The sequence below is a fragment of the Gracilinanus agilis genome, chromosome 4, assembly GCF_016433145.1.
Source record: "Gracilinanus agilis isolate LMUSP501 chromosome 4, AgileGrace, whole genome shotgun sequence".
NCBI lineage: Eukaryota > Metazoa > Chordata > Mammalia > Didelphimorphia > Didelphidae > Gracilinanus > Gracilinanus agilis.
In genome coordinates this window covers 448,554,755-448,790,775 of record NC_058133.1, presented here as the reverse complement: position 1 = coordinate 448,790,775, position 236,021 = coordinate 448,554,755, and the positions used below count along the sequence as shown (strand labels likewise).

At 35.7% G+C, this 236,021-nt stretch overlaps 3 protein-coding genes across 3 annotated transcripts; 2 read left to right on the top strand and 1 right to left on the bottom strand.

Annotated features, from left to right (window-relative positions):
- Positions 1–39,500: 39,500 nt before the first annotated feature.
- On the top strand, positions 39,501–74,377 carry DPH5 (diphthamide biosynthesis 5). The gene is made up of 8 exons (XM_044672156.1): positions 39,501–39,577; positions 40,193–40,398; positions 45,116–45,240; positions 52,688–52,796; positions 64,125–64,245; positions 69,700–69,739; positions 70,326–70,429; positions 73,043–74,377. Exons 2-8 carry the CDS (start codon positions 40,264–40,266, stop codon positions 73,237–73,239), a joined length of 831 nt encoding a protein of 276 aa, XP_044528091.1. The 5' UTR covers positions 39,501–39,577; positions 40,193–40,263; the 3' UTR covers positions 73,240–74,377.
- Positions 74,378–83,745: 9,368 nt separating this feature from the next.
- Positions 83,746–159,323, bottom strand: SLC30A7 (solute carrier family 30 member 7). The gene is made up of 11 exons (XM_044672155.1): positions 159,120–159,323; positions 158,835–158,936; positions 144,380–144,493; positions 139,412–139,499; positions 138,216–138,342; positions 132,284–132,445; positions 128,631–128,681; positions 125,065–125,200; positions 97,849–97,939; positions 94,721–94,870; positions 83,746–84,551 (listed from the first exon to the last, which is right to left on the bottom strand). Exons 1-11 carry the CDS (start codon positions 159,197–159,199, stop codon positions 84,504–84,506), a joined length of 1,149 nt encoding a protein of 382 aa, XP_044528090.1. The 5' UTR covers positions 159,200–159,323; the 3' UTR covers positions 83,746–84,503.
- Positions 159,324–163,731: 4,408 nt separating this feature from the next.
- EXTL2 (exostosin like glycosyltransferase 2) lies at positions 163,732–185,991 on the top strand. The gene is made up of 5 exons (XM_044675891.1): positions 163,732–163,911; positions 167,899–167,971; positions 177,687–178,114; positions 178,800–178,870; positions 185,444–185,991. The coding sequence occupies exons 2-5, from the start codon at positions 167,964–167,966 to the stop codon at positions 185,933–185,935; spliced, it is 999 nt and encodes a 332-aa protein (XP_044531826.1). The 5' UTR covers positions 163,732–163,911; positions 167,899–167,963; the 3' UTR covers positions 185,936–185,991.
- The last annotated feature ends 50,030 nt before the right edge of the window (positions 185,992–236,021 follow it).

Genomic DNA, 236,021 nt, shown 5'->3' with positions numbered 1-236,021 from the left:
AAGCAACCTGAACTCATTGAGGTTACTAAGAATTCTCTTACTAGTTCCCTAATTACAGCATTATCATCAATATTAGTTCTCTCTTAGCCATTTTCTTTCATCTTTTCCACTATAAAGATCGTTTTCTTTGATAGAAAAAATAGGAGCAAAATGAGTTGAGTAGCTCTATTTCCCCACCATAATCAACTATAATAGGCCTCTAGTACCAGGAAGCAATCTTTTTTAAACCCTTATCTTTCATTTTAGTATCAATACTTCATATTGGTTTTAAGGCAGAAGGGTGGAAGGGCTAGGTATTGGGGGGATAAGTGCCTTGCCCAGAGCTACATATTTAGGAAAGATCTGAGGCCAAATCTGAACCCAGGTCCTCCTGCTCCAGGCCTGGCTCTTTATCTACTGAGCCACCTACTTGACTTTGGATATTTTTTTAAAGTGACCCAGCTCTTAGCACAGTGCTTGGCACATAGTAAACAGACTTGGCAGATGATTGGACAAGGTTTGTGAGACAGTAAAAAAAATTAAGGATGACTACGTGACTACGAAACTGGAAGGATGATGGTTATTTCAACAAAAATATGGAAGTTAGGAAGAAGGATGGGTTTGGGGAGCAAGATAATGAGTTCTGTTTAGGATGACTACAAGGCATTCAGTGGAAAATAACTAGCCGCTGGTAACATGGAATTAGAGCTTTGGAGAGAAATTAAGGCTAAAAGTCATATGTGTAAGGATGATAACTGAATCTATGGGAAATGATGAAATCAGCTATTTCCCCTTTTTGTCCTAGTGGTCTGCAATATATTCTGAGGACAATATTCCCTTTTGTTTTTCCTCTTTCATAATGCTCTCCACAAGGTTTCCTCCTTATTATTGAATTTCTTTATGAATACATCTTATATGGTACCCTTCTCTCATCTCTTTTATCTATCATATTTTAAATTAAGCATGTTATTCCAAAGACAAATTCCAATCCTAGATCTTATCCCAACAAACGTCATTGTTGAGAGTTCAAAGTCTTCTCACTGAGTTAGACTCTCCTGTTCACCTTGTTTGTAACTCATACATTATGCATCTTTTTACAAACATCTTAAGTAATGGAATTTATTGCTGAATTCTTTCTTAGATTTTTTTTCTGTAATGAATTTTTGAACATCTCTACTTCTCCTTCATCATTGTAGCTATATTCTATGGTATGTGGGTTGGTTTTCCTCCTTCCTCCTTCTTAGTTCTTTAAATCTCTTTTTTAGAACGAAAAGACTCTACATAGCCAACACTTGCCACTATCTTGCATTCTATACCTAGCCAGAAGCCTAGAGTCTTTGTTTATATAGATATCTATTTTCACATTCTGAATATGAGACTCCTAACTTCCCTTTCCCTTCTCTACCTAATATATTCCTCTTCCCCTCTCCTTCCATTGTTCTTTTAAGATCATGAATCTATAATAAAACTATTCCTAGGTCTTGTCTAATTAGACTCCCTCTAAGGACCATGATGATGATAGATATCATAGAAAACAAGTGTATCATCTCTCCATATTTGGTTGTAAGCAGTTTATGCTTGTTTAATCCCTTATGATTGTTCACTGCTATTCACCTTTTTTAAGGTTTCTTTTAAGACCTGAGTTATAACTTCAAAGTTTCTAACAGTTCTGGTTTCTTCATCAGGAATGCTTAAAAGTGTTCTTTTTCACTAAAAATCTATTTTTTCCCCTGTAGCATTATGCTCAATTTTTCTTAGTAAGTTACTCTTGGCTGTAAGCCCATATCCTTTGCTTTCTGGAACACTATATTCCAAGCTCTCTGCTCATTCATAGTGGTGGTTGCTAAGTCATGTGCAATCCTAACTGTAGTTCCCAACCCAATTCTATAAATATGTTTCATAAAAAATTTACATCATATATCAGAATTAAAGATGACCTATTTAGATCATGATTTCACATCTGTGAGAAAATATCTTTGAATGTATATATATATATATGTATATATATATATATATATATATATAATTATTTGCATGAATCACACTAGTTCTCTAGCATTGTTATGGTATTACATCATTTATAAAACTTTTGTTCCCAGAAACAAATTCAGAAATTTAGCTGTAATTATATTGTTGTTTTTTGTCCTTTATTTTAAAAGAGGACCAATAACATGGTAAGAGTGATGTCTTGACTTAGACATGAGTTGGATTCAAGTGAGGAAGAATTGCACAAAATCATCAGCCTTCATCTCTCTTACAGAGTCATCAAAGTCCAGTGGTCTGATAAAAGTTAAAATAACTGGCAGTGGCATGAATGGCAATGAGTGACCTTGTTTTCTTCAATATTTGACCATGCTCTAAGCACTCCACAGCACATGCCTTAAATGCCTTTGATGGTGGTTGAAATAAATTGTTCTCATCCACCCATTCCTTTGAAGGAAGTCTTTGCATACTTGGAATAAATGTTCCCCCCACCCCAACTCACTGATGAGTTTGATGCCTGTTGATTGTCCTCAATCTGGTTTTAGCCCACCTGCCTTGACAATTTTACTGCAATGTGACCAATGCTTATGCTGCAGTATTTTGGAGCCAAAGGTGAAAGTTGGATGAAAAGTGGATACGAAAGGTGGATTAGAAGCAGCCCGAAAAAGGTCTCAGTGAACTCTCACACCAGAGGTTTTAGTACTCCAAGAATACACAATTTTTAATTATATTACCAAATTTTTATAATTTTTGTAATTATATTACCCCAAAATGGAATAAAATATCAAATGTTCTGGATTCTAAGAGCATTTTAAGTAAAGACTTATGCATGTGAATAATTTCTACAAAGGCAGAAGAGTAGAGCAGAAGGAGCAAAAGGTTAGGAGCCAGAACATGCAGGCTCAAGGCCTGGCCTTGCCATTATATTGGCATTACAGGACAATCCATCTATCATCTCTGGGTCTCAGTTTCCTCATATATAAGAGAATGGTGTTGAACAAGAGATGACTGCTAAGATCCCTTTTAGGTCTAAGATGCTGTGATGATGCTTAGTATATCTGAGTATTGGCTATGAAGACTCAGTTTTTAAAAAATATTTCCTTATAACAAAATACAAAAACACTTGAAATCATGCCAGAACATCCTTTATGCTTTTAGCTCTTTTAAGGCAGACAGGTATAGGAAAAATAGCAATTTTACTAAGTATATATACATACATATGTATATATATATATATGCATATATATCTCAACCCTCCAATAAAGGGCCTCAGTGATGACATATTATAACCATTGGTTTTTGAGGTTTTGAGTTCTAAAATGCATTGAAATTATAATAAGGGACTCAGATGACTGGAAAATACATCTTTTAAAAACTAAATTACTTTGCAAAAATCAATCAGCTTTCCTATTTATATTACTTAGTATAGCTATCTAAGCCTCAAAAGATTAAAAGGAACAAATATTATTATCCCAATTTCAAATATTATAAGGTCATTGTTAAAAAAATTAAAGGAATAGTAGTAGTATGATTTACTTGAAAAGTCAGGATTATGAGAACTTGTTCCAAGTTCCCTTTTCTAAAAAATAAATAAAATCCAGGTCCATCATTCTTCAACAATATATCACACTATAGTTTTGCTAAAATTACTAAGACTCAGCAAAAAAAAAAAAAAAAAAAAGCTGTCTGATTTGAAATTGATTCAAAATATAGGGTGAAGGAAATTTGGAAATGGAGGAATTTCAGAGTGATCATCTCATTCAACCTCCTCATTACTTGCAAAGCAATAGGTGAATACAATTACAGCCCTTGTGAGCTCTTTGTCTTTACTTTTCCCAACCCTCACTTCCATAGTTGAGTAGGGTTCCCAGGTTTAGACTGGCTATATCTCCCACCGACTAGAGTTCTAGGGAGTTAGCTGTGATTCTCCAATGGTATTGGCTGGAGACCCACACAATATGTTCCATTTCCCTTCATCCTCTAGATTTTTAGTTGAGAATTAATTTAGTAAATTCATTTTTAAAAATTTAGAAAGGAGAATTTACTAAAATAATACAACAAGAACTGTTGATATAAAATATATCAGCAAAACTCTGTGACATGATCTCCCTTGAGTACAGAGAGGAATCCAAGGAAATGTGGATTCAAATATAAAGAGCACATGTAGCAAATGGTAACTCACAATTCTGGGTTATTAGATACCTATTTTCCCATTTGTGGGTCCTCAGTAAGTGGGAACTTGGAAAAAGTGTAGTATCTTTGCTGTACTTACACATTTGTATTTAGTCTGTCTGTCCTTGGTTCTTATAGAGCTGTGAGTCAGTCTCTCCTTGATTCCCAATAATGCAATTCCTAATAACTGCTGCCAGCTGACCCAAATTCATAGATGGATGTCATGTCCATTCAGAAGGTACAATACTAGTTTGTTGATGAAAATCTGGAACGTCAAAAATCCTTGAGACCCTTAAATGCTAACAAGTATCTGTTATACTTCTCTAGTCAAGAGAAAGGAAATCAGCCTGAAACTGAGGCATCTCCTTCCCCCACAGGTGGCTCCCCATCAACAGTGTAGTTTTAAGCCATACTTTTGAATTTCTGAAATATCATACCTTCTCCATTCCCTATAAAGAAGCTTATGTCAAAGAACTTTTAGCACTCAGTGTAAGACCTATTTATGATTGATTGTTACTTGGAACTACTTAAGGAATCAAGGATAAAATTCTAGGGAATATCTTCAATTCCATCCTTACACTATATAAACATAATTCTAAGGGAGATCATATATGGGTATGTTTGAGGGAGCCATCAAGTGTGTTTTTCAAGTCCATTCAAATAAGAACCATCCTCCAGTTTAAAAAATGGTCAAAAGAAATGAACAGCAGTTCTGCTGGGAAGAAACAAAAGCTGTCTGAAGCCACATTAAAAAAAATGCTTCAAATCACTAATAATTACAGGAATGAAAATTTAAGCAATTCTGATATCCAACTCACTCACCAGATTAGCAAAACCTATCAAAAAAAGTATGTTAGAAGTCTATAGGAAAAGCAACTAAATTGTACTGTTGAAGATTTAAACTGGACTAGACATTCTGGAAAGCAATGTTGAATGGACCATAATTTGTTCACTTTCAGCATATTTTATCATACCATAACATCAAGTGTTAAAACTGAAATTATTTAAAATAATGAAGCAAATTTAATTTTCTTCTCTCACTAAATTCTATTATTAGTATGTTAGCAAGAGGAAAAGGGATTTTGAAATTTCTAAAATAATAACAATACTTACATTTAAATATTATTGATTTGATCTTCAAAGTATTTGTTTTTTATATATTTCATAATGAACTACATAAGTATGTAGAATATGCATATAATTTACAAATAATTAAATATACATATATTTTACTTGAAATTTTTTCACTGATGGATGCATGGTCAAAAAAGTTTGGAAAACATTGCTTTATTTGAAAAAACTAATAGTAGCACAAGGAAAGACCATTTAAGAAAGAAGAGGGGAAAAGATGAAAGAAAACAAAGCTACATGAGGTGGAGAAAGGGATAAGAGAAGAGAGAAAAAAGGGGGGCAGGAACAAGAGGAAGTAATATAAAGAAGAGAGTGAAAAAAAGAATTAAAGGAAGAGAAAGGTGGCTGCCACTTTTAACAATGACAATTCAGCAACTATCTATGAGAGTTTGTCTTTCAATGCTATTTAAAATGTTACCTTCTTTAAAAAACAAATCTAAATATAGCCAGAAAATTAAAAAGAAACTCTCAAATGACAATATCTATTTATCTGGCCTTCACAAATACAAATCTCTCACAATAATCAAACAATTGAGCATCAAACCATTATTCAATATAATGAGAAAGTAAGACTTTGTTCAGAGACTAGAAAGAAGAGAATCTTTAAAAGAGAAGTCAGTAGTGTAATGGATCAGATCCTTCCAGCATTAAAGCTTTTAGAGGTATTTCTAAAACTAAGAGGATCCATTTAGTAAATTATCTTTTTGATATGGCACTCTTATTATTTCTTCAAAGAGTTAATGGAGCAAATTACTCTCCTTTCCTCAGCAGAATCAAGCCAATCTTTTCCTGAAAAGTTAAAGTAGGGCATATTAAATGGATCAAATATAATGCTTTCCATAGCTAAAGTGGAGAATCTTCATGTTTGAAATGAAGGTCAGCCTAGATGACCTTTATATTTGTGAAAATACAAAATTTTCTACTTTAAATTATTTTTAAAAGAAGGTAGCAGCTTTCAATAGCTTTGAAAAACAAACTCTCAATTGAAAAACTCCAGCAAAATAGCTAATCATATAGCATTGTGTCTCTCAAAAAGGAGTTCATTTTCTATGATTATTTCTTCCTCAAATCTGATGAGATGGTTATGATAGTGCAAGTTCTAATGATTGACTATGTATTGAATTCAGGTTTATTCCAGTGAATTATACCACCAAGCTTATGGAATGAAAAGGAATCTGAAAAATGGGCTTCAGGTACCCCTTCTGGCCCCAAATTCATTAATAAAAACATTATATAAATAAATACATTCTTATAAGTGCAATAGTTTATCTGAACTGAAGAAAAGGTTTAAATTTGAAAAAAATTTTGATCATTTCTAAAATTTTGTTATTAATTCACTAAATTTTCTGGACAGCTAGACCTTAAAAATGTGAAAACATCACAGGCCTAAGCTGCCAAAGTAGCAGAAATCATTCATCTCAATTGACCAAAGGTGATGATATTAGTGTAATCAGTTAGAAAAAGGAAGGTGGAAAGCCACAAAAGCATTCTAGATAAAGGAACTTGAGAGGAACCTAGAAATCAAAACAGAAAAACAACCAGGCACTCAAAAAACAAATTTAGTGCTGTAAATCAAGCAAACTTTTTGTCGGGCTCAACACTTTGTTGCTCATCTTGATATAAATACTCTGATTGACCTTGTACCTCTCCTCATTTAAGCCTCTTTTAGATTTGGTTTAACTCAATTTCCCCTTCAGACAGCATTTAACACTGCTGGCTCTTTGGATCCATGAATTCTGATAAGAAGAAGACTGTTGTATAGGATAAGATCACAAATATGGAGAAATACAGTCCAACGCCCCTCATTTTACAAATAGAAAAACTGAGTTTAAGAAATATAAATGAAAAGAAATGAGAATTTTTTAAAAGGATACAATGTACAAAATATTTCCAATATTAGTTGGGTGTAACACATGTAATATTTCCTTGAGGGCTACTTTCCCATTGGTAACCAGGTTTCCTTACTACTCTCTTACTTATTAACTGCTAATTACTGTTTTTTCTACTTACTACTTACTTACTCTTTACCACTGTCATTCATAAGCCTCTACCATTATGCTTTCCATGGCTTACATGGTGGCCAATAGACTCAAATAGCTACTAATAAAGAGAATCTTTCAATTAGGCATAATAAGAAAAAGTGGTATAAAAACATCTACTCCCTCCTCTTCCAACCAGGGATTTATTCTTCCCACGTATATTGTGAGGGGGTGAAGGGAAGGTAGATAGAAGGAAGGTTTGATGGGAGAAAGGAGAGAGGAAGCTATATGAAGGGAAAGGAAGGTAGTGGTGGCAGGGGGGAATTGACCAGAGCCCTTCAGGGGCTCAAATAAAAGATCAGAAAGCAACTTTAGGGTTTAGAATAACTGGGGTTTTATTTCTATTAGGAAAGGGAAGGTCTAGGAAAAACTAGGAGGTAGATAGAAAGGGAAAAAGGCACCAAGAGCCTCCGGGGTCCAGAGCAGACCCTCCAGGGTAGAGAGCAGAGCTTCCAGGATAGAGAGAGAGAAAAGGCACCAAACTCTCTCTTTCATACTTTCTCCAACACCTCCCACAAAGGAAGTGGGAGTTGTTGGGGGAAGTTGTAGAAGAGAGTCCTCAAAGTTGTAGTCTTCCAGGGCTTACAACAATTTCAAATGACACAATATACAAGGTCTTCTGGGATAATGGGCTCAAACTTTTAGTAATGGTAGTGAAACACACATGTAGATGTGGCAAAAGGACACTTCACAGTTCCTGGTACTTTTCTACTCTAATAAAGTTCCACTTAAGCACAATGCTTTGATGGACTCTAAGAGTTAGTGGTTTTCAACATTCCAAAGCTAGCATTTTCTCTGCCATAGAGCAGGTCGTGTCATATTCCCTGAATCTCCTTTCTTCCTTAGGTAGTAATATTTTAACATTAATATTGTGTCTGTTCTCTGGATGTGTGGTCCAGTTTCTCCAATAACATAATCAATAGAAGTAGGGGAGAGTACAATATGCTCTCTGAGCCACTTCCCTATTTCTCAACCCCATCCCCTATCCTGTCTGTTAAAAATTCAAAGATTTGCCTCCTTAAAACAACTAGGATCAGCAATTCCTGGGTTAGAGCCAAGATGGTGGAGTAATCCAGAGCAACTATGTGCCACCATAAGAATTCTCTCTGACCAAATTAAGATATTGCCACAAAATGTATACAGGAGTGAAAGAACCATCAAGGAGGCAGAGCGAAACAACTTTCAAGAAAATAAAAATCCAAAGGTAGGCAAAGAACATCTGGGGCACCAGGGTAAGAGGAGAGCAGGGCTAGCAAGAAGCTGAACCGAGGAGGGAAGAGAAAACCAAAAGAGAGCAACACACTCCCACCCAATATCTGCTGTTGAAGGTTTAGAACCTATGACCTAGCCAACATCCAGATCATGAGATCCTGCCTGGACAAATAGTGGTACTAGTCAATCCAAACCCCTGGAAATTTCAAACCTGTAGAGATGTCAGGAGTCCCAGCCCAGGCAATTCTAGTCTGGGCTTCTGATAAGGACTTAGTTCACACTTTAGGGAGCTGATAGTACTACATACTGATCCTTTTGACAAAAGCTCAGGATGGAGCTCTTAGGCAGAAAAATCAAGGGTGTGCCTAATTGGATCAAGTATAGAATTAGACCAAAAACTTGAGCCTAAGTCTAGGGCTAGAATTTGATCAGTCCCTGACCTGATTAAGATCAGAGTGAGATCAAAAGCTTACACCTAAACCTGAGGCAAGTCTTTAATCTATCAGTATCTCAAAAGTCAATTGACTCAGCAGGGGGAGGGGGCTTTCAGAGCTTCAGATACAGAAGGAGACAGTGAAAGCAAAGGAAACACATGCAAAGTCCAAAAGAAAAATATGAATTGGACACAGATTCTGGAAGAACTCAAAAAAGACTTAAAGAACCAATTAGGAGAGGCAAAGTGGAAAAAAAGGAATGAAAGTGATGCAAGAAGAAACAGACCAATTGAAAAAGGAGAACCAAAAACTGACAGGAAAATCAAGCCTATAAAATCAGAATTGACCATCTAGAAACTAATGATTTCATAAGATACCAAGAAACAATAAAACAGAATCAAAGGAATGAAAAACAGAGGAAAATATTAAATATCTTATTTTTAAAAACTAACCTAGAAAATAGATCTAAGAGAGACAATTTAATAATTATTGGACTACCTAAAAGCCATGATGAGGAAAAAAACCTTGGACATCATACAAGAAGTTATCAAAGAAAATTGCCCAGAGATACTCAAGTAAGAAAATGAAGTTGAAATTAAAAGAATTCACAGATCACCTTTGGAAAGAAATTTTCAAATGACAACTTCCTATAATAGCTGAATTCAAGAACCACCAAGCTAAGGAGAAAATTCTTCAAGCAACCAGAAAGAAACCATTCAAATACCATGGAGCTACAATCAGGATCACATAGGACCTAGTGGCTTCTGCATTAAAGGATTGAAAGGCATGGAATATGATATTCAGGAAGGCTTAAAAGATTTGGGTTTACAACCCAGAGTCACCTATCTAACAAAACAAAAATGGATATTAAATAAGATAGATTTCCAAGCATTCCTGAGGAATAACCCAGACCTAAACAAAAAATCTGAAATCCAAACACAAGACACAAGAGAAGCCCAAAAAGGTAAATAAGAAAGAAAAAAATCTAAGGAACTCATCAATATCAAAATGTTTATATGTCTGCATAGAAAGAGGATATCTATAATTCTCAAAAATTACTCTTAGTAGTAAAGATAGAAGGAATTTACCCAGAAAGACGGTAGGGAAATAAACTGATTATGATGATATAATGTATATGATAATATAAGATGATATGATATGTATGTAAATGTGATGATATGAAATGTTATGTATATATAATATGCATGTATATCAAAGATATGTAAAAAAAATCAAGGGGTGAAAGAGAGGGTTGCACTGAGAGAAAAGGGAAGGGAGAGATAGAATGGGATAAATTACATAACATAAAGAGGAATGAAAAATCATTATAGAGAGGGGAGGATAAGGGTGGTGACTGGCAATGCTTAAACTTTACTCTCATCATAACTGGATCAGAGAGGAAAAAACAAGTATAGAATTCTCAGTGGGGTATATATTCTATCACTCAGTGGGGTATATAATTCTATCACCCTACAGAGAAGTAGAAAGGGAATAAGACAAGGGAAGTGGGAGGTAATTGAAGGGAGGGGGAAGTGAGAGGAGGTGACAGAAACCAAAATACAGGTCAGAAAGAACAGAGTAAAAGGGAATAGAGCAGGATCTAAAGGGGATAATATGATAGAGGCCAATACACAGTTAGTAATCCTAGCACTGAATGTGAATGGGATGAATGCACCCATTAAATGGAAGTGGATAGTAGAGTGGATTAAAAACCAGAATCCTAATTTATATTGTTTATAAGAAACACATTTGAGGCAGGGTGGCACACACAGATTTAAGATAAAAGGCTAGAGCAGAATTTATTATGCATCATCTAAAGTAAAAAAATCAGGAGTAGGAATCATGATACCAGGCAAAGATAAAGTATAAATTGATCTGATTAAAAGAGATAAGGAAGGAAATTACATTTTGCTAAAGGGTACTATAAACAATGAAGTAATATCATTACTAAACATGTATGCACCAAATGGTATAACATCCAGATTTCTAAATTGTGGAGATTAAAATTAATATGCAAAATACTAAATATTATATTTATGAATATTTTGTTAATATTCATAAACTAACAAAGACCTAACTAAAAGGTTACTAACCAGCCCAATCCCAAGAACAAAAAAGAGAAAGAGGAGGAGTTACTGCCAACTATAAAACAATAATGTGACCACGCATACATGGAGGTGCAGGAGAGAATTTTGGGAAAAGTAAGGACTTATGGAGGATGAAGTCCAAGGTTCAAAATCTCCATTTATACAAAAGGAAAAATTAAAGGGACTCAAGGAGGAAATAGATAGTAAGACCATACTAGTGGGGGATCTCAACCTTCCCCTTTCAGAACTAGATAAATCAAACCAAAAAATAAATAAGGAAGAAGTAAGGGAAGTGAATTAGATGCTAGAAAAATTAAAACTGAACAGGGATAAAAAGGAATATACCTTCTTCTCAGTAGTACATGGTACATATACAAAGACTGACCATGTACTAGGGCATAGAATGCAGAAAAGCAGAAATAAGAAATGCAACTTTTTCAGATCATAATGAGATAAACATTATAATTAACGAGGGTCCATGGAAAGGCAAATTTAAAATTAATTGGAAGCTAAATAATCTAATTCTTCAAAATAGGTGGGTCAAAAAAGAATCATAGAAACAATTATGGACTTCATTAAAGAGAATGATGATGAGGAGATGACATATCAAAATCTATAGGATACAGCCAAAGCAGTACTCAGGGGAAAATTTATATTTCTGACTGCCTATAGGAACAAAATCAAGAGAGAGGAGATCAATGAATTGGTCTTGCAACTTAAAAAATTAGAAAAAGAACAAATTAAAAATCTCCAGATAAAAATTAAATTGGAAATCCTAAAAATTGAAGGAGAAATTAATAAAAATGAAAGTAAAAGAACTATTGAAGTAATAAGTAAGATTAGGAGCCAAAGAGAAGATTTGTTCTCTTCTCTCTTTATATCCTCCCTAGGACATGTCATCCACGTTTTCCTCCTTAACAAATATTTTCCCACCAATTAACAAGCATTTATTTTATTTTCTTCCCAACTTTCTATTGAACAATTAAAAAAAAGAAAGCCCTTATTTCAAATATACCATAATTTGTTTAGCCTTTCCCAATAAGTGGGCATATCTCTAGTCTCTAGTTTTCTGATATTAATGAAAAGAGCTGCTGTAAATATGCACAGTCAAGCAAGATAAATTCCCATATTTCCAATGTTCATAAGTAGATGTCTCATTCTGCATTTCAAGTCTATCACCCATCTGTCAGAAAATGTTTATTATGTTACATCTTCAGTCCTTTGGGATTGTAGTTTGTTTTTGCATTGATCAGTGACCTAAAGACTTTTCAAATTTTGTTTTGTTTATAATATTGCTGTAATTGTATAAACTATTCCCCTACTTCAGCTTACTACAGTCTGTGTCAAGGCAAAGTTTTCCCAATTTCCTCTAAAGTTTTTAATTTTGTCATTCTTATGACATTACAATCATATATCATAATATGTTTAGCTGTTCCCCAACAGGCGTACCTCTAGTTTATAGAGGGATTTTTTTCTGCTATGAAAAGAGCTACCCTTTTTATTTGATCTCTTTGGGGTATGTACTTAGTAATGGTAGTATCCCTGGGTCAAGGGATATTCACTATTGCCTTTTTGTGAATACTCTATAGCTTATAAATTCACTAAAATATGGTACCCATAATTAAACATACCTAGTAATCGTAAAATAGTTATTTGTGAGTGTAACATAACAGTTCTATTAAATTAGATTATAAGCTCTCAAGGTCAGAAAAAAATGCTTTTTTATTTTTATATACCTGGGAACTTATATAATGTCAATATACAAGCTAGGTACTTAAATGTCTGTTGATAGAAGTGAATTGTTTTACTTATGATTGGAAAAAAATTTAATGGACCAATTACATTCTAAAAACGTACATAAGTATAACAAATTCAATGGCCTTTTTTTTTTTTCAAATTAGGAATAAGATTATACAATTTCATGCCAAAGTTCCTCACCTTTTGCCTACAAACATGTCCACTCCAAACTCTTCCAACTATTAAAAAAAAACCCTCACTAGATTCTGCCATGCTTGGTAGCTTTCAACTGTCAAGCCCACTAGGGACCACCTGGTTCGGAGTCCCCAGGGTAAGAATGCAGATGGACTCAGGAAGATTGGTGGGAATCAAATGGCCAATGGCAATTTTATTCAGGGAGGGGATGATATTTATAGGGAAAATGACATAGATAAAAGAATTAGGTAATCTTCATACAGAAACAATGATTCACAAACTAAGGATAATGAACATAGGTTACTTTTGTGATTAAAGACAAAAGTTTTCTCTATGCAATGGATCCATATGTCAATGTATGATTGCCTAATTGGGTTTGGTACTTCAGTGGGTGACTCCCTAGCCAGACTCCTGATGAAATTCTTGCCCTAGTGGTTTTTTAGAAGGACATCTGATAACTTAGAGAGAAGAGCAGGTTGGGTTCAAGCTAAGGGAAAAGACTACGTGTCTTATTGCTTCTAAGTTAATGGCTTCCCTAGAGGCTTTGCATTCTTGTGTTCTGGGCTTGTAACAGCCTTGCTGAATGGAAAGCCCCTGACTTCCTATCTAGCCAGGAGTTTTATTTCCTGGGGTTCTTTGAGCATGAAAGCCCCTAGTCTTCTTGTACTGCTTCCACAATCAACCTAATCAGCTAAAATCTTCAAAAATATTACCTACACTAGGTACTTTCAATTCCTCTTCTTTCTCTTTATTCTTAAAAAAAAAATTATTCTGAATTTAATTAATACCAAAAAGAAAAGAAAATGTTCCCATATATAAGTAGAAAAGAAAAAAAAAGGATTACCTATGAGGCTGTGAAACTCTATTAAGCAATGCGTGCTTTAAATTTTATAAATATATATATAGTCCTCTATAAAATACATTCCATCTGTTACTTTCTTCTGGACATCCTTTTATTATCCTCTGTTTTAAATGTTTTAAATTGCTATCTTTTTTCATTAGCATTATTCATCAGTTCACCTTTATCTCCAAATAATCTCCAAAAAATACCCAAAAAGAAAAATATAATCCTTGTAACAAATGCATTTTCAAAAATAACACATCTACACATTTGCTATATCCTAAAATGTGTATCCTATTCTGCACCCTAAGTCCATCATTCATTTCTGTCAAGAAGTAGGTAACACATTTCATCACTGGACCTCTGGAATTGTAGTTAAGTATTATACTGCTCAGAGTCATTTTCTTAAGTTGCTTTTCTTTATAATATTATTGCATAAATTGTTCCACAGGCCATTCTCATTTCACTCTACATTAGTTCTTGGGTCTTCCCAGACTTCTCTGAAATGTTTATTATTTTTATTTCACTAACAATATTCCATTACATTCATATATCATAATTCAACCAGCCATTCCCTAAATAATAGACAACTCCATTGTTTCTCATTTTTTGTTACAACAAAGACCTGCTTTAAATATCTTTATAAATGGGACTTATTTCTCTTTAAGGTATAAGTCAAGTAGTCCCGCAGGTTTTCTAAAGTCAAGTAGGTTTTCTAAAGCAAGTTAAGTAAGTTTTCTAATGTCAAATAGGTTTTCTAATACCAAGTTAAAGAGTATGTTGTGTAGCAAATTTTGGAGAATTGTTGCAAATTATTTTCTCACATCACTTGACCATATCATGGTTTGATTGACACTGCACCCATATATCTGCCTTCCTGAAGCCCTCTAAAATTCTTCCAAACCCTCTGCAAACCAGGTTCCAACCTCTTCATTCAAGTCAAAATATTGTCTCTAAAAGTATTTGACTTGGTAGTTTCATCAGCACCCATGGATTCAATTATCACCTCTATACAGATGCTCTCCCAAATCCATATATCCAATCCTAGTATATTTCCTGAACTACAATTCCACATCAACTTGGATATGCTTTGTAAGAAACTCAAATTCAAATTTTCAAACAGAATTCAGTCTTTTTCTCTCAAAACTTAAGCTTTGTAATAGTTAAAATTAAATTATGAGGCTGTTAATAGCCTCATAATTTTATTACATCAAAGTAGTGATAGTAAAGAGAGAGAAATGTAGGAAAGAGGTAAAGAGTTGCTTAGCTCACTGCCTTTGTTGACCAACACCAGAAGAGCCCCAGTATACATGGCTGAGTTATGGAGTATATGAATCGATTGTCAAAAGAAAACCAAAAACATGAAAAAAAAAACAAATAGAAGAGAAAAAATTAAATTTTGGGAAAAATATATATCAAAATCTTATGTGTATAAAATTATGAGTAAATAAGAATATGCCCATAACAGGCCCTTGAATCACTAGTAAGGCCCAATTAAAGTGATTTGCATCCTATAAGCCTGCAGGACAATTGCAGCAATATTGCACTAACCATTGGTAGTCTGGACTACAGAAAATTGCCATACTATAAAAGAGAAGGGACTAGATTCTGAGGTTAAAGGGATATATGATTCCCTGGTCTGATTTTACCTTCAGTCTTCAGGGATAGGGGAACCAAAATGGAAGCCAAACTAAACTTGTGGGAAATCTGGCACAGGGAAGTCCTGCATCTGACATTGTCAAACAGCCACTTCCCTGAACCTCAAAACAAGTCCTCTGTCTTGGTGCAGATCCTCATCAACCCCAGAGGGATTGGTGGTCTTCCTTGAGCTTCTTGGCACTGTGCAGTGGTTCTTTTGTGATCCCTTCTTTTGAAATCAGACACAATTATTAGTAAAAGTCCTATAATACTTGACAATCAATGACAGGTTTCCATAGTCTAAAGCTTTTGGGTTTGCATTGGCATTAGGGCTAATAGATATTGTGAACTTATCCTTCAAAATCAAAAACGTTAATACTGATTCTATGTACTTCAAATACAAAAAAAAATAAGAAAGAAAAAATTCAAATATCCTATTGCAAATAAAAGAAAAACAATAATAAATACATTTTAAAAATCAGGAATTCATAAGCAACATAATGGGGAGAGAAATTGCCTTCCAACAATTTTAAAATAAATTTTTCTGTTACTGTCAAGGACATCACTATCCTTCCAGTCACCAATGTTTTCATTTTCCTCTCCACTCCTTACTTTCATATATTTAATCTCTCACTTGTGTCTCCTTCATTCCACTCACAAAACCACCATCCTATCTCAGGCTCCCATCACTTCTTACCTACTCTATTAAAAAAGCCTTTTGACTCAACTTCTGCCTTAAGTCTCTCCCCACTTCCATCCATTCTCCACATAGCTGCCCAAATGATTTTCCCCAAAGTGCAGTTTCTATCATGTCATCCTGCTACTCCGTAAACTCTAGTCATTCCCTCTTACCTTTAGGACCAAATATAAAACCTTTTGTTCGGTTCTTAAAGCACTTAACAATATGGCCCTTTCTTTCCCCATTTTTCCAATCTTCTAATAGCCTCCTGCCCTCCACAAAATTTAAGGTTCAGTCATCCTGTCCTATTTGCTCTTCTTCTTATACAATGCTCCTTACTCTGTATCCATGCCTGGAATGCTCTCTCTTCTCACATCTAACTCTTAGAATGCTTGACTTCCTCTAAGACTCAAACACCATCTCCTGCAAGAGATTTTTCTGGTCAATGTAGCTATCTTTATTCTTAAAGGCTACCTGTCCAAACTGTATATATATTTCACTTGCTGATTCTTGTACATATCGCCTCCCCCTTTAGAAGCTATCCCTGAGAGGACAATGATTACTTTTTCTTTTTCTTTGTATCTGGAACACTTAAGTCTGATGCCTGGTCCATAGTTAAGTGCTTAATAAATCTTCATCAGTTTGTCAATTAATGTTGTTATTGTTCATCCTTCATTTTCTAAGAGGATTGTACAGGAATTGGATTTAAGTGAATCAGAGTTGCACAAAGTCATCAGCCTACCACTCTCCTCCAAAGTCATCAAAGTTCAGTGGCAAGACAAAAGTCAAGATGACTGCCAATGGTGGGCAGCTAGATGGGTCAGTGAGTGGATACCTAGAGATGGGAAGTTCTGGGTTCAAATCTAGCCTCAGACACTTCCTGACTGTGTGACCCTGAGCAAGTCATTTTTTCCCCATTGCCTAGCCCTTATTGCTCTTTTGCATTACAACCAATACACAGTATTGATTCTAAGACAGAAGGTCAGGGATTTTATTTGGGAAAAGAAAAACATGTCTGGCGATGGCCTGAGATCAGTGGATGACCCTGGTATCTTCAATGTCTGACCAAACTCTAAATACTCTTCAGTGCCTATTTCAGTCACCTTCATGGCCAAATGGAACAAATTTTTCTTGTCTACTTATTCTTCCAGAGGAAATCTCACATACTTGGGGTAGATATCCTGTAGCTCAAGAACCAACTGGAGAACTGTCAGATACCTTTTGCCTGATTTAATCTGCCTACCCAGAGAGTTTTACCAGGGTGCAGCCATTGTGCTTGTGGTAGCTTCTTGGAGCCACAGGTAAGGTAAAAGGTGGACACCAAAGGTGGAAGAATACCCCTGAAAAGGGCTCAGTAAGCCCTTACACCAGAAGTGCTAGTCCTCCCTGACATACACTACTTGCTTAATGTATTTTACAAAGAAAATCACTAGTTTTAGTAGGTTTTCCAAAATTCCTGCCTTTCTTGTGATACTTATTTATGTGTTCCATATTATCCTACATAAGCCCTAGATATAATGGAACTTAAGACAAGATAGTAGACACTAATGAAATTGCCCACATTTCTGTATGTTAGGCTAATGATGTTCACTGCCATTATCTACACTATTCTGGGGCTAATCCTGGACCAGATTGTAAAATCTGACAGACTGGTAAATTGTTAATTTTTCTTAACACTAAAATGTGTATTGTGATAAGCTTTAAGATGTTTTAAAATGATAACATTTACTATACCCCATAGGAATTTGAGCAAAAAAAGGATTAATTTTACACTTTTCTCTGATAGCTATTACATCAGAATTTCAAAAAACAGACATTTCTACCATTCTAAATATTTATGAGAGAAAATTTGAAACAAAGCACTGGCATTATATTTCATTTTGAGGCTATCATATGCCTCACTCAGATAAAATTTATGTGAGTACTATTTTCATTGAATATGAATTACACATTTAAGGCTACTTAGACACAAATTCATTTTGAGAAATAAATAGTCAAGAATGAGTCAAGAGTTAGTGATATATTACAATGTGCAGCCTAATCACCAAGGAAATACAATATAATTATTAAGGCTGAAAAGCAACATACCAAATGGCCTTGGATAGGGATTATGTATCATATTATTTAAGTTCAACCACATCCTTGATTGAATGAAGACGAAAGTTCTTACATTAGGAAAATGTCCAGAAAGCTTGACCACAAAATACTTGGGTATTGCTTGCCAAATTTAAGATCATTTTGAGAGATTTATATTTCTTCTCTTAACCCCAATGGGCAACAAAATCTTTTGTAATAACAGAAACATAATACCAGACTTAGAAGAAAAGGCAACTAAGGCAATCAAGAAAGAAATAAAAACATCAGTGATGATGATTATAACTATTTCCTGTACAACAGAATTCTGGTTAGGATTCAGATTAGGTTCAATGGGTTCTGATGCCTCATAGTGGCATGAAGGGGAACATAGATTTTCAAAAGCTATCCCAGCTCAATGTCTCTTCTGGAAGATCCTACTAACCTAGAAAGATTTCAGGTAAAGAAAATAAGTTTATTTTCCATTGTATGGAGATTACCCTTAGCTAATTTAGAAAGGCTCATCAACTGGAGGTTTAGGCATAGAAATTGATGATATAGTCAATTAATAAGTGAAAGAATTGCAACTTGAACTGATAGTAGAAATATTCACAATACTGTGACAAGGTTTTTTAGAGTATTATGGTATGATCCAGTCCAAATTAATTTATATTTAAATTATATTTATATAACATGATTTAATTCTAGGTATTACTTTATTTTGATATGTATACTTTCAAAATAAGTTACATTAATTATAAATAATAAATCCAGTTAAACTTAAATTTACAATTAATTGAAGCATTTTGTGAAGACCTTTTGGTCTTCAATATATTTTTAAAAATTCTCAGTTGTTCTTATGGCATGTCTTCCATTATATTCCTTTAGCCATGCATTCTTGTGTGAGGGTATAAATTGGCCTTTTGAACAGTTATATTTACACATTATTTCATTAGGTACCACATTCTTTGAATTTGTCATGTCTATCATTCTTAATTGCATTATATATAATATCCTATTATATCAATATAATACAGTTTGTTCAGTTATTTTCCCAATTAGACATCTAGGTTTTTTTGTACTTACACACAAATACTTGTATAAAATAGTTTGGTCTTCCTTTAATAATAACCTTTCTAGGATACTTTAATAGATCTGCAACTGCATTGTTGTGGACAGTTTTGAAAATTCTATTCATTTTTATCCCATATTATTATTTTCTCATAAAACCTTTTACAGGAAGGGGTTAATCTATTGTCCTAGAGAGTTTCTTCTGGATTTCTTGACATTTGGTGAATCATAATGGAGCACACAGTCTATCCATTAATTATCCATTAATTAACTCTCCATTAATTAATGTATGCTCTCTCTTTTTCTATGCATACATCTCATGATGACAACCTTCATTGCATTCTTCCTATTCAATTTTTTCTTCAAAATGTTGTGGCATCCTCCTTATACCCAATACATGTCTCTCAAGGGCCCAGCTTATTTGCTGAGGATGGCTAATATTTAACCTGGAGAAAAAGTCAGGAGCAGTCAAGTCAGTTCTATCTATAAATGCTCCATGGTGTATAAGACTAAAAACATGACATCTTTTCAAAATAACTGCTTTCTTTCTAGGACTCCTCCGTCTTAATTCTATTAAAATTGATCTCTTATAACTCAAATGTAAAACTGTTTTAATTCCCAGTGAATTCCATATTATTAGATTCAATGTGTCAAGATGTTTTGGGATCCTACTTCTATGATTCTACGTTAGCTATCCCTTTAAGTTTTGTGTCATCTACAAATTTAATGAGTATGCTTTTAACCAAGTCATTGATAAAAATATTAAATAGTACAGGGCCAAAGCATAGACCCCTAAGTTATACTTCTGAAGATTTCTTACCATGTTGACATAAAACCATTAACAACTACTTCTGAGGCTGGGCTTCCACCCAGTTCTGAATCCATCTAATTGAATCTAGTACATATCTCTCCATCTTATCCCCCCAAATACTACAAGACACAAAATTTTAAAAATTGCTAAAATCTAGGGAAACTTTATCCACTACGTTCCTTTCATCTACTACCTTAATAATCCTGTCACAAAAGAAAATGACATGTTCTTGGTGAAGTTGTTATGGTCTTTCTAGATGTTCAACAACCATCTCTTTAAATGATCATATTGGCAAGTGAAGTGGACTCAGTGGACTTTTTGTGCCATGTGTCATCCTGAAAAGGCTCCACAGCATCCTACTGAAGTCTACACAGAACAAACACCTTCATTTCCTTCCTTTTTCCTATCCATTCCTTGTCTTTCACATATATTTGGGGGATGGTTAAGGAGAGTGGGGAGAAGTCTCCACTTAGTGCTTTATGTTTTTATCTGAAAAAATAACTGATAAGCTTCAAAATAATTTTTCCAGCAGTTTAAGTCAATTTTCCTGGCCTATAATTTGTGTAGTCTGTTCTCTTTCCATTTTTAAAAATTAGGACATCATCTACTCCTTTTCAATTGTATGATACCTGTATCATCTTTTGTGAGTTTTCAAATATCCCTGACAAAACTTTAATACCAAAGATGCAGTGCACGTGTTCCTAGTAATTTGAATTAATTTGAGGCAATTAAGTGTACTCTTACTATTTCTTTCCTTTTCTTTGGTATCATTCTTCTGATTTGCCAGGTTTGTAAACAAGGCATTAGCCTCAACTCATCACTCTCTTTCATGCTGTGTAATCAATCAGTTTCTAAATTAACTATAGCATCTACATCTCTTGCATCTTATTCCTCTATGTTCACATGTCTACCACTTTGGTTCAGGTTCCCACCACTTATCACCTTATTTATTGCAAGGTAACCTAAATGGTTTCCCTACATCAAGTGTCACTCCTGCCTAGTCCATCTTACTCACTGATGCTACAATGATTTCCTTACACATAGATCTGTCCATGTCACTCAGTAACTCCCAGGGGATCTCCATTGTCTCTAGGATCAAATATAAAAATCTTTTGTTTAGCTTTTAAAGTCCATCACAACCTAGCCCCAATCAGTCTCTTCACTATCATTTTATACTCCTCTTTCCATAACCTAAAAGTCATCCAAAAAACTGACTTTATCTCTATTTCTTACAAATAATACCCCATCTCCTATCTCCATCTCCTGTACTGGCCATTGCCCTTGAATGAAATATATACCTTTTTCATCTCTCTGACTTCAAGATACAGTTAAGTCTATCTTCTACAAGAAGTTTGTCCTAGGGCACTTTGGAACTATGCCCAAAGGGCTATAAATTGTGTGTGCCCTTTGATCCTGTAATCCCACTACTAGGTCTGTATGCTAAAGATATAATAAAAATTTAAAAAAAAGGGAAAGGACCTACTTGTTCAAAAAATATTTATAGCATTTTTTGTGGTGGCAAAGAATTGGAAATTGTGGGGATTCCCACCAATTGGGGAATGTGGCTAAACAAATTGTGGCACATGTTAGTGATGGAATACTACTGTGCTATAAAAAATGATAAGCAAGATGATTTCAGGAAAAATCTGGAAAGAGCTACATGAACTGATGCAGAGTGAAATAAGCAGAGCCAGAAAAACATTTTACACAGTAACAGCAATATTATAAGCATGATGATAAACTGTGAAAACTTGGCTGCTCTCAGCAATGCAAGGAGTTGGAACAAATCTGAAAGACTTATGAAGAAGAATGTGATACACCTCCAGAAAGAGAACTGTTGGAATTGGATGAATGAGGATCAATGTATACTATCTTCCATATCAGGGTATTTACAGTTTTATTTTGGGGTTATGGTTTTGTATGTTTTACAACAGTGGCCAATATGGAAGTGTAAGATTTGCATCATAATACATGTCTGGTCCAGATCAAATTGCTTACCTTTCTGAGTTGGGGGAAGGAAGGGAGGAAAGGAGATGGTTTGGATCTTACAATTTTGGAAAAGATATGTTGAAAATTATTATTATATTTAACTAGGAAAATAAAATATCTTTGAATTAAAATCAAAAGAAGTTTTTCTGATCCCTCCAACTGTTACTTGTCCCCCTTCCAAACACATTCATACACTCACACACACACACACACACACACACACAGACACACACACACATACACACACACACACACACACACACACACACACACACACACACACACACACACAAATGCCCTGGGAATCAGGTTTGTTTTTTTCTTGGTTATTGTATCCCCAGTGCCTAGCAGAGAACCAGGCATTGCAGGGGAACTAGATAGATTAATTCATTGATTAAGAAAGTAAACAGAAGAAAAATAATAATTGAGCAGCTTTTCTTTCTCAGAGTTGTCAATTATTATTAATTCCCTGAAGCAAAGACCCTATTCCTTCCTGAAGCTTTCTGTGTTCCCTCAGTATAGCATTAAAAAAATATTTTTTTTCCCTTTTCCTTCACTTCCCTCACCAGTCTTAGCTCATTCTGAATTTTAGCCTTCTGACACAAAACTTTTGTTTCTCTCCGACTTTTTACCATCATCCAAAAATTTGTGCTAGTGCTTCCTTCTTCAAATTTGTAGATGTACACAAAAGATCTGACTTTTTGATATATGGTATTATTTTATTATATAACTTTTGTGAAGTCCTTTTTGTTGTTTTATTTTAAAGGAATGATACGTTGTTAAGTTCTATCCTCATTTCTCATTTATTCTTTTGAGATGGCATTTACCTGTTTCTATTGAAAACTAAAGTTCCTTTTTTGTAATCCTTTGTCACTCAAAGCCCTTCACAAACAAGCCTCCTCCTACTTTGGACTATTCTTATACTTTGCTTCTCCTTATTCTCTATAATCCAGTGACAATGGCCTCTTAACTGTTCCTCAAACAAGATGTTCCAGTTCTCAACATTTTTTATCAGCTGTTCCTTCTGCCTGAAACATTCTTCCTCTTGGGTTCCCTGGATTCCTTCAAGGCCCAGCTAAAATCCAATCTTCAACAAGAAGCCTTTTTTGAACCACCCGATGACAATAATGTCTTCCCTCTATCAATTATCTCTTATTTTTCCCCTCTGTATTTTGATCTATAGTTATTTTCATGTTGTCTCCTCTAATAAACTATGAGATTTCTAAAAGCATAAACTGTTTTTTGCCTTTCTCCAGAACTTTGTACTATATCTGGCACTTAAATCTTACTGACTAACTCTGAAAAAAATGGCATTCAGGTAGCTGAAATCATAGTAATAAACTGGAATACAAATTTGTGGATGATTTCACTATAATATCAAAACTTTTTTTGTAGTTAAGTGGAAAAACATTGAACTTGAAGTCATAGGACTTGAGTTTAAATCCTTACTCTCCCACTTATTGCCTGTGTGACCTTAGATTTGTCACTTAATCTCTTTGGTGTAAGGAATTAAAATTAAGAGTTTGAAATATATGAAATTATATATGAAATATGTGAAACATATGAAATGTATATGAAATATATGAAATTTATAATATATGAGTATATGAAATATGTATGAGAAATATAAATAACATGGTGGTGACCAATTTAAAATATTATAGCTCAAGTCAAAATGACCTTCAATAGTTTTTATTTATAAAATAGGTGGAAGGAGTGAAAATTGAGAAATACAAAAAGAGGGTAGAGAAGATATTTAATCTATCACACTAAATATTGCTCCAGTGCTCCACTCATCCCAGCACGATTTGTTAACTCTGAACAGAATTAATCTCTCTCCAGAAGTCAAGAAAGGAAAGTTAGCTATTTACTCACCCAAGTTCCCTCCAAGACACAGTTCAAGCTGAAGATGATGACCTGTCAAGGCCAACTTCTGAAGCCGACCTCTAGCCCCAGAAATTCAGGTCTTTTACAGTGACTTCTTGTCCCTTCCCCTTTTCACAGGGGCCACTCACAGCTTTCAAATTGTCTAACACTGCCCAGGAGGGCAGTGTCTTTTGGAATCCACTTCTCATCCTCTGGAGGTGTAAACTCTTATCAAAATGATTCAAAATTTTCTGACTGATTGAATTGTTATCCACTTTAGAAAATGACTTGTGAACAGTCTTACTTAGTGTCTGGTAAGGTAGTGTCTGGTACTAAGTAGGGGTACTTAAGTATTGTTAACCAAGTGTTAACTCAAATTAGACAAAGAGAGTAAAGAGTTCCCTTTCACAAAGTGTTAATTCAAAATAGACAAAGAGAATAAAGAATTCCCTTTCATAGTGGGCCTGAGTTTCTTCATCTATAAAAGGAAAAGATTGGACTAGATGATTCCTAAGGTCCCTTACCAGTTGTAATTTATCTTTGACTCTATGATCTTTTGCAAAACATCTTCTCTAGTGTGGAAAGTTCTCAAACCAGCATACATAATTAATTATGCTCAATCTTCATAGGTAATTGACACCCAAGCAAGTTTAGCCATCTTAAAAAATGTGTTATTTATAGAATTATTCACTGGAGATTTTAGCCCATTTTACAGCAGTTACAAATAATGTGAAGAGGCAAGTAATCTATATCCTTACTGTACATATTCATTCAAGTGTCCATCTGATTAGCTGAGGGAAGGAAAATCCCAAAGCTCATTCCAGTTTTGTAGAAACTTCTTTAAAAACATGGAAATCTAAACAAAGTCCACATGTATATCAGCCAAATGTTTTGACAGCCTTATGTAGACTTGGCCAGAGGTCTTCTTGGGTCAATTCCTTTATTGTTTTAAACTTTAAGAGCCTAACTGTGGGATTCACCACCATTGAAATATAATATGAACTCAATTTGGAATCTTTTCTGTTGACAAAACTCTAAAAGTATGAAGTAAATTTTGGTGTTATAAATAAATATGAACATATTTTTCTTAAGAGGATTGAATTGAAATTGTAATTCAGATTACTGAGATCAATATTCAAATGAACTTGTCTCTGTTCAAATTTATTTTAATTTACTATGTTCATTATCATCTCACTCCTGAATTACTACAAGAATCTTTTCATCTACTTGTTTCCAGTTTCTCTTCCCATTGATCTGTATATCCTACTCTCCATATCATTGCCAGATTAATCACTTTAAAATATCACTAGATATTTGTTTTTAATCTAAAAGGTGCCCTAATGATTGATGTTTCAAGATGTCCTGGAAGGCATATATTTCAACAGGGAGAGGGGATTTGCTTAAATCATCCTTACTAACTTTAGGTCGCTACATAAACAGTTTTAGGAAGGGAGAAAGAAAAGGAGTTTGTCATTCCTTTCTTCAAGCTTCTCTCTCTCTAAAAACCTTCTTCTCTTACAGAGGAAGGAGTGATTACTATGATTTTTTTCTTTCCACCAGCCCCTAGTTTGAAGCCTCATATGATCCTCATTCCTTAATGAATAGAGACAACTTCCACTATAGAGAAAAATGGACTCTTATGCTCTAAACCAAGCACTGCTAGAACCTCATTGTAAATTCTTTTCATGTCCCCAGCTACTCTGGGGCAAACTTCCCTAGAGGTAAGGCGTTATTACAACATTCAAGCCATCTAATTTGATGCTTCATTGGTTAAAGGATCATACGCCTTCTGAGGACAAGTCTTCTCCTTCATACATATTAATCCTTATCCTCCCCACCAAGACACTTTTTAAAATGCTGAGTTTGGCAGTGGAACAAATTATAGGTATTTCCATAAACTGTATGCTATTTATACTTAGTTACCATGCTGTTAAAAAGTGTATATATCACATTAACTTTGTTATAAGTGTTATTTAATCATACTTCTAAATGTCTTCTTAGCTTTTTGATTGTGAGGCATGGTTGTATGCTCACAACTTAAATAAGTATTGACATTGCCATAATAAACACAAGAATAGTGCTGGTGATACACTTCTATCAAGAAAAAGGAAAAGTTGTATTTTGAAATAAAATAAGATACAAAAGAAATAAGAATCAGTGTCACCAACTTCCAAAACTCATAAAAGGTAGCAGAAGTTACTTTCAGAATTGCAAAGATTTCCATTTTTCCTTTGAGTCATATTGTGATCAAATCTGATTTTCCTCACCTACTAGCTACCTATCATTAAACAATCTGTCTGGAGAGTGGCAGTTCAGGCCAGACTGAAATCTAAGGAGACTCAATGGATCATGTGAAGGTTGGGAATCTAAATGTGAATGCAAAAACAAGGCCCAATTATGGTAAAATACAAGAGCATATAAATTTAAGTAGATAATAGTAGAGAGATTTATGGTTTCCAAAGCATTATTTCATTTGATCATGACACTAATCATGTCATTTAAGAAATATTGGTATTATTATACCCATTTTACAGAATGGGAAACTATAGCTCAGATGTTAAGGGTCTTTCCCATAATACACTTATTATATTTCAAAGATAGATGAAAAAGAAGAGAATAAGCATTTATATAGCATCTACATTGTGTCAAGAGATTGTGCTAAGCAGTTTTACAATTATTACCTCATTTGATATTCATAACAAACCCATTGAATAGATGTTTTTATTATCTTCATTTGACAGTTAAGGAAATTGAGGCTGAAAGTGCTTAAATGACTTGCCAATGGTGACCCACTAAGGAAGTGTCTGAAGATGGATCTGAACTCTGGTCTTCCTGACTCTAGTCCCAGCACTCTAACCTCTCCTGACAGAATTTGAACCCAGGTTTCCTTTTTTCTCTGAGTCTATCTTTTTCCACCATAGTATGCTGCTTCTCCAAAACCTGAGAGATCAGTTACTGGAGGAAAAAGAACAGAGAGGTCTTAAGTCCTGTTAGCAAAAGTTCCAAAACAATTCTAAGCTCCATGATACATATCTATCCAAGCACCTGAACAGACCATGGGATGGAGGTCCAAATAAGCAAGGAGTTAATACAAAATCACATTTCAATGACCTTGATATCAACACATTTTAAGGACCCAGTTTTCAGAGAAGGAAGGGGTTCAGAGTCAGAAAATACTCAGTGGTATATCAGAAACAAAATCCAATTCCAAATGAAGATAGGATACTAGAAGAGAATCTGGTCCTTTGGAAACACTAAGGATTGGGAGGGCAAAGGGAACAGTAATGGATGCCTCACATTTACAGAGCATTTGCAAAGCACATTCCTCACAACAATATGATGGGACAGACAATAACAACATTATTATTTCCATTTTACAGGTGGGAAATTTGAGGCTCAAGAGAGGCTAAATAATTTTCCTAAGGTCACAAGGGTAGTAAGTAAAACTAGAATTAGAATCAAATTCTTCTAACTGAATCTGGCAATCTTATGCTAAGAAATTTCAGCACTTATAAGCATACCCAACTGCTGAAGAAATGGGATATGTTGTTAATTGTTTTTCAGTCATATCCAACACTCTGTGATGCCATTTGGGGTTTTCTTGGCAAAGATACTGTATTAGTTTGCCATTTCATATCCAGCTCATTTTTAAAATGAGGAATCTGAGGCAAACAGACTTGCTCAAGATCATACAATTAGTAAGTGTCTGAGGTTAGATTTGCACTCAGGAAAATGAATCTCCCTGACTCCAGGTCCAGTACTCTATCCATTGTGCTACTTAGGTGCCCCTGAAATGAGATATAATATAATACTTGAATAATTTCCCAAAGACGATCCAACTGCCTCTTTTAATTCTGCTCCATTTGGGGCCCAGTTTTCTCTCCATCTATAGTGTCTTTCTAAGATACATATCCTAAGGAAAAACTGGATGAGTTGTCCATCTAAATATATAGCACAGTACAAATTATGGGTTATATGTATTCAAAGGAGTATTCAGAATAATCCACTGGATTAAGAAGAAAATACTAGAATTTCTATTCTTTCAAATTAAAAATGACATTAAACTTTATCAATATTTCATATAACCCTGGTGCCCTCACTGAGTCATGTATCACATATAAGAAAAAAAGAGCACAAGATTTATGATACAGAGCTGTTGCCAGTGGTGCCTTTACTCCGTTGTTCTCCTTCAGGATATATGTCTGTTCCTGTGTCCTGTTAAGTGGATTTAAAGACTTAGATAGTGAATTTTATAATCTACTTTAAAATTATCAAATGAAGAATTACAGTGAATAATGAGCCAGGTTGTTTAAAAAGTAGAGGAAAGGGGGCAGCTGGGTGGTTCAATGGATTGAGAGCCCGACCTAGAGACAGGAGGTCCTGGGTTCAAATATGACCTCAGATACTTCCTAGGTTTGACTCTGGACAAGTCACTTAACCCCCATTACCTAGCCCTTACCACGCATCTGCCTTAGAACCAATACCCAATATTGATTTTAAGACAGAAGGTAAGGGTTTAAAAAAAAGAAAGTAGAGGAAAAAAGCAACATCTCCTAACTAGTTTGCCAGAAGAACTGATTGATATCAGGGAAGATGAAAATTTACTAGCTGAATTTCCACACAAAGCTTTTGTATAATTGGGGGATAGGTTGAAAAATGCAACCAGAAGATTTTCTTATATTTCGATGAGTTACTTGGGGCATGTTGAGCTTAGATGCCAATGGAACATATAATAAGAAATGTCTAGAATATAACTAAAGTGGAAATTAAATTCAAGAGAGAGTTTAGGGCTGGATGTATAAATTTGGAAGTTACCTACATAGATATAATTATTAAATCCATAAGAGGTGATGTGTTCATCAGGACCAAGTAAGAAGAAACCCAAAGACAGAGCCTTAGATCCTTAGGGAATGGGAAATGGATGGTGATCCAACAAAGAAAGTTGAAGGAATGTCAGGCAGGAGAAAATCCATTAAAAACATGAAGGTAAATAAGAGAATTCAGGAGGTGACAGTTAGCAGACAATGACAAGCCAGGATACAAAAAGATCTTAACTAGCTAACACAATAGGATGACTCTAATAAGATGAAATTCAATAGGGATAAAGTCTTATACTTGACCTCAAAAAAATCAAGTTCATATGAGAAACCTTAGCACTGGCAGTTTTTTGTGCCTAAAATACTCCATCTCTCTCCTAAATCTCGGTTTCTGGGAATTCCTGGTTTCTCTTAAAAATCAGCTCAATTACTGTCTTCTAGATAAGGGTATTCCTGGTTCCCTCTTCCCTCCAGTTTCTAGTGGCTCTTCATCTCAAGGTTATCATGTATTTGCTTAGTATGGGCTGTCTGTACATGTATGTATATGTTGTCACCCTATTGAGAATGTAAATTCTGAGAACAGAATCTGCCTCATTTTAGTCTTCGGATCCCCAGAACATAATATAGTGCCTGATCTGTAGTAGGTGCTCAATAAATGTTGCTTGATTGTTAGGTATCAGTTTTAAATGGTGAGTTGATAAGAAAGGATGGTCTAGCAGCAGTGATGGCCCAGTTGAGGTTGTGATCCAGTCAAATGGTTGTGTGATTTTTCCACCTTTTTTTTTCAATAGCATATGTGAAGGAGTGACAGCTGCAAATGATGAGGGTGATCTAAGGTTGTTGGCAGGGTGCAATTAGCAACTCTTGTATGTATATGTAAATTAATGGCACATCTATATTCAGACTACTTGTCCTTGGCATATAGATATACATATATACAGGCTGTTGAAAATAAATAAATATTGCTGCGAAGCAATTATCTAAGCTTGAACTGACATTTTATTGTGGGAGCTGTGAATCACAAAATGTCAAGGTCCAGAGACCCATCCCAGCTTGGCCAAAGACACAAAGATGAGGAAATGACAAGTATATATAGCCTTAAAGAGTCAGATTACACAGAATCCCTCAGTGGTCTTCTGAATATTTCTTCACAGAAGGGGCAGCCAGAGTTTTCAACTTTTCGGTCTCTTTCTTCAAGAAGGTCAGGTCTTTTTCTTATCTCTATTCTATAAAGTAATCATCTATTCCATATGTGGTGAAAATAAAGATGGCTAAGGTTACTCTTGTAGCTTCAAAGCCAACTGAGATGTCATAATATCTGGACACATTCCAGGATGCTGGAGACATGTGCCTTAGCATGGATGTTTTTGCAAGGGATTTTATTGTTATTTTACTCATTATAAGATTATTGGTTACTGATTCTCATATACAATTATTCCATCAAATAATAATTGGGATTATTCCTTATAACTTATTATTAAAATACTGATTATCTAATGAGATTACATGCAGAGAACATGCAGTTATACAGAGGCATAAAATAGTGAATATAAACTGAAGTTGCTTTATTAGATAGCCTTTTACAAGGCAGATGAAACCTATGCAAGTGAAGAGGAAAACTTGCTTTAAATAACACTTTTAAAACTTTTAGGTTTAAATAATACTTAAGGATAACAATCAAAAAAGTATTTTTACTAAGTATAAAAAGAAGCAGCTTTACTTCTTTAAAAATTAATGATATACAATCTACTGCAAATATGAATAACATGGAAATAGGTTTTGAACAATGATACATATAACCCAGTGGAACTGCTTGTCAGCTCTGGGAGGAGGCGGTGAAAAAGTGTATGTGTGGGTGATTCATGAATCATGTAACCATGGGAAAATATACTAAATTTAAAAAAATTTTAATTAATGATATAAAACTGATTCGAATTCTTTCAACTGAATAAAAAAACAACATTACCATAACTCTTCCTCCGTTCAGTAAGATTTTGTCATTAAATTTTTAAGTTCCAAACCAGCTTTTTCTCAGTAGTTAGCCAATCTTGATTGCTAAACTGGTGATAGGAAAGGCCCATTTGGAAACAGGCCAATTTTTGTATTTAGTTTCATCATCTGCCAGCCAGTTACTGTTTCCTCAGTGTCCACTAAATGGAAAATATTATAATATAAAACTCAGGATACAAAAGAATCAGAAAATATAGTACCTGTCCTCAAACTCAGCTAAAGAAATAATACTATTTGAAATTTCATGCTACTCTATAATTCTGTGATTATGTTAATGTAATGATTTTTAATTAATCTTCTTAATTATTTCAATATTTAAAGTAAACTAATCTTTTATTCTGACATCAAATTACCATACTACTCCTTTTTATTATCTACATGTACATTTTATATTTCTACATAATCAGTATGTTGATGTGATAGATTTTAATGTAAATCAAATTTTTCCTTAAATCAATCTATGGTATAGCAATTTCAACATTTCTCTAAATTCTTGAAAAATGAGTGTTTTTTCCTAAAGCGGCATCATACTTCAATTATGACTTCTTGCCAAAATTGTACTGAATATTAATGTGAGAACTCTGGCCTCTAAGAATATCAATCAAGATTTCTCCTAACAAAAGCATTCACTGTGAATATGAAGGTTAAAGGGGCAGCTGCATAGGAAAATAATATTCTTTATTCACATACAGGTCATAGAGAGTTTAGGTGATCACAATGATGTCTTCTTTTCAATGGACCAACAATAATCTCAGACAGAGGTATTGAAAGATGACTTTCTCTAGAATGGAAGGTAATTACAAATTCTGATAATATAATACATTTCATCTGTACTATTGCCTTTTAAAATACATTATGATACTTTTGTGGAGAAAAAGCCATCAAATTCACTTTAATCAGCATTAATATCTCAACTCTGCATATCTTCTTGCATATGGTTATAAGGGATCAGATCAAAGGAAGAAATGTTAAAAAGTATGGATATTAAACATTAAAATGAGTTAATAGAATTTGTAAAAATAGCTTTAGAAAAGTTGTTTTATTTTAAATCATCAATACTTTCAAGTTTAAAGTGGTTCAATATACTTCTTGTCTTTCCCTTGCAATGTAAGCTCTTTGTCAGTAGAGATTATTTCATTCTTTGTACTTCCCCAGCATCAAGCACACAATAACCAAACACACAAGTGCCTGATACACAATACACCCTTAATAAATACTGTTTTTTAAAACTCACTGACCTGAAATCACAAAAATCACAATGAAGTTCATTGCTCTTGTTAGTCTATTGGTTAATGACTTTTTCTTTTAAATTTAGCTAAGTCAGATAATATATTTTATTGATGCCACCATTTTGATAGTTCTGCTTTGTACATTTAAATTTTCCATGTTATAACCATTGTGGTAAATAAATTATATGGCTTTTGTTTAAAATTCTTTTTGAAACCATTTAAAAATAAAAACAAAAGCCCATCTAAATTAGATAATGAAATTCTATAGCTAGACAGGCCCTTAAAGTTGATCTAGAGAGATCTCTTCATCTTATAGAGAAGAAACAGGTCAAAGAGGCAATGTGGCATGGAGGATAAAATACTGGCCTTGGAGTCAGGAAGATCTAGGCTTACACCACACCTCAGGAGATTTACTAGTGTTGCGTTAGTTGACAAGTTACCTACACTCACTCAGCCAATAAAATTGGAATAATAACATCTATCTCACAAATTACTGGATAATTAAATGAAATAATCTGTGCAAAGTACTTTGACGCCCTTAAAGCCCAACATTTGTAACTGCCTAAGGTCATATAGCAAAGGAACCAATATTTGAACTCGAGTCCTATGGCTCCAAGTACATTGCTCTTTCTATTGTACTATGCTGCCTCCAACAATACAATAAGGCTCTTGGTTGAGAGTCATATAAGCATAGGTGCAATGTGGTCTCCCGGAATTCCAAAAACTAGAAGGAATTAATCATAGTAGTCATCTAATCCGAACTGTAGCTGAAAAAGAATTTCCTCCACCATCTTCCTAACAAATGTTCCTCCAATCATTGCTCAAAAACTTCTGCCAAGTCAATTTCACAATATCCTATTCAGTTTTTATAATAACTTGTTAAGAGAGTTTTCCTGATATAAATTCTAAAATCTCTTCCTTATACCTTCTGCTGCTCCTACTGCTTTCTGAATGCAATTGAACAAGCCCAACTTCTCTTCCATGTGGCAGGCATTCAAATATTTGATACCATCTATCTCCCTTCACCCAACAAGTCCTTTGTTACTAAAATTTTTACATCAGCACTTCCTGAAATAAATCTCTAATTATGAACTTAAGGGTCTCCACCATCCTTGTTCTTTTGGGCATTCACTAAATCATGTGCTTTCTAAAAATTGTAGTGACCAGAACTGAATTCTTAAATCTGGCTTGGGTAGACTAGAAGGACTATCACCTCCATATTCTTATATATTGTATCACTTAATGTGGTTTAACATTAGCTGTTCTGGCTATTGTATTACATTCTTAAATCATATTGAACTTCCTTTGAACATCCTTTCCAGTAATATCTACATATTTTCTCATACTCTCTTTTGTTCCTCAACTGATGCTGATTAAAATCAGAATACTTCACTCCCTATTGCCATTTCCAGGATCACCCTCTTCTGCCTTTACTGAGCAAATGTTCATTCTTTGAGGTTCACTCTGTGAAATTTTATTGCCCAATCCAAATTCTGGAGGTTACTATCTTTCACTTGGGACATTTTTCTTACTTCCTAAATGAATTCAATGCCTGGCTGACAGTCTTTCTTAATAATTTCCTGCCCTCATGCTAGTGAACTTCAAAATACATATTTTTTATTACATTTTATTTTTTAAAATTCATATTCATTTCTTTCCACCTCCTTAACACTAATAAATCAAAATAAAACTCCTGTATGTAATATATAATAAACATGTGTAGTCAAAAAAATGATTGCTTCATTGGTCATATACAAAAAAACTCTAATTCTATACCCTACATCTATTATTTCTCTATCAGGAAGTGGGTAGCATGCTTTGTCGTTGGTCTTCTGGAATCATTGTTGGTTCTTGTATTCAACATAAATAAAATAACTGATGCTCCCTTAACTATCCTGACTTTCTAGTTCCTCAACCAACTCAATTTCTATGACCGTGACCCCACCTCAGCTATACAGAGATGGTCAGACCGTTGATTTTGCCATCATGTATAAGTGTTCCTATTTTCATGTTCATAATTCCTTTATCAGATAATAATCTTTTCCATTCCATTTTTCCTTCTTTCTTACAAAACCAAATACTGCTTTGAATCTTCCCTGGGAATTCTATTTTCTTCTTTCCTCTATTATTTCTCCAGTCCTTCATTCCTATACTGGTTATTTTCTCTCCCTTACTTTGATCTCTTGGTAAATCAAGTAAACTCTGCATTATCCTACACTTTTGTTCTGTTTCAAGTAATACCTTGTCAAACCCAGAACCTGTATTACTCCCACTATCCACCTCCTTTACACCCATTAAGCTCCTGCTGAATGGATTTGGGAGAAATCACAAATGCATACTGACTAGGTCCATTAAAAGTACTGTATATATTATCTAATCTCAATTAGACCCACAAAGCATCAAGGAAACTAATTATTCTTTCCTTCCTCTCTGATTTCCTATCCCATGCCCTACAATGGTTGTACAAACCTTATCATCTCTCCTTTTTAAAAATGTTTAATGGACATTAAGAGATGGATACACTGTGGTAAAATTGAATGTAATGGACTTCTCTACTAGCAACAATGCAGTGGGAATTATGAGAAAGAACACTATTCACATTCAGAGAAAGAACTGTGGGAGCAGAAACACAGAAGAAAAACAACTGCCTGATCACATGGGTGGATGAAGATATAATTAGGGATATTGACTCAAAATGAACACCCTAATGCAAATATCAATAATATGGAAATTGGTCTTGTTCAATGACACATGTAAAACTCAATGGAATTGTACGTGGGCTATGGGAGGGGGTGGGAGGAGGGAGGGATAGAACATGAATCCTATAACCATGGAGAAATGTTACAAATAAATAAAATTTAAAAAATGTTTAATAACAAATTTCCACATCAGTCTTATCATCTCTCCTTAAGCCTTTTATGGCACCTACTCCCCCCCTCCCAAACTTTCTGTTGAGGATACCTTATACTTCAGTGAAAAAAATAAGGCCATTTATTGAGAATTTCCTCATCTTCCTTCCTCATCTCCCATCATTCAGTTTCCTCTATTCTTTTACTCTAACCTAAAATGTTGAGGTAGCCTTTTTCCTTTCTGAGACTAACCCCCTTTACACGTACCCTTGATCTCAGACTCCCTCAAATTTTTTATCAGATTGGCCCTACTATCTTCCCTGTATTCTTTTTTCATCAGTTTCTTCCTATCAGCTAGCTTCTTCCTTTCTATGTAGAAATATTCCCATGCCTCGCTCATTCTTTAAAATTTCTCACTTGATTCTACCATCTCTGCTGGTTATATTACTCTCTATCTTTTCTCCTCTTTTCTGCCAAATTCCGCAAGAAAGCCATTTATTAATTTTTAAAGACTTTAAATATATCTCAATAATCACATTTATTTACTCCATTGTTCTATCAACAACTTTTTGAATTATGTCAATCATTGTACTGTCTATCCTAGCTTTCAGTTACCTATAAACCATATAAGGATGGCATTATAGTTTTATGCAAATATTTTTAAAAAATTAGCTCATTGTGAAGCACAGATCCCTTGGACACTCTCTTAGAGACCTTTCTCAGGCTGGCATCTACAATTTAATTGCAACTTTTGAGCAACACATTCAATTGGTTTAAAGCAGTGATTCCCAAAGTGGGCGCTACCGCCCGGTAGTGGGTGCTTCAGAGATCCAGCGGAGCAGTGATGGCCACAGGTGCATTTATCTTTCTTATTAATTGCTATTAAAATAAAACAAATTAATTTCCAGGGGGCTAAGTAATATTTTTCTGGAAAGGGGGCGGTAGGCCAAAAAAGTTTGGTAACCACTGATTTAAAAGTACTTATTATTATCTAGCTCTAGCCAATACCCTCTTATCTGCAAGAGTAGCAAAGTCCTCACAAAAGAATTTTCCTGATCTACCAGATTAGTAACATTATTTGAAAAAAGAAAAGGCTAAATGGGGCCTCTTCTTAATGAAATCATCGTGACCTTTTTGATTACTGCTTCATTTTTAGTTGTTTAAAGAACAATCTTTTATTTTGCCAGGAATAGTTTGTCAAGACATTTGCCTTTCTTTAATCCAGTAATATCTATCTCTTATACAACAATTTTTCAAAGATCACTTTACAATGGTTCACTGAGAGTTTTTTCTAGGTAATGAACTCATCAAGGTGGGTAGGTCCTCTCTTATAATCACCTTATTTACTTATCATTTCATTCATTAGATTGTAAGCTCCTTGAGGGCAGGCACAATCTTTTGCTTCTTTTTGTATCTCCAGCATAATAGGCTCTTAATATTGATTGATTGATTGATTGATTGGTTTAATTCCTTAATGGCCATGTTTGTTCTATTCTTTGCAGTCTATAGTCCATTTCCTTGGCAGGAAGAAAATTTGAATTGAGTAGCTCTCCCTTCACCATTTGTATTCCACTTATATATTCTTAGAGAACCCAAGATAGACTTACCTTCATGCCAGAAGGAAAACCTGAAGGACTTTAGTGTAGGGAATTGATTATTTTATTTAATTAGCTAGGTATACTTAAGATCTGGGGAATGGCTTAACTACAGAACATAATCATTAGGATCATGGGATTAAAGATTTAAAGTTGGAAGGAAACTTAAAGGTCAATGGTCTAACAACCTCATTTTATATGTAGGAAAACTAAGGCCCAGAGTTTGAAATACCTCTTAAAAGTATTAAGGGAAAAAAATACATATTTAATAACATAAATCTGTAAACAAATACTGGGCAAAATATTTATCAGTTTTGTTAAAATCAGGAGGGAAAAGCAATACCATTACTAGGTTTGTACCCTAAAGAGATAATGAAAAATGTTTGTACAAAAATATTCATAACCATGCTCTTTGTGGTGGCAAAAAATTGGCAAATGAGGGGGTGTCCCTTGATTGGGGAATGGTTGAACAAATTGTGGTATATGATGGTGGATGGAATACTACTGTGCTGTAAGGAATGATGAACTGAAAGATTTCCATATGAACTAGAAGAGAATCTCCAGAAACTGATATAAAGTGAAATGAGCAGGGCCAAAAGAACATTATACACAGAAAGTGAAACGTTGTGGAAAAATCCAGTGTAATGAACTTTGCTAGTACAAGACAATCCCAAGGAACTTATAAGAATGCCATCCACATTGAGAAAAAGAATTGTAGGAGTAGAAACACAGAAGAAAAACAAATGACTTATCATTTGTTTATATGGATATATGATTTGGGAGGTTGGTTTTAAAAGATTGCTGTATTGCAAAAATGAATAATATGGAAATAGGTATAAGTGATAACATTTGAATAACCCAGTGGAAGTGCTTATTGGATCCAGGAGGAAGGAGGGTAGAGGGGAAGGAAAGAAAATGAAATATGTAAACATAGAAAAATATTTTTAAAATAAAAAATAAAAATAAAAGAAATAATTTTGTCATGTCTATAATGTACAGATGGCAATTGAACCTGGCATATTCTGATAATTAGGACAATTATCAGGCTTGAGAAGAAACCTCTTCACAGGGAAAGAACAATGTATTCTAAGTCACTGGTCTTAAAACTGTTTAAAATTGCATACCAAAGAATTTTTTTAGCATATGTTCCCAATATGTGTACATTACTTTTTTATGTTATAGATATAGATATATAGCTATATATACAGATATATAGATACAAAACTATTCCAAAAATTATGTACAGCACAAAACACAAAAAATAGAAATTAAATTAGTATGATATTAAAAAAATAGGAGGGGAAATTAAATAAATCTATAGGATTATCCTGCCTCTTTCTCTTATCTCCATTTCCTTACTGCTTCTAAAGGGAAATGAAAGGTAGAAATCTTTATTTTATGAAAGGACATTAGGGGTAAGAACACCTTTTAAAAGAGTGAAAAGGGGGCAGCTGGGTAGCTCAGTGGATTAAGAGCCAGGCCTAAAGATAGGAGGTCCTAGATTCAAATCTGTACTCGGGCACCTCCTAGCTGTGTGACCTTGGACAAGTCACTTAACCCCCATTGCCTAGCCCTTGCCACTCTTCTGCCTTGGAACCAATACATAGTATTGATTCTAAGGCATAACGGTTAAAAAAATTAAGAGTTAAAAAATAATTTGCCTTATCTAAATAAAGACAGAAAAGATGTATATTTTACAAATTAAGCTCCTTGTCCATAGAAAGTAGTCAGCTTCTGTACTTTCTCTAGAATAAAAGAGTATATTCATCTGTAGGCTGGTTGTACATTAATTTTTTTTCTTTTTTAGCAAATTTTCTTATCCACAGATTCTCCTTTAGGTTAACCAAAACAGGAAAAATAAAAGTAAATGCAAAAAGCTAAAATCATAGAAAGTGACCAGTTAATGTAATTATCTACAATGCTATTTTTTAAAACATCATCTTGAAATCAGAAACAGTATAACAACCAGTGTTCTTGTTCCTTCATGTTTTATAAGCATACAACAATGACCTCATAGAGTACAGAAAAGTCAAAGTTGTAAGATTTCATATAAATATCTTTTGTCTAGTTGCTGGTGCAGGAGTTTGAATAAAGGCAATTTTCTTAGGCTAACAGCAAATTCCCTCTGACATGAGAGAACATCTGAAGAGAATCACTCTATAGATGCTTATTTTTATTTTGGTAATTAAGTGGTATTTTTTTAAACCCTTAACTTCTGTGTATTGACTTATAGGTGGAAGAGTGGTAAGGGTAGGCAATGGGGGCCAAGTGACTTGCCCAGGGTCACACAGCTGGGAAGTGTCTGAGGCCAGATTTGAACCTAGGACCTCCCGTCTCTAGGTCTGACTCTCAATCCACTGAGCTACCCAGCTGCCCCTGAAGAATCACTATAAAAAGGATTCTCCACCTACGTGGAAATCCCTGAGTGGGTGAGAGTGGAGGGGAAACACTAGTTTGCTCCCCTAAAACACCAGCCTGAGTCCTGAAACTAAATGATGAGGAACGGGACACTCCCCTTTCTACTCCAGTGAATGAAATTTGAAGATTGAAGGACTCGGGAGTTGGGGTTGGGGAGCGTAGATGAGTCACCTCACCGCCGCAGGAACCTGAAAAGGCCGCTCTGACACCCCAGAGACAGAAAACCGGAGTGAAGGGGAGTCCCCAGGGCAGACCCTCAAGCCCGCCCACGTGGGAGGGAGGCGCCAAGTGCTGGGCACCGCCCCCAGGGGTGAGGAGAACTTCATCGACTTCTGGTCAGAAGTCAAGGATGCTTTTCTAAGCGGAGTACAGCGGCACCTTCGCTCATCCAGATGTAGGATGAGGATTTTAAAGCCATTGGACGGCGGGAGTAACGGAGAACATAGCGAGGGTTGGAAGGGAAGAATTAGGGGAAGAGGAGTTCTTTTGGGATGGACGTTGGACTTGACCTTCTGCCCTCTCCTTTCACGCCTAGTTCTACCTCCATTCACGATCCTCCTCCCCTTCGATGAGTGACGTAAAAGCGCCGCAAAACGGAGGTCGCTTTGCGGCGCCGTAAATCAGAGCTGGGCGTTGTGGGGGGTGGGGCTGTGTCTGAAGTCTTTTCCCCTAAACTCGTCGTCGCCATTCCTGAGGCCCGGTCCTTGCGGATCCCTCAGCGGGTAACCTATTCCCTTCCCCGGGCTATATAGGGAGGAACAGAGCGCCTGGACACTGCCGGGGCAAAGTGGGTGGCGGAAGCGGGGGTGGGGTGCAGGGGTGAGATCCTGGTCGGAGGCCCCAGGTTCGCTGCTGCCCCTCCTCCTTCCTCTCTCCCCCCCGCCGCGCTGTTCCAGCAGAATCTCTGCGTTTCTATTTCCTCCTCCGACATATAAAGGGGGGAGGGTCCAGGATTGTCGCTGGTAAGATAGCAGGGAATGGAGTTAAGAGAAAGAATAAGAGACCATTTATCCCATGACATAAACGTTAACGTTTGTTAAAAACCGGGCCGTGTGCCGCCGAAAGCAAGGCCTATGGATTTAAGTCTGAACACGACCAGAGCGTGTATAGTTCCGGGAACGTACCCTTAGAGCCAAAGGGAACTCTCAAGAATCTTCACTTTATCGGGAAGGATCCCTATAAGCGAGACTCAGAGGGATTATGTAATCCTTTGTCCTGTGCCATACGGGTACTCTGCCACGCTGTCAGAATCTAAACTCAGGGCTTTTCACTTCGAATCCAGCATTGTTAACCCTGCAACCCGTTCATATTAGCTAATATTTTGATTTTGTTCACAGCCGCGTTTTCGAGATCTAGGAGAGGACCTTCATCCACTTCATCACAGCTTCTTCCCACTTCGGTGTTGAAAATGCTTTACCTGATTGGTCTGGGCCTGGGAGATGCTGAGGATATCACTGTAAAAGGACTGGAAATTGTAAAGAAATGTAATCGAGTGTACCTGGACAATTACACCTCAATCTTGTCTGTAGAAAAGGAAAGGCTGGTAGGTTCATAAAATTTTCACCTCTACTCCACCTCTCATTTGTGATTCAACTGCTTCTCACTACATTAAAATGAACACAATTTTAATCTTTGCTACATGGACTTTGTAAAACACATCTTACATTCATTAAAGACTTGAGTAGTATAAGAATAGAAATTACACCGGAGTTTGGGTTTCAGTCCAACAACTTTTACAGTCCTAACAACCTATATAACCCTTGTGACCCACAAAATAAAAAGGTGCTTTATCCTACTGTACAACCCTAATTCTGGGGAGTCTTCAGTTTAAAAAAAGGAAAGAAAAGTTATTCTGAATCCTGGGACAGTCTTTTGTTTTAAGATACTGGCTTAAGAATCTGAGCTGTGTGCTAATGAGGAGCTAACACAGGCTTAATCAGGGGGTTACATATTCAAATAGCAAGCTATAAGGCTTACCCCTTTGAAGTAATCCTTGGAGGGGTACTAATCTCTTTTTCTGTCTGTATTATAGCCAGACAGATCTTACCTATTTAAGCTCATATACTCCACTGGGGTTTAGATCCAAGTCACTTTTGTGCAGTTAGTAAGCACAAGAATAAATTTCCATAGGTTATGTTGCAGTGTACTTTGCAAGAGATTATTAAGTCTTCAGCTACTTATGGTCAACCAGAGAAGTCAAAAAACAGTTTTTGAGTAAGAGTAGGCATAGTGGATGTTCGGGGAGTCTAGATGGGCTTGGAGTCAAAAAGACCTGGGTTTATGATCCATCTCAGATACCTAGTACCTGTGAGATCACAAATATGATCCTCAGTTTCCCCATCTTCTCCATTTCTAGGCCAGCCCCCATTCCACATTACAGGTGCTTCTGCCTTAAGGCTGACTCTTAGGATATTTTGAATCTTTAGCTCACAAGACTATTTCATGAGCATCTCAAACCATGTTTTCTTTATTCCTTGCATCCCTCTCCAGATATCTCCAAATCCTTCGAGCAGTCTTGACTCTTATACCCTACCCTTTCATCCATCTCCTTACCCCCAGCTTCCTTTTAGGTATTGTCTTTGATTTGTAGGGACTGTCTAGGGTGCTGTTATTTGCATCCAGAGCACTTAGCATAAGTACTTAATAAATGCTTTATCTAAAATGGCAGTGATAACTCACAGGCCTTATATGGCTCATATAAAATAATATATGAACTGTACCTTGCAAACTTTAAAGCTATAAATAATTATTTGTAATACAACTATGACATTATTTGAGGAGGGGATACAGATGTTAAGAGGTGGTCTTCTACTTGTGTATCCACTTTCAGATTGGTGTTTTACAAAACCTCAGAAATCTGGATGTGCTGAAGATTCTGAAAGCCTCAGAATTACTTCAGGATCACAGGGTAGAAGCTAAGGACTGCTATACTAGAATTTGACATCTTGAATTGGGGGTATCTGATTTTTTTCTTGCTTCACTAGGACCAAGTCTTAGAGAAAAATGTTAAATAATAGGGAAAATATTGTAAGGAATGTCTATCAGTTAGCAGTAACCAGGAACTAATGAACCATCAGTAAATGAAAAAGCTGCTCAAGAACCAAGCCAATAATTAGTAAACCAACAGTTTCTTGAAACTATTGGTTGAATTGCTGATTTACAGCAAAAAGTTAAAGAGAAGTATTTTTGGAGTTAGTAAGAGATACCACTTGGACCCAGGTCCAGATAACCTATGTACCAGGATACCAAAAAAGCATATGTGATTGTTGAACCACAATCCGTAATGTTTGGGGGGGCTGGGGTGGGGAATCTAAGAGAGTTAGTGAAAGGAGTGAACCTAGGATGATGTAAGGGAGGAATTCTTAAACCATAGGTCTGCCAGAGCAGCCTAATGTAGTATAAAGAGACCAGTTTGTGGAGACAGAAGACTTGAGTTCAATTTTTGGTTCTCCTATTTAATACCTTTGTGACTTGTGCAAGTCTTTTCATTACTGGTTTAGATGATTTGAATTTTCTTATGAAGCTTACCAATGGGTTGTATTTTTTGTAGCACTTCAGTCAAACATTTATTTATAATTTATAATTTATTTATAATATAATAAATTTATAGCATTTATAATGCTAAATCACTTTAAAATATAAAAACATAATCCCTATCTATTTTAAGGGATGTAAAAGGGGAGAGGATATGTAGTCTTTTCTCTCAAGGATGTAATATAAACATGAAAAACCAAGTAACTATAAAAGACAGCAAAAGAGGTGTTATGGAAGGTCAGAAAAGGTAAGTAAAGATTATTCCATAGGCTTATATAGGCACTTAAGATTCACAGCTTTCTTCACAGACCTATGAGAGATCAGTATAAGTGCTTTCACTGTTTTATTTGTGAATAATTGGTCCATAATATATAGCAGTTAAGTGTTAGGATCTGAGATTTGATTTTAAGCTTCTGAAATCCAAGGTCAATGTTATCCTCATTATCTCACAGGGAAAGGAACATTAGAGATGATATTATCTAGTTCTGCCCTCTTTTCAAAGCAAAATAATAAGGTGGGGGTGGGTGGGGTGGGGGGTTGTTGCCCAAACTTACATAGGGTACATAACCATAATTCTAGGTCCCAAAGCTCTTTATTCACGGAATATGCTCTTCTACACCTTACTTCCTCAGAGATGAATGAAATCTAGAAAGGGCACAATCATGGCTTTGAATAATGCAACTAGCTTACTTATTTTTATGGCACCCCACTGACTTCTAGATATGTGTCATCACCATTAGAAAACATTGAACGGATTTTTAGAAACACTTAAGTATGGGGATAGATAAAAAGAAAGTTTATCATCTAGTAGAGATAAGCCATTTTTATGAATTTAATAAAAGCTTATTTAATAAAATGTAAGTATATATAAGAAGTTCAGGGCATAGAGCAATCAGACAAAAGATGTCATTGACCTGAAGACATAAGGGAAGGCTTGATGAAGGTATTTGGGTTGTATCCTTAAGATGGATAGGATGTCAATTTATGGAGATTTTCTGTTAGTTTAGTTCATTAGCCAATACTCTAGATTTCCCTACCTCCTTGACCCTTTGATACTTTCAAATTATGATTGTAATTTCTTTAATAGTTGTATTTCTTCTGTTTGTACTTTCTTCCATGGCAGTCACAGTGATTGTCAAGGCTTCGAGTGCTTGCCTTTATGCAGATGACTACTAAGTCTTTAGTTTTAATCACTCTTCTTGAGTTCCAAATCCATATTTACTATCTGTAATATCGCTCCACCTGTAGGCCCTACAGACATCTGAAAATCTGAATTTATCTTTCAACTCAAGATTTTTTTAATGCATCTTCAATACATAAAACACTGTGTATACAAAGTTGTTTTATTTGTTTTTAAGACAATCTGTCTCTGAAGCTTGTTTCATTCAGAAAAAGGAGGTGGGAGGGAGGGAATAAGACATATACTTATTTGAGTACAATATGAAGCACGCAAAGATAGGAGCAAAGGAAATTTTTTAAAATGCTTCAGGCAAGGAATCATTATAGTAATACTATCATGTGGCTTACTGTATTTTTACTTTTGGAATTATCTATATGTGTGTGGTATGCACATTATTTGTATCACCAGTGTCTTGTGCTTAATAGATCTCTAGTAAATTCTTGTTTATTGATTGTCAGCAAATTAATTGAACTATCTAGGCCTCAGTTTTATTACAAAATCCAAGATTAGTGAAAATAGAACTGGACCTAGAATTACTAGACCTAGACCTAGATTTGTAGTCAAGTTTAAACTTTGTAATAACTGTCTCTTTGGCTTGTAGTTTAAACAACAAGTGTTGTAAGAAAGAACTGAGTTAATATAATTAAAATCTCTTAAATTCAAGAAAGTAGTTTTATTGTTATACTAGAATCACTAGTTACCTTAACATTGAAAGAACAGTAGGTCATAAAATTCATGATCTCCTAAAATGGGGACATGGATATTGTTGCACACTAGTGCGAATATCTAGAATTGTTAAGCCCCTTCGTTTTGAGATTTACCTAGGTACTACTCATATTGAGGTCCCTGGAGTTGAATTCTGATTGATTAATAAGCAGAGTTTCTGTGGAGTACATTTATATGTCTGGGATTATTTTCTCTTTTCTGATGTGTTCTAGTTTTGTGGTCCTTTGAGACAAAAACTACAGAAGGTAGTTTTAAACTATACTTTTCTGGGACATACTTTAAAGAGTTGGATTTAGTATGGGTTTATGTTGCTTGTTGATAATATTGGTCCTTCTAAGCTCCTAGAGTTGGTATTTGGTGGACATGGTAAATAAAACCAAAAAATATGTTTGTGCCAACTCTTTAATAATACTACTATTCTTCGATAACATTACAAAATACATCTCACATATCAGGATTATCTCTACTAGTTTTTCCCTGTTCTGCTTCATCTAGAAGAAACATATTCAGGGATACATTTAAAATTCAAAGAAAGCATCAGATGTTAAAAGGTCTGCTTTCCCTTGGGATATTAAGATAGGCCTAAAGACAGAGTTTAATTGCAACATGATATAGAGCACCAGCTCATTGTGTAGTTTTATACCCTGATCTGTGTTGGATGATTGCCAAGATTTTTACCAGCAGAAGACAAAGATCAATGTCTGTAGATCTGTTTTATTTTTCCTATAGGGAGGTGGGTGAAGGGACAGAAAATGTTTTTTGTTGTTTTAAATGGTAACTAGTGCTGCCTCATGGTTGGTATTTTATTTAAATTTTCTAGGAGCAGTTTTATGGAAGACCATTGATTGTTGCTGACAGACAGACAGTGGAACAAGAAGCAGAACAGATTATAAAAGATGCTGATGTCAGTGATATTGCCTTTCTTGTTGTTGGAGATCCCTTTGGGTAAGACAGGGCAAATGTATATATTCCTTTGTAAAAGAAAAATATTTTAAGCACCATTAACTAAATTATGGTCTTTGCCAATCAGAAATATTCATTTACAAATACCCACTTCTTAATATTAACTTTTTTAAAAATCAAAGCGTAATTGGAATAATTTATCTTTAAAAATCCCCTGCTTTGCCAAGTTGGATATATACAGAATTTACTTTTTAATTTTGTTTTAAGTTTTACTTTGTATTTCTCTTATGCAGACTCAAAAAACAATTGCAGGTGCTCAATAAAGCACACATATAAGAACATACATTCATCCCACAGCTGTTAGGCATTAGGCTTTAAAATGTATATTTGACTGAGGTATCCTTTTAAAAGATCACTTTGCTAACCTAAGGGATCACTGAATGACTTATCTATTTCATGAAGATATTATAGATTATTACATAATCAAAAGTTATGCCATCATTTGCTAGAGATAATTGCATCATTACCGCTTATTTTTCTTTTAAAAAAAGGATCTATTTCACTTTTTCTATGTATCATAGATTGAATATCATTTCATTATATTTTCTGTTTTCAATTGTGCACATTTGGAAGCTGCTAAGATTCTTGAATCATTTTGTTTACTAAGCTGCTGATTTCAATGTCTTATATCCATTGGGAGCTATGGCATTCCCTATTACCAGAAAGATGTACTTATGTCTGTCCAGTCAAGCATCATCAATCTCCCATGTCAAGCCATACAGAAGCATTCTTTGTCTCCAGCTGGTGACCCACAATTGTGTCACAGCTTTAAGGAGCATAAGGACAATTAAATCACTATGAGCCCACCACCAAGGATGATTTTCAAAAGGAAAGGACTTACATGTGCATGTGTCTATCAAAAAGAGTAATTTACATTAATATAAGTCACAAGGGAAGGTCTATCGTTATACTTGAACTTGGCTGTAAATAATCATGGACAACCTTAGAGTTTTGATTGACCTTTGACATTTATGGCCGGTAAAATTCCAAGTTTTACCCAGATATACAGTATCTTCTTTTAAAGTTAGGCATAAATTTGAAAGCCAATGGGAAAGGCAAGGAGTACATATAAAAATTAATGTTGAGTTAATATATTTATATAGAATTTCAAGATTTATAAAGTACTTTACAAATATTATTTCATTGGATCCTGAAAACAATTCTTGGAGGAAGTTGTTAACATCCCCATTTTACTGATCAGGAAACTAAAATAGTTTGTGATTTCCCAGGGTCACACAGCTACTAAGTGTTTGAAGCCAGATTTGAATTTAAGGTCTTTCTGACTCCAAGTGCAGAAACAAATCATGGTTTTTTAGGATGCAACCATACTACAGGAGCAATGCAGTGAGAGTTACAAAGTCTTATATTCAGAAGAATGATGAGTCTTTCCACCTGAGAACCTAGGGTAATTTTATGAAGGAGATGATATTTAAGTGGAGCCTTAAAGCGCTCTACAAAGAAATTAGAAAGCTGGAAGGCTAGAGAAGATCTTTCACTTGCAAAAATATTCCTTTTTCTCTCTGAACCCCATGCCTTCAACATATATTTATTTGTTTTTCATGTCTAAATGTTTTCCTGGATTTCATGCTTATGCATGTCCACAAGCAAACTGGCAAGATAATATGGCATATGTTGAGGAAATAGCAGATAGTTTATAATTTGGCCAGTGTTTAGAGTGAAGTTTAGAGAGAAGTAATGATAAGGCTAGAAAAGTAAGGTAGGGAAAAATCATGAAGAGCCTTTTGATATGATCCCTTGAAATTTTGGTACTTTGAGCCAATTGATTGGTTTATGATTTATTTACTAGGTAATAGGGAGCCATTGAGGACTTTTGAGCTAGAGGGTATCATGATAAGATCAGTATTTGGGCGTGGGGCTAGCAACCCCACCCTGTAAAAACTACATCTGCTAAAGAAACTGCAACCTAAAGTAGGGGCAGCTGGGCTAGCTCAGAGGATTGAGAGTCAGGCCTAGAGACAAAAGGTCCTAGGTTCAAGTCCGGGCTCAGACACTTCCCAGCTGGGTGACCCTGAGCGACTGTGTGTCCCATTGCCTACTGGTTGTGGCCCTATGCTCCTTGAATGGAGTCCCAGGATAAAAAAAAAAAATCAGTAATGTGTAAGAGGGATTGGATTAAAGTGGGAAAAGACAGGAAAATTTAATTAGAAGTTTGTTGAAGTAGCCCAGGTAAGTACTAAGGAGGGGCTCTGTTAATTTGATGCCAATAGGAATGGAAAAATGGGAGAAATGATTAAGAGTTCTTGGAAATATAAAAACAAGATTTGTCCGTTGATTGGGTAGTGAAATAAGAGAGTAAAGATACTAAGCTGTGATTTAATTAATAGAGGGGAACTCTTCTCTTGAGGGAACATGGCTGTATGAGAAAACCTCATCAACATCAAGTCAGAGAAAGTTTCCCAGATCACTGATGTGTAAAGTGGCTTGCGCAATATCACACAGAGGGGATATATTGGAAACTCTACTGGGAACCCAGTTTTGCAGTCTTTAAGACTAACTCCCAGGCTTTCAGTTAGAGTGACTGGAACTGTTGATTTGCCATAGTAAAAATAAGGTGAGAAGAAAGAATAAGTTTTAAGGGGAAAATAATGAAGTATCTAATGCTATTCTTGTGAGGATTAAAATGAGATAATATGTATAGTATATATAAACTATAAAATGATATGCAAATGTTGGTTATTACTTTTAACTCTAATTTTGAGAGTCAGCAAAGAGAGTAATGGGCAATAACTGAAGCTTGAACATAGTAAATATTAATGAGCCTGGGTATCTAATGGTGTGTGGTGCATAGCCTGGAAGCAGGAAGACCTGATATCAAATCCAACCTCAGATACTTACTAGCTATGTGACCTTGGGCAAGTCATTTGACCCTGCTTGTCTCAGTTTCCTCGTCTTTAAAAAAGAGCTGAAGAAGGAAATAACAAAACACTAGTATCTCTGCCAAGAAAACCCCAAAAGGGGTCTCACAGAGTCAGATGTAGTGAAAATAATTTAACAATAATTGAAGACACTCATCATTAAAGTACAAAGTCTTAACCCAGATTAAGGAGATGGAACAGAACAAGAATTTTCAGAGGCAAGAGAAGTAGAAAGTATAGTTCACAAAAGCTAAAGATAATTTCATTAAACTGGTAATAACTTTTCAGTGCAGCTAAAAAGAAGGTTAAGAACTAGGAAGCTATTTGAAGTAATAATGAGATGTTGGTGCTACTATATTCTTTGATTCTGACCAGATTATTATTAGCTCTAGGCTTTATGACAAAAATTTCTTTCTACCTTTGTGCAATGTGGGTTCATACCACTCATGCTGGAAAAGATCTTGGATGTTGTTTTGGTCTATTGCTTCATTTTATAGGTGAGGAATTTGAGCATAGAATGCTGAAGTACCTTTTATCAGTGTTTTTTTTTTTCCTGATTGATAATTTTAAAGCTCAAAGCTAGAATTATATAATATAGAACTATAGAAATGGAAGGAATTCAGTGGCCATCTAGTCAAACCCCTACCTAAAAGAAATCTCTTCCTCCTACCCCCCTCCCTATTACGATAAAAAATAATAAAGGCTGATATAATAATATAAATTAGTATTTTAATTAAAGCCATGCTGATAGATAAGTCATTAGACCATGCGCTTGTAAGAATTCAAAACTGCCGCCTAGCCATAATTACCTCCCCTCTCATCTTGCGCCCAGTAGCTAAAGAGGAGAGCTAAAGAGCTAAAAAAAAAAGGATTTACTTTCAGATTTCCTCACATTTTTAAACTGTTCTCTGCGTGGTGACGCAGACATCCCCACGCCCAAAGAACCAGAACCGGAAACCCATTGGACCCCGGGAAATGTAGTTTGATAGTTCCCACGTGTCCATAGAAAATATATATACTTTTAGATGGCATCTCCTAAATTTCACTTTTACATCCCTTACAATATACCCAGCAAGTAGTTAGTTATCCAGTCTGCTTGAAGGCCACCAATTAGAGAAACCACTACTTCATAAAGCAGCCAACTAAACTTTGAATAGCTTTTATTTAAGAAAAATTTGTTTCTATCGTTTGTTTTTAAATCACCACTTCCCAATATGTTATTCTTCCCCCCTTTACTATCAAACTTCAGTCTAACAAAGAATTAAAAGGAAGGAAATAAAATCCAGGTCAACCTAGCTAACTACTCTTATCAGTAGTCATTATCAATTCCATACCCATGGTCACCTGCTTGCAAAGACCAGAGTGAACTGCATTTTCTATCATCTCCAGGTCTATCCTTGGTCATTATAATTATGCAGTATTCTGTATGGGTTTTGTGTGCTTGGTATTTACTTTGCTATGGTCACTGTGTATCTAGTTTTCCTGGTTCTACTTCCTTTACTAGGCATCAGTTTGATTTTCTATTCTTCTCTAAAGTCTTCATATTCATATTCATCATTTCTAATGGCATAGTAAAATTCCATTATATTTATGTACTGCAATTTATTTAGATATATTATAATTGGTAGACATTGGTTCTACTTCCTATTTTTTGCTACCAAAAAAAGTGCTGCTTTGAATATTTTGGAGAATGCTAAAGATTTCTTTCTTTGGGTTCTCCAGACCAGAATATGGAAGTTAAAGTAGCTTTCTTAGCATATTTCCAAATTGATTTACAAAGGGATTGGACTACCTCACAACTTTATCTGTAGGTTATTAATGTGCCTGTATTTCCACTACCCTTCCAACATTAACTATTTCCATATTAGGTAATTTTTGTCAGTTTGCTGGATCTGAAGTGAAATCCCAACTGTTTGGATCTGAATTTTTATCTTTGTAATTTGGAGCAACTTTCATGTGGTTATTGATAATATTATCAAATCAAAATTTTGCCATTTTGTAACTTTTACCCATTGCTTATAGCTCTTCCCAAACAGACTAAGTCTAATACTTCTTCTTCTACTATATCCCTTTAAATAATTGAAGATAGCTATCAAATCTCTCCCTCATTCTTCTCTTCTCCAGCCTAAATATCCTCAGTTATTTCAACCAACCCTTAGATTTCTTAGATCTGAGTTGAAGCCCTTCATTCTCTTAATGGTTGTCATTCTCTAAATTTTGCAGCTTAACAGTCTCCTCCTGAACTCTGTCACCCAGAACCATACACTTAGTACTCCACAAGTGGTCTAATCAGAATAGAGGACAGAGGAGCTGTCACCTATGTATTCCTGGAAGCTCTAGCTTTCAAAGCAGAATTTCAAAATCATAGTCTTTTAATTGTAAAAGAACTTAGATATTTAGTTGAACTTGTCTGCAACTGAATTAAAAATCTCAGAAAAGCAATTACCTTTCCTCTTGAAGACCTGACTCTCAGGCTAGTTTATACAGCTTTTGGATAACTGTAATTGTTAAGATACATCTTCTTCTCCTAATTTTCCTTTCTGCAATTTCTGTTACTCCTCATTCTGCCCTCTAGGCTAAAGCAACCCAAGTCTTATCACTTGTCCTCAAAGTAGAAGTGAAATAAGAGCATATTATCCCTCTTTTTAAAAATCCATCTCAGGTAATAGACTCTTCCTTGTTCTTCTTGCTCCTTTTCTTTTTAGTTGTCCTTAATGTTTTCTCCAACTTCACCATACTTTGGGGGCAATATTCTTAACAAATCTACAAGTACTCTTTTGTATCAATTTTATCATATTCCCCTCCTTCCATTTCTAGTATGGTCCTTTAAATTTGAAGTCCTAAGTGAACTCTCCTTGCTGGCAAATAAAAGATACTGTCCCATTTTTTCTCTTATCTATCTATATTTTTATTCTGTTGCAAAATGTTATGTTTGACAGCCTCCCACCACTTTTGACCCATCTTCCCTTTTACTATTACAATTTTTTAATTTTTCTGAACTTTTAAAAAATCTACTCTCATGGTATCTTAAAGTACATGTCTGATTATGCCATGATATCCCTTCTTTCTCTCTTGTAAATGATAGGCAGACTCTACATTCTCCTTAAATTATACCCTCACCATCCCCATACTGAAGCAGGCAGTCTCTTTAGTCCTTTGAAGGGGTGAAGTGATAATAGCTAACAGAAATCAAAATGATATATGTCCAAAGATTATTTACATCTTTTTTATAGAGTATTTTAACCTAATTATTCCTTAGCTCAAAAATTAAGACTCAACATCATTCCCAATTTTCAGTTTTTTCTTCACATTTTTACTAGTTTCTTTAAGTAATCACTATATATTAGCAAGTCATTATTAAATCTTTATTGTTTGATGCCCATTCAGTAATGCCAGCTGATAATTTTAAATAACCTTTGAATAAAGACAACATAATTGTTTAAACCAATTTTACAGCACCTTTATTTTCTTTATTGCTTGGCTACTTTAAAATCTCCTATAAGCCATTTGTTTTACTTCACACTATGAAATAATGAAATTCTGCTGCTCATGCTGAAATAGTTCCTTACAAATAGCTTGGGTGTAATTTTGAAACTTAAGCCAAATCAAGCTACTTGCCAGTTGCTTTTTCAGATTAATTTTTGTTTTATGTATGTAATTAAACAGTCTTCCCTAGTGAGTATCTGTTCATCTGTCTCCACCTGCCTCATGGGGTGAAAGCTCTTGATCTTTCTACTTAGTATGCATTGACCAGTTGACAGATCCTGCTTATTTGTATATGGTTGCTTATACATGCTAATGTTGCTTTCTTCAGGAGGTCCTAGAGTTCTCATCTATTGAAAAATAAAAGGCTTGTTTTATAAATTCAATTCTAGATTAATGTTTTTCATTTCACAATTCCACATATCACCTTTATTCATTTCCCTTGGTTGTAACTACAGGTGTAGCTTTAAAAAAACAAAACAAAATAGGAGATGGCTGGCAGAACATACAGTGAGGAAAATATTACATAAAAAATAAGTAGTAATTTTTAACTATTATAGTGAAAACTAGCTGTAAACACTGTCAAAGTTTTTTAAATATCAAATTTAAGTATATAAATCTTAAGTCTAATAAAGAGCACAACCTATAAGAATGTTCCCTGTATTTTGTATGTTGGGAGATCTTAATAGAAGAATCCTCATCCTTTAATTGTGTTTAGAAGCTGATTTTTGTTGTGCAACAGATGTCTTTTTGCAGGTGTCTGTTGCAAAACAAAAGACTAGTGAAACTTTCCTCTTTTAAATAGCTGCCAAAAAGCAGTAATTCTATTTCAGTTTCAACTCTCCAAAAAGGCAATTTGGGATAGTAAAGTGCATGTGTCTGCTTGTATTTTTGATCTTTGTAGATGAATAATAAAAATTTCTGCTGTTTACCTAACCGATTGGAGAAAGTTGCTACCAAGTCAGCCTATTTGATAACATTTCTCATGGTTTGTTGTTGTTTTCTAAACATGTAGTCTTGATTATTCTAACCTGGCTGATGCTTAAATACATACTCCTTTCTTCCCACAGGGCCACAACACACAGTGATCTTATTCTGAGAGCAGTAAAGATGGGGGTCCCATACCGAATTATTCATAATGCTTCCATCTTGAGTGCTGTTGGCTGCTGTGGGTTGCAGGTAATGATATATAGACTATTTTAAAATTAGTGGCATTTCAAATTTCTTAACCATACTCATTTTCAAATTGCTATTTATTTTTTTTTTTGGAAAAGACTATGAATACATAACTGAATATAAACTCTTTATAAAGTTTTGTGTGATTTTCCCCCCTAAATCTTGGGGGCTGTTTTGTTTTTTTATAATCCATATGTAATTTCTTTGACTTAAGAATTTCTTGGTAAGAAAACTTTGTTCGTGGTCATTATTAACTTTTCTGCAGTTAAATCTTCATTGCCTAGAAGCACTGGGATTTTAAGTGAATTGCTCAGGGTTACATCCCAAATATGTCAGACTTGGGACTTAAACCCAGGTCTTCCCTACCCTGAGCCAGAGATCTATTATCACATTGCCAAGTACAAGGAAATTTCAAATACATGATTTATTATTGATTTTAAAAACTTAATATGGTATTTATTCCAGGTGCAGATTGAGATCAGATATTAGCCATTTAGCTGTGCACAGAGGGAATCTCTAAATATAGACTGAACCCAAATCCAAGCCTACTATCCTATAAATGTTTGATTTTATATTTATTCCTCATTCTGCAAAGAAATATGTTATGTACAAAACAATTAGCACAAACCTTTGTAACAGTAAAAAACCCTTTTCTTTTTCAGCAGAAAATTCAACACATACTTATCATATAACTGATCAATAATGGCATTGTGCCAAATGTTGAGGTTTAATAAATCTCAAATTAGTGAACTCAAGGTCAAATCAGAGAATAGTTAGAAGTGTGGTTAACTCAAAAAAAAAAAACATTAAACGTCCAACTGTTAGGCAATTAGGATACAAAAATAATCAATTCTTTGCCTTCAAGGAATTTAACATTCTACTGAAATTTTCAGTAATATTTCTATGAGACTCATTTAGAAATAGTGTGCCCAATTAAAAGAAATAAGGAAAAGATATAGTGTGAAAAAATGAAAGCTGATATACTAAAACCTGGGTTTTTTATCTTAATATTTATATTCCTAACTAGTCGCTATTGTCATTTATTTTGCTTTTTTAATGTTAAGCTTAAATTTTTGACACCATTGGACACTGCCAGAGCTTTCATCACACTGTATAAAATTTCTTTCTCCGTTTCTTCAAACTGTTTTGCGAGATCTGAGCCTAGGGTGAACCTATTCTTTGACCTATTACCCATTAGGTGTGATTGATAGATATTTGTGTGTATGTACATATTTTTATCTTAAAATGGATTGAGTGATTTGAGAGAAAATTTACCATGAAAAAGGTCTTTAATTTCCTTAATTATGGAATTTCTTGTATAGAGAGTAAACCATGAAGTTTCTTTCCACCTTGGTTTTAGATAATAGAAGTTCTTGCTAGTTGGGTAAAACAACAGGAAGTGCCTTGTTAGGTTCTTATGTTCACTATCTCATTTCAAGAAAGTGCCTTTTGCTACTAAACTATTAATGTTACTGTATATTTCTGTGAGGGCAAAATCTGAGGCATTCTAGAATGTAAATCATACTTAGGAACTTTCCATTTTAATATTTTCAGATCAAACATAAATCATTATATGGTTATTGTTTTGTGGCACAGTGGAAAAGGCTCGTGATTTGAAATTTGAAGCCTTGGGTCCAAATGGAAATCTGTCAGTTAGTGTCTTAACTTTAAGAAGTCATTTCCCTTCTCTTGGCTTTAATTACATCTTATGTAAAATAAGGAGATTGGGCTGAATGACCTTTTTAAGGGCCATCACAGCTCTAAATCTGTCATTCTATAATCTCATTAGATTATTAACTTAAATTGGTTTGTCGTTTTCTTCATTTTTTGAGTTAGGATCTATCAAATATGAATCTTTAAATAAGCCTGAAATTTCTTAAATCTCATTATGAAAAATGTGTTTATTCTATAGACTACTGGAGCTTTTAACACAATAAAATCACAAATGCATTAGAATTTAGTTACCAAAATTAAGTTTTGCTTAATAGACTGTTAAATAACATTTTTTTGCCTAGATATGATCAACTGCTCAGTTTTTTTAAAAAGGGAAGTGGGCACTACATAACAGTTTTTTAAAAGTCTTTCTCATACCCATGTTGGGAAAAAAATTTTCAAGCATGAATGCTGTATTTACTGTGTAACAGGCATATGGCACATCATCTTTTCAGCCATTACTTGTCAACATTCAGATTGAGTGATATTATGTGATCCAGAGTATCATTAGCTCAGAAAGGGACAAAGATGTATATATATGAATCTTCTTCCTAACTGTTATATAACATTCATTTTCCCTTTTTTTTTATTACTTACATTTACAAGATGCCAAGAACAATACAATACCACTGAGCACTTTTTATATAAAAAATTGCTCTTATAATTTTAATAATGAAAGATAAACTCATTTTCCCCAATGTAACAAAGAGGAGCATGGGCATAGATTGTCCAGTATTTCAGCGATATCATTGTACTCCAAAATAATTTATGTTCAGTTGTTTAAGTACATTTTATTACTAGTATTCCATAGTATAAGGGTATGCTTTCATAAAATAAAATTCCTTATAAAATCCTTTTTCCTGTTGACATCCTCCATTACTATAACTTTTTAAGGGGGGGAGGGGTAATGTTCTAAGTAATACAGGTCAGAATGACATAGTTGATTGACATGGTAAGGGGTAGCTAAGTAGCTTAGTGGATAGAGAGGTGGGCCTAGAGATGGGAGATCTTGGGTTCAAAGTTGGCCTCAGAAACTTCCTAACTTCGTGACTCTGGGCAAGCGATTTAACCTCAGTTGCCTAGCCCTAACCACTCTTCTGCTTTGGAACTGATACTTAGTATCAATTCTAGGACAGGAAGCAAGGATTCTTTAAAAAAGAAAGATAGTATGATATAGACAATTTATTATTTTATTAAGTGCCTATTATGTGCCAGGTACTGTGCTAAGTGCAAAGGAAACAGAGAAGAAAAAGGCAGGCAGTTTCTGCCCTCTTACAATTTAATGAGTGGATACGGTACAGAAAAGGAAATTGAAAACAGTGGAAAAGAATTGGGCCTCTAGAAGTTACTGAGTGCCTTAAGTTCCTGGAGTTGAAACCAAGCAGAGCAGCTGATGAGAAATGAGTAAGCTGGAAATTTCCTAGTCTTTTATAAGAGTAAGCTTTGGGAGGAGTCTATTGGCTCCTCCTCTTTTCCGGCCTCTTCTAGTCTGAGGGGAGAGGCAACTGATGTTGAGAAAGTTCTGAGTATTAAAGCTATAACCCTCTCCATGATAAGATTTCAGGTTGAAAGTAACGAATTTGGACTTGTAAAGCCCAAATAGAAAAGTCAGATAGTCCCTGTTCTCAAGGAGCTCTTTGAGTTCTTCGAAGCCTAAAACTTCTTACAATATCATGCGGCAGGACATAGGCATATAGAATCTGATCACTTTTTATCAGTATCAATATGAATTAGCCTTTTATATCTAATTATGTGGATATAAGAAAATAACACCTAAGAATGTTTTGTGATAGTTTTGTACTTTCTCCGTTGTGGAGGAGGCTTTAAGATATTTTTCAAATATCTGAAATAATAAAATCAACAAAACAGTTAATGAATTAAAGTAGCAATTTGTTTTTGAATAAAATGCATTATCACCCTTGTGGCTAACATTTCAAGGAAATCTAATTGCTCAATATTAGAAAATGCTTCCACTTTCCATTTTTGCTGTTGTTGCATGAGTGACTGAGTATTATCACATGTTGCATTGTTTTATTATAGTTTCATATTGAAGAAATGTGTATAAAACTTTTTAAATTAACATTTCCTTTTTATCCTTCTCTAGCACCATTTCTAAATTCTTAAGTTACCCTTTTTGTTCTAGGAAACATTTAGCTTTTCACTTGCTTTTGTTGGTTTTTTAGGGCCCAGCATTACCTAATACATAAAAATAGAAAGCCTGGTACCTAAGCTACAAAGAATTTCAGAAACTAGGATTCTATTCTATTCCATTCCATGGGTAACTTTCTACTATCAAACCATCTGTCTCAGGCATACAAAGTATTAACTTTTATTTTGATCTTGAATGAAATTTAAATATGGATTCATTGAATACCTATTATTTCGAGAACACAGTGGGGATATTAAGAGAAATAAGTATAGATGCTCCTCACTGGATTTATAGTTTAAATAGAGTTCTTTTTAATTTAATTAATCAACTTAGAATATTTTTCCATGGTTATATGATTCATGTTCTTTCTCTCCTCTCCTCCTGTAGCCAACACACAATTCAACTGGGTTTTATAAGTATCATTGATCAAGACCTACTTGCATTAGATTGATCATTTAGAGTCAACATCCCCAGTCATGTCCCCATCGAACCATGTAATCAAGGAAGTGTCTTTCTTCTGTGTTTTTACTTCCACAGTTCTGTCTCTGAATGTGGATAGTGTTCTTTCTCATAAATCCCTTGGAATTGTCCTAGATCATTGCATTGCTACTAGTAGAAAAGTCCATTACATTTGATTGTGCCACAGTGTATGTTTTCCTGTTTCTGCTCCTTTCACTCTGCATCAATTCCTGGAGGTCTTTCCAGTCATATGGAATTTCTCCAGTTCTTTATTCCTTTCAGCACAATAATATTCCATCATCAACAGATACCACAATTTGTTCAGCCATTCTCCAATCGAAGGACATCCCCTCATTTTCCAAATTTTTGCCACCACAAAGAGCATGGCTATGAATATCTTTTTCCTTAATATCTCTTTGGGGGGGTACAAACCCAGCAGTGGTATGGCTGAATCAAAGGGCAAGCAGTCATTTAAAGCCCTTTGGGCATAGTTCTAAATTGCCTTCCAGAATGGTTGGATCAATTCACAACTTTACCAGCAATGCATTAGTGTCACAATTTTGCCATATCCCCTCTAACATTTATTACTTTACTTTGCTGTCATCTTAGCCAATCTGCTAGGTGTGAGGTACCTCAGAGTTGTTCTGATTTGCATTTCTCTAATTATAAGAGATTTAGAGCACTTTTTTCATGTGCTTATTGATAGTTTTGATTTCTTTATCTGAAAACTGCCTATTCATGCCTCTTGACCATTTATCAATTGGGGAAAGGTCTGATTTTTTTTTTTTATATATAATTGATTTAGTTCCTTATAAATTCGAGAAATTAGGCCTTTGTCAGAGGCTTTTGTTATAAAGATTTTTTCCCCAATTTGTTATTTCCCTTCTAATTTTGGGTGTATTGGTTTTGTTTGTACAAAACCTTTTTAATTTAATCAAAATTATTCGTTTTACATTTTGTAGTATTCTCTATTTCTTGCTTGGTCTTAAATTCTTTCCTTTCCCATAGATCTGACTGGTATACTATTCTATGTTCACTTAATTTACTTAGAGTCCTTCTTTATATTTAAGTTGTTTACCCATTCTGAATTTATCTTGGTATAGGGTGTGAGATTTTGAGCTAGACCTAATCTCTCCCATACTGTTTTCCAATTTTCCCAGCAGTTTTTTTCAAACAGTGGGTTCTTGTCCCAAAAGCCAGGATCTTTGGGTTTATTGTATATTATCTTGCTGAAGACATTTACCCCAAGTCTATTCCATTGATCTTCCCTTCTATCTCTTAGCCAGTACCATATTGTTTTGATGACCACTGCTTTATAATACATTTTAAGATCCGGTACTGCTAGGCCCCCATCCTTCACAATTTTTTTCATTATTTCCCTTAATATTCTTGATCTTTTGTTCTTACAAATGAACTTTGTTATAATTTTTTTAATTCAATAAAAGTTTCTTGGTTGTTTGATATGGCACTGAATAGTAAATTAATTGGGTAGGATTGTCATTTTTATATGTTAGCTTCTCCTACCCATGAGCAATTAATGTTTTTCCAGTTATTTAGATATAGTTTTAATTGTATGGAAAGTGTTTTATGGTTGTGTTCACATAATTCCTGTGTTTGTCTTGGCAAATAGATTCCTAAATATTTTATATTGTCTAGGGTGATTTTAAATGGAATTTCTCTTTCTAACTTGCTGCTGAGTTGTGTTGGAAATACATAGAAATGCTGACGATTTATGTGGGTTTATTTTGTATCCTGCAACTTTACTAAAATTGTTGATTATTTCCACTAGCTTTTCAGTTGATTTTCTAGGATTCTTTAAGTAGACCATCATATCATCTGCAAAAGAGTGATAGTTAGTCTCCTTATTGCCTGTCTTAATCCCTTGAATTTCTTTTTCTTCTCTAAGTGCTACTGCTAATGTTTCTAGTGCAATGTTAAATAAATAGAGGTGATAATGGATGTCCTTGCTTCAGGCCTTACTTTATTGGGAAGGCTTCTAATTTATCCCCAGTGCAGATGATACTTATTGATGATTTTAGATATATACTGTTTGTTTTAAGGAAATGCCCATCTATTTCTATACTTTCTAGTGTTTTCAATAGTAATGGGTGTTGTATTTTGTCAAAGGCTTTTTCTGCATCTGTCAAGATAATTATGTGATTCCTGTTGGTTTGGTTGTTGATATGGTCATTATGTGGATGGTTTTCTAAATAGAAGTTCTGAGATAGATATAGATATGGATGTATATACACACACATATATTGTTAATGCATATAAGGTAGGATATGTAATAAGTCTCAAGGGAGTATAAAGCATTTATCGGTTTAGTGGAAGACAGCAATTATGAGTGAAGGGATTAAAGAATTTGTAAATTACCTAAAGAAGGTTACATTCTTATCAAAATTTGAGTCTATTCTGTTAGTAAAAAGTTAATGCACTATATATTTTTTTCAGTTGATTAACTTCTAGATTAATCCATTAACTTATGAGAAAACAGTCCTTTTGCTCTTTTACCTCTATTTTTAGGAACTTAGATGTTTAGTCTAAATATTTTTAGTGTGTAGAAACATAACTTTTATGGCAAAAATTGGTGCCACAGGAGGTGAAGCACATGTTGCTGGTTTATTTAAACAACCCCAAGAGTAGGCACAGAAATAGAAAATTAGTAATTCTTGATTATGTGGTTTTGTGGTGACTTTCTTGGCAAGTTGCCTGCATAGTATATAGTATTTAACTAATCTGATGTGGGATTAATATTAATATTGGACATTTCATGTGACTTAATGACTAAAGCCCATGATAGCAACTTAAATTTCACTGCTTTTGTTCATATATAGATCTTGTTAGCACAGATACTTTTATAAAATCATGTTAAATATTTTTCTTGGAATGATAGGACAAAGGCTAGAAGCCTTCTTTAAAATTTGATTGCTTCCAACATTCTCATTCTTCTTCAAAATGGCATCTTTTTTAATATCCTTTCAGCATTCATATACTGTCCATAATTATTTATTGGATCTAATGTTGAGCTATCTACCTTCATGCTATATAGCATACCTAGTCCCTGGCCTTGAGGATATAATTTTGTTGGGTATATAAGATAACCAACAAACCAGAGAAAAAATCATTGAGTATTCCTATAGTCAGATGCTAACTACTTTTAGTGTTAGAAATATTCAGAAAAAGGAGACAAGAAGTGATAATATATGGGTCAGTTCTTAAAAGAAGTAGAATGAGATTTAGATTAGCAAGAAAGGCAAAACATTTTAAATAAACAATGAAGTGGTAAGACCACACAATGTACATGGGTGTGATCTTTCCTACTGGGCTGTATCCGTTTTTAAAAACTAGCCAAACAGCATGGAACTTCTGAATCAGATTGAAGACATAGATTTACTATTTCCAAGGTATTTTTAAAGGCAGTTTCTAAGATTTCAATGATATATTTTGAAATCCTAGGAAAGCTAAAAAAGCATTGTATGATGTAAGAGGTTTCCTCTATATGAGGCAGAATAGGATAACTTTAGCTCTTTACTTGGTAAAAACTGTACACTTCAGTTTCTCCCGTGTTAAATGAGGATAGCTGACCAGGGTAATCTCTGGAGTCTCTTGCTGTTACAAGGGTTTATGATGATGATGGAGGAGACTTAAATGAAATTGTCAACTGTTTCTCACATTCAAATATTAAATTTTACGCTGTACTAAATTAAATTTCCATTTGTCTGTGTTCTCTTCAAATCTTGCTTCCACTTGCTATCTTCTGTTAATTTATTTCACTATTTCGTTGAAGCTCTTTTCTTCAGTTTTTTTTGTCTCCTCCTTATCCATCAGTTTCACTCACTCGTCAAAGCCCTCCTTTGTAGTCAGTATAGTTGAGCAAAATAAACATTCTCATTGGATGTTTATGTCGCAATGTATCTGTACCTCTAGTCCACTATTTCTCAGCCTACAATTGAAAAGTATGCTTCATCATCGGTTTTTATGAAGCTCTAATTGCACACACTATTGATCAGGATTCTAAATGCTTTTTAATTTCTTTTATGTTACTGTGGTCATCCTGTAAATTATTCACTTAGTACCACTCACTTCACTTTGTATCAGTTTATACAAGACTTTCCATGTTTCTGTGAATCTTAGTGTATTCATCATTTCTTATAGTTGTTTCAAATAATATCAATATAAATGGATACATTTATAAATATTAATAGTTTGTTTAAAAGCATATTGGTAATGGAGAAGAAGGCCACGCGCCTGCTAAGATTTAATTCAAATCACCCACTGTCATCTTCTGCCTACCTGGCTGCTTCGTAGGAAAGAGAGAATGTCCCAATCAAGTTCTCCCTATTTAAGCTTTACTTTACCTTGGCTCACATCACCATGTAAGAAGAAAGCCCATTGAATCATGGGAAATGTAGTTCTGAAGTCCTCTAAGCATCCACAGGAAGTTTATATCATGGATCTTGATATTAAGACTCAATGAACCCCAAAGAAACCCAAATTCCAATAACATAGTATAATCATATCCCACTATAAGTACCACAGTTTTTTCAGCCATTCCCCAGTTAATATTCACCACTTTCTTTCTAATGCTTTGTTACAATAAAAAATTGCTACCATAAACATTTAAAAATGTTTATTTATAAATTTTAATTTAAAAAATATATATATGGTTCTTCTATCTTTCATCTCTTTGGAGTATATGCCCTAGCACCAGGTCAAAAGGTGTGCACAGTTTATGACTTTTTGGGGTATATAGTTCAAATTGTTTTCTAGAATGGATGGACTAGAAAATGTAGTACATTAATGATACCTGATTGTTATATAGTTTTCCCTTCCTTAGAATGTGATATTCTGATAATGCCATAGTAATGTTAGAGAACAACATTAATATTTTGAAATATGATTTTATATATATACTTCCTAAAAAATCCCCTTTAGAGTTAGTATAGGAACATATCAGACAAGAACTTCAAATAATCCCAATTTGCAGTGATCTTTTATCTCATTTCAATAGGAAAGCAGTTGACTTATGACTGTGACACATTATTAAGAGTTCATCTGTGTCATAGAAGACATTCCATTATATTAGGAAAGATATTTCTTGTTTGCTGAAAGAAGATAAGATTTTGACATATTAAGTGGCCAGATCTAAAAATAATGCCCAGTAATCTCAGAGTTCTTCCTGAACTGAAGTATTCTCAATTTTGAAGTCCCTGAAGAATACCTAATCAGACATTAGAGAGAATTTCAAACAATCTAGAGACTTTATCTTCTTTCTTCCCTATCTTCCCATATATACTTATACAGGGCAACAGTTATTCCTTTTTGTTTCTATTTACTGCCCCAAGGCTGCCTTCTTCTACATTCCTTCTATTGGAGTGTACTTTTTGTTTTACAATAAAACAGATGCTGTTATTCATTATTAATATGAATGCCTCATTTTGTCCTAGCGATTAACTTATCTCCACATTAGTTATATATGCTGTTAGACAGTGATAATCTTTTTTAAATTACTTGAATCATTGAAATGCTAACCAGATACCTCCTTTGTTGGATGTGTTTCAGATATATAATAAAGTCATTAGAAATAATAGGTTTTGTATTTCAAGATATATTAAGGTTAGGTAACTTTCCTGGTCTCATAAAAATCCATTATTTAAAACTAAGGTTAGAATATAGGTCTTTTGATTCTCAGTTAAATACTATTAGACTTCAGTATTCATATTGCGTCATGGTCTGTTAAGGTCATCTTGGCAACAGTAGCAAGGATGTTATGGATAAGGCTGCAGTTATAATTTTGCCGCCTCATTAGGAAAATAAACTATATACCCCAAAAAACCTAACTTGGCCTTTCTAAGCTGTCATGGTGTGCATGTGTTTATTCTTATTTCCACTTGCTTTTTTTGGTGATGCAGGCCACTGAATTATAAACCTTCCAAAAGACATGGAAAACATAGATTGACAAGAAACAAATCAAAACATTTTCTTCAGCTATGAGACCTATTTGCTGATATAGGCAAGGAAGAAACTGGGATATAATACAGATTTGCTCATTGGAAGCATTAATAAATGAAAGTTTCTTCAGGTATCCATAAAAAATCTAAAATCAATTAGGAAGAGTTTATTAAACTCGTACTATGTGCCAGGCACTTGCTTAAATGCTGGAAATGTAAAGGCAAAAATGGAACTTTCCTGCCCCTTAAGAAACTTGCACTCTATGAGAAAAAATAGAAAATAGATGAGGGTGTGGGTACATGCATGTATCATAGGTGATACTTGAGCTAAGTCTTGAAGAAAATGAGCAATTTTAGGAGGTGAAAGTGAGGCAAGAGTGCATTCCAAATATAGCCACTGCTGATACAAATCAATGGGAAATGTGACTCTGAGAAATATAAAATAATTGGAGACTTCTTTGCAAGGCAAGAGCCATTATCCCACCCTGGGTCTATGGATTTGCTGATTTCTAGGCATTGGAGAAAGTAAGAGATATGAGGGTTTGTGGTGCTATGCTAAGATGGATGAAAATTCAAAAACATCACATTTGAAGTAAAAATACTTATAAACTTTGGGCAAGAATGACTGCAGTCTCTAGCTCTACTTTTTATGCCAAGAGTTAGTGCTCTTGCATTTTGTTTACTTCTGCAAGGCAATGAGTTTCTCTTAAGTCTTTTTTTTTTTTTTTCTCACATATAGACATCAGAAAACCTATAGACTAGAAATGTAATAGTAGCCTGGAGGGTCATCGCTTGGACAGATGGCTCAGTATGGCTCATTCTTTATTTGTTCTTGTGTCAGAGAGGCAACTTGTTCTTCCATTAAGGAAGCAGTGAAGACAAGAAAGATAAAAAAAAAAAAACCCTTTTGTAACATGTTTTGAATAGTTCTTCTATCAAAGGTAAAATTCAAGAGTCCTAACTTGGAATCCTATAGCATAAATTATACCTTTAAAAGATCAGTTTCTCACTTTTTTTTTTTGCATGCCATTCCATCTCTGATTCTTTCTTTTGTAGTTGTATAATTTTGGAGAAGTAGCATCCATTGTTTTCTGGACAAAGACTTGGAAACCAGAAAGCTTCTTCGACAGAGTGAAGGCAAACAGACAAAATGGCTTGCACACACTGTGCTTACTGGGTAAGAATTTTGATCTTTTAAGTCAGACTTTTACTCTTTTGGCTTTTTTTCTTTTTTGGTATGAGAATGAAGAGTCTAATGGTAAATGGTTGGAATTGGAAATGGATATTTCTTCAAAGCCTTCTTTAAAGGGTGAAGGAAGAAAGACAAGGCTAGTTACCTAAGTGCCTCTGGGATGTCTCTAGAAAAGAGAAAAACATGGAGTGCCTACTGTATACCCAACACTGCTGAGTGCTTTTAGTCCTACAAAAGGAGTAGAAGGGCTTCATGATATAATGGAAATGACATTGCCTCTGGAATTATAATGTGTGTTCAAAGCCAAGCTCTGCTACTTCCTCCCTGTATGACACTGGGCATGTCATTGAAACTTCTAGCCTTCAGTTTCCTTATCTGTAAAATGAAGAGATTGGGCTAGTTGGACTAGAAGGTCCCTTCTGGCATGGCCTCTTCCTCTTGGATTATATGTAAAATATTAGAATCTCAGAGTTGGAAAACACTTGATCATATAGTCTAACCTCCTGCTTCATTCATGAGTCTTTTCTGTAACAAGTTGTCCATGATCTACTTGTATACCTCCAGGAAATCAGGAACTTCACCACCCCATAAGGCAGATCATTCCATTTTGAGATAGCTTTTAATTATTAGGAGAGATTAACTCAGATCTGTTTCTCTATAATTTCAGTTCAGCGGTCATAGAGGTAGGATACAATAGGACCAGATTGGGGAATTTTTGGCAGCCCACTTTGCCTAGAATTTTTAAAGAGGAATAACATCAAATAAGGGAGAAATTGATTGTGAAGGACCTCAAATAAAGAATTTGTATTCTTTGCTATAGATGATGGAAAACCATTTGGAATTTTTAAGGAGGAGACTAAGATATTGAAGTGGTTATTTTGGAATCTCTGTGAAAGATGGTTAGAGAAAAGAAATAATGGAGGAAGGGAGACCTATTAGTGGGCTATTAATATAGTCTAGGGCTGAGAGAACATGGTAACAGTGTAAAGGGAGATAAATAAGAAATGTTATAGAGGTATATTTAACACTAGTGGACAATAACTTACATGTGGAAGGTAAGAGGGGAGAAAGAATAAAGATGGCTCTAAGGTTTCCAGTCTGGCTGGCAAAGCTCCTGCCTTCAGTCTCTTCCCTTTCTGTCTCCCACATAGCTACCAATTTGATGTTTTTAAAACACAGATCTTATGTCAGTCTTTCTTTAGCCCTTCCCTCTTCTCTACAGAAATCTTCAGTGGCTGGCTCCCTATTACCTTGTGAATAAAATATAAACTTCTTAGCCAGGCTTTTAAGGCTCTTAACAATTTTAGTTCTCACTTGCCTGTCTAGTCTAACTTTGTTACTTCACTTCATATGCTTTATATTATAGTCCAGCCAGCCTACTGGCTATTTTCCTACGTGTAGCATTCATCTCTGAGCCATTCATATTACCTCATACACACTTATTTCTCTGCTTATTAAATTCTCCCTTCCTTCCATCTGCTAGAATAATGTAATTGTTTCATTTTTATCTTTGTGTCCTAAGCCATGAGCATAGGGCCTTAAAGGACTTAACAAATGTTTGATGAATTGAATCAACAAAAATAGAGAAATTGAGAGATGGGTCAAATGTAGTAGAAAAGATGATGAATTTCATTTTAGGCAAACTGAGTTTGAGATAATTAATAGAACAACCAAAGAGAGAAGGCTGATTGCCTCTCTAGGATGGGATAAAGGAACAGAGAGGGGAAAGACAAGTGACTCGGAGCTTTTGAGGATGCCTATATCTAGGGGTAAGAAGCACAGTGAACCAGTCAGTTCAACAAAGGAGTTGTAAGATAGGGAAAATGAGAATTCGAAGACGGCATCACAGAAGCCCATTGAGAGGAGTTTCCAGGAATTAGAGAGTAACAGCAGTGTCAAATGTTGCAGAATGTGAATTCTGAATAGTTATTTAGCAATTGAGCAGTCATAGGTGACCTTTAAGAGAGCAAATTCAGGACTAGTGAGGTCAGAAGCCAAATTGCAAGGGTTTTGAGATAGGAAGACAGATTATAAGATGGTAGCTTGAGGGAGGTGGAAGGATTAGTAAAAGTTTTTTAAAACCTGTTTATAAAAGGATGTAGGAGACACCTGAATTTTTCCCAGGTTGTTTAGATAATAAATAGCAGGTAGAGATATAAAATGAAATAGAGGTAGATGGAATTATGAATGAGTAGGATAAGTTCCTGAAAGTAGCTGTCACATCCCCATGATATCTTCTCAAGGCAAAACATTCTCATTTTTTTAATTGGTCCTCTTAGCTGAGTATCCTCACTATGCAGGTCACAATTTCAGTACAAACTCTAGCTTGTCAATTTCCTTCCTAAAATAAGACACCCAGAACTGAACACAGTATTCCTCCTATAGCCTGCCCAGGGCAGAATAGTATGTTATATCCTTCAGTGTAGGATGCTGTTAAGTGTTTTGGCAGAAACAGAAACAAGAGGACAGCTTAACTAAGCCAGTCAAACATTTATTAAGTGCCTACTGTGTGTCAGGCACTTGCTAAGTGCTAGAGTCACAAAAAGAGGCAAAAGTACAGTATCTGCTCTCAAGAACCTCAAAATCTAATAGAGATAATAAACAAATACATTAGAAAAATAAAACTATCCCTTACTATGTACAGACCATCTTCTCTTTCCACACTCTGGCTCCCCTACACTTGCCCTGTTGCTCCTCTTCACATCATTCCCTTCAGCTTCTTAACTTGTCTCACCCATGCCTGGAATGCACTTCCTCTTCTTAGACTTCTTTGTCTCCTTCCAGACACTGCCTACATGAATCCTACACAGAATCCTTCCCTGATAGTTCTCACACTCCTTCTCTTTCTCATTTTTTTCTTTGAACCGATTTTATGCATATTTGTATAATAAATGTTGTCTTCTCTTACAAAATACAAATTCCCATAGGGGAGGGACTTTTTATTTTTGTCTAGTTCTCTCTGGTGCCTGATACAGATGAGATGTTAGGCAATTAATTAAATGCTTGCTGACTAATTATAAAGTACTGAGAATTTGAACATGAAAATTGATATAGACTCTTTTCGTACAGCATATATAAAGAAAAGTATAATAGAAGGTAAAATGTAATGGGAAAATTTCATAAGGGGATGAGGTATAATTCAAGGCTACATAATTGCACAGAGACTAAAGGCTGTGGCTAAATATTATTCATGTGTGAATAAAAGCAATATGAAATAAAGCTATAAAGTACGTTAGAATCAAACAATATTATTACATTTAATGGTATAAGTACAACATAATGAATTTATTTTTTATGTAAAATAAGTGAAAGTTTGACTATATTATTACCATTTTACCACTTTTACTAGGTGTTAAAAAAATCTTACAGAATTTTTTTTTTAATGTGAAATGTATTGAAGGCTATTCAGTGACTGTGTAGAGAACCTATTGAATTGTACGTATATAACTGCTCATGCATCATACAAGTGGAACTGCTAAGAAGCAATAATACTTTAAACTTCAGTTCAAAGTTTTTCCTGAATTTTCTAAATCCTTAGACATTGTTACTTATTCTTTAGGTGTCTGTTTACATGAATTTATTTTTTCTGAAATGAGTTATTTTCTGATCATTTAAGAAGACTACAGAAAAATCCTCTCAAATATTATACTTTCATTTACTTAGGAAAACAATTTTTTTTAAACATTAATATTTATTTTTTAGAAAAGTTAACATGGTTACATAATTCATGCTTTTACTTTCCCCTTCTTCCCCCCCCCCCCCCCCCAACTCTCCTCTCCCCTATAGCCGATGGGCATTTCCACTGGTTTTAACATGTGTCATTGATCAAGACCTATTTCCAAATTGTTCATAGTTGCATTGGTGTGGTAGTTTCGAGTCTGCATCCCCAATCTTGTGCGCCTCAACCCATGCATTCAAACAATTGTTTTTCTTCTGTGTTTCCACTCATGTAGTTCTTCCTCTGAATGTGGGTAGTGTCTTTTCCATAAATCCCTCAGAATTGTCCTGGGTCATTGCATTGCTGCTAGTACAGAAGTCCATTACATTCTATTTTACCATAGTGTATTGGTCTCTGTGTACAATGTTCTTCTGGCTCTGCTCCTTTCGCTCTGCATCAATTCCTGGAGGTCTTTCCAATTCACGTGGAATTCCTCCAGTTAATTATTCCTTTGAGCACAATAGTATTCCATCACCAGCATATACCACAGTTTGTTCAGCCATTCCCTAATTGAAGGACATACCCTCCCTTTCCGGTTCTTTGCCACTACAAAAAGCGCAGCTATAAATATTTTCGTACAAGTCTTTATCTATGATCTCTTTGGGGTACAAACCCAACAATGGTATGGCTGGATCAAAGGGCAGGCAGTCTTTTATAGCCCTTTGAGCATAGTTCCAAATTGCCAGCCACAATGGTTGGATCAGTTCACAACTCCACCAGCAATGCATTAATGTCCCTCCACATCCCCTCCAGCATTCATTACTCTCCCCTTCTTTCATTGTAGCCAATCTGCTAGGTGTGAGGTGATACCTCAGAGTTGTTTTGATTTGCATTTCTCTTATTATTAGAGATTTAGAACACTTTCTCATATGCTTATTGATACTTTTGATAGGAAAACAAAAAATTTAACTGAATTGTTTATCCTACGGGAGTGGAAAACAAGTCTGCCTTTTTACCTTTTTAACAAATAGTTTGGCTGACCAGTCAGTGAATGAGGGTCAAACATTGTCAATGTTTATATGTTGTCAATTTTATGTTTTTGTATTGTAGCTGTCACTTCCGTGAAACATCACTAAGAAGCTGACAAGTTAGGACCGTGAAAGGCTGCCCCCATGAGGTGATAAGTGATAGCTTGAATTCTGACCTTAGTTTGTCCTAGCATTCATTAGACACAGCCAATCTATTTTAAAGGGAATAGAGAGACTTTTATGTCTCATTTTGAATTTGTTGATGCTAACATTCCAGAGTCTGGAGAAAACCTTGTGCAGTTCTTAACTATATTTTTCCAACTATATGAGATAGTCATTTACCAAAACCTTTAAGAGAAGGTCATATTCAGGTCTATGCAATTCCCAGTCAAGTGAATACAGTAATTTTGATTAGCTTTTAGGTAAAGGGTAGTTCACCCAAGACCACAGAGGAAGGAAATTTCCTCTTCCAGAACTCAGTCCAAGGTACATGCAGTGATGATTGATGACATTTGAATGTTCTCTCATTTGCATGTTTCCCTGCAAAGCTTGGCAGCTTCCTTTTAAGTTATGAATTAGCAATGTGTAAGGTCTTCTCCATGAGTTATTAGTATTCTTTATTATTTATTTAACCTGTGTTTTGCCAAATTGGACAGTATAAGACCACTAAAGTCAGGTGGCCATTTAACAAGATTTAACAGTGTTTTGAATAAAGTACATATTTAAACCTATAATTTTTCCTCCTTTCTACAGACCTCCAAATAAAGGAACTGTCTTTGGAAAATCTAATAAAGTAAGTTATTGCTTTGAAAATGTGGGAATGTTTTTTTAATCTCTTCATACTTTTACTGTTATTTATGAAAAAAAGGACACAAGTATTGAATGAATGGTTAAGAAAAAATGGACTTATCGCAGTTACAAACTATTTTGAAATTTTTTCTAAGCCTTGATTATACAGTTTATCCTCATTACTTGCCAAAATAAAATGACCCATTTAAGTTTTTGTCTAGAAATTGACTCTCCAAGTTAGAAATAGTAAAAAGAGAAAAGTATGACTTTTAAAATAATCATAAAAATTGCCAATATACAGGTCGAGTTCCTCAATATCCTTATCAAAGCTGAACCTACCCTGGCCAGACATATTTTTAATTATTTTTGCTCAGTGCATCTACTTTTTGGAGGTAATTTTGGATTTTATGCAGCATTGATAGTCAAGTGATAAATACTCTGAAAAGTATAAGAGATAACCCTGAAACTCTTAACTAGTGTGTTCAGAGTGGGTTTTGCACAAGACTTCAAATAGCATGTGGGCCATGTAGTACTTAATAAAATGTGTGGTTTAGCGGTTATGAAGAGTGAAATCTGATTTATACTTGTAGGGGAAGAAAGATCTATGAGCCTCCACGATTCATGACTGTGAACCAAGCAGCCCAGCAACTTCTGGAGATTGTTCAAGACCATAGAGCTCGCGGAGAGGAACCAGGTGCTTACTTAGATCTCTTCAAGTGGGCTTTACAGGTTTTTAGCTACTTTGAAGCTTGAATTCTGTCTGCAGCATCCCTGACAAATTACTAGCCATTCTCTGCTTAAGGTGTAGGAGTTCCCAATTACTGATCTCATTAACTCCTTGATAGTAATTACTTCAGATAGAATCATTGATAGTCCTAGGTTTTTCTTTGACTCCTAGGGCTGTTGGTAGTATTCACAGAACCTTAAACTATTAGAGTTGGAAATTTTTCCATCTAGTCCTACCCCCTCATTTTACAGAGGAAGAAACAAGGCCCAGCCAGGTGAAATAATTTTGCTAGCCATTTGTCATTTCTTTTTAATTTATTCTTAAAACACATAAACTACCTATTGTAAGAGATATACTGAGGATACTATTAACATACATTTAATTTACAAGAGTATCTCAAGAATGCAGATCTTACAAAGTAATTCCACTGAAAAGGGAACAATGGGAAAGGAGAGAGAATAATAGTCCTGGTAAGTTTTATTTGCCTTACTTTGTTATTATCAGCTCCTGAGGTCAGGAAGATCATGGGGATTCAGGATTAACCCCACCACCACCACCCGCCACCCCCCCCCCCCCCCACACACACACACACCCTTGTAAGATAGCTGGCTGACTCAACTTGACCACTATTTCCTGACATAGCCTTACAAAAAGGGATTAATTTAGAAACTTTTCAGTAACTGGTGATGCTGAGTGTATTCCTATCACTAGTTCCTCAGTGATGATGCAAACATTGTGCTGGGTTTCCAGCATTCATAGTTTACATAATGTGTTCACATAATGCAAATTGGTCTTCTTACAAATTTCTGTATTCATACTGATCACCTCTAGTTTGGGGTAGGGTTGAAAGTAGAGGAATTAGAGGATAGTTTTTTTACATGACTAACAAAACCTAAAATTTCTTTCTTTCCTTCAGCTTAAAGCCCAATGAGTTATACTGAATTAGCTACTGTTAGAGAGGGAAATTAGCCTCTCATGTTTGAAGTACATAAATGTTTATTGAATTTAATAGATCCTAGGGCAGTGGTGAACACTTTCATATTAAAACTTTCTTTCTCTTTCCACCTCCTTGGAACTACAGAAACTTGACTCTCCCCTGATGTTGCTCCCCTGTCATTTCCTCTAGCACTTTGATAATATTGTTTTTTGGGTTCCTCTAAATCTGATCAGAGGGGAGTGGGCTTGCTTATAGATCTTCCTCCTGCCAATTAAAGACCCTCCCTCTGCCACATTTACTCAGCAGCCTTTCTTCCTCTGATGTTCATTCTATCTAGATAGATCACCCTGCCCCCTCATTAGTATGTTTTAGTGTGCATTCTTTGGTGTAAAGGTTAGAAGTCCCATTCATCATCCCCACAGTAGCTATTCTAAACTTTCTCATTTCTCAAGCCATCTATATGACCATCTCACCCATTCTCCCTCATGAGCATTTTTTTACCTAATTTTCATTTAAAATTTTTATGAATAAATTTCATGTATATCACTTATTATATTGCCTTTATATGCTTCTATATTTGATATCAGAAGTCTGATGTTATATGCAGTATTCCACATTCATGGACCCTACAAACTTCATTCCACTTGTCATCTTACAGACAAAGTCCATATGTTGCCTTATATCCTTCACTTACTTTGCATAGCCAGACTTCTAGGAGAAAGTTATCTCCGCTGCTGCCTCCTTTCCTTCACCTCCCATTCACTTCTTTGGCTCTTGCAATGTGGTTCCTTTTCTTTTCCAACTGAAACTGCACCTCTAAGGTCAACCGTGATACCTTTATTGTAAGTCCTTTTCTCAGTCCTCAGCCTTCTTGTGCCTGTGAGTGGCATTGTTGTCTTCTCTCTCCTTCCTGGGTTTTCATGACACTATCATGCCATGGTTTTCTTCTTTGTCAGACTGACTCTTTGCAGGATCAGCTTCTATATTCCACCCCCTTTAAATATATATATGCCCCAGGTTCAGTCCTGCATCCTCTTCTACACCTCTACACCCACTTGTTGATTTCATCAGCCTCCCACATGTATTCAGCCCCCTTTTCTGTATAGAGGACTCCCAGGTGTCCATAGCTGGCCATCCCTGAGCTCCAGGGCCACGTCTTCAGTTCCCTGGTACTTTCCACTGTGATGTTTTCCAAGCTTCCGTTTCCATATCAGTAAAATAGAGGTGATAAAATCTATTTATTATAAGGAAAGTACTTTGCAATTCTGAATTCAGGTTAGTTAAGCAAGCATTTTTAATCAATGCTTAATCAGTTCCTGACCTCAAAATGTTTATATTCTGCTGAAAGGAAGATGGTGAATGGACTAATAATAAACTAGAGGAATAAAGAAAGGTCTTTTGCTGGAGGTGATTCCTCACATGCTCTTTCATGAATGCCAGGGTTCTTGGGAGGCAAAGATGAAGAGGAGGCAGGACTACCTGTTCAGAGTTTGGAGGGAGAAGATAAAATGTGTTCAGGGAATGAATGTTAAAGAGCCATATGAGTTTTGGCACACAGTACCCTTTGGCACAACTATTAAACACAGGATATTGGGTAGAACACGGTTCTGACTCAGTTTAAAATACTTGTTCTTATTTTACAGCTATCACCGAGGAGACAATATGTGTGGGCCTGGCCAGGGTGGGATCTGAGGAGCAGAAAATTGCTGCTGGCACCTTACAGCAGATGGCGACTGTGGACCTGGGCGGCCCTTTGCATTCATTAATTATAACAGGAAACTTGCATCCTCTGGAGGTGGAAATGTTGAAACTCTTTCCTATGCCAGAGGACGGCTCATAAACCCCAAGTGTTAAAAGCTCCTGCCACAGCCTCTGTTTCTACTCTCCTTTATTGTGTCAGATATAAATACAAAGATATGCACCTTCAAAAGACAAAATAAAATGGACAAACATTTGGCTTCATCCCATGAACAAAAAAGGAAGACAAACTAATCTAACAAAACCCACTTTCATATAGAGGCCACATTATATTCCTTCTGATGTCATCATTAGTTGGTGTCACCATGACAATTTCCCAAGATTACTTTGTTTGTAGCAGGGTGCAGACAAGGTAGGAAAGTAAAATAGACATAGGCAGAATGGTTTTATAACTTCCTTCCCTTAAGAAATTGGGTTAAAAACTGCCTTGACTCCAATTATGGGGTGTAACTTAGAGGGACAGTTGGAATGTGAATCATTCTGACTTAAACCCAGCTCCTATTTCTGAAGGGAAGAAATGACAGCTGTTAGAAGAAAACTAAATAAATGATTGGTAACATTTCACTCACCATAATTTGCTTGTCACTTTTGTGCAAGTATAGGTTGAATTATTTCTGCCTAGAGTTAATGGTAATGTTCAGAGACAGATTTGGAGAGCACAAACCACCATCCAGGTCCCACCCACCTAAAAGTATGACAGCACATATTCTTTGTCAAGTGACACCCCTCTGAATTGGCTCATCTCATTTAAGCTGACATCCTAATTATGCAGTACAGGGTTGTGTATTGTATTGGAAATGCTTGATCAGCCACAGAGTTGCTATTGGACTTGAATTAAATACCATATTTCTTATCCATGTCAAGAAAGGGATCTGCAGAAAAAGAACATTTTTTAAAACTTCAGATACAACTATAGTGTGTTAATGATTCATCATTCAGCAGTTCTTGTTGGGTTGTATCAATAGTACTTGTTATGAATCTTGGCCTCAGCGCCATCTCTTGTGCAGTGACTTATAGGTAAATGTCTTCCTGTGGGTCTGATCAAGTCATCCAGCCTCTTTGTTACTGGGCATATAGCTTGTTTAATTATTTTTTGGAGATATTTATTTAAAATGTATCTTGAATATGTATAAGATAAGATGTATCAATGTTACACGGATTGTGAGTTGGGGGAGGGATAGTAAGCTATATCAATACAAGTACTGTACTCTCTGCCATCATGAGGCTTTGTTGTGCCCTCATTTCTGCCCTGTCCCAAGCCTTTGTGACTCCGTTTGGGGTTTTCTTGGAAAAGATATTGGATCGTTTTGCCATTACCTTCTCCAGCTCATTTTGTAGATGAAGAATGGAGGAAAACAAGGTTGAGTGATTTGCTAGTAAATGAGGCTGGATTTAGACTCAGGAAGAAGAGTCTTTTTGACTCCACTCTGTCCACTTCACCACCAAGCCGCCTCTATTATGAAACGAGAAACTCTTACCTGGAAAATAGAAATCTGTGTTTTAACTCGGTGGAAGAAAAGGCTTGCAAGTCCTGTGACTGTTGACTGAAGAGTCAGACGGGTTACATAAGACAAGTTATTTGTGTAAAAGCCATGCCCAGGGTGCTGATGGTTGCTATTCAGCTGCCGTGTCCAGAGAGGGTGGCTGTCCTTCCACAAAAGGAGGTTGAAGACCAGAACTGAACATGCACATGAGTTCTGGAAGTGCAAATGAATGGCTCTAATGAGACATAGAATTTAATACTTGGAAGGAACCTCAGTCTAGCCTAACCCATCACGAAAGGGATCCATTATAACAGCCAACAGCCACTGTTTGAAGACCTCCAAGGAGAAGAAAACCTTTACCTCATAAAGCAGCCCATTGCACTTATGGACGGTTCTACTTTAAATTTGTCTCTTTGTAACATCGGCCATTGCTCCTAATTGTCACACTGAAAGTGTTAAGTCGGATGTTAATCTAGATTAATATTGTCCTTTGTTGCCATTACCTTCTAATGTTAACAGGACAACGTGCCCTTCTGCATTAAGTGGATTCACTTTCTTAGGAGAAAAACCGATATTAGAGTTGGAGGATTTGTATCAATGTCATCAATATCAGTATCATCTGTAAGAAAGTGTATATTGGTCAGTAGTCCATTCCTTCCTAAATTTTAGATCAAAGAAGTGGCTAAAACCATGAATTGCTTCCAAGGACAAAAGGCTCTGGAAAATTGGGGAGAAGGGATGATATAGTCTTACCAACATTCAAACATCCGGGTGTGAGAGGGGATTGGTTTCTGCCCCTCATGTATAGGGATGTCTGCACCTTTTTGATGAATCATGCCATGTACTGTGGGGGATACACAAATCAAAGGGCAGTCTCTAATCTCAGGGAATGGTAGTCTTAAATGGCAAGGTAAGACTAAAATTAACATTTTGAGGATCGCTGGTTTAGAGCTGAAATCTGTCAGCTCTATTCCAACCCTTTCATTTTACAGATGAGGGAACTGAAGTCCAGAGAGATTAAATGATTGGCCAAGGCCATACAAGCACAGCTTGTTTCCAATTAGAATAATTTGCACTTCATAATCCCGTTGAGCTGGAAGCAGTGACCATATTTTACATAATTACAACTTTGCATACAAGTGACCAATTCTGGTTGTTAATTATACTGTTCACAAACGGGGTATTTAAATGGCACAATCAGCAACATTATAGCTAAATTTCAAAGTTCCCAAGTTAAGGAGAAAATACAAGCAACTAGGAAGTTTAAATATTGTGGAATTACAGTCAGGCTAATATGAGATTTAGCAGCTCCTACATTAAAGACTAAAGTAGATGGGACATGATATTCCTTAAGAGCAAAGGAACTGGGTTTGCAACCAAGAATAACCAACCTACTCGGCAAAACTGTGGTCTCACAAGGGGAAAAAAATTTAAAGGACTTTTATGTATTCTTGAGGAAAAGATCAGAACTGAACAGAAAATTTGACCTAGAAGAATCAGGAAAAACAAAGTGAATATGAAAAAACAATTATAAGGGATTTAAGAAGGTCAAACTCAATAGGGAAAATGTTATCTGTAGCTCTTGATGTTATTACTAGGTTGAAAGAGCATACATAGATAAAAGCCTTGGGGTTGAGTAGATCACGATGGGATAATCCTAAAACAGGGTAAGGAGAGGTAAAATGGAGCAATTATCTTCTATAAAAGGTGTGAATTGAAGAAATATTTCAGTATAGGGGAGGAGAAAATGGAGAGCAGGTAGTGCTAGAAACATTCTCATCAGAACTGGATTAAAGAGAATAACATTTAGAAGAGTTTACCTTCTTAGAAACGAGAAGGTAAAGGGATAGGATATGAGATTCTTGGAAGAGGTGAGGATTAGAAAGACTGGTCAGAAATAAGTTTTATTTCTGAGGAGTGATAGGATTAAAAGAGAAGGACAAACAAAAATAGGATGAAGAGACATAAGAAAGTAGTAATTGTAAACAATGTGAATGGGATGAACTCGCCCATAAAATGAAAACAATGAATCAAAACCCACAATATACTGTTTAGAAGAGTGTAAAATCCCACTTGTGGAATAAAAATAAATATAAAAGCTAAATGAATTACACAGAAAAAAAAAACTATAATAGTGGAGGACTTTGAACTTCCCCTCTCAGAACTTGATGAACCTAAGCAAAAATAAATTAGAAGTTAAGGAGATAGAATCTTGGATAAGTTATATGTGTAGATATCTGGAGAGAATTGAATGGGAATATAAAAGACTATTTTTTTTGCAGTGGCACATAGGTCCTTTACAAAAACTGACCATTTGCTACATACATAATATGTAACATTTTTTAGAACTAGAGAAAGAATAAATTCAAAGACCCAATTAAATACCAAATTAGGAAGTTATTAAAAGTGAATATAAGAAAATCATTTACTAAAACTAGGAGTTGGTTTTATGAAAAAAATAAGTAAACTATATAAAAAATGAAAAGGGTGGGAAGGCAGCTGGGTAGCTCAGTGGATTGAGAGGCCTAGAGATGGAAGGTCCTAAGTTCAAATCCGGCCTCAGATACTTCTCAGCTGTGTGACCCTGGGCAAGTCACTTGACCCCCATTGCTCACCCTTGCCACTCTTCCAGCAAGGAACCAATACACAGAAGTTAAGGGTTTAAAAAAAATAAATTAAAAAAAAATGAAAAGGGTGGACCTACCTGGGTTCTGAGGGAAAATTAAATACCAGGAAGCCAGAGCATTCAAAAAATGAATTATCAATAGTGACTAGCCTATTGTTGAAAACTCCATCCAGGTATATATTTTCAAAGATTTAACTTCCTATATTGTTTTCTAAGGAAGGGAAAGGGAGGCAATGCTTCATGTACTGAAGTTACAAAGCAATTGACCCAAAATGAAAAATTAATCACTGTTCAATTTGCCACTTACCTATTTATTCCTGACAGCTGAAGTCAAACATGTTTACCATCTAATCCTGACGTTTTTATTTTTCCACTTTTATTACTGTCATAACCATCTTGGAAAAGGAAAAAAAAGATTCAAACATTAAGCTTCCTCCACTCTCCAATAAAAATAAAATCTAACTTGATAATGGTTGTTGATTTATAGATTGGTGCTCTCTGATGTATAACTGGCAACAAGCCCTCATAATACTGCTGCTCCCTTTGGTAGCCACAACAATAACTGCTCCCTTCTTAATACTTTTCTGTTCGGGAGACATATGGGTCATTTTGAGAAATTTTTTCCTTTCCCCATCTTCACTTCATTTGTTGTTAAAGTCCGTATACCTACTAAAAGTACTAACAAAGACAATCAGGATACAGATTTTAAAACCAAAGTTTTATTGAAAGAACATTTTGATACAATATCTTTCATGGTCCTTTTAAAAAATACATTTGATGTTATGCTTTACATATGACTGTCTTCAAGTAGAAATGGAGAAATAGACCTTTGTGGATTTATTCTATTGTACTTGAACATATCCTACTTTCTCACGTCAGCACTTTCAAACCAAATTACAACAGCCTTTAACACCTGACATTTCCATCGCAATATGGTTAGTCCTGAAAGCTTTAGTTAGGGGCCCGCCTCAATCTTCACCAAGTCAAACCCTTGCCTGGAATGGTTCGGGCAGCTTTTCATTCACAGTCCTTAAGATGTAAAATATCCCACTCTGTAGCTCTTCTTAATGAACTCCAAACTGGCACGCGCACATCACATAGCAACCAAGTCACTGAGGTTGGCTGCAGTTGGATTAAGTGTAGATAGAGATGACTTTTGAAAACTTAAGACCTGCTGCCTCTAATCTAATACTGTTATATCTAGCACAGAGTCACCAACCAGCCTGAAAGACATATACGATGTGTAATTAGACAAAAAACGCCTGTAAGCATTAAAATACACGGGAAAGTTTTCCTGTCATCAGAAAAAACTGGAAAGTTGCAGGAGTGGCAGTATGGTGGAGCTGAGAGCTTTAAGGCAGGGCGGCCACTGCAGCCTACAGTATTTGGAGGTAGAAGAAAGAGAAGGAAAGTAAAAGTCAATACATGACTTATCTAAAAATTGTTTTGAAGTGTAGAGCCTCCTTATGCCAAAGGAATTCAATATCTGAATCCGTTTCCAACTTGATACACGACAGTCAAAAAGCTCCATTCTTTCAGACATTCTGTTGTCAACAAAAACTGGAGAGACAAGTTTGACTTTAGAATGCTCTGAAAGATACCTCAACTCAAGACATCTTAGGTTTTGTAGCCCGTTTTACTAATTTGCTATGAGATAATATACGAGACAAATAATCTTTCTCCTGCTTCTCCTTCAACTATTGGAGAGAAAAAAAAACTTCCTCATAGGACTATTTTTTAAAAGTTCACTTTAAATAAAACTCATTTAAATATTTGTGTGTCTAGGAATGCTAACAGAGTCATTTGTGCACCACATTTATTACTTGCTCCTGACTTTAGGGCTACACTTTTATAATACTCATAATATCCATTTATTCAACATTAAATAGATATCTATATCAAGTACTTTTGTGCAAATACTGTATTAGGTACTGGCAGAGGACGCAGAAATGTGTGACACAGTCAAGGAACTTATGGTTCAATCATTTCAAACACTCATAATTGGCAAATTCAATAAAACAAACTTTTGATATTTAGGAAGTTTGAAGTTGACTGTTATTTTTCTTTTAATTCAAATTACTTAGTTCTTTGTATAGATCGTCACTTTTCACTCAAGGTTTGATCCTTAAAAGCTAAAGCTAAAACAAAATTATTTCTATAAGATCCTATTTCAACATCTCTATAAAATCAAACACTTGATCAGGAAAGGGAAAGGAATCTCCTCATTGAACTACACTGAAGAATTTGGAAAGGAAGGGATTATGATGGGGCTCCACTTATCCTTCCTAAGAGTTCCCATTAGCTGTCCATCTTGTGAGGATATCCATGAAACCAAACAACCTCCCACAGCAAAAGAGGAGCTCTACTCATTTATTTGTAGCCAGCAGTGCACTGGATCGGATCTTACTCAGCACTAGGACCAGACAGCCCAAGACCTTAAACAGCACTAACAGGCATTTGGATCCTACAGATGGAATTTGTCTATACATTATAAATTCTGGATTGATAAATTCACAAGATGCTAATATATTTCAGCCTGTGATCAAATTTCTTTGCAGTTAGCAAAAATTATAATAGCCTCATGAAAATATTTTCAAAGCAATTTTATCTAAAATGAACGCTGAATTTCATTTCCTCTAGTTTTTCAAAATACAACCAAAAAAACACATGTAGATCATAAAGTTTGTGCAAAAGATCTTGGCTAGCTACTAATCTATGTTGTGTGTGTGTGTGTTTTTTTTTTTTTTTATGTTGTTTTGATGGTAAAGATTGGGCCCACTTAGCCTACCAGGCTGTCTTAAAACAAATCCATTGTGAATTTAAAATACTTTTATTAAAAGAAACTCTCAAAGCAAAGCACAGTCCATCAAAGATCAAGGTCAGTTTAGAGTACAAATTCATTCTGAAAAACATGGAGAATGATGATTAGCAGATAATTAGAGTATTCCCTCACAAAGCAGGGGAAAACGGACTAGTCAGATCATCCCAAAAGCATTTCTATGTAAAACTTGACAAACAAATGCATGTTACAGATTTGTCAAGGTTTCTACAGTGTTCTTTTCTCACCAAAGAAACATCCACATTTGGTACCTGATATGTGATAAACAGAAGTGGAAATGGCCCTTAACGGTAACTCAGGAAGAGCAAGTAAAGCTGCCAAAATAAACACACATGATTTTGAAGGCATTCAAGGATCAATTTTCAAAATCTTGAAGCCAGATAGAAAAGAAATGGAAAGAAAAATACTAAAGGTAATCCAGGATTTGTACAAATTTGTACAAATGTCTTGTACAAATGCCTCTTGCTGGCAAATCCATATATAATGGATCCAGTGATTCTCTGATGTCATGAATGCCCAAATCTGCATATCTGAGTATATATATCTAGAGGTAAGTACATCTCTTCAATGAAGAATACCTTGGCTTTGCTATTTACCTGAATGAACATGGTGGGCAAGTCCCTTAATCTCTCTAGGCCTGTTTCTTCACCTAAAGAAAAGAGATCGAATTAAATGATGGCTAAGGTCCCTTCCAAATGTAAATGTAGGTCAGCAAAACTAAAATGAGGCCATCTTTGAGTTACTCTTCCATTATCCAAAGCTCCAAAATTTAAGAAATGGAAACAAAAACACTTAAGACTTTGTCTCAATTTATCTTTGAAGAGAAAACATTTATTTTCCAAAGTAAATTATCTATGTAGAGATTCCATCACTTCTTATAAGGAGGAAAAGGCCTAAAAAATTTAATAGTAGAGAATGTAGCATTAATGTAATAAAAGATCTTCTAGTTAAGAAAGCTATCCAAAGAAAATTAATCTTTGTAATGATACCAAGTAAAATATCATTGAAGTGTTTTGCTCTACCACTGATTAGGTTATATCTTGGGGTGAATAAGCTCTTCCATTTAAAAAATGATTTAGAATGCCTAGAAATAATCATATGCTAGGGAGGCAGCATGATGTAATGAAAAGGCAACTGGAATGTCCATCATAAGACTATGTTGATTTGCCACTAATCGCTCTAGGATCTTGGGGAAAAAACTCTCTGGCCTCTCTGTTCTCACATGTGAAATCTCTAAATGATTTCTATGATCTCTTTCAGTTCGGTAAGTAGAAATGAAAAATTCTATGTTGTTTCCTCAATAGAGCTTCCTATCCCATTTGATTAAAAAGCAGCCACTGTCTCTGATTCTGTGTAAGCCCTCCTGGTACCTCGCTGAGCTTGTTTTATGAAGAATATGAAGTACTTCCAGGACACAAGGGAAGTGTCGTGCCAAACGAGACAGTGCCAGCTTAACATGTGATGTTAATGCCAGATACTCTTCCTACATACTCATTCTGTCTCTCCGAGTGCTCCAGTCTGTTCTGCCCAAGAGAACATGAGGCTTTGCCTCCTCCTAGATTACAGAAAGACTGGGCAAGAACCTGCATTGGGGGTGGGGGTAGCAAAAGCATGAAGTTGTATGTGTTAAATGTTTCATCTTCATTAACACCACTTTGATTAAAAAAAATTTCTTTGCAAAATAAACTTTCCTTTAGCAATACAAAAATGGTTTTCAGTGAATGTTTTTTGTCAAGTGTTAGCAAAGTCTCAGTTTAAAAAAAAAAAAACCACGACACCTAATTTTGAAAAACTATAAAAGTTCCATAACCCAATAATTACTTTTTTCTCTAAAAGAGAAAATTAACAACAATCAGATGAATCATTTCTTGGCAAAATAATGTGAAGTAATGCACTTTTACCAAGAATGCTGATAAGTCACTCATAGAAAGAATAAAGTGGTTGTCTTCTACTATACTTTTAATACTATATGCACTCATTTTATCTAAATGCAGAAATTGTTTATGCCAGCCTTGGGATTCAGGCTCCTACTCTTAATGTAGAAGCAATGATAAGAATTTTGTTCATTAGTCCAGTAGCTATAAGCTCTCATCAAATGGAAAATGTATTCATACCCATGCAATTTCTTAGAGTGCACTATAAATACAATTTCACAAGGAGAAGCAGGTTTTTCTTCATTATAAAAAAAGTAAAGAGTGGCTCAGATTAGTGTCTGTAGAAATCCTCCTTCTGCTGAATAGCAGATAACATACATTAAGACCACAAGAGTGAGCACCTGGCCCTTCTTCAAAGCCCAAACAAACATGCATGTACCCTCTTATAAAAAAATCTCATTCTCCACATTGGAAATGTATTACAAATTCTTCTGTATTCAATTGTCTCAAAAATCACAAATTCCAGAATCTCTTAGTCATACTAATTGTCATTTTTCTATACTATAAACATTATTTCTGTGTTAAGCATAAAGAATAAATCAGTTTCATAGGCTTCATAGTGGTTGGGAGATTAGAAAAGATGAATTATATTTGTCAAGTAAAAGCAGCAGGATCATGGGAATGTCTTTTCCTCACCCTCCCCTTTAAGACTATCCACAACTCAAATGATTATTTCAATTAAAATGATTACAACTGCATTGATTCTCAGGTTCACCAAATCTCTCAAGTAAATCTATAGCTTTAGTATTACTATTTGACTTACAACAAAAGAATATATATATATATACATATATATACTTCATACCCAGCAGCAGCAGTAAGTCCAAGTAAGTCCTTAATTCAGTTCATAAATGTATGCAAGTATGTATGCATAGACAAGGTAGACAATTTTACAACTTTCCTAATGATAATCTGTTACTTGCTTTCTTTTTTCCTTATATAGAAACCATTGGCATTACATCTGATATACCACATATGCTCACTTCTTAAGATTATAGGACAAAGATATAGAAATTAGATAATAAAATTATTCCATAGTAGAAAATGAACTTATTTTTCCACTCCCAATAGAAAATTAAGAATTTACTATTAATGAATAATCTCAAACATTCATTTTCTTCCTTTAAGTTTTCTAGGCTATTTCAATTTTTAATATGAAATGAGAATTTAATTTATAAATAGAAAAAGAATTATCTATTTCAATATTCCTTCAAAAGTATCAATGCTCCTCTCAAATCACATCACAAAACTGCTTTGTCTTCACCTTTGCTCAAGATACCTGTGTTCAGTTGAGTCCTAAACTCACCCACCAGGGTTTGTTTAGTCTCAGGATCTACTCATCACCATTTAAGAAGCTGAAAACAGTTCAACTAAATCCATAACTCAAGATTTAGGGGGTTCCTAAAAACAATTTTATGTATGAAGAGCTTTGCAAAGGAAAGCAAAGCTAAAAAAAATTAGCATTTAAAAAAATGGAAAGGAAAATACAAATCTTAAATCTTTTTTTTCCCCCCCAGGATACAGTAAATACCTTTTCCCTTTATTCATTTACAAACTACATAAAAATGGCAAGGGAGAATTTAGGACCACTTCCCATACAGAGAGCAGTTTTTATAAAACCATTTAGAGACTAGCAGATGTTTAATTAAACCAAAACATCCATTTGTACAATAGATACATTTGCAAACTTTTGAAAACATTCCAAAAGAGTAATTTATGTGATAATGAATTTTTTTTTTAAAAAAGTAATATCTTTTATTTTGACAAGATGAAACAATTAAAGGGAATTTGTACATATTTAAAATTATGCTTGAAGTACACAAAAATAAATTTGGTATACATCAGAAGCAAGAGTCTTATTTTATACAAGTTGTAGTATGCCCATAAAACAAATAAAACCCCCTGACATTACATTTCTATGCTGGCAAATATATTTTCTGATGCAAAGGCACTTTGAAAACCCAATATGGTTTGGTTCATTAAGTTTGCAAAGTACAAACAATTTTACAAACATATGATTATATTGAAGAATGTCAACAATGTGACATTACATACAAATCAGATTTCCTTTTTTAAACTTTTTTTTCTTTTCTAATAGCACTGGTTTGTGGGAATGAGCAGTGGCTTCAGTGAAGATATTAACCAATGATCACAGGCCCACAATCTGAATTTCTACTGAAATAAAGATATGATAGTAGAAAAGAAAAGAAACCCTTAAAAGAAAATGGTTTGGAAAGAGAGGGCACAAAAGACAAGACCAAAAGTCCAAGATATATATCCTTTTAATTTTGGCTCCTTAGAAGAGAACTCTTCCACTAGACCATAAAAGGAAAGTCTACTTGGTCATCTTCATCTTGGGCTGTTGTGGTGATGGCTCTATTTTATAAAAGATGAGGACACAATGTTCTAGATTGTACAGTACCAGAAAACTTTGGTCCAAAGAGCACAATTTCTGATGATTCACTACATGGCAGCAGTGTCAATTTGCACATAAAGTTGTCGTACTCCAGCCTGCAAAATTGTAAAAGAAAATCATTGGAAAAAAGAATACAATGGTAATAAATTATACAATTCACAAAGTCAGTAAAATCTTACTTCTACATAGGTTCTATGGGACAGGTAAGAATCGTTAAATATATCATAGTGGAGATTCCTGTTCAGCTGTACCTTTGGAATAGGTGGCCTCTGTGGTCACCTCTAAGATCCCATAAGTAATCTGATCAAATCAGTTCCCATGAATTTAATTCTAGTAACTTTGCTCAAGACTGATTTATTTATCTACCTCTAACATCTTTTCTTTACCTTCTCTTCTAAGAACATCAACCTGAAATATGTATACTTGTAAAAGTTACCAATGTCTACATATATAGGGACTGACCCAAGCAAACACTCTGCATTCTTTGCATGTCCCCAATATCTCCTGTAAGCAGCAGCATCAGTTTTCTGTCATTTTATAGGCACTGTGTATATCTACTCCACATTGCTCCCTAACAACCACAATAGTAATAACCATAATAACTAGCATTTACATAGCACTTACTATATGCCAGGCACTGTCCTAACCACTTTACAAATATCTCATTTGATCCTTGCAACAACCCTGGGGAGTTGATGCTATTATTCCTATTTTATAGTTGAGAAAATTGAGGTAAACAGGTGTTACGTAGCTAATATAAGGTCATGTTTGAATTTGCATCTTCCTGACTCTAAGTGGAACAATCTATCCTCTTCCCTACCTAGCTGACATGGAAAACTCTGTTGCCCTTCAGTTGTTTCAGTGGTGCCTGACTCCTTGTGATCCCATTTGGGGTTTTCCTGGCAAAGATACTAAAATAGTTCACTATTTCCTTCTCCATTTGACAGACGAGGAAACTAAGGCAAATAGCGTGAAGTGGCTTGCCCAGGGTAAACAGCTAGTGAGTGTCTGAGGCTGGATTCAAACTCAGGTGGTCTTAACTCCAGCACTCTATCCATTGAGCTACTTAGCTGCCCATACTATCTGTAAGCCCTGTTAAAGCTTTCCAATTTCCTTTTCTTTTAAGTGCTTTTCCTTTGTTAATTATTTCCTATGTATTCTATTTATAGCTCATTTGAACATCTGTGTCTGCATGTTGTCTCCCCTATTGAATTATAGGCTCCCCAAGGGCAGGGATTACCTTTCTTGCATCCCTCATACTTAGCACAATGCCTGGCACATATTACATGTTTACTAACAGATGGTTAATTAGATGGTTAATTTTTATCATACCTTTGTGAAGTGTGAATAAGACTTTCTTTGTCTAGCATTAGCAACTTTTAAATTGATCAATCAAAACTGAAAACACCCCTACTTAACACTTTGTAAGCCCTCAAGTAAGAGAATTCACAAGTCACTTACTTAGAGCTCCACCAATCAGAAACTTGTGAATCCTATGATAAGAGTTGATACCTTCAGAGGATAAGAAGTGGATCCCACAGACATTGCCCCCTGGGCCATGCTAGGCAATTTGGAAGCTGTGATTGCCTTTGTGAAGAGGGGAAGGGACAAAAAGGACTATAAAAGTCCTCATCTTCTTCAGGTGTGGTCATTGTCATTGTTTTTGGCAGTCATCTTCGACTGGTGACCTGCCTCTTGGAGGTAACTTGGGACTTGGCCTGCCTCTTGGGTGAGTGAGTAGCTGGCCTTCCTTTCCTGGTGTCTAGAGAGAGATTAGTTTTGGAGAAGCCTTCCCTTCTTGGAGAAGGCCATTTGGGTGGAACTCTGAGTCCTCCAGTTGAGGGTTTAACAAGCCCTGCTGGACTGAGCCGAGCACCAGAGCAATATTTAGTGTGATAGAATAGACATCTTCTCTACCCTCTTACTGTATTTTACTTTCACTCTTCCACCTCTTTGTAAATAAAAGCTATTAAAAGTCATTTTGACTTGAGCTATAATATTTTAAATCAGCGACCATAGTATTATCTTATTATTCTCATATATTTAGTACAAACCCTTAAATTTAATTCCTTATATTTTAAAAATGATCCTAAAAAAGATTCTAGGTTTGCTCTATTCTGTACTGTTTTTACTGCATATAGGAAGTGCTATATGAATGCTCGTCACTATCTACCACCACTTCATTACCTTCTCTCCACTAGATACCCCCCCAAAAGAGCAAGAACAGCTTCAAAAGGCAGGATAGGATTGAACCCACATTACTTAGTCCAATCAATAAATCAACTGCTAGATGCTGGGGAAGCAAGGACAAAGAATGAAACAATTCATAATTGTAAAGACCTTACATTCTAGTGGGAGAAACTATGCACAAATATCAATGCCTTTATATTTTTAAAGGAGTTTCTATTTCTTTTGTGTTCTATTTTGTTAGCACTTAATAATGTATTATTGATTCTGATTATTCTTTTTATCTGTTTCAGTTTTGTTGTGATTTTGCCTGGCTCATTTGCTAGATTTGATTTTTTGCCCTCTTCTTTTTAATCAGATTATCTAAAGGTGCATCAATTTAGTTAGCCTTTTTTTCAAAGAACAAGCTTTTGGTTTTATTTGTTGTTTCTATTTTTTTGTTTGTTTCCAACTTAGTATTACTCCTCTGATTTGTAATTTCTCCTCTTTTGTGCTTATTTTAGGTTCATTTGGTGTATTTGAAATCTTTTTAAAACATATTCAGTTCATTATGATATGTGTTTGAAGGGATATGACGTTTCCCCTCAGAGCTGATTTAGCTACATCTCAGAAAGGTTGATTGGTTGTTTCATTATTATCATTTTCTCTTACATAATTATTGTTTTTTATCATTTATTTGACCCATTCATTGTGATTTCCTTGTCATGTGTCCATTCGGGTGTGTGTCATTTGTGGTCCTCTAAAAGTTCCATGTGGTGCTGAGAAATGTGTATTCTTTTGCAGTCCCAATTTGTAAGACATCACAGGAATTCAAGCTCTAGTTTTTTAGTAATTTGTATACAGTAGAACCTCATTATACATGTCTAATATGTTCTAAGACCATTTACATAAATTGAAAATCAGGCAAAAGAGCAAGCTCTTAATAAGTATTTCTTATACATACATTCCCAGGCACTTTACAACTTCTCTTAGATTAATCAGAGAGGTTCACTACTTTTGTATTCTGGGGTCACTGTCAATAACTAAATAGCCTTAAAGAAACAAAGAGAAGCATTCTTCTGACACTGACAGATTCATTACAAGTGAGAACTCTGGACAAAGACAGCTGCAGGAACTAATGTTTGGCACAAAACAACGTAATGATTCAAACCAATATTTCTCAGAGTAAGAATGAATGACTGGGCAAACTACAGTGATTACACCACTTAGAAAAACATCATGGATTTAGTGTGTAACTAAACATTTTTACTTTACATATTCTTCTGCCTTGATTTTTTTCAGTTGCCAATCTCTTGTACCTGAATTCATGTATGTTGCTTTCATGTAAAATGAAGTCCTGTTATAGTTCTGTATTTTCTTTTCTTTGTTTTTCTGTTAGTATTATACAAAAGTGAGAGAGGAACATGGAAGTGGCACAGTGAATAGAGAGCGAAATCTAGAGTCAGGAAAACTTGAGTTCAAATCTGACCTCAGACACTTACTAACTATATGATCCTGGGCAGATCAATTGCCTGTTTGCCTCAGCTTCTTCGTATGTTAAACGAGCTACAAAAGGCATTGATAGCAAACCATTCCAGTATCTTTGCCTAGAAAATCCCAAATGGGGTCACAAAGAATTGGACATGACTGAAACATCTGAACAACAACAAAAATCACCAATGTTATTGTCTGTGTTCTTGTAGCTCAATTGTTTCCTATAAGAATCTAGATGCTAAGTCCTTTGGCATAAGTTCATTATTGATATTGACTAATATTGAAAAAGTCCTTTTTCATATTCACTTGACATATTTTTCCCCCATCCTTTCAATTTTAATCTGTATAATTTTGTTTTTCAAATATGTATCATTTCTTTCGTCTCTCAATATTTTTTATTCTTCAGATTATGAATTTCCCCCCTCTTTTACTATAAACACAGTACTATATCTGTTCATTTAGTTTAGCTTAATTTTTTAAAGATGACCTTATTTCCATGGCTTCTCTTTCTCTCACTTCTGATCTCCCCACTTTTTGTTACTCCTTTCTGGAATTTTATTAGTTCCCCTTTCTTTCTTGCTTTTATCTAGTTATTTAGTGTTTCCTTGCCTTTTTTCTTCTCAAACAGAATCCCTCCTTCTCCTCTTCAATTAGCCCTATTCATTAATCTTTATTTTTTGCATTCCTTTCTAGGGACAATTTCTCTCCTTCATTCACTTAACTATCCTTTCCTTTCTATCTATTCTAGATTCTCATTCCCTGGGTTCATGCCCCTATTATTGCCTTACAGAAAATACTCAGCACAAAGACATCTCCCTCCACAGAAAATTAGTCTTTACATACAAGCACATTTATCAGTGGCACTCCCTGCTAACACCAAAATAAGGTCTATAACTTTTACCTCCTTTTTAAACACCAATCACTACCTCACACCTACGCCCTTGTAGCTCTTCTCTTCCTGAGAGACCACAGGAGTCATTGCTAGCCTTCAAATGAACTAGAGCACATCATATTCTCCCCTCTACCTTCCTCTTCTCATTTCTAAGCACCCTTCCATTTTAGAAGTTAGTCTTCCAAAGCACAGATTGATCTGTATGTAGGAGTGCTATGAGGATCTGTTCATAATGTCTCATGCTCACCTTTCCACCATAACTTTCACCAGACTTCTACCTTCATCCCTGACTCCTTATGTATATTTAAAAAGGAATCTTTTATTAGTCTTTCTGCTACCACTTTATTATTGTTGTTATTTTATCTTTAGCTACTGCATTCATACATTGTTCTTACAGTTTTGTTGTTGGGGCTTGAGATATTAATAATCTTTTCAGGTTTGGGGTTTTTTTTGGGGGGGGCAATGCTTTGATCACTTCCTTATTACTGAATATCTATCTTTTTTTTCCATTTATGGCGAAGCTCAGATATGCAGAAGAGGTAATCTTGAGCTGCATTCTGACCTCCATTGCTCTTTGGAAACACATTATTCTATTCCAGCCTGCATTTTCTTGTCTTATGTTATTCAAATTTCCTTTATTTTGTATTTGAAAATCATTCTCTTGGCCACTAGCAGAATTTTTTTTTTCTGAATGGAACTGTTCAGTTTAATCACTATGTATCTTGAGTTTAAAACATTGCGTTTTTTCCAAAGATAAATCTATGGATTATTTCAATTAGCATTTTGTTTTCTGTATTCACAAGTTCTGGGAAGTTTCTGGCATTTTTTCTTGCATTATATTGTTACAGTTTTAACACTTTTGCTCTTCTGGGAGACTTATAAACCTTAACCTATCTTCATACTTCCCATCTTCAAGATCAATATGCTTTGCTTGAATAGAGAGCATATTTTATTTCAATGTTATTGCCTTTTTCTTCCAGACTTGTCCTTCACTTCCACATATTTGTGTTCTCAATCAGCTGCCTTTGTTTTTAACTTCTATGGTGAGATGTTCCAAGGTAGATTCAAGCTTTTCTATTCTGCTATGCCAAATGTAAATTTTGCTGTCAGAATTCTCATTTCTACTTATTTACCTGTTTTCTTAAGTTCCACTTATACCTTTATGCACATATATTTTCCTCTTAATACTACTTTATTGATTGTTCCCTTTACTTTTTTTTACTCCACATATTGGTCTCTCTCCCTTTTAAAAAGTAATCTCTAAAAGTAGATTAATTAATTTTATTGCTTACTCATTACTTAGTAATTGTACCAATTTACTTCCCTTCTGTTTCTATGGCAGAAACCCCACAAATGCCTCTCTTTTGTAAAAGATGCATCTTCTTGTTAATAATTAGTATCTATATTGCAGGATGTATCATTCTTGGTTGAAGCTTGAGCATCTTTGTTTCCAGGATATGTTATTCCAAACCATTCCAATAAGTGGACTCTCCTTAATAAAGAATAAAACTGTAAAATTTTAATTTCCTTTCCTGGAAAGTTTTTCTTCTAGACCAGGGGTCGGCAACCTTTTTGGCCATGAGAGCCATAAACGCCACATTTTTTAAAATGTAATTTCGTGAGAGCCGTACAGTGCTCACAGTGCGCGCTCCTGTAACAGTGCCTGAAAAAAAATGGACTTTATGGCTCCTGCAGAAAGAGCCATATCTGGCCCTTGAAAGAGCCAGATATGGCTCGAGAGCCAGACATTGCCGACTCCTGTTCTAGACACACAATTTGTTTATAATTGATATTTTTATATTTAGCCACAATAGAGTTGAAAAGTTGTTTTTGCTGTTGTGGTTATTTATTTCCTGGAAATAATCTGTGAATTCTCTTGACTAGTGCTTATTAGTTCTGCACACATTTCTATATTATTGCATACCAAGTTTCTTGATGTCATATTATCCTGAGACCTATCGTCTTTATTTACTATTTGTGCATTTTGTATTCAAAGGCAACTCCTATAGCTTATATAAAATTCATGTTCTTTTTTTTAAATTAAATTTAATTAAAAAAAACCCAACATATATAAAATATAGAATGCATAATACATAACATATATAAACAGAAGGGCCAGGAGTAGGTCCTAGGGTCAGTTTCAAGCATGCACCATTTTGGATGCTACAACTGGCATCCTAGAGAAACTCCCATTACACAAAGGCAGATGCCCTCCTCAGGGATGCTTGATGAATGGATTCTTGAAAAGAGACTATTAGCCTCACATAAAACCTTGAGTTTATATGATATGCAATAATTTTCAAAGCCACCTTCACATCTATTTTCACTTTTAATTCTTTTAAGAACCTTTGGCTTATGGGACAGGTATTATTAAATCCATTTACAGAGAGAATGAGGTCTAGAAAGTTAAGTGACTTGCCCAAGGTCAGACGGCTGGTATTGGTAGACCAAGCTAGTAATAATAATGAGGATGGGGCATATTTATATTAAAGACAGTATAGTGGAAAGAGTTAACACTCTTGGGACTTGGGAGTCAGGAGGCTTGGGCTCTGCCTTTTCCTAGTCATATGATCCTAGGCATACTACTGAACTTTTCTCAGTCTCAGTTTACTCACCAGTAAAATGAGGTTCATAATACTTATACTACTTGGGTGAGAGACTGCTTGTGTGGAAAGTGCTTTGCTAACCTTAAAGGATTCTAGAAATGTGCACTATTCCTTGTATCGCGTGCTTCAGAGTATCAAACCATTTTCATTTTGTTTGATACCTGTGAGGTAGCATGGCAGACTGTGTTATTCCTGGTCTACTCAGGAGAAAACAGAAGCCCAGAGTTGTTAATGACTTATATGAGGTCACACAGCTGGTAGAATGAGTGCAAAACTTTATTATTGAACTTGAATCAAGAGATCCAAGTTTGAACCTGACTCTGCTCCTTACCACCCATGTGAAGAGAATTTAGTTGTAGACAGTGCTGGACTTGGAGTCAGGAATACCTGAGTTCAAATCCAGCTTCAGACCCTTATTAGTTGCTTGATCTTGGTCACTTAACCTCTGTTGGCTTCAGTTTCCTCAGCTATGAATTGAGGATAATAACTGTACCTCCCTCACAGGGTAGATAATATTTGTAAAGTGCTTAGCACAGTGCTTGGCACATAGTAGGTACATAAAATATGCTTGTTTTATTTCTTCCTGGGAGACTTTGGGGAAGTCACTTAACCTTGGGGCTTGGTTTCCTCAGGAAGGGGATCCTCCATCCCTTTCCTTACCAGTAGTGCTTTTTTTTTTCTTCTGAGATTAATTCTTATTACACTCTCAGTGCTTTGTATAATATCCATAGCTGTTTGCAGGTTGTCTCCATCAATAGATTGTAAGCTCCTTGGGGGCAGGGAATGCTTTTGCCTTTTTTGCATCTCTTTGCAGAGTCTGGCAAGCAGTAGATGCCAACAAATGTTTGTTGATGATCCTAGACTAGTTGACTCTTAATTCATGTTCTTTTAATGTTGTCTTTTCCAGATTTTCCTTCACTTCATTTTTTTATTCTGAATTTTTAATCTCACTTCTTTATAGAGAATTTCCATCCTGAATTCAATTTTTTTCCTATTCTACCAATTGCTTTTTAAAAAATACTATACTTAGAGCTCTAAGCTATGAACAACAAAGATTCCTAATTTCTTCTCATATGAATTTCTTTTCTCTTATGAATCATTCTTTTGTTTTTTTGTTGTAGTTCCACATTCTCTTCAGGGTCCTGGGATTCTTTAGCTCTTCATGAATTGATTCATTTTTCTTTATCTTATACTATTTAAGAAAATTTTATAATCTTTTTGAGTATTTAGTACTTATCATCCTTCTGGTTTTAGGATCCTTTCTATTGATTTATTTACTGATGCTCTTGGCTTTTATTGAAGGTATTTCCTATTGAAATCCTTGGTGCTTTAACCTTCATTTTTGATATTCTCTTGTTACTTGTTTTCTGAGTTTCTCCCCTTTGCTGATAGTAATTATATTGGGTGTTGGACCACAAAGCCTCCACAGTTTCTTAGAGTGTCAAGAGATAAAGAGTTTGCTAGCCTTGGTCCCTACCTTAAGTATCCTCCAGGAAAACAAGCTGGCCCTAACCAGGTTTCAATCCCCTTTTCTTTGAGCCTAATAGTCACATTCAATGATCTCTATGTTGCCTCTTTGGCTGTCCTTTCATTTTTATGATAGGACTGAATCAGTGCCTGCTACATTTTTCATGACTGGGATATCGCAGAGAGTATTTCATCAAGAGCTCTGTAACTTTGTATTTAGGACCAGGCCTCCGATGGAAAGGTAGGACACTTTCAAACCCATTCTTTCTTCTTCACGTGACCTGACAGTCGATTTCTGCTACTTACTGTGACATTGAGCTAAGGCAGAAAAAGTATGCCAGCAGAGGCTCTGGTGTTTGGGTAAGTGGGACTCAGGCATAATGCCACAAGTTTACTTTGTGTCTTTGTCAGGGATACCTGGAATTGCTAGAGAAAAGACACTAAATGAGCTTGAACGTGGGCACACACACACACAGCTATGTCACTGGTCATGCACAGAAATCTCAAATGCTTTTTTCAAAAAAATGAACAAACAAATCACACACTGAGATCTTATTGTCTCTGTAGCTTTCAGTCAATTGTGTGGTAAAGATGGGGCCTAATGTGGAAGATTGCTTTGAAATCCTACATGAACTCTAATAATGTCCTCATCAAAGATGACTTTGATACATGTTCTGATGGAGGTACAAGGAGATGAGTATCACCAGAGGATACAGATAAGACACACACACACACACACACACACACACACACACACACACACACACACACACAGAGTCTATATAAAGTGCTTAGCACAGTGCCTAGCAGGCACTATATAAATGCTTATTCCCCCACCCCCTCTTCTCCACCTTCTCCTTCCCTTGTATGGTATTAGTAATGGAGTAAAATGTAAGAAGACTATAAGAGTAGAAGGGAGGGGCCAGGTTGTGAAGGATTTTAAAAATCACAGAAGATTTTATATTTGTGCTTTAGGATGATGACTGATAGCTAAGTGAAAGATGGACTGGAATGGGGAGAAGCCAGAGGTGGGGAGGCCAAACAAAAGGCTATTGCAATTAGTCCATGAATGAGGTGATGAGAGCCTGTCAGGATGATAGAGATGTTGCAAAGGAAGATTACACAAGACTTGGTAACAGACTGGATAATAGCAGGTGAGAGAGTTAAAAAGTAAAAGATGACAAGTTTATGGGTTAGGTATATTCAGAGTATATACCTAACCCATATAACATTTAACATAGTAATAAACTGAGGATAGAGAACTTAAATAACTGACCTAATGTCCCATACCTACCAAGTGTCAGAAAGAGGATCTGAACCCAATCCAAATTCAGCACTTTACTCAATATACTATGCAGCCTCACATTTATCTGTTTAAAAAGAGGCCCATTTTTTCCTGCCAACATATATTTTCATAATATTTATGGTAGCAAATTTAAATCTGTGTTTGGAGAATCTATTTTCATAATATAATTTCCTTGAGTAGTACAAATCTAAGAATTAAACACAGCTTTCTAAGAAGCATAAGCTATAAAGAGTCCCTCACAATCAGCATCTATACCAGAAAATTATACAATGTTCAGCTGATATATAATAAATAAAAATAATTTCAAGATTCTATCAATCAGAACAACCGTACCTGAGTAAAAATATTGTGAGTTTGGCTTAAAATCCACCTTGAATCAGCATCAGGTGCTACAATTAATTTTAAGGTCCCAACAAAAACATCAGTACAAAGAGTCCAAAAATGCTGCTCTTGTAAATGGTAAACACCTTGCAACTGTAGAACCTAAAATATAAAGCACAGATATAATCATTATAATCAATTATCAACTCTGCAGAAATTGCTATACTTTTCAGAAAAGTTAGATTCTGCCCATTATAACATTCTAAAATGAAATTTAAAAAAGACTCTTATGTCACCTTTATGAATTATTGAAATATTAAATCACATTTAAATTAAAATATATAAACATTGATCCTTTCATCCTAGTTCACAAGGGTACTATCATATAAACTAAAGTTTACCCAGTGTTAAGAATACTTGTTTCTTTGGACAAAAAACAAAAAGCATTTCTTAATGCTTTATGAGAAGAGCAAGACTAAGGTATGAAGCTGAATTTAAATTAAATATTAATTATGACAATTCTCAAGTAGTCAGGTTACCCATACGATCTATAGGAATTTTTTAATCTCAAGCTGGTTTTCACCTAAAACTGTCTTGATTTAAGGCTTCCTTCCTCTACACCATGATATTAATGCAAAATAATAAATAATATTATCCTGACAACCTCAAAAAATTAGGAAGTCTTACTAAGCATACTGAAGCATTCAAAAGTCACTACAATTTTAATAATCTTTGAGGGCAGGAACCTTTAGATTCACTGTACCTAATATAATGCCTTGTTCAAAATAAATAATAATCATTCAAAATTATTTTTATTAATTTGACATATATATATTTTGCAGTCAGTGTATGGCTGATAGGTTTATTGTAGCTATAAATTTGGGTCAAGAGAGCATAATATTTTTATGACTAAATTAAATAGTTTTTGTTCCTAAAAAGCATCTTCAAATATATTGTTGCATTTGATCTTCACAATACTCCTTTGGTAAGCAAGACAAGTACTATTATTTTCATTTGACAGATGGGGAAACTAAAGCCCAAGGAGATTAAATGATAATAATAAAAAAAAAAAAAACAACTTAGACAAGTGAAAAGTTAAATATAGGCCAGATCCATGACTATTAGTTGAGCTGCTTTTTTTCTCTGGAAGTAGACCGCTATATACTTTGCACACCACCTTGTTTCATATTCAAAATGTATATACATTTATATCAGTTCTGTTATAGTAATTAAGGGTTTAAGAAATGGGGGCAAAGATAGGGTAGAGTTAAACGGTTGTGGGCTTAGGCCTAAGGAGAATGGGCTTCAATAGTATTTAGAAATAATAACCTTGCTGGCTTTAGCCTTATCATTTATAAATGTATAACCTCATCATTTTGCATGTATTTCCTCAGGAAGTATTGATGTAGACATGATTAATCGACAAAAGAGATATTTAATCAACTTCAGAGGCCACAAATAAGAATCACAAGGAGATGCACTAAGGCAATAATAAGCAAATACCATAAAATTGAACAGAATCAGAGTTTGCTCCTGAAGCTTATTAGACTGGGTATGTTACAAGCCTCTGTCAATGTTTATCAATAATCTTGTCGCTAAGTTTAAAAAACAACAGAGGCAGATCATTCAAGATCGATACTTGATAGAGTAATAAAGCAAAAGAAATAGGAGTCAAGACATCTGGATAGGTAACCTAGCTCTACCACTTAACAACTCTATAAGCATGTTGTAAGTCACTTTGCATGTCTAGACCTGTTACTTCAGCTGTAAATTGAGGATGTTGGATTGAAGAGTCGCTAAAATTCCTCTTAGTTCTATATGGTATGTTCCAATCCATGTAACCCAAAATCACATTCGCTTTTTTTTGATATCCATATCACATTGTTGACTCATATGGAGACTATAATTTCCTGAAGCCCTACTTTCTATCAATGCATCCCACCATATCCGTGACTGATAAAGCTAAATTTAGGAAGCCAAGTTTAAGACCTTGCATTTATCTCAAATAATTTGATCTATTAGCTTCAGCCACAATTTCAACCTTTTGAGATTTTTGTGTATCTCAATTCTTTATTAGTCTTTTTCTCTTTTTGTATGAGCCACAAATTTTTACAAATATGCCACCAAATTTTTATGGATTTAAAGAAAATGAAATATTCCTCACATTTTCTTCTTCAAATGCTCCTTAAAAGAAAATCAACCTACTCTCTTTCTGATCATTCATTTTCTAGACTCTGTAAAGCAAAGTTGGGTCAGACGTTGCAATGAGTCAAGTGTGTGGCACAGTGAAGAGTGGTAGAGTCTGAGTTTTAAGGTTCTGAGCTCAAAAACTGGCTCTACCATTTACTAGCTGTATAAACCCTAGCAAGGCACTTAGCCTCCCAGGGCCTCAGTTTCTTCATATGTAAAGTGAAAAGATGAAAAAAATGACATCTAAAGTAGAAATTAGATAACCTAAAGCACAAGTACATTCTAAACTCTAAATCAATAATCTTATAACACTGCAGTCATAAGAAGTATAACAGATGAGGTCAAATTTGACTGCCTCTGAGGAAAAGAAAATTCTAAAGAATTCTCACTATTCATGAACTAAGGAACAATTCTTTTTAGAACTGGCTTCAACACTTTTCAGATTCCACATTTTAGGTAGACAGTAGCTAAAGAAAAAACTAAGTTTGAGAAGACTTTTTTCATGGGAAAAACAGCTACAATTCAACAAACAGTTCAAATAAGCAAATGACTATTACGCATATTATTAGAAAAGACACTGGAATAAAGACAATATTTACCCTCAAAGAGCTTGCATTCTTGAAACATTTGTATTATATATTTCCATTATGTAATACTCAACTTTCAACTGTTTAAAAAAATGTTGCATTTTCCTAACAAAATAAGAAATTGCTAAGCAGAATTCCAATAAAGGCATATTTCAAAACATTTTCTTTAGTAATTGTTTAAAAAATGTTTTAACTTCTTAAAATGGCCATCAGTTATGATTGAACCCTGGAATAAGAAAAAAACAACACTATATCCAAGCACATGCTGACCACAAATTCAATACTTAAAAAACAAACACAGTGAAAACCTCAGCAGTTTGGATACTTTGCAAAACTCAGAGGTCTGGAAGTGTTACAACTTACCCTCTGATAGCACTGAGGCAGAGCACTTTCCAGTGATGGAGGTGTTCGCTGCATCAATATCCCAACTGACTCTCTTAACAGAGGAATAACACTAAAAAAGAAAGATGATGAATTAGCTAGAGCAACACTGTCAAAACACATTAGTGTTTCCAGTAATGAAAAACAATTATACATGAATGCATGTATAAATATTTTTTAATTATAAGAAAAAAAAAACAATATTCACTGTGTCAAACTTCTTTTTTTTTTTTTTTTTTTTAACCCTTACCTTCCTTCTTGGAGTCAATACTGTGTATTGGCTCCAAGGCAGAAGAGTGGTAAGGGTAGGCAATGGGGGTCAAGTGACTTGCCCAGGGTCACACTGCTGGGAAGTGTCTGCAGTCAAATTTGAACCTAGGACCTCCTTTCTCTAGGCCTGGCTCTCAATCCACTGAACTACCCAGCTGCCTCCTCAAACTTCTTTAAGTGACCTGGAAAGCCTTTTCTAAAGTATATTCCAAACAGCTAGAGACTAAATCCTGCTCAATGTCACTTCAAGAATGTAAAATATATAATTCTTAAATTTAAGAAAAATTAAATGAACATTAGAGTCAAATTTATTTTTTAGGACTATGATTTAATACACCTGTAATAAAGCAGATTTCCAGTGAAAATATTAAAAATTAGCAAAATGCTGAGAAATATCATGGCAGCTGGTTCTTAACATTTAATAAATGTTCGTTTACACACACACAAAACAATATATTAGAAAGCTGGGGGCAGCTAAATGGCTCAGTGGATAGTCAGGTCTGGAGAAGGGAGGTTCTAGGATCACATTCAACCTCAGATACTTCCTAGCTTTATAACCTTGGGCAAGCCACTTAACTCCCATTGCTTACTCCTTGCTGCTCTTCTGCCTTGTAATATACATAGTATTGATTCTAAGATGGAAATTAAGGATTTTGTAAAAAACAACAACAAAATACATATATATGTAAAAAACAACAATAAAATTTATATATATACATATATATATATCTTAAAAAAATAAAAGAAAGCCTTCCTATCCACTAAAATATTTTTAAAAGTCCAGCTTAGGAAATAAGTCATTTTACATAAAACAGTTAAGTATCGATGGGTCTAAGGATTGAAATGGGTGAAAGGGCAGTAAGTGCCAAATTCAACACTAATGATTTAAGGTAGTCCAACTTGAACTTCCTTGAAGTTTAGTCCAAGAAAGCAAGGGGGGAAAAGCTACAAAACCTATCTGTCCACTATCCCATTCCTGCTGAGACCCTAGTACTCAACTAATGAAGATAGACTCCACTACACCTAAGGCAAGGGCTGACCTAGATAGAAACATAATAACTCCGGAAAACAAAATTATCTTAATGTGGGCTAGGTCAGTCAAAAAAGGCCTTATTCTTAGATTAACACTGTATCTTAAAACTATGGATAGTGAGAAAGGAGAAAGAAGTGCAGTTCAGTTCAGATAAAACAGTTTGAGCAAAGGTCTGGAGTCAAGAATAAGCATTTTTTCCATAAATATAACTAAATGATGATGATAAAATTAATAGAAACAATATTCCATCATTGTACCAGCTCCTGGAGTTGTTCAAAAGGTACCTACATTCAAAACATATTCAATTATAAAAGTAGTCACCTTCTCTAACTGTACAATAGTCCATAGAACATTAAACATAAAAACCTAGTAATATCATAATAGTAATTTTTCCAAGAGTGGTTCTACCTGATTTCCACTGAACTTGAATGAGATATAGCACTTTCCCAGAAAAAGTATAAATTCTTTTTTTCTTTTTTTTTTTATTGTTTTTTTTTTTTAACCCTTAACTTCTGTGTATTGGCTCCTAGGTGGAAGAGTGGTAAGGGTGAGCAATGGGGGTCAAGTGACTTGCCCAAGGTCACACAGCTGGGAAGTGTCTGAGGCTGGATTTGAACCTGGACCTCCCGTCTCTAGGTCTGGCTCTCAGTCCACTGAGCTACCCAACTGCCCCCAAAAGTGTAAATTCTAACAGTAAAAGTATGCAACCATTATCCTTCAACTAAAATTGCTCTCTCAACACTTAAAAATGATCTTATTTCTAAAATCTCATGGTTTTGTTTTGTTTCTTTTTCTCAGTCCTCATTCTTCTCAATCTAACTGCTATATTTGGAAGTGATGTCCACCCTCTCCTCCTGGAACTCTTTCTTCTCTGTTTTTTTCATGATACTACTGTCTTTTGGTTCTTTGCCTGAGAGCTACTTCTCATCCACCTTTTCTGGCTCAACATGAACCATACTCCATAACTATGAGTAGCCCTCAAAGTTCTGTCACAGACCCTATTCTCTTCCTTAAACTATAAGAAAAGGAGAGGAAGCAGTGAGTGTCATCATCCTTCATGACAACAATCTTATCCCATTAGCAAATAGGTCAAAATTCTACCTTCCATAAATTTACATAAATCTTTCTTGTGAAATTATTTTAAACTATAGTCTGTGGAATTTCCTAGGATGAAGAATTTCATGTTTACTACCCTCCATGAAAAATGGAATATGGAAAGGGTAGGTTAGTAAATAGGGCATAATAAATATATACCAACAAAGGATATCAATAAAATAGCTCCTTAAAATGTACAGAAAAAAAAAGATGAAAAAAATGTATAGGAAAAAACTCCAAAAAGTAGAGAGCCAAATGAATATGGCAGATTTTGTTAATGGACCTACCTATGTCTTTTAAACATATATATCAACATATATATGCACAAATATGTTTATCTTAAATTATATTTAAGGGAAATTCATGGCTTCATAGCAGCCTTTATTTTTTGTGTTTACTGATAATTTAAATTAAAAATAAAATATTTTAAAATAAGATTCTTTCACTTTACTTTGTTATAAAAGTCCAACTTTTAATGAATGCCTATTAGTTCTAGTAGTCTCAACAATAGTGAATAATTCATATTTCTTTAGCTAAAGAAATTTTCTTAAGAATTAGAAATGATCAATCAGCCAATATTATCCAATGCAAGAATCATAACGTATGTAAAAGCAATTAATAGCTCTATAAAACCAAAGTCCCCAATATCTGTTATTATTATAAATGTTTGTTGAAAAAAATGTCATGATATCCCATCTGATACAGATTTATAAAGTAAGGAAAGTATGCTACTATCTAGCCACAGGTTTTGCTTAGGCATTTTGTTTAAAGACCAATTTTTCTAAAATATTAAATTTTTAATGATTACCTGCTCAGATAATGTTACAATGAAAATGTCGTTAGTAGTAGCAACCACCTCACTGAAGCACAAGGATACCTCATATTAATTTTTTCAGCAACAGCTTGGAAAAAATATAAGCATTTAAACTGTGGGATATGGAATAGAATCTGTAACTAGGTCATAAGATGGTTGGACATGGCAGAAAGGAGATGAATTTGATAAATCATTGGTAAAATCCCCCCCAAAATATTGGTAAAAATGAATCGGCAAAATCCAATTCAGAATCATATTCAACTTCTACAATAATTGATATAGCCATTTAAAAAATTCAAAAATGTATGAAACTGTTGGGTTTTGCTTTTTAAAATGAAGTCACTGGTTTTAAGACATAGTTTTCCAAAGAAGATAATATAAGGATTATAATGCAGAATTTGCATGGGTTCCATCTAGCCATAATGAAAGGATCTATGAAAAATGGCAAACTTTGCAAATTCCTAATGTTTGCTAAGGTTTACAGTCTAATCCAAGCCAGTAAACATTTGGAAACTATTATTCTCTTCTCTGGCTAACTACCCCAGTTTTAAAAGTAAAAATAAAAACGTTTTCTTAGCTATTAAAAAATTCATTCTTCAAAATCTAGTGACATCACAATCTGATCCCTTTAGATAAATCTCTTATTTAATCCACTTATTTATTAAGCAATGACTTTTGGTCTTATCAATATCAATTTTATAGGTGGGTACATAATCTATTTGATGTTACCTATCTGTATAATTATATACAGATAGAGAGATAAATTTGGATATTAAACTATTCATAGTGTTATATTAATAATATCTAACATTTATAAAGTAGTTTAAGGCTTACAAAATACTTTTTATTATCTAATACCTATGCAAAGTAGAAACCCTCACACAATTACAAATAAAGAAAGTAAAATATTGAGAGGTTCAGTGAATTGTTCAGGGTCAAACAACTATTTTCCCCTCCACTCAAAGGTTTCTCTTATTATTCTATCTTAACTGATTTTGTTCATGTAAAATCTTTTAAATATTATGCAATAAGAGTTGTCTATTTTGCATTTTATGATCTCCTATAAACCACAGGATCACAGATTTAGTACTAGAAAGGCCCTTAAAAGCCATGTAATTTAACACTATTATTTTTCAGATAAGAAAACTTAAGTCCATTGAGACACAAGGTCACATAGTAAGCAATAGACATTGGATCTGATCATAGGTTCTCTAACTCAAGATTATTTACTCTTTCCACTGTATTATATCTTGATTTGATATGAATTTTCCCCCTTTCTATGACTGTGAAAGGAATTGCTTTCCCTTCTTTAATTTTATTAAGATCTTACTTTTACATTCTAGCCCCAACTTAATACATTAGGAACCTTTTGTGTTATATGCTTTATGATACTTGTCTAAACCTAATTGCTACCAAATTGCTTTCCAAATTTCCCAGCAGTTCTTGTCAGTCAAGGAGTGCTTTTGGAGTTATATATACTTGGAGATTTATCAAGTATGAATTTCTTTGTGTTCTGCTGCTTCTGAGTTCTTATTTATCAGGTCAGTTGCAGTGCTATACTTTTCTATTTTTTAACCCACATAATTATAGAATAAACCCAGATAAGATATTAGAGGGACATCATCTGGCACATCCTCCTAATTTTGTAGATAAAAATACTGAGGTATGGAGAAGTTAAGTGACTTACCTAGGTCATACAGATGGCTTATGACAGAATCAGAATTTGAACTCAGGTCCTTCAATGTTAACACTTTTCCCACTATGCCATACAGCACACCAAATAGTTTTTTTTTAATTTAATTGATTTAAATTTAAAATACATCCTGAAAACCAGTGTTTTTCTGGTTTGCCTTTTCTAAAGCAAGAGTAGATATTTTACTAGAAAAGTCACTATTTGTTAAATGATTTGAATCTGTAATGGCAGCTTTCATCAAATTATTAAAGTAGAAGTAGGATGAAATGCTGGCTGGTACAAGTTTATTCAAATTTATTTTCAGTCAGTTACAACTTATTTAGTTATTTTAATAATTTTGTTCTGGGAAAATGTTATCATTTCAACTACAGATAAAAAATCCTGATATGCTATTTATTGTGGACCAAAAACATACCAGACTAATAAATCAACAGGTGGACCAGTTCAACAATTCAAACCCTAATGGAAAGAAAGCGAAGGGATAAAAGTATCCTACTCTCAGAAGAGTCTTTGAATATTTCAAAGTAAAGCTTTAACCAAACAAATTAAATGTCCAAAATTTAGCTGCTACAACAGGAGAGATTGAGTAACAAAGGAGACCCAAAAAAACCTTATTCTTCTTTCAAGGACAGGCAATAGAGAGTTATATTTTTAATTATCAGTGCTGACACACTCGGTCCTATGGTTTAATACTCTGGTAAATTGTCAAATCTATCATTCATATTAATGAAGAAGAACAAAAGTACAAATCGCCAGGAAAAATAAAAGTTTATCTATACTCCCTTCCAGTCAAGGAAGAAGGAGAATGAAAGGATTCAGAAACCAGCAAAGTTTTATTTCTTTTCCCCTCCCCTCTGCCTCAACACAAAGTACCATTATATTTGTAATAAGAAAGCTGTGAAACAAGGAAATATGATTTTATGATCTCTGTGATATGTACGTAAGTAGGTAGGGATAGGAAATGAAAAAAGGGCAGAGGTATAAGATGTTTGGGGAAAAAAATCAATGTGAAGATAGAGTCCTTTTTTTTAGACAAAGTAGATAAAACACTATAGGATGAGTTCACTGAAGCTGCCATTAGAGAAAAAAAAAGATTTTCAAAGTTAGTGAACATAGTGTGGTGTTTGGGAGATGGAAAAAAGAATAACAGAGAACAGAAATGAAAAAAAGAGAAACTTAAAGAACGGAGAGCCAACAAACAACATATGGATAACAGAAAGATTTGCTGAAAGGGTGATTTGGTCAGTCAAGTCAATAAGTAGAAACTCTGCCAGTCAAAATAGTATACCTGTAACTGACTTAACACTGTGTTCTTTGCGACCTGAGATTTCCTCAAACTGATAAAAGAGTATTTCATTTTAAATGGTTGGGTGACTTTGTGTTGTGCTGGGAGGGAGTTAGAGGGGAACAGTAGAAAAAGGATATTGGAGAGGGAAAAAAAAAGAGAGAAGAGTCTCAAAAATGTAGCCTACAGCAAATGAAACTTTGTTATCTTAAATTATATGAGTAAAACAATGGAGGACTTCTTCTTGGAAAACTCATAGTATAGTGAACAAAAGACTTAAGGATCCAGAAATTAGCGGTGTGATTCTGGGGAAACTGCTTAACTTTTATGTGCCTCAGTTTCTTTAAATGTAAAATAAGGATGAGAAAACTAGAGAGATTTTAAAACACTAGAAATGTGGAGAGGCAATTGTGTCATTTGGAATTGTTGTAAGCCCTGGGAGACTACAACTCCCAGGACCCCCTTCTACAACTTACCTCGAAACTCCCACTTCCTTTGTGGGAGGTGTTGGAGAAAGTATGAAGGAGAAAGTTTGGCACCTTTTCTCTCTCTACCCTGGGGTCTCTCTGCCCTCTCAAGGCTGTAGGCTGGCTGACATTATCTACCCTGGGGCCTTTTTCCCTATCTACCTCCTAGTTTTTCCTAGACCTTCCCCTTTCTAATTTAAACAAAACCTAGCTATTCTAAACCCTAAAGATGCTCTCAGATCTTTTATTTGAGCCCTGAAGGGCCCTGGTCAATTTCCCAGGCAGGGGCTAGGGACCACTACCTTCCTTCTGTGATAATTAGATTAAGTCTACACTGCCCATCTTTAGATTTAATCACCAAAGGTGAGAGCACCTCCAATTTTGGGAGGTCCGTAACCCACATGTGCTAAAGTGGGTGACAAATCAGAATCTACTGACTGTCCCCTAGGCAGTCCTAAGAGAAGCGTCTGTTGTGATTGGACACACAAACTAGGAGGGAGGCACAGGAAGAGATGCATAAGTGACCCCTTTAAAAAGAGCTCCTCAGTTAGCTGAGAGTCTTCTCGTGAAGAGAGCTGCTGGTAAAGGAGCTCTTCGGAGTCTTCTAGCTTTCCTGGTTCATGGAGGAGTGCTGGTTGGTACCCTGAGACCTTGATATCTTCTTTTGAATTCCACATGGTGAGTTTAAAGACTGAATCTTCCTGAACTTCTCTTAAGGAACTTCCCTTTAACAGACTCTGTGAATGAAACTTTGCTTTATTCACCCCAGGGCCTCTGACCCTCTGACTCTCACCTGAGGGTTAATTAGATCTACCTGGATTAATTAGAGGATCGTAGTAATTTACCTACTGTGTTAGATTCTTATTCCTTATTTCTTCTACCTTTTCTTAATTGTAAATAAACTTCCATGAAGTCAATTTTGACTTGAGATTATTCTTAATTGAGGATTGATAATTGTTTAATCCTCCGCAACCAAAACCCTTTTCCCCCTTACTTTCCCTTCTTCTTCCTCTCTCTTTTCACCTTCTTCTTCCTCCCTTCTTCCCCCCTCACACAATCAAAGCATTCTATCATTTTTCTATTGTGACCAACTCTTTGTGACCCCATTTGGAGTACCATTTTCTTCTCCAGATCAGTTTACAGATGAAGAACAGAGGCAAACAGGGTTAAATGACTTTCCCAGGATCACACTACTCAGTATCTAAGACTGGATTTGAACTCAGGAAAATAAGTCTTCCTAATTCCAGGATTGGTACTTTATCCACTGTGTTACCTAGCTGCCTTCTGCCATAATTGATTGAAAAGGTCTAGGTTCAAGGACGCTTCTGGCACATTATTGACTATGTAAAGGAAAGTCACTTAAGTACTTAAATGATCCAAGCAGTTCTCTAGGAAAATGAAATACAAAATGGTTGTGAAGCTGTATGATAGAGAATTTCCTCATAGAATTTTCCCTAGCCCAATGAAATCATAGATCCAGATCAATTCTTTTCCCCTCCAAACAAAACAAAACCCTGGAAATGTTAATATGTTCTTCAGTGTTTACAATGTATGAATGAATAACAATGGCAAGGTTTACTTTTCTACACCTGAGAACTATGAGACTAAAGAAAGTATTCAGAATAGAGCAGGCACCATGTAGTTAACATTTTATGTGACTTTTTCTGTTTGAGTTAAATATGAAATCTTGTCATTTCGAAAAGACAAACCTATACATACAACAGGGCTACAAAAGCCCTCTATAAGCAGATGATAATTTTCCCAACTGATTTCTTCAAATAGGACATGACTTTCTCAGACAAATAAAACTGTTCTGGTTTTTCTTTTCCTTATTCCCAAGTATCTTTGCTGACCATAAAGAACGCTGGCTTTAAATTAAGCCAAAAGTATTGAAACCTGGATCAAGAAAAAATATGCTTTCGCCAAGAGGAATTAGGAAACACTGAGGAATAAAGACACAAATAAAAGCTCAAATAACTTTGGGCAAGAAAAAAAAAAAACTAATAAAATCCCGGGACAAGGATAGAGAAGAAAGGTAAAGAATAGTGACAATATTTCATGCCACCTTATAATTCCAGTGCAATAATGACAAACTTTTAAATTCATGACTGGGGTAATCAGTAGTGGATGAGGTTGAGTGATTAAGTTCTAATAGCTAATTTCAATTACTGATGCACAATACCCACCTGAATAAAAGAAAATATACTGTGATTGATCTATGGGGAATTTTGTTAACCTAAAATAAAATCCTTTAAATAATCCTACATAAACAGTTCTCACTTAGTGACTTAATATAAGCTCAGCACTAATAGTTCATGAAATGCTAATTAATTCATACAATTAGTTCTAATGTTGGAGAACTATTTTCTGGAAGCATAATTAACCAAAAGTAGTGTAGTTACAAGAAAATGTAGGTTGGTATAAAGTTTTTTAACACTTATGTGTGACTAAAGGGCTTTGCAGAAAACCTACCAAAAAAAAAAATGCTGCTCTTCTCCTTCAAGTTGGTAAATGAAAACTAAAAACGTTAATCATTTTAATACTAAAATTCCTCAGTATGGTTATCAGTTGGAGGAAAAATGAATCATATTTCAAATATTCCCAAATAAAAATTATCTAGAAATATTTACCAAATTCATTATCAGAATGAACACAATAGAAAAGAATCAAAAGATTAAAGTAATTCACATATGAAATCTAAAATTACACCATGTAGTGTTGTGCATGCACTAGGGAAGATATATACAAATTTCAGCAAGACATTTGACAAAGGATCTCAAGATAGGCCTGTGGACAAATTTTTTAAATGAGGACTGGTTGACAATATTATTGTCATAGAAACATGGCTGGATGAATGAGCTTAACTAGAGTGTTAATGAATAGATCAGTGTCAACCATCATTCAAGGAATGTATAGTTTATATATTGTTCTATTATAGTTTCATAATTTAGATAAAGAAACAAAAGGCATGCTCATCAAATTATATATAATATAAAGCTGGGAGTAATAATTATAATATAGCAAGCAATTAGCTACGGTTTGCAAGGTTTACAAAGCATTGTACTTATGTTAGCTCATCTGATTTTCACAACAACTTTATGATGCAGTTATTATCTCCATTTTAAAGAAGAGGAAACTGAGGTTGTGAGAGATAAGTTGCTTACTAGGGACATACAATAGTGTCAAGTGGGATTTGAACTCAGGTCTTTCTGACTCCAAGTTTGACTCTATCTTTAATAGTGCAACCTGGATGCCATGTTGCATTGCAGAATCAGTGTTAAAACATTTTTTCACAAAGTTAAAAAAATAGGTTAAGCATAATAAAAAATAAATTCAATAGGGAAAAATGTATAGCTCTACCCTTAGATTTAGAAACACAATTATACATGTGCAGAACTTGTGAGTCCTAGTTTAACGGCAGTTTGTGTGAAAAGGCCCTAGAAATTCTGCTTGACTGTCAGCTTAAAAAATGCGAAGACTGTATGTACTGTGATAGCTTTTCCAAAAGTACATCCCCTAAGTTTGAATTAACTGAACTATTATATCCAAAATATTACTCCAAAGACTTTGATTTTATGACTATGAGCACTCTATGCAAATCCTAGACTTGGCAGAAATTTTTCATTAATTACTGTGGCTGAAAAAAAAAAAGATTTGTCAGCAGTTAATCCTTTCTTCAAACTTGCTAGGATGGTCCTCAGATGACAGATATTTCAGAAGTAGGATTCTAACACACACTTCTAGACAGAGATCAGAAGACTGCTTGAGTCTGATGCCTTAGACCAGCGATGATGAACCTTTTAGACACTGCATGCTCTCCACTGATCCTCCCTTCTATCTCTTAGCCAGTACCATATTGTTTTGATGACTGCTGCTTTATAGTATAGTTTAATATCTGGTACTTCTAGGCCCCCTTCCTTCAAATTTTTTTTTCATTATTTCCCTTGATATTCTTGATCTTTTGTTATTCCAAATGAACTTTGTTATAGTTTTTCCTAATTCAGTAAAGAAGTTTTTTGGTAATTTGATAGGTATGGTGCTAAATAGGTAAATTAATTTGGGTAGAATGTTCATTTTTATTATGTTATCTCATCCTACACATGAGCAATCAATTGCTTTCCAATTGTTGAGATCCAGTTTTATTTTTTTGGAAAGTGTTTTGTAGTTGTTTTCGTATAATTGCTGTGTTTGTTTTGGTAGATAGATTCCCAAGTATTTTATATTGTCTAGGGTGATTTTAAATGGTGTTTCTCTTTCTACCTCTTGCTGCTCTAATGGGTTGGAAATATATAGAAATGCTGATGATTTATGTGCATTTATTTTGTATCCTGCAACTTAGCTAAAGTTGTTGATTATTTCTACCAGCTTCTTAGTTGATTCTCTAGGATTTTTTAAGTATACCATCATATCATCTGCAAAGAGTGATAGCTTAGTCTCCTCACTGCCTATTTTGATACCTTCAATTTCTTTTTCTTCTCTGATTGCTATTGCTAGTGTTTCTAGTACTATGCCCTGCCCCTGCCCCAGATTGGGTGCCCCCCCTCCAGGTGCCTTACCCCAGACAGAGGTGGGAGAAAGGGAGGGAGTGGTCCGAGAGTTCGGCTCAGGAGAGGGAGTAAGCCCTTCTTGGGCTGCTGGGCAGAGGGACAGGTGATAAGAAGTTTGTGTGCAGTGGGGAGGGGAGTGGCCCAGACGCTCCACTCAAAGGAGGAAACACTTCAATTGGGCTGCTAGGCAGAGGGACAGGGAGGGCCAGAGGGAGGGGGAGGGGAGCAGCTCTGCCCAAGTCCTCTGCCTTTCTAGTAACTAACTGGCATCAACTGTGCACATGCCCAGAGAGAGCTCTATCTTTGGTATGTGTACCATAGGTTTGCCATCGTGGCCTTAGACCATGAGGCTATCCTGATAATTGCACACATATGTTCTATCTTGTTTGTACTCTAAGTTCTTCAACATGATAGGACCTACAAGAAGTTAAGTCTCAGCTCCATGATGAGGTATCTCAGTAAGACATTAGTGGAAGGCCTAGAACCATGGAGTTGTGGTCAACCATACCTAGAGTACTGTACCCTTTTCTGGACATCAGACCTTAAAGCAATATGGTGACAATTTAAAAGCTATCTAAGATGGGGCAGCTGGGTAGCTCAGTGGATTGAGAGTCAGGCCTAGAGAAGGGAAGTCCTAGGTTCAAATCTGGCCTCAGACACTTCCCAGCTGTGCAACCCTGGGCAAGTCACTTGACCCCCATTGCCCACCCTTACCACTCTTCCACCTATGAGTCAATACACAGAAGTTAAAGGTTTAAAAAAAAATAAAAATAAATACTTAAAAGCTATCTAAGAGGAGGGTAATCAAGATACCAAAGAGCTTCAAGCCATGTAAAAGGAAGGAAATGGTCATATTAATCAGAAAAAAAGAAGCTATTAGAGGGAACATGACTGATTGTCTTTAAATCTGATCTGCTGAAATGAAGATACTATGTTAGATTTATTCTATGAACTGACACAGTGCCAAACTAGGACTTATAACTGGAATTTACAGAGAGGCACAGATTTTTGTCTCAATATAGGGAAGAACATTCAAACTACTAGAATATTCCAAAACTGGAATATGTTCCCCTACGAAGAAGCAGGATTCCTTCTATATAAGAAGAGGCTCATAATAACCACTAAATAAGTGTTTTAAATAAGCAATGCATATCAAAAGCTTAATAACAAGCAGTAAAATGGAAAAAGACAAAAATGCTATTTGTAGTTAAATACTCTGATGTATTAAATATTAATGCCCTTAGAACTAATAAAGTTATTTTAATGTATTTCATGACATCAATATGCCTTATCCCTCAAACTTGAAACTATGAAGATGGGATTAACTCTACCCTGCTCATTTTTAGATTTAATCGCCAGAAGCATATACACCCCACTTACACTTGAGTGGGGGAAGTCTGTAACCCACATGTGGGAAAGTGGATGATGAATCAGAATCAACTGACTGCCCCCTGGGCAGTCCTCAGCAAAGCTTTAGCTGTAATTGGTATAAGTAAAATGGAAGGAAGGCACAGGAAGTGATGAAAGGAATGGGCTTTAAAACTTTAAAACCCAGAACTTCCTGGGACACTCTCTTTCACCTTGAACTGGACCCTGGAGGACCTCTGGCTGAGGACCTTGGACTGCTTTCCTTTTGAACTACCATGTGGGTGAGGAAAAAAGACAACTCCTTCCTGGATTTTCTGAAGGGACCATCCTCAGGAGAGGCCTCCCCTCTTGGGAGAGGCTTCATGACTGAAGCTCTTGCTTTATTCATCACCAGGCCCTCAGCTGAAGATAATTAGCCCTGCCTGGGTTGAGCCAGGGGCAGGAACAAAATACTTAGCATATTAGGTTAGATATTTTGCCCTATCCTCAATCTGATTTTCTTACTTTCACTCTCTCTCTTCCTATTTGTAAATAAACTACCATAAAAGTCATTCTGACTTGAGTCTTTCATTTGGAATTAAGTACTTAATTCCTGGTGACCCTACTCTCTGATAAATTTAGTCCAACCTTTTATTTTTATTTCTTACACATTTCTCCCCCTTTACAAAACTAGGGTACTACCTTTATAATAATCAAGTTTAAAAAGTAAGTATGGGCAGTGAATTTTTCATTATCAAGGCAAACCACCACACATGAAGCCAACTTAAAAATGTCAACAAAATGAATAGTAATAAACTAACAATTACAATATGTTACTGGGGAAAAATATTCTCATGGTTTGGAAGACTTGCAGTTTGGCTAGTATTGTAAACAAAGTCAACTATAAAATAGGCATTATTTTCTTCTAGCAACTATTAACTGAATACATAGATAACCAAAAAGGCTAGATACTAGTGAAGGAAAAAATGAACAGTTTTCATATTCTATAATGCCATGTTGCCCTTGGAGTGTCTTACTAAAAACAACAATAATAACAATAACAACAAAAACCTAAGCAATGTCTACCATTTATTTTGACCTGAGGACTGAATTGATTTTTGGGTGCCAAATAGGGCCCTCTTAATAACTCAAGTTTGGAGTTATAATTCTGTTACTTTTGTTGGAAATCCAACAGATGCTATATGCAGCTCTCTATCAACATTTTTTCTTATCTGATTGTTCAGTAGCTTTATGCTGGTTAAAGCACTTCATGATAATAAATACAGTTTAATATGTTAGAGAAGATTCTTCTGTTTACTGCTGAATATACTTTCTGAATGTAGTCCAGAACTTTCCTATATTAAAAATTAATATTTAAAATGGATAACTAACTGACCTAAGGTACTGAGAGAAAAAGCTTACTTACCAAAAAATTACTATTTAGAACTATAAATTAAACAAAAGATATACCTTCACCAAGAAAATATAAGCTCCTTGAGGGCCAAAACTACTTTAATTTTTGTCTCTGTATACCCAAATAAACAGTATAGCACCTGATACACAGTAGATGCTTAATGGATTTATTGATTTGTGTGTCTCAATAATTACTGTAATAATCTCTATGGAAGGCAAAGCCTGAGACCCCCCATCGAGCAAAGCTCTGGACACATGGAAGGCACAATCCTGGGCTACAATGCAGCTGAAGTTTGTCATATATCTCATCTTTTCAACCTAAGGCATATAGTCTCAAGCTCTCCCTCCTTCTCAAACCCCTGCACAATATGCTTCATACAAAATCACTGATATATGCATTTCTTTGGAACACTGTGTGTAGGTTGTTTCACATAATGATTTATCTTCCTATAGAAATCATTGTCTAAGACTCAATGAAGTAAACAGATTGCATTGTAACCACTTAAGGTCACTCTGTAAATTGTTACCTTTATAGGGTATGAGAAAAATCTTGTGCAAAATCCCATTTGTTTTCTCCCTCTATAAAAGTAGATATAACTTTCAATAAAGTCACTTTTGGTGCCATCAGCACCTTAACTTTAGCCCTCCTGGTTTCACTTTCATTCTTCTTACCCTTTTGGATCCCAGACTGTTGTCAAGCAAGACCTGTGAGTCAGTTCCTGTAGCTGACAAATGGTGCCCAAACATGGGGCCTCCTGGAGAAGCATAGAGGAATTTCAGGCAAGCAAAACCTCGATCCCAATCAGGGGAGTCATTGGTGGTGCATGAAAAGAAAAGTCAGGTAAGAAGAACCTCCCCCCTCCACTGGCAGGGGGATTAAAATTAAATAAGGGATAGGGAGGATTCATCAGGAGTAAAGCATGGGAAAAGCCAGTGATTGTAAAAATTTTCATATTATTAGAGTTCAAATTTTCATATTATCAGAGAGTTCAAAAGGACAAAACCCTTTCCTTTCTCCCCCAGACGAAGTCCTTCACCCTGAGCATGGTACAGAACTGGAAAGAGAAGTGGATAGCTCCAACTCTACCCCTCTGTCCAGCATGCCCAAATTCAGTGATATATGTATGCTAAAGCAATAGGGAATTAAAGAATCAGAATCTAAGCTTGAGTTAATAAGAGTGATTGTACAAACGATTTCTCCAAGAATGTATCCTTATTTTCTTGCTCCGCCTCTTCCTCCTCCTGCTTCTTCAAAACCCCTCAGTCAGGAGTTAGTACAATTAGTGAAAACATTTATAAATATAGAGCCTGAGATCAGTGGAAGGCTTGAGCCAAAACAACAGATTTTCCTTTCCTTAAAGACTGGAGCCTGGAGGAGTGAACAATTTATTCTTTGATAACAAATTCGGCTCAAAGTTAGAAAGTGTGTATGTTATTAGAGAAGTAAACTTAGAAAGTTTTCAGGCTCTGAATATAATATCAGTCTGTGCAAGTGTCTGTGACCATTAGAGTGTAAAAAGAAGCAAGTTAGAACTGAGATTTGTCAAAGTCAACCCTAACTCCTTGCAAAAGTTAACCCATTTTCTGATTAACTAGTTCCTACAATGTAAAAAGCCTGTTTTTTTTTCTTTAAGTTAAGAAGCAGAAGAAAAGAATTCTAAATGAAACAATTGTACAGAATCTAAATCACAAGTAGAGAAATAGTGAAAACCAAAAAGTCGTTAGTAACAAAACCAAGAAAATTCAAGTGATCAATGTATATGTAATACCAGGGGAGTGTTTAAGGAATGAAATGACCCTCTCCCCCTCCTTAGGGGAAATAAAAAAGTGTAAGAAATACCCAGGAAGATAATTGTGATATTTCTGTGTTGTAAGCCTATATTATATATTTTCTGGCTGTGTGCACTGAGAGGTTTTAGTTTTGGGGAAAACAAGCCTTAGATAGAAGAGGTATCCCCATCTCTCTCTCTCTCTCCTTCATTGTTCTGGAAAAATGGAGAAGACAGACCAGAGACTTTTTGGGAAATTCAAAAACAACATTTTTTTGTGGATTTTTGAGTCTCCTAAACTTTGAGATAATTTAATTGACTAAGCAAAAAGGAATCCTAGTCTCTGCTCGAAATAAGGCAAAGATAGGTAAGCAGATCTGTCAGACATTTCTTCCCCCGATTCCTTGCTGGGCACAGGGAAAAAGGTAGAAATAATGAAGCCAGGAAAGAGATAATTTGATCCCATAATTTGATTTGATTTTCACTTAGACTTAATTTTAAAGATTGATGTATATAACTTCATAGAATTGCTAATGATTTGGATATATACTGATTGTATAATGTAATTTTATTCATTGCAATAATTGTTTATCAGTTAAAAATAAAAAAATTTAGCTAAATTTAAGAATGTACAAAACTTATAGTGAAAGAATTGTTTATTCTCATCAAGACTTGCAAAGTATCATAGTCAAAGATTTGAATGACTAGACTTATCAAATATGCTTGTTAAACTGAATTTGAGAATTAACTATGTAATTAATGTAATTAATAGCCAGTCTAACAGCAGAAAGGGAACTTTTACTTTACAGAGGCAAAAAACTGTACTAGAACATAAGATCTATGATATAAATGCAAAATCCATTTAGAAAAAGTTATACTACAATGTGGAGGACTTTCTATAGGATCTAAATTTTGGGTTTCAAGTGAGATATTATTTTAATGCATGTACTATCAATACTAGCAACAAGTGAAACTATAATGACTTAAGGAAGAAGTTCTAAATTTATTAATCTGCAAATGTGAAATGACATAGGTATTAAGAATTTGGAATATTGCAAAAATGGAACTTTTAAATAGCATTGTGTTTTATTAAGATACATGAATTGCTTTCAAATGTGTAGTGTAGAAGAACAAATTTACAGTCTAAGGATTAACATGCATTTAAATACAATCCGTTAGAATGTAATTATATGTAAAAACAAAGTATGTATGCAGTTATACTGTAAAGAAAATTTATTTTTCACTGGAATTGGATAAGGCTAAATGTACAAATGTGATATGCAAACTGTATATGTGAATAATACTACTGACAAGAAAAATTTGATCAGTCCAGAAATCAAATAGGACTTGGAACAAGACTATTGATTATATGCAATTAAGGGTAGTTACCTCTCCTCTGTTGTTATAGGGAGATGCTAGATGAGGTAGGAGTAATAGAGAAGATGATAACGAGTGAAAAAACTAGTGCAAAATAGATATAACAAATGTTAGATGAGAATATTATTGGTGGAATTTAATCAATTATGTAGAAATATTTTGAAGTATCCATTTGAAAGTTCTGAAGTTTTAAATCAATATTCATTGAGAGCAATTTAATATCAAGATTAAAACATGACTAGGATATGAGACCAAGATAAATCACAAGCAAGAAAACCTTTTAGATAATATTGATAAAGACTTAGAACTTCCTACAAACTTATTAATTCCTTCCTCATGGTAAATAGAAATTTAAAAACTAAGATGTTAGTTAGCAGCTTCATCAAATTTTGATCCAGTATAAAAGATAATACTGTAACCAAAGTCAAAGGTAAACAGATACTTTAAAAATGATATATACAAAAGATACATTTTAAAATAAACAATAACAATTGAATAAAATACTTGAATACCTACATGGAAATATCAGAAATGAAAGATTATAAACTTTATATGAAAAAATCTAGAATGTGTCTTTATACCAAATGCAAATTGTACAGTAAGCATTTCCAATTTTTAAACAAGCAAAGCAGATTCATAAACTATTTCAACAATGACTTTAGATCACCGAAATTCTGATTACTAACCAATTAACATATCACAAGTATAGATAGCTGACATCCCTCCCAATTTTTTTTTAATTTGGAAAGAAAACAAGATTCCAACTTGATAACTGCAAGGAGCTATGGGATAACTACATGAATAAATGAGGTAAAAGGCAAGAAACAAATATAGAGCTAGCCTGAATCCTAACATGTAAGTTAAGTTTCTAAAGGCTATTTTGAAATCAATTGTTCAGAACTTCAGAAACAAACAATTTTAAATATTATGTTCATGTTCCTAGGTCAGATCACAAAAGCCTACTTAATTTATAATAGGGTACTACTAGAATTGAAGTACAGAAGAAAACTTGCCATCCACAACACTATAGATAAATTCTAAGTTCTGCTCTGGGGTGCCTGGAATACATATACCTCAGCACTCCTGATAATAACTCCCTCCAACATTACCACCATCAGCAGGAATGATTCTTCTCTCCACAAGTGGCAACTCCAGCTCCAACACTCAGTACTAGTTCCAGATCCCAGTCTTAGATGGCTCTAAGGGAAAGCTATCTTTCTTATTCCCTAAGTGCAGTTAGTTGCCAGGTCTTATCCATTTTACATCACCAACATCTCACATCCATCTTCTCTCCACTGACAAGGTCACTGGCTTATTTCAAATTGTCATCACTTCTTTTGAACTATTTTAAAAGCCTCCTGATTATACACCATGAAACCAATATTTCTCCTCTCTAGTCTATCTTTCACATTACTGTCAAAATAAGCCTAAGGCATAGAATGCCGACCATTTTGTTCTCATGATCCAAACTGGCAATTTCTTATTTTGTTGTTGCTCTTTGCCCTTCATTTTCAAAGAGGAACCATTGACGACACAGGTAATGTCTTAATTTGTGCATGAATTGGATGTAAGTGAGGCAGTTGCCCAAAGTTGTCAGCCTCCTCTCTCTTTCAGACATCAAAGTCAGAATGACTGGCAATGGCCAAGGATGCAGTCGATGACTTGGCATCATTAATGTCTATCTAAGCTTTAAGTACTCCACAGCAATAGCTTTAGTCACCCTCATGGCCACAGGAACAAATTGTTCTCATCTGCCCATTCCACTGGAGGAAATCATCACATGCTTGGGTTAGATATTCCATTAACTCACCCATGGGTTTGGGGCCTATCAGTTATCCTCAATCTGATTTAGCCCATTTACAGCGATTGTTTCCTGAGATATGGCTGTTGTGGGTACTACAGCTTCTTAAAGCCATAGGTGAGAGTTGAGTAACATTTTATTTATAATATAAAATGCAAACTCCTAAAATGCAAAGTCTTATATTTAAGATCTTCCACAATATAGCTATATTTCTAATCATTCCCTTTCATCTATACTATATTCAAGTTAAAATGGACTGTTCTTCAAACTCATTATTCACCCTGGACAAGAATGCACTCTCCCAGTTCCATTTTACAAAAACCTTATCTTTCTTCAAGGTTCAGCTACATGGAGGCTTCCCTGACCGTTCAGATGTTAATGCTCATTCTACTCTCAAATAAATTTCTATTTATCTGTGTTTATATCTTCCCATTAGACTATAAATTCCTTGAAACCAAGAGCTGTGCTGTCTTTGTCTTTATATCTCCAGGCTTGACATCAATAATACTATTGATATTATATATATGCACATAGTATATATATATGAACTGGTTCAGTCTGAGGCATAGAAGGTTCTGTATTTAACACAATAAAAATGTTATAAACATACACACACATATATATATAAATATGATCAATATAAGTATATATTTATAGTTTCCTATTTAACACAGTAAAAATGGTGTGTGTATACAACTTCCTATGCTTCTGATTGAACCAGTACAATAGATGACAGCCCTGAAGTTCTTTATCCAAAAGTTCAGGTGTAAATTATTTGTAAACTTAGGGTACATTTTCCCATTGAAACAATATTATTCTTCGGTTCCCAAGGCAGTCCAAATATGGCATTTAATCCACAATATAGGGCAACACTCTCTCATTACACTTGATCAGTATGTTGTAATAGAGATCCATTATCAGGTACACATTGGACTAGATGACCTTTGGGTTTTATTACAACTGAGGGTTTCTGAACTTAGTACTCTTTAGAAACCCTGTGCCTTCTTTAACTTCCAAGTCTCAAATTCCAGGCTACTGTTATAGGGATGAGGAAAAGATTGATTCCTGGATAGTTTCTATGGCACTGTCAGGGTGGACTTCTAAAGGCAGAGATGATGTGGGAATCTCAAGAGGAAGGATGCAGTCTCTAGCTTCAGTAGTTTTCTCAATAAAGCTAAGGGTCTGGGCAAAGATTTAAAAAGTGACCGCTGTCCTGGCATTAGTCAGGCTCCCGTTAAAAGTACATGGGATTGGAAATAGCCATTATCTATGTGTTAATTGTGTGGTGACAGATTGCCTATATGATTTTAATAGAACAAAACTTTTGCATCATGGCATACTAGAATGTCACTGCAGTTATTTATCTCCAATAGGATGATGTTTACATTGTCCACATGTTTTATATTATCATGGCTTCAAACCATATCACTGCATAATTTTGTGATTTATTAGGTGACATTTGGACTTGGAGCATTTGAATTCCAAAAATATCTTGCAATTTGAATTATGTTTTAAGTAATTTTTCTTTCAAAAGATGTCTAATTATAGAAATTTGTCCTCATGTATTCATCAAAAAGATTTTAAAAAGGGGCTTACAATAAAAACTTTAAACAACTTTAAGATATCCTAAAGCTTGTACTGTCAGTCAATAAACATTTATTAAGCACCTATGCTCCAGGCACTGTGCTAAGCCCTGGAGATACAAAAAGAGACAAAAGATAGTTCCTATCCTGAAGGAGAGCACAATTCAATGGAAGAGACAACAAATAACTATGTACAAATCAGCTAAACAAGATAAATTGGAAAAAATTAAGAGAGAAGGCACAAGAAATAAGAAGTTTTAGGAAAGACTTCCTGCAGAAGATAGAATTTTAGTTGGGACATAAAGGGAAGCCAGTGAGTGCAGTTGAGGAAGAAGAGCATGGAGGAAAGCCAGAGAAAATGCCCAGAGCTGAAAAATAAGAGTGTGTTTGTTGTTCATGAAACAGCCAGGAACTCAGTGTCATTAAATTGAGGAATAATTAGAAGTAAGGTAAAAAACTTTTAGACGGCAAGCGAAGGTTAAGTTAAGAAGAGCTCTTTGAAAGCTAAAGAATTTTATATCTAATCTTGGAGGCAATAAGGATCCAGTGAGGGTCACAGCATAGGGAAGTTAACATATTACCTAGAAAGATTTGCACTTTAGAAAAAATAACTATAGAAGCTGAATGGAGGCTAGAGTGAAGTGGAAAGAGGCTGGAGTTAGGCAGATCCACCAGCTGGCTATTGCAGTTGTCCATGCATGAGGTGATGAGGGCCAGCACCAGAAGAGGGCAGTGTCAGAGAAGAGATGCTGCTAAGATGAAATCAAAAGGAGATGGCAACAAATTGGAAATGAAGAGTAAAAGATAATGAGGAGTCAAGGATGATACCCAGGTTAAGAGCTTGAGGGACTGGAAGAATAGTGTTGTCCTCTAAAGTAACACAAGTTAGGAGAATGGGGAGGTTTTAAGAGGAAAGATAAAGATTTGTTTTGAACTTGTTGAGTTTAAGATGTCTACTAGATATCCAGTTTGAGATATCTGAAAGGAAGTTAGAGATCAGCAGAGAAGTTAGGACAGGATAAGGAGATAAAAGGATCATCTCCAAGAGATATTCATTAAATCCATGGGAGCTGATGATTACTGTGAAGCAATACAGAGGGAGAAGAGAAAGCATACAGGCCAGAGCTCACTAGTGGTTAGAGGGTGTGATCTGGAACAGGATCCAGCAAAGGAGAGAGAGCAGTTTGATAGATGGAAGGAGGACCAGAAACGTGATATCCTGAAAACACAGAGAGGAAAGTATCAAGGAGAAAGGATAATTAATTGTGTCAAAGCAGGCAGGTTGATTTCAGAAAAATCTGGAAAGGCTTACATAAACTGATGCAAAGTGAAGTAAGCAGAACCAAAAGAACATTGCACATAGTGACAGAATTATTTCTTGATTAGCAACTGTGAATGACCTAGTTATTCGTGGCAATTCAGTGATCCAAAATAATCCCAGAGACTCATGATGAAAAATGCCATTTGCCCTCTGAGAAAGAACTCATGGAGTCTGAATGCAAAGCAGATATCATCAAAACAATTTGATTCTGGTTTTAAAAAATGGAGCTGTCAATCAGTGGAATAAATTAAATAAGTATAAAATATGTCAAAGCAAACAAACCTGGTACCTTAATATTTGATAAACCCTAAACTAGTTACTAGGGGAAGAATTAGCTACTTAATGAATACTTTTGGGAAAACTAAAGGCCAATGTAGCAGAAATTAGGTTTACACTAATGTCTTACACTATAGACAAAGTTAGTTCCAAATGGATATGTTGTTCAGTTGACTCTCCATGACCTCATTTGGGTTTTTCTTGGCAAAGATACTGAAGTAGTTTGCCATTTCTTTGTCAATCTCATTTTACAGATTAGGAACTAAGGCAAACAAGATTAAGTGACTTGCTCAGGATCCCAAAGCTAATAAGTGTCTGAAGCCAGATTTTTACACATGAAGAGGAGTCTTCTTGATTCCAAGCCCAGTGCTCTATCCACTATGCTCTATCCAGCTGCCCAAATGGATATGTAATCTAGATATAAAAGATTACATTTAAAAAATTAAGATTTGATGGAATATAGTACAAAACTTAACAAAATGGATAAGATTGTTTTATAATACATAAAAAGAAAACCAAACACCTAAGTTATGCAGCACTTGATTATTTTTCCTCCCTATGCATCAGTGACTCTTTTTTTTTTTTAAACCCTTAACTTCTGTGTATTGGCTCCTAGGTGGAAGAGTGGTAAGGGTGGGTAATGGGGGTCAAGTGACTTGCCCAGGGTCACACAGCTGGGAAGTGTCTGAGGCCAGATTTGAATCTAGGACCTCCCATCTCTAGGCCTGACTCTCAATCCACTGGGCTACCCAGTTGCCTCATGCATCAGTGACTCTTAAAAGAAGAAAGGTTCTGCATGTTCCAAGTCAACAAGAGTTAATTCAAGAGTCACCAGCCTTTAAATATTAGGTAAATTTAATCTAAATATTAGATCTTGGCCTTGGCTCTACTGCTCTGCTAGAAGGAAGATGAGGCTTGTGACTGAAAATGGACTCTACTGAGCAACAAGGGGGAAGGAAGTGAAGGAGTTATACTGAGGCCTTTATAGAATTCGTTCATAGAGAGGGAGCAAATTGCTTTATATCCTACCACAAACTGACTGGCAAGAACATTTTGGTAAGTATGCTGTCAACTGTTAACCCTCTACTAAAATTCTTGGAAAAACTAAATTCTTGGAAACACTAAACAGTAATAGATAAATAACTAAATAACTAAAACAGTATTAGATAAGAAAAATAACTTGGACAATGGATGATTTTCCTACTACTATCAAAGAAACCACCCTCCTTCCAATAACCCAGGCTCCCAATGTCAAAATCACCCTTGACTCCCGATCTAAAATTTCCTCCAACTACATCCAATCTGTTGTCATTTCTACCTTCACAATCTCTCACATATATTGTCCTCTTCTCTCCACTCACATAGCCACCATCCTCAGCTCTTCAAGCCTAGACTACTTCTTTGTTTGGTCACACTGCCCCAAGTCACTCCCAGCTCAAATTGATTAGCTGCCAGTGTGATTTTCCTTAAGTAGAGATATGATGACCCTGTCACCCATTTACTCCTTAAACTTCAGTGGCTCTCTATTACTTCCAGGGAGAAATATAAAATGCTCTGGTTTCACATTTAAAGCTCTTCACAATCAGGCTCCTTCCTATTATTCTAATTGCCTTACAGTTTAGGCCCTTCCACATACTTTACACTAGCCCTGCTCACTATTCTTTTCTCCTCACACTCCATCTCTTGACCTCATGCCTTTTCATTGGCTGTCCTCCACACCTGGAATGTTTCCTTCCTCATCTTCATCTCTTGAGTTTCTAAGACTTAGCTCAAATCTCACCTTTAGCCAGAAGTCTTTCCTGGTCCCCACCCACAACTAGTACCACCCCTTACATTTACCTGCATATGTCTATCTATTATTTATAATTATTTGTATATTGGTTCTCCCTTTAGGAAATCAGCTACTTGAAGGTGGGGACTATATTTTTTGCCTTTCTGCAAATTCGTAGTGCATTGCTCAGCATCTGGCACATAGTGAGCCTTAATAAATTATTGCTTACTAACTTACTGAGGAGATAAAACTTTTGACTGGAGCCTTGCAGAATGGATGGGATCCAGGTATTGGAGGCTGGAGTCTAATGTAGTAAGAGAGCGAAATTTTAGGCAGACAATACAGTCAGTCCTCTTGATAACTAATAACTTTCATAATTATAATTAACCCCAATTATTGCCTATCCCTTACCTCTCTTTTGCCTTACAACATATACTCTATACAGATTCTAAAACAGAAAGCAAGAGTTAAAAAAAAAAAGACTAGCTGGGAAGAGAAAGAAGCATTGCTCTCAGTGAGACCCCTTTTCATGCTCTATTCAATCACTAAAATCAAAAAGCAAGTTTGAAAGAAAAGAAAGAGAATTTATACTCTTCCAGAAGTTATTCCTTTTTTACAATCAGGTTAAAGAAAAACAATATTGAGAGAGTGTTTTTAAATCAAATTTGTTATTTGGTTCCATTAATGGTAGGCACTTTAAAAGAATTAGATTTTTATAAAAGTTGAGGTAGGGGATTATTTGTTTTTTAAGCAAAGGTTTCACTGCTATCACAAGTCTGAAGACAATTGCCCTTGTTCAGGATTCTAGAATTGAGCTTCAATTTAGTTTGAGTTTATTTCTCCCCTATCTAAAGAAGTAACAGGAGTACTATGAAAGAAGTTTCCCCATATGTTCAATTCTATTTAGACTGCAAAGTCAGGCAATAAACATTTACTAAGTGCTTATTATGTACCAAGCACTGTGCTAAGAACAATAGGTTACAAAGAAAAGCAAAAGAAGGAAAAAAAGAAGACAATGACAATTTTAGACCCTAAGTCCATGAATAGGTTGAATTACCGGGAAAGGTCTTACCCTTCCCTCAACTGAATCAAGATGTCCATAGATTACAAATATATTTTAAATGTAAACCACAAAGGAAATGATGTTAGGCAACACCCAAAACCATTCTGAAAAGTCACAAAATACTATACTTCCTAACTTTTCAAAAGTTTAACAGTTTGGTCTTTTGGATAGAGAAAGTGTTATATTTAGAATGATAACAAATATAAGTTATTTAACTTTAGGTTAATCAATCCATTAATAATATCTAGCCCAAGAACTCAAATGACTACATTTACTTTTAAACATTAATCAAAAACTCAAATTGCTATAACTATTTGTATTATTCATATTCACTTTGCTCCATTCTCATATTAAAAATGTCAATTACCAAAATATTCCTGGCATCAGCATTTTCATGTCTCTCTAAAGTTAAGGGCTTTATCCCCAACAGAAATTCAGAAACAAAAAAAAAAATTTAAATCACCCTGTTGGCAAATGTGTTATGGATATACTTCTTTCCTTAAAAAAAAAAAGATACAAATACAAAAAAAAAGCAAAATTTTTTCCTATTAGTTGTAAGAATTTTCTTTTACTATATTCACAAAGATTTATGACAAAACCCTACATATATTGCAAGCTGGCAATATGCCACAAACTGATTTTTTTTAATTCCCCAAAATGCTTCAGAAATACCACATCAGTAACAAGCCTCATTTCCGCACACTGCCTCTATCTCTTATTTTCCATCACACATACATGTCCCTGTTATTAGCATGTATCAAAAACAATACAGAAGTCTATATTAAAGGTATCTGTTTTATAAGGAAAAGAGCTGTAAAATTACAAAAGCTTTTATTATTCCTTCCCCAACCAGCATTTCAATTAACTTTCTTGGCATATTGACTCAAATTTAACTTGACAAGAAAATCAGGTTTTCAGTACATATAAAAGAATTGGCAAAAGCAAGTCAACATTTATTAAGTGCCCACTACATGCATGGTATGCTTGGCATTAATAGTATAAAGATAAATTAAGCATGACTCCCATCCTAAATGATACAATTTGTTACAAATGACAATTCATTTGATTATATAAAGCATGTATACAAACACTAGCTATAATCTGATTCACAAAATCTCAGAGTTTCAAAGGACATCAGAAGCCATCTAGAACAACACTTATAAGAATTTTTTCTACAACCTCTTCAACAAGTGGTTATCCAGTCTTTACTTGTAGCAAAGGGAGAGCCCAATATCCCAAAGTCAGCTCATGCATAAGCTTTTCATTAGATCAAGTCTAAGTCAGCCTCTCTGTAATTTAAAAGTTTATTCTTTGGGAAAGTCCAAACCAAGTGCCATAAGCAATATGAATTAAAGAAGATCCATCCTAGCTATTGGATCAGAAAATGTTCATGGAGAGGTAGCATTTGAGCTGGTCTTGGGAAAAAAAAAAAGCAAGATTTCAGTAAGACAGAGATAAGGGATGGGAAAAGAGTTCCATTCAATGTGCTGAAAGTAATATAAGCAAAAAAAACAGAAATGAGAGAATGAAGTTAGATCACAATGTGAAAGAGGATAGGGTAAGACAAAGGCAGAAACTCAAGCAATAGTAAGATCATGGAAGATCTTGAATTCTGAGCTAGATATGATACTTTTTTTTTGAGGGTTACACAATAGATAGCTACTAAAGTTATGAGAGCAGGGGAATGATAGATGCTATAATAAAACAATATGATATAACATAGTAATATATATAACAAGACCTGTGCATAAGGAAAATTCACTCTAAAAATAAGGTAGAAGAAAGATGAGGAAAAGAGGCTGTTAGTGGGAAAGTTTGAATTAGGGTGACTAATGGTAGCTGGAGGAAAAGAAAGAAGACCGATTCAAGGTATTATATAGGTAAAATCAAAGGTCTTAGCATTACTGAAAGAGTTGACTATTAAAACTATGCATACCCTTTGACACAAAATACCACTACAGGGTCTGTATTCCAAAGAGATCAGAAATAAGAGGAAAGGACCTAATTATATTGTACAAAAATATTTTTAACAGCTCTTTTTGTTGTGGCAAAGATTTGGAAACTGAGGGGGTGTTCACCAACTAGAAAATGGCTGAACAAACTGTATATGGATTCTGAGACAGAAGGTAAGAGTTATTTTTTTTAAAAAGGAAAGAAAAGAAATGGCTAAAGACTGAAAGAAAGCAAACCAATTATAGAACTATGATTGAAGTATGCTATTTGAATCCTATATAATTCATACTAGCATTTGAGAACATAGAACAAATGCTTACCTTACAACTATAAGTAGGGCAATAAGGATTGAACAGATAGGATCTGCTATCATCAGACCAAAGTTTTGCATCATGATGGCAGATGCAATTACACCGATACTCCCCAGCGTGTCTGCCAGAATGTGTAAAAATACACCTATAAAAAAGCATAATTTGAATCAAAATAATATATTTAAAAATAAAAAGGATCAAGACTAATTGGTTTTTTATCATAATTAAATCTTCTGAATATTTTAGTTGTTCTAGATGAAAAAACAGAAGCTAAATAAGTATCACATAGAAATATTTTAAAACTGTAGATGAAATAAATCATTACTAAATAAATTATTAAAAATTAAATAACTCATTACTTAAAGTTGCTTTTATTTCATCAACCAGTAGGAAATTATTTTAACTGAAGTTATTTTGATCCTAAATATTTTAAGCATTATTTATTTAACTAATTATTTAAAGTATTTTAGGCCTAAATATTCTGATATATTTCAATATAAATATTTTAATAAACTTTTTATTTAAAAAACTTCTACAAATTCACTTATGGGTTTAAATTTTATGTAATAACAATTTAATTGTTAATTAATGAATAAAAATTCAGTGTCTTAAGCTAAAAAAAAGTCAAGCCTCACTGAAATGTCAGAAATAATAGGTACACAGAGCCCTCTGCTGGCGATTTAATTTATAAACCATAATCATCAACAAAATACTTTTGCCATATAATTTATCTTGCTTAAAATGGGGGTCCTAGATAAGTTATATTAGAGTTTTTTACAGATGAAGTTACTCATTAAAGTCAAGTTCAATAGCATGGACCTAAATTTTGTGTTTATATAAGATACTACAAGGTCTGAGGTATTTTAAGAAACTTAAGTTTAAACCTTCTATTTGCTATTAAATAAACTAAATAACCTCACAACCTTTATTTAGCAAATCCATGAATTACATTCTACCATAGGTTTTATTACAATAACTTATTTTTAACTTAAATTTAAAATAACACAGCAATCAGATCTTTAACAGATTAGATATAAAATAGATTTTATTTTACTGCAAAATATAACCATCAAAAGATAACATTTGTATGTGATTATGTTTAAGTACTTTAAAATCAAGCTCATCACATTATTGCAAAAAACAATAAATATAATGCTTCCTACATACACTTCATCTGGGCCCTACATATGATTTATACTTCATCACAAAAGCTTATTTAGGAACTATCCAAAATATTTATCCATAAATGCTTGTTCTGTTTTTATTATTTAACAGAAAAAATGTAGAATTATAATCAAGCTTAATTACAGAAATAATGAGCTAAGTACCTGAGTAAAGATACAGAAACATCAGTCAAACCAAAATATAGTAAATTCTATATTCAAGTAGAATTTTATTCCAAACACATGATACAATCAGTAGGCTATCAGGACCTAGAAAAACTTGTTTGGGGTTTCCATAAAGATATTTTTATTAAAACTGGATTTCTATTACTGTTTCAACAGAATTAATCTACTTAGTTTAAAGAGAAAAATCCTACAAGGTAAAGGCTATAATATTTTAGAGTTTCTGTAACATAATCTGCTTTAGTAATAAAGAATTAAAAGACATCAAGCAAATGTGGTTAGAATCACTGCATCAGATTAAAATTATCTTTTAAATAACATAGAAGAGAACCACATAAAACATGTGACAGTGGTTTAGTGGCCCCTGAACCATAAACTTTTAATTGATTTGTATTCTTAGACCACTATATATCTTTAGTGGATATTTTGAGAATTGAAACTAGTTAGTAAGCACTGTTAGGGGGAAAAAAGATGTCTTTAGATAGAGAAATTTCTGGATAAACCATGATAGTCACTGCCTTGAATGCTATTTCTGTTAACATTTCAGAATTATATAACCTCGTATAAGTTTCTAAATTCCATTTAGGAAAGGGAAAAAACTTAATCAAGTTCAGTTTTTTAATAAAATTTCAAACTTTACTTGATGAAATTTACCTGAAAAACAAGAAAATCAACAAGTATATTGGAGATATTTTAAATATTTTTAAAATGCAATTAAACTGTATTCATCTATATGTAAACTGTCACCTTTGAAGATCACCCAAAACAAATTTTGACCCTAAACTGGCTAATAACCCTATAATCCAGAATACTGCTCTACACTTCTGGGCTATCTTAGTCTTACACACCAATTAGTGTGAACCTAAACAACACAAACCAATTGCAATACTAGATTTAAAAAGACTATGATCTATCTATTAGTTAAATTTGTTTAACCCCCCATCCAGTAATAGATTACAAGACAAACAATATGGAATTATTAGCAAATATAAGGTAAAGTTGGCAGTAACAAATATGCGTCATTACAAGGTATTTCAGCAAAAATTCTTCTACAGCAATTCTATACATCTTTATAATGGTGCACCAATGGACAAAGAACATATTTACGGTTCCTAAAAACAAACTTCAATGTTAAGAACTACATCCAAAGGAGTAGTTTAAGGTGAGGAGGGTTGGGTCAAGAATTTTAAAGATAGAGAGAATAGTGAAGGATTTAAATTAAATTAAATTGAGACTTAGAACTAGTGAAGGAGATTGAGTTCATGGCAAGAGAAGGAAGAGATGGGAAGGTGAAGAGTTGGAAGTAAGAGACCATGGTAATGGATAAAGTCTGGTGGAGGAACAGATATAACATATTTTTTACATGCCCCTAAATGGGAAGTTAGCAGTTCCTTAAATCATAACTTTCTATGACATCAAACAGTTTTATAGCATTTTTTTGAAGGGGTCTGACATTGTTATATATAATTTTTTATTTATTACTGAAGGATTGGTAATGTATGCATAAGATTCAACTCTAAATACTATTTTACTTTTATTTCATTTTGTAAAATACTTTACACTATAATTGTTATAAAAATTATTTCAATGTTAATTGCTAGCATATAAGCACTTTAAATTTTGCAAAGTGCTTTACATATGTTGTCTTATTTGATTTTCATAATAACCTTGGGAGGTAGGTGCTCTTATTATACCCATATTACAGATTTTAAAAAAGTGAGGATAAAAGAGTCTAAGTGACTTGCCAAGCAAGGGTTACACAGCTAATACATGTTAGAGGCAATACATGATTTCAAATCTTTCTGACTCAAAAGTCTAATGCTTTATACAACGAGTCAGCCAGCTGCCTCTAGTTACATTATCCCTCAGTTAGACTTTTCAGCATGTTATCATAATTGCAGACATTAACCATATCACCATGTTGTTTAGAGTACTTGAAGAAAACAACGCTTTTGAATTCCGAACTGAAAACCCAGAGGTGACTATCATAAGCATATTTGCTAAATAATCCAAGCTACATATCAGTTGAATAAAAGTTAAGCATCTTCACAAATTCATAGAACACTCAAACTTAAAGGGCCTTCTAAGGTAGATGAGTTCAACTTCCTCATTTTATAACTACTTCCAAGAAAGCTTTGAGTTTTTTCGATACAAATCATCTTTTTAGCCTTCTCTGAAATATAAACATCAGACTACTAATGACTGTAAAAAATTCAAATTTCTCCTTACCTTGTAAAATCTGTCTGCTTGGTCCTGTTGTTCCTTTAATTGAGGGACCATCTGTAAAGAATTTTTGTCAAGTTAACATAGGATGCTCATTTTTTAAAACTTTAAACTGATTTAGAATTGAAACAAACTAGTTTTCATTCTAATGCATCTAAAGAACTACACATAATAAGCTTGCAAACCTGTATATTGAATTTAACATTTCCATTACTAAAAATTAGTCTAGACTAAATTTTAAGATGGTCTTCATAAGTTGCTGTGATCAAAAGCATACTCTTATAGGGATACCCTCAAGTAACAAAGTATAGATCAGTCTTAGAAGGAAAAAGATTAGTTTTTCCTCCTCTAAAAGACTAGTTTATTCCAACACTTGAACTCTCAGATATTTAGGGTGATACTCCCAAAATATTCCTGGTCTCCCAAGTGCTAGTCCAAGACTGGTGGGGAGCTATTCTAGACGTTTCATTTTTTTTCCTAAAACTACCCTTTAAAAAAAATCGCAATCTATAACCTAAATTCTTCCATGGTATAAGATAAAAATCTAAGAGATCTGTTCTTTACTAAACAATCATTTTTTATTTAAATTTTAGTCTAGATTAAAAGAAAAACAAAAACCCTTACCTGCCATCTTAGAATCAATACTAGGTATTGGTTCTAAGGCAGAAGAGTGGTAAGGGCTAGACCAGGGGTCTGCAACCTTTTTGGCTGTGAGAGCCATAAACGCCACATTTTTTAAAATGTAATTTCGTGTGAGCCGAACAGTGCTCACAGTGCGCGCTCCTGTAACAGTGCCAGAAAAAAATTGACGTTATGGCTCCTGCAGAAAGAGCCATATATGGCCCTCAAAAGAGCCAGGTATGGCTCGAGAGCCATATGTTGCCGACCCCTGGGCTAGACAATGGCAGTTAAGTGACTTGCCCAAGCTCACACAGCTAGGAAGTAGCTGAGGCCAGATTTGAAATCAGGACCTCCTGTCTTTGGGTCTGACTCTCAGTCCACTGAGCCACCCAGCTGCCTCCTTTAGTCTAGATTAAAAAGGATAATCATATAGAACTTTCCTTTGAATAAATAATAAACCTGGACCAAGGACACTAACATGGAAACTAAAATTCAATAGCCAGTAAACAACACCACTAGTAGTGCATTTCCGCATAGTCTTTGTCCAAAGGTGAGTTGTAAGACCTCAGAACAATGTTTAGGGTGATGCTCCCTAAAACAATACTTGACCAAAAAAGAAAATTGAATGGGGGATCCATACAGTGTTACCAAAAGGCACTAGGAGAAAGAACAAGAATTACTGCAGGTAGCAAGGAGTTTTTTTTTTTGTTTGTTTTCTTTTAAAAACATGATATATATCCAACATAAGCAAAACTAATAAAATTACAAATATATTGTTCAGTCAATTTAGTTGTATCAGATCCTTCATGATCCCATTTTTCTTGGCAAAAATACTTAAGTGGTTTACCATTTCCTTCTCCAGATCATTTTATATATAAGAATTAATTATCCCTGGACAAGTCACTTGACCCCCATTGCCTACCCTTACCACTCTTCTGCCTTGGAGCCAATACACAGTATTGACTCCAAGATGGAAGGTAAGGGTTTAAAAAAAAAAGAATTAATTAGGACTCTGGTCCTTAGATCTTTATAAAGTTTATTAGAATCACTTGGTTAGGTAAAAAATCAGAAATATGTAGAAGGATAAAAGTAAAATAGTCTAATCTAAACTACCACCTGGGTGGTCTCTGCAAGGTCACCAAAGACAGAGTGCAAACACTTCCTGGATCGTCTTTTTAATTCCTTCCTTTTACACCAAGGTCAAATTCAGTCATGTCTGGATCAAGTGTGTAGGCCTGATGTAACCAGGTGACCAGCCTAGGTGACATAAGTGGCGTACCTCCAGGAACACAGGCAGGACCCCATGCACGATCCTGGGAGAGGATTCCCTTCACACATACAGATGAGGGAACTGAGGCAAACAGGGTTAAGTGCCTTGCCCAGGGGTCACATAACCAGTAAGTGTCTAAGGCTGAATTTAAACTCATGAAGATGAGTCTTCCTGATTCCAAGCCAGTACTCTATCCACTGAGCCACCTAGCTCTCAGTTAAGCTTAACTAGCTTAAATTTATTTCAGTAGCACAACTACAAAACTACACTGAGACTTTTGGGACACCTTATATAACAAAATCTAAAAGAAAATTATATCAACTAAGGTTCATTTCAGGGGCAGCTGGGTAGCTCAGTGGATTGAGAGTCAGGCCTAGAGACGGGAGGTCCTAGGTTCAAATCTGGCCTCAGACACTTCCCAGCTGTGTGACTCTGGGCAAGTCACTTGACCCCCATTGCCCACCCTTACCAATCTTCCACCTAGGAGCCAATACACAGAAGTTAAGGGTTTAAAAAAAAAGGTTCATTTCAGTAAGAGGAGAGGAAATTGGAAATTATAAAGCACACTACCAAAAAGCCACAAATGATTGTCAGACATGAAAACCACTCTCAAAGTAACTTTATTCATTGCAATGATTAAAAAAAAAAATCCCCTAACTTAACATTCTACTCCAGAACTTTATTGTGCCATGGAAGTGACCTTGTAGTCCATGTCAGCAGGCCACAAACTCATGCAGTCAAGCTGGAGCTTTTAAAGGAGGTACAGTCCTTTTTGAGGGTGGTAGTCTTGAGTTCTGGTGCTTAAAAATGCCACAGAGTAAAAATGTTGTGTATTACAATAATGGGAAGGCTAATTTGTTTTAAATTTTAAATCTCTTAAAATTATTTCAAAAGCTATATAATTTAATCAGTTCACTGTTCTTTCCACCAGTGTAGTTTGTAGCACCTTCATGAATTAGTAGGTAGTTCCATGAGTTATTTTGGCAAAAAATATTGATGTGGTTTCCAACTATCTGGTGATTAAAACCTTTCTGAATTAACTAGGCTAGTCTTTAGACAAAATTCATAGAGTTTATTGCTGAGACTGTACCTCCTTTAAAAGCTCCAGCTTGATAGCATGAGTTTGTGGCCTGCTGACATAGACTACAAGGTCACTTCCATGGCACAATAAAGTTCTGGAGTAGAATGTTAAGTTAGGGGATTTTTTTTTAATCATTGCAATGAATAAAGTTACTTTGAGAGTGGTTTTCATGTCTGACAATCATTTGTGGCTTTTTGGTAGTGTGCTTTATAATTTCCAATTTCCTCTCCTCTTATTGAAATGAACCTTTTTTTTTTTTAAAAGGCCAATCCAAACACGTTATATCATCCAAATTGCTACTAGCCAAACTAAATTTTTCAGATGGAGTTCACATAACAAAATATATTACAAAATGTATAAATAAATGCTAATTAGGGCAAAGCTATTATTGCAAATAATATAAAAAACATTTCTAAACATTTAAAATCATTACTGCATTTTCAAAAGTCCATGTGTCAAATAGTGGTCATGAAAAAAACCAATGTATCAAAATATAATTGCCATTAATTATCACATTTATTGAAATCACACTATTTTAGTTCTACCTGTACCTTGAAAAAATCAGATCACTTCTTGTGTTTTATGCTAATTTCATTTCTTTCTAGACCCACATACTTAGGATAACTGATCTTTGACTTGTATATGCACCTAAGAGTCTCACTCTAAATATTCCCATAAGATACTCACCGTGACAGTCAAAGTGTCCATGCCCATGATCATGACTATGTGCATCATGTTTCAATTCATGACTATGACCATGACCATGATCCCCATGTCCATGTCCATGATCTCCATGTCCGTGTCCATGATCTAGTGCACCATTAAAGAGAGAATGACTATGTCCATGCCCTACAATGGAAAAACATAATATATTTTAAAATATAGAATGTATAAAAATAATTAAAATATAAATTCTACAAGTTAATATCTCTGATGCCAAAAATTTCACTGCCAAGAATAGAAACAATATAGGTGACAAATATCATTTCAAGTCAATAGATAACAAAGTGGGAATTATGATTTTTTAAACTAATAATATTTTAAAAGATAAAATAACAGCAAATGTTCCATAAAAGATAAAATTAAGCCTATGGAAAATTTGGGGATCATAGATTTAGAACTTGGAGGCATTTTATAGGCCAACAAGTCCCATTCCTTCACTTTACAAATGAAGAAACTGAGACACAGGGAAAAGAAGCTGTGATTTAATCAGAGAACTAGGGAGTACCTAAGACAATTAATAAATGTATTATTCTAACTCTTAAGTTCATCATTTTATCCACTATGCTCTAGGCAAAAGCTGGGTTAAAATTAGTATTTTCATAGCTGACCAGTGTTAGGAAAAGAAGGGATTTAATGCCTAGAAAGCAGCAAAAATAAAAGGCCCCATCCACTTGGTTATTAGCAATCCTTGGAAAAATCTTTTTTTTTTTTTTTGCAACTTTCCCCAGAATAGGAGAAGGAAAAGTCCCAAATACACCAAAAATTTCATATTAAGACTTTTTGTTGTAGCAAAGAAATGGAAATAAAAAGTACATGTCCTAAGTGGGGAAATGGATGAACAAATTGTGGTACATATATGCATGGGAATATTATTGTACCATAAGAAATTATCAATATGAAGAATCCAGAGAAACATGTAAAGGCTCACATGGACTGAAACAAAGTAAAATAAACAGAAATAGAGAAACAATATACACAATGACTATAACAATGTGAATGGAAAGAACAAAACAAAAGTGAACACTATACAATTATAATAACTAAAAATTCATTCTTAATGAAGAGAAAAGAAAATTCATTTTCCCAAGTCTTATTTTCAAGGGGCAGCTTGGTGACTCAGTGGATAAAGTGCTAGACCTAGAGTCAGGAAGACCTGAGTTCAAATCTGACCTCAGACACTTACTAGCTCTATGTGACCCAAGACAAATCACTTAACCATGTTTGCCTCAGTTTCCCCATCTGTAAAATGAGTAGGGAAGGAAATAGCAAACCACTCTGGTATCTTTGCCATGAAATGCCAATAGGGTCATGAGGAGTCTAAGAAAACTAAACAACAATAAAACCATTATTTTCAATGGTAGAGGACAATAGGTGTGACACACTGCAGGTGTCATCAGACTCTTTTGATGGGCTGCTTAGCTTTGTCCGACTGCTCTTCCCACCCCTTCTTTCTTATTTTTTGGGGTAATGTTGTTGTAGGATAGGAGAGAATCTATTCAGAAGTAAAAGTAATATACATCACTAAAAAATTTAATAAAAACCTCAAGAAATGCTGGTTGAGGTAACAGACTAACCAAAATTCAATTACACTAAAACTTCATTTCCAGAGGTTTTAAAAATTAAAGCATTGGTTTATAGAATATATTTGGAAATACATATGAATTATAACTAGGCATATAATATATTTAACAATATTCTTAACCCAACAACAATACAACCATAAATACATCATATTAAAAACATAAAGTTTACTCTTGGTAAAGTTAAAGAAATTCAAATAGAACTAATTCAGCATCTCAAGATATAAGATTATCTTAATATATATAATGTTATAATAAAGCTTAATATATAAAAATAAATGTTATGTAGCACTTAATCTTATACATATCCATATACTTATGTCTATACATGTATATGAATATATTAATTTCTTTCCATTGAAGTTATTAATTCACAGGTGAAGAATGATTTTTGTATGTCCATTGCTTTACTATACCAAAGACCATGGTGTAACTCAGAAACTCAAAATAAAATATAAACTTGGGAATGCAAATAAAATGTAGAAAAACAAAGTCCAACTGTTTCCTAAAGACGTTTACCAGGACAACTGTATTCAAATCCTTTAGAAAAAGAGCTATGACTCAGTTTCACTAAAGAGAATTTAAACTAGGAAGAATATTTCTAACATAGCTTTTCAGTTGTTTTAATTTTACTTCTGTTTTAGGCTATAGCAGTTACATTGTTTTCTGATGGGATAACTTCTAGCCTTTTTCAAAAAATGCTACCTGTAATAATATTGAATAAAGTAAGATGAAAATTTAGGTCAAAAAGGTACCTTACAAATAAGCTAATACAGTCTCTTCATTTTATAGATAACAGGATCAGATTACTTGCCCAAGTTCACACCATTAATTAATGGTAAAGCTCAAACTACATTCAAGTCTTATTGTTTTCCATTTACATTTTCTACTGTTATCAGGAATGAATTTATGCTAAGAAAGAAGAATATTGTTTGATGTCAAGGCTAAAATGAATTATAATTTGGAAAGCACCTAACAGTACAAAATCCTGCCAAATTGATAAACTATAATTTTAGTGCAAAGAAGATTCAGAAATGCATTAACTACTTTTGGATAATATAGTGGTACCTCAAAGTAATATATTTCTGAAAATGCCTACTTTATAACAAGTGAGTAACAAATTTGCTAATATTCTAATAAACAGGATCTGTAATTTTGTTAGTATAAGTATTCCCTCTGTGAGTGCAGATCTCAAAGCCATTAAAAATTCATCCTCTGAAATCTCATCATTATGGAGATTGATTGAGCTTTAATACTGATCATCCTCCTTAGCAACTTCATGTGTCTCTTTACCCTGATTGGAGCATCAAACAATAAACTCCTCCTACAACCCTTTAAAGAGGATTCAGACTTTTCAAAATGACTTAATTTCTCATCAGGTGCTCTACTTGGTTTCTTCTCAAGATTATCATAACCTGTCTATCCACTGAGGTTCCTCCACCTCCTTTCACCTTCCTTTGGTATACTGTCTTCCTTTATTAGATTGTAAGCTCCTGGAAGGAAGGATTTGTCTTTTTCTTATTTGTATCCACAGTGCTTGGCATTTAGATATTTACTATTTATTGAATATTAAAACTTAGACCAATGATAAACTTGATTCCTGGCTTAAATCTAGATTATATTACTAAAGAAATGGCAAGTAGACATCTAAAACAGGAAGCAGTAATTGAAAAGAGCAAGTACAGCTTCATTTAAGAAAAAGGCATGCTGGACAAACTTTATATCCTTTCTTGTCAGGGATACAAAACTGATAAATCAAGCAAGTGCTATAAGCTTACCTAGATTTTAGCATTGCATTTGGATAAAGTCTCTCAAGCTATTATGGCAGAGGGGAGAACCCAAAGAGTAGTCAGCAATGGCTTGATGTTAGATTGGAAAGAGATCTCCAGTGGAGAAGACCATGGAATCAGTGCTTGGCTCTCTACTGCCTAACATTTTTATCGATGGCTTAGAAAAAGGCATAGATGATATGATCTTCAAATCTGTAAGATGACACAAAGCTTGGGAGCATAATGCTAGATGACAGTCAATATTCAAAAAGATCTTGAAGGGTTAGAACAGTGGGCCAAACCTACTAAGATAAATATGGATAATGCAAAATTTTATATTTAGCTTCAAAAAAAGGCATTTCCAACATAGAAAATACAAGAGATCTACTTAAATGGCAGTTTGCCTAAAAATTATCTAGGGGTTTTACTCAACTGAAAGGTCGATACGAGTAAACTGTAATACACACATCGAGAAATCAAATGTTATCTTAGGCTACAACATTCAGAGGCAGAGCATTCAGAAATATAGAGATTGACAGTCCAGTTTTGTTCTGCCCTGGGTCAGGTTGCATAAAGCCAATAAATCTGATTGACTAAAATGAAAGCTATCTTCAAGTATATGATGGAATGTCACATCTTTGTAGGATTGTAAGCCAAGCTAGATCATTTCTTTTTAGGTGTTTTATATAGAAGGAAGCCTTTTTCAGTTATAGCCTAGACTAGATGGCCTGTAAGATCCCCTCCATCTTTGTGATTCTATAGTTCCAACAACCCAAAATTCTTTACTCTAAGACAAATTTGGCAATGAAGCTCTCTGATCTTAGCTAGGTACTAGTTCTGCACTCCAAGCTTTTCTCCACTCACATAGCTCTTTAGAACTTGGGTTATCTCCACATTATGAGGCACAAGAGTAGATCTTTAGAAGAGGAAACTGAATAAGACTGAATACTGCTTTACAAAAATAAATAGAACCAGGTTTTTACTTTTCTCTTGAAATATGATTTGTATAAAAACCTCTTAGTACCACAAACGGTTTTCCATAATAGTTTCTCCAGCTACAAGTGAAGTAAAAAAACTAAAACCAGCTTCCCTACCAGGCTGAACAATGAAAGAAGAGCCTAGGCTAGAAGATATTAATGCTGTTGCTGTTGCTATAAAATAAGGAAGCCAAAACATTCCTGCTTGTATACTATATACAACTGCCCAAATCTTAGTCTAAATTCCCTTAGAGAAAATGAGGTCATTGCATAACTTGCCAAATACATCTTTTCTTCCTCTAAATCCCAAAAGAGTAAGGGTCTACTGTGAGAGGCAACATAGTGGATAAAAATTGGACTTGGAGTCAATAAGACCTGGATTAAAATTCTACCTCTAACATTCAGTAGCTCTGTTACTATGAGCGAGTCAGTCTCTCAGCCTCAGAATCTTCACTTCTAAAAAGGGGATAACAATCTTTTTAATTATGTTTTTCATAGGAGTTGGGGGAAGGAGATTCCTCTCACTAACAATTCCAGTGATAGATAACTGTCATTTATAAAGTTCTTTAAAGCTGACAAAGGGCTTTACAGACATTATCATATTCAACACTCACAACAACCTAATGAGATAGATACAACAGTTATTATAACCCCCATTTTAGATATAAGGAAACTGAGGTTCAGAGTTTAAGTGACTTGAAAATAACCCAACTTGGGAAAAAGCTAAATTAAGGGGATACAAGCAAAGGATTTAAAGCTAGAAACTTACAAATGAACTAATCTAACCTTCTCTCTCTCCTTTTTAATATTTTCTATTTTTTTACTATGAACTTGATTAGAATTAACAAACATGAACATTTCCGCATTCAAAGAACAGAAAACTTCCTCTTTTTACGGAAGGGGAAATTGAGGTAAGGGGCTTTGTAGTTTATGCTGTAAATTTGAGGGAATTTCTCAAAACTATATTATACATTGACTCTGGCTAATCCAATATCTTTTTTTTGCATTTCAGACAGATCTTAATCCTGTTTGCTCACTGTTCTAGTTACTCCACTATACTATCACAATTGGATCCTGAAGTAATATTCCACTCAGCCTTACATTTCAGCTAATCCCGTCTTTAATAAAACTGTTCAAATCTCTTCCAACACTTAATAATAAAATAAATGTAACTTTCAGTAAAAAATTAAAAAGCTACAAACTTAATTATGGCTATAAAAATGCAACATCTTAGATGAATAAATTAAACTTCAAACAGAAGTGGCTCAGTAAGGAAACTCTTTCCAACAAGTAATAACCCAATTGTGGAATGGGCTGTCCCCTAAGATAGTTGAATTTCCTATCACTGGAGACAAAATGAGGAAATAAGTAAGAGTATTCCAATTTAGATATGGGTTGGACTAGCTGACCTCGAGGTCTTGTGTCTAATAGTTAACTGTGTCTAATAGTTTGTCTTTAGCAACATTTAGCTTTGTACAAGAAGCATTACATAAGTTGTCAAAATTAATTCATTTTTAACAAGCAGCCTGAAATGAAGAAAAGAGGGAAAAAAAGGCTCTAACCATCATACCAGAGCCATGTGAATGTCCATGACCTCCATGTTGGAAAGCAAATATTCCTATTAGGTTTACAACAAACCCAAGTACAGAAACAAGTAGTAGTCTCTCGTGATGAACATCTGGAGGTGCTAATGCTCTCTAGAAAACACATAACACATAAGAGACAACATTAAAATCAAAATCTGATTAGAGCAAATGATAAAAATTAAAAGACAAAGCAAAAAATCATTAAGGTTAAAATAACAGCATTTAGTGGTTCTTCAAAAGAATGAGCCAAATTCCTTAATTGTCTTCACACAGTGGACACTTAAAAGTGCTTGGTGAATTGGATTGGGTTGTAAGCCATTACTGGTCAAATAGGGTAGTAAATTAGAGAATCATCTATTTAAAGCTGAATGGGACCTTGGAGGTCATCTAGTCCAATCTCATCATTTTACAGATAAGAAAACTGAGGCCCAGAGAGGTTAAGAGACTTGCTCAAGACAAAGTGGCCAAGGAAGTAAACATTAAAGGCTGGATTTCAGCCCTACTCCTCTGATTCTAAATTCTGTGCTGTTTCTATTGCACCATGAAATGCTAAGATCACAAACCATAAAACATAATAATCATATTACTTCAATATTATAAAGACTTGTGATTTTATTTGGGTAACATTCCCCTCCATTAAATTAAACTCTTCTTTAAGTATGTAGATGATCTTCAAGAGTTTCTTGAACAGTCTTTACCCAGAGGCTGGTGATGAACATCATTCTAACTAAAAATGATGATAATAATATCTCAATAAAATTATTTCTTTGAATCCTGCAAAAGGCTCAACCTCAACTTTTGCTCCTTTTTTGATTTGCTGATACATTATTTTTCTCTATGTCTACTATGTCCTTTACAACCCAGCTCGGAACTGTTTCTTCTTTGTAGATGAAGTATTTCCTTTTGTATATAGTTCATATTGCATTACCATGCATTTTTTTTATTTCAAGTTGTTTCAAATAATGCCCTATCTCACTACAGTAGATAGATTATAAACTCCTCCTTAGTGTCTTTCTTCTCCTGTTGATAGATTTTCTATTGCATTTAATATATCAATACCAGAGAGAACCCTTCAATGCTTGCAATATCACCGAAATGAAAAATAGCTCTAATACAATATGCCTAAAATGAAGTCATACTTAGGGGAAAAAAAAGATTTACTGATTCTAATATACTGTACCTCAACACCTTCAGAGAAAATAAAAAAGGCAGTGAAGATCAAAAATAGGCCATTTACAAAACCAGCCAGAACTTCCGCTCTAACATACCTGGGGAATGACCAAACAATTGAATTATTAACTGCAGAAGCATATAAAAAAATAAACCACATATTTTCAAAGGTTTTAATCTCTACTGCATAGTTGTATACTTCCAGGAATGTTCCAGGAATCTATAAATACATGTAGTGCAAATGAAGGCATGGAAGAGAGTAAGGCATTGGGACTGATAGTAATTCTGATTAAAGAAGAGCTATAATTATTAGTTAAATACTATACCAACATAACTACTAAGGAACAAATGGAAAGTACTTATTTGAGAAAATCAGTTTGGGAAACTTTTAGCTATTGTTCAGTGTAGCCTACTCTTCACAAGTCCAAGGACACCAGGCCCTTCTATCCTCCACTATCTCTTGAAATCTGTCCAAGTTCATGTTTGTTGTTTCCATGACACTATCTATCCATCTCATTCTCTGCCTTCCCCTTTTCCTTTTGCCTTCAATCTTTCCCAACATGAAAGTCTTTTCCAATGAGTCCTGTTGTCTCCTTATGTGGCCAAAGAATTTAAGGTTCAGGTTCAGTATTTGACTTTTCAATGCAGAATTAATTTCTTTAGGTATTAACTGATTTGATCTCCTTGCTGTCCAAGGGACTCTCAAAAGTCTTCTCCAGCAGCACAATTTGAAAGCACTGATTTTGCAACACTCAGCTTTCCTTATTGTCCAACTCTCACAAACACATATTACTACTGGAAAAAAAAATATATGTAGTTTCAACTATACAGACCTTTGTCAGCAAGGGATGTCTCTGCTTTTTAGTAGCATGTTGTCCAGATTTGCCATAGCTTTCTTTCCAAGGAGTAAGTATCTTTTAATTTCATGGCTATAGTCACCATCTGCAACAATCTTTGAGCCCAAGAATATAAAATCTTGACAGTACTTCTATTTCTTTTCCCTCTATTCTCCCCCAAACCCTTAGACAAACATGCAAACCTAAAATTGTTTCAGGCTCATAAATTAGAGGAGGAAAATAAAGAGCCAAACAATGGGTCAGATGGACAAAAGTAAGGATGGGAAAAAGGCATGGGAGAAGTATATACCTTCTCTACTCCTCATTTAAAAAAAATTGCTTACAATTTCTGCCTTTTTACAATTAATTTATAGAAACGTGTATCCTTCAGTTAAAAGGAAAGAACTGATTCACCTTCAAAGATTACAGAAGCAACCTAATATTTATATTTCCATCACTACTGCTAAAGAGCTAAACAAAGATTTTTCAAAACCTCCATTTTTATAAAAGCAATTCTAACTTTTAATTGAAACTTTATTTGCAAGACAACAATAATTACTCACTGAATTTCTTAAACTTCCAGAATCTTATCAGAGTAAAGTATTAGAGGGAGTGAAAATTTTTATTTTTCATTTTATGAAAAATTTTGCATGGGTAAGTCATTAGATACAAATTTAATTTGGCTTTCAGACATTTTCAAAGGGTGTTGGCACTAAAGTTAATCAGTCTAGGTTATCATTCTGAATAAATGCATTAGAGGACATAAAAAATTGCTAACTTAAAGGACTTTTTGATTACTAAAATAAAAAGTAAAATGTTATGACTAGTGCATATCTTAATTTTAGATCACTTAGTTATAACTGGTCTTGTCCTAATGTGATATGCATTCCAACATATCCTTTAGGTCTGCACAAAGAAATAATATATCCCTCTATAATTACATGAGACAGTACTGTTCAGTATCAATTACAAGTTTTATATTTTAAATATAATCACTAAAGGCATTTAGAGGAAATACAAAGGCAATACAAAATAAAGGAGTCTAAGTCAAAAATTATTCTGGCTGTTCTCTGGATATCAAGTGAAAAAAAAACCTAGTGACTATATGAATATAGTTTTCTGTCTGGCTAGTTGCTTGTGTAATTAGATTTTCTTTGCTGGCTAATATGTAAGGGCATATTTGCATACCCCTGGCTTACTGGTATGAATGAATTACAAATTTTGTGAAAAATAAGATGGAATTATAGTTACTAAAACTTTTATTTGTAAGAGATCAAAACAATCTATGAATTTATTAATAGTTTTTTCTTCCAGAAGAACCTTAGTGGTTTTCAGTTTTTCCAATAATACTACAAAAAATACATTTAAGTGTACAAGGAGTATAAATATACCACAATTACACTCGGAATGACTGATAGTAAAATTTCTCATTTTGTTAATCACACAAAGCTGAGAGGGATAGCTAATGTGTTAGACAACAGATTCAAGATCCAAAAAAAGCTGGATAAACTAGAATGCTTTAGCCAATCTAAAAACATTAAATTTATTAGGAATATATATAAAATATATAAAGTCTTAAAGCCTAGGTTAAAAAAAATCTGTATCCTGAGTTATGCAATAGAGGAGGGATACACGGCAAAACAGCAGTAACACTGAAAAAGAGTTGGGGACTTTAGTAAACTTAAAGCTCAATAGGTGTTAATAGTGTGAAATAGTCGCTTAAAACAAGCTACCATGATCATTGGCTTCATTAAGAAAGGCAGAAATAAGATATAAGTGCCTCTGTATTCTTCCCTGGTCAAACCACCTTGGGAGTAAGGGATTCAGTTCTGGGTCCCATCTTTTCAGAAAGGTATTGATCAGATCCTCCAGAGAGTATCCAGAAAAAAAAATAAAGATGATGAAGGGCCTCAAGTATATGCTTTATTAGACTTAGCTGAAAGAATTGAGTGTGTTAAAAGACCTATTGGAGAGTCACGGTAGCTGTCCTCAAATTACTTGAAAGTCTATCATGTAAAAGAAGGATAAGGTTTGTCCTGTTTAGCCCCAAAGCACAGAACCAGAAGCAACAGTATTAAGAAATCTGGAAAAAGGTAAATTTAGGCATGATAAAAAGAAAAACTTAGATCTGTTCTGTATTGAAATGAGCTACCTCTTCATCCCTCACTAAAAGCCCTCAAGGAAAGGCTAGAAGATTTTTTTGCCAGGACTATTGTAGAAGAAATTCTTATGTATGTCAAGGTCAGACTAGGTAACCTCTGAATCACTATCCAACTTTTAAGATTCTGTGATTTCTGCTGCTTAGCATATACACTTTTTATCCCAGTCTGGTAAATTCAAAGATAATGGTGCAAAAAGGATGACTCTTAAATAAGTGAATATTGAATCTCCTCACTACTTTATAGTTCCAACCTGCTATTCTTTGCAGAATCTCCCTACCTCCAAGCACTGTGGAATTTTTCCAAAGATTTAAATGGCTGACCATGGGATCAGGCATCCAGCTCAGTTTATGGCCAGTAACAGCTACATTGGCTAATATGAGTAGTCCTTGAATGCTGTACCAGAAAGTACTCTTTTATTCTCTTTCCTTAGAGAGAAGAGAAATAAAGCTTGGAATGATAAAAGGATTAACCCATCCAGAGACAAACCAGCAAGTGATGTTAAGTAAACTGTTTACTACTGGTTCATATTAATCCATTATCTGTTCTAGACATTATGGTTATTCTCTTTATATCAATTTCATTTCACTCCCCAAATACAACTGCAATCATCACATTAAGGCAACCTATATAACTGAACTTGGAACCTAAATCCAACATCAACAATTATAACCTGCCCTACTCATCATGCATTGACCATGAATTCAAAAGGAAATCAGTTATATTTCTACAAATCTGTGTTTTACACAGAAAAATAAATATTCCAAGATAAAAATTTGAAGTATTAACAATTTAGTTTGCAAATGAAAATGTTGAAAAGCTTTATATTTGTTTTCCAAAATATTATAACTGAGGATATTATAAATTCCATTTATAATTTATAATTTATAATATATAATTTAACCAGGAAAACTGGAGATTAGGTTTCTTGATTAAATATGTATTCTGCTTAACTAACAATCCCCAAACATATAATACATAGGTCACTGATTTTCAAATAAGATAAATGTATAGCATTAAAATTATACTGAACAAAATTTAATCATTATTAATGATTCAGAAGGAATTTTATGGTTTTTCATTGTCCAAGGCTCAAAATTATTATACCAATTAAACTGAAGTTGTATACAAAGTATTCTGGTTATTTAAACTTTATAGTTCTTCAAATTCTGAACAAAGAGGGGCTTATATGTGCTGGTCACAATATGAACAATTTACTATTTATCTCATCCTTTGTGTTTGCAAAATTTAATATAAGGAGAGTCCTGAACTATAGTCATGACATATGCCTCCATACTGATAGAAACACAGTATAACTCCACAATCTACAATAATGTAGAAGAAATGTTTGTAGAATAAATGAATAAATCACAAAGAATGAATAACAGAATAGTTAGAACAGAATTTTGTAAACTCTTAATGTATTACATAAATGTGAGTTCTTATTTGTTTAAAAGAATACAGTTCAGGATGGAGCCCAGATCACCTTGCAGCACAGTGCCTTGTACAAAGCAAGATAATCAAGTTCATCTTTAAAAAAAAAGTTACCATAGCTTGCAGATAATCATGGTCACAAGTTGTATAAGAATGCATAAATAAGGAACTTAAGGCTCTATCTCTCCATAATACAATGACTCTAAAAACATTACTACTACAAACAAGAAAACCAAAACTCACTTTTCTTTATGGGGTTGAAATTTTGCAAAGTTGCTCTACTGTTGTACAAGTATTTTAATCCACATTTTACTAAATGTGATGGAGAAACAGAGGTGTGAGAGAGTAAATGAGGTCACAAAGAAAGTTAAAGTCTGAGGCAAGATTCAAATCCTGACTACAAATCTAGATTATCTATTTCACCATTGCCATAAATAACTTCATTATATTAAAAAAATTTACTTATTTAAATACAAGGTTAATGTTCTCTACATGTTTATATTCTCACCTAATGTACTACTAAGATTTTGTAAAAGAAGTATCTCTTACCCATAGGAAAAAGCATCATTATCTCTCCATTTTGAAATAACAGAAGCTGCCAGTCCAGCCAAGATAGCAGTGCTGTCGAAGAACATGTGAAAAGAATCGGAAATCAAACCTAAACTGGGAGAAAAAAAATCACAAATAATAAGTTACAAGTTTAACCAAATATTAAGTACCCTAACTATACTGACTAAAACAGAACTCATTCTTCCCCCCCCCCAAAATTGTACTCATTTTTACAAATTTCCTATTTGTTAAAGGTACTATCCTTCTAGAGTCACAACCTCTAAATCACACTCTACCCTTCCTTCTGTTCACATCTTTCACATATAGTCCTATAAAATCTACCAACATCTCTAGTGCCTGTCCACTAGCTCTATTTACATGGCTACTACCCTATGTTGGGGCCTTCATCACCTCTAACAAGGACCACAACTCTCCCTGACTCCATGCTTACCCCTCTTCAATATCCATCCATTTTCCATACAGATGCCGGATTATCTTTCATCATTCTTAAAACACACGGATCCTGCCACTTCTCGGTTCAATATGTTGAATAAAACACAAACTCCTCTGCCTGGCATTTAAAGCAGTTCAAAATCTGGCTCTAATCTCTTTCTAGATTGTCCTGATAGACTCTGTTATCCCTTATGAACCATGTTTTACCCAAATGGCCTACTTGCTGTTCCCTATACATGATATTCCATCTATATAGCATCCATCCCTTTGCATATGCTTTCCCTTTTGCCTAGAATGCTCTCCCTCCTAAACTTTGCCTCAAAAGAACAAAACAAAACAAAACAAATAAACCAACAAAAAACACCCACAAATGTGTCAAAGCACATTTTAATTTATCACTTCCAACAAGAGGCTTTTTGAATCCCTCATTTTTCAGTGATCTCTCCCCTAAAAACACTTTCTATTTGCTCTATGCATTTAATATAAAGAGTACACATGTTTTTCCCAAGTTGAATGACTCCAAATACTTGGGTCCCCAATGTAAGAGCATAAAACAAACACATAATAAATGTATGTTGAATCAAGGACTTTATATTATCTGGCTTATACTGATGATGCTTCAAATTCTCTCACCTCTTGATTCTTCTATCTCCTTAAACCCTATCACTTATTCCTGTTCTCTACCTTAGCTATTTATGAAGATATTCACACCCTGGACCTAAGTAGAATATTATCTACAAGTTTCCCACTTCATTAATCAAAAACTGACATTCCTCTAAAGAGCTAGAACTTCCTCAGTAACCTCTACTGCTCTTATGGCTTAACTATCATTTCTAGACTGATAAGTTCCAGTCTTTCTTATAAGCTTGGGTCCTACAAAACAAGTATTTCACATTGGATGTCCTGGAGCCATTTCAAACTCACTTTGTCCAAAATACTATTCATTCTTTCCTCCCAAACCCACTGGCTTCCAGACATATAAATATATGACATTATTTTCCCTGGTTCATAACAGTGTAATCATCAACTCCTCACTCTATCTACCTCACCACATGTACCCAATCAATTGTCACAACATTTTTTCAACTCTTACTCTATCGCTATTCATACAGACACCACCTTAGTTCAGGTTCAAATTACCTCTTAATTAGGTAACTGCAATGACCTCCTAATTGTTCTCTCTAACTCCAGTCTCTCCTCAATCCAGTCCATCCTTCACATTGCTGCTAAAATAGCTTCCCTTATGTAGAGATCTAACCATGGATACTTCCCCACTCCCTATAATAAACTATAAACTATAAATAACTACAATAAACTATAAACTCCTCTACTTCAGTCAAGCTCTTCATAACTTGGCTCCAACCTATCTTTCCAAGCTCATTGTGCATTATTTTCCTTCCAGCATTCTGTGATCCCATTAAACCGGCCTTATCTGTGTTACTCACTCTTAACACTCCATTCATCCTCTGACCCTTTGCATTGGTCATCCCTGAGTATGTGCACTGTTACTTGCTCCTCACATCCATCTCACTGAATCTCTCTCTTCCTACAAGACATAGCTCATGGGCCACTTTCTATAGAAAGTCTTCCTGATGCCCCAACTGTTAGTGCCCTTCCTCCTAAAATAACTTGGAGTTATAATACTTGTTGTTTCTTCCTATTTGTTTTCTTTGTATCTATTCTGTATATGTGTATAAGGGTGTCCCATGAGCTTTATGTAGTTTTAAGCTCTAAACTTAAATAACTAATAGCTTAAAACCATTAAACCAGTTACTGTGCCCCTATTAGAATGTAAGCTCCTAAAGGGACAAGACTGGTTTGTTTTTCCCTCATATTTTATGCCTAGCACCTAGTCCTGGCACATGGTAGATGCTTAATAATTTTTGGTAATTAAATTTAATCAAGAGACCATTTTCAACATTTGTGTTACACTAATATTACCAAATTGGTCACATGTGTATTTTTTGTAGCATAAATTTACCCAGGACATCAACATGGGATAGGCCCACTTTGGGGACACTTTTATAATTAGAGATCCACTCTTTTCCCAATCTACTGATAACTCAAATCACTTATTAATATGCCTGATCACTCAGTCTTTAACTTAGACCCTTCTGGAGTATCTGATACTACTGACAAGTCCACCTCCTCCCAAAGATTCTCTCTCTTTGTTCTCAGTCTGGATTGTTGGGTCATCATTCCTACCACAAAGATAGCCAGAGGCAGGGAGGGAATAAACATTTATATAGCATCTAATATGTACCAGGAACTGGGCTAAGTGCTTTTATAAAAATATTATTCATTTGATCCTCACAATAACCCTATGAGATATGCGTTGTTATTACTCCCCATTTTATAGTTGAGGAACTGAGGCAAATAAGGGTAAGTGACTTGCCCAGGGTCTGAGTAGTAAGTATCTGAGGCTTTTCTCGGGTTTCCTGACCCCTGGCCCAGCCTTCTATCCACTATGTCACCTAGCTGTGCCATATCCTGATGACTTACTACCAGACGCATTTCCAAATGACAATAAGGGGGTCCATAGTCAGAAGTTAAAGGTCACTGTGTCCTTGGTACATACTGTTGCAGGATTCGAGCAAAGTAAACTTTCTATATTAAATGTTCAGTCACCTGTAAGTACCTTATTTCATCCCAAAACTGAACATGAACTAAGAAGGTGCTGTTGTTAAGAGCTACTCCTACAACATTCACTTTTAACTATAAGAGTACGCCAAGGCTTTGTCATGAGCTCTCTTCTTTCTATGTATTCGCTCTTAGTTACTTCCTTTGCTCATATAGACTTAATTACCATCTCTTTGGTACATGACTCAAATTTCTATCAATTCGGTCCCAGTTTCTCTTAAGCTCTAAAATAAATCGTCAATTGTCTATCTCTAACTCAGATATGTTAAAAACAAAACTCATTTTGTCATCTATCCCCAACCCATCCTTCTACCAAAATTTCCCTTTCTGTCAAAGGACCACCATTTTTCTTGTCTACCAGATTTATAAATGAAATACTATTATCTTCTTTATCCCATTCATCCAAATCCAATTTGCCATTTCTATCTTTACTACATCTGTTGCATCTAACCCCTTCTTTCTACTCACATAGATATTACCTCGGTTCAAGTCCTTATCACGTCTTACATAAAACTACTGCAATGCCCCCCTAACTAGTCTCTCTGACTGAGGTCTCTTCCCACTCCAAAACAGAGAAGGGGGAAAGGAATAAGCATTATGCGTCTTACATGCCAGGCACTGTGCTAAGCATTTAACAAATATTATCTCATTTTCTTCACAACAACCCTGAGAAATAGATACTGTTATTATCCTCTGGTATGTTTTCTATGAAATAGATATTAGAAAATAATGATGCATAATAATCCTCTTTCCATAAATTTAAAGTAGTAAATATTAAATAATATTATATAAGCTAAGTTAGCTATTTTTCTCCCCCTACCTTTCATCCCTTTGGTAAAAAATTGTAACACTGATACGGTCAATAAAAGGCAGAAAAAAGAAGCAAAAGGCCTAAAACAATAAACAAAATAGATAACTAGTCCCAGAATAACCTAATATTGGCTGTATTCTAATCCAATTAAATTGTGACAGAAAATGACTTATTTCCAAGGGAAGATAAATTAGGTACCTCTGAAAGTACATATTAATTTTCAAAGGCCACTAGGGTAAAAAGATATTGCTCTGCAAAAGTCATTAACAATTTCCTAGAGTTTTAAAAGTAATATATAAATTTACCTATATGAAACCTGGAAATAATTTTTACTGAAAAGTTAGTTATGACTTATAGAAGATGATAACCATCACAGATAGCACTTGATAAATTTAAGTCACTGAAAAATCTCACCATTCATTTTGAAAATGTACTTTCATTCTTCTAAAAATGAGTAAAATATAAAGATAAGGAAATATAATATATTACTATAATATAGGCACAATACATGAAAAGAAACTTAAAAGGAAATAATGGAACTAATAAATAAAAATAGGATCTTATTTTATTTTATAGAAAAAAATTGATAAACCATTACTTAATTTTTTAAGCAGAAAATCAAATTACCAGAATCAAAAATGATAAAAGTGAGTTCACCACCAATGAAGATGAAAAAGCAATTAAGAGCTATTTTGTCCAATTTGATGTCAATAAATCTAACAATCTAAGTGAAACTGATGATTACTAACAAAAATATAAATTGTCCAGGATAATAGAGGAAGAAATAGAATACTTAAATAACCCTTAGAAAAAGAAATTGAACAAACCATCAATGAGTTTACAAGTGAATTCTACCAAACATTTAAAGAACAATTAATTCCCATATAAAATAGGCAAAAGGGTTCTACCAGATTCCTTTTACAACATAAACATGGTGGTGATACCTAAAATCCAGGAAGAGTAAAAACAGAGAAAGAAAGCTATTTACCCCTTTTCCTAAAGAATATCAAATCAAACATTTTGAATAAAATACATGCAGGGAGATTACAACACTATATCTCAAAGATCACACACTATGACCAGTTAGGCATTATATCAGGAATGCCTGACTAGTTTAATATGAGGAAAACTATCAGCATAATTGAACATATTAATAACAAAGCCAACAAAAATCTTAGGATTATCTCAATAAATGCAAATAAAAGCTTTGGACAAACTACCACAAATTTTTATTAAAAAACAAAAACATTAGAAACCATAGGAAATAATGAAGCTTTCCTTAGATGATAATTAGTATCTATCTAAAACCATCAGCAAGCATTATGTGTAGTGGGAATAAAGTAGAAGCCTTCCCAATAAGATCAGGAGTGAAACAAGGATTCCTATTATCACCAATATTGTTCAATATTGTGCTAAAAATGCTAGCTATAGGAAGAAGGGAAGCTAAAGAAATTGGAGGAATCAGAATAAGCAATGAGGAAACAAAACTATCATTCTGATTATATGATGTTATATACTTGGAGCATACTAGAAAATCCACTAATCAACAAGCTGAAATAACAACATCAGCAAACTTGTAGGATATAAAAATCCATAAAAATCATCAGCATTTCTAAATATTACCAACAAAGTCCATCATGAAGACATAAAGAGAATTCCATTTAAAATAACTGTGGACAACATAAAATACTTGGGAGTCTATCTGCCAAACCAACCTCGAGAACCATATGAACACAATTATAAAACAATTTTCACACAAATAAAATCAGATCCAGGAACAACTGGAGAAATAATAATTGCTAATGGGTGGGCACTAAGTACTGATTCTAAGACATAAGGTAAGAATTAAAAAAAAAAAAAAAAAAAAAAAAGCCTAGAAAGACTTACATGAACTTATGCCAGGTTAAAATAGCAGAATGAAGAAATCACTGTACCTAATAATAGCAACATTTTATCATGATCAACTGTGAATGACTTAACTGTTCTCAACAATACAATAATCTAAAATAACTCTGAAGGAATCATGACGAAAAACACTAATCACCTCCAGAGAAATAACTGAAAATGTATGAATGCATGCTGAGGCCTACTTTTTTATTATTATTCTATTTTTTAGTTTGTGATTTCTTTTGCAACATAATTAATATGGAAATGTCTTACATGTCTACACATATATAATCTATATCAAATTGATTGCCTTCTCAAGAAAGGGATAAGGAGCAGGGGTGGGGAGAAGGGGGAATCTAGAACTCAAAATCTTAAAAAACAAATGTTAAAAAGTTAAATTTAATTCATTCTCTCTCACTTCCAATATTCAGTCAGCAGGCAAGTTCTATCAGGTTTACTTTTGCAGTATCTCTCCTATGCACCTCTTTTTTCCTTCTGACACTGCTACCACCCTGGTACAGGCTATTATTACCTCATGCCTAGATTATGGGAAAAGTTTGCTGCTGGTCATCTTGCCTCAAGTCTCTACTCACTCCACACCATTCTCTGCTCAGCTCAAAATTGTCCCCCATGCCTAGAACTCTCTCCTTCCCCATCTCTGCTTCTTGACTTCCCTGGCCTTCTTCAAATCTCAACTAAGTGCTACCTTCTGCAAAAAAATTTTCCCAGTCTTCCTTAACCCTGGGGCCTTCTCTCTGAGACTTTCCCCAGTTTATACTGTATATACCATGTTTGCATATAGCTGTTTACATTTTGTCTCTCCCATTAACACTGTGAGATTCTTCAAAGAAGTATAATTATTTTTGCACTTCTTTATAATCTCTATGCACAGTAACTGGCACATAGTAAGTACTTAGTAAATGCTTGTTGACTAAATTTAAGTCATAAAAATCTCTTACTTCTCTAAATTCCTAGAACTGTTGCACCACACACACCAAAAATGCATCAGCTATATACAAGGTTACTATTTGCTAGGTATTAAGAAAAATGAAGATGGCTGACATAGTCCTTAACCTTAAGCAACTTAAACTGAGAAGATATAATATGTGTAAGAATAACTGTAATAGACATTTGCATGAAGGGAACAAGAGAGGCACAAGGAAAATGAGTTCTCAGGAAGGGATATTAATTTCTAGAGATTTCATGGAGAAAGTCGTACCTGAGCTGGCCCTTAAAGTGTGGAGAGATGTAGGGCAAGAGAATTCTAGGCATGGAGGACCACATGAGGAAATGTAAAGGCAAACCAAAAATTAAAGATACATTAAAAATAAAATTCTTTAAAATACAGAGCTCTTGAAGAGAAAAAAGGAAGATCTATCTATTCATTCATCCAAAACAAAATGGCATTGCATTCTTCCTACATTGCAATATATGAAAGTGCCACAGATCAGTAGGATATCATGATTTAGAGATTATTCAAACATACAAGTTTGCAAACTTGTGAATCACTGACTCCCAGTTTCCTACCAACAAACCATTTTGAGTAAGTCTGACTTGAAGGCTTATAGTTCCATAAGTTTAAATATGATTGATACTGTATCATCATTTAAACTATATTAGTATGGATATGGTGTCGTTATTAGATGAATTTCCTCCTGGAATGTTATGTCCATTATGCTAGCTATAGCAATAAGACAAGAAAAAAAGCAATTTAAGGAATAAGTAAAAGCTAAGAACAAACAAAATTATCACTTTCTGAATATATAATAGCTTACTTGGAAAACCCTAGACACTCAATTAAAAATCCAAATGAAATAATTAACTGCAGCAAAGTTGCAGGATATAAAATCAACTCACACAAATCACTTATTTCTACATATTACTAAAAAATTCAGCATGCAGGAAAGAGAAATTCCATTTAAAATAACTATAGAAAATATAAAATACTTGGGATTCTTCCTGCCAAGACACATATAAAAACCATATGAACATAATTACAAAATACTCTTCACACAAATAAAGACATCTAAATAATAGCAGAAATATTAATTATTTAGGGGTAGACTAAACCAATATAATAAATGACAGTAGCACCTAAATTAACTTAATTATTTGATGCCAATCAAATCAAATTATCAAGGATTATTTTATAGAACTAGAAAAAATTATAACAAAATTAGTATGGAGAAACAAAAGATCAAGAATATCAAGAGAAACAATAAAGGAGGAGACAGGAGAATATTAATACCAGATATCAAACTATATACTACAAATCCATAAACAACAAAATAATTTAGTACAGGGTTAGATATAGAGGAGTTGATGAGAGGAACACAATAGGTATACAGTAGATAGAACCAAATAAGCACAGCAGTCTGTTATTTAATAAAACCAAAGATGCCACCTATTGGATAAGACCTCTTCTTCGACAAAAACTGTTTAAAAAAACTCTGTAAAATAGTCTGACAGAAACTATAAATAGAACAACGTCTCACAATTTTTAACAAGACAAATGGAAACATGATTTAGACATAAAGAGTAACAAAAAAAATAGAGAAACATGGAAGAAACTATCTGTCACACATAAGGACTGGGAAGAGTTTATAATCAGAAGTAAAATGGGCAAGTTTGATTACATAAAATTAAAATGCTCTCGAATAAACAAAAATTAATGTGGCTAAAATTAGAAGAGAAGCAGGAAATCTGGGAAATTTTCTGCATAAACATTTCCCTTGCCAAGTTTGTTAAAAAAAAAAAAAATGAATGCAGGAGGGGATGTGGGAAAACAGGAAAGCTAATGCATTGTTGGTGGAACTGCAAACTGATCTGGTCATTCTGGAAAGCAATTTAGAACTACAACCTCCCTCTTCCCCCACAAATGATTAAATTGTTCATACCCTCTGACCCAGAAATACTGCATGCATATATGAAAAAAACCCCAAAAAAGAGAAAAAGAACTTGACAAACTTCTAACAAATTTTTGTGGTAATAAAGAAGTAGAAACTGAGAGGTTACTCAACAATTGAGGAATGACTGAACAAGCTACAGCACATGAATTTTATAGAATACTATTATTCTATAAGATAGCATGTGGATTTTGGAAAAATCTCAGAAGACTTGGACACATACAACTCAGTATATAGGAAAACTACTTAAGAGAGTTTTTAGAGTGTTTAAAATGTAGTGGAAATTATCAGAATAGAAAATTATTTGTTGCTAAAGTACCCAGGTGTATAATTTCTGCTATCATTAACTCTTTCCTCTCCCCCAGCTCCCTATATCCAGTGAACTGCCAATTCATCTAATATACCTCCATGACATGACATCTCTCCTATTAATCTCCTCTCCATTCACATAAGCCACCATGCTAATTCAGGTTCTCATCACTTCTCACCTACACTACCGTAACAACTTACTAACTGATGCCCCTGCTTCTAATCATTTCCCTTAATCTATATTCCACAAACATACAAAATAATCTTTCTTAAAGCAGGAGTGAGTATAGTTGTGTCATGCCCTTAGTAGCTCTATCCCCAATCCTTACAAGGTAAAAATCCAAATTTTTTGGTTTTCGTGGATTTAAGGGCAACAATGAGTAGCTTCCATCTGTATCATCACTTAAACTATATTAGATTGGATATGGTGTGGTTATTAGATGAATTTCCTTCTGAAACAGAACATTATTATCACCATTACTATTCAATATTACAATATTAAAATCCCTCCCTCCTATTTCCAGATTTTTGCAAACATTTACTTTGCTAAAAAAGTTCATCTCTAGGGAATTATATTAGGCTTATCATGTAAGAGGAGTCATATCCCTTGTTTAGACAGTTAATCAAAATATATTTATTAAAGCACTATGTGCCAGGTACTGTGCTAAATGTTGGGGGTGCAAAGGTAAAAACAATCCTTTGCCACCAGGAGTCAACTTTGAATTAGGAGAACAATGTAAATAACTGGGGTATATAAAACATATAGATAATACGTAAAAGATAATCTCAAAGGAAAAGGCGCTAGCAACTAAGGGACTCAGGACAATCTCCTTTAGAAGGGTGATTTTGAAGTGAATCTTTAAGGAAGCCAGGAAAATGAAGAGGTGCAGGTAAGGAAGAAGAACATTATGAGCATGGGAGAAACCACTTGGGTATCTGAGAGACAGATGAAGTAGAGTAAGAACATACTTGAGCCAGAGTAACTAATTAAAGATTACTGCAATAGCCCAAGCCAGAAGTAATAAAGGTTTGAACCAGGATGGTGGTCAATCTTAACCTACTTAAATTTAAATAAATTTTGTGTTCCTTAAAGTATTAGTGTTTCTTATCAACGAAAATGTAAATATATTACATAGTGATGAAACTAAGCCTATGAATTAACAGGTAAAAAAAGTCCTTTGAACCAGAAATGGAAAAGGAGAAAGTGATCATATGCATAAACCCTATCCTCTCTGGAAGTTTGGGTTCAGAGGTGCATGTGTATGTGTGTGTGTAGTTTAGAAGTTAAGTGGGTTTTTCTAACAGGAGTAGTTGGAATGTTTGAGGTGAAGGAAGGTAAAGAGTTATCATATATATATATAAAAATAAAAAGTTCTGCCATAGGTCTATTATCTCCTCTCTCTGCATTTACTCCAAAATATCATGCAATGAAGTTTTGGTTTTTCCCCTCTTACAATGTGACTATGGACAAAAATCAAAGGAAGATATTAGCATGTGTTGCCATCAGAGCAACTAGGTACTTTTTCTATGAGCCCTTCTTCAGAACAACAAAAATTCATATTTATGTGGTTGAAAAACTTTGTATTCATCTTTATTTCAATCTTTTTCCCTGTTGACCACTCTTGAGCTCTACTCCTAACTGAGGAAAGCTCTCTAGAACAGATCTCTCTGAAGCTACCATACTGCTGATCTCTAGACATTTTCATACCATACCACTCCATTTTCCACCACTGGCCCTGGAAACAGAAGTCAAATTAACACTTCCACTTCAGAAAAGGACCTATCATTCAAATGTTCCAAGGCTTCATTATAACCCTGTGACCTCCAAGGCTATAATTTCCTTTTCCTGAGATATTTCATATGTAATGACTTTCCCATTAGAATATAAACTCCTCAAGGGCAGAGACTTTCTTTTTTCTATTTTAATCTCTGGTGCTTATCATAGTATCTGGAGCTTTGCAAGCACTTAATAATATGCTTTCTTTCATTCATTACTTCATTGAAATACTCAGAACAACTCTATAAAGTACAAAGAGCAAGGATCAAAAATTCCATTTTATAGACAAGGAAAGCAAAGTCTAGGTTAAATGACTTGACCAAGTAAACACAGTCAGCATCAGAATTGAAACTAAAATCACAGAATTTCAGAGTTGACTCCACTACCACTGGCCTCTGGCTGTTGCAAAAATGCCATTTCTATACTCCAGGAATTTTCTTTGGCTATTTCTAATGCCTAGAATGCTCTCCCTCCTCATTTCCACCTACTGGCCTCACTGGCCTCCCTTAAGTCCCAACTAAAATCCAATCTTTTATAGAAAATCTTTCCCAACCGTTCTTAATTTTAGTGCCTTCCCTCTCTGATTTATTTACGTTTTACCCTGTATAGTTTATTTGTACTTACTTACTTGTGGGATGTCTCTCTCATTACATAATGAGCTCCATGAAGAAAGAGTCTGCCATCTACCTCTTTTTATATCCTTAATGTTTAGCATAGTGCCCGGTACATGATAGGAACTTGATAAATGTTCATTGATTGGTTCACTACTTGACCTCAGTAGCAATCTGGTTCCACACTACTGTGAGGTAGCTAGTCCAAGTAGTTTTTTTTGATTTGTTTGTTCTGCAGAGCTGTAATTTTACTGGCAAGGTGTTCAGCAAGAGGACTCTTGGAGAAGTACCTAGGGACAATGAGCCTTTAAAAGATTTACCCCAGAGTCACACAATTCAAAGGTGGGACTTAAATCTTCTGGGCTTAAAAATCAGTTCTCTTATATACATTACAGCAGCTACAATGCTAGTATTATTATTGCTAATTTTCAGATTAGGAATTGAGGATCAGAGAGGTTAAGTGACTTGCCTGGGATCATACAACTAGTAAGTATCAATGGCTGGGAGGGATTCAAAGCTAGGTCTCTGATTCCAATTCCATCCTATCCATTACATTATGCTATCTTACTTTCTAAGATCTATAGGATTTCTATAAAGGCAAGAGTAGAAAGAATGCATGCTATATAAGGGAAAAAAATGCCATATCAATGAGGTTTTCATGCTACATTACCATAACCAATCATACTATCCAGGAAACCCCAATCATATTGTAATACAATTTAAAAGTGTAAGGGTCCTTAGAGATCTAGTCTAATCCCTTTTACAGATGAAGGAACTGGGCCCAGAGAGGCCAAGTGCATTAGTCAGGATCACAAAGGTAATAGCAGTAAAAGTAGGATTCAAACTGAAGTCCTTTGACTGAAAATTCAAAAATCTTTCCACTAGACTATGCTACAGCAATCAATTATTAAGCAAGATAAGCATCCTAGGCACTATAAGAATGTCCTGCAATTCAACAAGTCTATATTAATTAGCCTACTATATACAACAAATCAATTTTTGCCCTCAAAGAGCTTGGGGGAGAAAGGAGGAGAAGGAAGGAAGCAAAGGAGATATAAGCATGTTATAGGAATATAAAGGATACACAAAGTAATTTCCACAGAATGAGAGGGTGCTAAGAACTGAAGGGATCAGAAAAGCCTCTAATAGAAAGTAGCATATGATCTGTATTTTGATAGAAGTTAAAAAAGATGTAGCTAGGAGAACATTAGAACAAAGAGGTAGCAAGCAAAGGTGCTGGGATGGGAGATGGGCTTTTAGTACAAGAACAGCTAGCAGATTAGTTTGCCTAGAATGGAGTATGGAAAGAGGAATACTAGGAACTGAAAGTGGAAAGACAGATGGGTGCCAGATTGAGGAGAACTTTAAATGTCAAGTTGAGGATTTTGTATTTTTTCCAAAAGACAATATGAAGCTATAGTAAATTTTTGAGTCTCAGGTTTTAATATTAATTTAAAGGTTAAATGGGAGATAGATTAGAGAGGGAGAGACTAGAAGCAAGGAGCCCAATTAGGAAAATATTGCAATAGTCCAAGTGAAAGGTTATAAGGATATGAATTAAGGTAGAGATTGTGTGAGATTTAGAAAATCGATATGAGAAATAAGGAAGGAAGATCAACAAGTCTTGACAACTGACTAGATAAGCGTGCCTAAGGAAAGAAAATTCAAGGATGACTCTATGCTTTTGAACTGGAATGACTGGAAAAACACAGCACTAAGGCCATCAGCAGAAGAAGGGAAGTTCTAAGCTCAATCAGGCATTGTCTTGAACAAGTCATTTCCATTCAGATTTATGCGTTGATGTAATTATTAAAGCTATATTGAAAAGCGTTTGCAATATATCCAATTATGTATAATCAAGACTGAACCTTTTTCTGTATGGTATGATATAATAAAAAGAAAAAATCCTAATGCATTTTAATGAATGATTAGTACAGCATGATGACTTTGCAAGTCATGACAAATGTCAAGTACAAGCAGAAAGGTGCTTTTAGAAACTATAATATTTTAAAATTTTTACTTTTTCAAGATCAAAAAAAAAAGTTAAACAATTTCAATCACTCAAAGAGGTTCCATGTTTCCAGGCTATTTTTTTTCCTCTAGAACAGGGCATTTCTTAAAAGTTGGCACCATTAACTTCTCAATTTCATCAGAGATCAAAGGCACCTTTGTAACAGAAGTCAAAATATATTTAATAATGGGGGAAATAAAGCATAAAGATCTGTCGCCAAAACTACACCTAGCCTACTTCAGCTCTTGACAACCCAACAGGACCTGAACTTCTTAAAGGCCTTTGTCAGGAAGGAGAAAAACCCTTTGTATTGGCATCTCCCTCCTTCACTAAAGACACAACTTCTTCTAAACTTCCCCCACTGAAGAGCAACCTCACCTGGGTTAGACAGTTAAAAAGACAAATCAGATCCTGAAGATTGAAGGGGGAAAAAAGCACAACTAATCTCAGCACCAGGGAGAGAAATCAATGTCACAACAAACCCTTCCTGGCTAGGCTAAAGGAAACATAGGCAAAGAGGAAGAGAAAAAGACCTACACCTAACCTTTTTAAGCTCCCTTCCCCATTTCCATTCTTAAAAGCAGACAGAGGAGGTAACCTCAAAAGTATCCCTCACTAAATTCTAAACTCATGGGGTCAAGTTGAAGAAAGAGTCATTCTTCTTCCTGCCCATCCACCCAAACGTTACCCCTACCACATCAGAAAACTGGCAAAGATGGGTGGGAATGAAAGGCCCCTTCCAATCCCTGGAAGGAGAGTGGGCAGAGCTAGGGGCGGAAGGGGCGACACTCTCCACCCATCTAGGAGAGGAGGGGGCCGCCACTGATGAATGACAGGGGCATTCTCTACGCCCGCAGTGGCCTTAATCTCGAGAGAGGGCCGTGGGGATGGGGAGGCAGGTAGGGGTTCGGTTGGGGGTAGAGGTAGGAGGAGCAGGAGCAGCAGCAGCAGCAGCAGCAGCAGCAGGAGCCTGGGAAGAGGCGCTACGTGGCACAGTGGGCGCTCGCCCCGCCCAACCCAGCCCAGCCCAGCCCCACCGCAGCCGGTTACCAGTTGCTCCAGATGCCGTAGAGCAGTTCCACGAAGGCGAAGGAGAGGTTCAGGCACAGGAACAGGAACAGGTTCCGGGATGTCTTGTCTGACAGGATGGACCTGGACAAGGCACAGACACAGAGAGCCAAGTCCGGCTCAGAGGAGCTGGCGCTGGACGCGGGAGCTCGAGGAGGGGCCCGTGCAGCCCAGGGAGGTCAGGCCGGCCCCCCGGGAGGATGAAGGATCCGGAATCAGGCCACCTCTTTCCCTCCTCCCCCGGCGGACCCCCCCAATCCTCCTCACCTGAACCAGCCCGAGATCTTGCGGACCAGGTTGAACTTGGGGGGTTTGTATTCATCGTCCTTGATGGAGAGGGGTAGCATCTTCGCCCCGGGCGGCGGGCCCGCTCCCCTCCTCTCCTCCTCTGCTGAGGCGGTGGCGGAAGCTGCGGCGACCGCTCAGCCCAGACCTGCCAGGACCCCTCAGAGATTACCTCTCTTAAACACACGCGCGCGCACAACACACACACACACAAACACACAAGCACACCCCGGGACACCGCGACTTCCGGCCCGGTCTGTGGCGCGTCTGCGCCCTGGGACGGAAAAGAGGAGGAAGGGGTAGGAAGGGGGGAGCCGGAGCTGCCCAGGGCCCTGCGCCGTAGGGGCGGGGCCTGCGCCAGGGGAGGCGGGGCTTTATGCTGGCGTGGGGGCGGGGCCTGGCGTGTGTCCCAACTGGAGGGGAGCTGCCTCAGAATTGAGTAAAGAAGACTGTGTCTGCTCCAATGGGGACATTAGAGTGGGTATAGGGGAAGGGACCGGATGAGACAGGTCTTTGCACCTGAGAGACATGAATGGAAATACCCGTGGCTGCATTCCAACCATATTCGGGACAATTATAGCTAACATTAATGTAGCACTTTAAGGTTTTGCAAAGCACTTTACAAATATTATACATCATGTTATTCTCTCAACAACCTCGAGAGATAGTTGCTATAATTTTTCAGACAAGGAAACAGAGGCTGAAAGAGGTTAAAGTGACTTGTCCAGGGCTGTAGCTAGTGTCAGAGGTTGTATTTGAACTCATAACTACCTGATGCTGTCCCCTCTCTCTATCCACTGCACTGTATCACTTAATGCCACGATGTTGGTATCTCAGTTGCGACCTGCCTTCCGATAAAGGTGTCAGAGGGGTGTGTGACTAGCAGGTTAAGGATGGCTTGGTGAAATGAAGTATGAGTCTCTCCTACACACAAGTACATAGAGTTCACTGAGTTGGCAGGATTTAGAATTGCAGATAATAGCTAGCACTTAGAAAATACTTTAAGGCTTGCAAAGTATTTCATATATAATTTCATTTGGCCATATAGGACATTACCCAGTCCAACTTCTGTGTTTTACAAATGAGAAAATAATAGCTAACATTTACCTAGTCTATTTAAAAGCACTTTGCACATTATCTTATTTGAAACTGAGGTCCAGAGTATATCCCCACAAGATATTTGGAAATAGGTTTCTTAGAGGCAATCAATTCTAGATACTTCATCAATCAACAAACATTTATTTAGCAGTGTATTCCACACTGGGCAAAAGAAAAATAAGCCCTACCCTCAAGGTGCTTATACTTTAACAAAGAAACCATGTTGTACATATGTTTTATAATGAGAAAACAAAAGCCGAGAGGTTAAGTGGCAAGTCTGAAGTTCCCACTGGTAACAACAAAAATAATAATAATAACAATTTTATATTGCTTTGAGGTTTATAAAGTGTCAATAATGTGTTTTTAGATTTAGATTTAGATCCTCTGTATTCAAGTGCAGCAGTCTTTTTTTAGTCCATTGGACTGTGCAAAGATACTGGAGTGGTTTGCCTTTTCCTTCTCCTGTTCATTTTACAGATGAGGAACTAGTGGCAAACAGGGTTGTGACTTGCCCAGGATCATACAGCTATTAAGTATCTGAGGCCAGATTTGAACTCAGGAAGATGAGTTTTCCTGACTCCAACAGACACTTTATCCACTGCACCTAGCTTCCCCAACATTAATAATAGCATTTTAATAGAATTTCAAGGTTTATAAAGTGTCAGTAATGGGTCATGCATTAAGGTCCTCTATATTCAAGTAAGGCACTCTTACTCCACTAGACTATACATACCTCTTTAACAGGTTATTTTCTTTAGTATTTTTTGTGCCTCTTTTACTAAGCTATTAATTCTCTCTTCATAATTTTCTTGTATCACTTTCATTTCTTTTCCCAAAATTTTCTCTAGTATTTATCTCTTTCTTTAATTCTCGTGGGAATTATTATTGGGTGTTAATCTTTGAAGCTTTGCTGTTTTCATGTTACTGTTTTCTGAGTTTATGTTTTTGGTCTTCCCTATTATCAAAGTAGTTTTTTGTAATCAAGTTCTTTTTTTGTTGTTTGCACATTTCCTGGGCTATTTCTTGACTTTGAACTTTATGTTAAAGTTGGGCTCTGCTTATCTGGGAGTGGGGAGGCACTGCCCCAAGCTTCAGGCTTTTTCATGATGCTATTTTGTATCTTTGCCAAGAAAACTTTAAATGGGGTAGTAAAGAGTCAGACACCACTGAACAACAACAAAAATAATGTCATCATCTAAATAGGTATTTAAATGCAGCAGCTAAGTAGCTCAGTGGATAGAGTGCCTGGCCAGGAGTCAGCTGTAGGACCCTAACCCAGTTTGCCTCAGTTTCCTCATCTGTAAAATGAGCTGGAGAAGGAAAAGAAAAATAAAGCACTCCTATATCTTTGCCAAAAACAAACAAGCAAACAAATAGTCCTAAAGAGTCAAAAATAACTGAATGACAAAACTCCCTTCCTCAGTGGGAATATTTATTAATGCCTTCATCCCTGGTTCCCTTCAAGTCATCTTCCATAGATGATATCCTCTGTATTCTCCACTGACTTGCCCTTTACCCAGTTGTCCATCATTACTCTTTGTCAGCCTAATATTTGCTCCTCAGATAATAGAGGCCATAGGATAGTGATGGTGAACCTTTTAGAGATGGAGTACAGGGCCTGCCTCCATCCCACCACCACCCCCTAGACCATGTGCCATGCCCCTCCCTCCTCATGCTGGGTATACTCTGCTACACCCCCTTTACCCCACACAGGGAAAGAGAAAGTGCTCCCATTGGGCTGTTGGATGGAGGGGTGGGTGAGGTGAGGAATGTCTTCAGCAAGTGTAGAGAAAGGGTGGAGAATAGCCTGAGTGGTCCAATCCCCTCCAGTCCTGCAGCCTGTGTGCTCCTGTTGGGCTGCTGATCAGAGGATGGGTGATGTGAAAAAATGTCATCAGGCAGGGGTGGAAGGTGGGAGGAGAGTAGCTCCTCTGGAGTCTCTCTGCCTTTCTAATAATGAACTGGGTGGGAGAGGTAAAGAGGGAGGGTGACTGAGTGCCCACAGAGAGTGTTCTGCATGCCATCTTTGGCACCTGTGCCATAGGTTCGCCATCACTGCTATAGGGGAAAAAAAGCTCTCTTAAAATAGTTTGATGATCTTTATCTTTAGACGGATGAATTTCTGGATGCATCCTTTGCCCCCCAGTTCCTTGCTCCTTTCTCCTCCCTCTTGCCTTTATATAAATTCTCTAGGCATCCAGACAAGTCTGAAACTGCCTCTCTTACATCACAAAATACTCACGATATGATTAGTTTGTTTTATTGGGTAAAATTTTTTTTTAAAGTCCCCTTCTCAATGTCTACCACACTCCTACCAGGTAACTAAACTGAGATGATTTAATATTTTAGGTTCTGCTCTTATAATGACAATGGATTATTTTATGTTTAGAATTTAGTCACTAGCAAATTTCCCTTCCTTCATGCCACTGCCTCTCCTAAAAATTAGGGGCCAATTTCTTCTCAGAGAAAAAAAATATTTCTTCCTCTACATGCAAACATTGAATATCACCTACTTGTTTCCCAAACACAAAGCCTTTCTTTACTCAGGCTTTCCCTCTTTCCTGGAATGCATCCTTTTAAGGCTAAGATCAGATGCCATCTCCAAAGGAAAAACTTTCCTGATCCTCCTGATTACTAATACTCTCTCCTCAAATTTCCATGTAATTAGGTAAATGAGAAGTTCTAGCCTTCTCCCATAGAATCTATACTCTGAAGTTTGTTTGTTCTCCCTTGTTTCTTTCTTTATATTTGATCAATACCTTCTAGGATACCTTGGAAGTAGTAGATTCTTAATAAATGCTTGTTGAATGAATGAGTGAATGAGGACATACACACACACACACACACACACACACACACACACACACACACACACATATTTACACATGCTTCCAGGTCATCCTTTTGTATTTGTTGAATGACCCTCAGGCTCTTAAAGATAATGGCACCTTTAATACATAGCAGTCATCATCTGCACAATTCTGTCATCAGTACTGTATTAAGGAGAGTTAAGGAGTTTTTTAATTTTTATTTTTTAGGAAGGTATCTTACAGATTTGGTCATTTGGAGGACATTGTATTGTCTGTAAAATCAGATGTCAATGTAGTTTACAAAAGCAAAGTAAATCACCTGGAGGTGGCTACAGTAGCCCAATTCTGTGTGCATTATTGTCGCCTTCAGGCAATCGAAACATTTAGAGAGGATTTAATGCTGGTTAGAAACAGTCTTTGTGAACCCACCAGGGGAGGGGAAAAAAACTGCATCGCTAGCTCATGAGTGTTAAATCCCGTGAATGCTTGAAAGTTGTTTCCTTGTGTGAAAATCAAACTTGACGGAAGCATAACGAAAGACTAAGCTTTGGGGTGAGCTGAAAACTACAAAACAGAGCTTCTTGGGAACTTCGGACTCCCCTAACAGGAAATGGTACTCGGAGGAAAGGAAAGAGATAGTCTGTTACTGTTTCCTTTAGGAATATCCAACGTTGCGGGGCGGCGCTTCCAGCCGCCCCCCAGGTTATCAATCCAGACTAGGGAAAACGTTATCTCTGCGCTCTGTTAAATCTTGCCAAAATGAGCAACTCCTATCTCGGAAGCAGCTGGAGCTTCATTCCCTTTACTGATACCCGTACTTCTACAGGAAAATAAAGCAGCACCGCAATCGTCTGCACTCCCTGTAGGTAAGAAGGCAACACAATACCCTACAGTCGAAAAATAATGCCGTGAGCAAACGTGTCTATTTCTCTCTTGTTTAGGGAATTCTTGCGGGGAGGTAGTGAAGAAGAGTAGTAGGTTCTTGGTTTTTTTTTGTTGTTTTTTTTTTTTTAAAGAAAAAAGAATTACTCATAGTTGGTGTTTAGGAATTTAAATGTTTCTATTAAAGGTGACTGCATTGAAGAGAAAATGAGGTTCCTAGAATGAGGTATTGAAAACAGTACTTTCCTCCACTATCTTTGGCTTTTCTTTTTAAATTTGAAAGGGCAAAAATGTTTTAGTATCAAAATTTGGATATAAAATGTTTAGGAAGCCCAGGAAAATGACAGTAGACTGTATTCTATTCTGCTGCATTGCTCAAGAAAAATAGTCCTAGGTGGAAACTACATTGTACAAGTGATAGACAAATATTCCAAATAAGCTAGTCTTTTCAGAATCTGTTTCAGGGCAATATATTATGAGTTCATGTTACAAAATATGTTGAAATTAAGAAATTTAAGGAACTAATTTTTCCTTTTTTTAAAAAAAATCTTACCAAGGTCAGGTGCATTTCAGTTCCTGGGTTGTCCAATCAGACATTGAGCATAAATTCTTCATATTTTAGCTATATTGTCCAGAAGACACTAGCCCTTAAGAATTGACAGTAACTCAGGGCAGGCTTGAGGAGAAACCGGCATTCCCGGGTTGAAACAAACTGAGGGAATTAAAGCTTCATTTCTGCCATATCATATTCATGAGGCTTCCTGGATCCCAAAGCAATGCTAAATTTGCATTTTTCTGTCTTAGATGGAATGCAAAGAAAGACTTCTGCGGTGGAAAAATGCTTCTTTTATACATCATTACTTTTTATTTAAGTAACATTTATTAAATGTGTGCATGCACATTTATTTAAAGGAAACCAAAGTAATCTCTGGTCAAAAATGATATTTTGTTTACAAGTAATATTTTCAGCCCACCTACCAAAAGAAGTACCAACTGAATTTCTCTTGGTGTCCCCTGGACCTTCCTTATTCTCCCCTTCAGTGATGCTTATCTTGGAGAAATATTGTGCTCATGGGTGCATTTTACTGTCAAAAAGACTTTCCTGGCTTTGTTGTTATTGACATCATAAATACAGAACCTAAAGGTCTTCAAGCATATGGATGGGAATTCTTGACTGCTTATGTGGATCAATAAGTTCTTGGGGAACATGCCTAATAAATTACAGACACAATGCTGATTTCTTTCTTTTAGCAAGCAATATTCAGATCGTTGATATTCAGATCCATAAGTATTTAATAAATACCTACTATGTGCCATGCATAGTGTTAAGGCTAATTTCCAAATAGAGATTTCTATCAGGAAATTTTAAGGCATAGATTGGCCAAACTCCTTCTGATTAATTGCACTAGATTAAGCATATATACTTGGAAGGGAGTAGGGGATAGGAGTGGGGGTGGGGAGGTAGAGGAACGACTGCACCAACCCACCTGTGCAAGGCTAGGAGCACTTCTACCAAAGGCTTCCACAGTGCCATCTCCTTCTTGAAAATAAAAAGATTTTTGCCAGCAGGAAACATGAGCATTGTTGCCTACCATCAGGTGCTGCTCGGCATTAGCATTAACATTTATCTGCCAGCCTGCTTTAGATGCTGCTGTTTTAAAATCCTGCTGTTTTTATATCCGCTTCATTTTAGTAGACTAATAACCCTTTGATGAGTAACAAGATGCAAATTAAGCTTCTGCATCACTGTTAGCTAAAACAGTATATAGGCACACAACATTCATTATTTCAACATTTATTGAATGCTTGCTATGTGTTATATGTACTGTGCTAGGGATTCATTGAAGTATTAACCCAAAGCACAGTAATTTCCAGCTTAATTAAGACAGAGCTTTATAACTTATGGCTATAAGGGAAAGAACTTTTCACACAGAAAGGGATACTATGGAGCAGTTTCTCAACCACTGTATAAACCTTAACAATTTTATAAGCTTTGAAAGAAAAAAAAAATCAAAGGTCATAGACTGGATTAGTGGAAGTGTATAAAGTTGGGTGATTAAAAAAGGAAAGGTATGCAAAGTACATAGGATAGTGTAGGCATGCAAAGTGGAATCACCAAATCTTAACAGCTGGTGTGAGAAGATTGGGAAACAGATTGTTATGATGTTTTGAGAAAGAGATAACATGTTAACTGATGATTAATGATGGCTGGTAATATAAGCATTTCTATAGTTCTGAATAAGTCATGGTTTCCTATGGCGAAGAAATTTCTCCTACACATTAGTTTCTTCAGGTAAGCAATATCTAGTCTTCCCATAGTCCTTTGTAATAATGTTAAGCTCTCCAGAAACACAACAGCAGAACAGTAGGTCTGGATCCAGTAGGTCTATAAGCCCTCATTCCATAGATCTGAGGGAGACATGCAGTGATACCCTTGAAGATTAGTGGACAGAGGTGTTTAAATATATGTGTAGATAACAAAATGTGAAATTTCAGAAGTTTTCCTGAATGGCTGGCATGCTTGGGCTTCAGAACACACAGAGATCATCCATATTTTTTTTTAAACCCTTAACTTCTGTGTATTGGCTTCTTGGTGGAGGAGTGGTAAGGGTGGGCAATGGGGGTCAAGTGACTTGCCCAGGGTCACACAGCTGGGAAGTGTCTGAGGCCGGATTTGAACCTAGGACATCCCATTTCTAGGTCTGACCCTCAATCCACTGAGCTACCCAGCTGCCCCTCGATATCATCCATGTTTAAAGAGGTCTTAGTTTGGTCTCCTCATTTCACTGGTGAGGAAACTGTGACCCAGAGAGGTTAATTGACTAACCAGAGTCACACATCCAATAAATGACAGAGCTAAGATTTAAACCCAGGTCTTCTAACATTGAATCCAGCCCCATGTCAATATTTTTTTTTTAAACCCTTGTACTTCGGTGTATTGTCTCATAGGTGGAAGATTGGTAAGGGTGGGCAATGGGGGTCAAGTGACTTGCCCAGGGTCACACAGCTGGGAAGTGGCTGAGACCGGGTTTGAACCTAGGACCTCCTGTCTCTAGGCCTGACTCTCACTCCACTGAGATACCCAGCTGCCCCCCATGTCAATATTTTAAATGGTTGTGCTCATAAAATAAGTTCTTTCCTATTATGCATTTCCTGAAAGAAATGTTCTTTTTTAATCTTTTCAGAAAGAGTGATAATAAAAATAACCAGCATTTACATAGCACTTTAAAGTGTGGAAAAATCTTTATATTTGTTATCTCCTTTGATCCTCACAACAACCCTGGGAGGTAGATGCTGTTATTCCAGTTTTACAAATGAGGAAACTAAGTCTGAGAGAGATTAAATGATTTGCTTAGGGTAACACAGCTAGCATATGGCAGAAAAGTGATTTGAATTCAGGTCCTCCTAACTCTTAGGTTTTTTGTTCTGTTCTTGTGCCACCTAGCTAAGGTTTGGTATGACAAGCTTAACTATGAGTATCTTACTAGTTATTTGACCCTGGAGAAGCCTCTATCTACTTTTGCATCTATAAACTGGAGGTAAACATACTGCTACTACTTGTTTTGTAGGCTTAAGCTTTCTATAAATGTGAGTTATCGTTTTTATCATGATGAGTTCACTTCATTGCCAAGTAAATTTAAACCTTGGAAGCAAAATAGAAAAAACAAATGGGGCAGCTGGGTAGCTCAGTGTAGTGAGAGTCAGGCCTAGAGACAGGAGGTCCTAGGTTCAAACCCGGCCTCAGCCACTTCCCAGCTGTGTGACCCTGGGCAAGTCACTTGCCCCCCATTGCCCACCTATGAGACAATACACCGAAGTACAAGGGTTTAAAAAAAAAAACAAAAAACTAATGTACAACCAATTCCTTAAAATAAATACTTAGCCTATGGGGGAAAATATAAACAACATTGTTTTTCATTTTTCTTGCTGACTGAACTGAAGATCAACAAAAATATTTTCATTCCCTTAAGAATACCTGGACAAGCTATTACTCTCCATCATAGAAGACAGGAGGGAAAAGTCAAATATACTCACCATGATGAGGTAAGTCCCAGGACTTTTATCTGAGGGATTACTTCTGTTGAGTTCTTTCTATTCAAAAGTGTTTTTTTTATTTCTTGAAAATAAAATGTCTTTTCAAAGTTGAGCTTGGACAGACTGCTCCTTAAGGCCCTTTCTGGGTCCAATTCCAAGAAACACATTCATTCTTCTTGTAGAATAAGACAAAATAAATATATACATAAAATATGAAGTCATGCCTCAAATAGTCAATTTAAAACAAAGCACTAAGGTTGTGAGAAAGCTACACCAATAGTAGTAGTCCAGACACAAGCTTAGGAGCATAAGTTCTGGCTCTGGTTTATTTGACTGGGGAAATCACTTATTCACGCTGGGCCTCTCAGCTTCTCCATCTGTGTATTAGGGTTAGGTTCTCATTACCTCCCTCCCAAACAATAATCTCTTAATTAGTCATTTTGCTTCAAACTACTCCAAATTTTTCCAATGAATTTTATACACTGCTGAAAGAGTAATCTTCCTGGAACACCTTTGAACCTGGTATCTATAAACATCAAAAACAGTGCTATGCCTAATAAATATTGCAAACTGCTCAGTAAATATTCATTAAATAAGTGAATGAATGTCATTCCCCTGCTCAAATATTTAAAGTACTAATCCTTGCTTTCTTTCACATTATCTATGCAAAAAAAAATCTTTTCTCAGCCTGGCATTAAAAGATCTTTCATGCTCTGACCCTAACCTACCTTAATAGCTTTTTTCATACTTTTCTCCTTCAGATACTCTACAATCCATCTAGGGCTGTAACTATCAGTTTTGATGCTTTTACAATTTATCAACTAGGGAGTGACTCTTATTTTCATAAATTTGATTCATTTCCTTATATATTTGAGAAATGAGGCCTTTATCAGAGAAACTTGCCATAAAACTTTCCCCCCTAGTTTTGTGCTTTCCTTCTAATTTTAACTGCATTGGTTTGTTCGTACAAAACCTTTTTCACTTCATGTAATCAAAATTATCTATTTTACTGCCTGTGATGATCTCTATCTTGTGGTCATAAACTCTTCCCTTGTCTGTAAATCTTACAGGGACATTTTCCCATGCTCCCTTGATTTACTTTTAATATGATCCTTTATGTCTAAATCATCTATTCATTTTGACATTTTCTTGGTATAAGGTGTGAGATGTTGGTCTGTGCCTAGATTCTGACAAACTGCTTTCCAGTTCTTCCAGAAATTTTTGTCAATGATGAATTCTTACCCCCAAATCTTGGATGTTAGGAATTAATCAAACACTAGATTCTTTGTATATTGTGTACCTACTCTGTTCTACTGACCCACCATATTATTTATTAGCCAGAACCAGATTGTTTTAATAATTAATGCTTTATAATATAGCTGACATTTGGAACTTCTAGATGGCCTTTCTTCATATTTTTTTTTTGTTACTGCTTTTTCTAGTTCTAGAAAATATTTCTTTGGTAGTTTGATTGGTATAGCACTGAATAATTAAACTAACTTAAGAAGCATTATCATTTTTATTATATTGGCTCAGCCTATCCATGAGCAATTAATATTTTTCCAGTTGTTTCAATATGACTTAATTTGTATGAAGATTATTTGTAATCATATGATTCTTAGATTTTTCTTAGCAGGTAGACTCCCAGTTATTCTATATTGTCTGTAGTTATTTTAAATGAAATTTCTCTTTCTCACTCTTGCTGCTTGGTATATATTGGTAGTATATATAAATTGATGATTTATGCGAGTTTATTTTATACCCTGCAACTTTACTAAAGTTGTTGATTGTTTTAACTGCTTTTTAGTTGATTCTCTAGGTTTCTTTAAGAATACCATCATATCATTTGCAAAGAGTGATTGTTTTACTTCCTCATTGCCTATTTTTATTCCTTCAGTTTATTTTATTTGTCTTATTGCTATAGCAAGCATTTCTACTACCTTAGAGTTCATCTAATTCAATGCTCTCATTTCTGATGTTAGGTCCCCTACAGGGGCTAAATGACTTGATCAAGGATGTGGGATGTAGGTTGTAAGTAATAGAGGTAGAATTCTAGCCCTAGTCCTCTGACACTAACTTTAGCATTCTTCCCACTGTGCCATACTGTATTGCTCAGCTTCCCTGCCATTTTTAGCAATTAGTTATTCTCTTCCAAAAACCAGAGGTGAAAGAGCCCAGTGCTAGGCCTTGGATCCAACATACCTTGGAGAAGGTTGGAGAAATTTCCAAGCAGTCAGTGTCACTGACCCAAAGGCTACGTCTGCCTGACTCCCAACTACTCTATATCACTGATGGACTGACCACTTCAGCCCTCTTAATGATTGAAGCACATCAGTGAAGAAACAATCAGAGAGAGCTAAACTCCTGCAGTCATTCGTGCCATGGACAGATGGCTCAAAGGCCCTTTCATGCTGGGTTTTCTTGTTTACTTGTTTTAGGTCTGCTATTTCCCTGTCTCTGCCTATCCTGCTGTGTTACTTATCATGAACAATATCTATAGAAAACATGAGTACCAGGATGTCATTGTGTCTAAAGACCCAGCCTGGGAGTCAAGACTACTGTGTTTGAATCCTGCCTCTGCTCCACATTGGTTAAGTGACTCTGGACAAGTTAGTAAACCTCTGTCTACTGCAGGCAACTCTCCAAGTCTCAAAACAGATGCCAGTCTGTCTAGGTGGGGGACATTTCTTTACCAGTAATTCCCTATGCCAATGAAATCACAGGTTCAAGTTTTAAAAAAAAAGGTAGAAGATCCTGATTTTGAAAAATTCAGATGGATGCTCATGATTCAGTTTGCTAAAGAGGAATGAGAACCTACAGGAAAAGATTGGCTAAATTATATTTTGACATGATTATGAGAAAGTAAGGAAACTAGATGAAGCCTTGACTCTGTGTGCCAGGCTGTCTGAGGCTCTGGGCAGGTCCTAGCAGCTCCAGGACTAGTCTGCAGGTATTTAATGATTCTGAAGAGTTTGAAGATTGCTGCTGTTACAAACAGCAGAGTAGAGTGGGCAGTACCTCTTCCTGTGACAGTTTTGAAATCCTGTCACTGGGCATTTGAGCTGCTGCATGGCATGTCATAACACAGGATAGAAGGAAAGTAGCCCCCTCAAGGCTCTGGAGCAGGTCTACCTATGGTAGTACTAGGACTTATGAAGGATCATTCCCTGAGGACCAGAGGGGCATAAGGGAAGAGCAGATGCTAAGGCACAAGACTTAGTGTTAGCAGAAGCTCCTGTTGTCTTTGTTGTTCAGAAATACAAAATTGAAAGTTGGACGGCATCTTAGTAAAACATCTTGTCTGAGGTTCCAAAACTTCTTTGTCTTATGGACCTCTTTAGAATTCTGAGGAAGCCTCTGCACTCTTTCTTGAAAAAACATCTTCAAAATGCAAAAAATAAAATACATAAGATTACAAAGGAAAACAGTTATGTCATAATAGTTATCAAAATTCAGATTTGTTTAATATGAATTAAACAGATTACAAATCCATGATCCAGTCCAATTGATATTTGGAAAGCAATTCCCACTATGATGTATCCAACAAATGTATGCATTCCCCTGTTTTAAGGAGAGAACATACATTTCTCCTCCCCCCCATGTTGCCCATTTTACTATGCTTTCTATCATTATATTTAGTTGTGCTAAATGATGTGGGTGGGAGAATAACATGCTGATAAGGAAAGGATAAATGATAAAATAGACTATGAGTGAAAACTAAGAAGTTAGAGATTGGTGGATAGGAAGGAGGGCAGTGCCTAGTAAGACTGATCTGTTATGTACAATGTTTTTGGTTCTTTCCCAAACTCATTCCTAATCTATACCCTCCAGATAAGAGGCAAGTTATACCAGGTATGTTCATTCTCATGCCCTCAAACCAAAGTTCAGTCACGAAATGAGTGAGAGAATTTTCTTTCTCCAAAGCTCAAAAAACTACCATGATACATTGCAAAATCTAAGACAGCTTCCAGCTTGTGCAAAGCAGTCCTGAATTCACTCTGTAAGCTGCATAGTCCCTGTGACAGATACTTGGCTGAAAATGCTTTCTTCAAGATCACTGACAATCTCTAACAGTTATGAAATACTTAAAATTTTTTTGTTCTTGATTTTTATTCTTTTTGTTTTTATTCTTGACTTCTCTGCAGCATATCATACCACTGACCACCCCCTCATCTCAGATCTTCTTTCCTCTCTAGATATTTGTGACGTGATTCTCCTAGTTCTTTCAGCTCCCTGTCTGACCATTCCTAATCACTCTCTTTTGCCGGTTTAGTATCCTTGTCCTGGATATTTTTTAGGGGTCCATCCTAGGTCTCCTCTATTTACATGTTCTCTTGGTGACCTTGTAAGCTCCCATGGTTTTAATTATCATTTTTGTACAGATAAATCCTAGGTCTATACATTTAGAACTTTATCTACATTAACTATATGTATGTAAGATGTATGTGATTTCCTGACTGTCAGCCCTGCATCACCAGTTGCCAAATGGATTTCTCCAATTGTATGTCTGATAGCTATCTCAAACTTGACATGTTTGAAACAGAACTCATGATCTTTTTCTTGGCGATCTTTCCTCATCCTTATTTCCCTAGTTCCTTTGAGAGCACTACCATCTTTCCAATTACCTAGGTTCACAAAACCCGAGTCCTCAATTCTTTATTCACCCATACCCCCTCATATCCAATCAGTTGCCAGATCTTATGGATTCTGCCTCTACTGTATATCTTGCATCCATCCCTTTTTTTCTTCATCATACAAACATCACCCTATTTTAGATCCTCATCACATCTTCTTTGGACTAAGGTGATTGGCTCTGGAATGGTCTTCTATCTCTCCCCTCTCCAATCTACCACAGCTCCCAAAATGATACTCTTCAAGCACAAATCTGGCCATGTCACTCTCCTACTCAAGAAACACTCATAGTTCTCTCTTCCCTCTAGAATAAAATAGTCTTCTCTATTTGCTCTTGAAAGCCTTTTTTGTAATCTAGCTCCAGCCTACCTTCTAGCCTTACACATTGCTCACTTTCATGCATTCTACACTCCAACCTCTCTGGCTTGCTTCCTATCCTTATATGCCATATTCTATTCCCTCCCCCCAACCCAGTTCCATGCTTTTGCACCATCTGGCTCCCATGGCTGAAATGCACTCTCTCCTCACCTCTGGTCCAAAGATCCTCCATCTTCCTTCATATCTCATCTACCACTACCTATAGGAAACCTGTCCTTATCCTCTCTATTTGCTAGTGCCATTATTGTAGAATATTGTATTTTATGCATTTATCAACATTATTTTCAGACCATAGATTTCCCCAGACTGCCAAAAGAGTCTATGACATTCAAAAAAAGTTAATCTTTGCTTTATTTTATATTATTTTATTTTTAATAACTCTTACCTTCTATCTGGAAATCAACAGTATCACTTCCAAAACAGAAAAGCAGTAAGAGATAGGCAATTGGGATTAAGTGGTTTACCCAGGGCCATATAGCTGTATCTGAAGCCAGATTTTAATCCAGGACCTTCTATCTCTAGGCCTGGCTCTCTATACATTAAGCCACCTAGCTTCCCCTTAATCTTTAATTTAAAAACAGCAAGATGAGTTTGAATCCTGCCCCAGACATTTACTAGCTTTGTGACCCTGAGTCTCTTAACCTCTATCATCCTGAATTTCTTCATCTTTAAAGTGGAAATAATAATAATTTTTAACTTACAGGGTGGTTGTTAAGGATCAAATGAAATACTAATGTGGAGAACTTTGCAAATCTTAAAGGGCTTTAAAAATGCTATTGGCATGATAGATAGAGAACTAATCTTAGGGGTTCAAGTCCTGGCTCTGACCCACATTAACTATGTGACCTTAGACAAGTGATTTAATCCCATAGTGCTCTAGGCAATCTCTAAAACTAAGTTGTAAAGAAGGTTCCAACCTGTATTGGTAGAGTATGTTTCTTCATGTGGAAGTTCTCTAAATCCATGAAATCACAGGTTGAGTCCCTATTATCATATGAATAATTCAAATTTAGAAAAAACACAAAAGAAAAAAATAATAAGAGATGTATGGTCATTCCTACTCATCCAGAAAGGGAAATTTAATTCAGTGTCCAGATTATGTGATGCATCTCCTGGAGATGCATCATCTGTGTGTAAGGGTCTCTGCAGACACATGTCCATATGTATATGTGTCTGTACATATATATGTATATATATATATATACACACATATTTCATAGGCACTGCTGAAGGACAATGATTTGGATTACACAGGAAGAGACTATCAGGCTGAATTGCATTTTGGAAAGTGTACTGAGTTTCCAGTAATTTCAGACTGCTCACTCCTGCCAAAGTCCATCTTCTTAACCTCAAGAGTCTCCCAGTGATGCTGTGTCGCTGTGAATCATTTAACAGAAGCATCTCAGAATCTATTGGAGATGTGTGTAGTTTTTATAAAATGGGCTGAAAAGTTTTGCCAATGATGGCTTATAGTTGAGAAATGGGCTAAAAGATGTCAAAGGCAAGAAAGGAAGACCAATCATGAAACAATAGTGAGGGAGAAGAGATAAACAACCTAAGGGTTTGAACTGGGGTTAACAAAATATTAAATGAACCATGAGACTGTCTCTAGCACCATGAGTAGATTCTTTGTGGAAAGACATGGATAATAATCATATAGAATGAGCCATGGAGGGGGTTTGAGATACACTGACAGAGGGAATGGAACGCTCACCCTACGTTGATCATGAATCCACCAAAGTATTCATTTAATAAAATATGATGCTAGCAAAAATTGGGAAAACTTTTTAGTCTGCAGATCTAATGGCTAATTTTAGAAAAGCTATATACAGCAAGGAATTTATTGAACACAGTGCAACTAGGAAGCCTGAACTCGGTAAGAAGCTGTATTGGGAAAATTTATCCAATTTAACCGGCATTTGTTAAGCATTCCTCATGGAACATATTGTGCTGGACTAAGATACAAAAACAGAAATAAAATAGTCCCTACCCCAAGGAGTTTACATTGTATTGGGAAAAAATAACATGTGCAAAGAAAATGAAGTATAAAATAGATGAAGCTGTTTCCATGGAGATGGCACTAGGATTGCAAAGGAAATCAATTATACTTAAATACAATGATCAAAACATAAAAAAAAAAGTTTCAGGAACCCCTGTTTTAAGTAGGCGAAAGTTAGCTAGATCTGTGAACTTATATGATGGAGTAGAAAAGCTTATTGCTCAGAAAAGTGAAACAGGCACTGTTGGGAGGTATTACATGTCTGTGAGACAGTTTTTTTAAAAAATGCATGCAATGGGTAAGTTATCAATTTCTGCTTCCAAGGATGGTAATTTCTCCATTCAAGTTATACAATAGCTTATTCTCTCCCCTGCTGCCAAGGGCAAATATAAAGATCCTAATCAGGATGTTTTGTAGAGGAATTGTCAGAACTAATTTTCTTCTGAGAAAACCTAGAGCCAGACTTTTTTTTTCAAAGCTGAAAAATATGTTATAGAGGACTTGCTTTTGAGTCTACATTATAAGGAATTTTTCAGGGCCCTGAATCCTAGCAGCAGTTTGTCTCTTGATTGAAAACATTAACAATGTATATTGTTTTCATAAAAAAAAAGCATAATTCAAAAAGCTGAGATGTGTAAAAGAGGTTTGTAAAAGGCAAATGCTTTATTCTTAAGACTCAACTCAACTGTCCTTGAAAACTAATCATTATTCAGCCAAGGTTACTACATGGAGAATTAACTGGCACATTATTTGTGGCCCAGATTGAGAAGGGGCCAGAAATGAAAATAAAAGATCCAATTGGGAAAAAATACTTAGGAAGTTAGAAAAGGTACCCTTTCACTCTGTAAAGATTAATTTGCAGACATATTGCTTATATAAAATACTTGACATGCTCATTCCCCTTTCTATGGAGACTGTGACTAGAAGTTTTTCTTTCTCTCACTTAACTAAATTATATGCTCTTTAGCCCAACAGTCACTCTTTTGAGCTTCAAGATTTAAAGGCATAACCATTTATGCCATATAAGAATGGATTAAAGGAAATGGAGGTGCTGAGGTTGGAGAAGAGAAGACTGTGAGAAGCCAGGAAGAAGCAAATTCTTATAATTGTCCTCAAGTATTTGACGGGCTGTCATGTGAAAAAGAGAATAGATTTATTCTCTTTTTCCTCTTACAGTACAACTAAAAAAGTTGAGAAGAAGCTGCAAGGAAGCCAACTTAAGTTTGATATAAGGAACAATTTTTTAACAATTAAAGCTGTCCAACAAGGAATGATGTTCTCCCTGTAGGAAGCAGAATTTCTTCTCGTCAGTGATCTATAAGCATACATAGACTCGATGGCCCATATTTGTAGGATCACAAGAATATAGATCTAAAGGAGTGAGGGAGCTCATAGGCCATCTATTCTAACTCTTCCCCATTTCACAAATGAGAAAACAGACCCAGGGAGATTAAGTGACTTGTTCAAGGTCTCCTAGGAAGTATATGTCAGAGGTGGGATCTAACCCAAGTCCTCTGATTTTAGTGCCATACTCTTACAGTAATAAGATTCTTTTTCTTGCAGTAGCAAGTGTCATGATTCTTTTTCAAGTATAGGTTTGAACAGCTAGCCAGTGAGGTCCCTTCCTACTCTAGTATAATGTCAAAATACGAAGGAGAATTCCCCTGGTTGAATACTGGATGAACTAGTTACGGAGGATTAATGGGAGGGTGTGAATTAACATTACACAGGATTAGAAGGTATTGTGACTGGTGGTCTGCATTACTGAAGGGTGTATCCATAGCTGTGCTATTTGAAGTACTAGAATTATGTCTGTCAAGTACAGCCCAATGTACACTTTTCTAATTGTGAGTATTGTATAATAGTGCATTTGTTATGAATTCTATGTAAGATAGAGAAATGATTGGATAACTTGGAAAAGGTGGTAGAAATTCAAATTTTAAAATAATGACAAAGTGCCCACTCTATGGCAAAGCTTTGTGCAAGGTCCTGGTAACACCAAGACAAAAATGAAATTCTTTGCTTTCAAAGAACTAACATTTTAGGGGGGGGCAGGGAAGAGTCATCATGTACACAGATAAAGCAATAGAAATATTACAAATAAGATAGCAAAAATAATTATAAACACCGTAACCTTAAATAAACACTAGTTCAGCACCTTGTTATAAAATGGGATGTAAATAAGATTTTAATTTTAATAAAATTTTAAAGAAAAATATCACCTCTCAGGAAGTGAGCAGGTAAAGAGACTTAAAAATAAAATGACTAACTAAAATGAAGTGAACAAAATCCTCAATAGTAAATAAGATTATATCACCTGTACAGAGTGCTGAGAATTTTTTAGCAACAAACTGAGGCATGCTCACAAGCAACAACAATGGCAAAATAATGCCTATTTTTTTTTCTGCTGTGTCCAAGATCTTCTTCCTGCAATAAATCCCAGATTTATCTTTCTTAGACTAATTCAATTCCAGCCCCAGTGAAGGGAAGAATTAATAACTGGTGAGTTTGAGTTGAGCAAAAAGCCAATCTGAATGCTTCAAGAAGAAAAAAAAAATTCCAATCACAAAGTTTTCTGCAATTTCAGGTGTTGTTTTTGTTTTTAGCTGGAATCATCTGAATAGTTCTTGCTCTTGGCTACAAAAAAATAAAACAAAATGCAGCAATTACTAAGATGTATATCTTTCCTTCTTTTCATTTCAATTTCCATTACAGGTGTTACCACATCTGCAAACTTCCTGGGAGAGTGATGGGAATCCGATTGCTCCGGTTTTCTTCCATCATCATCCTTGTGTTACTACTGGTGGCAGGTGCTTTGACTACCTTGCTTCCTAACATAAAAGACGATAAAATGCCCACTTCTCGCAGGGAAGCAAAACCCCAGAGCCAGTCTGCCCTGGATTCCTTTACTCTCATCATGCAGACGTACAACAGAACGGATCTGTTGCTGAGGCTTTTAAATCATTACCAGGCGGTGCCTCATCTGCACAAAGTGATTGTTGTCTGGAACAACATTGGGGAGAAGGTGCCAGAGGACTTGTGGAATGCCCTTGGGCCTCATCCTGTCCCTGTGATTTTCAAAATACAGACTGTGAACAGAATGAGAAATAGACTCCAGACTTTTCCAGAATTGGAAACCAAAGGTAAGTAGCAACTGTGCTCTTGATGGGGGGGATCCCTGTCGCCATTACACCAATGCTTGAGTCTTTCAGCCTTTTCACCAGAGTTGCCATGAAGAAGAGTGGTGAATTGACTCATCAGGAGAATCCTTTATTATAAAAAATAAGGACTCATTTCCCTGATGCCCAGAAATGGTTTTCAGGGTTAGGGAAAAAACCATGTAATACTATGTTATTGTAGAAGCTAATATACAGGGTGGGAGCTACAATTTACTCTACAAGTATATTATTATGTATCTACAAATACTTAAATCCTATCATGCTATGTTTCACAGTTTTTGCCACTACTGTAAGCTGAGCTAGCTAGCATTTTTTGCTTTTGGGGACATTTCATAAGATAGAATTCCTCTTAAAATAATCTCAGGATCTTTGTCATTTCCTTACTTTATTAGATGATCCTTTTTGTTGTTGCACCATTACACAAATCAATTATGGCCCAATTAAGCAACTTTTTTCCCCTCTGAGGAAATACTCTCCTGAGGAATATGCGTGCCAATTGGGAACTATTGAGAATTAATTTTTTCAATTAAATGATTGCTAGAGAGGAGAGCTTCATGTGTAAATCTTCTTACCTTTGCCTTCTTCCTACCTTTGTGAGTTTCACTTCCAAGCTGTTGGATTCAAACAGTTTTATGTCTTTTGTTTTCAGCTGTCTTAATGGTGGATGATGACATGCTAATTAGCGCTCATGACCTCGTTTTTGCATTCTCTGTTTGGCAGGTAATGTTGGTTCTTGCTTCATAAAGGTATCCTATAAAGTTTCCTCTAATAAAAAGTAGAATGTGGTTGAATTACTCAAAACATGGAAGAAGTCTTTGATAAAGAGAATCACTTGTCTGAAGTCAAATGGGATCAAATTGGATCTCAGACCTATTTTGATTGTGTCTATTATGGATTGACCTATTATTATGTGCTAGGGAGGAAGAGCTAGAAAATACTCTTGAGGGGCAATTGGGTGGCTCAGTGGATTGAGAGCCAAGATGGCCTCAGATACTTCCTAGCTTTGTGACCCTGGACAAGTGACCTAACCCCCACTGCCTAGCCCTTACTGCTCTTCTATCTTGGAACCAATATATACTATTGATTTTAAGATGGTTCAAATCTGTCCTCAAATACTTCCTAGCTTTGTGACCCTGGACAAGTCACTCAACACTCATTGCCTAGCCCTTACTACTCTTCTGACTTGGAACCAATACATAGAACTGATTCTAAGATAGAAGGTTAGGGTTTAAAAAAAAAGAAAGAAAAAAAAAAGAAAGTATTCTTGAGAGGATTGTGAGGAAGTGATATGGTCTAGTGATTAAAAGTCACTGTATCATATTTAAAGGTAAAAAGGCTTTTCAGGGTCATCTAGCCCAACTCTTTCATTTTACAGCTGAGGACATTGAAAGTCATTTGGTGGCCAAGGTCATATAAGTAGAACAAAGATTTGAACACATATCTTCTGACCCCAATCCACATTTTTTCTACTGCAGCTAACTAGCTGCCTTCTGGGGCTGGGATAGAGAAGAAAAGAGGAGCCAGAAAAATGGGTGAGTGGAAGGGAGTAAAAGCTACTCTACCTACTCACCCCAAGGACTTTTCTTTCCCTTTAGCAAAAAAGAAAAATTAAAGACTAAAGGAGGAAGTTTTTTCTTTAATTCTTGACAACTCTCAACCTCAGTTTCCTCATTTATAAAAAAATAATTGGGCTGTTTCAATTGATCAGTCAATAAGGATTATTATCATGAGGAAGCCACTTCAAAAACTTTAAAATTCTTACAAGTTTATTTCTCTCTTCTTCCTTCTTCTTTTGGGCAGATCCAATTATAGTAAACTCAAGGGATCTGCCAGAGCTTTTAGCCATAATGGAATTTTGTCATATCCAAAATAAACGGGTCCTTGTCTAGGACTTAACAATTCTTAACAATGCTATTTCTTGTCCTGAGATTTGACCCCCATCACAAAGCATCTGGCCTTAAATCAATCAGCCCACAGCCTTTTTAGCCTTTGGTGAAATCAAAGCATTAGACCCAGGCCCCACTTTTCCAGGAACTTATCCTCATGCTTAGGAGACAAAATTTACATTTATGAAGTGAGAGAATAAGACAGTATATGCAAAGGATCAGTAACCCCCAACACATCTATCAGATAGAGCATGCTGGTCAGCGCAGCCACCATTCTCCTTCTCCAAACTGTGGAGCACACTATAATGTTGATTTTCTTTTTTTTATTTTATTTTTGTTGTCATGCAAAACACTCATGATATATTGATGACAATATTGGTCATAATTGTAAGAGCACACTCATACATAACCAAAACCCCAAAGTAAAACCACAAAATACACTGATGTGAGACATTGCTCTAACAATTCTGTCTCTGGAGGTGGATAGCATTCCCTATCATAAATCTTTTAGGATTATCCCAGATTATTGCATATAATGTTGATTTTTAAAAACTAGTTCATACGATTTCAAGCTTTAAGGGACCTTCAACTAGTCCAACTGCTTCAATGTACAGAAAAGGAAACTGAGGCCCAAAGAAAATGATTTCAACATAAATACTAACAGAGCCAAGATTTGGACCCATGACCTCTAGCCCCAAATCTAGCTCTCTTTGTACTATTCCTGTTCTAATCAAAGATTAAAATGTATGTTAGCATCCAGAGGAAGAGAGGCTCAGGGACCAGTCTCTTTCAGTCAGTGGCATCAAACACACTAATTATAATTTATGTTATCAACAGGGCGGTACGGTGCTAGATTCATACAACCCTGGGTTCCAATCCAGCCTCAGACACTAGCTTGTTTCCTTCCTTCCTATATAATAATGATTGCTTGTTAAGCAAAAAAATGAACAATATGGAAATATAGTTTGTGTTATAATCCATGTATAACCCAGATTGAATCACCTGCCACTGCTGGGATTGGAAAGGGAAGGAAGGGAAGGAGATAAGTTCAGTCGTATAACTTAGGAAAACATGTGTGGAAATTTGTTACTACATGTAATTGACAAAAAAATTTATAAAAGAATGAAAAAAAATGTAGAAATCAGAGGGTTATGAAGAACTCTTTCCCTGTTGGTGTTGGTTGTCACCACTGCCAAAGAACTTGAGCTTTTTAAGAGAGATCTTGTAGAGTCCCTGTTCCTAAATGTGAACCCCCCCCAAAAAACTTATGCTATATCTTTCAATTTTCATTTCTCTGGTGGAAAAAAAATTAATCAAATGCTTACTGTGAAGAAGTCCTGCAAGATAAAACAATAGAGGCTCCCAACCCTATACAATTTACAATCTAGTATGGAAGGGATTAGAAAGTCTGCCATATATGCCATATAAGCCATTGTGGCTTAGTGGATAGATAATGTGCTAGACCTAGAATCTAGAAGACCTGGGTTTAAGAGTATTGAACTCAGGTATTTACTCTCCACTGATTCAAGTTAAGTCACTTAAGTTTCTGATTCTTATTTTATTCATGTATTTTTGTTGTTGTTCAATCATTTTGGTTATATCTGACTCTCCTTGACCCCATTTGGGGTTTTCTTGGCAAAGATGCTGCAATGGTTTACCATTTCCTTCTCTAGCTCATTTACAGATATGGGAAAACTGAGACAGACATGGTTAAATGGATTGTGCAATCACACGGCTAGTTAAGTGTCTAAGGCCAGATTTGTACTCCAGTCTTCCTAACTCCAGCTGCCCTTTAGGTATATATAAAATGGGGTTAATCACAGTACCCAGAGTAACTCCCTCACAGGGTTGTGGGACTCAAATGATATAATATTGCAAAATTCAAAGCATTATCTAAGTCCCAACTCTTATTATAATTTCTATATTCTACAGTACAATGTCAACTTCTTTTTTCCTTTTTTCTCAGTAACAACTTGGCACAAATTAAATAGGATAGTTCTCCTGTAAAATCTCTCCCTGAATGTGCATTTACAATAGCTGACTTTTGATTGAGCCTTTCTAGTTTTCCCCATTCATCTGCAATCAGATCTGACCCTGAGCCCAGAGCCCTTGAGAAGTGGTACGGGGTATTTAAACATTAAATTAAAATTTTAAAATGAAAAATGAAATTTAACAATTAAAAATTGAGCTTCCCAATAAAGGAACACAATAGCTTTGACCACAGCAACTCTTCTCGATGTGCTGCTGAGGACATTTTAACCTCATCAAATATTAATTCGTGATAGGTGGCCACGGTTCTCTGCAACAATCAGCATTTTTTCTCAGCTTCAGGTTTTACATCACTTCTAATGAAAGGGGCTAGCAGAGGCCAAGCTGAAAGCATACCTCTGATCAACAACTAGAACTTTGTGCCACATCAGCAATATTGCAGGGCTTGTTTTTACAGAGCACACAAAAGCAAAACTTCCCATAAGAGATGGCTGTTGGAAGCAAAGGGCACCAGTCCATGCTCCAAGGAGCAAAATGGAATCCAAGCACTGCAATTTTTAATAGCACACACACATTAGGGCATGTCAGGCAATCAAACCATATCTTCATCTTTATTTATAAATCTGTTGAGGTCAGGTTCTAGTTCATTGGTATAGGAGTTTCAGGGTGCTCCAAGTCCCCAGAAAAAGATGCTTCCATCGCCATCCTCCTTCAGCTTTTCTCTTTCAGTTTCCACTAGAATTGTAGAATCTATTCCTGGACCACCACAGCCCCTTAAATCCAACATTTGGCCTTTTCTTTTTCCAACCTTTATACAGTCTCCTCTCTTCATTGCATAAGATTTTGATTTTTAGTAGTAAATATTTATATATAAAGCACTGAAGTTTAAAAACAGTGAAGTTAAAAAACAAACCTATGAAATAATCAGTGCAAATAATATAGTACTCATTTTCCAAATGAGAAAACCGAGACTCATGGAGGTTATGTGACTTACCCATAGTCTCCTAATAAGTGTCATCTTTAGGATTCTAATCTATGTATCTCCTGATGGTAAGCCCTACATTCTTTCTACTGCAGCCACACCACTTCTTTTTTCAAAATTAATATCTTTATTTTTCCCCAAATTACATATAAAAACAATTTTTAATATTTGTGTTTTTTGTAATTTTGAGTTGCAAATTCTTACCTTCCCTCCACATTACTTTATTTTTTTATTTTCATTTTTATTTTTTAAACCCTTACTTTCCATCTTGGAGTCAATACTGTGTATTGGTTCCAAAGCAGAAGGGTGGTAAGGGCTAGTCTCCACACTACTTCTTAATGCCAATTGTCATATTTATTTTCATCTTCTAGAATGTTTTACCAGCACTTTAATTTATACAAGAATTTTGATATGCATCCATATTCAGGAAAAGGAAACACAAACCAAGAAACAAAGTTCTTCCTCCCTCCCTTCTTTCCTTCAATAAATATTAAGTCCTACCATGTGTCAGGCCCTGGGGAGACAAAAGGAGCCAAAGGACAGTCCCTGCTTTTGAAGAGCTTATAATCTAAATGCAAACAAACATATACAAAACGAGTTATGTACAGTACAAATAGGAACTCATTAACAAGGAAAGCAATGAAATTAAGAGTGGTTAGGAAAGGCTGCCTGTTGAGATTGGGGTTTTAGTTAGGACTTAAAGGAATCCAGAGAGGTCAAGTCAAGTCATCAGAGAGGAGGAGGGAAAGCATGCCAGGAATGAGGGACAGCCAGAGGAAGTGCCCAGAGCCAAAAGATAGCGTCTTTCGTGGAATAGCCAAGAGGCTACAGTGTCACTGGGCCAAAGACCGCATGTAGGAGAGGAAAGTAGAAGAAGCCTGGAAAGGCAGGAGGAGGCCAGGTTATTAAGGGCTTTAAGTGCCTAACAGAGCATTTTTTGTTTGCTCCTGGGGCAATAGGAATCCACTGGAGTTTATTGAATAGGGAGGTGGCATAATCAGATCTGCATTTTAGGAAAATAATTGTAGTGACCAAAAGGAAAATGGATTGGCATGGGAAGAGCCTTGGGGTGGACAGACTGACCCTTGCTATTGTAGGAGTCTAGATGGGTAACGAGGACCTGCATTAGAGTGGTCTCAATGTCAGAGAAGAAAAGGGGGTATTTTCAAGAGGTGTTGCAAAGGCTGCTTTCTGGACTGCCACAACCCTTGAACCCCTACATTTGGCTTTTTCTCTTTTCTGACCTTTATACAACCTTCTCTCTTCACTGCCTAACATTTTGATTTTTTAGTAGTAAATATTCGTATATAAAACAGTAAAGTTTAAAAATACTTTTCTAATCAACAGGTCTTAGTCTTCACAACCTGGTTCCCATTGAGCTGACCCCCCTTTTCTCTTCACACACTCCATAATCCAGTGAAAGTGTCTTCTTACTGTTCCTCAGACTTGGCGCTCCATTTTTTAAATCCACACTTTGGCACTGGATGCCCTTTATGCCTGAAATATATACCCTCCTTACCTTTTTGAATACCCAGGCCCTTCAAATCTTAGTTCAACTGCTACCTTCTACATGAAGCTTTTGTTGGCCATCTCCCAACCCAATGGCTAGCACCCTCCCCACAAAATCACTTTTGTCTCTATTTAATGACCATTTCATTTATGCCTCTACATATACAAGTTGTCTCCTCCAACAGAATGTAAACTCCTCCAGGGCAGGAATGATTTCACTTTTATCTTTGTATCCTCCAGTATCTAGCAGTCCTTTAAAAAACCTTTTTTCGACTGATTTCTTTTCTAATAGTATCTTATTTTTCCCCCTATTGCATGTAAAAATAATGTTTAAACATTTTTAAAGTATCGAGTTCCAAATTCCCCCCTTCTTCTGACCTCCACCCTGTCCAAGAAGGCAAATAATCTGTTATAGATTTTGAATACTGAGACCAAAATTGAGTCAGTGAAAACAATGCCAAAGTTTTGATAGTTTTCTGTTTCCTTCTTATGCTCTTTAAGCATTTTAAAGTTACCTCATCAAACTTCATTATATCCTTCCACTATATATTATAGCCATCTAAGTAGATAAGTGTCCTTACCCTCATTTTGTAGCAACAGAGTCCATTTCTTTTTTTAGCAAACTCTTAAGAGAATATCTACAATCTTCTGTTGTGTCAGAATTTGGCAATATCAGATGGATAAATGCTTGTATTAAGTAGGTCATCTGCAGAGGCTTCCTTACACAAGAGATATGTGTTGCAATAGAATCTGACCTGCAGACAGAAATAAAGCTGCTTGTCCAGAGTGAGACAGAAAGTGAGAACAAACACTGTCAGGACCAGAACCAGTGGGACATTCCAGTCTAATTTTCAGATGTCAGCATGTCTGTTCTAGATCATTGCTGCACTAACTTTGTTACTTCCCCCCCTCCCCTTTCCCTTTCAGCAATTTCCTGATCAGATTGTAGGATTTGTCCCTAGAAAGCACGTCCCCACTGCTTCGGGTGTTTACAGTTATGGCGGTTTTGAGCTGCAAATACCGGGATTTGGAAACGGGGACCAGTACTCCATGGTGCTGATTGGAGCATCATTCTTTAACCGCAAATACCTCGAACACTTCCAGAGACAACCAGCGACTGTCCACGCACTGATAGATGAGACACAGAATTGTGATGATATCGCCATGAATTTCATGGTCTCCAAGCACATTGGGAAGACTTCTGGGGTATTTGTCAAGCCTGTAGAAATGGGCAATTTAGAAAAAGAGACCAGCAGTGGCTATTCTGGAATGTGGCACCGGGCAGATCACTTCCTGCAGAGGTCTTATTGTATAAATAAGCTTGTGAAGATCTATGACAGCATGCCCTTAAAATACTCCAACATTATGATTTCCCAGTTTGGGTTTCCATACTATGCCAACCACAAAAGTAAAATGTAAAATAAATTAATAAATAACAGCCCCCAATCTGCTTGGGTATCTGGGTAGCTTCTCAGTGTTAAGTTTTTAATAGCAACATTATGGACTGTTACCCCCTCCAACATCCAAGGTAGTCGCCATAAGGTACAGGATATATGGTGCCATGGAATGGGAAATACTTCCTTGATTCAGAAATAGAGATGCTGGTGTTGTGGCCAGGGTAGGCTTCTCATTAAGGGATTTTTATCCAGGTGCATAACTTTCTTGGTTTGTGACATTACTGTTTACATTTTGAGACTGTTTTCCTTCTTCTTCGACTACTGGCATTTGCCTTAAGGACCACAGCAAGCTTTCCCCAGTTTCTGAAACACATGAGATAATTCTCTCAGCTTTCTCATTTAAGGCAGCTTGCCGTCATCTCAAGTCTCAAATGCCAGTCATGTTTATGAAAAAAAAAAAGAAGTGCTGTATTGTGGCTGGGAAAGTCATGGAGGAAAGCGTAATATTGACCTTTTCATACAAAGAGAAAATCTGAAGGCAGCTGCTGAATTCTTCTGCTGATCAACCCAGCCTCTCTATCCAGACTTGTTCAGACGTGGCTGCAGTCACCCTTGCTTTTGTTTTTCACTACTGGGTCTTCATGACTTGGTGGTTGTCTAGTAGCTAAAGAAGGTCTGGTTGCTAACTTCATTTTTCAGAACTTCTACTGCATGGATCATAGAAAATGCAGCCCATATTAACTTATTTGCTTCTGAAAGTCTAAAGGCAATCAGAGATTCAGGTTGTGTATTTTGTCACTAAATCTGACCTTAAGAATGTACACTCGTTCACTTCTATACTTTGCATCCGGTTTGCATTGTCATTTAAGAAAGGCATACAAACCAGTTCTGTTTTAGAAGAATGTTAAAACAGGGATTTAATGAGAAAACATATGTAAAGCTCTTTGTAAACTTTAAAGTGCTCTGTAAATGTGAGTTATTATTATTATTATTAGGACCCAGCAGAGGTGTCCTTGTAGAATTCTAATAAATGAGTTCAAACAATCTATCTTATTGCACATCAGCTATCTTTCGAGTTCTCTCACCTTTATTGCATCTGTTGCATAAAGTACATTGAACTTGAATGTTGAATCTGTTTAGTGTATTCCTAGTCTCCTGTCTCCTCTTTGTAGGACAACAAAATGCCTCTTCTTTTTGGAGAAAAATCCAATTAAACAGCCACAAGAGAATTTGAAGTGAACCATAAATCCAGAGGATATGAATACCACGAGTTTGCAGCAATTCCCTTTATGCTGTCAAGATTGCTCCCTTTGGATTCATTCTTTGTATTGTAATACTTGTCTCCCACATAGTGTCTCATGCCTCACCCTTGTTTAGTCAGTAGCGGTGGCAAAGAAGATGTTGATGTGAAGCTAAATCTTTGTCTGAGACTTTTTGTTTGGAATTTGTTTTGCTGGACATAAATGGATTTTTCTGAATTTCTCACTATGATAAACAATATTAAAATACTCATGGCTGATGACCCAGCCACACCAGTCTCTGAAGCTAAGTGTGTACTCTGTTTTCTTTTGTGATTTCCAACAAGGTTCTGAACCTTATTTTAAAATGTGGAATTAGTTATTTATTTGGCCAAAGCACAATGTAATTTAGCTTTTTTTTTTTTGCAGGTCAGGGGATAGAGAGGGGAGGGGTGGAAGAGGAGAGATGAAAAGGATGGTCTTTTATTGGCAGATAAATAAAATAAATAAAGCTTTTACTATTCGTGTTCAATATGGCTGAAGTCATGATTTTTAAAATGTTTTAACACCCTAAACAAATCCTGAAAACTCAAAAAAGGCATCTGTACCTTTCCTCTCAAAATCATCTATTTTTATACCTCAAGATTGTGTGAAGTGAATAAATGCTGGCACTCTGAGTACAACCACCTTTCCTTATACCTGGGTACTAGTGGAATATTTGCCTTTGCTTTCTCCTTCCCTTTCTCCCTCTGTTTCTTTCATTCTTTCTTGTTCTTTCTTCTTCCCTCTTTCTCTCTTTTTTTCCTTTTCTTGAGACTGAGACTTCCTATTTTGCCCATGCCTGTAGTACCAGGGCTACTTACCATCTCATTCTTACCATGATTAGTACAGCAGCCTTGACCTGCCCTGTTTTCTGACTTGGGCCAGTTTTGCACCTCCTTGGCACCCTGGTGTCTCCCCACCCCAGAGCATTCACCATATTGATGCTAGATTTAGTGCAGACACCTAATCAGCTATAGCCTGTTTGCAACTCTGAACAGCCGAACTCAAGAGACCTGTCAGCCTCAGCTTCCCCAGAAGCAGGAGGTATGTTCTACCTTGGAGCATTTTGTTCTTTCACCATACTGACCTTCTAACAGAATTTCTATTTATAGGTCACATTTTTTTACATAAGAATAAAATTAATTCTATTCCTCAGTGAAACATAGTATTTATTTTTTGCATGTGAAAAGGAAGCTGCTCTATTTATATGAAGGATTTTGCTTGCCGTTAAAATTAAATATTACTGGATTCATGATATATTTATATAGCACACTCAAATACTTAAATAGACTTGTGATCTTTTCAATGTGAGTATTCCCTCCAATGATACATATATCAGCCCATCCATGCAGAGTACCTAGATCCTATGTAGTGATTAAGAAGTATTTTTCAATAAATAAGATGAAGCTGGTATTTTGAAAAAACAGACAAAATAGACAAAGTACTAGTAAATCTAATTAAAAAAAGGAAAGAAGAAAACCAAATTAACAGTATCAAAGATGAAAAGGGAGGGGGCAACTGGGTAGCTCAGTGGATTGAGAGTCAGGCATGGAGACGGGAGGTCCTAGGTTCAAATTCGGCCTCAGACACTTCCCAGCTGTGTGACCCTGGGCAAGTCACTTAACCCCCAATGCCCACCCTTACCATTCTTCCACCTAGGAGTCAATACACAGAAGTTAAGGGTTTAAAAATGTAAAAAAAAAAAAAGATGAAAAGGGAGACCTCACCTCTAATGAAGAGGAAACTAAGGCGATCATTAAAAACTATTTTGCCCAACTATATGGCAATAAATATAGCAATCTAGGTGATATGGATGCATATTTACAAAAATATAAATTGCCTATATTAACAGCAGAAGGAATAGAATACTTAAATAATCTAATATCAGAAAAAGAAATTGAACAAGCCATCAAAGAACTCTCTAAGAAAAAATCGCCAGGGCCTGATGGATTCACAAGTGAATTCTATCAAACACTCAAAGAACAAATAATCCCAATACTATACAAATTATTTGACATAATAAGTAAAAATGGCGTTCTACCAAATTCCTTTTATGACACTAATATTGTACTGATTCCAAAGCCAGGCAGACCAAAAACAGAGAAAAAAACTATAGACCAATCTCCCTAATGAACATAGTTGCAAAAAATCTTAAATAGAATACTAGCAAAAAGACTCCAGCAAGTGATCAAGAGGGTTACCCATCATGATCAGGTGGGATTTATACCAGGAATGCAAGTATGGTTCAACATTAGGAAAACCATCCACATTATTGACCATATCAACAAGCAAACCAACAAAAACCACATGATTATCTCAATAGATGCTGAAAAAGCCTTTGATAAAATACAACACCCATTCCTATTGAAAACACTAGAAATGGGGGCAGCTGGGTAGCTCAGTGGATTGAGAGCCAGGCCTAGAGACGGGAGGTCCTAGGTTCAAATCTAGCCTCAGACACTTCCCAACTGTGTGACCCTGGACAAGTCACTTGACCCCCATTGCCCACCCTAACCACTCTTCCACCTAGGAGCCAATACACAGAAGTTAAGGGTTTAAAAATGTAAAAAAGAAAAAAAAACACTAGAAAGTATAGGAATAGAAGGACCTTTCTTAAAAATAATAAACAGTATATATCTAAAACCATCAACAAGGATCATATGCAATGGGGATAAATTAGAAGCCTTCCCAATAAGATCAGGCATGAAACAAGGATGCCCATTATCACCTCTATTATTTAACATTGTACTAGAAACACTAGCAGTAGCAATTAGAGAAGAGAAAGAAATTGAAGGTATTAAAATAGGTCATGAGGAGATAATGAGGTCTAAGCTATCACTCTTTGCAGATGATATGAGGGTCTACTTAAAAAATACTAGAGAATCAACTAAAAATCTAGTGGAAGTAATCAGTAACTTAATTAAAAAAATTTTTTAGGAAAATTTTCCATAGTTACATGATTCATGTTCTTACTCCCCCCCCCCATAGTGGATGCGCATTTCCACTGGTTTTAACATGTGTCATTGATCAAGACATATTTCCATATTATTGATAGTTGCATTGGTGTGATTGTTCTGAGTTTACATCCCCAGTCATGTCCATATCAACCCATGTGTTCAAGCAGTTGTTTTTCTTCTGTGTTTCCACTCCTGTAGTTCTTCCTCTGGATGTGGGTAGCGTTCTTTACCATAAGCCCCTCAGAATTGTTCTGGGTCATTGCATTGCTTCTGGTACAGAAGTCAATTACATTAGATTTTACCACAGTGTATCAGTCTCTGTGTACAATGTTCTTCTGGCTCTGCTCCTTTCACTCTGCATCAATTCTTCGAGGTCATTCCAGTTCACATGGAATTCCTCCAATTTATTATTCCTTTGAGCACAGTACTATTCCATCACCAGCATATACCACAATTTGTTCAGCCATTCCCCAAATAAAGGGCATACCCTTGTTTTCCAGTTTTTTTTTGCCACCACAAAAAGCGTGTCTATAAATATTTTTGTACAAGTCTTTTTATTTATGAGCTCTTTGGAGTACAAACCCAGCAATGGTATGGCTGGATAAAAAAAATCTCCAATTGACAAATGGGCAAGGGACATGAATAGGCAATTTTCAGATAAAGAAATCAAAACTATCAATAAGCACATGAGAAAGTGTTCTAAATATCTAATAATTAGAGAAATGCAAATCAAAACAACTCTGAGGTATCACCTCACACCTAGCAGATTGGCTAAAATGATAGCAGGGGAGAGTAATAAATGTTGGGGGGGATGTGGAAAAATTGTCTCCCAGGGCTCCCTGCTACAACTTCCCCCAACACCTCCCACTTCCTTTGTATGAAGTGTCAGAGAAAGTATAAGAGAGAGGTGTTTTGGTGCCTTTGAGCTCTCTCGATCCTAGAGGCTGGCTGATGCTCTCTTCCCTGAACCATGCAGAGCCTTTTTTCCTTTCTATATACCTCCTAGTTTTCCCTAGAACTTCCCTTTTCTGATTTAAATAAAACCTAGCTATCCTAAACCCTAAGTTGCTATCTAATCTTTTATTTGAGGCCCAAAGGGCTCTGGTCAATTTCTCCCTGCTGTGGCTGGGGACCACTACCTTCCTTTCTCTTCCTCTATCCTTTCTCCCATCCATCCTTCCTCCTACCTTCCTATCTACCTTCCATTCACCCCCTCGCATACCTCAGAGTTGTTTTGATTTGCATTTCTCTAACTATTAGAGATTTAGAACACTTTCTCATGTACTTATTGATAGTTTTGATTTCTTTATCTGAAAATTGCCTATTCATGTCCCTTGCCCTTTTGTCAATTGGGGAATGGCTTGATTTTTTTATACAATTTATTTAGCTCCTTGTATATTTGAGTAATTAGACCTCTGTCAGAGATTTTTGTTATAAATTTTTTTCCCAGTTTGTTGTTTCCCTTCTGATTTTGGTTGCATTGTTTTTGTTTATACAAAACCTTTTTAATTTAATATAATCAAAGTATTTATTTTACATTTTGTAATTTTTTCTAACTCTTGCATGGTTTTAATCCTTTCCCAGAGATCTGACAAGTATACAATTCTGTGTTCACTTAATTTGCTTATAGTTTCCTTCTTTATATTCAAGTCATTCACCCATTCTGAATTTATCTTGGTGTAGTGTGTGAAATGTTGATCTAAACCTAATCTCTCCCATATTGTTTTCCAATTTTCTCAGCAATTTTTGTCAAATAGTGGATTTTTGTCCCAAAAGTTGGGCTCGGCTCTTTGGGTTTATCATAGAGTGTCTTGCTGATGTCACTTACCCCAAGTCTATTCCACTGATCCACCCTTCTGTCTCTTATCCAGTGCCATATTGTTTTTATAACCACTGTTTTATAGTACAGTTTAATATCTGATACTGCTAGGCCACCTTCCTTCACATTTTTTTCATTATTTCCCTTGATATTCTTGCTCTTTTGTAATTCTAAATGAACTTTGTTATAGTTTTTTTCAATATATATAGTTAATTCAATAAAAAAGTTTCTTGGTAGTTTGATAGGTATGGCAGTAAATAAGTAAATTAATTTGGGTAGGATTGTCATTTTTATTATGTTAGCTCATCCTGCCTATGAGCAATCAATGTTTTTCCAATTGTTTAGATCTAGTTTTAATTGTTTGGAAAGTGTTTTGTAGTTGTGTTCATATAATTCCTGTGTTTGTTTTGGTAGATAGATTCCTAAGTATTTTATATTGTCTAGGGTGATTTTAAATGGTATTTCTCTTTCTAACTCTTGCTGCTGAGATGTGTTGGAAATATATAGAAATGCTGATGATTTATGTGCATTTATTTTGTATCCTGCCACTTTGCTAAAGTTGTTGATTAAAGGGCAGGCAGTCTTTTAGAGCTCTTTCAGCATAATTCCAAATTGCCATCCAGAATGGTTGGATCAGTTCACAATTCCACCAGCAATGCATTAATGTCTCAATTTTTCCACATCCCCTCCAACATTTATTACTCTCCCCTGCTATCATTTTTTTCTAAACCCTTGTACTTCGGTGTATTGTCTCATAGGTGGAAGATTGGTAAGGGTGGGCAATGGGGGTCAAGTGACTTGCCCAGGGTCACACAGTCCCCTGCTATCATTTTAGCCAATCTGCTAGGTGTGAGGTGATACCTCAGAGTTGTTTTGATTTGCATTTCTCTACTTATTAGAGATTTAGAACACTTTCTCATGTGCTTATTGATAGTTTTGATTTCTTTATCTGAAAATTGCTTAGAGTAATTCTAAATGACACATTCCCCACTGTGATCCTTTGTGAGACCAGTCTCCCCAATGGATCATAACAAACATAAATAAATTTACAATTACAATAAAATAAAGGTATATACATCAATACAAAGGGAGAATGGTAACCATTTTTACAACATAAGGAAAGTAAATAGTTGGTGCTTCTTTTATAAAAAATTCAGGGGTCAGTCCCCTTCTTTCACAACAAAACATACGTATTTATATATATAACAAATGCATTTTAAAAAACAGGTAAATTTAACAAAACGAATAAATTTTAGTAAGACAAATGAATTTTAAAGCCCACCAAAGTTCAAAATTTTGCACATCCAGTAGCTCTCTTAGGCTCCTGGATCAGCATGTGTTCTCTATGTGGTCTCCATGGGCATCTCCATTTGGGTTCCAGGAGGTAGTAAATCTCTTTTCCTAAAATAACTTAAAGTCTCCATATGAAATAAAAACACATTCCCCACAAGGAGGATAGAAAGAAACACTGGAATCACAGAGGGATATATGGCTAAGGCAGGAGGCATATGAATCACTGCCCATCAAATTCTTAAAAAAAAAAATTAGCACAAAAAAGCCAAATAACTATTGGATGAAAAGTCTAAACATCCAATTCTAAATTTTATATGGAAAAAATTCTAAGTAAGAAAAAATGAAAATTACACTAGGTCTTTGAATAATGCCCAATCAAAGAAATCCATGTCTGATATCATGCACGTACTCACTTAGCAGCCAGGACCATAGTCAACAACCATAGAAATTCAGAAAAAAGGACTAGATTGGTCTGATATTATATCATTTTCTTCTTTTCTTCTTTCATCATTTCTTCTCAGGGATAGAATATGGGAGCCAGAACAGTCAGTTGTTAGCTACTTGATATGCATTTTCACAAGGATTGTAATTCAAGGAGTCCTACATCTTAACATATGTTAACTGTCGCAACCTCGATGCTCACACTAGGTTCAAGTCCTTTTTATTGGCATAGAAGTCTCAGCAGTTCTCAGCAAGATTAGTTTCTCTATTTGACCTGTGTGCTCGTTTGGCATCATGCAGGTTAAGTACGTGCTGCTTGGGTACTGTGTAGGTATCTGTGCTTCTTTGGCACCATATAGATGAAATCTGTGCTCCTTTGTTGATCCCATTTCTTCCAATCAGATGTATGTATGTGCAAAGTCCCATATTAGCTAAATTCAAATGGCAGTTTCAATATTCTAAGGCTTATGGGTAGGCAGTTACAGTTAGAACAAATGGATATACTAAACCTACACTAATGTAATAATAAAAAACTCTTTAAATTTAGATAACATGTACTTCAAATACAAAAATTGCACATGCAATTTTAAAAAATATTGCTAAAAATTCATATATCTTCTATAATCAGTGACAATCAAAAAATTATATATGTGTATCTTGCAATTTATGTCACTTAAGGAGGGGTAGAATATAAAGGTTCTTACCCAAGAATTTAGATGTATTTCCTTTTAGCTTAGCCATGATCCACAGTGTGAATGCAAATGAGGCAAAACAGTGGATGTACAAAAGCAATACTGAAGAAATACTGAAGAAAATACAAAAGTTCCACAAAAAGCACAAAATGCATAACAATTCAAATTCAAATCAAGTCAATTCAATACAGGTTTCCTTCAAGGTAATATATGTTCAAACACCGTGAAACAACAACGAAAAATACAAAGTACGGATGTAGCAATAAGGAAGTCACAAATATAATCAATAGTCAATTACAGGATGGTACAGTCAATTATTCAGTATCAAAAGAAGTTACTCATTTAAAATGGCTACAATGAATCCATGAGTCCTTCTCCCCAATTTTAATAGCCATTGGTGTAGTCAATAGGACCTGGAATGGTCCATCATTAGTAGGTTCAGTTGACCCAGTACGTTTGAAGTTCTTTACGTACACGCTATCACCTGGGTTTAGATTGTGAAGTGAGAAGTCTATGGGGCCTGCCTGAACAGCAGCTCCAGAATCGTGGAGTTCTTGCAATTTGATTTATAATTGTTTGATGTAAGTGGCAATGGTTGTATCCCCTCCTAACAATGAAGTATAGGCAGGGGTAATGGTTGAGCCTGAATAGGTAGATGTTTGAATAGCATCTCAAATGGTAAGATGTGTAAATCGCCTCTGAGTTGGCTTCTGAGATAAAATAGAGCCAGAGGGAGAATTCTGGGCCATTTTAAATGAGTCTCTATGCAAAATTTGCCAATCAGTTTTAAGTTCTTTATTCATCCGTTCAAGTTGGCCAGAGCTCTGGGAATGATAAGGTGTATGAAATTTAGGAGTTATCCCCCAAAATGAGTAATCTGTGACAAGACGGTATCCATAAAATGAGTTCCTCTATCCGAATCAATATGTGCTGGCAGTCCAAAACAAGGAATAATTTCTTTTAGGAGGACTTTGGCAATAAAAGCCGCTATGGCCCAAGCTGCAGGAAAGGCTTCAGGCCACCTGGTCAGCTGATCAACTATGACCAGGAAAAATTTATACTATCCAGCTTTCAGCATAGAGAAAAATCAATTTGTAAATGTTCAAATGGTGTGTAAGCAAGAGGATGTCCACCAAAGGTTTTGCCACGAAAAGAATGGTGATTGAAAGTCTGATATGTAGGGCCAGCTGTACATATTTTGGAGGCAATTGTAGTTATTCCAGATGCTACCCATGCTCTTTTAACAGAGTCTACAATGCCTTGAGTGCCGAAAAGACCATGTTTGTGAATGGATTGACAAATTTGGGTGTAGACATTTATAAGGAGCAGGGGTTTTCCATCTGATGATACCCATACTCCATTAAGTTGTTTGGCTTTAAATTTATTTTTTCCATTGTCCCACTTCCTTTTCAGTATAGGAAATGGATAGATCAAAATCATCAGTGATTGTCAGTGCCAAAATCAGTTCAGGTCCTTTCAAAGCTGCTAGCTTTGCTGCAGTATCTACTTGGTCATTTCCCTTGGAGACAGGGTCAGAACCACATGTATGTGCAGAGCAATGAACAATAGCTATGGCTTCAGGGAGCTAGAGGGCAGAAAGAAGTTCCGTAATAAGGTTTGCATTGGCAATACATTTTCCAGCTGATGTGAGGAATCCCCTTTGAAGCCATAGCATGCCAACGGCATGATATATGCCAAATGCATAATGAGAGTCAGTGTAAATTGTGGCCCTCTTATCCTTCGCTATAATACAGGCATGTTTTTAAGCTGTGAGTTATGCTCCTTGTGCATTTACATTTGAGGGTAAGGAAGTTAACCACAGAGTGGCAAATTCAGTAACTACAGCAGCTCCTTTATAGCACATGCCATCCCTCAAAAAGGACGAACCATCTGTAAGTAATATTAATTCGGGGTTGTCCAAAGAGGTGTCCAGTAAATCATTGAGAGGTTTATCAGCAATGGACACTAAAGAGGTACAATCATGTAAAGGACACTAAAGAGGTATAATCATATAAAGGTTCTCTAAAAGGTGGCAAATTGGTGAGCAAATTTGCAAGATACTCTGCCAAATCAAATGCTGCAGTTTTTTTTTTAGTTAACAAATATTCACTAAAGGGATGTTGAATTTTCTATATGGCTTAGCCAATTGTGTGATGGTAAAGATGTAAAATGTTGCTTATGAAAGCTTTATCAAGTATTCTCTTAAAAATATGTTATTCTCATAATTTTATGTGGATATGAAAGTAAATATATAGGTTGTAGTTATATATATTCTCTTTGTCATTTTCAAGGTGAATAATAAGGTATGAAATATTCCCTAGATCCTTGGGTATCTTCCCATATTTCAGGTTTCTTAAGAAATGCTCACCTTCAAAGGATGAACTTCCAGTATATACTTGGACTAGCCTAACTGACTATCCTATCTTTGCTCTCTTGGTTCTCTTCAGTGTCCATTTCTACTTTCTCTATGTACAAATCTAGAATTGTAGGGTTTTTAATTCCCTTTTCTTTTTTTCTACCATAGAAGCCCTTTATTAGCAAAATTGAATTTTCTGCAAACAATTTAATAAAGCGCACACTTAGACCTAGTCTAGTTCCCTAAATGGCTTGGTTCTCCAGACATGCATTTACCATTTAAGTTGCCAAGATCAAGAATCATAAGCTTGCAACAATATGAATAAGATCACTGACCTCTTCCATGAAATAAACCATAGGTCAACAGGTAACTTCTAATTCTGCCTTTGATTAGAATGAAACAAGCCACATATGATCTGACTGAGATAGCTCCCATTTATGTAGCAATGAAGGCTCAAAAATTACCTTGTGCATTATTTCTTTTCATCCCCACAACTCTTAAAGGTAGATACTGACTATCTCTCGTTTATGATAATAGCTAACATTTATATAGTGCTTTGGGTTGTTAGGCAGGTGGCACTGTGGATAGAGTTCTGAATCTGGAGTCAGGAAGATATCTTCCTGAATTTAAATCTGAGCCCAGAGACTTACTAGCTCTATGACCTTGGGCAAGTCACTTAACCAGGTTTGCCTCAGATTCCTCTTCTGTAAAAATGAACTGAAGAAGGAAATGGAGAACCACTCCAATACCATTGCCAAGAAAACACAAATTAAATCAGAGTTGTGCACAACTAAAAATGACTAAACAACTGAAATATAGCACTTTCAGCTTTGTAAAATTCTTTACAAACATTAACTCATTTGATCTTCTCAACAAACCTGGGAGGAGGGGAAGAGAGGCATGAGAATAAGCATTTCTATAATGACAGGCACTATACTAAGTGCTTTATTGCAAATATTATCTCATGAGAGAGAACAACCCTGTGAGGTAAGTGCTATTTATTGTCCCCATTATACAGCTGAAGAAAATGAGACAGAGTTTAAATGACTAGTCCAATATTAAACAGCTATTAAGTGTTCAAGGCTACATGTGAACTCAAGTCTTTCTAACTCCAGATTTAGTAATCATTCTATTGTACCATCTAAGAGGAAACCATTTCAGAGAATTTATTTGACTTGCACAGGGTCATGCAGCTAAAGTCAGAAGTAGGATTTTCACTCAAATTTTTTTGACCCAGTCCACCAGTTTGATTCATTATAGACTCTACCTCTTATAATTTAACTTCATATAATTACTACAAAAACAGGAATGCAAGGACAATAATTTAAAATATCATATGCATATTCAATACTATGAAAATCAAAGGGCAAGAACAATTAATTCTTCAGCTATGCACATACCTATATGTATGAATTATGTATCTTGGATGTTTGGACAAGTATGTGTGTATTTGATTCTTTATAAGAAATCTCCTGATCTGAAAGCTTTTTGGGAGAACATAATGAAAAAAATGACTTCCAAGCTTCTACAACAATGTCAGGAGTAAAGAAAAAGGGAGAAATCCTGCCAGAAATCTTAATTCCTTTTAATTCCTTCCTTTATCTAGTTATCTAATTCTTCCTCTCTTTTCTCAGTTAAGTAGTTAAGTGAAATATTCTTTCTTCTCCATCTTTTTTTTTTATTTCCTTTGTTAGTTTTTAAAAATTGTATGTACCTCTGACCTTGTTCCTTTCCCTTTCTGTCAGTTCTAAACTTTTATTTATTTATTCATGTATTGTATACTGATTTATACCTCTAGTCTTTGTGACCCTTATGGAAGCAGGGTTTCTAAGGTACCTATTTTGAATCCTTTTTTTTTCTGAATAATTTCTTTTATTGTCTTGTGGATCTTATTCCATCTCCCCCTTTACCTATTGTGTCTCACTCTTAGAAGTATCAATTCCTGCAGTAGATAAGATTGAATATTGCCCCAAAGTAGAAATTTTCCTATATCCCTGGTATCTTCCCCTTGCACTCCCTTTGTTCATTTTCTTTCCCATTTGCAATGAAATCACTCTTGTTCCGTGTCCAACCCTTAGAGATAGCAGTTACCTTAGGAGCTTTGATTCTCTGCAACCATGGAGTCACAAAACTCTCTCAGACGTAGTGGTCTCTGTAAGTACCACCTCCTGGCAATTAAACTCATTGTAAGATGCCCACGGTAAGATTTGGGAGGTAGCTAGTGACTCTGTGAAAAGAGCATTGGGCCAGGAGTCAGGAAGACCTGAGTTTAATTCAGCCCTAGCCACTTCCTAGCTGTGTGGCCCTAGGCAAGTCACTTAACCTTGTTTGTCTGACAAAAGAATCCACTGGAGAAGGAAATAGCAAACCACTCCAGTATCTTTGCCAAGAAAACTCCATGGACAGCTATAACCTATGGCATCAAGAAAAGTTGTACACCATTGAATGACTGATCAACAACAAAGCTTGCCATTTCATATTATAGACTATATTTGTCATTCCATGGGAGTGTACTTCTGTAGGATATCCTCCTCCTATTAATTAAAAAGCCCTCTATGTTGCAAACTATGACACACAGTATTTAAATGTAACAATTCTAATAACAAATAACAAGTTCTGAAAGTGAGCAGGATAAAGATTCTTAGAAAGGGAATTAGAATGAACATAAGGCTATTCTGCATCCACCAGAAACCACAGGAGAAAATGAAATAATGGCTTCTTAAAAGCAAAGGAGGAGGCAGCTGGGTAGCTCAGGGATCTGAGAGCCAGGCCTAGAGATGGGAGGTTCTAAATTCAAATCTGGCCTCAGACACTTCCTAGCTGTGTGACCCTAGACAAGTCACTTGACCCCTGTTGACTAGTCCTTACCACTCCTCTGCCTTGGAACCAATATGCAATAGTGATTCTAAGACAGAAGGTGAGGGTTTAAAAAAAAAAGCAAAGGAGCTTTTTAATTTTATCTTCTTTTGGGAATCTGTAAAGATCTCTGCTTCATCAAGTATTGACTTAATTTCCTTTCTCTTGCAATATTTATCCAGAGACATTTAGATTTATTTAGAATTTTGGTGGTCGATTTCCTTTCTGTTTTAATGCTCCCTGTGGATTGATCTGCTTCTGCTCAAACTTTTCAACTTAGTTTTCTTTCTCCTGAGGTCTTTGGCAGTTTCAGTCTTTTCTCTTTATACTCTGTTTCTCCCTTTCTGATTCTTTCCTCTTTGATAGCTGTTATCCCCAAAGCTGTACTTAACTGTGGGGATAATAATGATAATAGATAGAATTTATATAGTACTTTAAGATTTGCAAAGTGCTTTACAAATATTGTCTCATTGAATCCTTATAAAAAACCCTGAGTGATAAGGCCTATCATTATGCCCATTTTAACAGATAAGGAAACGGAGACAAAAAGAGGTTAAATGACTTGCCTCATGTGACAGCGATACTATGTACCAGTATCCCTACCACATCACAACTTTCCCTATTGAAATTATAATATATCATAGATCTACATAGGAAATTAAATTAAACATTTTGGAGTTTTGTGGAAGCTGTAGACTACATGCAAAGGAAAGCAGAAAACACAGAAAAAGTTTAGAAACTTAGAAATGCATAAAATGTATGTATAGTACTGTATGATATCAAAATATTTTCTCTCTTAATATCATAAATAAAAACAATTTGTTTTTTAAAGTTAAGTAAAAAGTTAAAGTTTACAAAAAGAACATAAAAACCAAAAAATTGTATGTGAATTTTCCATTTCAAAGGGGTGCCATTCCCCTAACTTCCACAATGTGAAAAGGATCCCTATATTTGCAACAGGATTTGAACTCAGATCTCCTGAGGCACCTAGTTGTCCTATGATAAAGATAGTCTTCCTGTACAAAGTAGCACCAAAGCAGAACTTTAAGGGAGCCAGAAAATTCCAAGCTATAGATGAGGTGGGAAAACATTCTAAACATTGGGAAAAGGAAGTATGGAGGCATGGGATAGAATGTCATTTACAGGGAAAACCAAGTTAAGACAGCAAGCATTTACATGTTCTTTAGATTGTCCATTGTGTAAGGGGATAAGCATTGGATCTGTGATTTCGTTAATATAGGAGAGCTTCCTCTCTCCCTTTGAAGTATGCCTGGAAAAATAGGCTGGAGTCCAACTGTGAAAGGCTTTGAATGCCAAACAGAGGAATTTGTGTTTTATTTTAGAGGCAATACAGCATGTAGAACAGGATGGTAACTTGGTCAGCCTTGTGCTTTTGACATATTAATTTGTTAAGTTTGGAAGCAGGGATCCCATAAAGGAGATATTGCAATATAGTCCAGCTGGGGGTTGATTGGGGTCTGAACTACAATGCTAACTGTGTGAGTGGATGGAATGGGATGGGATGGATGAGTGGATGGATGGATGAATGGATGGATGGATGGATGGATGGATGGATGGATTGATGGATGTCTGAATGGATGGATGGACAAATGTGTGGATGTATGTATGGATGTATGGATGGATGGATGGGAGATACATTGTGGACTAGAGTTGGCCACTGACTGGATTGAATGGAATTGAATTAAAAATCAGATTAAACTGCACTGGTCTATTGGTCTCAGATGATTCTAAAGAGGAGCCCAAGATGATCTTAACTTGCTGCAATGATGTTTTTCAAGTGTTCAATTTCCTCATCTATAAAATGAAAGGGGTAGAATTGATGGCTTCCAAGGACCCTTCCAGTTCGAAATTTATGATTCTTTATAAATTACTTTTCTTTCCACTCCCCTCACTGAGGTCTTAAACTGAGTCAAAAGGATGCTCTCTTCCTTACCACCAGATGTCAGTGCGACCCAAGAAACTGACTGAACTCTCCTTCTCTGCCTTGTTTCCCCCCCCCCCCCACTTCCAACCCACCCAAGGCTTGAGGCTGCCAATCAGCTGCAAAGAAGGAAAACAGTCTTAAAATAGCAAAGCTAAAAGCCTGCTGCCAATGTCTTTGATTAAGGATAGCTTCTTAAATGGTGCTATAGAAAAATTAGCTATCCTTCAAAAGTTACCAAGTTAAAATGAGATTTCGCCTATGTAAATCACATTACATAAGTTATAATACGTTGTTATTATCATAATTTATATGACAATAACAGCTGACAGTGACATAAAAAAGGCATGCTTCTAATTAACAGCTAACTCCTAGTGAGGTGTTCCCACAGGAGTTTTGCAGGGACAGGGTAGGAGCCACCAGCCCCATGCAGCTCATTATAGCTCATGTGGGGGTTGGGGAGGGGATTCTTAATTATTAATGACATCCAAGACATCAGCAACATGTGTATGTGTTGGAGGGGGTGGTATGTTTTCTAGGCCAAGGTTAACATAAGCTCCTTGAGATCAGGGATTATTTCATTTTTGTCTATTTGTCCCCAGTCCCAGTAGAATGCCAGATATCTAGTGGACACTTAAGGAAAGCTCATTGGTTATTACTCTGACCCACTGTACTCTAAGGCTTTAAGTTTCTTCCTACGCCAGTTTGTATCATTCTTTCAAAGGTAGAGATCTCCAGATCTTCCCTCTCCTCCACTCTAACTGAACACCTTGCTTTGAAATGTTTCCCCAACAATGAAATGGATTATTCATAGAATTTCAGAATCTCAGAGTCAACTTGTACTGGTCTTAGGGGTCAGCTCGTGCTGGAAAATAGTCCCTTCTACAAGATATCCCACAAAGATAACCACAAAACATAAACCAAGTCCTGATTTGTATGATTTCTGAGGTGTAGATGCTCACACTGAAAATTTAACAATCAGCTTGGCTCTAGCATATTACTTCATGTAATGAAAATAAAATGAGACATTTAGTTGAAAGGCACTTAAAAAAGTTTTTCCCCCTAAAATAGCAATAGACAGGGCATTATTATAGTACCCCTGCTTATAAATTTCTTAGAGATTAGAGATAACCTGGAGTTTAAGCCTGGTATTTGCATGACTTTCCTAATTACTGGAGAAAATCATTACTTGCTGCTCCATGACAATGTGAGCTGGAAAGAACTAAGGAGAGGAGAGATCCTAAAATTCTGGTTTCCATTTTCAAGAGAAGACATACATGGTTCCAGGATCTCTTCAGGGAGAGACATTTGGAGAAAGATAAAGACTCTGAGAAGAAGCAAACATGCTCCAGATACAGTTTCTTCACATGCTGACTTCCTCTCCTTCCAGGAAACTCTCTATGAAGAGAACCTGGATATCATGTGTGTTCTCTCAAAGTCAGAAATCAGAATCCCAGGATCTCTCATCTCCCAAGTTCTCCATTCCAAGCATGGAACATTCATTCTCTCTACCAATGAGGGGAGCTTTACGCCAATGGCTGGCTTGAGCCCTGGGTTACATAGATAACCCAAGACTTAGAAGATTTTATGTTAAGCTAAAGTACAAATTATCTGCTAAGTATTCAATCATCAACTCTGCCTCCAGCTTTTTTTAAATAGGAAGGAATTAAAAACACATACACACACAACAACAACTACTTCTACAGATATAACCCCTACTAGGCATTTTTACCAAGGAATCCTATTCAGGATTCCAAGCTAACTAAAGATAATATGTAGCTAATTCCGTCCCATAGGAGTTCACCACTTTTTCTTCTGCTGACCCAAAGATTTGAAGAAAAAATAAAAAAGCACAAATAGTATATGCATATACATATACCCACATATATTTTACAGACCTAAGCACATACCATATGTGCAGGGGAAAATATACCTTAACAACTTCGTAGAACCTAGATCTAAATACACGATTCATTGTATAGGAAAAGATCCTAAAAAGAAAATCAAAGCCAAAGAGGAATTGACAAGGTTCAAAAATTAGAACATCCTCCTTAGTGGGAAAACTATATGCACACACCATTATAAAATAGAAGGCAGCGATATACTAATTTAATTCATTATCTCACTTGATTCTCATAATGCTGTAAAGTATCTATCACAGGAATGGTTATCCCCATTTTACAAAGAAGCAAGCCAAAGCCCCAAAAGATTAGGTGACTTTTCTATAGCCATAGAATAGGATTGCTATTAGTACCTGATGGAACTTTAAACCTTCCCTGTAGCCAATGAAACAACCACAACTCATCACAAATTAAATGCTTATATGCTATAGAAACAACATTTCTTGGCGTTAGAAATGTGAGCATTTAATTTTCAAAAATGAATACTTAAAATTATCCCTTGTTACATGACCCTATGAATCCCACCTGTGGTCATTGCCTCCTTATTATTGTCTCCTTACCCTTAGTTATGGCTTCAGGAAAATATACAAGCTTCTTCCCCTAACTTTTACTTCTCTGTTCTACCTCTTCTACCATTTTTGTTTGAATTTTAGAGAGGGTAGTTTTTCAATTTGTCCAGTAGGTGTCATGTGCTCATGGATGAAATATTGGCAAATAGATCTTCAACAATATTTTTTCTTAAAACATATACCCAATATTTTCATCCATAATAATAACACAATGGAAATAGAATACCCTTTAGTAAGCTACTTTTTCACAATTGATCTAAATTATCTGTTAAGTATGTAGTATAATTGTACTCATGTGTTTAAGGTTGGAAAAATCCTTCCCCTTCTTGTATTTTTAATGCTTTTTTTCTTGAATAATGTATTGTTTATTTTACAAGAATATATCAAGATATTTCTATTTGAAACAAACACATTTAGACAATGGAATCATGACATTACATATTCACAAAATTCAGAATGAAGTATTTTAATAGCCATCCTATCCAACCTGTATTTTATGGCTCTTCTGCTTTGGAACCGATACTCAGTATTGATTCTAAGATGGAAAGTAAGCTTTAAAAAAGAAAAAGACGCCAGTGAGGGGCAACTCAAAACCTCCTAATTCTGCCCATTCCATTGATTCACCAACTTTCATTTTTGGGAAATTCTTCCTTATAATGGTTTTTTCTTTTTTCTTTTCTTTTCTTTTCTTTTCTTTTCTTTTCTTTTCTTTTCTTTTCTTTTCTTTTCTTTTCTTTTCTTTTCTTTTCTTTTCTTTTCTAAAACCCTTACCTTCTGTCTTGGAGCCAATACATAGTATTGGCTCCAAGGTAGAAGAGTGATAAGGGCTAGGCAATGGGGGTTAAGTGACTTGCCCANTTTCTTTTCTTTTCTTTTCTTTTCTTTTCTTTTCTTTTCTTTTCTTTTCTTTTCTTTTCTTTTCTTTTCTTTTCTTTCCTTTTCTTTTCTTTTCTAAAACTCTTACCCACTGTCTTAAATCAATTCCAAAGCAGAAGAAGGGAAAGGGCCAGGCGTTTGGGTTTAAATGACTTGCCCAGGGTCACAGAATTAGGAAGTATCTGAGGCCACATTTGAACCTCCCATCTCTAGGTCTGACTTTCTATCCACCGAACCACCTAGCTGCCCCCTTACATCAGTCTCGAGGACATTTACTAGTCTTATGACCCTGGGAAAGTTACTTAACTTCCACATGCTTCAGGAGACTGTCAAGGACTTATATTCTAATATAGGGACCTATATCACAGAACCTTCCCAGTGTTTATTCTATTGTAAACTCTTTACAAATTCTTTACAAGCTTTTCTTTTTTTCTTTTCTTCCTTCCTTCTTCTCACATACCTTTAAACATATTTTATTAATGCTTTCTTAAATGAAATTTTCACTTTCCAATAATTTCCCACCTACGCAATAGTACCTTGCCCTGTAGCAAATGTAGCAAAAAGAAATGAATGGTTGGCCATTTCGTACATACACATTCACAACAGAAACATAGCATCTAAACTTGAATGCAGGGTTAACACAATCTATTTTAAACAGGCCTTTCTCCAGACTATAATAGCCAAAGTAATTATCCCGTGGCTTTCTGGTTCTGACCAACAAATAAAAGAAAAGAAAAAGAATGTGGGGTAGAGGCTCTCAATGGGAGGACCTACCACACCCTGATAATTTTCACATGTGTTTGCAAATAGTCTCATTCTTTTCTATTTCTAATAGAAAATTCAGCTTTAAATTATATCTTGCAGATTTATTCTCTGCCCCTTAACTTGTTGCCATTAATGAAATTCATCTTCCCTTCATATTAAATTTTGTTGTTATTCAGACATTTCAGTAGTGTTCACTTCTCCATGACATTATTTGAGATTTTTCTTGGCAAAGATACCGCAGTTGTTTGTCATTTCCTTCTCCAGCTCATTTTACAGATGAAGAAACAGAGGCCAAGAGGATTAAATGAATTTCCCAGGGTCACCCAACTAGTAAGTGTCTGAGGCCACATTTGAACTTGGACCTTCCTGACTTCATGTCCAATGCTCTATCCACTATGCCACCTAGCTGCCCCTCTTACTAAATAACTGGATCATTTTCCTTTTAAGCTTATTTTCTCCTAGATGCATTTGTTTAGACTAATCAAGAAGCATTTTATGTTCAACACTTCATATCCATCCGTTTTATTTTTCTCCTCCCTAATCCTTGTTTTTAGTCAAATTTTATATTTCAGTGTCATGTTATTTACTCCTTTTATTAATCATTGTTAGAAATACTGACCAGAAGAATCATGGACAATGTCTTGGTGCCTGTTTTCATATATACTTTATGACCATGAGGTAGGACGCCGCCACCATGCACACCTCGCCCTTATGTCTCTGCTCTATAAGAATTTATATTGTTAGGGCACAAATATCACATACCCGATGTGTGGTTCAGGAACCTTGATACTGTTCAGTTGCATTGCTTTGATTATTATGGACTTACTAGCCATTCATTCACCTGGCACTGCTAGTGGCACATCTATAATGTGCATTCCAAGGAAACTCTTTAAGCAAAGTTTTCAAGAACCAGGCAAAGCTAAGTGGTTAAGTCAACCTTGTCCCATTCAACAAGCTTTGATTAGGTGTCTTCTGTGTGCAAGGTGAGAGGCAGTGTCGGGCAGTGGATCAAAGATCATGGACCTAAAACTGCAAGGAAACTTAGGGACCATCTAATTGAATTCATTTACTTTTATAGTTGAGGAAACTAGGGTTCAGAAAAATTCAGTGACTTACCCAAGATCACCCGGAGAGTAAGTTATAGAACTAGGATTTAGAACTCTGGTCCTATTATTCTAAATTCAACATGTTTTCCACTGCACAAGTCTACCTCTTTAGAACCAGAGAAACCTGGGTTCAAGTAGGGAGGGGGGAAAACATCCCCCAATCACAGCTGTGTAATTTATTTAATCTCTCAGAGACCCAGGCACTGATCCACACTGCATTGCTGATATGCACTCTATGTTGGGACTTTCCAAACTAGGAGTTCCTGAAACTGTTATGAAATTACTAGTCTGGGATCTGTGCTAAGAGGTTTGGATAAAAAGACAAAAATGAAAAACAGCATTTGCCCTCTGGAGAATTAGCTTTAACTGTGGAATACAGTGTGTAAACATTGACCCCATATTCTAACCAGCAGAACTAACTGGCCACAGATGAATATCCCTTTACAAGTGCCAAAACTGAAGGTATTTTTAGAATCTACTGAAAACAACTGGGCTTTGCCTTCTGCCTTTGAGTCGTTTGGTTTTCATTTCTTTTTTAAGTCTGACATACTTGAGGTGGATCTCCTTAGGAAGGGTAATTGCTAAGGAGTAGCTGGAGAGAAGCAAGACCTGGAAGGTCTGACCCAAAAGGATCCCTGCATTAAACAGAGTTTTAAAAGGTCTTGAATCAGGTCAGGAAAGGAGGAGTTAAACCAAAGGCCATATACTTCACTTATATTAGAGCCAGCCCTTCAGGTTCTCACTCAGAGCCAATTACTATTGTTTTTAGATTAATGAAAAAGAAAAAATACTGACCATGAGTTACATGCAAGACATGGAGCTAGGCACTGAGAAAACAAATAAATAGCTACCTTTTATAGAGTGTTTTTTTTAAATTAAAACCTTTACTTTCTGTCCTAGTAACAACTTTAGGACATAAGAGCAAGGGCTAGTTTCGGTTAAATGCAGTTAAGTGATTTGCCCAGGGTCACACAATTAGGATCTGAGGTCAAATTTGAATTCAGGTCCTCCCAACTCAATTCCTGACTCTCTATCCACATTTAGTATTTTAAGGTTTGGAAAGCACTTTTTATCTGTTCTCTCATTTGATCCTCACACCAAACCTGGTGTTGCTATCTCTGTTTTATAAATTAGTAAACCAAGGCTGACTTGTTCAAGGTCATACAGCTAAGAGTTGTCTAAGGCAGGATTCAAGGTCATCCAGTCCAAGATTCCTAACAAACAGTTATCCAGATTTCACTTTAAATTACTTCATGTCAATATTGAGGAACTTACTACCCATCTAGAGAAATACATTCCACTTCAGGCATACCTTAATTTAAAGAATAATTTTCCTCACATTAAATTAAAATTTTCCTTTCTACATCTATAACCCATGACTCTTAGTTCAGTGCTCTGGGACCAAACAGAGTAAGTATATTGTCTGTTCCATAAAAATAACTCTCTAAATGCCTAAGACCTCTTTCTTCAGGTTAAGCATGCGTAGTTTCTTTCCCTAATCTTTATACTCTGGGATTTGCAGCCCTGTTATCATCGTGATCTCCTTCCAACATCCTTTCTAAAATATGGTACCCAGATCAAATGTAATAGACTCTGCTACTAATAGCAATGCAATGATCAAGAATAATCCCAAGGACTTATGAGAAGGAATGCTATCCACATCCAGGAAAAGAACTGTGGGAGTAGAAACACAGAAGAAAAACATATGATTGATCAGGTGGTTCTAGGGGTATATGATTGGGGGGGTTTTGTTTTAAAAGATCATGCTATTGCAAATATGAATAATATGGAAATAGATTTTGAGCAACAATACATGTATAAACCAATGGAATTGCTTGTCAGCCCCAGGAGAGGAAAAGGAAGAGGGGAGGGAGAGAACACGAATCATGTAACCATGGGAAAATAGTCGAAAGAAGAAAGAAAGAAAGAAAGAAAGAAAGAAAGAAAGAAAGAAAGAAAGAAAGAAAGAAAGAAAGAAAGAAAGAAAGAAAGAAAGAAAAAAAATAAAATAACATAAAATATGGTACCCAAAACTGTTCAAGGAGCCTGGATAAATGAAACCTTACTGCCTTCCTATCTTCCTCCTCTATCTCGCTCCCCAGATAAAATTGTCATTATTATTAATAGTATTGTGGCATTTACTTCCAAGTTGAAACTAAATTTGTAAGTAAACTTTTGAGAGACATTGTATTCACTGCCAGTTCAGATAACAGCCTCCTCGGCATACTTTTGTACTATAGGATAGAACGTTATAAATAATAATGTGGTGTCATTCATCTAGCTTGACTGATTCTCAAAGAGAATGACTCCTTGTATGTTCATGCTTCCTTTGTCTTGTAGCTGTTTGTATTTGTTTCATCAATGATGTTTTCCCAAGGCCAATGCCATTTAACAAAAGATAGTAATTAGCAAGAAGTTGAGAAACTTTTCTGCTTTTGGAAAATAACATATTTTCTTCTTGTCATCTGCTTTATCCTTAGTTCTTTATTATTCTTCAAATGGATTAGCAAATATAATAGTAAATTCCTTTACTATATTAGTAGACACAGTAGATGAATGGAAAGTTCTAATTATAGTCAGGCAGCACAGTGGACAGAGAGCAGAATTTGGAGTCAGGAAGATCTAAATTTGCATCCCACCTCACACACTTAAGTTATGTGATGTAGTCATTTAACCTCTGATTGCCTCATTTTCCTCATCTCTAAAATGGGGATGATAATAGCCTTAGCTTCCAGGAATATTTCAAGGATCAAATGAGATAATATTTGGAAAGCATTTTGCAAAACTTAAATCAGCTATCCAATGTTATTTCATTCTTGAATCTACTGATGATTGTGAGCTATTTATGCAAACTTCATTATTTCCCAAGTGATTATTTTTCCTTATTATTAATTTCGAATATAATAATAATACCTTGTGTGAAGAGCCTGCTCTCCATTGGTCCAGGGATTTGAGGGGGTGTGACAGTGTCAGCAGATTAAAACGAATGGATACAGTCACCATTTCAATCATGTATCCCAAAGACTGTTCTGGTCAGCCTTCGGCTCGTTTTAATTTTTATTCCCTTTTCTTAAGATTACATACATGTTTCATTCTCACCATACATCTTTTCTTAGAGATAATGGATTAAGTCATACATTAACTTCTACTGAATTACAAAATTATTTGATTGACATTTCATAATTATTCTATTTTTTTTGATTATACAAAGGATGCAAAAGCTTGGCAAGAATTAGTCATCATGGAATAGCTGGGCTGGAAATTACCATTCCCACCCATCCGTGAGGCACAGGGTGTGCATTTTTGCTAAGGAGAATGGTCAATTACATTTTGACCAATCAGGTTAAGCATGATTATTCTCTACTCTATTCAGATGTATAATTAGTTATGAATTGTTATGCTAGTTGATTATACAATTACATAATAAATCAGAATTAAAAAGATACAATAATCCCAACCCGGTTCAAATATTGTTTTAATAGTAGCCTTTCTTTTTTCAATATTTTTCAAAGGTGAATTTGTTCTGTTCCTTGAGCTCTGGGGTTTAACAAGAACAGTCCAGAGGTAACTTGCTCTAATTTTTCATCTCCTGTTCTCCCTTTTCTCTGTGTTAGCATTCCACATCAAGGATCAGGGAGTTTTGAGGGCAATCCTCTAAGTTTCTGTATATAGGAATTGAAAATTCTAAAGTGCAGTTTTTCTGGGGTTTTAAAATCTTTAATGTTAACTCACTAATTGCTGGTTTGTTGTGGAGAGACTTTTAGGGGAATTTCTGTATTAATACATGTAAAGGTGGGAATTTCCTAGGAGTCTGCAGGGGGTCTGTAAAAGCTCTAGTAGCAGCCTTTACTATTCTTCTTTATTTCCCTGGGGCTGAATAGAGATATTGATCACAATAATTCCAATAAGGAGTATTAATAAGAGAGGAGTCACACGGGGGGGATCTTGAGTGGGCGTAATCATGCTCCCTAGAATCTGTTCTGCAGTTCTAGGATACCATCTGAGACCTTGTCATTAAGGATGGTTTTTGATGGCCCTCGGCACTTTCCTTGAGTTCTCTGACTATTAAGTGAAATATAATTTATTCCAATTTGGAGCAGCTGGGTAGCTCTGTAGATTGAGATGTAAACTTAGAGATAGGGGACCCTTGGTTCAAATCTGGCCCCAGACACTTCATAGCTGTGTGGCCCTGGGCAAGTCACTTCCGATTGCCTAGCCATTACCTCTCTTCTGTCTTAGAACCAATGCTTAGTATTGATTCTGAGGCAGAAGATAAGAATTTCTAAAATAATTTTTTTCAATTATTCAAGGGTCTATATTTTAATTCATGTGCTTTCCCTCAACTGTGCTCACCTTAAGATAAAAAATCTGGAGATGAAAGAGTCCTCAAAGAAATTTAATAGTCCAAGCATTTGAATAGTCCAATTCATTTTACAGATGAAGAAAACAAGATTTGGGTAAGTTAGGTGATTTGCTCAAGGTGAGGATTCCAACCTAGGTTCTCTGACTCCAAAATGCTCTTTTCACTATATGATGATGCCTCTGCTAACTACTTCCCTGTCTCTGAGATTTTCTCTATGAGTTGCTGTGTCAGAAGCAATCACTGTGGCTGCCCACCCTCTGGGCAATAAGCCTCTCTAGAGTTAGTCACATTGGCTATAGACAATAAATAGTCAGTACAGCACCAAGCCAATATTTAAAGTCTCTCTAAGTTGCAAGAAACCATGAGAGTTGATGGTTAAATAGATGAGTATTGAATTGTTTCTCTGACTAGATCCTATTCAGTCCTGCCCACTCAAATCCAATTCAATCCAACTTAATGGTTATTTATTAAAGTATCTGCTCTATGCCAGGCACTGTGCAAGGTGCTGATACCAGGACAAAACCATAACAAAAAATGTACTTGCCTCCATGAGCTTTCATTCTACTGGGGAATATACACTCACACACAGATGACTATAGATGTGGGAAGCTAGGTAGTGTAGTAGATAAAGTGCTTGACTTGGAATCAGGGAGACTTGAGTCTAAATACTGTTCCAGAAATTAGCTTATTAGCTATATGATGCCAAGTAAATCATTTAAACTCTCTTTGTCTGTTTCCCCATTCATAAAATGGGGTTAATAATGGCACCTATTTGGGGAGAGGAGAACTCTAACTGGAAGGATCCAAAAGGCTTCTCCTTGGAAGTGGTACATGAGCTAAGTTCTGAAGTAAATCAGAAATTCTCGTGGGAGGAGGTGATGAAGAAGTACATTTTCAGCCATGATGGATTATCTTCCCCTGGAGAACAAAGGCAATGTATTTTTCTGCAGCCCCCTCAGTGCTTATATGACACTATGCTGTTAGAAGACCCCTGAGCCTCTTAATTCTAGCACCTTCCCTCTGTTAATTATTTCCTATTTATCCTATAAATATTTGGGGGTTTATATTTGTTTGCATATTGTCTCTGCCATTAGATTAAGCTTCTTGAGGACAAGGACTGCTTTTTGCCTCTGTTTTTCTCTTCAATGCTTAACACAGTGCTTGGCATACAGTGGGCACTTAATAAAAGTTTATTGATTGGCATATGGTTGAAGAATAATAAAACAAAAGTATTTAGTAAAAAGGATCTTTTATTCTGGAGAATGGCCTTTCCTTTCCCCCCTTTCTCTCCACTCCTTGGTCTTTTATAGTCGTGCTGGGCTCATGAAAATAGAGCTGTTCTCATTTCCTGAAGTAACATTTTTCTATATATTCTACTTTTTAGTTTTAGTTTTAGTTTCCTCTTCAAGACAGTCATCATTCTTTGAGATTTTCCCATGGAATTTCCATTTGATAAACAGAAAGTAGAACACACACATTGACAAACAGGAGTTCTCTGGCTCCCATACAGCATCTCCAAAGATCTTTTCACTCAATTTACTTAATGGACCATTGTGCTCACAAAGTGCTACTATAGAACTCCTGCTCAAATTCTCACAGCAAGTTGAAACTATGTATTCCATTCAGATGTCTTCAGGATTCATTTCCTTGAAGAAAAATATCTTATCTCCTGGTAATGTTTTGAGGCAGAGCTTCTGGCAAAGGACACAGATGAATGAATGAATGAATGAATGAATGAATGAATGAATGAATGAATGAAAAAACATTTATTAAGTACTTTTGTTGTTCAGTCATTTTCAACTTTTCATGATTTAATTTGGCTTTTTATTTTTTTTGGCAGAGATACTAGACTAGAGTGGTTTACCATTCCCCTCACCAGCTCATTTTATATATGAGTAACTGAGGCAAACAGGGTTAAGTAACTTGTCTAAGATTAAACAGCTAGTGTTTGAGGCCAGTTGTGAACTCAGGAAAATGAGTCTTCTTGACTCCAGGTCCATCACTCTTATCCACTACACCACTTAGCTATCCCTTTTTAAGTACTTACCCTATGCAAAGCATTGTGCTAAGCACCAGTGATACACATAGCAAAGTAAGACAGTCCTAGCTCTTATAGTGCTCATAAAGGGGGAGACAATGCCCAGCTAATAACTAGATGCCATCCACTAACTAGGGAAGAAAAATAGCAATTTTATAAAATTAAAATAAGAACATACAAGAAATCTCAGGAAGTTACTATATTATGAAAGTAGAGATAGTGACTTACCCATGGATTCCATTGGCATAAATAAGGAACTCTTGGATGACAAGATTCCCTTGTCATCCATTTCTTCAATGCATCATTTTAGAAAGTTGCCAAGAGCCCTCAGTTTAAAGATTAGCTCTCAAAAGGATCACAGAGCAATACATGTCCAAGGCAGGACTTGAACCTCATTCTTCATGACCATGCAGCTAGCCCTCTAATCACTAAACTGCATTACACTCAAGTCAACATTTATTAAGTTTCTAGTTTGTTTCTTCTTTAACATAATTCTTTGTCTAACAAGAAAAAGAACAAAGAACATTCCATTTTCTGAGTAAAGGGTTCCATAATCAAAAAAGACTTAACAAGGAAATGGCTATCAGGATGATTGTAGTAGAATTGAAGTATTCTCTGAGAATAAATATCTCCTAGTTTTCTTTTCAGTCTTAAAGTCAAAATTATAATATTATACGTAAAATTATGTGATGGGATAAAAACACAAATATATGTGTGTGTGTATTATATATATATATATATCCTGGAACTCAGATCCTTGACAGAAAACTACCCTTTTGAGATCTGCAACAAATAGCTTTACTTTCACACCAGTTTTTCTTAATCAAGGATATTCTGGTTCCAATTAGATAGGAATAGTCTAAGAAAATGAGGGTGGAGATGAGTGTGGGAATATAGAAAATACATATATAGTATCATCAATACAAAATTTTTTAAAAAGAAAAAATTGAGCCAGGCAAAGTGCTAATCCCCAGAGATAAAAAGAATGGCAAAAAATAATCCCTGCTATAAGAACCTCACAGTAAAATGGGAGATTCAAAGTGAAAACTATATACAAACAAGATATATATGATAAACTGGACAATCTTCAAGTAAAAGCATTAAGATTAAGGAGTATTGGGAAAGGCTCCTTGCAGAAAATGGGACTTTAGCTAAGAATTGAAGGAATCCAGGAAAACTAGGGATAAATATGAGAAAGAAAGAGTTCCAGACTTGGGGGACAGTCAGTAAAAGTACACAGAGTCAGGAGATAGATATATTAGGATCTGCAATTTGTAATTGATAAGAATTATCTTCCCCACACTTGCCAGTACCAGGAGACTATCTAAAATCCCTCAGTTATACCCAATGACTTCCCTTCTCTTCCTAAGTTTTACATTTGTAATCTGCCCTCTCCCATTTTCATCATTACTTTTGGCAGTGCTAATTTGATGTAGAGAGTGAATTCTTGGGACAAGAAAAACAAACCAAAACTGAAGTTAAGAATAATAATGTAACATCAGTCAATATTGTGCCTAAAAATCAAAAGCTTCAGCCTGAATTGTTGGAACCATTTTTTTTAAAACGAAGCAACCTATTATTGTAATACAGGAAGAAGTAACACCCATATTCTGGTGGCTTGGGAGCTTATTTTTCTTAGATTATTATCACTGAATAGAAGTACAAATATTTCCAACACATGAAGTTCATGGAAATAAACTTGACATAAAATTATTATATACATGTCTATAGATACACACACATACACAGATTTTAATGTATATGTTATAGTTCCTTTGTTTCCAAAATAAACCTGCTCACTGAAACATTTCTTATTAAAAAGACTGAAAAAAGGTAGAGATAGTTGATGGTGTAATGTATAGACCACTGAGCCTAGAGTCAAGAAGACCCGAGTTCAGAACCCGCCTCAGACGTTTATAGCTATGTAACTTCAGGGAGTTCATTTAACCTCTACCTGCCTTGGTTCTCTCAACTATTAAGTGGGAGAAATTAATAACATTGACTTTACAAGGTTGTTGTGATGGTCAGCTGAGATTATTACACTTGTGAAAAGGACCAAACACAATGCTTGACTCCTAGTAGGCACTATATAATTGCTCATTCTCTTCCCTTTCCCCTAAAAAAAAGGAAGAACCAAAGAAGATAAAAAGCAGTGTAGCAAAACTAACCAATAGATCCAATCGTTGTCACAATGTATGCAGTGTTCCATGCTCATAATCGTCCCAACCCCTCCTATAAAGAAGGGATCCTAGACCTGGAAGGGAATTGAGGGACCATTTAGTTCAACTACCTCATTTAGAGATGAGGAAACTGAGACCTATGAATTTTAAGCAGCCTGACTAAGATTACACAGGTGGTTAAACGTCAGAGGTGGGATCTCAATGCATCTTCTCTGACTCCACAGTCAAAATTCTATGCATTGCACCATACAATACATTTTCTTAACTCTTCAGAAATTCTGCACTTTAATAATACAACACCTAACGAAGGATTGGTCACCCTCTGCCTTCCCTCCCACTTTGGTCTTCCTCCATTTAAAAAATGTTTTCAATGCATAAAAAAAAGAACAAAAATAGTCAGTCAATATTCTTATAGCATCCAAGAATAGTACTTCGTTTGGAAAGGGCCTTAACCTGGGGCATGAAAACAACCAAGATTCTGCTCATGTCTCTCACCACAAACTTAGTGAGTACTCTAGGTAAGTTCAACTTTCTAGGCTAAAAGATTTTCTAACTGAAATAAATAAATGCCAAGGAGCTTAGACAATAGCTTCTAGGGTCTCTTCCTCCTAACATTCCATGAAAAGATTTATTTTCCCTAGGAAATTCCCATGATTCATTGAACCAAATTATTCTCAGGACTCAGATCTAGTAACTGAAAGTCAATAATTATTCCACTGGAGAAAAGTCTTCAAAGGGCAAAGTTGTACTTTCCCCTGTTTAAAATCTGACTTGAGTGTGCCAAGAGGATGTGGGAAGTTCTTAGACCTTCTGTGAAAGGCTGTCTATCTAATATAAATATTAACCCACACAACTGATGGCAAGATGTACCACTTTCCTGTGCAATGGGGAAAGCTAATCAAACCTTTTGCCAACAGGGAAAATAGCTTTGTCAGTTGTAGGTGAAAAGAAGGAAATGGGGGACTTCTGGTTAAGATGATGTAATAGATCTTAGGGAAGTCAAATTCTCCCACAAGCATTCTAGCAAATGCACCAGCAGGGAGAATGACAAAGAAAACTTAAAAGAAATGGAAGAAAATGCCTCTATCCAATCTAGAATGAGACAGAGGGACTACCAAAAGTCTATAGGATACAAGGCAGGGAAGGAAGAGACCATGGGTGGGGGGCTTAACATTCACAGGATTTCAATCTTGGTCCATAGAAGAAGGATCAGATATCCCCATAGCTCATTGTTCCTCTTTCACAGATAATAAGGTCCAGGAGTTGCCTAGAGCCTTCCAAGAGATCTCAAGCCAGAACCCTGGTAGTCCTGTGGGTGGGAAACAAAGAGATAGTTGGTGTGGGCACTCTCTGTAAGTGGAGGTTCTGGGAGGATCTCTCCATACTCCCATCAAAGGGAAGGAAAGGTCCAAAGGGCAGATACAGATGAGCTTCCAGGGCTTAAAGTAACCTTCCAGGATGAAGAGATTCCTAAGGCATAATGGAGAAAACCAGAGGAATGAAATGGGGTGGGAAATAAAGCCCACCAAGAGACCTGATGATAGTTTGGAAAAGTGGTAGGTGCTCTGTTAGAGCCATAGGAGGAAATGAGACCAATACCAGGGGACTCAACAAGGAACTTAAAACCATTACTCCTGTCAGAGCCTCTGCAAAAGGTGACCCAACAACCAAAGAACTCCAGCACTAGGATACCTATAACCAGTGTAATTTAAGATATCTGTGTGGGACCTATTAGGACCACAGCAGGGGATGGAGCCAACTCCTTGGGTTTGTGTGAGGAGGAAAGAAAAGAAAACTAAAGACCCATCTAATCTTGGGTCACCAGAAAATAGATTCAGAACCAGAGATTTTAGCAGAGGATAGGACCCAGTCCTACTCACCCAATCTAGAACTGCAACAGAGGCATTCAGACTGAAGGGGGCAGAACATGAAGCAGGACCTGCTACCCCATCCAAAAGCATGGAAAGGAGTGGATTCTGGCCCTTAAAATGAAGTCCCAATCAAAAAACTGAGCAAGAGATCTGAGTAAACACAATGATGAAATACTAAGGATTACAAACAAGCTCGACATAAATTCAAAAGAAGAGAATAATTTCAACAAATAGAAGTAAATCCTCAAAGAAAATAATGGCTTGGCCACAAGGATTCCAAGTGGGAGGAGAATAGAGGAGATGAAGAAAGATATAAAGAGCTCTTGAGGAGGGAAAATAATAGCAGCTACACTTGTATAGCACTTTGAGTTTTGTGAAATGTTGTCACTACAACTCTGTGAGGTCGGTGCTATTACTGTTCCCATCTTACAGATAAGAAAACTGAGGCAAGTATAGCATAAGTGACTTGCCCAAAGTCATACAACTAATGCCTGAGGTTGGATTTGAGCTTGGGGCTTTCTGTCTCCAGATGCAACCTTCTATCCATTGTGTCACTTAGCTGGCACACAAAAATGCTTATTAAAAACTTATTTCCTTCTGTCATTTCAGAATCCCAGCACCTTCTAGGATCACAAGAAGTAAGACAAGGTAAATGCAGTGCTTGGGTATGGCTTTGTTCTGTATTTTAGGTTATGAGAAAGGGAAGAAAAGGGGTAGGAAGGAAATAAATATATTAGGGAAAAAATTGAAATTATATGAGGAGCTATTTTCATATAATTGGTGAGTACAAGAAGAATATATACACATAGAGGAAATCTTATCAGAATTGTGCAAGGGAGGTTGAAAATTCACACACACACACACACACACACACACATAAATAAACCTAAAGAATTTATGTGGAAATACATTAAACTCAACAAGAAAATAGGGTAGAATAAGAGAGGGGTTTAAGAGGAAGAATAAAGTTGAGGTGGAAATAATCATTAATGAAACAAACTTTAACTTCGGAGGGTGGATCATAAAGGAATGAAAAAATGGTAAGAACTAGTGGTCAGGATATAAGCTAAATGAAGAGAAGAGAGGCAAATGAGTGGAATCAAATCAAGATTTCTAGTATTGACCAAGATTATATTCTTCTTCCTTAACAATTTTCTTCTTCCATATTAAGGTAGAAGAAGAGAGATCATAGAATAAGAGGATATGCTAAAGATAAATAAATAATTAACGCTCTTACCTATGAATAATAATGGGATGAACTCACTCATAAAGTAAAGGAGGGTAACAATGAATTAGGATTTAATTATGAATCTAATTATTACTATCTAATTAGAATATATGTCATTGATAAATATTTGAAACATAAACAGAAATAGAGATTTAAACTAACTAGAACAGAACTTATTATACTCCATTTGAACTTTAAATACTTCATCAGGACACAAAGCAGTTTGTAGACCTGCGTTTAGGCATTTTACCTCCTCTCTGCACTACCACCCCACTTTAAACCAAATCTCTCAACTTCGTGCTCAGTCACTTGTACAGTTAATCGCTCCTGCTGCTGCTGCAACCAACAGCTTTGACACATATCGCTGTTTTTCCATTCAGCAATGTCACATTTGTAGACCTATGAATTTTTTTTTAATTTCCAAGGTTGCTCCTGGACACATCAATCTTGCTGCTCTGTCTTCCCCAAGCAGGAAATTGTATATAAAAAAAAGCAGCCTAAACACAACCTCAGGCTTGCCTAGGAAGAATATATGCTTTAGCTGCCATATGCTTGGAGCCAGATGGAGGACAGATCCAAAGAATGGCATCAGCTGTCTTCTGTCTTCTTGACTCCCAGGATGCATGTCAAAAATAGTTTTGCACAATTTTCACTAAGAAATGAAGAGAGAATGAAGGAGACGTTTAAATTCTTTGTTATTCACTGAATAATTAGCAATTCTTACTACCAGTTAAGATATTTTTTATCATCTCATAATGTCAGCCTCTTTGCAATGAGCCATAGTCAAAAACTGGCCCTAAAACTTTATGAAGTCAAACAGAAACTCTATTCATGCTTTAGGGAATGTCTTTGTTTCAACCAACTAAATACAAAAGAAGGATGTACCAGAGTGTGTGTGTATGGCAAAGGGGTACCTATAAATCTTAGCTTCTTGGAAATAAAGCATTTTCCATTCAAACTGCTAATAATATAATAATAGCATTATTATATATAATATGTAATAATAAGTCAACAGCTATTTATTAACATCTACCATGAGTAAGATAGTTTGCTAAGCAATAGAAATATAAAAAAAGAAATAATCCTTGCCCTCAATAGGCTTAAAATCTATTGGGAAGGATGCATAAATATGGATAGAAAAATATGATTAAAGATAGGAAGTGAAAGTGGCAAAGTAGATACCAGACAAAGAATAAATAAAGAGCCATAATAGTTGGGGGATCAGCAAAAGCCTTAGAAAGAAACTTGCCTATGACTTTAGGACATAAATCTTGAAGGGGGAAAAAAGGATCCTGAAAGGCCATCATCATCATCATTATCTTCATGCCTACCGTGTCAACAATCAGCATTTATTTAACATTTGAAGGTTTGCATAGTGTATTATTATCCCCATTTTACAAATGAGAAAAATGAATCTGGGAGGGTCACACAGTTAACATGGATCTGAAGCAGGATTTGAACCCAGTTCTTTCAGATACCAAGTTTAACACTTTTTTACACAAGGATATCTACCTTCCTGAGGAGGGAGAGCATTCCATGTATGAAAAATTAACTGCATATAAAATTTTGTTTTATTCTATAGGAAAGCAGGAGGGTTAGGAAATAAGAGAAGTGAGTGGGGACTGATAGAAAAGAGGGCAAACTGGGGGATGTGGTGGTCAGAAGCTAAACACTTCTGGGGATGGACAGAATGAAAAGAGAGAGAAAAGAAAGAGTAGGAAGAGAAATCGGATGAAAAGTAATACACAGTAATCATAATGGTGAAAAAAATTACAGGTTTCTCTAATAAAGGCCTCATTTCTCAAATACATAGAGAAATGAGTCAAATGTATAAGAAAGAAGTAATTCCCCAGTTGATAAGTGGTCAAAATATATAAATACATAGTTTTCAGGCAAAGTAATTAAACCTATTATAGTAATGTAAAAAAATGCTCTAAATTATTATTAATTAGAGAAATGGAAATTTAAACAACTTTGAGATACTACCCTATACTTGCCAGGATTGGCTATTATGACAGAAAAGGAAAATGATAAAACTTGGAGGGGAGGTGGGAAAATTGAGACGCTAATGCACTGTTTGGGGGAATTGTGAACTGATCCAATCATTCTGGAAAGCAATTTAGATCCATGACCAAAGGGCTCTAAAATAGTACATATCCTTTGACCCAGCAATATCATTACTAGATCTATATCCCAAAGAGATAAAAAAGGAAAAGGATCCATGTGTACAAAATTATTTAAAACAACTCTTTTTGTGGTGGCAAAGAATTGGAAAGTTAGGAAATATTCATCAATTGGGGAATAGCTAAGTAAATTATAGTATATGATTATAATGGAATACAATTGTGCTACAAGAAATGATGAACAAGAGGAGCTCAGAAGAATTTGAAAAGATTTACATGAACTGATGCAGAGTTAAGTAAGCAGAACCAAGACAACATTGTACACAGTGAGAACAATTTTATACAATGGATGACTATGAATAATTTAGCTATTTTCACTAATACAGTGAACCAAAACAATCTCAGATGACCATGATAAAAAAAAACAACAACCCAAAAAAATTGTCATCTGCTTCCAGAGAAAGAATGTATGGAGTCTGAATCCAGACCAAAGCAAACTTTTTATTCACTTTCATGCATAATTTTTCTTGCTTGAGTTTTCTTTCACAAAAGGATCATTATGGAAAAATGTTTTACATGATTGCACAAGTAAAATGGATATCAGTTTGTTTATCATCTCAGTGGGAGGGAGGAGGGAGAGATAATTCAAGAAGAAAATCCTTAAAAGACACATTGGAATTTGTTTTTATACATAATTGGTAAAGATATTTTTAAAAAAGAGAAGAAACTTACTGCCTATCAAAGTAGCCCATCCTGCTTTTGGATGATTCTAATTTGGAGAGTTTAGGTTCATATCAAGCTTAACTTAACCCCTCTGTATCTTCTATCCATTACTAGTTGTGCTGTCCTTTAGGACAAAATAGAACAAATTTATATCTCATTTACCTGTAGTAAGAAGGCACTTGCATGTCCTCTAAGTCTCCTTTTCTCCCAGCTAACTATTATGGTCCCTCACACCAGTTATCTCTTGACAGGTCTGCTTCCTGGGCCTGACTTCTCCATCCTCTATTTGGTCTTCTATTTGCCCTTGATAGCCAGCACTCCATTTTGCCTCATCTGGCCCAGTCTTCCCCATTATTTATAACACCTCTTGACAATGACAAACTTCTGTTGCTACACTGTGAATGTTGCAAATCAGAGGTCTTTGATTCATGATCTTTTGGAAAGGAGGGACACTTGGATGATCTGGCATTGACCCAAGGCAAGGAACCAGGCCAAATTTCTTCTTTCTTTCCTAAGTATTACTTTGCCATTTGAACCTGTAACCAAAATGTACAGTCTTTGAGCTTTCATTAATGGACTAGAAATAACTTTAGATTTCCTTTGAAAATTAGGAAATACTTTCTATTCATATTTCATGGCACCTAATGTGAAAGAGAAGTGTCTAATTCCAACAAGATCTTTTTGAATCAGAACTTATAAAGGAAAACTTAAGCAGACCCAAATAATGTAAATTGAGAGGGAAAATAAATGGGAAACACACACACAAAAGACCTGAAAAGAAATAAGTAACAAAGGATAAAATTTGAAGAAAACAAAAAATTAATAGAGGGGGGTTTTGATAATCTTTTTTAAGAGTTGCAGGAAAACATGTTTGAGTGGAGAATTATGAGAGAGTAGGCAGAATGAATCCAAAGAAAAGGAAAGTAATACTGAGGGGGAAAATGAGTCACATTTCTACAGCTCTTTTAATTTTGCAAAATGTATTGCTCATACCAACCTCATGAGGTAGGCAGTGAAAATGTTATCATTCCTATTTTTTGAAGATGAGTAAACGGAGACTCCAAGAAGTAAACTTACTTGCCCAAGGTCACACAACTTCTAAGTACCAGAATCATTGATTCAATTCAATTCAACAAATATGTATTAACCTGCTATGTGCCAGGAACTTTGCTAGGGGCTAGTTATACAAATAGAAGAGCCTCTGCCCTCAGAGAGTCTAAAATCTTTTCATCATGGAATAACTATACTCAAGACCATATAGTTTAGGAAGGCATTGCAGGACCAAGAAATCATGGACTAATCAGCTCATTTACAAATATGTCACAATTATTTTCAGTGAGTCCCTTTGAGGCTCCCACAAATAGAGAAAATGGAGTCTATAAATGAGACTGGTTTCCACATATGAGTCCTCACATCTGTGTGTCTGTTAGATCAATTATAGTTAATATGACAGATAATTATTATTGATATTACATTTTCCTCCAGAGGTTTATTATGAAAATTACATAGTCAAACTTAAGTTGACTCGATTCAACAAACTTTCATCAAAGCTTTACTATGGGCTAACCTTTGTTATGTGTATAAATGAATTTGAGTCATTCTATTGAGAAGCTTATATTCTACTGAAAAAAATGGAAATTACTCAAATAAGTAAATACAAAGTAAATGTAAAGTAATTTTAGGGGCAAGGTAATAATAATATCTTGGGGATCAGAATAGATTTCCCATCAATTTCCCAAATGTTCTTTCTTCTAACTTCAATCTCTTAAAATCTCTTTAAGACTCAGTTCAACTGCTCCCTATCTGTGGAATCTCTCCCCATCCCTTCTCCCTCACTTATATAGCTATGAATGCCTTCCCTTCTAGAGTTACCTTTCACCTCTTCTGTATTTATCTTATATGTATCCAATTATTTATGTGTTGTCACTAACCCTATTCTTGCCTTCCTAAGAACTGCTTGAGGCTGTCATATTCCATGCAGATATAAACACATGCTTGATACCTCCTCAAGAAGTAAGAGAAACTTGGGTTTGCATGAATTTCTGGGATTTTGAGTTTTTAGCCCATCTTTAAAGACAAAAAAAATGTTGTGTGGTTTTGGAGGTACAGGTAGGCCTTGGGGAACCCATAAAAAGGAAAGTAAAATCTTAAAGAGAAAGCCAGGAGGTGGTTTCTTACCTCAGGGTCCACAGCTCCAGTGGAATGGATAAAAAGCAACTGATGGTTTTAACAGTAATGGTGTTATAGCTGAGATAAAATTTCCACTCCCTGACCCATAGGAGAAAAGCCAATGAGGCAGCTGAGGACATATGATTGCCTTTTTTTTTTTTTAAATCATGGCTGTCTTAGCCTTTTATTTATTATTAATTAATTTATTAATAATTTATTAATAAATAACTAAGCTATTTATTAGCTCAGCATTTTCTCTATTCAATGCTAGAACCCTTTCCACGTGGCCTTTCAGATGGTGTCTAGCTTAGTTTCTGTCTTTGTTCATAGGTTCAACTGTCTTTTTGTAATCTGGTAATTAGTACAAGTAGAAAATGAATCCTGAAAATGAAAGGACTAGTCTCATTCTTGTCTGCTAATGTTCTCACAGCAAGACTTAATAAAGGTCTTTATTGATTGCTTATCACAATAGACTTACTATCACAATTGGAGAAAAGAAAATCAGATAGGAGACCAGTTCCTTAGGAGACAATCCCTGAGCCTAAAGTCATTTGCTTTTCATACAAAACTTTTTTTGTACTTGAGTAGTCTATCCATCACCTTTGTGGACTCTTTGGAAGAGATGAACCTCAGTATTATTCCTCCTACTCTGTCTGGACAGTAAATTCCCACTGACTCTAGTTACTCTGCTCAGTGGACTTCTGAAACCACTAGCTCTAGGGCCAAAAGGCATCAGTCAACTTCTTGCATTTTATAGATGAGCAAATTGCAGCCCAGAGAATTAAAACCATTTGTCTGAAACCTTTTCCTTCTTCCTGTGCTCCTCGATCATTCGTGTTTCATCAATGTTGGAATCTTGGTTCAGGCAAAGTTAATTAAAGTAATCCACATTAGAGGATGGAGCCCTTCTATTTAAAGGGTCCTTGATGCCTGTGACTGGATGATGATTTTGTGAGAGAATGGTTCTGGGACAAAGGAGGGACTGCCAGCTGGTCCTTAAAAAAGACTTGAGGCTCACATGCTGTTTTATCATTGTGGGTTCTCCTGCTATCAAAGTAGGTCTTAGTAGGTCGAAGTAGGCAATAGATGATAATCATTCTTGTACTACCTGCTTCCCAAGGTTGGCAAATGAGATAATGGAGACAAGATTTCTTCATCTTTAAAAATGGAGAGACAATAAGAGCTACATCACAGTATTATCATAGCAGTCAAATGAAATATACTGTTGGGAAACTGCTATTTAAACCTTAAAGGACTATCCAAATATTGGTTATGACTAACACATTTTTTATTTTAGATCATCAAGTCCCAGAAAATAGGGACCATTTCTCCAATTTGCCTTGTACAGGGCTATATACAGAATGACATTATCATGGCTGGCATTTCTCCCCNTATTCATATTTCATGGCACCTAATGTGAAAGAGAAGTGTCTAATTCCAACAAGATCTTTTTGAATCAGAACTTATAAAGGAAAACTTAAGCAGACCCAAATAATGTAAATTGAGAGGGAAAATAAATGGGAAACACACACACAAAAGACCTGAAAAGAAATAAGTAACAAAGGATAAAATTTGAAGAAAACAAAAAATTAATAGAGGGGGGTTTTGATAATCTTTTTTAAGAGTTGCAGGAAAACATGTTTGAGTGGAGAATTATGAGAGAGTAGGCAGAATGAATCCAAAGAAAAGGAAAGTAATACTGAGGGGGGAAATGAGTCACATTTCTACAGCTCTTTTAATTTTGCAAAATGTATTGCTCATACCAACCTCATGAGGTAGGCAGTGAAAATGTTATCATTCCTATTTTTTGAAGATGAGTAAACGGAGACTCCAAGAAGTAAACTTACTTGCCCAGGGTCACACAACTTCTAAGTACCAGAATCATTGATTCAATTCAATTCAACAAATATGTATTAACCTGCTATGTGCCAGGAACTTTGCTAGGGGCTAGTTATACAAATAGAAGAGCCTCTGCCCTCAGAGAGTCTAAAATCTTTTCATCATGGAATAACTATACTCAAGACCATATAGTTTAGGAAGGCATTGCAGGACCAAGAAATCATGGACTAATCAGCTCATTTACAAATATGTCACAATTATTTTCAGTGAGTCCCTTTGAGGCTCCCACAAATAGAGAAAATGGAGTCTATAAATGAGACTGGTTTCCACATATGAGTCCTCACATCTGTGTGTCTGTTAGATCAATTATAGTTAATATGACAGATAATTATTATTGATATTACATTTTCCTCCAGAGGTTTATTATGAAAATTACATAGTCAAACTTAAGTTGACTCGATTCAACAAACTTTCATCAAAGCTTTACTATGGGCTAACCTTTGTTATGTGTATAAATGAATTTGAGTCATTCTATTGAGAAGCTTATATTCTACTGAAAAAAATGGAAATTACTCAAATAAGTAAATACAAAGTAAATGTAAAGTAATTTTAGGGGCAAGGTAATAATAATATCTTGGGGATCAGAATAGATTTCCCATCAATTTCCCAAATGTTCTTTCTTCTAACTTCAATCTCTTAAAATCTCTTTAAGACTCAGTTCAACTGCTCCCTATCTGTGGAATCTCTCCCCATCCCTTCTCCCTCACTTATATAGCTATGAATGCCTTCCCTTCTAGAGTTACCTTTCACCTCTTCTGTATTTATCTTATATGTATCCAATTATTTATGTGTTGTCACTAACCCTATTCTTGCCTTCCTAAGAACTGCTTGAGGCTGTCATATTCCATGCAGATATAAACACATGCTTGATACCTCCTCAAGAAGTAAGAGAAACTTGGGTTTGCATGAATTTCTGGGATTTTGAGTTTTTAGCCCATCTTTAAAGACAAAAAAAATGTTGTGTGGTTTTGGAGGTACAGGTAGGCCTTGGGGAACCCATAAAAAGGAAAGTAAAATCTTAAAGAGAAGGTGGTGGTTTCTTACCTCAGGGTCCACAGCTCCAGTGGAATGGATAAAAAGCAACTGATGGTTTTAACAGTAATGGTGTTATAGCTGAGATAAAATTTCCACTCCCTGACCCATAGGAGAAAAGCCAAAGAGGCAGCTGAGGGCATATGATTGCCTTTTTTTTTTAAAATCATGGCTGTCTTAGCATTTTATTTATTACTAATTAATTTATTAATAATTTATTAATAAATAACTAAGCTATTTATTAGCTTAGCATTTTCTCTATTCAATGCTAGAACCCTTTCCACGTGGCCTTTCAGATGGTGTCTAGCTTAGTTTCTGTCTTTGTTCATAGGTTCAACTGTCTTTTTGTAATCTGGTAATTAGTACAAGTAGAAAATGAATCCTGAAAATGAAAGGACTAGTCTCATTCTTGTCTGCTAATGTTCTCACAGCAAGACTTAATAAAGGTCTTTATTGATTGCTTATCACAATAGACTTACTATCACAATTGGAGAAAAGAAAATCAGATAGGAGACCAGTTCCTTAGGAGACAATCCCTGAGCCTAAAGTCATTTGCTTTTCATACAAAACTTTTTTTGTACTTGAGTAGTCTATCCATCACCTTTGTGGACTCTTTGGAAGAGATGAGCCTCAGTATTCCTCCTACTCTGTCTGGACAGTAAATTCCCACTGACTCTAGTTACTCTGCTCAGTGGACTTCTGAAACCACTAGCTCTAGGGCCAAAAGGCATCAGTCAACGTCTTGCATTTTATAGATGAGCAAATTGCAGCCCAGAGAATTAAAACCATTTGTCTGAAACCTTTTCCTTCTTCCTGTGCTCCTCGATCATTCGTGTTTCATCAATGTTGGAATCTTGGTTCAGGCAAAGTTAATTAAAGTAATCCACATTAGAGGATGGAGCCCTTCTATTTAAAGGGTCCTTGATGCCTGTGACTGGATGATGATTTTGTGAGAGAATGGTTCTGGGACAAAGGAGGGACTGCCAGCTGGTCCTTAAAAAAGACTTGAGGCTCACATGCTGTTTTATCATTGTGGGTTCTCCTGCTATCAAAGTAGGTCTTAGTAGGTCGAAGTAGGCAATAGATGATAATCATTCTTGTACTACCTGCTTCCCAAGGTTGGCAAATGAGATAATGGAGACAAGATTTCTTCATCTTTAAAAATGGAGAGACAATAAGAGCTACATCACAGTATTATCATAGCAGTCAAATGAAATATACTGTTGGGAAACTGCTATTTAAACCTTAAAGGACTATCCAAATATTGGTTATGACTAACACATTTTTTTATTTTAGATCATCAAGTCCCAGAAAATAGGGACCATTTCTCCAATTTGCCTTGTACAGGGCTATATACAGAATGACATTATCATGGCTGGCATTTCTCCCCAAATACATTGTGTGGTTGCTATAAGAATGACAGAGCTAATAACTAATATTATGATAGAGGGGGAGAGAGAGAGTCTATAATGTGAGATTCTCTCTTCTAGCTCTCTCCTCCCTCTGAATATATACTTTGGGAGACTTCGAGGGGTTTTACCTCAAAACCTTTCAGGGTTTTCCCACCTCTAAATCTATGATCCCATTATCTTGCTGCTGGATGAGAGTCAGGAAGAGTCTTGAAAATGATTTGAGACATGATCACTGTCTTCAAGTATTCCATAGGATTATTATTGATAGGATATAGAGCTGAAAGGAATTTTAGAGTCTTATTAGTCCAACCCCCTAATTTTCTAGATGGGGGAACTAAGACCCAGAAAAGTCAAGTGACTTACCTGGAAGCAAACATTAGAAATGAGATTCTAATCCAGATACTTTGACTCTAAGATTTACCTCTCTCTGGAAAAGAGATTAGATTTGTTTTGTGTGGCCTCAGAAGGTAAACATCTTTTATCTTGGTTCAGCACATGCTCCTGCCCCACTGACAGCTCAACCAGCTCAGAATTAGTCCATAATTCCCTGAAGCTCTCCTTAAACAAATATGGAGGGTGCATCTGGCCCAAACCTGTGTTTGGGTCCCAACAGGTCATGGACACCAAAAGGCCCTCATGAGAGAATGCCTCTTCCTAGATGTTCAAAAGACACAACACACCTTCCCAGGGTGCCAAGCCCGTGATGGCTTTCAGAAACACTAAACTCATATTACCAAGAAGTCAAGGCTATGATCCTACTCATTAAATAGGCTAGAGCTCTAAGAAACTAAACTTTAGTTTAGAGCTAGCCAGTGAAGGGATTGGGCTTTAGGAAGCTAAAGTACTTGTCCTTACTATGTCACCCCTTACTGAATAAGCTCCAGAGGCTCTCTGGTACCTCTAGGATAAAACAGAAAAAAAACTCCATTCCTTGAGCTCTCTCTTCCTTTCCTTTCCTACCTCTACCTTTTGCTGTCCTCTACACATTCCATGATTCAATGATCTTGGCCTCCTTGTAGCTTTTCCATCCCCAACACTTCATCTTTTGATTCCAAATCTATGCACTATCTGTCACTCATGCCTTCTGGCTTCCCTGCTCTCCTTCAAGAGACAACCAAATCTCAGCTTTTTCTCAGTCCTTTCCCTTCACTACTTCCACTGCTAGTGTCTTCCTTCTTCAGTTTCCTTCCATCTACCTACATCGTTTGCATGGTGTTTCCCCATAGAAGGACAGGGACCAGGAGAATGGTTTTGCATTTGTGTGTGTCTCCCTAGTGTTTAATATGGTACTTGGCACATAGTAAATGCTTTGTTGTCATTTCAGTCAAGTCTGACTCTTCGTGACCCCATTTGGAGTTTTTTTTACACTTTTTATTTTTTTATTAATTAAGAATATTTTTTCATGGTGACATGACTCATGTTCTTTCCCTCCCCTTTTCCCTCCTGCCTCCTTGAATTGCTGATGAGTAATTCCACTGGGTTATACCTTCATCATTGTTTAAAATATTTTCATATTATTAATATTTGCAATAGAATGATCATTTAAAATCAAAATCTCCAATCATTCTTGGAGTTTTTCTTCTAGAGTTTTCTTGGCAAAGATTCTGGAATGGTTTCCCATTTCTTTCATCTCATTTTGTAAATGAGGATTTGGAACAAAGAGGGTTAAATGACTTGCCTAGAGTCATCTAGCTAGAAAGTGTCTTTGGTGGGATTTGAACTAAGGAAGATGAGTATTCCTGACTTTAGATTGGAGACTCTAAACACCACACACCTACCTTTAATAAGTACTTTAAAAATGCTTACAGACCTGGGAAATTTTTTTTTTGTGACAACCCATTCTTAGTGGCTAGATTTAAAATTATAAGCTCTGCAATGAGGGAGGCTAGTGCAGAAACCATATTCCCTGTGTGAGGATGTTTGGAGGAAGGAGAAATTATAACCACCACAGGAAAATCAAGTACCTTCTATAAAAGCATAGGGCAGTGTCAGCTGTCAAGTGATGAGCCAAATGGAAGGTACAAGTATATGGTAGGATTAGAGGAGAAGAAGAAGCCCCAAAAGTGATCCAAATGAAAAGATCCTTGATGAGAGGGTGACTCCTTTTGCTCCCAATAAATAGCCCACAAAACAAAATCATATATAAGCTTGAAACTGATGATTTGACCAAGATGCTTATCTCAGCATTGAGGACCCAGTTATTATTGCAGGGCACAGCAGAATACTCAAGAGGAACAATGTCATACAAGGCAGGGACCTCTGTGCTTAGAGAATAGGGTAACTTCCGTGTCATTTGTGCCAGGGTTGGGGTTTTTTTTCTGTTGTTTTTTAGCAATTGCTTATTCATATTTGAGCCTTGAGAACAATGTCTCAACTTCATATTCCAGGGAATGTGGGGTCAGTCACCTTTGTTTCTCCCTGTGAGTAGTCAGAGGGAACAAGGATGTTGGCAAAACCAGAAATGTTAACGGTCGTATAAGGAAGGGAACTGACCACAAATCAAGAGTGGCCTCAGACTAAATTAGTACGCCTATGACCTGTGACTGCAGTTCTGAGGTTTCCCCTATTTCTGATTCAGGAAATCTCAAAACTCACAAATCCTTGATACAATTCAGTTCAGTTCAATTTAGTTCAACAATCATTTATTCAGAGTGAATAATTTTCAAAACACCTAGTCAAACATTCAGAAATCTGACACACATGGAGTTTACAGTCTAGGTGGTTCTTAGAGCTGATGAACATAAAACAAAAACAAAATTCTTCTCCCTTAATAACTATGATTTAGGAATAACCTCAAACACTGGCTCATGGTTTGGGGATTTCTTTTTTTAACCCTTACCTTCTGTCTTAGAATCAATATTGTGTATTGTAAGTAAAGACTAGGCAATGGAGATTGTGACTTGCCCAAGGTCAGATAATTAGGAAGAGTCTGAGATCTGATTTGAACCCAGGACCTCCCATCTCTAGACCTGATTCTTAATCCACTGAGCCACCTTGCTCTCCTTCTTATATCACTGCACAAGGCTGTAATAATTTAGGAGTTCCTTGATAGCTCATTCAAATTTATAGAACTAAAGTTTTTATAAACTAAACATTTTATAACAAAAATATTATGCATATCAGAATACAAAAATTAACTGTATTTTGGCCCAAATAGGCAGAGCCACTGTCCTGACAGCACCATTCAGTATGCTTGCTACTGTTATAGCACCCAGAGATCCCCACCATGTTCACAACACAACCCATGTGTTCTGTTTCCTGTTGACAAGTCAAAAATTTTGGTAATAATAGGGTTGATGATTATGATCATAGTCAATACCTATTTATTAAACATCTATTCTGTGCCAGGCACTGTGCCATTTAGAGCTGAAAGAGACATTGAGTCCAACCCGTTCATTTTACAGATGAGGGAACTGAAGGACAGAGAGTTAAGTGACCACCCCAGGGTCACACAACTAGTAAGCATCTGAGCCAGGATTTGAACCTAATACTTCCTGACTCTAACCCCAATGACATGACACTATAGATGGTAACAATAATTATAACAATGGAATTCATTGAAAAAGGTTGAAGAATCTTCACTAGACTAGACTGGGAGAAGAGTTGAGAAGATAGAAGAGAAGGCTCAATCTCCTTACCACTCAGATGACATAATATGGTCCTTCCTAGGAGCAGAGAAACCCCAGTGAAGAAGGACCCAGAAAACCTCTTCCCCAACAATAATTGACTTAGGGAAGATCTTATTTACCAACACGGGTGGTTGTTGTTGGTTTTTTTTTGTCTTTAACACTTTAAACTTTTTTCAATTATATGTAGAAATAATTTTTGACTATTGTTCTCTAATATTTCAAGACTGAGACTCTCTCCTCACCTTCTCATTTTCTCTCTTCCTGAGGCAGTAAATAGCCAGATATGGGTTATACTGGTGTTGTCATACAACACATATTTCCATATTCTCATGCTATGAAAGAAGACACATATCACACATACAATAAAAAACTCATCAGGGAAATAAAGTGAAAAATGGCATGCTTTGGTCTGCAATCAGACTCCTCACAGTTCCTTCTTTGGCAGTGGATAGCATACTGACATGCTTTTTCCCATCATTACTTGAGGTGTTGGCATTATAAATTGGGAGTTCTTCCTTTGATAATTGAGCCTGGTTTTAGAAACCTTATGCATATCTGATTATTCAGATTTCTAATTTGCATTTATATTTTACATTAATGATGAAAAGCAAAATACACTCCTTTTTTCAGCTCAGAATTTAATAAATGGATCACAAATCAAAAGGGGTGAAGTCAAATTATTGGCTGGTAAGGAAATAGGTTTTAATCTGTGCTTCCTTTCTCTAAAAACCTCTTTGCTGGTACTGTAGCGAAAAAACAAATGGACAAAAATCAGGCAGCTTTGAAAATTTTCAAGTATGGTAGGAGCCAAAGAAGACAAGAAAATATAAATTATTTTATGGTTCATGATGTTTAGCTGCTCAATGCTGGGTAAAGTGAAAAATGAAACAAAATTATACACTTTCAATCCATAATTCACTGCTATGTTAACTGATTGCTGACTTGTTCCTGTTCTCTGCTAGAATTTCAGGGTGAAGAAGGATAGGAAGAGTGTGGGAGACATTTCGTTTGAGGGATGTGGACCGGCCATATAATTATAATTGTATAGGGAACTCCTGCAGGTGGAAATACCCTCTGCCAATGCAGATCTGTACATTCCACGTACCTTAGAGTTTTAGAGTCTGGGGTAATGGTAGGTTGCAACTTACCCAAAGTCACACAAGCAGTATGAATCAGAGGCAGGACTTGAACTGAGGTCTTCACAACTCTCAGGCCATCTTTCTATGGTTCTATAGAAACCCTCTATTCTTCTATAACCTGCTTCTTCTATAACAAAATCAAGTCAAGGAGAATGCATGCTAGAGTTCATGAAGCTATATAATCATCGTTGGCTCATTCTTGGTCTTAGCCTCAAAGTTAAAAGGTACAAAATACCTGTACCTGAGCATCTTTTGACCAATTTATCTCTGTGTGCAGGGCTAGGTTTCAGTCCTTCACTACTTAATGAATCTGTAATCTCATTAGTATGGATTCTATCCAGTGGTACGGATCATAACTCACCTGGGCTGTCTCATCTTATGCATTTCTGGTCTGTATCTTGCCATGAATCTTCCACAGAGGAATAACCTTATTGGAGACTTTCTGGGCTTTTAGCATTTATCAGGGCTTAGGGAAATGCTGGGACTGTCTTCACTTTTACCACCTGGACAACACACTTTTTTTCAGTTCAGTTCAATAGACATTGATTAAAATCCTACTATGTGCCGGGCACTATGCTAAGTACTAGCAATATAAATAGGATAAAGAAAGATTACACATTTCCTGGATGATATTTTTATACTGCTTCTTTCACAAATCATCACTGGTGATACGCTGTTCCCAACATTCCCTCCATTGCCCTATGGTCTACCAGCAATTTGGTTTCTTTGGTCATGGTATTCCATGATTACCAATTCCATGATTACGTTATATGTAGTGACAGACTAACTCAATGGGCTGTCCATCCAACTCCATTGCATAGCTGGTCAATACATAGTCTTCATCTCTTTGGTTTTTTATGTTTACTATTAGACTCATGTCTCTTGAGTGTCTGTGATGTCTCAAAAAAAATTGATCTTAAATTTTCCCAATTTCCCCAATGAACTCATTTGGCAAAGATGACACAAGATGCTAAGTTGAAAACTTTAGAAAAGTTTCTTCTCCACTGGAAATCAGCTTTACATGATACCATCTCTGCTGTTTCCAAGAATATAAATTCATCTCCTAATATCTCTGTCATGATGACCTCATTGTTCTACGTATTTCATAATTAGCGAAGGTTTCTCCTAATTCATCTGAACATTTTATCATCTTTGAGAGCCGATCTGTTTCATATATTACAGTACTTCCTGCATGAAAATAAAACAAATGTCAAGAATTCAGCTGCAGCTCATCTGGAAGGCAGGGAAGGGAGGTGAGTTTCAAAAGAACATTCATTATAGAGTAGCTTGAAAATGTCACACCCTTGTCTTCTAATGAGTCCTCACTTCCAATTCACATCATTCATTCTATATTTGGACAGGACATTCCAGTTAAATAATGAAATGCTATTCCATTTCCTTTTAATTCCCATCAAAATGACCAATGTCTGTGTGGTTAGGGTTCGATAAGCAATTTGGTATAATAATGAGAATCAAGAGACTTGTGTTCAAGTCACAGTATTTTATTTTAAATGCTTACCTTCTGCCTTAGAATCAAGGCAATGGGAGTTAAATAACTTGTCCAGGGTCACACAACTAGAAAGTGTCTGAGGCCAGATTTGAACCTTGGACTTCCTATCTCTAGGCTTAGTGCTCTATTCACTGAGCAGCCTAGCTATCCCCTTGTCTCACAGTTCTAATGTTTGTCAGCTTTGTGACTCTACCCAAGTTATTTAACCACCTCAAACCTCAGTTTCCTTATTTATAAAATGGAGAGTACAGTTCTTAAAGGATATATTTCTTTGAGTATCAAGATCTGGATTCAAACCTCATCTCTCCCCTTGTGACTTGGTTGATATAGGGCATGTCATTTTACTTGGCCTCAATTTCCTCATCTGTAAAATAAAGAGGAAGGAAAGAAGAATTGTGCCAGGCACTGTGTTAAGAACTTGACAAATGTCATCTCATTTGATCCTCATACGTGTCTGACAGTGAGGTGCTATCATTATTCCAATTTTACAGTTGAGGGAACTGAGGCAGGGAGAGGTTAAATAATTTTCCCAGGGTCATACAGCTTGAAAATTTCCAAGGTCAGATCTAAAATCAAGTCTTTTTGAGTCCAGTCCTATCATGGTATCCACTGCATCACCTAGCTGCCTTAAAAGGTGGGCTAGACAGCTTCTAAGCTCCCTTCTAGTTCTCAATCTATTTTCCTCTGGGTAGGATTCCCAAAGTCTTCTCTGCTCAAACTCCTTCATATCCTGAGCCTGTATCTGATCTCAGCCTAGCTTTTAGCCTTGACATTTGAATTCATTTTGAGTACTTTCCCTTCACCCTCAAAACCTCACCAGCAATTTGACCTCTGCCAGACTATCCCTCTTGGGATTTTCTCTGATTACTTTCCATCTACTTCTGTTTCCTATGCTCAAAAAGTCTTATCTAAAACACTTTGTTTATCCTAATTATTGGCTTCTGCTAACCTCACCTCAGCTTCTAACCCCTTCTGCCCCTTGGCCCAAAGTCTCTAAATGAGAACTAGCTTCATTCCCAGCCAAATCCATGTGCCCAGTGCCTTGCATCCACCCCTCCTCCAGGCAAGATGAGATAACGAAATTCAAAAAAATTTTTTCCCAGTTAATTGTTTCCTTGTGTTTTAACTACATTGATTTCATTGATGTAAAAACTTTTTCTTAACTTTCTACAATCAAAATTGTTTATTTTATGTTCAGAAGATAAATTCTACATTTTATCTTATTTATCCTGTATCTTTATTTTTAATCTTTTATATTCCATATTTGACTATGAATTTGAGGCCTGTTGGTCATCCTCAACTTGGTGTCTGCCAAAACAGTTTTATTGGGATATGGTCTCGCTGTGAATGCTAAATATTAGAGTCATAGGTGAAAGCTTGGTGGAAAGTGGACTGCAAAAGGGGATAAAAATCCCTGAAAAGGGGGGCAGCTGGGTAGCTCATTGGATTGAGAGCCAGGCCTAGAGACGGGAGGTCCTAGATTCAAATCTGGTCTCAGACACGTCTCAGCTGTGTGACTCTGGGCAAGTCACTTGACCCCCATTGCCTAGCCCTTACAATTCTTCTGCCTTGGAGTCAATAATCAGTATTGACTCCAAGAGGGAAGGTAAGTGTTTAAAAAAAATAATCCCTGAAAACGCTTAGCAAGTCCTCCCGCCAAAGGGACTGTCCTCTCTAAACATTTCATATACAACAGTGAAGTGCTGTCTCCAGATTCCACTAATTTTAATAACTAATCCTCAATTCTTCCTTCCTTCTTTCCTTCTTTCCTTCCTTCCTTCTTTCCTTCCTTCTTTCCTTCCTTCCTTCCTTCCTTCCCTTCCTTCCTTCCATCCCTCTTTCTTTCCATCCCTCCATCTCTTTCTTTCTTTCTTTCTTTCTTCCTTTCTTTCTTTCTTTCTTTCTTTCTTTCTTTCTTTCTTTCTTTCTTTCTTTCTTT

Bases quoted from the DNA above. Each gene is read 5' to 3' on its own strand.
- DPH5 (XM_044672156.1), top strand. From the start codon at position 40,264: ATGCTTTACCTGATTGGTCTGGGCCTGGGAGATGCTGAGGATATCACT. The intron at 52,797-64,124 runs GTAATGATATAT...TTTCTTTTGTAG, and splicing joins TTGGCTGCTGTGGGTTGCAG to TTGTATAATTTTGGAGAAGT. The intron at 70,430-73,042 runs GTGCTTACTTAG...CTTATTTTACAG, and splicing joins AGCTCGCGGAGAGGAACCAG to CTATCACCGAGGAGACAATA.
- SLC30A7 (XM_044672155.1), bottom strand. From the start codon at position 159,199: ATGCTACCCCTCTCCATCAAGGACGATGAATACAAACCCCCCAAGTTC. The intron at 132,446-138,215 runs GTATGATGGTTA...TTTCCATTGTAG, and splicing joins TGGACATTCACATGGCTCTG to GGCATGGACATAGTCATTCT. The intron at 84,552-94,720 runs GTACGGTTGTTC...ACAATTTTGCAG, and splicing joins CTCACAATATTTTTACTCAG to GCTGGAGTACGACAACTTTA.
- EXTL2 (XM_044675891.1), top strand. The intron at 178,115-178,799 runs GTAAGTAGCAAC...TTTTGTTTTCAG, and splicing joins TCCAGAATTGGAAACCAAAG to CTGTCTTAATGGTGGATGAT. The intron at 178,871-185,443 runs GTAATGTTGGTT...TTTCCCTTTCAG, and splicing joins TTGCATTCTCTGTTTGGCAG to CAATTTCCTGATCAGATTGT.